Source organism: Lates calcarifer, linkage group LG15 (assembly GCF_001640805.2).
Source record: "Lates calcarifer isolate ASB-BC8 linkage group LG15, TLL_Latcal_v3, whole genome shotgun sequence".
NCBI classification, from domain to species: Eukaryota; Metazoa; Chordata; class Actinopteri; family Centropomidae; genus Lates; species Lates calcarifer.
The window spans coordinates 15,329,907-15,541,385 of record NC_066847.1 but is presented as its reverse complement, the minus strand read 5'-3'; the positions used below and the strand labels follow the sequence as shown (position 1 = coordinate 15,541,385).

The following is a 211,479-nucleotide window of genomic DNA, read 5'->3' as shown; positions in this document are numbered from 1 at the left end:
TTGGAAACATTCCCTCAAGATTCTGCTCCATGGTGACATGACTGCATCACATCATTTCTGCTGATTTGTCAGTTGCACATTCATGCTGTCAATCTCCTGTTCTACCACATCCCAAAGGTGTTCTACTGGATTCAGATATGGGGGACCCAGGAGGCCACTGAAGTATATTGAACTCACAATTATGTTTATGAAACCATCATGCTAGAAGTAGCTGTTGGAAAATAGGTCAATTGTGGCCATAAAGGGTTGCACACAGTCAGCAACAATACTCAGGCTGTGGCATTCAAACCATGACTGATTGGTATTAAGATGCCCAGTGCCAGAAAACATTTCCCACACCATTATACCACCAATACTAGTCTGGACAGCCGTCTCAAGGTAAGTTGGATCCATGGATCCATGCTGCTGATGCCAAAGTCCAATGCTATCATCAGAAATCAAGATTCTTGAGACCAGACTATGTTTACAAAGTCTCTGCAGTTTTGGTGAGCCTGTGTCCACTGCAGCCTCAGATTTCTGTTCTTGGCCTACAGGAGTGGAACTTGACATTGCCCTCTGCTGTTGTAGCCTGTCTGATACAGGCTTTGATATGTGCATTCTGAAATGCTTTTCTGCTCACCACAATTGTTAAGAGTGAGTTACCATAGCTGCTCTGTCAGCTCAAACCAGTCTGGCCAATCCCCCGTGGCTTCCCTCATCAACATGGTGCTTCCATCTAAGGAACTGAATTTTTTTTGTTATTACGGGTGATCTCTAGATATTGTTTTGTTTAAAACTCCCAGGAGATCAGCAGTTTCAGAAATACTTAAACCAGTCAATCTGGCATTATGCCACAGTCAAAGTCACATAGATCACATTTTTCCTCAGTCCTAATGTGTGTTGTGTACATTAACAGAATTTCCTGACCTGTATCTCCATGATTGTCCTCTTGAGTCTATGGAATAGACTGAAGTGTGCTAAATACATGATTTGTTCCATGTCCCATTCCCCTCCAGCTTCTCCAGTGGTTGTAAAGTCAGTGACTTGCTCAGTTAAAAGCAATCTGTAAACACACTTTTGGCATAATTATCTTATAAAGTTGATGTGGTGAATATGCTGGCAAGAAGGTGCCGTACAACACATCCAGTGGACATATAGGTATGTTAAGCATTTATTTGAAGTTGTGATTCTGCTCACCTGATGAATTTTAGTTCAATATTCATTCTAATTATGACTGCTTATGACTCTTTAGTTGCTAAATTCTCCATTATGTTCACCAGCTAGTCACTACAGCTGCCAGCTGTGGCTGTAAACAACTCTAATGAGAATAGTGACACTGAACCATAACAGTAAATTTAAGGGCTCTATGCTCAAAAACTCCAATATGGAGAGGATTTGCAGTCAAGTGATTATTCATTGTGGGTTAATCATTATGAGCACCATCTTTACCATTACTCATAGTCATTTGATCCATGGTTAATATTAAAGTATTTATTGGGGCAATTTTAAATGTGTGTGATTTTCATAACATACAAGTAAAAAATATATATTTTAGGTATTTTACATGAAGTTCAGGGACCACACTGTCCCAGCAGGGACTGGTGTTGCAGGCAGGTGGACACACAACACACAGCTGAGCTGATATGTCCTCTGGTTGGATTAGCCTATTGATAGCCTTGATTGATAGTGAGCTGAGGAGGTGATGATGTGTGCCAGTGTCCCAGGTGTGCTTAGAGTTGATTCACAGGTAAATACAAATAACTAATTCAAATGTGTGCACTGAGATAGACAGAAAATGGCTGCACTGTGTCAGGGTGGCTTAGCGGTGGGAGGCTCTTTCCCCAACCGGTGGACTTAATGTTAACCTTCTTTAGTCAACCTCAGGTGGACATTTACTGCAGAGCCAAAACTTATCATACTTTTAATTAAAGATAGATTTTTAGAATAAACTGCAACACTGACCTCACTGGAAAAATTATTCAGAGACTAGACATACTTCAGTGGTGAGCAATTTTTGAAACACTGAGTGTTTTTCTGTTACACATAGCCACATACAGAAAGGAGTAAAGCTTCAAGAGTGTAAGCAGACCACCCTCTGCTGGTGGAACTCATGTAATGCAGATGTTAGAGCGCATGGTATCTGTGAGCATGGGTGTGATGTGAGTGGCGGTAATGCGCCGGAAGACCTGTTTGCTTTCAGGTACCCTAACCGTAAACAGCTATCAGCCTTCGCTGTGGTAGATTAGTTTTAGTTGTACATGAGAATCAGGCCAGGGATATTTTACCATTGCGTATTTCACCATGTGAAATAGAAAAGTGCGTGTTTGTGACTCACTGACAGATGAATAATCCTAGGTCCAATGAAAAGATAGCGTTTGATTCATTGATACTCTGAGTTAATGTGTAAGTGAAGAAAAACGTCCTCCCAACAGGAGATGACATTACCCTGGGCTCGCTGGGACATGTATTTCTTTCTCATTTTAGAGCGTGTCGCAGCCGGACTCGCGCAAACTACATTTCCCGTGACTCCCTGCGCCGTTGAGGTTACATGCTGCTTTCCACGCAGCCCAGTCCTGCTGCTGCGATAAATGTGGTCCTTGAACGACTCATTGCCCGGACACCTTCGCATGGTCCTCGGGCATGAGTACGATTTTTCTTGAGCTCAAATTGTAACTTCTACCGTAAGTATGGTCTGCTTTCTGTACTCTCCTTTAGTATGTTTTACTTGCACAAAGACGATTTGTTTTCCTGCCTGTCTGTGGGTTAGCAGTGCAGCCAGCTAACAGCTAGCTAACGTCGGGCGTCAGAAGCCAAAGTTGGCAGCAGTTCAGAGTCTGGCCTTAGCAAATCCGTTTGCCAGTGTCTAAAGAAAGAACACTGTCTGCTTTATTGAGATGAAAGCTCACTTAGCCCCACGCCAGAACATGCCCTAGATAACTGGGAATTAAAAACCGCCTCCCTTATGTCCTTCAGACAAAACTGGCCAATGTCAACTAGCTCTAAATAGATACCTATATAAAATCTGCATGAATTAAGCTTCGGACTTCCGGTTGGAACTTCTAAAACAAACCAGAGCAAATTTCTACTGTCTACTTTTCCTACAGTCTATCCGGATACTTTTATTCTGAAGGGAAATGTTATTGCTTCTCGTGTTATTGTGGCGCCTTTACACAGCTCTAGTAGTATTTTGGCTAGTTGCTAGTAGGTTTGCCATACGTTTTGTACTGTAACAGTAAACTGTGTCCTGTTTTTATCAACAGAGGGTGTTCAGCAACTTTTAAAACGTCATTTGAGTAAAACTTACGAACATTATTGAGCTCAATGACACACACCCTTTTATGTTGCTGGAGGCGTGTGCACTCAGAGCTCCAGGCATGGTTACAACTTTGTATAACGCTTATGATCACTCAATGAAAAAGCGATAACATGACAGCTAATGCAAGAGGGAATTTAGGTCAAGGCTGTTTTGTTCACTGTTAGAGGTGGTTTGGTGGTTTTAGTACGATTTATTATAGTTAACACAGAGGATAACTTCATTTTATAATGGCAACACCTGTATGTAGCTCGTATTTATCTGAAGCTCATAAAATATTTTAAAAAATAAATATTTGAACTACTGTAACCAGGACAAAAGAATGAAGCAACTGATCAAATATATAAATGGGGATAAGAGATAAGAAATCACAGGAAGTACTGTTAAATATTGTGTTGGCAGTTTGTCAGGCACACCTCGCTAAAACCTTGGACTGTATATAAAGATAAAGGCTCAAACATTTGCACTTTTGCAGGGCAGACTAAATAACAGTAACATGCAATACAGTTCAACAGCAGGACAAACGTAATCCTCAAAAATGATCATACCACTGAATCAACACCTCTCTAAAGCAGTCTAGATATTGATCATTATACTTTTCATGAGGATTGGATTTACTGCAGGACTGTTGTATCAGTTTTAGCTAGATGTACCCAATAAACTGCTAACTGGGTGTATGTTGTGTATGTTGAAGATCCAACTTCCTTAGGTAGGCAGTCCAGATTTAGGAGTAACCAGAAGACCACTAACCAAAGATTCAGAACTGCATGCAGGCTTCTAAATAATCAGTAGTAATGCCATAATTTATAATATTAGAGAATTAGTTTAAACAACCTGTGTATGTCAACATTGAGGATAGACAATGCTTTGTTTGAACACTGATAATATTAAGTCCTGAATTTCATTAGCTTTACACTTAAAAAAAAAAAAAATCCTCTTTCTTTTTCCTGAGTCATGTGTATGATGTCTATTCATTGCATGAGCTGACTTTCCACCCGTTTGGTCCTATTCCTTAGACCTTTATCAGTCAGAAAGAATTAAAGAGTGAATAAAGAGTTGAAACATTAAGGCAGTTAATCAGGTTTTGAAGATTGACAAATGTAATAATTAAATACTTAAATACTTGGGTACTTGTTTAAGTCATGGTCTTGGTAAAGTGGGTTTCTGGCAGGTTTAAGTTGTCAAATATGAACATTTGAAGATTTTCTTAGTTGTTCCAAACCCTGCTTTCATCCTCCATGATAATAAACAAAATATTTGTTGTATTTGTTGGACAAATACCTGAAGATATTACTTTGATGGACGTTTAATATTTTGTTAAATTATCACAGTACATTATATTTTATATTGTGATTATTAGAAAACATTGATTGATTAATCAAGAATATAATTGGCAGATCAGTATTACTAAATAAGAATACAAGTTATTAAAAAAAGAATAAGTCACTGTCTGTATTTTGAGTTTATACAAAGTGTTTTTTTTTTTTTTTTGTCTGATCTCACAGTCTGTGGTTGAACGTCACAGCAGCAGAAAGGGGGAGGGGGAGAAGAGGAGGATGATAATGCAGCTCCTCTTGACTCATGGGACGCTGTGGCGGATGGCGGCAGTGCGTCCATTGCTGGCGGGCATCACTGTCCCCGAGCCAGCAGTAGCATTGTGTTGCTGTGCCCTCCGTCTGACACCACTGCCAGCGCCACCTACAGGCCGGCGCTGGCTTTCGACCTCAGCCTCCAGCAGGGCAGCACATCAGCCAAAACACCAGCCACCACAGGAGGAACCACAGTCCAGTTTCACACCTCAAACCCAGGAGATCCAGAAAAATGAAGCTGGTCCAACTCCTGCAGAGTTGGACCCTCTGCAGGATAAGTCCATCGGCCTGTTCCAGAGATTTAAGAGGACCTTCAAACAATATGGGAAGGTGATGATCCCTGTACATCTAGTGACGTCCTCTGTCTGGTTTGGGACCTTCTATTACGCTGCTATGAAGTGAGTCTACTTGTGTTCTTAGTTTATCGCTTTACATTTGACTTTCCCTCTTCACCAAACACTAATATCACTGGTGAGATTTAGAATACGTGATACAGTTTAATAACTCACAAGGAGCTGAAAATACTGTGCTACTAAAATATCACAAGCGTGTCATTTCCAATATGACTTACAGACATTCATGTAGTAACTTCAGATTTTGTTCAGTTTCTTTTATTGTAGTGTTCATTTATGGTATATAATAATGGACATTCTTTTGTAGCTACTCAACAGTGAGTTTGATATTTTTCTCATATCTGTACAATATTATGTACTGAATAGGGAATCCAGAGTCTCTCAGGACCTGTCAGTAACAGGTGCTACTGTAACCTGCAGCAGCTAAATCTGATTCATAACACCCACACCCAGATCACCACCCCGAGGGACCAGTAATCCCCACAGTAAACTGCCAAATGGCCAAAACTGCCAGGAACAGGCAACATCACATCAGTACCAAGGAGAGCATATGTCATAAATCTGAATTTATTGATAAACAGGATTTTCCTATAGCAACAACCATTAAACCAGCAACAACAAATAAGTTTGACTATTATTATTGTTATTGCTGACTTATCCCTCACACTAAAATGAACGTAAGCCACTGAATTCAGTATATTAAACTAGTCGCCCTGTCGCTCCCACAAACCCAGAGAAACTCAAGAGTCCTAGTTGTTATACATCTGCTCTGTGTAAAAATGATGTAGCCCACCATGCTTGTGGTATACCTCAATTCAGCAGGAAGATTTTTGTAGCCTTCCACAGATCTGTGCCTCAACACAATCCTGTCTCATCTCTGCAGACAGTTCCTTTGACCTCATGTCTTGGTTTTTGCTGATAGGCATTGTCAGCTGTGAGACATTAGACGGGTGTGTGCCTTTCCAAATCATGTCCACTAAATTGAATTTACGACAGGTGTACTCCCACTGAGGTGTAGAAACATCTCAAGGATGATGAAGAGGAATGGGAGGAAATTTTCCAAAATTGCATTTTTTGCTTTGTCATTATTGGGTGTTGAGAGTAGTTTTTATTTTAGCATAAGGCTGCAACATAACAAAATGTGAATAAAGTGAAGGGGTCTGAATACTTTCTGACTGCACTGTAAAAGGTGACAGAGACCTATGTCAGATGTATTCTGCAACTTAAATAACTGAAAAATTAAATCAAAATATAACATTTTTGAACAATCTTCTTCACTCAGTTGTTCAGACTGTATCTAACAGACAAGGCCACCAAAACAGCAAACCAAAGCTAAGGTCAAGAAGTACCAGACAGTCAGCATTGTAGGAGTAATATATCATTTAAATAAAAAAAAAAGTCAAATACGTGGTTAAAAAAGGAAAGTAAGGTGTGATCCAATGGGCTGCTTTATGAGTATGTGCCCTGGTTGCACACCCTTGACCCCCCATAAGATCCATTATTGCTTACAAATGTAGATTGACACTCAGATTAGTTTGAAATGATTTGTAGTTTTGAAGAGTGACAGACTGTATTTAATCTGTACAATGTTTAGATTAACTTCTACTAATCAAAAACCAGAAATTCTGGGGCACCGTGGTGGCCTAGGGTGGTTTAGGTGGCTCACCATGAACCACAGTGTCCCTGTTCTGAATTTGGGCGTGGACCTCTGCCTTCTGTGTGTGTGTGTGTGTGTGTGTGTGTGTGTGTGTGTGTGTGTGTGTGTAGGTGGGTGGGTGTGGGCAGCTACTTTAAATCTTCTCTTTGTGTTTTCCCCTTTAGAGGTGTGAATGTAGTGCCATTCCTGGAGATGGTTGGTCTACCAGAGTCATTAGTTGGCCTTTTGAGAGACTCTTCAAGTGGCTATGCTCTGACAGCATACGCCATGTACAAGGTAATTTAACCCAAGATCCACAGGGTTTTTATAGTTTTTTTTTTAACATTTTTTTATTTTATTTGTTCACTGATTATTATCTTTTTGTTATTTTTGAACTTACCCAACTTCGATTTGCTTGTTTCTCACTTTCTTAGACAGTGTACATTTGAAAAAGCAGATACAGTATATCTAATGAATGATTCATGAGAGATTGATTCAGGTATTTTGCTCTGCTGAGTGTCTCCTTCTGTTTTCTTACAGATTGCCACCCCTGCTAGATATACGGTAACTCTGGGTGGCACGTCACTATCTGTTCAGTACCTCCGCAAGCACGGCTACTTATCCACGCCACCTCCAGTTAAAGAATACATCCAGGACAAAATGGAAGAGACAAAGGAGAAATTTACAGAAAAGATGGAGGAGACAAAGGAAAAATTTTCAGAGAAAATGGAGGAAACCAAAGAGCGCATCTCTGAGAAAATGGAAGAGACTAAGGACAAGCTCTCTGAGAAACTGCAGGAAACCAAAGACAGAGTCTCTGAGGGAAAAGCATTTTTTAGAAAGAAAAATGATTAACGAATCATATTTACAGGTGGTGCCTCTGAATAAATAATTGTGTTTTGATCTTGACCAGTCATCAGTGAATCGAGAGCAAGTAACAGACAGCGCTTCTGAAAGTGTTTGGAAAGAAGAGAAATATTGCACTGTTGCTGTCCTGACATGTCACCTCATACATCCTACTTATCACCTGTTGTCCATTAAAGTGTCACAGTGTCCCTCATTGTCCAAGCCCTGCCACGATGCACTGCAAGTGTAGACTAGACAGCAGCTTAGCAGACTCCTGGTAATGCTTCATTCTGGCTCACTCATCTCTGACTGGATTTCCACAGGCTCAAGTGATCTGGATTTTAACTCTTGGTTGGCTTAAAGTTGGCTGTTTAAAGAGGAGGCAGGTTCTCATTTCTCTTCACATACGTATACATGGGGGGAAATAGAGGTAAAGGCTTCACTTGCCTGTGTAAAAATCTTTTCTAATGTAATGAGAGAGAAATTAAGTTTTTCTAATGAATTTTTATCTGATAGCCAAAACTAATATATTACATTATAGTGATGCCTGCACCACTTAATGTAGTAACTGACAGTTGTGTATGACATGATAAAGTCAGGTGATTGTTTGCACTTGGGGCAGAAATGGTCACAGTGCATGTCAGTGTATGTATGATGAGTTGTCATACATGTAAACATCCAGTGGGTACAGTATAGTACATACAGTCGTATGTATGAATGAAAACTGTGTAATACATGGACATAATAAAATGTTGATAGTCTACCACTTTGTTAGCTAAAATGTCACGGGTGCTTTGGTAAATGGACAAATGGTTTTGTCAGAAATTCAAACTTCAAACCACAAATGAAGAGAGTGAAATCCTTCAAGTTTGTGTGCTTCATTTATAGGCTGCATGACACTTTACAACTAGCAAAATTAAGACTGCTCGTGGTTGTGCTTAACATGAATCTGTGTCGCTTCTGAAAGTCATTCTTACACAACTCAGGTAGAGGTTAACAAGGTCTGCTATGATTAGACATTATTTAGCTAATTTTAGCAAATACTTTTAAATTCAAGCTAATTGATGCGTAACCAACATTAACTCTCAAAGCCATCACTGTGAATCACTGATGACTGTAAGTGACCCGACCTGACTGAAACCAGGTCTCCTGAAATTGTACTCAGCTGTAACAAATGTCTTATACAGTTGTGGAGGAAATATTCAGATCCTTTAAGTAAATGTGTCAACAAACATAGATGTCCTTCCATTCCTGCGTTAAATCATATTCTTCTAAAAGTACTTAATTATTATACTAAAAGTTGCAGGTAATATTTTTATATGAACATTGTGTTAAATGACAACATGTAACATGAACTGGGTCATGGAAAGTTATCATCTGACTCTGCAGTGCCCTTCAGTATCAGCATCAATGTCTGAACGTCTTTCAGCTTAGCGTTTTGGTTTTCTGGTCAACAACTTGACTGTTTTGATTCACTCTCACTGCCCTCGTCAGCCTCACCTACAGTAACGACCCCACAGAGAAGTATTACACAACTCTACAATTAGTAGCTCTGAGCTCTGCAAAGCTACTTGTATTGTTTGGTTAACTCTTAACCAATCTCATCAGTGTTGTTTCCAACATCAGTAGGGCATCTGTCTTCAGCGAAAAAGTTCTTTTTATTAAACCCAATATACAGTACCCACCCAGCACACACACACACACACACACACACAGCAGACAGACATAGCTAGCAACTAGCTGGTGAACACAGTGGAGAATTTAGCAGCCAAACAGGGAGGAGATATGAAAAAACTAAAGTTGCTCTGCTGTATGTGTAGATATGCAACGGTTTTCCTGCTAGCCATATTGAGTTATTTTTAGCTGTGTAATTTTAGCTACACGTGTTGTTGAGTTTTGCCCCCAGGTATAAGTACTCAGTCAGCCAAAATGGACCAGTGTGACACATTACTGGTGTTGATGATGTATTAATGAGGGCAGCATTCCACTGTTGGTGTAATTCATAACATTATATTTTTAGAAAAATATCAGCTCTTGGTGAATTTAATGGAGTACTTAGCAGCTAGTCACTAACTTCATCTGACGGCCATATTACAATGAATTTAACAGAGCATTAATGAAATATCTGCTGGCTGTGGCTGAAAATGAAGCTGATGATGTCAGTCAGAGGGACATAAAACCAAAACAATGAGCTGAAAGACGTTACAGAGCCAAAAGAAACTGCAGAGTTGGGTGATAATATTCTGCAGCTTCATCACTAGGGGAACCAGCTTTTATCTTACAATGATTTGATCCACTGTTGAATTTTAATGCAGCTTTAAGGACAGTACTAAATTAACTCAGTTTCAACGTCCTATGCTTCCATTCAAATGTATTACTTAGAGGTCAACTTTATGAAATACTTTACTTTCATTTGTAGTTTTAAAAAATAAACACACGAAAAACCCTCCACATGCTGTCACTAGACAGTAGATTGCTGCATGTACTGAAAAATCAGTTGGTCAGTTAGTTCCCTTAGCTGTCAGTGTTCAGAAATGCAAAGCAGATGTAAGCATCATGCTGCCACACCTTTACCAGCCTGCCTCCTTCATTATGAATCAATGACCTCTGCTGTCCAAACTAATGAATAACGATTTATGCAGTCCACGGCCCCACACGCAAACACCTGTCTGTTCTCTGGCTATGAGTGTGACACAGAGGGCAGAGTGGTACTGTACTGGAGTGGTACTCCCAAAATCATTTTAGTGAAAAGACAATCTGTGTTCCTCAGGTGTGAGTCAACGGCTGAACACGATTCAAATGTCAAGATGTCTTAGTGAAGCCTGAGGTGAAACACAGGTCAGGAGGAGGAAAAACTGTCCCGACTGTCCAAACTCAGTGGTTTTCTCTGCTTTACATCTTTTCTTGCAAAAGGTCAGTGGAATTGTCTCTGATTAAGCTGACAGACTGTGTGTGCTTTGGAAAGTTGAAGTTGAGTCTGAGTGTTTAGGAGTCAGTGGTTGCTGTGAATGGTTTTGGTCCACTGCTCATAGACTGTGCTTCACTTGCACCTCTTTCATTCTCTTGGCCAAGGTCCTTGCTGTCATGTGATATCATGACATGTCATTCACCACTCTGGCCCTCCTCCTCCTAGATGGGGAGGATGAACCACCAGAGATCTTGAGGCGTTTGGATGGTTTGTGGTGCTGACTCCTTGTGACCTGAAAACTAGATGTTACAGCAACCAAGGCAGTGTGACCCCCTTACCGCTTACTTCCTTTTAAAAGCTTTTTTAAAGCTGTATGCACCACTAACCACATTGAATTTAGCAATTAAGTATTGCACTTCCATTAGTTAGCAGCAGAGGTCAAGATATTCCAGTTTTTAGTCATTAGTGCAAGTCAAGACTCCAACACACTCTACTTCATATGATGGAACTCAATAGCATTTTCCATAGATTGCGGTTCATTTGGCTGTGTGTGCTTGCTGCTCGCTAGAACACCCACATCGTTCCTGTGGCTGTTGTCTCCAGTTTTTACAAATACAAATACTTTAATCCAAACCCAAATTGAGATTACAGTGATGGCATCATCAGGGTTATTTTCTCACATTTGACAAAGTTAATCCAGCCACATAAGACATTATACGTCTCAGCTGAGTGGTACTCCCCATGACAAACTGGTCCTGTGGCAGACTGGTATAGGTGTGCTTAAAATATCTTGGCATTAGCAGTTTTTCCCCTACCTGTTTCTAAACATGACAGAACATGTAGGCACTGCTTCCTGATGAAATATAGAAGGGAAAAACTAGAGAGCAGTTGTCTCCCCCTCTTCCTCTATTTCCTGTCTGGTTCTAAAAGCCAGGGAGAGGTTCAGACTCTCAAGCTGCATCTTGTCTCATTTCTGAACAACCTGCAACTGATGTATGCATGACTTCCTCTGCACGGCCTCACCAGTCTGCCAGCTCTCAAGATGGGTGTGAGTGTAGTCTGGAGGAAATGTGAACAGTTTTGGAACCGTTGTGCCTCTTGCAGGGTTCAGCAGCAGGAGGTTCATGGAAAGGACAGGAGGTGGGGGCACACCCTCCCCCTGCACTTGTAAGCGAGGCTAAGTGCTTTGAACATTAGCTTTGTTTCACTCCTGTGAATAGCATGACAAGTTACCAGATGGGATCTGTCTATAAATAAACAGGTCTTGCTGCTGAAATATAAAGAAACTTATGTTTTATGCATTTCATTACTTTAAGGGGCTGAATGAGTCAGTTGCTCCTGGTTGCCAAGGACTCATTAACAAAAAAAAAAAAAAAAAAAAAAAACACTGACGGATGAAGAAGGAGATTTTTAATGTAACCGGGATCTGACCTTTACTGCACTGCTCTAACAAAGGGAAAGATTCAGCAGATTTGGATGAAGCTCATCAGAGACTGTACTTCCTCCAACACATGAAAGAAGGGAAGTATTGAAGTAATTTTGCAGTCCTGTCTTTTTATGGTCAGCTTTTCCAGCACTGTTGGCTGAGGCAGAGACACAGCTGCCGGATGAACGCTGCAGCAGAAGTGACCAGTTCCTTTCTTTCTGGTCCTCTGAGAGAAATGTCAGGACCTGTTTTTTTTTTCCTTCACAGCTGCCAGTGAACTCTTCAAATGACACTCACACATAAAAATCAGTGTTCTTGAAAACATTTGTATAATGTCTCCAGTAGGTTAGCCTCTGATGATGTCACCAGGGATATAGAGTATAGAGTATATTTTGCAGGTAATACTTTTCAATCCAGTTTCATTTATATAGTGCCAAATTATAACATACATCATCTCAAGGCGCTTTACTCAAATAAAATTTTATTTGTAACAGAGTGTTTTCTACACTGTGGTATTGCTACATTCTGCTATCATACTACTACTGCTACTACTACTACAAAGAATCTTTGTTCAGTTAAAGTGAGGCCATTATAGTTTATTGTATTTATTTGGCGTAATGAACTAAAGTCTCCCTCAGTTTGTTAGAAGCTCTATTTTAAAACCAGAGTGGACACTAAAACAGCAAAAGAATTTGACTGATCTATAAATACTTATTGGTTTTTATTATTTGCCTCTTAATTGTAAACTCTTTTGTCCCTGTCAGGATCCTGTAGGAATGATTCCATTGTTTTTCCAGTGATTTGATTGGTCACTCTGATCCTCTGTGCAACATAACTTAACGTGGTGATGAACAACTGGGTTAACCCCAAATCCCTCTTCATAGCACAGGTCTTAGGTCTACCTTGCTACACAAGAAATGAACAAAAGTAGCACAGTCAGCAGTGAATTTGAATTGGACTTGTCACTTACATTACTTCAATTTATATGAGCTAATCTATTTAAATATTTAGCCACAGTGTGGCTTCATGTAGATGTAACCTTAACTATCGTAGTTACAAAGTCCATAAAGTGACTTAAAGTAAAGTGACTTAAATCAACAGCTAACGACTAGACAAAATATCAGGCTGGAAATGGGCAATCGAGAACTAACTCAGCCAGTGTGAAACTGCATGATCATAAGAGATGAATTTGTATTTGCATCACAGCCATAATCCTATTTTGCCTTTTTGTTTCTCTGTTACTCTTAAACTTATACAAAGACACATATATTTCTGTGCTTCTTCAAAGATGTGTCATGCACCTTTTGCCACATCCCTCATAAATTCACCATGAATGCCCTTCGCACAATAATTACAGTGGATGACACAAGAGATTCAAGGGAAATAATAAAAAGAACAGGTTCAAGAATTCCCATCAGCCTCAGCTGTACTTCCTTACTTCATAACATGCTAAACTTAGATAAACATGGTAAACATCATAGCATAGCATCATAGCATTTAGCTCAGAGATCCATTGTGCCTAAGAACAGCTTCATAGAGCTGCCTGTATGGCTGCAAACTACTAGTCTTGTTAGCTTGTCTTCTGTGGTTCTGTTCTCTGGCAGTGACCTGATGAACTGAGATCTATTGCAGCTTTTTAGGTTTTTTTTTTTTTTTTCAAAGCTTGTGATTAATTATTCTGTGTGTTCCAGTGAGAAGGATATGGGGGCCGTCAGTGTCTTTCAAAGGTAGTTTGTTTCGATTTTTTTTCTCTTCATTTGTTGCAGTTATACTCTGTTGTATATCATTGTGCACATGTAACTCTGTTGTGTTGTGTGTAATTTAACCCTCAGGAGTCTTAATAACAAATAGTAAACATAGCCAAGCTTTATACATGTTTTTTTTAAATGTAAAATACTTTTTTGTCATTGTCCTTTACACTGAGTACAGCTCAACTGTAAACCACATTAGATTTACTTACTGATAGATGCTATATAAATAAAATGTATTATCTATATAGGACTATGGGAAAAATACAGGGAGAGCAGCAGAGTAATCACTTTTAAAGTTTTATTCATTACGCTGCAGTTTGACTACAGCATAAGTACAAGCATAAAATCTTTGACTACAACAGCACTTAGAGCAACATTTTTTGATTTTTTTCTTCTTTTCTGTAAAAGTATTGCAATAACAGACCTTAGGCCTAAAACCTATTACATCACAATTGCTTAAATAAAAAGAGGCAAAAATACACAACATTTTTATCTCTGTGTTTACATTCACACACACACACACGCACACTACACATGTGTGCGTGTGTGTGCGTATTTCAGCACAGAGGAGGGGAGGGGAAAACAAGAAGAATTCATTTTGTAAATAAAGCAAACCGATGTTACAAAACCCATGATGGAAGCAGTCCTATGGTAACTGTCAAGACAGAGAGAATACCAAACTGTTGAGACGCTATCATTGTTATTATTATCATCATTATTATTAAAATCTGGAACAATAAAAACAGCTACTTGTTGTCAGCATTTGAGTACAGACTTCTTATAAGTGGAAAGAGGGAGCACACTGCGGGAGGAGAAATCAAATAAAAATCTGTCTGAGCCCAAGCTAGTTCTTCAAGCTAGTGCAGGAAACAAACAAAAAAAACATGTCTATTAAGAAGAGCAGCTGAGCTCTAACCAAAGTTACAATAAAGACTTTTTCCAAATTAAAACTACACAGTTGCCTCTTATTTGGTGCTTTGAAGAGAAAATGGCGCGTTGCTATGTACATTGTCTATAGATAAGAATGAACATGCTCTGCGGTTATTGTACAGTGGAGTTACTTTCAGTACATACTGTAAATAAATGACTGCAGATTAAACATGACTTTTATTTCAATATACTGTGCCAAACATAACATTGTAATGTAGAAAAAAAGAGAGAAAAGTTAAATTACAGTTTTAACGGCATTTTTCACACGTTTCACGCTGGTGCAACTTTCCAATCTTGACCATAAAAAGAGAATAACCATTTTTCTTTTCTGTTCAGCAATCATGTGATCAAAAGTTGATGATCCTCCTGTAACAGAGCTGAAATGCTAGAAGCAGATCCTAATACCCAGCCAGATCTATAGCAGTTCTGAGTGTGCTCAACAGTGTTATATTTTGGCAGATATACAAAACTAGAGCTGAAATGAACTAAAATATTGTTAGGATCGATGAATACAGACAGATGTTCCTCTGTTTTAGGAAGTGCTGATGGCTCTCATGTCGGTCATGTGACACACGTCTCCCAAACTAGAGAGCTTCTGCTTTTTGTTCAACAATCGACGAAACCAGTTAAAATTCAACAGCGAACCAGCTGAAGTCGTGGCATAAACACCAACTGATCTGTGTGTGATACATGTTTTCTTAAAAGATCTGCGTAATACAACTATACATTTGTTAGTTTATAGTGGTGAAAATAAAACCACCGGCCAGTACCCAAATGATGGCAAGCACTGTAAAGGCTTGTTCATAGAAGAGGAATTAAATAAAAAAAAAAAAAAAAAAAAAGTGAATAATATCTTTTCTCAACAACTTCCTTAATCCAGAGGTTATTTCATCCTTATCATAACAGACTATTATTTATAGCAAAATATTATACGTTTGTATTTGTGTTGCAACCATATTCTAAGCATAATTCGCAAACCATGTTTTCTCATAAAAAAAGACAAAGTACGTTTTTAACTGTAGGCATTTACAAATTTGATGCTGCCTTCTTAAAATTCTTATATTGTCTATACATTATATTACATTATTCACAACATTTTTTGTGGTGTCTACCCATTGGGTAGGATATGTGCATAATATATTCAAGTTATATACAGCACCTTACAAACAAACAAAGAAAGACAGACTACTGAAAAAAGCACCGTTGGAAGTGAGGCACAACGAAGGTGGGAGCTTTTTGAGTGCAAGTGGGTTCCTATGTCTGCTCCACACGTGGGCCAAATTACTGGTTGAAAAAGCTTCAGCTGCTTTGCTGGGAGCGACCGCTCCTGTCTGGCACAATGGAAGCAAGCAGGCTGGTGAGCATGCTTGTAAACACTGCCGGTGAACTGGTCGTAATTCAGAGCTAAAACTTTTCAAGGCTGAGCTGCAGGTTGGAGTTCTTTTGTTGACATGGAAACACACACTGCTGGTCCTCTGGCCACTATATTTATAGTTTCATGTAGACCTTCAATCAAAATTGTTTTTTTGTCCATTTTTCAAAAGGATCAGTCTATAATCAAGGAGTTCAAGACCTGAATGAGAAATATTGAACAACCACTCTAGGCTCCCCAAATCATGTTAGCACTATACTTGTAAAAGGACAGAAATGATAATTTTTGGCAATCCTAACAGCCCTCCCTCACAAATTTCTTTTCCATTCTGCCAGACAGGTGGTCAACCTGGAGATAAAGCACCTGTAAGGATTTCAAGCAGCAGTTTAACCAAGGTGTGGTCTGCTCAAACATGAACATTAGGCACCTTATTTACTCACATAATAGTAACATGCAAACCTCCTTGTAGAAAACATAAAATTCATCTGTATAGCCTCCATTTACAAGCCATGACTGCGCCGACAGAACAAGCTTAGAAAACAATAGAAAGAAGGGAGAAAAAGAGGAAAGAAACACAGGTTTTAAGCAGGTCCATACAGTCAAAGGCCAAAGTGTTGGGACATTCTCTTCACCCAGACAAAATGAAAAATGTTTCAGTATAGGTCCCGCAGGGAACAAGACCACATTTGTCTCAATGCCTGTGCTTTTGACTGCAGAGGGTCAGATTTCTCTCCTGCTAGATATCGATGAATTGAAGGGACAGGACGGACAGAAGGACAGAGGGACTGGGAAGGGGACATGAAAAGCAGCAGTAGCAACAATAGTAGCAGTAGCAGCAACAGCAATAGCAGCAGTGATGTAGTAACGCGCACACACACACACACACACACAACTGTAGAGCCAGATGGACACACTGACCAGAAAACGCACATGCATACATTCAAACACACTGATGGTAACAAAATCAGAAGGTTTCCATTAAAACTGACCAAAACCTTTTTTTCTCCCATCATCATGACATCTGCAGAGCGTAAAATCAGTGCTGTCAGTGCACAAGAGGGTTAATACTGACAAGAAGATTTCCAGGTGAGCAGTTTGATGTTTCAGTTCAGCTCCCTTATCCTGGAAGTTTCCACCACCTATCACAGTCTTTCCTCAACAGATGAAGTTCGCTCTGTTGTCCAGCAGTTTAGCTCAGTTCTTATGATGTGGCCCAGGCCATGTGACAACATACAATGTGGTTGTATGTGTGGGGTAAAGATTCTAACCCTTTAGAAAAAAGTGAACCATGAGTTGCTGCATGAATGAGTCCTAAAACCTGGATAGAAGTTAGCATTTTAGCACTTCCAGCTCGCTCATCCCAAAGTCAATGGGTTTTTTTGAATAGGTTTTTGGTTAGACAACAACACAAGCTCAAGTCATTTTCACATTATATTCTATGACATACATCCATAAATACCCCACTTGTGATATTTTAAGCTTTTACATGTCTTCCCTCCCTTTTTTACGTCTTAAAAAAGGAGGTTGTTGACGTTGTAACTCTGAACATGAAAACCGATCTATTTACTAGTCTGCCTTTACAGCTTTGTTGTGTTTATACTTGTGCTCTTGCAAACTATTACGAACTTTCTAAGAGGAAAGACTTTTGTAAAAGATGTAAACGTGCTAAATCAAATTACAAGTTGGAAGCTTAGTGGTGGTGATGTTGAAGTCATGTGACCATGGTGTTGTTCATTTATAGCCTAACATTAGCTTTTTACTGCAAGAGACTGTAAGTGGTGTTCATTATCTTACTGAACGAAACATTTAAGTATCATAAACTTTTGTTTGTCACAGAGCTAATTTTCTGCAATCATCCAAAACCCTGTGAAAAAATCCCATTGGCTCTTTGTTGAGGGAACAAGGGTGATGCTAACTTCCAGCTGGCCTACAAAATACATCATCACTGCAGCACTTTGTAATTATGAGGTCCTCTTAAAAGATTTACAGCTACAGTGGGCTGAGAGTAAAAAGGCCAGAAAATATTGAAAAGTGAACAAGTATATTGTGATATGAGATAAAAACACCACCTTTATCGAGAAGAGGAGCACACACTTTTTCTACACTCTTCTCTTGGAGAGGAGTAGAGGATAAAGGTGGTAAAAACTTAGAGGATTAAGACTAGGTACTTAATTTAGTGCTGGACATTTTATTTTCCAAGGTCTTCCTTGAGCTGTCTCACTATCATCCAAAATTAGTTTTTCATATTTTGAAGCTGTGAGAGGCCTCATTGCTTTTTAGTGTTGCACTGCAGGACAGTATTGTTAACCAACACCACACATTAAACAAAAAGTTTTCAGTGCGAACGCATCACATACTCACATACCTGTAGTACGAAACTGGGACTCAGTCTACAGTATGGTCAAGAAAGGTGGTTTTATCCTTGTACAGCTATAATGGAGCTTGTGGACTGGGAGGTGCACTTTCTTTGAGCTTATATAGTGAGGTCACTTCTACACCACAATAATAACCATCATGCATCTCTGGCTTTTTAAGAGACACTCCACTGAATTCCAATGAAAACTTAATTAATGATGTGTTAATATGGACAGTGCCAAAGAAGTAATACTGTATGTCCTTGAATTTCTAAAGTCAGACAAAGTTGACTAATAAACCACTCAGTTGTACACACATATACCCACACACACGTACACAATGCTCCTGCAGGAGCATTAAGTGCTTCTCTGTGTTGTTGAAATGTCTGACCAATAAACACACACACATACACACACACACACACAAAGGAAGGAGAAGACAGCACGAACACACTGCCAAATGACGTGTCCACTCCAGTCTCCACCTTAAAGGGCTCGGCGGACTCTGCATCATTTGCACACACTTTTTCTGCACACGGATGTAAGGAGGGACTATGAACAGTGCTTACCAGAGACAAGAAAGCTGGGATGGTTTTTGGGGTGGGGGTGGGGGGTGGGGGGGTGTTTGGGGGGGGGCTTAACCGCAAACAAGATAGAGAGACAAAGAAAGCACAAGAGCAGAGGAGAAGGCAACGATGAGCAGAGAAAAAGGCTAGATTTTCAAAAAGGTTTTTCTTTTACAAAAAGGACCCTCCCATAGCCCTTTGACTTTGACCACAGACAATTTTCATTTAAAACCTGATTACTGTGCTGACTGATGCAGACAGGAATCTTCACTTTGTGACGTCTTGGATTTTTTTTTGTGGCTTTAGAGACACGAAGACAGAGAGACAAGCTTTCTTTTTTGTTGTTGTTGTTTTGTGTTTTTGTTGTTATGGCGGCGGGGTTCGAGTTCAGTGTGGCTATTGGCAGAATGCACTGTGCATGTTGAGATGAGCAGTAAGAGGAGGTGGAGTGGGGGTGGGGGAAGTTATCAACACAGGAGACAGGAAAGAGGAAGTGTCAAGTGCTCAGAGGTCGGGACAGGGTTGAGAAAAGAAGAATCTGCTGTGACCAGGCTGCTAGATGGACATTTAGATATGTTTTTTTTTAATTTTGTTATTGAGTTATGCTATTTTTGGTTAACTTGTTATCCAACCAGCTGATCAGTTTTCCCAGAATTGTTGTATGGAGCATGCTGAGTCTTGCCAAGCAGCTCTCACCTTTCTGAGAGTTTACTCTGGTTTGGGAAACCCATCTCTAAATCTCGTAACAAACTACAAGAGGAAGTAAGAAATGTTTCGTCCACCCAGCGGCTGGTCACACGGCAGATTTCATCCCCACAAGGCTGAAATGTACTCAGACGTGAAGCAGTACAAGGTTATTCTCTTACTAAGTCTCACTGTGCCTGTGGTGTAAGCAGACAGAGATGTCATAGGCTGGGTACAAGTATTTCTTGTGGTTTTCAAAAAAGGAAGGACATAAGCTTATAATACTTGTTGTTTTTTTGTTTTGTCTTTTTTTTTTTTTTTGCTCCCAACTGTTTAAACAACTTTGGAGCCAAAGTTCAGTCAATCAGTCCATTCATGAAAAGGACAAACAAAAAATAAAACAAAGAAATGGAAAATAAAACAAACAAAAAACATTATCATTATTATCATCACATAGCCTTGTTTCCCTCTTCTCTTTTACAGCAAAAAGATAGTGCAACTTTTCTTTTTTGTGTTTTCAATGTCAGAATGAGTCATTTTCCCCCTTTGTTTTGCTTCTTCGTGAACCTTGGCACTAAGATTTGGGTTTGTGACTCTCTTATTTTGTTGTGTTCTCTGTAACTCCTTGATTCTCAGCTCAGTTCTTGCTTTGTGCACAGATCCCGGTCTGGAAAAAAAAAAAAAAGAAAGAAAAAGAAAAAGAAAAAAAAAAAACATTGTCCACAGTTTCCACAGATAGAGCCATCACCCAAGGGGAAAAAAGCAAATTGTTTCAATCTGTGTTAGCAGTAGCAGTAGTTTCTCATATGGAGCAGAGAGAAAAAGTCTCCACACAGTGCATACATCCTGCTGCAGCAGTGCTAGCCATTTGTGTTACTAAACGCTGGAAAGAAACTGAAATGAAATTAACTCTTGGTTCCTTTCTTCCCTTGTTTTGTTGTAGCTAAGATTGATATCTATTTGTGCATGAGAGTGTGGAAAAAGGACATCAGAGAGACAGAGAGAGAGTGAGCAAGACCACTGACAGGTGATCAGGGGTAAAGTGGAGAGACAGTTTTCAGTCTGGGGTGGATGGCCCCACCTGCCTTGCTGGCCTTTTCTTCACACCAGGTCCTCTGGCTGGCCTTCCTTGGCCTTCACAGGTACTATTGTGCTTTCTGATTGGCTCTGCTGCTGGATTGTCCTGCTCCCCGAACCCACCACCCTCTGGTTATTGCTGTGCTGGTGTAGAAAGAATGCAGAGCCAGGGTAGTGGCCCATCACCTCACTGTATGCCGGTGGGGGGCCCTCCATGCGCCCATGGTTGCTGGAGTTGGCTGCGCTGATGCCCGAGTTACTGCTTGGTGGCCTCGGACCTCCGCCCCCCATGACTCCCCCTCCTCCCCCAACTCCTCCCAGACTGACGCCTCCTCCCATGTCGATCAAGTCACTGTCATAGATGGTCCGGTTGGGAGGTGCCCTAACCGACTCGCGGTTGAGCTCCATTTGCTGCTCAGGGTCACGGAGTTGCAGGGTGCAAGGCCCCTGATATGGCGGGGGCTCCTCACCATCCGACAGCGATATGGTGGGCGGTAGGTCAATCTGGTGCTGCAGGTAGGGAAAGGTAGGCTGAAAGCGGCTGAAGCGGTCGCGCTGCATGAAGGAGGGAGCAGTGAAGCGATCCCTGGCCTGGGGAGCGTATAACACCTGAGAGAAAAACAAGAGAAGGATGGAGAAAGGGGGAGGAACAAGGGTTAAAAGAAGTAAGGTGGGGAAGAGAGGGACAGAGGGATGGAGTAAGGAAGGGTGTGGATGAATGAGAAAAGGATGACAAAATTAAGGAGGCAGAAAAGAAGAGGAAAGAGGAGAGTGAAGGAAGGAAGAGGAGGAGAGAATGAAGAAGGAAAGAGGAGAGGGAGGAAGTAAAAAAGGAGTAAAGACAAGATAAAGGGATAGAACATCAACAAGCAATATGGTTGAAAAGAAAATCACAGACATGTTAATATCAGAATTTTTCTGATATTAACATGTCACAATATGGCAAGTATGTTCAAAATTATACATCAAACAGTATAAATCTGATGCAATGCAAAGAATTACTGTACTACTATTCTATTGTAATGTATTACAATAGACAAAACCTTTGAGATGTGTAAAACAGCAGCTTGGTTTGTTAGTTTTTAAATACAATCCCCATTTAATATTTAATATCAACCAAAGAATATGTTACACCTGACATAATCATAACAATAGCAGTGACAAATCAGTATAATATTTCTACTCAGAGTATTGCCTTGTCTTTCAGCTGACTTGTGCTTACCCTATGCTGTATTTTATTTGTGTTGGTAATATATTTATATTGCAAGTCAATATATCAATCCCAACGTATTGGGCTGTAAGCCTTTACATGCAATCTGTAACCAGTGATGTTGACTTCTCAGATCATTTCATGTGAACAGTGTTTATTTGTTAATGTATTAGTCCTGAAGAGGTAAAGTGACGATGCTGCATCGATGCAGTGACACAACATTATTAATTATAGCCTCCCCATATTGCTTATTGATTTCCCAGCCTTGGCTCGACAATAAAGTTCTAAAGTTCAAAATTACTTCATGAGACATAGCCACGTTAGCCATTTTCACCCTGAGAAGCTAATGCCTGCCACTCTAAAGGAAATAGAAGACCCAGTCCAGCTAAGAACTGATGTGACCCTGCTGTGACATGTTAGTCATAACGTGTGATTCCTGGACTTTGGTCACAGTGGAGTCTTACATAACAATAACATTTCATTACATTAGTGACGACTGGCAGACGGTCTCACACAGGTGCTCATCTGGTGGAGCTACAGGCTCAATTATGTCATGCAGTTGCATGTTTATGCTGTTTTCTATGTTCAGGAAGTGTCCTTTCTTAGAGCAGGAGACAGCTCCTAGAAGCTGACACTAGACTGCATAAGTGCTAGTTTTGTTTTAGAGGCTGGAACAATTTCACACAAAAATATAGGAAGGCTAGACCTATACAATGTATTTATTTTGGTTTATAATGAGACATTTATGTTGAAACTGACTTCTAAATAATAAAAAGGGAGTTCATATTAATCTGACTGATTTTATTCATTGATGAGAAAGTAGCCTTATGCAGTAATATAGGAAAAACACATCATGATGCTTCGTGAACTGCATGATGTTCATGAATTGAATCATTGACAGGATAATTGTAATAGGATTGAATCATGAGATCAATAAAGATGCACAGCCCTACTGTACATATTTTCTGAGACGATTATCAAGCTGTGAGAATCTCATACCGTTGCAACCCTGGTGCCCATTAAACAATTATCACTCAGATGAATGGGGCAACATCTTGGAACAGGGCTTGATTATCTTAATACAACCATGGTCCTGAGCCCCAGACTGGGACCCATTAGTACAATTTGTATCTCAAAATCAGGCCTCGTGGCATTTCTTACAGTGGAGTACACTGAGTATACCTCATTTTTACGTTCAATGAAAGATGATGCTGTTGATGATGATACCACCAATGTGTCACCACAGTGGTACACACACACACACTCTTCACACAGGGACTACATGATCAGTTTCATAAATTTCTCTCATTTTTGTCCAGTTCAACACAATTTGTCCAATTCCTTATCAGAGGGAATCCATTTCAATTAGTGACCGTGGCTCCAACAGTCTACCCCCACTGACAAGGCAATTGGGATGGAGAGACCATTACACAGAATAAAAACCTGCGGGGATCAGGGCAACTGAAACTGAAAGAAAGACAGAGAAGGAGTGGAACTGAAAGGATTAAAATGACAGACAGAGGGAAAGACGGAGCACAGAAAGAGGAGAAGAAAGAGAGGAAGGAGGGTAGAGGAGAGCTAGAGAAATAAAGACAGAGAGAAACAGAACAGAGAGAAAAAAAAAAGAAAATGTATAGACCCAGACAAACAGACAGAGGGAGGGGGAGAGAAAGGTGTACAACTGATAGAGGGAACAGAGTGCAGCAGAGCAGGGCAGCTCTCAGACGGCTGTCTAGACAGTGTCAGGGGAGGTGTTGCTGATTAATGATGCACCAAAATCCGTCCACCCCCCCCCCCACCACACACACTCGCACGCACACACACACACACACAGAGCCCCCATCACTGCGTCTATCAGCCACCCACACTCACTGGCTGCATCTCCCTCTGTGTCTATCCATGGCCTTTTCCTTTTTTTCCAGGTCCCTCTGGGTGCTTTAACATTGACACCGTTTTTTTGTTGTTTTCATCTTCCTGCTCCTCTTCCTTTCTGACTCATTTTACCTGCCCTCTGTGCTTTTCTCTCTCTCTGCCCCTTACATCTCCTTTAGTTTTGTTTACACATAATGGTTTTAGCTGGCAGGATACTCCAAATGAAAGAAAATTTGGTGTGTTTGTTTTGGTGCAAACATGCCCTTATGCCTACACAAAGTGCTACAATTGGCTTTGATTCCCAAAGCGTGCCCAGCCTGGTCAGCCAAACCTCTCATAGAGCCCCAATATACTATTGTCTTCAACTTATAGTGTGATTTTAAAGTTGGCTTTTTAAAGTGTTCTTTGAGCTCTGTTTTCCGAGTGCATCTCTTCTCACCATGACTTGTAGGCTCTTCTATCTGGAATAGACGCCATTAAGCAAACATCACCAGTCAAAGTGAGTGTGCAGTTATGTATTCATGAGGTTTTGTGAACATGCTAAAATGTTGTAATTGCAAAGAACCTTCTTTAGACATTGTTCTACATACAGCTGTCATGCTGTTGTAAATACCTGATTCTATCCAAATAAATAGTTGAGAACAATTCTGGGTGCTCAGAGTCACCGTGGCTGTAAATATCAAGCACAGATTTAGCCCTGCTTGGACTGTCACTCTCACTGTGATTATGGTTTGGCAATGGGTTTAACAGGGGTCAGGGTAATGGTGGTCTTACCTCCGAGGCACCTTGTCGAGAGCCACTGTCTGAAGGCCACAGACACCCATCCTAAACATCGAGACAGAAAAAATATGTAAAGTAAGTGCATCTTTATTTTCTAATGTTGACAAAATGACCTTTTTGAACATTCAGAATGTTTAATACATGTTAGATTCAGTGCTACTGATAAAGCTTTAAATCAACAATCATCACAGATTTGTTGTTTGTTACATCTGGGGCGGTTTTTGATGTGAGACCATTGAGCTGGTCTCAAACTTTCTTCCTGAACAAAAAGGGAAGGAGCAAGAAAAACACCCAAAATATATCAACAACACAAAAGATGAAACAGCAATGCTCAGGGATGCCTGATGGCTTCAAACCCCAAATGCTGCCCAGCTTGGGTGTCCTTACACCCAAGCCTGGCAGACAGGTCCCATCTTAAAAATAGGAAAAATAAAAGCAACAGCAAAGAAACACAAACATCAAATAATTTCAGTGTCCCTTCATTTACATTTAACTTGAGGATCTTTTCTCAGATGACACAGTCAACAATATTCAAAGAAAAAGAAATCTGAAAAGGAAGACAAACATGAATAAATCCTGGTTATCTGTGTGTCTGTTAGGGGCAAAGGCTATCAGCTGCTCTAAAAATTTGCACTTGTTAGCTTGGAGCTTTCTGAAGTTGCCATGGGTATAGAACCCAGTGTTATTTCACCAACTGGATCAGTGTTTTGGGATGATTTAGGAAATATTATTAGCAGCCATATAACAGGATATTTTATATACATAAAGTAGAATTAGAAACATGTTTGCAGCACAGACTGGTGACACAGCAATGTCCAGTCATAATGATGATGAGTGTTATAATGATCATATTGGTGCAGGCTATCTAAAATACATTAATAAAAAAAGAATGTAAATGTCATAAAAAATTTTGGCAGTTTACGGGCCGCGTAGATGACTGATTACTTGACAACCATCACAGCAAGACTCCATCAGTAATTGCAGAATTGCCAGACAAAGCTTCTCCTCACTGACAGACACGTGAAAGCACACTTGGAGTTTGCAAAAAAGCACCTAAAGGCCTCTCAGACTGTGAGAAACAAGATTCTCTGGTCTAATGAAACCAAGATTGAACTGCCTCAAGTCTAAGCATCATGTCTGGGGGAAACCAGTCATGATGCTTAGAACTGGAAGTTTCTCCCATCTCCACACAGAACCTACTGTAGCACACACTGCTGAAAACCTTAGAACACACGGTGTATCACAGCTTGTTGCATATGGGTGCTGTAGCAGACTGGTCAGAGTGTCCATGCTGACCCCATTTAGCAACTACAATGGGCATGTGAGTGTCTTCAGAACTAGACCATGGAACAATGGAAGAAGGTGGCCTGGTCAGATGAATCCTGTTTTTCTTATACATCATGTGGATGGCCAGGTGCATGTCCGTCATTTACCTGGAGGAGAGATGGTACGGGATGCACTATGGGAAGTAGGCAAGCCAGCAGAGGCAGTGTGCTGGGAAACCTTGGGTCCTGGGATTCATGTGGATGTTACTTTGACATGTACCACCAACCCAAAAATTGTTGCAGACCAAGTACAGTCCTTAGTGGCACCAATATTCCATGATAGCAGTGGCCCCTTTTAGCAGGATAATGTGCCCTGCCACATGGCGAAACTGATTCAAGAATGGTTTGAGGAACATGACAAAGAGTTCGAGGTGTTGCCTTAGTCTTTAAGCTCCCTAGATCTCGCTCTGAACAAACATCTGTGGGATGTGCTGGAAAAGCAAGTCTGATCCATGGAGGCTCCACCTCGCAACGTACAGGATTTGAAGGATCAGCTGCTAACGCTGTGGAGCCTGGGTATCACAGAACACCTTTAGAGGTCTTGGGAAGTCTTTGTCTTGATGGTTCAGAGCTGTTTTGGTGGCACAAGAGGAACCTACAATATTAGGCAGGTGGTTTTAATGTTATGGCTGATCGGTGTGATCGGTGCTCTGGTAAGTACTCTACTAACTACACATGCCTGAATGACACTGCATTTCATTTTCATAATTACTAACAGTATACAGTCCATTTCTTAGCACATGCATTATTTTCATTATTCATAAATTTCATCAATTTAATAGCTTTAATCTGAAAGTCAGAAAGATTACAACAAGATGTGATACCAGCCATCAGAGCAGATGGAGTAACCTATGGTAATGTTTCACTCTAATCCGTTCCTTGCATAATTAATAATTCAATACTACAAATGTAATATTTCATATATATATTTCAATCATCAGTCATTGGTTTATAATACACAGAATTACTTGCTTTACCAGTCATTAAACACAGCTGCTAGTAATAGGACAACCAAGCTGATATATATATATATTTATTTATTTATTTTTTGTTCAGATGCTGGTCTAGCAGCTGAATACACAAATAGACCAATAATTTTGCATCCTGCATCATATTCTGTACCTGAACCTATTTCAGTGGGTGTAATCTTGCAAGTGTGCATGTATCCAAGTGAGTGTGTGTTTGTCCCAGAGTGTCACCGTGTCAGTATGGGGGCAGTGCCACTGCTGTCTAGACAGCACTGTAGTGAATTAAACATCAAGGTCTGACAGAGTCTGGCTCGGAAGAAACCAATTCAGCAAGTTCACCTAACAGACTGGAGCAAAGCTGTTACCCCAATGAAACCGGGACAGAGACTCCGTCTGGGATAAAAGGATTCATTTAGCTCAGCGTAGCTTCACTGGGAACAAACTGGTAAGCTATGTTGGTCCTGCTTCAGAAATAAAGACTGTACTGTCACAATGACTTCGTAGGGATAGTCAGTGAGAACAGATGAATTGACAGACATACAAGCAGTTTCTCACGCACTATTAGTTCAGATCAAAATATTATTGGCATAGATGCTGAGAGAGCAGCACTGCCAGAGTGCAACCCAGCACAAACAGTTTCTTTTTGTCTCATTCACTTTCACCCACCCACACACACACACACACACACATAAAGTCATACTAACCTGCTGCAGGGCATGGTCATGCCTGCGGGCCTGGCTCTGCCTTGTAATGAAAGACCAGGTGGAGAGCTTGTAGTGGTTGAGCAGGCAGATGATCACAACCACCATCACTGTCATCACCACGATAATGATGACGATCTGAACAAACTCCAGTTCAGCTGCACAAACAGACACAAAAGGAGAGAGGGGGGTTAGACTTGAACATTTACAAGAGGTGTGTGTCCAAAATAATTATAGGCTAGTTGTATAGTAGAAATATTTAGAATAAGAGGAAGTTTGAAGGAAGTGCTGCAACTAATGATTATGGATTAATCTGTGCGAGGTATGATCAAAGAGTTCAGAGACTGTTCCTGTTGAGAAAGAGTTTGATTAATGGCTACGGCTCAGACACCTAACTGCAGTTTTTGCAGTGGAAGAGCATGCAGTCTACCAAGGCCAAAGAGAGCACATCAGGTCAGGAGCACCATCAAGAGCATGCTCAATCTTTTCAGTCCCAGGGCTGGCCACCATGAAATCGTTCCACAAGGTAAGATTGTCCACGCTGAGTTCTACTGCACTGTCTGAGGCGTCAGAGGGCATTTGGTGCAAACGACCTGAACTGTGGTACAATAGCAACTGGGTGTTCCATTGTGACAATGCAATCGCACATGGTGTGATCTTAAATGTGACTTTTCCAGCTGCACCAACACAATTGCCACTATACAATCTACTCGCTGGATTTGGCTCCCTGTTACTTCTTCCTCCCCATTCAAATTACTTGCATTGTCCAGTCATTAGCATGGTGAAAAAATAAACATGCTACTAGCTGCAAGTTTACATAGTGTACTGTATGTTGATTTATGTGCTTGAGCTCGAGTGTGGATTAACGTACAGTTTATATGAACCACCTTTTACATCACACTCAGTTGACATCCCCAGACTGTGACATTGTACAGAGAATTCCAGCCTGTTTGAACATGTCTGTCATGGCAGCTACGGACGCTGAAGATACGGCCTATCTCTGCATGCACGGACAATCATTTGCTACTTTGTTTTTTTGTATTGTTTGTATATAGTTGTTCAAAAAAATCTAGTTGAACAAAACAAAATCAACTTCAAATCTGTTAACAAATCTTTACCTTCTCCAAGTATCTAATTTGAATATTTTTTAGAGCAGAAGTAAAAATACTTTTAGCATTTTGTGAGAGACAAGAGAAAAAAAAAATCAGCATAACTGTTTTTCCCTTCATTCTTGACTCCAGACCAGACCAATCTATAATAACAAAACCCATATATAATAATATTTATAATACAATAAATATTCATAACAAAGGACATTTTGACATGCTACAGTTGGGAAAGCACAGGTGTAATTCATAAAATGAGTGATGGCTGAATTCCATTTGGCTGCTTTGGTTTCAGGGATTAAATGTGGTATTCACACTGTCACTGTTTATCATCTTCGTTATTTTCATGGAATTAAATATTGTGCACTGTTACCTCCTCAGTCATGGCTCACTGGGACACTTGAATACAACAGAGTCAATGTCAAAGTCATCAGTAATACTTGCTGCTTTTCCTATCATGACAAGTCATAATGTCTCCTATGACAACGGCCTATTTACAAAAGAATTCCACAATTCTATGACAACTAAACAACTGTGCTCCATCTACTGATGAAACCATGCGATAAAATCAAAAGCTCCAGAGCAGCTCCTAAATGGGACTTCAAATGAGATTGTTCTCTCAAGTGGGAAATAATGTTTTAGGGGTTTAACAGAAAATGTTTAAAGGAGCCACTGAGTCCTTGATTGAGCACTACTGTGAATGTTCTAACACGTATTCACCAGCAGGGGGTAGCACACCTCAAACTTCCAAGTCAGTCTGTCTCACACGGAGTGTATGTATGGTTTATATATGTGTCACTGTGTGCCTGGGGATTCTACAGAGAGAAGCTTCAAATCACAGGAAAGAGGAGTGTTGAGACAGTGGTTTCTTTGTGGCAATGCTGAGTAACTGCAGTGTTTCTGTCCTCAACAAACAACAACAACAATACGTGTACATACTGTGTATGCGCACACCAGCATCAGCTGATCTGGGATAACCTCTCTCCCAGTCCTCTTGTCTCTTGTTCATCATTTCATCCTTTTGTCTTTCTTTTTCTTTCCTCTCACTCCATCTCTGTGAACTCTTCCTGTATCATCACTTGCCCGCCATTTTTCTGACCAATTTTTCCTCTAACCCGCTCCCTCCATCCTTCCTCTCCCCCAAATCTCTTCTTGCAGTCTTACAACATTCCATCTTTATCAGTCTTTCTTCTTGCATTCCTCCCTCACCCACCATATTCTTTCCCTGCTTTTCTTATTCATCAGTCTCCCACTGTCTTTATCCATCTATCCCTCCTTCCTCCCTCTGCTCCACTCCCTCCCTGCCCCCCTCCCTGCTGTCTGAGACTCTTTTGTCATGTGCTGTTAGTTTGCTCTGGACAGAAGTCCTGACCTTGTCTGGTCTTGGCACCCAGTCTGACCTCTGACTCACACTCTTACTCACGGCTGGACACTCACTCACTTGTGTGTGTAGTTTCTGTGTCTGTGTTTGTACAGTCTGTGTCCTTGTGTGTACCTACAGCTCGGCAAGAACAATACACAGCATACACTGAGCTATTTGAGCCACCATGCCTGCTGGTGGACACTTTCTCCACAAAACTCTCTCTCTCTTTTGGAGTGTATTACCCACAAGCCACCTGTACACTTCCTGACACAGAGATGGAATCAGTGAAAGACAAGAGAGCAGTATGTGAAAATCCAACAAGAAGAAGAGACGGTCAGACTTAGAAGTTTGATTAGCACTGCGAAAAAAATTCAACTAATTGTTTCAATCACAAAATCTTTCCTCTTAAGAGAAATATGACAACATGCAGGAAACACACAAAACGCTGAAGGAGAGACCATCCCAGTCCTGTTAAAGCCAACCTAACCCAGTCTTCCCAGCTTATGTGTCTGTATCAGAATGGGTTACTGTCAAGTTGGAGTTGAAATGTAAACTGACCCAAACCTACCTCTGTTCCAACCCAGCAGCCACAGAGGAGAGGTAGGATAAGAATGAGAAGATTGCCAACTTCTAACTCTACTTCTAACTCTGTTCCTACTGAAACACCAGCAAGTTGAGCAGGGACTGGAGCGCCTGCAATCTGCGCCCTGACAATGAACCCTCTTACAAAGTCATTTAGATCTTTTTCTCTAAGCATCTTGATACAAATTTTGAATCAGCTGGGCCTACACAGTATTCTTATGCATGTTAATTGCTTTGTTAAACCATGCAGCACATCTGTATTGAAGCATCTGCATTTGTTGTGCTTCTCCACTCATGAATTCAGGTTTTTCCTTTAATCTGTCACTCACATATACATATATGTAAGTTGGCATCTTGGTCATAGTTCAGTTATGAAATCCCACTGCATCATGAAGTGTCTCCTGCAGGCTGCTGACACCTTCAGGCAGACACCAGAGCTGAGAGTAGCAGAGCAGCCAATAGAAACAACTTGCCTTGCACTGTCTGGTGTCACTCTGCCCTTTGTTCCCATTACCGCCTCTACTTCCATGACAGTTAGTTTTGTGGTATGGTCATTTTAAGACAAGACCTGGTTGTAAAGTTTACAGCCTGCCACACTGTTTCCCCTGTATTGCTCTGTGTGCTGTGAGGCAGCAAAAAACAACAACAAAAAAAGGTAATGAATTCACTGACATTTTGTGAGTCGACTCAATGGATGCATTGACTCAACAACATAAATACACTACCAGTTGAAAGTTTCAATGTTTTGCATAGAGAAAAGGCATAAATCAAACAAATAATAGAGTTTCAAACAAACAAAAAAAAATTACAAAATCTTACATCCTAAATTTTCTCAAAATGTTTTGACTCATTCTGCATAACATTTTGAGGTGTCATTTACTTCCAATGCTGCATGAAAGTTGTAAATGAACGATTTCTCAATCCCTGAAAAAGACTTCATTTTCTGACATTTTTCAGTTTTAGCTGACCTAAACGATTTTTCCCACCTTGGACAGTTTACTGCCTGTGTGCTTACCACAGCAGCCACAGGGAGGGGACTGAGAGAGGCATTTAGAGAACAGCATTCTGGGAAACCAAGTCACCCGGGCCCTTTGGTAAGCCTGCTGGATAAATATCACATACTCTGCCCTTCTGCTTTTGTAGAAGTCACACAAACCAGATGCCTGACTCGAAGCTGTCTTCTGAAGCACAGGCAGGGATGTTTTAACAACAAAATAAAAGCACTGTGGCTGCAGTCAATGGCCTCTCCTCTGAACTTCAGGGAGGAAGGAAGCCAGAGGAGGAGTTGAGAAGGGAGGAAGGAAGTGTGGGGAGGAGGAGAGATTAAATAAGAGAGAAAAGAGGCAGAGAAGAGGGGAGGCCTGAAACATAGAATTCATCTAAGATCAGAGGTTCTAGAACACAGTGTACAGCACAGACTCTTGCACAGGCTAGAGAACAGTGTGTGCTGGCAGTCTGCATTACCAGCACCAGTCTGATGTTATTACAACCGTAATCCACTTGTCAAAACAATATCAGTCCTGCATCTGCAGCACTCTTATTCCCTCAGCAGGCTGAATAATTTGCATTGCAAGCCAGTCATTCCATCAGTTTTTCTGGTGTGGTGAGGAGAGAGGCCATCGAGTTTATTTAAAGTGACTGTTGAGAGGTTACACCACAACTCTTTCAAACATGTTACAATGAGGCAACAATCACCTATATTACCAAAAAATAGCTTACAGATTTAAAAAAAACAAAACATGAAAGTTGTTTAACCTAAAGAATATTTATCAATTATAATGCCAGGTTGTCTGAAAATTTTACTTTGAAGGAAATTTCTCATACATTTGGAGACAGCAGCCAGAGGACTTGTTGTGGGTGGTTTCCCTCAAAACGCTATATTTCAATGAACTGACCCCTCCTCTCCTCTAAATCCTAATTGACTATGTAAAGGCATTTTGATGACTACAGTAGTTAACCTGACCAAGTTACAAAGGTATTCTGTTTACTATAATATATGACAGCAAATCCTAGCCTTTTTATATTATTTTTGCTTGGTAAATGACTGAATCAATTTAGGGTTTTCCCAAAGCTTGTGGAAGATGTATGTGCATTTTTGTGGTGTGGAGTCTCAGGGTCCTCCCTCAAGAAAATGTAATGTTTTTCAATTAATATTGTGCAATATCCCATAATTTTGGACTATTTATGTATCTGTGTTCAAAAATTTGGAAAAACTAGAGCTAACAATAACCATTTAATCAGAGAAAAATCATTTAGTTTGGATGTTCTCAACAATGACTGTACATTAATTCAGCTTAGGTGGTGCCCTAAAATGGCTTAGGGGCTGCACCTGCACCTCAGCCTTATAATAGTGCCCCTGTAATTATCATAATAGTTAGCAATTAAAATATTTAGTTAATGTGTCTTTATTATTCTTATTCTTATTACACAAGAGACAGGAGAGATGATGTACAAAGGTCTGCAGCTGGACTTGAACCCTAGGATACCAGCTTTCAGTGCTTCACAGGTTTCTATACTCTGTGCTACAGATACATATTGGTCAGTACTGAGGGATAATGAGGTTTAATACCAATACCTGGTCCTATCAGACACAAGCAGCAATAACAGCTGCAGCATCAGTAGCTTGGTCAAATTCAAAAAGGCAAAACACAAAGAAAGTAAACAGCATAGAGAACAGTGCACAGACACGGGGACCCAATGATCACCCTTTGACCTTTGTGCGTGTGTGTGTGTGTGTGTGTGTGTGTGTGTGGGAGTGAGAGAGAGAGAGGGACCAAAGGGAGGTCAGATACTTCAGCTGACCTGCTGGTGAAAACAAGCTGTCAGACACACAGCAGACAAACAGACACATGACAGCAGTAGGGATGGGAATTGAGAAGCGGTTACAGTTAAAAACTGGTTCCAAAATGTCTGAACCACTGGAATCATATGTTAAACTTAAAACTTATCAATTCTTGTTAGTGATGCTGGCTCTGAAAAACAACAACATAAAAACTCATGTGTCTACACTGCTGGCAACTTGCAACAAGAAGGAGTCATAGCAGAGAGGAAAGGGTCTAAGGTGCCACACACCTGTATGTGCTGTGTGCACTGCAGTAACTGAGTGGAGACAAGAGAGATTTTATTTCATGAAGATGACAGTGCTAGTTGTAATGTCTGTAAAATGGTAGTGTGAAGTAAGGGTAGAAACACCAGCAATATGCTGAAGCATCTGTCCACGCAACATGGGTTTAAATTCCAGGAATGCCATGTATTTGCCACTGCTTCCCAACTAAGCAGCATGTCTGTTACTGAGGATAAATATCCTATGTTATATACAGGTAGAATTTTTTTTCTTTGACAAGGAAAATCTAAACAACAACAAATGCTGTACAAATACTTTCTCAGAGACTCAGAGATAATATGCTGTGTTGACTGAAAAAAACCCACACAAAAAATTGATCAGGAATCATGACAGGAATTGCTAATGAATCTGACTGATAAACAGAATTGATAATGGCACAGATATCAATGAAATTTTATCTATTCTCATCCCTTAATAGCAGTGGCTACTGGAACACAGTCAGGACTGAGGACACATTCAGACATGCAAAATGCATGCACTTTTAAATGAGGAATCATGGCTGACCTTAAAGTGTCAGTTCACCAAGAAATAGTCCCACTGAATACTGAGTAACCAGGACCAGGATTTTGTCAATCTAAATGTCTTGTTTTCCACAATAAAGCCAATACTGTCTGTGTGGATAGATACCACTTAAGGAAGGTGAGAAAATGTGTTTTGGTGTAATATGAGTACATACAATGGAATCAAAACTGAACCAAACATTCATTCTTTTTTTCGTCTTTTCTTTTGGTCTTTGCCTGGAGTCCTAGACATACACAGACACACACAATATATTGTATCCACTTAAAAAATAATAACAACAGAGAACACAGACTTGATCAGTTTGATTTGCTGAAAGAGTGATGGAGTAACTACAAGTGAACTCCACTCAGACATGAACAGGGTTGTCTGCCTCTACATAGTATTCTGGCTTAGTCTTGGTCATTGCATGGTTCTCTATAAAATGGACTCATACTATATATATATTTATATCACTAATTCATTCCTACTAGCAACAACAAACCATTAATGAAAAATGAAATGAAAACTCACTGTCTGTGACTAATGAGGACTTACAGGTTTACCCTGTCTAGCCCTGAAATGAAAATAAAATTAATGGCTATCTATAGAGACTGCACATACTCAGCTAGAGCTTCTAACATTGTCATTGCTCAATAAAGTTAACATTTGAGCTCAGATGACCTTAGATGCTTCAGAGAGCAGCAAAGCCTGGCTTGTTTAGTTTGCACTAAGGAACATCGTTTGTCCAAGTCCACTAGAACATATTCCATGATTGGGGTATGACAGTAGATGTGTGCTGACAGAAGAGCTTGAGTGTTGGGCTGGACAATGAATGAATATCTATTCCCATCATGATTCTGGCTTCCCATAATTAACCTGATCATTTGCAATATTGACATTTTAAATGTATGCTAGACTGCATATGAAATCAAGTGCTCCCTAAACAGCCAGCCACTACAACTGCACGTGCACCCTGCAGCAGCTGTACAGAGTAGAAGCAGAGAGCAGACAGGCAAAACAAAAATCAAATGTTTAAAGCAGAAGGTGAAGGGCAGAACTGATCATCAAACAATGTTTGGAAGTGTTCTGGGTTTAGGGCAAGTAATGCTAAGCAAGAGCAAATCATATGCAAGGAGTGCATGAGACTTGTGTCTGTGCTGCAAAGCAACACAACTAAGTTGTTCAACCACCTGAAAAAACACCACAAACTACAGTAGGATGAAAGGATTAAGGATGCATGTTAGCTTTGCTGCAGCTAATGTAACACATAACCTAAGTGCTCCGTCACTTACTCTATATTGTGATATTAGCCCTTACAAAATTTAGGAAGGCTTAAGACCTGAAACTGGTTCAAACTTTGCAAGCACATTGGGATTGATGCATAATTTAAGATGCTATACTACAAACCTACAGGCCTGTCTTCAGTCACTGTAGTTCTGTAAGAACAATCTAAACCACTAACACTTGCTGGTTTTTACTCCTTTATGTTGCCATGTCATTCCTTTGATGACATTTTATATTACGTTTGTTTTGCTTCTGCTATGAAAAAGCGGATACACTCAATTCAGCCATTTCCTCCTCAGCCAGTTGTCAGTTTCCATGGCGATGCCTTACTCTGTCTTTAATGTAACAGAGCAATAAAAATATTTTGTCCCTAAAATAAATGAATAACTACAAAAAGTAACTGTGATCTCAATACTGATCAAAATAATCTGAATTATTATTTTCGCCACAATCGTGCATTCCTACCTGAGAGTGCAAATTCTTCTCATCAGCAAAGGAAATGCCTTTTCTCTTACACTAAAGAGACCAAGCTTCAGCTGTTATGAATCCTATCTTGCAGCCAAGCAGCACACAGCTTCAGAGCTAAAGCAGCAATTTATGGGATCACTGCAATAGTCAACAGTCAACAGCAAAAATGCTGCCTGACCAGGCGCAGCTCTGGGAGATGACAGGACAGCAGAAAACAGTAGATGACAGCAGAATTTTTTACTGTACTTAGTAGGATTTACATGTTCCCCTAAAAACTAAGAGCTTGGCATAATGTGCAGACTGCTAGTGAGGTGTTTTTTATTTTACCTAGCCAAGTTGAGCTCAATAAACCCTCCAGCTGGCTTATTTCCTCTGCAGTCATTTCTACTTTCCTGCTGCACTCAAGAGCTACATCTCAGTCATGAAAAAAATCCCCAACCATTCTCATGGTCACATCTGGTAATTAAAACCGCACTTTACAGTGAAATGCAGCACTTCCTCTCTGACTGACAAAGGAAGTGTTCCAAGTCACTGTGTCACTGTTTCCAATTCCCAAGCACTCAGCCTGTGAGTTTTCATGTCTAGTTGTACATCCATAAGTTAAAAAACCTTAATTATAATATTTGTGCTGAGTAAAATGAGACAGACTAAAATAAACCACGCTTTCTTTGCTCCAACTTGTTCGTCCTTCTCATGCTGCCCAGAGAGCTTCAGCCCAGCTAGAGGCCTTCTGAGTTCACAGCCCGCTGCCCACCACACTGGGCCCACACACACACAGTCCTCCTTTGACACACATAGACACACACAGCCCTGTCTGCTGCCACTGTCGTTGCCATGGTAACTCTCGGGCACGGTGTCGTGATCAACAAGGCCCAGAGCTGCTGGGGCACCAAGGCCGCGACCTGACTGGCACGCACACGCACGCGCGCGCGCACACACACACACGATGGAACAGAGCAAGATAGGAGACAAGAAAGGGAGAGGAAGTGAACAGTTTTTGCGTGCACACACACACACACAGACACTTGGAAAGACTGGCACAGTTAGTGAGAAGGAGAGAAAGTTCAGTAATGAAGGGACAGAATGAGCTAGGAGAAATGTAGGGAGAGAGAGATGAGGTACACACACACACACAAACACACATGCACAGGCTCACACACTCCTCTACCTCCCTTGAGAGACGTGCATTGTTACGTCTAGACGTATCAGTCTGGTGGCAACAGTGTCAACCACAGTGTGAGCTGTGTGTGACACAACATGCAGTAGGTATCAGCTATGGGGACTCACCAAGAGAGCAAACAATTACAGCTCTGTCTCTTTTATTCCTTCTCCTTTCTCTTTCTCTCTCTCTGTCTATCTATCTATCTATCCCTTCTTTTATCACTCACACAGCACAGGCGAATCAGACACCACAATGGATCTGTCTATGCTTCACCACAGAGACGAATACCACTTTCAGACAGCAAACCTGCATAAGACATGGATCTGCTCAATCCATGTTCGACCAGTGTTGGTTCCATTCATGAGGCACATGTCACTCTGCTTCTCTTGGTTAGCAGAGACTCCAGCCTGCAGTGTAGATTCAAACACTTCACTGATAACCTTGAGAATTACACTGAATTACATCGGCTCAGTCAAATTTCAGTTTTTACAGATCTGTCTGTCCATCAGTGACTTGGATCTTATTCTTCATTGTTTTGATGAACATTTCTAATGGTTATAATAATACTGTAGGCTCCTCATCAAAGTAGTTGGTGAGATCTGGGACACTGCCATAACAAATTCCAACACAGCAAGAAACATGAAAACTCAGGCAACTAGACAGGTTGTAAACAGCCAGCTTTTTGAAACCACTTCCTGAGAAGTGGTCACAAGTGGACTCACCAATCTGAAAGTTCAATATGAAAGTGAGCTCACCTGAAATTTCCTGTTTACTGTTTTAATGCATAGGACAACTGTGAACAGCTATAGCAAGTACAATAGGTCAAAGCTGAACCACAAAGTCTGTGTGTTTAAGTTTTATCATCCACATTCATTTTCTCGTTCTCATGGGGGCAGCTGTGGCTCAGGTGGTAGAGTGGGTTGACAGTTTGAACCCTGGCTCCTCCTGTCTGCTTGCCAAAGTGTCCTTGGGCAAGACACTATACCCCAAGCTGGCTCGCTTGTAAGTTCCTTTCGATAAAAGCAACATGTAAATAAGTTGTAAATTTTAAACAGTTTGTTTAATATCTGGCTGACTGTCTGGCTGTCCTACTGATAGGACTGATGGCCAAAATCACCACAATTAGACCATGGGTGTGTGAGATATGGTGGATGATTAAACACAATATTGTGAAACAACTGAATGTTACATTTCTGCAGAGAAATGTTATGAAAAAATCCATGATATTCCCCTGGCCTTCCCAGAGTATTCGAAGCATCACTGAACATAGACCTAGTCAAACCTATACGAGTACAAACCTACTAGACTAACTGTGATGGAAATTCTGATTTGAGTGCAGCCCCACTAAGTTCCATCCTACCATCATACCGAACAAAGAAAATGCTGATACAAGGTAAAAAGGAAATATTTAGTGGTGCATGGACATAGTCTAGCGCCAGACTGTTCCACTTATTTACATTCACCCACCCACCTCATTTATATCAATAAGGTACTAAATATGAAGAACACCTGTCAAGATAACACAAATTCATGAGAGACAGAAAGGGGTCTGTATACTAGGTCATAGTTCTGCTTGTTGCTCACACGCTTTTGCTTTTCATTCTTATTGTGCATTTATCACAGGCAGTTGTCCCTTCAACTTAACATACATTTGTGTCACTGCTATTGTCTTTTTCGCATTTTCTCTGAACATAGCCCGATTTTGATTATTGCTGAGGTAGGCCTTAATGGTGAGACCCAATGCTGAGCCAGCAATAAATCCCCACTTCAGCCCCTCAAAAGGACTGACTTAGACATATCATCACCATCTCCATGAATATAACATGAGCAAAGATATGAAAAACGCAGGGCTACGTGATAACATACCATGAATATTACAATATAGTCTAATATTATCCATATTCCACCGCTGTAATATTCATGAACAGCAGTAAAGCAGAGAGGGATGCAGTGTTTAAGTATTCATCCAGTCAGAGAGATGGCTGATGCGCGGCTGGCTCGACATGTCACTTCACACGCACAAACACACACCGCATTGTCTCAGGTGTGTGTGTGTACATTATCAGAGCCAGACAGACAGGATAGTGTCTAGACAACCCCCTCACCCCCACCCTCTTCAGCACCCTGCCATAACGCCAGACTGACTGCTCTCCCTCTCTCTCTGAGTGACTTAACCAGACTGGAGGGTCAGACTAATGTCATGCTTTAAGTGTGTGTGTGTGTGTGTGTGTGTGTGTGTGTGTGTGTGTGTGTGTGTGTGTGTGTGTGTGTGTGGGAGGGGGGGGGTGTTTCTCAGGTCAGCTGGGGTCAATGTGCAAATGCATGTGTGGGGGCGTTGTGGTGCACTTTGAGCAACAAGCAAGGGTAGGCTGAACTCTGATCATATACAGCTTCAACAGGGTTAGAAATGTCTGTGTGTGTGTGTGTGTGTGTGTGTGTGTGTGTATATGTGTACCAACCAATAGACCTCATGATAGAGCCCAAAACCCAGTCCTTATGAGGTAAAGCATAATTTCTGAGGCACTGCATGAATTGGTTAGGATTTAGATTTGGGGACAGGGTTTGGGTTAGTGTAGAATTCAATGCAACATCCTAACAAGGATAGCTGTGCAAACTTATGTGTGTATATGTTTGTGATAGTTGGGTGGATTTCTCTTCCAGAGCAATGACTATAGTTAAGAGAAATACTGAATCCTCTATCACTAATGCAGAAAACGGTCCATTTCATTATTTCTGAGCATGCTGGTTGGTGAATGACTGAAAAATATAAAATGAAGGCCCTACAAGTGCATCATCATCATCATCATCATCATCATCATCATCTTCTTCTTCCTCATCAACAACAGTCACAGGAGACAGACACATGGCAGTGGGCTGTTGTGACAGTTCTAAGGAGAGGATATCAGCCAATAGGACACAGACAAGCACATACACAACCCAAGGCCAAACTGGCAAATTAAGACCAACATGCAGACAGATGGATGCAACGGATATTGACATTATGTACTATTCATGTACACAAAATCATCACATTTGCAAACCAATAAGGTCCTGCTGCCACAAATAGTCACTACAGCACCAATTGTGTGTTAATTCGCTGCTGAAAATAGTTCTGAACAAATGCACTGTTTCTTCCTGCTTGAGAAAAATTTGTTATGAACTACAGTGTCCAGCTGATTTTTAAAAAAATTAATTTAATTAATTTAATAAAAAAAGAATTTAAAAAATAATATTTATTTGTGAGGAACCAGTGGACTTGGAGCCACAGACAAGCATAGGAAAGCCTTAAAGTGTTAAGAGATGGACTAGCACATGTTGTTTTTGGCATTTTAACTGGATTTATTGAAGTATATAGAGTATCACCAATGTTATCCTTAATGTATGTAATATGTTTGTTTGTATTGAATAGGGATGGGTATTTCAAGCAAATATACTATATAATCACTGGGAACTATTCAACAGTCACTTAAACAATTGAACGCTCTAACATTTAATGAGTAATCGAAAATGTGAAAATCATGACCCATCACTAGCACTGAAGAACTTACACTGTGCTTTAGAAAAACACTGTGAATTCCAAAATTGGAAAAATGGTAAACAAATCCCAAAGGCACAATAAAAAGCCAACCAGCCAGCCATTAATGGAGACACACAGACATACAAACACCACCTCACCTCACTGACTCCTATCAGCCAAAGGCAACTCAGCCTGCCATAAACATAGATCTTTGTCAGCTTACGAGGCTGGATATGAAAATTACAAGAAATCTTGTAGTTGGCACCATTCCCATTAAAATTCAACAATTCTCATTACCAAATTTGATAACGTGGCACATATACACATCCCTCCATACAGCCAGTGTGCAAGCAGTGGTTTAAACTAGCTAACAGTAACAGACCAATAGTGTGAGCATATAAATGTCATTGTTATATTTTGACAGGCCAACAATAATTACGGTGACCTGCTAATGTTGAGTGCCCAAATTGCTTTATGAGATACTGCTTCATTAGCCTAAACAAGACAACATTAGCCTTTGTGAGTGTTGTGTGTGGAGCACTGCTACACTGACTGGATGTCAGCTGTCACAATTTGTGAACAATAATGGTAACATTTCAGATTTTGACACACAAGCCCAGCTCAATGTTCTCTAAAGAAAAAGTCCCCTGGACCATAAAAGTCAGCTCTGATTGATTTTCCTCTATTTTGATTTTTTTCTTAAACCAACCAACCAACAACCAAACAAACAACACATTTCTGATCTCCTCCTAAACCGTATGTCCACTCAATAGCAAATTTTCTGGAGATCATACTCAGGCATATAAACAATTTCATAAAGCTTGTTAATATTTTACGTAGTTTTCAAGATATTGACCAATAAACTTCACAAGGGAAGGGGGTTAGCAGGAAATTGGCCATAACTTATTAACAATTTATCATAAATTTTGGTAGATGTTTTCCGTCCTTGGCTGGGAACAGGCCTACCAAAGCATTTTGAGTCTGACCCACGAATACCAAAAGCGTGTATGCCTCAAAACCCAGTGGGCAGAATTTCACCACAATTCGTATGCATACTCTATCATACATTTGCTTATAACACAAGATTCCTTTGAGCAATCCTGATCTAACTCACTGAACACATCCTGTGCTATCCCTTGAACATACACAGAGCTTTGTTCAAATCCAATGAAGGGGGAACAAATGGCAGAATGTTGAGTGTGCAGTTATTGAAAATGCTGCAGGCTTGTTGGTGATAAAACAAGTGTGTGACTGGTCTCACTCCTTTTAATAGAATTAAACTAGCTGAAGCAGCTTTGTCTACCCTGAAACCTGCTTGTTGCTGCTTGCAACTTTAATTTTGGCCAATTGAGCTGCTTCCTTATCCACTTACATGTATTATGTCTGCCCTCCTTCTTCTTCTTCTCTTTGTATTTGACATCAGACTGCAGCACTTGTAAATTTACAATGATGCACTTGTTAATACTGGAATAATCACATTTCCAGCAACTACAACATTTACGGTACCTGAAGTAGTCAAGAAAAACAATTACTGTCATATTTTCTGAATTTTGGCATCAACTTGGCACTGAAGTATTGGTACAATCATCCTGAGCTCTGGCCAAGCAGAACAAGTGAGAAAAGAAAAAGAAAAAAAAGGAACAGATAGCTGCCAGAGTGACAAAGAGGGAGAGAGTCAGAGAGAAAGACAGAGGGATAAAGAAAATATAGCTCAGGTTGAAGAAACTCAGATTATGGACACAGAGATGTGGCATGAAAAAGATCAGAGCGGGAAAGGCCAGATGCAGGGAAAGAAGCAGAGGAAGAGACAGTGGTGCAGGGAGAAAGTGGGAGAGGCAGACAGATGTTAAAAGGCAGGCAAACAACATAGCATGGCATCTTGTGTCTCATTTCTGAGAGTGAACAAAACAGTGGAGCAGTGCAAACAAAACAGGAGAGATGAGAGAAGGGAAGAGGAGGAAGAAATGAGAGGGCTTTTTTTGGTCTGTCTGTCTGTCTGTGTCTGCGTGCTTCCTGGCACATGTTCATTTAATAAAACAGGCAATCCCTGCTTCCCTCTAACCACCACACACCTCACGCTCCCAGGAGAGGTGGGTTTACCATGCAACCCTAAAGTGGGTTTTCAACATCAGCAGGCGTAGCAGACACCTCCCAGACATAGGGTGCATGTTGCATATGTACTGGAACCTCTCTGTGCCTGTTGTGATGAGCCAAATAAAGACACTGGGGGATGGGGCTGGACACAACAAGATGAGGTAAACATGGGACACCAGACTGGAGCAGAGTTATCATCAGACATACTGGGCTCATACTGGATATGCTAAGGCCACCTCCACTATGACGGTGCGTTTATAGGCACTTTTTGATGGTTTGACTCTGGGAAACTTTTTGCTTTTACATATTAATACACTTCTATGTGACTGTCACTCCTTCTTTCACAGTCACTCTTTTGGTTTCAGACTTTTCCCCAGATTTCTAAATGTGGCTGCAGGAATTTTGCTCCCATTCATTAATTGGCATTTTTAAGGTCTAACAGTGAGGTGTTTAACGTCTGGTCAGTGGTTCAGTCCAAAGACAGAATGGGGTGGATGTCAGGCTTGTCAGTCAAGTTCTTCCTGGAAAAACATTCCTCTATGGAGCTAGTTTTGGGGAACAGTCTTGTTGAAACAGGTGAGGGACAAATATAAACAAAACATTACGGCTTCAACTAACATGCATTCTCATTATCAGTGAACCTGCCCGTTCTTTTCATGATTAATTAATTACATTTGATCTCTACAATAAATAATTCATTAATCAAGTAATTGCCTCTGCTTTAAAGTTAAGCTGCAGTGATAAGTCAGTCAAAAGAAAATTAATTAGCAACAATCTTGATAAATTGCAAATAATTTCAGTCATTTTTCAAGCAAAAAAGCCAGATATTCTCTAGCTTCTCAAATATATGCCATCTTTTCTATGTATAGACTAAATTATTAATTTAAGAAACTAATCAGCAGATTAATCGATAAGGAAAATAATAGTTAGTTGCAGCTCTAATTTAAAGCACACTACTGTAGAGCTTATCAGCTTTTCATATCATTCCCCTTGATGTCCACATAGAGTATGTAGACACTATGTTCAATCACTGATATTATTTGAGCTTTAACAGTTAAATGTTTCACAGTTTAATATTTCAGAGGATTTCCACTATAATTGCTTATCAATTAGTCAATCAATCAACAAAAAATATGACAAAAGATTTTGATAAACTATTATCAATTTACCAGGTATTCTGTAATCCCAGTTTCTTCAATATGAGGATCTGCTTCTTTTCTCTGTTTTATGAGACTATAAATTAAAAGCTTTAGGGTTTATAAAGTGTGATTCAGACACAGCAAACAATGTGAATGCATCACCTTAAGCTCTTGGAAACCATGCCAGGAATGTTTTTTACATCTTAAAGACTGAACCACTGACTCTGAGGTAAACTAAAAAACTTCACACTTCACAACAAAAGACAAATGGCCTCCTCCTCCAATGTGTAATTACACCCCGTCTGTTTGTAATAACTCAGTTTAATCTGCTCTGCTCTGTTTTTTCATCTCTGCCCACAAATCATGGTTTCCATTTTGGAAAAGATGGCTCCTCAACAGAAGCATATGCTTGCGTGGTGTTTTATTCTGCTATGACTCACTGTCATACTCACTGTCTCCACCACGATGGACTGTCTCTGTCTCTCTGTTTGAATCTGTCTTTCTCCTCTTTCTCCTTTTTAACTTTTTGTCACACCACTTTTACTGTCCTTCTGTCTGTATTTATCCATTCATCTGTTTGTCTCATTTTTAATCCATCCATCCTTTTTCTTTCATCATTTATTGCTCTCCTCCTCTGTCTCTTTCAGCCTACTCTCTTTATCCCACCTCTTCTCTTTCACTTCACTATATATACGTTTGTCATCATTTCTGCCTCTCTCTCTTTTTCCAGCTCCTTTCTGTGGCCTACCTTCCCTCCCACTTTTCCTCCTCTCCCACTCCCTCTGACTCTCAGATGAAGGGGTGTAAACGTGTCTTCCACATGCAGTCTTATTGTGCCAAGCCAATAGAGCAAAACAACCACGCTTAAGTTGCTCAATAGGCTTCACCGATGACTAGCGCCTCTTTCCCACCTTCTGTCCCCCCCACCCTCCTCCAGGTTGAGATGCTTAACAACCATGAAGCAATGCCTAGCAGGCAGGATTAGGCAGGAGTAAGAGACAGAAAAGAGAGAAAGGGAAGGAGAGGAAGAGAGACCAAAGGGAAAGATAAAGACAGTGAAAGGAAGACAGGGATAAAGAGAGGCAAGAGACTGAGAAGGAAGCAATGTCAGTGAGAGAGAAGGTAAAGAACAAAGTTGTGCATGTATACAAGGAGAAAAATGAAAGATAACTGTGAGGGATAAAAGAGAAAAAAAAAGTCCTATCAAAAAACTTTTCTTTCCTCGCCCAAACACTTGGCCGTGACCGCAGGCTGAACTTCGATGCAGTGCTGAGCAACAGCTGCCGACAAGAGAGGAAACTACTAAAAAAGAAAAGAAGCTTCGGTTGAAGAAGAAGAAGAAGAAGCAGGCAGGCGCAGGAGGGGGGGACGCAGGGAATAACTACTCTCTAAGTAATGGTGGTGGTGTTTTGGAGATGGCCAGCATGTTTTTAGGCTCACTGAGGGAGGGACAGAGGTATAAATAGACCTGGGACTGCAGGGGTGGAGAGGGGACTGAAGGGGTTCAAACAGAGGGGAGGATAGTTAAGTGAGGAGAGACACTTGTGTCTTTCCAAAAAGAAATAAAACTAAAGTCCTGGAGGCATAAAAGCATCCCAGATGCTGCAGTACTACAGTTCATCCAAACCACTGCAGCTGACAGCTTTCCTCAACTGATGTTGTACCAGTAATTAGCGATGGAAATTGATTTTATTTATACCATTGCCATTATCGATTCTGCTCATCAGCCCAATTCTTTATCGATTCCCTTCACAATTCCTCATCAGTTTTCTGTGTGGGAGGAAAAGTAGTCCTTCACAGGTTTTCAGCATCAACACAACTGTTTTATCATCTTTGAATCTCCAGGAGAATATTCTCACAGCATTCATTTTCATTTAGGTTTTCTTATTCAAAGACAAAATCTGCTGAGCCTGCCTGCATGGTGCTTATATTATTATGACCTGGGCTGCACAATTAATGGAATATTGATCCCGAACACAATTTTGGCTTTGCACAATTAAATGAACCTGATTGTCTATGATACTGATGTTTTAAACACATGCACTGCTCACAGAAAACTCTGCTGCATCTCTGTCGTCCTCTTTCTTCATGAAATGAATCCACACAGTGTTTCCCACAGGTTGAGGATTTACTTGTTGTGATGGGTGGCGCAATGTATGACCGTTGTGCATGCTGAAGCTCATGCAGTTTATAGGGGGAGAAAAGCCCAGGTTATTTTCTGTAGCTACAATTTACAGATGTCTCCTAAAAGCTTCACATTCAGACTATCAATGCTACAATTTACCAATGATCCCTGAACACCTCACATGCAGGCTCATCAGTAGCTAGGGAGCTGTGCATAGAGAAACCCCTAGTCCCCACTCAGTTACTGCAGCACTCAGAGAGATGTATGTAGTTTGAAAAGAGAGATTTACCGAAGTTCAAAGTGAGTGATTTTCTCTACCTTGGCGGGTCTTTACCTGAGCAAGCCACACAAATAGAGGCTACTTATGAGAAATCCTGTCCCGATTTAGACCACTTTTTCCTCTCTGCCATGACTCCTCCAAAACAAACATGTCGGCAATGATAAAAGGAACAGGTAAGATTGAAGGCATACAAATCTGATGAGTCGGACAATGTTGAACCATATGTTGGCTTTTGGCCGGTATCATGTGCTGTATTATAGTTGTCATGCCAAATAAATTAATTCAGTAATAGCTTTAAAATAATCTAATGTGTAATCTATTGTGTGACCTATTTAATATGTTGCCAGGGGAACGAAATATAAACTTTATATTATGCAAATACTTGGTTTCGGTTCCACTGTTACAACAATGAGATTACAATTACACTGACTGTTTGGTCATATTTAGTCATATGACCAAATAATCATATGACTATTTGTCATAATCATACTCATACTACATATGTGTGGCATGGAGCTGAGTGTTGGTTGACTCCACATATTAGCATTTAACACGACTGTATTATGTCATAGCAGACATCCCACAAGGAGTTCAGACATGCTGACTACCTCAATGAAATACATTTGTTGGATCATACAGTTTGTGTTTCACAGTTCCTAGTTGGCAAAATATCCAGATTTGGTATTCTCTGATGCTAACAATGCTCTTGTGGAAACCTTTATGTCCGAACTCTGTTTTATATGTAAAGAGCAACATGTAAAACTTTCTGAGAGCAGCTTCTGATATCAACTGACCACTGCTTGTGCCGTCAAAATGACAAATCTGTGGGTAATAAATGTCAATGCTACAACAACTTTCACTACTGTCAGTTACTGAGCTTTCTACTAATAGACCTATGACTACAAATGGAAAACATGTTTTTATACTTCAACAAAACCAACAGAGTGGTGACTCTGTCCTAGAGAAATAATCAGCGAATTGCATGTTAATTTCAGGAGAATGTCCCAGTGCGAGACACCACAGGACAAGCCCAGAGGTCCCCGGTCCATGCAACTTGACATCAGTGACATTAAACCCGTGTCTAAGCTGCTGGAAACTTGCAGGGCATGGTCAGAGCTGTTTCTGTGTTACAAGGGGGACCTAGACAATACTACACGAGGCAGGTTTTATTTTTGTGGCTGATCTGTGTATATTTTAAGCTTCTCAATTTCTATCAACAGTTCTAAAGCAAAACCTCCAGTTTTTGGATCAGGTAGTTCATTAAAAATAAAGTGTTATTTCATGCTGTTATTTCAGTGTGTCATATACACATTAATTTAAGTGAAGATTATTTCATTATTAACTAAATTGTATACTATATTGTCTCACTAATTAACTAACTGTTTGGCTTATAAAATGTCCAAATACAGTGAAAAATGCTGATCACAATTTTAGGTAGCCAGTTTGTTATCCTGTAAGACAGAAAAAAGGGAATAAATCATCATATTGGAGAGGCTGAAACTAGGAGTGAAAAATACCATAATATGATTAATCTTGTATCAGAGTGGTAGCCGTTTTATTTGCTGCCAATGGATCCATCAACTAATCTCTAATTGTATTGACTCCTTTGATTTTTAAATATTTATCAAAATGTAATCCCTAATGCTATACATCCCATCTCATGTTGTAGCTACAAGTTGTGAACATAAGCCTTCCACGTGCCACTTGAAACTGTTTCTGCCTCCTCAACCCAACAAAAGGTGATTACAGTTCATTGAATTTTAGTCATTTATAAGTGTAATTACTGGCAGGTTTTGAAGACCAAACTGAACAAGATTTGATGAGGCATTTAAAAAGTTTTGAAAAGCATATTTGACACTGGATTTGGTTTCAATTAAATGTTACTGAACTTCAACAAGACCTAAGGAAAACCAAAGTCATCGGCATGGCTCTAAAGGGATGCAAAAAAGTCTTGTATTTTTTAGTCCTTTGGGTGAGCTGACCCTTTAATGTGCTAGGATACTTTCTGTTTTTTTGTTTTGTTTTGTTTTGTTTTTAAATCAAGCTGTTCAAATAAAACTGTTGTTCTTGTGAATGTGATTTTCTTTAATGTGTGGCTATGCTGTTGAGAAAATGGGCTGATCCAGCTGAGGTCAGGTGGATAATATTAAATGAAGCGTTTCTCTTGTGTATTTTATGAAATCTTGTTGAAAATGTATTTTCTAGAGTCAATACTGAGAACAGAGGAACAACACAGACTTGACATCTCCTTCCCTCTCTTCCACTTCGTCTCTTTTTCTTCCCTCCTGTATCTTTCTTGCCTTCTCTCTTGCACTCCTTCTTCCCGCCCACACCACCCACTTCCTTCTTTCTCTCCTCTCTCTGTCTCTCTGTAGAAGTACCACTTGGGGAGTTCAGCTCAAGGCGAATATTGCAGAATGAAAAGAAGCTCCTGACTCAATGAGGTAAAACTCTTTTGGACGACACAAAGACAGAGTGTAACCAGCGATATCAACAACTTAGCAACACCCACGTACAGACACACACTTTTATATCTTTTTACTAATCTTTTCAGTACTGCTTGTGCTCATGGTGGTTTCTCTTTCTTGTCAGATGGCAAAAGTCAGGTCAAGATCATGGTGAGTTTCCACTTAGCCCAATTCATTGGACAGCTTTGAAGAAATGTTTTTAAATGTTTTAAGGTTGTTACAGTTTGGAGTTTACTCTGGGTAAAAAATGTAAGAATTAGACAATGTTGGACTGAGGCTGATTCACAGCCATTCAACGCTGCATGGAGCTGCAGTCTGTCTCTCTCTGCGTGCTCCTGCAGACAAAAAACAGCTGAGAGGGCATGTCTGTCTGTTTTCTGTTTAGGGCTTACACGCACTGACACACATGCACACACACGCACACGGTCTGTGCTCTGACTCCTAGACATTCAGCCACACTGGTAGATTCACTGCAGCAACAGTCACATATTAACTGAGGGAAAGCAATTTGGCTCTTGGAATGGGACTTCCGAACACCCCACCTACACTGATGATCAGTGTATATAGATGTGATCCATCATGAGAAGCAAGTTTCTTATGAGGACCCATAAACTCTTCCCATAAAGATTCCTGTCTCATGAAAATATAATTGCTGTAAATGAGCAGCCCATGGTGCTGCATAACTGTTCATGGAAAGAATAATTATTACAGTCACAAAAGGTCTAAAGTTTTTTTAAAGACATTATAGGGTGTAACATTTTGGGATTTGGACTATATAAACATCCGTCACATGATGGCATGGATGTAGACGATTCTTGGTGGGACCCTTTAAGATGAAGCCTCACCCGGTTCAGACCTTGGTGTGGGCGATCTCCTGGGTTAATCTGGCCAACAGATGGGGCAGACTGTGGGTAAGCAGGGGTAGGTAGGTAGGGGTCGTATATTGCCACAGTGCTAGGACAGCACTGGGCTGGGCCAAGCCGGTTTCTGTGACTATGACCTATATTAATAATTCACAATCAGGAACTCCATTCTGCAGGAGCCCTAATCATCATTAGCAACTCTAGCCAGGTGCCATGTTAGCTTCCAGCAGAAAGCCATGCATGAAGATCAGAGGCAGAGCTAGAAAGTATGGCATCTTCTTCTCTACTTTCTATAAGTCCAAATTAAAATGAAAAAGACCTCCTTAAAAAAAAACTCATATAATAAGGTTAGGGACCATTTTCAGCTGTGGATTGATCCACACTGGGACTGAGTCAAAATAAACTACAATGTGTGTTCACAGTAATCAAGGAACATGTTACCCAGTGCAACAGTGTTCACTTATGTGTTTTTCATGTTTTTTTGGACAATGGCGTTCTATAGCACAGAGAAATAAGACATGTCAGACAGTAAGAAAAATATAGAATGATGTCACACTTAAGGTGGATTTATACATCAGTGTAAGAGGTAAATGGGAGTCCTGCCACTGGTGGTGTTATCACCTGTGCAATGCTAGATGCATTTAAACTGAGCAGCCAGTACATTAAAAATCACCAGCATAATATTGTGTAGGTCTCCCTTTTGCTGTTAAAACTGGCATATTGGTGGTTGATCTTTTGGGCCTTGAGAGTTGCACGATGGAGCCTCCAACATCTGGTTTGTTGTGGTGCATTGGGATGTGGGCAGTCTGAAGCCAGGTCAATGCCTTGGGCTCTTTGTTATGTTCCTTGAGCCATTTCTGAGCAGTTTTTGTATAACAGGGCACACTGTCCTGCTGTCAGGGAGTGTGTTTGCCATGGGAGGGTATGCTTGGTCTTTAGCAGCATTGAGTTGGGTGGTATGTGTCAAAATAATATCCAGATAAATGCCAGGACCCAAGGATTTCCAGCAGAACAAAGCATTGTAAAGAGATGATTAATGTTATTCATTGTCAGTGGTCATAATGTTGTGGCCAACCGGTGTGTATTCCCCACACTGACTGTGCTTACATTCGTTAAATACATAGATTTATAGAACTGGAGATTCATCTGGATAGCTCATAACATTATTTCACAACAGCCATTTTTACAGATGAACCCTGAGTTCCTGACATTCTCTGGTGTTGCCCTTTCACACATGCAGCCATCCATGTGAGATGCATTCTCACCTACTGGAAATGTTCCATTTGGTTTAGGCATGCCTGAGATAATTACCTGCTGGCTCACTCCGTCACTCGCTCTGTCGGGTAATGTCTACAACTGCAGTACATGTGTGAAAAATAAAAAAAGGACTGCACTTATATAGTGCTTTTCTAGTCATATCGACCACTCCAAGCGCTGCACACTACAGGTCACATTCACCTATTCACACACACATTGATATAGCAGTTGCTCTACACATGCTACATCAAGGTCAATCCGGGGTTCAGTATCTTTCCCAAGGACACTTCAGCATACAGACTGGAGGAGCCAGGGATTGAACCACTGACCTTCCTGCTCTAACTCCTAAGCAACAGCCTCCCCGTGAGCTTATGTCATGTTACTAAGTAGGAGACTACCATGCAATTGCTGTGTTTGCATTCATTCATTCATGCTGAGTGGCAATCATGGTGAACACGGACCACATTTTGTTACTGAAAAGGTTAAGACTACTCAGACTCTTTCTTTAACTGCCTCCATGCTGTCATTACTCTCAGAAAATCCAACAAGAGAGCTGAAAGGTGGACTCCCCTTGACAAAAACAAAATCCAAAACACAACTTTGTATAGCAAGCCTCAGTTACATCTGGGACCTTCAATGAGTCTCCATGAAGACAGGGCAGTAAAAAAAGAAGCAAGTAAAAGGAGAGGAGACGGGGGGTTGGGAGTCAAAGAGGCAAGCCAGACCAGACAGCCTCGATCTTCCTCTTACCCCTTGTCTGAGGCTGTGTGTGTGTGTGTGTGTGCACGTCTCCCCAGCCAAACAATAGAGCAGGCTCTGTGCCTGATTGGGGTCAGCTGGTGGCTGCTGAGGGGAGAGGAGGAGGAGGAGAACGAGGGGGAGAAGTGGGGGTGGTAGGTATCAGACACTGCTGTCTGTCTTGTGTGTCTGGATGGGCAGAGAGATGGACCAGAAATCAGACCGGCCTCTGAATCACTAATGAAGAGCGAGGAGCAGTGAGGGTAGAGAGGAGGACAAGGAGAAGGATCTGGGCAATCAGAGGCTTTTTCTTATGACTCCCACACACATCCTGCATTGCTTGACTTCAGGCTGAGAGGTTAAACTGGGTTAAAATGTTAAAAATGATAATAAAACACCCTACAGATAACACTTGCTCACAACAGAATGTTCACTTACAGCATTCTACAGCTGTGTGTGGTATGGCAGTGCTGTCTTTCCTATGGGTGTATCAACTACCATCTTGGTTACATCCATTACCTGCACCCAACATGAACAGTGGAAATGCCAGATTTAATCCTATTGGTGTATGTGTATGGATATTTCTGGGTAATTCAATATCAAATTAACATAAGTTAGAAAACGCTCCCAACTAACAGTCATGGATTTGCTTCTTACTTCATGTAAAAAATGTCATGGTACCAAACAACTAGTGTGCAAAAGTTTTGGCTTGTATCTTTTTAGTGAGATACGGAGGCTTTAAAAAAGGTCTTGGTTCTGACAAACAAATGTTGCTAAAAAAAAAAAAAAAAACAATTCAACAATTCATGCTACGTGCTTGAAATTTCCAGGGATTATTCTACACTACTAGATGGGTTTAACTTCTAAAATTGTAAGCATACCGTTGCATATTTCCAACTGTAATAAGAAATTCTTTCATGTTTTGGAGTCTACTGTATCTTCACATGGTATCACATCAAATCTTTCAAGTTTTTATATCTAAAACTCATGTTATAGTAGCAAGCAGGAGCATGTCTCAAAGAAATCAAAAATTCTGATTTATGAGGCAATAAAAATTTTTAAAACGCACATAGATTTCCAGTGAATATAATTATTACAGAGGATACAAGCCAAAGATTTTGCACATTAGTTGCTGAGTAAAATTACATTATTTATAGAAGTATGAAGCAAATCCAAGATGGGGAAACCTCTGTTGATTTGACATAGAAATACATTTCTCCTTCCTATTTTCTATCTCTCTTCCTCCCTTCGTGCCTTCTCTGCCTCTGGTGCAATCCTTATAATATCATGTGATGGGGTCACATCCAGAGCAAGGGCCCATTAGGGTGCAGCCAGGAGCCAAGCTGGCATGGGTTGTGGATTTACCCCCTTCAACAGGGTAGTACAGTGGTGAGAAGGCGATGCGACAGTGACATGAAAGATGGTAGCATAGGCTATACAATGACATGCTTACATACAAAAAAAAAGTTTATAAATAATTTACACTCAGTTTAGATAACACGCAAATCCACAAAAATAGTTGTGGGGACTATGTATGTTAGTATGCATCAACATAAAACCCACATTAAATAGAGAAGAATTTAAAATTACTGGCTACTTTAGTCCAAATGATATCATACACCAACCAGCATAGGCAGTTAACAGGCAGTTAACATACATGATACAGAATTCTGCAGTGATAGCATTGTTTCTACTAACTACCATAAACAATATATGGCATTTAAAAATAAGATAACAATGGATTATTTCCTGCAGCTAAGATTGCAGTCAAACTGAGGTGTTTTTTTGTACTGAGTGGCATCATGGTGGTGCTAGGCAACACACAATCACTTGTCAGTCACTACACAGAACAGCCTTTATATTCAGGCAATTAAAAACAACAACAAGAACTACTTATGGTCACAGGAGAAAGTTGTTCACTCATTCACACATGATCAGTGTCTTCTTGCAGCAGGAAACCACAGGGTATATGAGAACATAATGCAGTTGGAGAAATTGGTTTAAAATGATCTGCTGCTTTTAAAGAAATCTGAAAGAAAAACCAAAGTTATATATATTGTCACATGTACATCTCTCAAACAAGGTAACCTAAAATCAGACTATGCATACTTCTGTTGGCCACCTGGAATTATCAGTTTCTCACTAATAAGACTGTGTCTAGTTATGATTTAGCAACATTACTTTAAAACCAAGATACACAAGTACAAACAAGGAAATCTGATGTATCTTCCCCTAACCAAATCACACGCTGCCATGGATGTTAAATGTACCATTTTGAGAGGTATGACCTGTCTGATGTTTGGAATGTATATGAATGTGGCCTGGAGACAAACTATATTTTGATTGTCTTGTCTTGTGCATTTCCTTCAAGTGCATTTATCTCAGGTGATAGGTTAAATAACAACTTCAATAATATACTGAAACAAAATCATTACTACTAATGCTACTCTTGTAACTACAAGTTGAATATTACATAGCCTCTTTTCTTCAGCTTGTGCGAGAGACAAAGTGAATGCCAAGGAAAAGTGCAAAAAAAATGCCCATTTTCTTGCCATATACAAGAAAATGGTTGATCGTGTGTATTTGTCTTGCATTACGGCTTGTAAATGCTACAGAGGGGTGAGGTCTCCCTACTGAGGTGATCTTGTAGAGCCCTCTAAACCACCCCATTACCAGGCCACCCTTTGGTAGACTTTACCATGTAAAATCATCAAAGTCAAAATCCAAGGAAAACCCTACAAACTACTGGAAGAGACATGTCATTATTCCACTGTCTGGGTGTTCCTGCACACACAAACAAACGGATTACCCAAAATCTGACAAACAGCAGGTGCTGCAGCATTTCTGCTTTTCTTCTCACTTTTTTTTTTTTTTTTGGCTGTCTTTTGGTTTGTTTCATTCGATAAAAAACAGCATTTGTAATTTCAAAGCAATGGTTTCTGCCTTGTTTCGGGGGGGGTGAGACATGCCATGAGATGGGGTTCAAAAGGGGTAATAAACATGCCAACCATTTAATTTGTCTGAATACTGGGATTAAAAAAAAAAACTGCTCCAAGGCAAAAACAGGCATAGTGGGCTTGTGTACTGTCTGCCAACGTGTGTCTGGAGCACAGCACCCTGATGTACTCTAATATGTCCTGTCCACGTCTACAGACCTGGAGTCATGAGACATGCAGCAGACAGCAGGACTGATTCATTCACCGGAGCTCTTTAGCATCTCAGACAGTTGAACTGTGCGTAAATAGATGCTGACCGAGACAACAGACTACCAACCACCCCCCAACTCCATCGTCACACACATTTGACGGATGGCCTGTCTTCAAACACACTAGGACTACAAATCTGCCTGGTCCCAAGGGTATTTTGGGAACTAATGGAGGACGTCTATGCCGTGAGTGTGTGTGTATGTGTGTGTGTGTGTGTGAGTGTGTCTGTGTGGGTGTGTGCATGGGGTTGGGGATGCAGAATCTAGACACAAAGAGAGTCCCAGCAGCCAGTGATGAGGTTGTGAATGCTGCTGGTTGGAGCAGTAAGCAATGAAGGTGCTGCTGGGACAAGTGGAAGGACGCACAGATCGACCTTTTCACTGCTATGGACTTAAAAAATTGCTGCCTCAACTTGACCTACTCGAATGAAGTGAGCAGAGCTGCTCCAGGCTGCATTTTCCAAAGTGTCTGTAGCTTCAGCGGTTGTCAGTTTGATTCCAAAAACACTGGGTTGTATGGTTACAATATAAGAACACTGGGGAGGTTAATGAACAATGCTCAAGATGATTTAAGGCAAAAAAAAATGTCGACAAGAGGCAAATTTAACAAGAAACTCCAAGAAGTATACAAGCACAACACGACATATGCTGTAATATATAGCTCAAACAATCATGGGAAATCACACATTAACCAAACAGCTACAGCAAATACCCTACTCAAATGTGTCCTGTGGAGTTTTCTTGTATACCAGTGGTTAAGTTAGTACAAACTTATTGTGTTTAGCCAAACTTTTTTCAAACCCATAGAACTTGATTTTGAAGCCTAATGGTGATCCCAAAATTTCCAAACATGTCAGGCTGAATTCTAGGACTACATGTTTTACAGTGTCATCTCCTGGGTTTGTGTTATATTGTCATTAAGGGAACCCTTGATTAAACCACCTTTGTTCATTTACACTGAACCACACAGAGGGGCTAACGTCTTCTATAATGATGCTATAGTAATTAGCAGAACCTATATTTTCTCCCAATTACTTACAATATGGATACTTTTGCAGTGTTCCCTATACCAGAATCACCTCCTAAGACAAGTCTTAGTCAAGTGAACTGCTACAAGAGCGTCAGTTCACACCTGGCATTAGAATGCATCTCTACATGCATCTTCAGTGACCACCTCTAATCAGATCTCAGTTCCCTGTTCTATATACAAATAAAGAAGCTGTTTTTGTTTGCAGAGACCAAATGCATTTTTGTTTTAACCAGCGGGAGGCAGCACCTCTCCTGACTAGTCTACCAGAAATTATAAGAAGAGAAAAATCAAAGCAGTACAGACTGGGTCTATTCGTCGGTGTGTTCCAGGCAATCCAAATCACCCAACATGTTTGTCACATTCTTAATACACCGATCAGCCATAACATTATGACCACTGGTGAATGAAGTGAATAACATCAATTATCTCGTCATAACACAATGTTCTGTTGAGGAAGCTTTGGTCCTGACATTCATTTGGACATTATTTTGTCACGTACCCCCCACCTAAATATTGTCACAAACCAAGCATACACGCCTCCAATGGCAACAACACTCCCCAATGTCAGGGGCCTCCCCCAGCAGGATAATCTTCCCACCACACCACAAAAACTGAAATGTCTCCAGGAACACAACAAAGAGCCAAAGCTGTTGACCTGGTCTCCAGACTCCCCAGATCCCAATCTGATGTACCTGTACCAGTGCCTGTGAAACCTGCCTAATATTGCATAGGTCCCCCTCATACTGGCAAAACAGCTCTGACCTGCTGGAACTTGGACATGGGATCTCTGGAGATTTCCTGTAATGTCTGGCACCAGGACATTGGCAGCAGATCCTTTGGATCCTGTGGGTTGCGGGATGGGGCCTCCATGGATCTGACTTGTTCTGGATCATCCCATAGATGTTGGGTCAGATTGGGATCTGGGGAGTCTGGACCTGGTCAACACCTTGGGCTCTTTGTCTTGTTCCTCGAGACATTTCTGAGCAGTTTTTGTGGTGTGGTGGGAGCATTGTCCTGACATTGGGGAGTGTTGTTGCCATTGGAGTGTGTGCTTGGTTTGTGACAATATTTGGGTGGGTGGTACGTCACAAAGTAATGTCCAAATGAATATCAGGACCAAAGCTTCCTCAGCAGAACATGATGTTATAATGAGGTGATCGATGTTATTCACTTCATTTACCAGTGGTCATAATGTTATGGCTGATTGGTGTATGTCGCTATGGGCTTTTAAAAATTTTAAAACATTGCGGACAAAACCAGTTTATGCAATTTGAGAACCAAATGAAAAAGTACGTCTGCTTACACAAACAATGTCAGTTGAGTAGGTGGTCCTTCAATATGGCCCAGAACACATTTGCATACACACTGCTACAAGAATGTGGCCATATGTAGCCCAGACCAGCTCCAAATGTGGCCTGCAATTGGATCTCAATGCATCATTAATGCATCCTCAATGGGTGCATTCACACCTGTACTTAGAGTTGTCCACTTGTCATCGTATCACCCAAGACACATGTTAATGCTAGGTATGAACAGGGCCTAACCAGGTGTAGTAATTCCCTGTGAAATTAATTACAGGAGCACTGATTGCAAAATCTCCATGTCTATGCTGTTGTTTGGTTGTCTTTGCCACACCCCTCCCCAAGCTCCCAGAACATCTATTCAGACTCTGAGTTAAAAGTCTTTTTTACAAGGCCCATTATTAGAATTCATTAATAATAAAACTAAATAAAAACCAAACTAATTCCAAATCAACAACACCTCCACAAACAAATCATACAAAAAAAAGAGGCAAAAAAAGAAAAAACAAACAAACAAACAACAAAGAGCTTAGTGAGAGATTGGATTGCCTGTCTGGCTGGAGACTGCAGGGTAAATATTGGCTGAGCCTAAGAGTGCTTGTGTGTATGAGTTTGTGTGTGTGTGCGTGCATATATCTAGGTGTAAATGTGTGTGTGCACATCTTTGTGTATGTGTCTGGAAGTCAACAAGTAGCCTTGTGCGTGTTTGGCCTGAGGTAGTTGACAGATGACCCCGCTGCCACCTACACACTAACACCACTCATACACAGGATTACAGATCAGGCTGTTTACATCCGTCTGGCTGGCTGGCCCCTGCTGCAGGCTAACTGTTACATACACATAGACACAGATAGCCACTCAAGTCTCTGGCATATGGACCCATTCCCAAGAGGCAAGAGCATATATGCTGCTTTTCAACTATGTGCATCCAAAGGAAAAGGAGGATAACAAACATGTTCTAGGAATGCTCCATACAAGGGTTTTCTGGTGCTTTCCCTGGGGAGAGACACATTTAAAAACTTTTTTCATAGGGAAGTTTTTTGATACTACTACTAATAAAATACTTGAATTTTGGTGACAATATCAACTACCTTGGTTTGAGCAATGTAAACATGTTGAGCTGCAACAATCAGCTGATTACAATCAATTAATCAATCCACAGAAAATTAACAAGCAACTACTTTGATAACATTTGACAATAACAGTAAAAACTGTCATTTTCTGACGTTAGCTTCTGCAATGTGAGGATCAGATGCTTTTCTATGTCATAGTAAACTGAATATCTCGCTCTAACACGTGTCCATTTCAGAACTTTACTGAATCAAAAAAGACAACAATTGGCACAACATTATCATTTAAAATTAGACACTATTTGAACAAGCATATAGTATTAAATTCAACCAGGCCATCAACTGCAGTTTCTGGCACTTGACAGCTCTCCATAGTTGGTGTTATGGACACATTATAGTACACCAGAAATAAGAAACTCAATAGCCAGCAGGTTTAGATAGATTTAGATCAGGCAAAAACACCACAAGTGAAGAAGGGACTTGCCTCACAATATAAAAAAAAATTTTTTTCTTCCATTGCTTGTGTTTGTTTAAAACCTGAATGAGTTATACTGCCATGCACTGAACTTGTTTTGGACAAAAAAAATGCATTTTTGAGCTACTACCCTACATTTAAAAAGTTCCTGAATAATTTACTGCAGTTTTCAATCCTTAATCATATTTTTTCCACATAATTTTCCTGATTGTCAGTTCACCTTTTTTTTTTTAACTACAAAATGGAAAATAATTGCAGTGGACTAAAAAGTTCCTGAGGGGACCATACCTTAACAGGGTTGAGTAGTTTTTGTGTTTGCTAACTGTAAAATAAAGCTAAAGAATACACACCCACAACACATCTGTATGAAGCTGTGGTGTCTGATGTCAGGACAATATAATCTCAGGATGTACAATATAAGATAAATGCACTGTACAATGAATCCAAACACAGCAACATCTAGAGACTAACACTTGTTAAAGGTGTTAAAGGCCTTTCACATCCTACATGTGAATCCCCGTGTGTGGACTGCGGTTTGGTTCCTGGCCGTGACACACTGTTTGCGCTGTGTTCTCTCTATGTTCGTAGTCCCTTTCAATTTTCCTCCTTGTCTGAATAATGAGAAAACACACCAGTGAGACTTCCCACTCTGCTTTAAAAAAAAAAAAAAGAAAGGAAAAAAGGCAGACTGTAGCTCTTTTCTTCAGCCAGAGAAATCATCAAAGCATGAGCTACATTATTCAGCCTTGCCGAGTCTGCATGACAACACAGCAGACAAACAAGAGGTCTTTTGAAACCATACGGTCAATACAATAGGACACAGTTATTTCAAACCACTTGTGAATGGAACTCCCACCAACTAATGAGATGTTCTGATGATGAAAAATGCATTGAAAATACAAGGCCAAAGTTCCAAACAGAGATTCTTGTATATTCTTAAAAACAAAACTGAGTTGATTTTGCAGTTTCATATTCTGCAAGTATCAATCAACACAATTATTTGACTTTTTGCAGCACTGCTTGTCAGCTCATTTTAGAAGTCTGAGGCAGGTCTGCTATCTTATCCAATTAGGCTCTTTCTGCTGTATCACTGGGTCTGTAGATGCACCAGTTCATGCCTGATTGTGTGTGTTTTTCCTGGCTAGGAATACGATGATGCCACAGAAAACAAATGGTGGAACACCAGTGCATCTGCCAGACAAACACACACAAATACACACACTTCTTGGTTACAATGTGGCGTCAGTGCAACCACACTCTGCTGCCAAATCTAAATCTAATATCCTGCGTTCACCTCACATTGCCCAAGCCTGGCCTAGGCCCCAATGGAAATTACACATCACTGTAACTCTGTCTGTATGTCTGTAGCGTGTCTGTGTGTCTGCATGTCTGTCAATATGTCTGTCTGTCTGGTTTTGAATGTGTCTGTCCACACCACTGTTCGTATCTCTGTCTGTACTTCTCTGGCTGTCTGGTTGTGAATGTACCCGTCTGTCTGAATGTCTGCTATGTGCCTGTTTCCTGTTTATTTGTCTTCATCGGTATGTCTGCAGATCTGCCAGACTGGATACATACACTGTCTGGCGGTCCTCTGCTTCACTACCTGCCTGCATGTGTTCGTCTGTTTGCTCTTCTGAATGCACTGCTTCAGTCATAAAGTGGAAACGTCTGCAGTGGATATAGCAGGCAGCAGTATTAGGGCAGAGCTGATAATGATAGTTTCTCTATGGGCTGCTCAGAAGGCAGACAGACATAACATACCATTCCAGCGTTTCCTGTCTAAGCTGACAAGCAAAGTATTTAACCCTCTGTGGTGATCCCTCAGAGCATGTGCACAGCCCAGTCAGGCCTATTGGGCTAAATCTCCAAATATTAATGTAAAACCAACCTCTAAAGCTGAAAACGTCTAGAAAAAGTAGGAAACTCAGAGTAAAAAGATATAATTTCTCAGTAGAAGAGTTGTTGTTAAAAAGAACTCCTGTAAATATGTAAAACACAGCAGAAGCTAAACAATTAGTCTGAACAATGCTAATGCTATATGACTGATTTTTCACTCTAGCTATTATCCATGTCATCTACAGTATCCATGTAATATTAATGACTACTGTACGCCACTGACACACTCAAATAAAGTCAACAAAATCCTACTAAGTACACTAAGGTCACCATAAAGTTTGTCTTAGAAAACGCAAACAAAATCTAAATCCCTACAGATGAATCATAGTAATGCTAAAAACAATATCCTTGCTGAAGGAAATGGCTGATAGCGAATTAATAGCAGAATTAGTTTACCGTCTTTTATGAATACCAAGTCTGATTTGTTGTCTCTCTGACGCTACACAGGAGAGTGCACATAAAACGGATTAGGCACTAAAGTCTCTCAGTAGGTTTGTAAGGTCAGGAGAAACGCAAGTAATGTTACTCACATATCTCCATTCCCTGTGGCTGGGAAGCGGTGCAGTTACAGGAGCAGGTGACATTGGAGTTGCCGGGGCCGCCTGGGGCCGTTAGGTTTTGCATGGGGCTGGGCAGACCGGGACACCGCTCCGGTGAGAGAGCTGCCGCCACCGTCTGGGCCCCCCAACGGGGAAAAACACAAAAAACTTCCAGGCAGTGGCAGCAGGGTCCGCCACCACGAGTAACTCCCGACAGTTTCGCACTATTTCCACGGTTTTTCTCACGCCATATTCCTCACGGGGTGGCAGGGCCAGTGCATTAGCAAGAAATCTGGGGACAAGCCATTGACCGTGTCTAACGCATTGTATTTGTTTTTCTGTTCCTTCCTCCGCCGCTGAGAGCAGCTGTCCTTCCTTTACTAGAGCAGAGCCGACACAGCGGGCTCAAGCTCCGCCCATACGGTGACAGACGGCAAGTCTAGCCAATAAGGGGGCTCCCATGGAGGGCCAGAAAGGGGGAAAAGAGATGCTGCCTTCAGGAGAAGACAGAAATGTCACAATTCTCACTTCAACCAGCCGAAAACATAACAAAACGCCTAAACACTAACCTGTAAAGTACAAACGGGGAAAGTCTGGCTTTACAATGACACGAGTCAGATGTGTTTAAGCGTTCTGAAAAGGAAATAATCCGACTAAGCTACATTTTGTGTCGGCAACATGAAAAATAGGTTGTATAGTGCAAACTTGAAATCCATGACTTCAAATATTTCAGCTTGTGATACATACTATTTTGGTGCATCAGATAGATAAGCATAGATCATATAAACAGACATGTTCGATCATTTGTTTTATGTTATGGGTGAATTTTGTTTGTTTTATTAATGTTTTTCTTGCTAGTGTCTAAAGTGACAAAACCAGGTAACATTTTAAAGGTCTCTGAATGAGTAGCTGCTATTTTTTATGCAAGACTCTTTTTCAATCAAGCTTGGTGTGGTGCTGCCTGGTGTCAGTAGTTAATATTCATGAAGCCTCTTGCATGTATTAGCTGCAGAATGCATTAATTGGCTATTGTGCTGGCTGCAGGAGTGATTCTAGGATTCTAGGTTCAGACCTTAGTCCCTAATGAGAATGTGACATTCAACCTACCTTATAAATCCCTCATTTTTCTATATAGGATATTTACTTTTAATAAATTACCATTAAGTGAAATTTACATCACAAAATATTTTATAAGAAAATGAAATATACTGTTTGCAAAAAAATATTCAACCCCTTTCACTTACACAGTGTCAGGCAACCTGATTAGATGGGTGGTCTATTGTAGTGTATGATAATAATGGTTTAGGATGAACAATCACACCTTAAATATAATGTATGATATACAATAATTGTAAGAGGAGGCTGAGGAGAATCCACACAGTATATCAGTACACTGCTTAGTTATATTTAATCACTGTGGAGCTCACTGCAATGAGTGTGGGCAAAACTTGACAAAAGCTGCCAAGGCATTTTAACTATGTGGTCCTGATCACCTGTCTACTTCATCACATGGTTCTTGTCACTGGCCCACTGATGCAGGGGCTGATCAGGATTTCTCCCAATAGTCCTGATAGCCAGTCCAAATATGCTAAGGTTACCTATTACTTCTTCTTATTTGGTTGTACTGGTGTGGAATTAAAGGTGCATGCAGCCACCTACTGTGCTGGCGTGTGTAAAATGATGACTGTATAAACTACTGGATTTTAAACCAGTTTAGATAAAGCCATTTGAAAATTTAACAATTTGTTCCCTGTCTCTTACAGATAAGTGAGAGGGCTATTACATTATCATATTTATCATTCACAAATAGGAAGCAGAGCTTTACGAAGTAGACTTGAAGGTAGCAACGGAGAGGGGACGGGAAACAGGGTTGCACATGGGTGGGTTGGATGGGGGGGCTGACCTCACTGAGGGGCCCTAGCTGACAATGAGGAAGAGCGTGTGGGGTGGGGGTGTCACTTCAAGTATGGTAATGCACCCAATATATGGCTCTTCATTTGACTAACCTTGAAGTAACACCCCACGCCAGTCCTATGACACGTGCAGGAAGGAGACCCCCACCCAATCATACACACAGACACACGCACACTCACCGTCTGCAGTCTATAAATACACTTGTCTGTTCAAATGATCAGATGCTCTGAATGCCACTCTAGATCAGCAGGTTGCCAAACTATAGTCTAGGGACATTCAGAGGTCATTGAAGAGTGTCCAGGTGGTCCTATTTTATCTGTGCATTAGACAGGGAGAAAATCATATTCATTGTGAACATATAAAATGAAATGGACCTCTGTGAAGGAGAATAAGTAAATGGGAAAAGCAAGACCTCCAACAGATGTTGTTCATTTTATGCCGCATCACTAGCCAAGTTCTATATCCAATCATGCAAAAATATTTTTCTTGACGGCTTCCAATAAATTCCACACTCCATAAATGAGCCGGCACTTATGGAAAAGGATAAAAAGAAAAATAGACGCGTGACCCTGACGCAGTGTGCAAAGCAACAAACTGAGGCACTGATGTCTTGTCGCCTAATGCAGCAATATCAAACCAGACACTGATGGGAGTTTGTTTCTGTCTTGATGTGAGGTCACTGTCATGTCCACACACACACACACACACACTTAAAAACACGTCTAGACACCCAGGCGCACTCCAGACAAGCTCTCGTACGTGGCCTCAGACACACATTGATTCTTACACTTGCGACAAACCTATCCACTCACAAATTCCCCATCACCACCACCACCACCAAACACACACACAGACACACACACACAGCCTGTCTGGACCATCAATTTAGTCCCCTGGGGAGCAAGCAGGGTGACACCACTAACAGGCCAGACCAGACTAGACAGCCAACAGACAGATAAATAGGCCTACTGGGCACGGCTGAATACCAAATGCACTCTACTCTACCAGCTCCCCTACCATCCCCCCTGTGCAGTCTGCTTACACGCACACAGACACTGCACCAGAATCCAATTTTGCAAATCTGCACCTGCAAAACTCAGTACCGGGACCAACTCCTTACCCGCAATTATTTCTAAAACAAATCCAGACCCAACTAGTTAATGTAAGTCCCACAACCTGACCTGAACCCCTTGTGTTCATTAACACACAGTCATTCCATTGAAACCTTAAGCAAAATGTATTTTACATGATGGCTGGTCTGAGGTTATCTGCCATAGGCATGGTGTTCCTGTTAAAGTGTAAGGCACTCGCTCAGTTAGCTCCTACTTGTCAGTGTAATGCAAACTGACACAGAGCTAACGGATTCTTCGGTAAACATCTGTCCACATATCCAAAGTGACTGGACGATTCCTCTCAATCATCTGGCTTCTCAGTTCTGGGATGATGATGAATTGAGGGGTGAGAGGCTGTGTCGTAGGCATTCACAGTAAGACAAAATATAGTGGTCAATTAGGCTTGATAAAAATTATGTTGGTTCAGATGCTTATAGATACAGAGTAGATTAAAAAAACAAACAGAAGTACTTTCTTATTGGCCACATATGCTTGAAATTCTGTTGAGATTTTTGTGGTGAGACCATGAATGCAACAGTGATGTGATCAGACTGAAACAGCACAGTACAGGCTTCAGTGGAATACAACTTCCCTCCTAAAAAAACAACAACAACAACAACAAAAAAGCAATGACATCCAGAGCAACTTCTCCATCTGAACCTATGTGGTGCTGAATAACAGACTACTTCATAGCGCCATCTTGTGGCTCAGTTAGGAAAATGTCTGTTTCATGCCCCATCCCAAACATGGACTGGAAAAAGCTGTTCTTCTCTGGTTTCTTCTCTGTCGCTTCATTACTTCTGAAACCAAAGTAATCTCCTGAGCACAGGTTTAAGCTTTGAATCATCTTCATCAGAAACCACAAGGGAACATGGAAGAGGATGCAGGGAAAATGAAAAAGATTCATCCTACAGATCATATTATAGAGGGTATTCAAATTTGCTGTGAATCACAGCGTGCAAAACGAAAGGACACACAAAAAAATCTTAAATATAGCAGTTTTCTGGTATAAAGAGGAACAACATTTACACTAAACTGCCTAAATGTGGACACCTCTACTCTCATACTTTTGTGCCTGGCCTTTCAGTTACAGCTCAGAAAAACCTTCATGCTACAGCATAGAATGAAATTTTAGACAAGAGTGTGTTTCCAGTTTTGCAGCCATATAATATCAACGGAGTGATCCTTTAACATGACAATACCCCTAGTGGAATGAAATACTGTATCCACATATATTCCATGTAAAGTACCAGGAAATGAGACGAACTGGTCAAACTGACAGATTACAGCACGTGAAATAACTTGCACTGTACCGTACATGTACACAGTGCACTTCCAGCCAGTGCATAAACTTCAGCAAAACGTTTTCTATCCTGCATCACTAATGCCTTTTTATCCAAACAATTTCTCCTGTGGGTACAGCCTCTATCATAAGACTTGCACATGAAGATGATCCATTTTGACTCTATCATAAGATTTTCAGTTAAACCAGTAACTTGAAATGCCCTGTGACCCCTGTTTGAAGTCAGTATTGCTGAATGCCATTCCAAATGTCAGAACAAAAGATGGATATGACTCAGTCTTAATACCAAGGCTGAATGAGATTCATAAATTAACCGCAATGCATCTCACCAGCTGACAAAGCTGGGGAGTGAGAGAGGGAGGAAGAGAGAGAGATAGAGAGAGAGCAAGTGAAAGAGTGCCTTTCATTCAGCATCGACTGTAGCTCGCCATCTTCAGAGAAGAGCTAAGTAACAGAAAGGCCAATCCAGACAGTGAGATTGTAGAATAGGGAGTTTCACTCAACAAAAATGCCTGGCCCATATTTGCTGCTTCCGGTCCTTGTTTGGCTGCAGTGCCATGTCATATCCTGTCCACACAGGTGCACCAGCTGTCTTGTTTCCCACAACTGTCATTCCACACACACACACACACACACACACACACACACACACACATTCATACTTCAGTTCCACTCCAGTCATATCAAAAACCAACCCTCCCCACTTCTCTTACTGCTGCAGACACCGATGCAAGACATCACAGTGCTTACTGGAATGTTGTGTAAGTGTTGGAGACAAATAAAAAGAAAAAGACAAAAGAGGATGATAGAAAGAGAGACAGACCATGTGTATCAGTTTGGAATTAAAGAAAGACTGAGAAAGAGATAGACAGAACCTGTGGTGGAAGATACCTGACTGAGTGAATAAATAAATGAAGAGAAGAAGAAAAGAAGACAAGATGAGAGAAAAAGAAAATAGGAGAGAAGAGAAAAGAAGAGAAGAGAAAAGAGAAGAGGAAAAGACATACAGTGAAAGTAAGAGCCAGTGGGTGAGGTTGAGAGGCACACAGAAACACAGACAGAGAGAAAGAGTAGATAATCAGCAGGTATTGAGCTCTTTTCACCCCTGCGGTAGGGCCCTGCTGAGCATTGTAATGGGCTGTCTGCCCAGCTGGGCCGATGAGCTCATGTCTGGCTTTAACGCCAATCTCCTGAACTGGCACACCGCTCGGCAGGGTGAGCGCAGACGCAGCACTGCAATGCTGCCACTCTACCAGAGGAAGGACAGAGCACAGCTGAAAGATGACAAGAACACTGCCACTCTACCAGAGGAAAGACAGCTGAGAGAGAGAAAAGAAAGATGAGGAAAAGATAAAGAAAAAAGAAGGAGAGAGTCGGGGAGAGCAAAGGTGTGTTTGTGCATGTGTCTCCATCAGCCACTTCCGTCACAACACTGATAAGAGCCACAACCCAGACGGCAATAATCACACAGCCAGTGGACAGACAGCAGCTATAAATGTGTGTGCACGTGTAAAATTGAGGGAAGGAGAGATAGAGTGTGTGTGTTGTTTTATGCCGTCATAAATAGCAGTGATTACAGAGTGTGGATGGTGCGGGTCACAGCCTCCTGCTGGTAAGAGTCCATACATACAGTACAAGCATGTGCACAGTATAGTACACAATTTTGAAATTAGGTATATATACAGTGCACACTGATCAGCCACAACATTATAACCACTGACAAATGAAGTGAATAATCATCTGGATGTTACTTGACACCAAAACATTGTTTAAGACCAAGCGAAAAGACAAGTTAATGTGACATTCTTCCATGTAAAATGTAAAGACAGTCAACTTGCTCAAAATGTAAATATTCAGTCACCTTCCCTCTGTTTCTCGCACAACTGACTTTCTTTTTGCTTTAAAATGGACAGACATTATTGTTGATATTACAGTACAGAGCCTTGACCTCAACCCTATCACTCAATATATTGTTCTCACTGCAGGCATTTCACAGCAACCACTGTACTGTGCATATATAGCTCTCTTATCCCCAGGTTTTCTGCTCAGACAGTGATCTTTATGCTTTGTGTAAACCATCCCCACTACACAACTGTGCTGAATTCAATCAAAAGAAACACATAAAACACAAAGGAAGAAAAAAGTAGAGTTAGATATAGTGACAGACTAAACAGCGATTTACATGAAGCATAGTCCAGTTTATTACATGGATTGCTATGAAATTTTGTATAGACATTTATAGTGCCAAGAAGCTGATCCCTGACTTTTCGTCTGTTTCCACAGTGAGGTTCACATTTGTGGTTTTAAGGGGAAATTGTCAACAGCAATCGGATGGTTGCCATCAAATTGTTGATGAATTATGAACTTTAGTGATTCCCTGACCTTCATGGTGTTAGATTTAAAAATAGGTCAAAGTGACATTCCTATCAGCTGCCAACCAGCAAATGTTAGCATGCTAGAACAATAAACTATTGTCAACATGCTGAATATTATACAGTACCTGCTTAAAATCAGCCTGTTATCAATGACATTGTGTGCATGTTAGCATGCATTTATCTTAAAGCACTGCTTTACCTAAGATCAGCTTCACAGAGCTGTGTGACTGTATGGAGTCTCCCTGTGTCTACATGGGTTCCCTTCAGGTACTCTAGCTTCCTCCTAGAGACATGCAGGTTAGGTTAACTGGTGACTCTAAATTGACTATAGATGTGAGTGTGAGTGGTTGTTTGTCTCAGTATCTCTGCAATACACTGGCATCCTGTTCATCCTGCCTCTTGCCCAGTGTCAGATGGAATTGGCTCCAGCCCCTCACAACCATTAAGCATAAGCAATGTAGATAATGGATGGAACACTGTTCTGATCAAAGTAGTTGCTGAGATCTGGGAACACTGCTAAAACAAAGGGCAAGAAACACGAGCAGTCACATGATCACAGATTATAAACAAGCCTACAGTGTAGTCAGATTACTTAAAAGACTTTACTCTGAGGTAAAACAAAGTAGCCGCATCTGAAATTAAGGTGAAATGATACCACTTTGTACCTGAAATTAATACATGAATTACAATTACTACACTGCTAAATTTTGTACAGACATTTATGATGCCCAGAGGCTGATCTCTTACTTGACTTGGTGTGATGGATATTTACGACAGCCAGTCAAGCTGATCATTTTGCCATTCTGTAAATTTCCCCATTGTGGGACTAATAAAGGATTATCTTATTTTATCACCTTAATCTGGCAAACTTTTCATAGATCAAAATTTAGATGAACATAACCACTCTTTTTTCCTGCCTGTTTTCAGTGTTAATGTTAATATAGGTATGAATGCAAAAACAATAAAAATCAGAGCCAATGTGTGAATTTGACTTATTCTTTAATTTTTTTTAATTGTTTGCAAGATAATGATTATCTGGTATTTAGCCATGGAACTTTTTGAAAACCCCAGTCAAAATTCAACACTGTGACCCAGATGACCTTCTACCAGTTCACCATCTTGAATCTTACTAATTGCTTTAAAAACAGAGATTGATCAAAAGGAAAGGAGCTGAAATGTACAGTGTTACCTGAACGTCATCCTCTTTTTTCTTACACAGCCATCAGTCACAGTAATATTTTGTTGTCTGTCTACATATTTATCATCAGTCACATGTTTATCAGTCACTGTCTGTGATCCTCTTCTCTTTAGCCGGCCCATCCCATCCCTCGTTTACCCATGACTTACATGCGCTCTGTGTATAGTTATGATGTCCATTTTCACAATTATTGTTAACCCCCTCTACTGTAATTTAAAACAGACAATCATTTCCATCTTTCCTGTGTAGAGTCTGCATGTTCTCCCTGTGCCTGCGTGGGTTCTCTCCAGGTATTCCGGCTTCCTCCCACAGTCCAAAGACATGCAGGTTAGGTTAATTGGTGACTCTAAAATTGTCTGTAGGTGTGAATGTGAGTGTGAATGGTTGTTTGTCTGTATGTTTTGGCCCTGCGACGTACCCCGCCTCTCACCCAATGACAGCTGGGATCGGCTCCAGCCCTGTGACTCTTAACGGATAAGCGGTATAGATAATGGATGGATTTTCATCTTTTCAAAACACACACTTGGTGGGTTATACACTGGAGTTTATTTGCTTCAGTGACACCTGAAAACAAAGTAATCAGCTGCCATTACATTTCATGCCATTCAATTTGTTGAAACACTGCATGATCCAAAATGATGTGGATGTTTTATGGAGACTAATTTAACTTTAATTGTAAGAACTAATTAGGATCAACATTGGTCCAATTTCTGCTTTGTTTTTCATTTTTTGTTAAGTGGGATAGATTGATAAATTCTTCCTCTACTGGTAGATGAATTTATCATTTTCGAGATAAATATCCAGTGTAATCCATGCCCAGGTAGTTTGTTTTTAATTTCCATGTCAAGAAACCTGATCACCAACTTGAGAGCCTGTCTCAGCAGAGGTGTTAGTTTCATATATAATCTCTTATACACATCTGACAATGTCACAACATACACTACTGACTGTGAGGGCAGCAGGTTCGGAACAGATGGATGTTCATATGAACAAGCTGCAGAGATCCAAGCACTCTTCCTCTCTGCTTGCCTGGCCATGCCACACAAAATGCTATAGCTCTCATATTGAGGAATATAATGAAAACATTACATTAGGTGAGAGGTGCTGTGCTTGGATCAAAGGCTGACAGATGGATGGTAGTGGGAACATGTTGCAGCACCCCAGACCCGCTACCACCCTGGCAGAACTTTACGACATGCGGGTTAGCATGACCAGTGAGCTAATGCTGCCTACACTAACACAGCTGCTTCTAGTTGACCCCTGCCTGCACTAGTTGGATGTTACACACGCACATATTACCACATACCTTTGTTAGCTCCCTGGTTAATGCCATACAGCTTGTAAACATGATGGCCTGTGAGAGACTGTACCAGGCCCTACAGTTTTTCTTGCTGCCATCCTATAGCTCTGTGGCAGGACCAGGGAGTTAACAGTTTGTATCAGACCTGCCACTGTCCTCCCTCACAGCTTGCAGTGGAGTGGAGCCCTCCCAGCTTCCCTTTACAGTAGTAGCAAGCAGCACTATAGGGAGTCAACAGATCACCCCACAACAGCTTGTAACCACAGCGTTCACTGCTGAGGTGCTAAAACCAAAGGCAAAGCTACATAACAACATTAACACTGCATCCAGTCAGCAATGGTTATGGTGGATAACATGTCTGACAGGGTGGAATTAGCAGCAGAAATTGTGTTTTTTTGATAGGTATCTCCATATGTGAGGAATACTGACAGATGCTTCCATTCTGGGCCATAACCTGAAAAATCTGTGACGTCTGATTCACAGCAGAAATATGTTCTAATGCAAATAGACCTTTTTGTCTAAACCCTTTACTTGTGATTGAGCATGAAAGAAAAATGAGCAACCTCTATGTATCTCCATCTTTGGTACTACACACCCATTGTTGTTGCATTCTTACACTACTTCCTCTGCTTTGTAGGTGTTCAGGAATACCACTGCGATGGAACAACCCAAGGAGCTACAATGGATGGACTTGTTAGTGTTTTTCCTTTGGTTTTCTGTAGAGATACATTTCAGTTCCTGTTCCAGCTAATGGCACATGTTTCTTTCAAGCAGAAATCATGTGTAACTGACGTGTTTCTGCAGACATAATACATAGAAAATGTATGTTAATATTTGGCAATGGTCTGGAAAATGTTTTGAGCACTGATTTACTCAAAGTTCTCTGACTGAGTGTGTGTATGTGTGTGTGTGTGTGTGTGTGTGTGTGTGTGTGTGTGTGCTTGTTGTCTGCCCAGTGACACACAGTGAGAGGCTGCCTCCTCAGAGAGTGATTGGTTTGCTGGCCAGACAGTCTGTCTGTGCAGGTGGGAGAGCTGCCCATGTCATCATTTCATTTTCTGTCTGCTTTCACTATCTTCCAATCTCTGTCATTCACTATTTTCTAAGCAGCTAATGAAGCTTTCCTCTTTGTCACCTCCATGTTTCACATTTCAGATTTTTTTCACTGAGATCCATGTGTCCTAAACTTTTTTTTCAGGTTTTACAAAGGCAGTTATGCATTAAAATGAAACTCTAAGCTAATAAATGTTCTTGAGGTACAATGGATCACAGGTACACATGTTAGTGCTGGACATACAGTGAATATTTTTGCATAGTGTACTATTAAAGATTGTGAATATCTGGTCATGTAGCTGGTGTAAAAGCATAAATCCTCTTTTAATTAAGCAATAACAAGGGGGAGTGTTAAAGTGACTGACTCTGGCACTGCTGTGATGACCTCTGGCACCCAGCCGCCCTGTGCTGAATGACAGTTCATTCTGACCTCATGTTAAGTATAGCATCTGTCAATTGTTGCAAAGAACCAAGTTAACTAAGAAATGGTAGGGGGCCATCTTGATTTATTTGGAGGAAATATGAAATATGTGGGAAGCGTGAATGAGAGGTGGCATTAATACATGCCAGTGTGACCAGATGCAAAATTCTTTGAGATGCCTGCCCCCAGTAATCAATCATAACAGAAGTGTTTTTGAATGTTCCAAGTATTTTTTTTTCTCAGATCCTCCTCCTCTCTCTCTGTCATCTTCTTCATCTCTCATTTATCTCCCTCTTTCTCTCTCCCACCAGGGAAGTTCACCCCAGTCCCAGAAAAGCCCCTTGTCCCTCCACCATTCAGGCTCACACACATAATAACAAATATGCTCATGCTGGTAAAGTAAAAAAGCATACAGGCTTACACACATACACACTCTCTCTCACACTCTGAGGCTCCAAACATGAGCACTGAGTGGCCACATTAATTACATGAGCAGTGGGGGTTTCCCTCCCTGCCATGGCTACTGTGGGCCCTGAGATATTTAATAAACCTGTCACCGCCAGGACTCCCTGCCTTAACCTAGAGCTAATGAGACACACAAGCACAACACTCACACACAGATGGAGTGGAAGTCAGGTCACAAGGGCTTTGCCACTTGCAGATAAACTGGAAGCTGGTGTGATGCCACAGTGTCAGAAAACCTCAGTCCCTAATCCTCAGTCATGCAGTTTCACCCATTCACACTGAAGGCTATTTAAGGCCTTTTATTACACGCTGGAAATAATTTTCAACCAACAACAAGACTGTATTCTTTATCCAGTACTCTGTTCTTAAAATGGTGATATAAGGGCAGTTTTTCCCAGTGATGCTTGTTTATGCATTTAAGTGATCTCGTAAAAGAAAGTCTGCCAGTATTCTTTTATTGCACTCACCTTGGGATAACTCCAGATAAAGGGTATGAACTAAAAGTCTGGCTTTCCTGTTCTATGCTAAATGCTAAACAAATGATTGTAATTCAAACAGCAGTAGAATGATTTTAGTGTCATGACCCGTCCTGAGTGATTCTTGTTTCTTGGGTTTTCTTTGGAAATTACTATTCCTATTGGTTACTATTGGTTTTTGTTACTTCCTGTTTTATTTTATAGTAAGTTCCCTTGTGTGTCTCCAGTGCTTTTACTTCCTATCTTTGTTCTTTTCCTGCTCGTTTTCAGTCTCACCTGTATTTCATTAGTAACTAGTCCCAGTGTCTATATAAGCCTCCTATAACTCCTTCTCTTCTCTCAGCAGTTTGGCCGACACCAGTTCCAGATCTACTGTTGGCAGTTTGGCTGACCCCTGCTCCTAATCTCCAGTCAGTAGTACGGCAGAGTCCGGCTCCAGTTCTCTTGTCAGCAGCTTGGCTGGTATTGGAGTGTGTTGCCTATTCCTCCTTCAACTTCCATTACAGCAGCTGTTTGCAGTTGCCAGGTACAACATTATTGCGCAATACTGCACATATTCCAAAGATTTTTGTCCCTATCAATAATTTACATCCAAAAAGATGTCAAAAGAAGGCCCTGGTTCTAAAATACCAGGTTTATCACATTATTCCTATGTTATCTGTTACAATCTTCCGTCCTTCCTCTGGCATCGCTGGGATCAAAGTTTGGGTTTGTTGTCATTTCATCCTCTGAAGCATTAACCTTCCCGTCCATTCCCCCTGTCCTGCATTATTCTTCTTACCCTTCACATTCCAGGTAACTATTTTAGGTGTTCCTCCTCTGTGCCCACAGGAGGAGAGACCTGTGGTGCTGCAATAGCAAAACAAACAAGAATGTGTTCAACAACTGTAAGCAAGAAGAAGACAAACTACAAAGGACAGCACAAAATCATTCAAGCCTGCAGGCAAACCACGCAACTGGTCCTGGTCTACTGCCCTTCTCAACTTTCTCTGCTTTCCACTTTAAGTTTCAAGAAAATTAAAATAATCCTTCTTGGGAACATATACAGTCAAAACATCGTGGAGGCAGTTTTTTGGCTCTGAAGCTATATTTAGTGAGATGTGTTTCAAAATTTGGTCGCAAAAAAGATATTAATTTTTCTTCATCTTCGTCACCGTGGTAACAATAACCTGTAGGAGCATACCAGCACCAGGTGTACTGGACCTTTGTTTTGGTAACAATAATAAAAATAAAAAAAACCCATGTGGTTAAGATTGTGGAATGATCATGGAACTACTTGGTTATTTTTAGGAAATGATCGTGCTTTGTGTGAAAACCCTGTATTTTGCTGACTCATCCATGCACCCAAACTCCTTCTAATGCAGAGTTTGTTGCTCTATATACTCCGTCACCTGACCTCCTTCTTTGTTTCTGTCATAATTACTATGGCCACTAGAGACTGCCTGACAATAAAACATGATTATGGGTCATAATAAGTTGCTTGACCAGGAGGACAGTCTCATCTATTCTGGTGCTACCATTGGATCTCAAGCCAAGAAAATACACAAGAAAATAATAAGAACTGAGGGATATTAAGACTGAAACTAACTAACTTTTACACTACGTTAGCTCTATATGTATTTCCAGAAAAGGCAGAAACAGTAACATGTTGCACATGTTTTCTGGCTGAGATAACCTACGGTTTGCCTTTTAATGGCAAAACAACAAAAGAAGGCTGGATTTCGAGTTGAAACTCAGAGGAATAAATTTATGAGAAATAAACCATGTCCATCTCAAGAATAAGGCCTCAGTGTGCTTCAAACTAATTCATTCTTCTAAGATACCAGTGCAGCACAGCAAATTGTAATACTCGCTGGGATTATTTGTCCTTGGGTCCCTGTTGGATTGAGTCTCTCTTGAAAATCCATTGGGTTTGAATAGATTTTCCACGTGATTTCCACATCCGGTATTTTAGACTCTTAAAGACCAAGACTGGGGGTGACTCGATAGCCGAATGGTTAGGATGTGTACCACATGGGCCTGGGCAGCTTGTCCCTGGCTTGACTCTCGATCTGGCCGGACCTTCACTGTGTGTCATTCCCCTACTCTCTCTCCCCACTTCCTGTCTTCTCTTTCACTGTCCTGTCAATAAAGGCATAAAAGCTTTTTAAAAAAAAGATAAAAAAGATCAAGACTAGAATGCTAAACAATGCTAAAAAATACACTTTTTCAGCCCTAAGCAGAAGCCTTGGAATCTGAAATGGGAGTCAGTGACACTTGATGGTTTGACTTTGGGTTTGTAAGGCGTTTCAGTCTTAAATGTCTGCGTGTTGGGTAAGAACTGACATCACAAACACTGTGGGTGACACAAACACTCTAAGCCCTTACACATTGTACAGCAAATGTGACAGATGCCCTATGTGTACAGAGAGCTACTGCAAACCATGACAGGCATCTGTGTGGCTTTTTCATCTGAGCCGGTGTGTGAGTAGTAGAACAGAGGAGTGAGTATGTGAGAGTATGTAATGTGTCTGTGGGTGAGCGTACCAGTGGCTACTGCATGTAAACGCGAAAGCAAGAGAGAGAGACAAAGAGTGCATGAGTGGGTGTGCGTATGTCTGTGTATGTCTGAGTGTGTGTAAAAGAGTATTTGTGTGTGTTCCTTTTGAAACAAAGGGCCATGTGTAATGTCCAGGTATGAGAAAGTGTGTGTGTGGTTGTGAGAGACAAAAATATACATAGTCTACTATGCTGTGTGTTTTGTTTGCGTAATTGAGTTTTTAAAAAAAGTGTGTGTGTGTGTGTGTGTGTGTGTGTGTGTGAATCTCTGTTCTACCTTAATCCTCAGATTGTCAGAGCTGAGAGTTCAGACATACGCTGGCCTTGTTGCTACTGTCAGCCTAATCTAATCCTATCATCACTCTAAAACCTTGTCTGAGTGAAAACACAAATACACACACACACATACTCCGATAATGGTTCCTGAGGCCCACCCAGAGGTGGCAGGCACCATACCACACAGTCAGCCTGTCTCCTGAAATTGTTTTCTCTTCAGTTAACCTAGCAGGGCCAGTTTGTCATGCTAATGTGGCCCTGCTTTGCCTCCCTTTGTTGCCTTGACAGATTAGTGAGTGTGTGTGATTGTGTAGGTGTGCTCTCTATGGAGCACAGTTTTCTCCATTTTCTCTTTTTTCCTCTTCCAGTAATCCATCGAGTACATGGGGACGTACTGTGTCCAGCTTTATCTTAATTTGTCTCTATTTATTACACTCTTTGTCGATGTCTCTCATCTCTGTCACTCTCTCATTCTGCCACTCTCACTGGCTTGGCATCCATCCATTTTTTTCAGTGTCGATGTAGTGAACCATTGAATCTTGATGGAAACACAAAGCTTGGTAAGATTTCACCGCTAATGCAACAGATGGTTTTAATAATTCTGTGCACTCTGTTCTTCATATGTGGACAGCAGAGTTAGCTTGATTTGAATATTGATACTTTGACACAAGCCTTATTTTTTCTCTTGATCAAAACTAACCTAAAGTTTATCTAAAACTGTTGCAAATGATTGTTGCAAATGATGATCATAGTTCATATTAGTGTAAGAAAAAGGAAAATTTCAGTATTTTCAACCTGGGTCTTTTTCATTTGATTGTGTCCCAACTTGCAGTTGCCACCTCTGCTGGACTGAGATTCGGGATTCTGTATAATGTGATAGTTGTGAGAGGGTTGTGATTAAGGGGGTAAGTCCTGTCAAAATGTTATGGTAAGAATTTGTGGCAACCTGAGAAGGACGAGTGTGTAGCCTCAACCTATTGTAGGTTTTATCTCATCTTCTGTGATCTGTATTGTTAAGTGCATTGTGTGTGCAAAACATAAGAAATTTATTTAATTGATATTCACCTAATGATATTATTTTCACTGTTTTGTTTTCACTTTAGCTTCTATGGCTTCTGCAGCTGCAGCACAGCCTCCCTGTGAGGAGCAAACACTGCTTTCCCTAACAGCAAAAAGAAAAATGAGTCAGGACAAGGTTAATGAATATGGTAGAGCAGTGACAAAATATGTGGTGACAGTCCTACACTCTGTCAGCACAGCAGAATGTCCATACTTTATGATTGATAGTTAATTACCATAGTTCCTATTAGTGTAAGTGTCATGCTTGTCTGGTAATTGGTCCCTAAATCACAATTAAAATGATCAGTCATGTTACTGTATTATGTATTATGTACTGTATGTATGAGTGTCAGTAAACTACCCTTTCAAAAAAGAAGTATACTTTAAATTTATTTTATCAAGTAAACTTAAGTAAAGTTCAAGTATATAGGTATACTTCTATATAAATGTAATGGTAGTATACTTTTAAAGTGTACTATTTCAATATTTCTTGGGCCTAAGTTGGTCCACTTTTTGTTTTTTTTTTACTATACTGTAAAGTATACTACAAGTGAACTTTTAAATACATATTTTGTTAACTATATACTTCATACTTTTGTATCATACTTTAAGTATACTTCCAAGTATACTGCGAGGCTTTTGCCATAATGATGATTATATAATAGACGATTTGAAGTCTATCCAAACTCAGTAGGGGAAAACAGGCAATAAAACTGTTCTTTGTGGATTAATAACACTGTGAACATAAATGGTTAGGTTCAGTTCCACCTAAGCTATTCCACAAAACTGACTTATTACTATAAACTAGAATATGTCAGTTTACAAGATAGTATGTAAAAGGTACACTGGAGTATTACCTCAAAGATGCCAGTAGAGGCCAAATAAGTATTCAATGGTCTACTTTATCAAAAGAAACAAAAGCACAACTACAAGTCAAGTATACTTAAACATTCTGTGTAATGCAAGAATACTTAATTATACTTTTATTAAGTATATTGCAAAGATTAAGTATCTATTAAGTATCTTTATACTAATAGCACACTTGAATAAACTTCTGTCTTGTAAGGATAGAAGGTAGTGTAAGGCCCCCTGGGACCATGGATTCATTCATTCATTCATTGTGTAATTTAAACTGAACTCAACCTCCTAGAATTCCTTAGGTCTCATACCTATACATGAACTCCACCCATGGAGCCAGTAACCATATGATTTCACCAGGTCAACTAAGCCCAGCTGCCACACTTGTTCTCTTTCTCTCTCTTTCTCAGGCAGCCATCATGGCCTGGCTCTCCCTCTCTGCAGGCCTGCTCACAGCACACTGCTGCACTGCACCCTTAACTTCAGTGATGTGAGAGCCCGCCTAACATTAATCAAGAGTGAACAAGTTTAATTTAGCGTCAGCGGCTGCAACACAAAGTCTGCCAGATGATTTTGCAAGCAACAGGAGCCACAAAGTACAGTTAGCGTCAAGTGGTTAACTCTGTAAGGAGAACAAAGGAGTGACCAGTGATCTCTTCAGAGACACAGAAGCTACACAGCCAGACCAGCATGTACCCCACCAGGAAGCTGCATAAGCCTGCAGCTCGCTGGACTTAAACAAAGCAACGCGCCAGAAAGGACCTCTCTGTTTTTCCATGGAAAGGTTAAAGTTAACTGCACCTTACATAGCATAGCATAGTGTGATGTCATTTACATATTTAATGTAAATGACATCCTTTTATTTAATGTCATTATTAATTATTATAGTCAAAACTGATAAGCTGTTTCATCTATAAAATGCCCTGCCTTAGCTAGATTCTTAAATATCAGGTTCTAATCTTTTTTTACACAAAACAATTTGTTTTGTTACTGTGCTGAGTGAAATAAAAGCAGAACAAACAGCTAACAAATATCTTCATCCCCATTATTGATTTGGATTTGATAAATGTATTTGGAACTGGATTCAGATTCAGTAAAATGCTACTGAACCCCAACCCTACATGTGTACTAAAGGCCACAATGGCAACCTCCAGATACCAAGAAGAAGAGACCCTTTGTTTCTGGTATTTTAGTTGAACAAACTGAAAAGGTCAAAAAAAGAAAACCATTTAACATGTGTATGACCATTAAACATGAATGGGACTGAGGATGTGGAGTACACCTCTCACATACAGTGCACAACACAAGCATCTAGTTTACTTTCCAGGGACATGTGCATTCTGCATACTTGAAGACAGACAGTTTGTATGGTCTCAAATTTTGGGCGGCATATATGTATGTCTGCACAAGGGTCCCCATGGACACGCATGTGACCACGTGGATGCCATGAATTGGCCTTAAGCATGACCCATAGTTACAATGGTTACAATCATTAGAGCAACATTTCAGCTGCATTTTTCAGTTGTCCGTCTAGCAGAGATATGCTCCTACTTTAACCAGTCCAGCTGTCTACATAGGGTGTTTAATGGCTTCCATTTCACTCAGGTGGGCCAAAATGTATTTTTTACTAATCCATGTGAACAGTTTACATATCTGTGGGCACAGATTGCTAAACCGTGGGCATGGATTGCAAAACCGTGGGTGTAATCCTTGCGCATGAGATCCAAGAGCATGTTTATACACCATGAGCATGGATTTGTTAACTGAGAGAACAGATTTACACATGGCTCTTTTTTTTCTCAGCTGACCCTGGGAGTGGGTGGGGTGGGGGATCCATACTAAATAATCAATCACAGAAAGACTCTTTCCTTTTTTCTGGTGAATGTCTTAAGTCTCAAATTAAGGACTACTATTGATCCACTTCAAACTAACTAATGGATATGAACCTAATTTACATTTTTGTGGGATTACCATGATATTTAGCTTGACATTTGATGAAAACATATCTTTAGTTTCCACTTTCTGTTAGTCCTCCCTGTTTGCATTTTTCTCTCCTCTAATCTCTCTGTTCCTTACCTTCACCCCTTTCTCCTTTCGTCGCTATTCTATCACTCTCTTGCACCGTTTTCTGTCTTTCCTGTTTGGCTTGCACACACAGCAGACTGCAGTGTGATGAGGGCTGGATCAAAGAGTTGATTGGCTTATATACTATATAAGTATATAAGATATGCTTATTAGTCCAGCCCAGTCCCCAATTAAAAGTTAAAACCATATATATGTGTATATATATAAAAATTCAACAAAAAACATTTTGGCAAGCAAGCCCAAATATTAAATTAATCATATGTTCTACACTGATTACTATATCCAAATGAGAGTAAAAACATTTGATTAATTTTTTTTTCAGGCCTCAAGGCCTTTCCAAAGTCCTGTGATCTGAATTAACATTCTAAAATAAATTATACCTCCCAAATCTGATCTCATTATTAATTCCATGTTTTATATAGATTCAGTCATATGACTGAACTATGATAAGCAAGGGAAATCATGAAGCATTATCAATACACAACTATTATACTATAGAAACTATAGAAACTAAACTTTCACTAAACTTTCATTTGGTTAAATTGTCAAATTTACTTCAATATTGAACTTCTGTCTTTGGTGAAAATGACTGAGTTTGGAGTCAGATTTGCCATATGTTCCTGTGCTAAAAGTAAGAGATAATGTAAGATGAAAAGACAGGCCTTACCTTCCTGAATATTAATGAGAATATTCAGGAAGAAAAAGTATTTGTTTCCATTACATTATTTGTGCTTTGCTGAATAACCTATTCAAATTTGGGTACATCCCTATTGGCTATGAACACTGGCTGATAATAGAATTGTAAACCAGCCAATGCTAGGCAATTAATAAATAACAAAGAAATGCCAAAAAACTTCCAACAAAGATAGATGTGATAACCATTTGCTTACTCCAGGATTCTTTGATCTCTCTGCTTTACACTGATCTTTTCAAAGAAATGATGTTTTCTCTCTACAAAAAAGCAGTTCATCAATATGATATTAGTTTAAAAAAAAATCAAATAATAATCTAGTACTTTACTCTAAGAAATGATACACAGAGACCCCCTGCATTTTTCTACCCAGTGAGCCTCTTGTTGGGTGGAAAAGCTGGATGAACACTTTTAACTTGTGTGTACTTCAAATGCTACAAGGAACTGAGGTAGCTTACAATCAATGTGTTAAACCTCTGGAAAGTGAGTGTACAACAACAATAGAGGGGCTGAGAAGTGTGTTGTTGATGACACTGAGTAACAGAGAACTGGTTTGTTGAAAAGGCTAGCTTGCTAACACAGTGGCTTCTGTTGGTTGTGGGTAATTTTGTTCACGGAGCATTGGTACGATGAGGGAAAGTAAAGCACAGTTCTACAAACTGGACTGTCAGCACACTAAATGCGGTTGCTTGCTTCATGTTTGATGGTCACAGTTCCCTCAAAGGTCAGCTGTGTCAAAATATTTTGCTTATGGTCAACAGCATGCATGTGTTCAAGTCCACCAAAGTTCAACTCAATGTGAAAGCACTGCACAGAGTGAATCTACTTTATCTGTCTGAACATTGACAACTGAGCCATTCAAGGGAGGACATGTGATCCATGCTGTAACAGGACAGTGATGGTCTTCTCTGATGTCTCTGGGTATCTGATGTGATGCCTGAACTGGCTAACTGGTCTTTTACCACCAGAATGTTGTTGGTGTGGGTAAAAGCTGTTGAGAGGCATCTGAAGCAAACAGCTCAGCCCTCTTAGCTGTTCGCCTCCACATGAGTTGACTCAGCCTTTTAATGCAGAGTACAGACTGATGTTGCCTGGGTAGTCTACAGACTGGATCCCCCACCAGCCTGAGTGACCCTATAATGTTACTAGCACTGAGTCACACAACTTTTTCTCCTCGTTTAACTCATTCCATTCCTGTTGAGCTGCCACCCGTTCCCTCTCTCTCATTTCCCCCACTCCTTTTTATGCATCTTTTTGTCTCCTGCTGCTTGTGGCATCCTCTCTTGCTCTTTTTCCCTCTTCCACTCCGCTCCTTTTCACCCATCCTCCCATCTCACTACTCGCACTTCTCTGCTGGCACTGTTAGCAATGATTACTCATCCTGGATAGAAGAACCTCAGCCTCAGTGCCCTTGCCCTACCCGCAGTATATGTGCATGTGTAAGGGTGAGTGGCCATGTGTGTTTATATGCATGTCACACAGATTGTTACAAGAACAGTGCGTTGCACCTTCACATCTTGTGTGAAATGGGTGATGAATAAATGACTGTATAATATAGTCTGAGCCCTGTCAATATGCATAGGCTGAATATATAAAAGCCTCAAAGCTCATCTGTCAGTGTGGAGCCATTAGCAGAGGAGCAGGAGAGGAGAGCACTGCTGGACATATTGGACTCTGCTCCTGATGCAGTTAGTCTCTTTGACCATCTGTGTATATGAGTGTGTGTGTGTCCTCAGTCGATGTGACAGTATTTGTTGCGGTGTTTCAGACACACATGTGTACGTGTTTGTATATACATGTGTAAAAAAGTGCTTGACTTTTCACAATCCTGCTTCTCTGCTTCCCCCGCACCCGAAAAAGATGAGACAAGGGGGGGTGCTTAGTTGGGGGAAAAAAAGCCGGGCTATGTGCTGGATCAGACAGGCTGAGTGGGAGGAACAATGACCTAGTTTCCAAAAAACACTCAGCAACTCCACTGGCACCACGAGTGCACTGGGGAACAGATCACGCAATGTACTGCCTCTATCAAATCTGGCTGAGTCGTGCGTGTGTGTGCGTCTCTTCCTGATTATCTCTTTATCTGCGTTTTTGTTTTCTTCATTCTGTCATCTTTCTGCTTCTGATTTAGCTTGTCTGTTCTATACTTTTCTCTCTTTCTTGTTCTCTCTTCCTTTCATTTGTCCCAGTGAACTGGATGGGACAAGTGTGTGTCTATGTGTGTATAGCCTCCCAGCAGCTGCACTGAGGCTACAGGATCCCTGACTGCTGTCTGAATCGGAACAGAACAAGTCACAGCATTCAGGCTTCCCATTCTCCTCCACCTCTCTGTCTTTCTAACACAACCACATATACGGAAACAAACACATGTACACATACTGTACAAGCTAACAGTGGCTAACTGACCCATTGGCCCTGCAGACAGGAAGTGTGTTTGGTAGTCATATCGTATGATAATAATCATATTCATTTTCAGATCAACTGACATTCATGAGCAACACATGTTTCTGCTGTGGCCACAGCTCTCGGAGCAGCATGTGTGCTGCCATATTAATTTGTGTCAATATCACTGTTGTAAACAAAGGGTAATTCATGGAGACTATTCAGTGTTGACATCCCCTGAATGTACTCATGTAAACTGTTACCCATGAGACTGCTTTCTATAATCCATATGGCAGTGTTGTGGGAAAAAAAGCTTACGTTAGATGCAAAGATTGACACCACGGTCATGTCTGTGCACTACATATGAAGCTACCATCAGCAGCTGGGGAAACAGCTGGCCTGGCTCTCTCCAAAAAATGGCTAAAGCCACCATCACTTTTAAATCTTTGTAGATTTGTTATATCTTGTTTGTTTAATCCATACAAAACCAAAGTGTAAAACATACACTATATAACAGTTTTAGGGGTTATTTGCCACACTTCCTCCAGACCAGAACCACTCACCATAAAACCAATGGAGAAGTTACCTCTCCCAGCCAAGAAATAGTTTGGTATAGTGTTGATGTCACCGGAAACTATGATGAAATATGTTCAATTACTTTTTTTTCATGAGTACAACAAGATGATGAGATGGTACTAACATCGTTAAACACGAACTATGACTCCATCAGTGTCTACAGCATCACCTGAGATTACTCAGCATGGTATAGAGTACAGGGCTTCCCTATATACTGACGACCTCTTGCTCTGTATAGAAGATCTATTATTGGCACACAATGCAATATCCCAGCTAAACAGATTCAGAAAAAGGTAGTTCTTTTCATTTATCTCACTCTAGTATCAAATAATTGGACATTAACATTGCTCAGAAATTATCCTCTCTCTATGAAACCAATTTTGTTCCATTAATAAAAAAATATGAAGTGTTGTTGATTTTCAGTGTTGGAATAACATGCCCTTATCATTGGTGGGAATGCACTGTGTAAAAATGGCTGTCATCCTTGCTACCAAAAAAAGATTTTCTTATATCAGGTTTTATTTGGAATGATAAAATTTCAGCAAACCATTTATCAGAAGCAAAAGGACTGAAGGAGATCTTGGATTCAGTTTTGACATCGCCTTAAATTATTTTTATGATCCACTCAGGCTCCCACTAAGAACAACTACTTATTTACACCTTCAACCCTGGACTCAACATTTAGCCAATGGTACAATATTGGACAAGTGCTTTAAAGAGCTCTATGAGGGCAGTATACTTAATAGTTTTTCCAATCTTTGTGCTTCAGTCTGTCCCGCAATGACTTTCTCAGGTACCTACAAATTGATCAGTTTGAAAAAAAAAAAAAAGTTACTTATTCTACTCTACATCAATGGGAAGAAGTGCTGAGGAGGGAGCTGAAAGGTGATTGGTAGAAAGATGTTTTGTCTTCCTCATATCGATGGCTTAAATCAAGTTATGGAGACCATTTATTGGAGATTTCAAGATTTCCAGACAAAAAAATCAAATCTCTGCCCTGTTCACCAAAGGTATAGTATGTCCTGCTGTGTATGAGCCACACTGTTTGTGGCCGTAGTTGCTGCAGTTAAGCACGACAGTTTTTACAGTCAGCCATAAAGTGAGCGTGGTAAAAAGTCAAGGAGCTGTTGGATGCAGCCTGCAAGTAGTTAAACATAATAATGGTAATTTGAAAGTTGCAGAGGAGCTGGCAGTCAGGGATGATCTGTCCTGCTGGAACAACATCTGTGTGGCCCAGGGACTCCACACAGTTGTCCTCAGTGCCCTGAGAGTGTGTGACCTGTCTATGGCACAAAAGGGCCACCTGGGCATTGTGAAGGTGAAGCAAAGGTACAGGGGCTTGGTGTGATGGCTGGGTATTGACAGAGACAATAGATATTACAGTAAAAGACTGCATGGCCTGCCTTGCCAGTGGAACGACCGACCCAAAACAGCCTCTGCAGTGGCCACCCACACCTTGGAAACATGTCTGTGGAGAGCTTATTTTGTGGAAGACCAGGGAATTAACCATATCCTTACAGCTTACTACCACCTAGAGGCCATCCGGTAGCTATAGGTACTACTGGTAGCTCCCCAGCTTCTCCTGAGTCGGCTACAGCCTCATGTAGTCGCTGCACCTCCTGCAGCTGTTGGTCACAGACTGTCAGCATTGAATGAAACAGCTGTTTGAAAAGAGACAGAGAGTGAAGCCACCTCCCTTTGCAGTGCTGGACTGTGTCCGGGTTCACCACCTAAGCCAGAACCACAAACTCCTCTCCTTATGGTCCATGCCTATGCAAATCACTGATCAGCTGATCACTGATCACTTTTCACAACTAGTGTTTAGAGCATAGTCTGTCACCCGGCAGTCCATCCAGAACAACTAGTTAGTACAGCTGTGTTGTCTCTGTGGTTTCCTATGGGGGGAGGTTGTGTATGAGCAACACTGCTTGTGGCTATAGTTGTGTGTGTGGTAAAAAAAAAAAAAAAAGAAAAAAAGTCTGGGAGCTTAAGACTTTAAGCTGTCACCTGCAAGTTATTAAATATAACATGTGCTTCTTGATTTAAGCATTCTGGTACCTCTGAAAGCTGTCACTTTATCCAATTGAATCCACTAAATAAGGTTTGATTTTTATATTTTTATATATCTATATTTTTATAATAATTATTATAATGATCTTGCATTGAGTTCTACTGCAGATTCAAATTTCTGTTAACAATAATTAGGGTTCAGTATTTGACTATTAGACTCTAAATGTAGATTAAACTCATCTTTTAACCCCAAGAAAGTTGTCTTAGTTCCTTCTTAGTTGTGACTGGAGTACTGAGGTGCTGAGTTTGGGATTGGACAGTTGTCTTTATGCAACATAACTGCCATAATTATTTCTTTGTTATGAAAAAATAACATTTATGCTGATACAGAGCACCATTTAATCATTATATAGCACCTTCTAACAGGAACTACCTCAGCTGCTCCACTCCCAAGGTAAGCAGCAGTGTTGCAGCATACACACAGGCTGGGAGGATTTTTACAATGGATCCCACTGCAGCCCTAAACATTACAGTTTTGTAAGTAGTGGAGTGAGCTAACCCTCTAACTCTCTAGTCGTTGACCTACAGCTACTGCAGCAGCTTCCACTATCTGTCCTTAAAATGTCACAGCAATCATCCCATAAGTGTGGACATGTGCTGCAGGTTGTATGTCCTACATACTATTTTTTCTCCACTAATTCATTTCTCTCACAACTAGGATTCAAAGTGAAAAAACAGATCATGTGACTCTGGGTAAAATACCAAAAGGTTACAAATAGTGAAATACTGCTTTAGATAATTTCCCCTTGTGTTTCCCTCACTGAGAAAAGGAAGGATAGAGTCAGTTTGGCCTTGTTGACCGGACTCTGTTTTTGCGGCCGTGTTGGTTCCCATAGTGACCAGTGCCACTACCGTGGTTACGGCCACTGGCACTTCCTCCTGGCTGGCACCCTGAAGACACTTCTTTGGTCTCATTCTCTTTCTCTCTGTCTGTTTTTCCTTCTTTCCGTTGCTCTTTTTTTGTCTTTCTATTTGCTCTCCTTCTCTCCTTCATCATTCTTCAAAATGTCAAAGCCTGCCTCTAATCTCCTTCTCCCTCTGTCAGTTTGTCTTTATCTTGACAGCCCCACTTCCTCTCTGCATTACTTATCGCAGCATCTCTCTTTTCCTCTCTGATTCAGAATCCCCCCATTACTTTCCCTGCCTCTATGCTTCCTACTCATTCTGCCCTCTTCCTGTCTCTAAGCCTCTCAACCCTTTTTCTCCCCTCTCCCTGCCCTTCTTCTGCTCTCTGCATTTCAAACTCTTCCTCCTCTTGTGTTCCACTTCAATTTAATTCACAATAAAACAGGCCTGCATTTTGATAGAGAGAGTGCAAGACTTTTTTTCTCTCCTTTTTCTGTATTATTTCAAATCATGAGCATAGGCCATTTTCTTCCATTTTGCTCTTAGAGTATCTCAGCAGCGGCACTTGAGGCAAATAAGCTGGTCAGGCTACAATTTTCCTGATATGCATTTGTTGGGCTGAATAATAGGCACTTACAGTCGAAGACAAGCAATCAGCTGGTTAACGCTCTGATTCTACCCTTAAAAAAAAAGAAAAAAAAAACTATGAACATACTGTCTACTATATGTTGTGCCATGCTTACTCTCTTAACCAACATACAGCACAAACCCTCCATGTATGACAGAGATGCATCTCTGATAATTCAATGTACTGTAATCACAGGAGATTTGTTTGCGGTATAACTCAATTGGAATATGAATGATAGTTGAGGGGTGACATTTATGCTCATTACAGCAGTGAGCATGTTCTGATAAATGCATTGTTCTGATAAATGCATTTTCCCTGTCTGAGCTCTTCTGCTCAAAGTCAAGCAAGGAAACAGCAGTAAGCATGATCTCACATGGATTCTCTTTTTCATGCATTACAGAAAAATACAGAGGAAAAAAATAAGGAAGGCAGGTAAGTAAAAATAAAAATGTTCTGTGTTTGATTCATTTGCTGATGGATGATTTATGACACCAAGAAAGACTGCGTTGTGGCAAACAAAGAAATAGTTTTGCTGCATTTAACACTCAGTTTCACTTTAGTTTCAGCCAGAGCTGAAATAAATAGTTGATTAATCAATCAGTTAATCAAAAGAAAAATAATTTTTAATTAAAAAGTTTTGGTTACTTATTAATCAGAAAGGTTGTGAAAAAACAAAAAACACTATGTTCTATGTAGGTATAGCAGTAACTGTAGCTCACTGTGTGTTGCAGCAGGACACTAGTTGATGATTTTATGGTGAAAAATTATTAATTTATCAGTAAGATGATACAGGATGGAGCAGGAGACTGACAGGCAGTTGGTGCAGTAATGCGGACATCGCAGTGGACCATGGGGTGGGAAGGGAGTTGAGTCGGAAGGCAAAGTTTTTCATTTACCAGTCAATCTATGTTCCAACCTTCACCCATGGTCATGAGCTTTGGGTAGTGACCAAAAGAACAAGATTGTGGATCCAAGTGGCCAAAATTCATTTCCTCCACAGGGTGTCTGGGCTCAGTCTTAGAGACAGGACATCCTGTGGGAACTCAGAGTAGTTTCAGATTTTACTTTTTGTGAACTACTGCAACACCAGTGGAAATTACACCCTTGGAGGGCAATTAGATGAAATGGAAATGCTTTCTTAATTTTGGAAAACAAAAAATGTGGGGAAAATTTGGTTCTTTTTTCCCTGTTCACCTCCACAGGGAGGTCAAAGTCCACTGTCAACTCAGAACACCTACTGTAGCTGTACAGGGATTGCTCAAGGGCACATCAGCATGGGATTGAACCTCTGATTAAAGGACCATGTTTCTGCCTGAGTTCCAGGTAAACCGAGTGAGTACATTTATAGAGATATTCCTGTGTGCCAAAAATAGTGTGTGTGTGTGTTTGTACTTGTATTACTCATGTCATAATACATGTAAAATCTATTTATCTATTTACCAAACTGTCTATGTGCATGTGTTTATATCACACTGTGTTTTGTCCTCCAACCACGAAGCTCAGCTCTGTCTCTCAGTCAGCAACTCTTTGCCTGCTCATCAGCACTCTTTTTGGTGTCTCCTATGCAGCTGCTGCCACACACACACAGGAGGGGGTATACACACACACACACACACACACACACACACACACTCACACACAGAAAAAGGAAGGTGCACACATAAGCAGTCACACAGACATTAAACACAAAGTCAAACAAGCAAGGACGTTCCCTTAGACAGACAGACACACACACACACATCCTTATGTCCTCCCGTTTCAGTCAGTCTCTGTGATGAACATCTGGACCGTAAAGAGGAGATGATGGCGTCCCACAGCCCATAATGATCAGTTTGTCACCCTGGAAACTGCACAGGGTTGCCGCCCACACTGCTGCCACCAAGGTGTGATACTCAGGGAGACAGAGGAATGCAGCATATCAATAAACAAACAACACACAATTTTCTACGTGAGGACTTTTACTTCGTTGGCATTGGTCTCAGGTTATTAATGTTAAGTAAATTAAGTAGAAAAGGAATAATATAACACTGTGTTCATTTTGTTTCAGTCAATTAGCAGCACTCCATCTGTATGGTGATCTTAATAACACATTAAATAAGGATTTTGTACAGAGATGTGTAAGAACAAAGAAATTAAGTTTATCTAGTTGTTTTTGATGATTACTTTGTGTATTTAATTTAGTTAATTTCTGTTGTAGCATCTCATACTAAGCAAAAAATGCTGTTGAAAAGCAAACATAGTGGAGTTGTCCACTGAGTTAAATCAGGCAAACTTAGAAAAACTCTGTGAATAAAGTCTCATATTACTGGGTTGATACTGTTGATATGTGAAAATATAAAGATGGTGTGAAACATATCTATTCTGTTTGTCATAGACAGACTCAGAGCCTGTACTTTGTACACACTATAGATAACTACATTAGCCTGCTTTGATCGCTGATAATTTGACGTAATTTTCAGTTCTTTAATACTGGCCTAAAGTTTATCTCATGTTGTTAGTAAGGCAAGAGGTTCTAAGGCCTAAACTTGCAAAAGGGTCATTAGTTGGATCATGACCAAGATTGTTCTAGTTGAATCCAATAAATCAAGTCATATTTGGACATACTTCGTGTTCACTTTATTATGTACACATGTACAATCTAATTGCAATCCAATACAACTGTTCTGCTATGAGGTCTACTTGTATATGCATATAATGTTCAGCTTTTGTTAGGAGTTTCATAGAGATGTTAATTATATTATGTGTTTTAGCATTGTGGTCATACAGATGACATACTAGAAAAAATAGAAATGTCTCTCAGTAATGAACATATCATTTCATTTACACATTTCTGACAATATCAACAATAATGCAAGTGTTGTGGCAGGGTTGATATATTGCATTGGATTGTGCAGTATCTATTTAAGTGGTCACTGAATGAAAACGACTCTCTTTCTTATGGGAACCAATAGAAAATGGGCAATAACATGAAATCAGTATTAATAGAGAAGAGACAATTTAATTTGGGATGCTCTAAGTTTATGATTGTTTTTAGACTAACAAGACCAGAAAAAATTGGCTCATCCATCCCTCTATCCATCCATCTGTCCATCCATCCATCCATCTGTCCATCCATCCATCCATCCGTCCATCCATCCATCCATCCATCCATGCACCCATGCATCCATCCATCCTTTTTCTGCTGCTGATCTGGGGCCGAATCACAGTAGCAGCAGATTAGTCCAGATGTCCCTCTCACCAGCAATGTTTCTGAGCTCCTGCTATTGATGGAGGTGCCAAGGAGGCATCCTGATGAGATCTGTAAATCACCTCAACTGACTCCATTCAATGCAAAGGAGCTACAACGTAGCTCCTAAGTTGTGGATCCATATGGTATCGGTACCAACATTAAAACCAGTGGTAAACAGGTCTTAAATTGCAGCCACAATGTTCTTTACCGGTCTTTAAAAGTCTTAAACTTAAATTTAAACTACAGGAACAAACAACAAATCAAACCTCAGACTATGTTTGATGAACCAAGTTGGCTGAATAACAATTAGCAGGATAATTATCACTGGTTAACATAAAGTTAAAAGCACATTAATATATACTGTTTCTGGAAAACATTACCTACAAAAGATGACAACTGTCAGCTTCAAAGATTGATATATCTTAGAGCATGAAAAAGCTGATAGACCTTAATAGACTGTAATTAACTATAACAATTTTCCTTCTGAAAAAATTCTACTTAATATTCTAAAATATGACATAATTCAAAAACATAAAACTAAGGTCAAATTGACTTTCAAATCTGCAAATTCCAGAGCCAAATCAAATTACTTCAAGGGTGATTAATGCTCCCTGAATTTCACACCAATTCAATCAGTCACTGCATGCTGAAAAGTGAGACATACAATACAGGTATCAAAGACACTAATACTTACGTTTCATAACATTTGTGAGGACATGCCAAGCCACCATTTAAACCCCCTGCAGACAGAGCTCAGTCATCATTACTACTGAACTGTCTGTGTGTGTCTGTCTCTGTTGCCTCGTCTGTGTGCTTAAAAAACTGGAACAGCAGTTACAGGATGCTGCAAATCCATCACATTTTCAGATACAGATACCACCTCAGGCACCCACACATCTCAGTCAATATCTGAGAGCATCACAGGCTGGACCTGCCCTCACATTGATTCTCAAGTTCACATTCATGTAAGACAGAGGGATTTTGTGTGTGTGTGTGTGTGTGTGTGTGTGTGTAAAAGAGAGAGAGAGATAGATAGGGAGCATGTGCTGAATTCCCTGCTGTCTTTGAAGACAGAAGATTTCTTGTAGACTGTCTGCTATAGACAGCAGTGTGCATGTGTGTATGCGTTCTATGATGGATGGGCGTAAGGGAGGATGATGAGAAGGCCCCCATGAATAAGCGTTAGCTAGATCTGTCCATCTACCTGTCTTTTTTTCTCACACACAAACACAGACACAATCCTACTCATTCCTAAGTGAGTGAGTGTGTGTGCAGATGATGTAGTTGAAAGATCAAAGTTCTTTTGGAAACTGGTCGATATTTGACACTCGCCACTAAGTGTGAGGCAGAACTCAAGACTTGAGACTCTGATAATTGTTCTGGCCTCTTTATTGATGTCTTGGCTGGTGAGGACAATAGGTGGATATTTGAGTGTATGTGTGTGCAACAAAATAAATAAAAAGGGAAAATAATATGAAATTCAACTCACTGACAGATGGCAACGTACCCAAATAATATTAACAAATACATCAGCAATTAGCAGTTATTGGCATTAGTATAACCAAAGGGGAGTAAATATAAAGTAAACATTTAAATAGGTATTTGAACTAAAGGGGAAAAAAAGTTCTAAAATGTTCTCTCAAAGTAAAAAACTCACCAAACAGCTGATAACAGGGTGAATTAACCTAAGAAACCAATAGTGACACCTTGTGGCTTCAACCACACATGGCAGCTCATTGCCAGTGACATGGCACTTATTAGATTTTTATTTAACACAACTAACCAAACAGTATTGGACTGAATGGGAGCTAGATACGTAATTGAACACTTTAACCATCCTAAAACAGTAAACAGTGACAAAACCCGAACATGTACTATGTATGTACTATGTAATGTATCATTTTACATGAACCAAGACAAGGTGGCACGGTAGTACAGTGGTTAGCACTGTCGCCTCGAGTTTGCATGTTCTCCCTGTGCTTGTGTGGGTTCTCTCTGACTTCCTCCCACAGTCCAAAGAGGATTAGGTTTGTTGTTGTTTGTCTATATGTGTTGGACCTGCGATGGACTGGCGATCCGTACAGGGTGTACCCCACCTCTCACCCAATGACAGCTGGGATAGATAGATAATGGATGGATGGATGAACCAAGACAACAAAGAGGGAAACTAACTTGTGGCATGATAATTACTGTATTTACACAATTCCATACCAAAACAGTATATATATTCTATATACATGGTACATAAATAAACCCTCAAAAGAAGAACACACAGGACTTACAGTAGGTCAAAAGGCACAACGTTACATGGGTTGTTCCATAACGCAGCCACACACCAACTGAGCCAGATTCCTTTAGCGGTTATAGTAATATAATAATAATAAGTAAAGTAAATGATGGGCAATGGAGGAAGATGTGTGACATAGTACATAGAGTAAAAATGTTCACATTAAGAGGAGGTTGGGGATAGGTCAACATAACACAGGACTTTAGGTGTTTAAATTGATGTTTAGTGTTGTTCTCCAACCCTAATCATATGTTTATCATTGTTACCATGACAGCAAATGTCCTCTAAACTTGAGGAGGTACTAAAATAACTAACCTAACACATCCAAACCACAGTCTTTTCCACAGGTTTCACTAAACCTAACCAAGTAGTTTTGTGCCTAAACCTAAGGGAATGGTTACCATTTCACATGGTAACAATGTTTTTATCATTGTTACCATGATGACAAGCTCAAATACCGCTGGTGCACTCCAATGAATCAAATTCAAAGGTAGGGACATATGACCTATATGATCATTTAGGCTGGTGGACTTGTTGAAATGTATTATTCATTTAGAGGTGGGAATTAGGTAATGCAATTATTATACAAGTAGAATAGGATTTCCTATAAATATTTATAAAAGTGCGATCAAAAAGTGCAGACACTACATCTATAACAAGCTGATTTAAATTTGGCCCTGTCCACTTTGAAAGTCAAAACCTTGTGCAGCAATACACTACTCCCAGTGCTCTGGCCGTGCTTAGAACAACTCCTGGGAGTTCCAGTCTGGAAGCATCAAGAGTACCATGTGCGACCAGCGCTTGATCTCCTCCACTGTGTCAAAATGTGGACCCTTATGCTTGAATTTCATATTGGGAGGGAGGAAGAACTTACAGCAAGTCAAATTCTGCAGGTGGGTGGGGAGTGACAATTGTGTTGATACAGCCAAAAAACTGTGAGCGGATGTGGAGTCAAGTGGTTACACATGGAATACCGATCCACAAAAGTTACCGCTCACACCTGCTGCATGCACATTATCGTGAGATGCTCTGTCCGTTCATAATAGGAAGAGCCTCTGAGCTTATATTTATATCAGCCTAACTGCAGGTTTCAATTTGCTTGCATGTGAAAAACAATGGCAGACCAAAATCAAATTTCAAATTCAGTCCATGATGACAATAACCAATTTATAACAGCATCATCTGAGGAGGGAGGGGTGGTGAGGAAGGGTAAAGGTTTGAAAAAAAAAATGAAAGAAAGAATGAAAGAAAAGAGAGATGTACCCAGGTGAATCATATTGGTTTTGTCTGGGCTGTGGACCATTTGCCAGTGTCTTATTGCAAAATTTAGCCTAAGAGTTGGCAATTTCTCCTTGAAACAAAGAGAACCAGTGTTAAGCTGAATACTAATGAGAGCCCTAGGCGTTCAAAATAACTTTGAAAAGGGCAGTGCAACTCTGTCCAACAAGAACAACTCAGAGAGAAAGGGAAAGAGAGTCACTCAGACTGTGAAAGAGGACTGGAGCGAGAGAGATAGATGTTTGTGTGTGTCTGTGTGTGTTGAAAAGAGAGACACACACAGAGGGAAGTGACAGTGTTATGGGTTTGTTTGGTGGAACTCTCTCTCCACAATGAAATCAGAGGAGAGTGTCTCATGTCCTGCTTGGACATCACGAGTGGTATTTGTCTGTAAGTGTGTGTGCATTTGTGTGAGAGGATCAGACACACCTTTGATGAGATTAAAGTGTCCATATAATTCTCATTTATAGGTTCATAATTTTATTTTGGGTTTATATGGTTTAATGTTTAAAAACACATTATTTTTCTCATAGTGTACACTGTTGCAGCTCCTCTTTTCACCCTGTCTGAAACGCTCTGTTTGCTCTGATTGTGCAACCAGTCCACTCTGCTGTGATTGGTCAACAACTTTAACTTGTGTCGCCCTGATAAATATTAAACATGTTCAATATTTACGATCAAAAATCCTGTTGTGTGGAGAGTACACCGAGGAGAGCCAAGCACGCACTCTGGATTGTCGCGTGGAACGGGACAATAGCCAATCAGGAAGCAAGTTCACTGAAGACGGAAGCACAACAAACAGAAGACATTGTCACACCACACACTATAAGAACAAAACTGTGACATCTGACATTATTTGTTGTCATGTGTGTGGTCTCTCACATTTTCTAAATCGTGTAAGATTTTAAAAATCCTTTTACCCTGCAGACACACTGTAGCGTCAGTAGCAATGGTGTCAGTTCTGCTGTAGCCATTCAAGCCACTTAGAGCCTGGAAGAACCACCTTTGCAACGAAGACTAGAGCAGAATGTTTGACAGTGGTGAGTTTTTATTTTGAACCTCTCATATTTCATATTTTACGTTATAACCTTAATTTCTCTATATCACATTAAAAACAAGCATTAGGCATATGTGTTATAGTGATGTTGTGTGGTTGAGCCCTGCCCAGCAGCAACACTTGATAATAAAATGCCTGCACTTAAAGCAATATCTACACTCTATGATTGGAACCTAACTACACCAGTTTATATCTCGCTATCCACGCAATGTTTCCTCTTTATCCCCTAAATTCTCCATGGACCCTTCTCTTTACTTTCTTATCCTTCTCTCCTCTCTTTCTGTTTATGCAGTTTTCTGTGTCTCAGCCACATCCAGAGAACCTAACAGCATCCAAAGTCCCAAATGACAAAAATGTACATTTATTGGTTTATTTTCTAAAAATTCAACACAGTTGCTGGTTAATAAAAAGGGTAATATTAGCCTCCTAGTCCAATCCTCAATTTCTTTTAGTTCTGTTCGGGTTTCCACCAGTTTCTGAGGGATGTATCTGACTGTTAAGATGCAAAATGTTTCTCTTGATTCACCAGATATTAGTCATTAATTTCTAAGTTGCTAATGTTCCATCTGCTGTTTGGTGCTGGGCAGGCAGCAAAAACAGCTGAATGCTGAACCAAAATGAACAAAGACTGAGCCAAATATAAAATGTAAAACCAAAGCAATGAGATGTAATATGCTAAAAGGCTCTGGGGAGCTAAGGGTGAAACATGGCTAGACTGAGCATGAAGGATAGTCTAGCTAGCTAACACTGGTAACTCAAACATTGTGCTCAAAGATGCTGAGCAAATGTTTTGTGAAAACAAGGCTATTAAATGGACATTCAGCTCTGCAATCAATATTGTTTATGTTTATGCTTTGTAAACCAGTTAAGATACATTGGGACTGTGATACAATTGACATATTTTTAGTTGCATTTTGTGCTAACTGCTGCAGTCCAACGTCAAGAGTGTTTTTTCTTATTTCATCTATTACAAACTACTCAGTGTCTCTGTAATTTACAGATTGAACAGACTGTAGAACTACACTGGTTAATAATCAGAACATTTCAATACTTAAAATCTTCCACAGTCTTTAGCACAGAAGAAATACCATGTCAAAAACTGAAGTACAAATGCTCAAATACATGTCTGCTGGAAAAGAGTTGGCTGGAAAAGTTAATGATTTATTTATAATGTCATACATCATTATGTTTTCAGCAGATTAGTCCTTCTGTTCTGCACATAATGTTGGACTCCAGCTCCACTACTGCTGAGTGTGTTTGAAAACTCAACTTTTTATCCTAGTTCAGTAGAAAGTGAGTCAAAAACACTATCCATCATTCTTCCTTTAACAAAATCATAGAACATTACAGAGCCCCAGAGTGGTCATGAAGAGAAAAATAATTTTTACAAGACACAATTCTTTCCCACATTTTTCTTCATTTGTTCCTACATTTTGATCAATTACTGTGCACAAGATAAGTGTAAAGCAACCCACCCGTGCATACCCAGTGCTCTTCAGCATAAAGTGAAGAAGACCCTGATATGGTTGTGACACTTACAGTTTCAAATGTTAAAAAGCTCCAACAATTTAAAACTAAAAAAAAAAACACTTAATCAATACAATTAAGTAGTTCACCTGTGCGTCTACCTCTGAACTGCCTGCTGCCAAAAATAAATCAATTTCTGAGAAAGACTGATCAGAGGTGAACTGACTTTTGACTGTGATCTGCAAACACAACAGGCCAGTGACTGGCCAATCAACCTGCCTGATATACTTTTTTACTGGCCCTGTCCCTGGGTGATTGGGCCTTTTATATAGGTTTAAGTTGAACTCTGTGTAAAGTGTATCATACAGTGATGTGTGGTTATGATACCAGTGTGGAGAGTTTGATGTTTTTTGATGATATTATCTGATTATCATATGTCAGATGTGCTAAATATGTGGCTCCGTGCAAAAATAGAGTGAAGTGTACTTCTCCAAGGAGTGGGTTACAATAAGATAATGGTTTTATCTGCAACGCAACAGCTTAGTAATGACTGCTGGTCAAGGTTGTATTTATGATCTGTGATCAAAATTCACACCGCTTCTGATGTCTGACAACAGAAAAAAGTAAATGTAGACTATATCGTGAAAACTAGTTTTGCTGTATATGTGTTAAAGTCAATGACAAATTATGTGCATAATTAAAAATTAACTCAAACTACATCAACTGCTTATAATTTATACATACATACACAGGGGAATTTCACACTTCAAAGACACAAGCTGTCCCAGCAAAAATATGACACAGGTAAAGATAGGGTGGGAAAGACAGCCAGGGTCACGCATGGCCCACGGACCAGGTGGACACACGCACGCACTTGTTAGAATGGCAGCGGATTGTCTTCAGCACCTGCAACAGAGCTGGAGTGTGATGCAGCTGGATGCCAAAGACAATGGTGAGCTGGAGAATACAGAGGATAGAGATGTGGGATTTTAGCTTTGACCCAGTCTCAGGCATATTCCCATATAACATGTAGGTGACCTGCCTTGCTAGTTTCATTCTGGTGTTATCATAACCAACTGAAATGATACAGCAGCCTGTAAGGACTATGCACATACACAACAGAGAAAGCACAAACATTTAAGGTAACACTCCAAATCCAGAAATGCTATAAAATAGCAAAAACATAAAGAGGAGTGAAGGCACAAACATTAGCTTTTGTATGTGTAGCATTTCTCAGTTTTGGAGCAGTTTGTACTTTCTGTTGGGCTTTATCCTTAAGGGTCACTGTAAATTGATAACCAAGACTACAAAAAAAAATAAATAAATAAGACCCAACTTGTAATAAACATGAGTTATCTTTCAGCTCTGCACTGCGCAAGAAAACTTTCATTTGAAGTCAGCAGAAGGTAAATGTGAAGCAGGAAATGATGCTCAGTCAACCCTGGATCAATAAAGTTTTTACAGTGTCAGAAAATAACTGTCTGCAGCAGTAATGCAGCTGGTTGTGATTGAGATGGAAAACTGTTCCTTTCTACATAGACGTGACACTTCACAGACACAGAAGCCAATCAAACATCAAACTGACATGTTTTGAGCTGATAAATTCTCGAGGAAAGAACACACACACAAAGTCAAAGCAGACCCCCTGGAGTCCAGTGACAGTAGCTTTTGGTTTGCATACCACATACACATTTTTAAGGTGGTGAGCAGAGACAGGGAGGAGGGCAGTGGGGGGGTGGGGGGGTGGCAGTGGCTGAGTGGAGTCCATGGAGACTCTCTGTCTCTGTCTCTCTGTGGCACTGTGACACAGAAGGATGCAGATGGAAACATGCCACAGACACGAAACCGCACACATACACACTACACACACGGCTGGCTGACTGCTGTTCTGTGAGGCCTCCCAGTCTGGGAACCCAGAGGTGTCAGACAGTTATAATTATCACTCTGCTTCCACACACACTCACACACACACACCAACACACAGTTCCAGGGTTGAATGGCATCCAGTTAAAATCTAGGCCTGTGAACCAGTTGAAGTAAAAGAGAAGAAAAGCACCCTGTAGGGCTTATATTCCCTCGTTGGTGTAAAAGGATGTCAGTTTCCAGCTTTCCTAATTTTCAATTTCTGTCATCACATTTTTGGGCCATAAATAATTCATACATAATGTTCTAGTACTGTATGAGTCGTTTAGTTTTTCTGTTTCTTTTTCACTCTATCCATAAAAATCTCTGTCAAGGCTGCAGAACCAGAAGAAAATTAAACATAGTCATTGTGAATAACCATCAAGTCTTTATTCTCCATTGCATCATGTAGTGGCGAACGAATGTCAGTCTCAGTATTTTACTTAAAATCAGTAAACTAAACAAGACCATTCATTTAACGAATTATTAAATTACGTGGTGAAAAGCCTCATCAGTTTTAAACTCCACAGTACATACTTAAAGAACAAATGATAATGGTAAGTGTGCATCTGAGCATCAAAGCATCAAAAAACTGCATTCTTCAGCTATATGTTGAATGAAGGAAGCTAAATTACTGCATTTCTTCATTGGTGGCCAGGGTCTGTATTTACCTTTATTTGAAGCAGGCTCGTGGCAGGCCTTTATTTCTAATTTCCTTCATTTTATAAGTGTAAAATATTTATAAATTATACTCTTATTGCAGGCTCCACAAGTTGTTTTCCCCCTGCCTGTATTTGATTACCTGAGTGAATACAGTATGCATACATTAGTGATATTTCTATAGTCACAGATGCTATAGCTCCTTCTCTAAACTGGTGGGTTTTGTCAGGTGAAAAGGCTTTAAAGTGAAAAAACAACAGCATGTTGGGAGGCAAAGTTTGAAAGTGTGCAATTAAAAAAAAAAGCTCCTGTACAATGATGCCTACAGTGACCCTACCAGCACCACAGCCACCAGCAGACCAACTGCACGAGATGGAAAAAGAGACAATTATGTCTCCAGCAGGATCCTCTCTGTGAGCATACAGCACTTTCCCTTCATGTAGCAGACAATACAAACAAATGTAATGTATGTAAATGCATGGATAAAGTAATCCGCTGTAAGGAGTCACTCTTCATTTGAACATAATTGTGTAATGACTAGATTAGCCTCCAGAGAGACTTGTTAGTCAAGGTGTTTAGTATCAAACTATGGATTGAGGTGTGCTAAGATAATTATCAACATAAATTACCTAACTGCATGCTAATGGCAGCTAAACACTACATCTGCAAGCATGCTGATTCACGCACATACACATACATACAGCTGCTAATCTGAAAGAACTCAACTGTATTCATTAAAACCATTTGAACTGTAGACTGCTTTCACTCCCTTAATTTACATTCTTGCTTTAGCTAAGCATGCCTTATCTGATTATTTTAAGGAAAAGCTGGGCTGAGGCTTCGAAATGCAGTTATATAGTATGAGTGGTACATCCCCATCAGTTGTCATCACTTGACCTAAGTGTGGGATTTCAGGCACGACCCCCCCCCCCCCGGGAAACAATGAAGCCCTGTTTTATGTCATATGAGTTGGAGTTAAATAACAACAACAACACTGTACTGAATCATACAGTACTGTGTACTTGTTCATATATATATATACATAATTCAATGATGGTGAGATCAGGGCTCTGTGGAGCCACTGAAGATGGCCCTTTAATATGTCTGGCTGTATACTTGAGGTTGTTGTCATGCTATAAAATTAATTTGTGACCGATCAGGTGCCTCACTGAAGGTATTGTACAATGAATAAGAATCAAAACATGCCTAAAACATTTGAACTGTGCTATAAATAGATACAGTATTTGTCTTTTCTTATTTCTGTTTGGATTACTATGCTCTAGTGCTAAAGTTCATCATCATCATCAACATGATTTGGATGCTGCAAACAGAAACTGTACCATTGCAACTGAGTGAGTCAGTTAACTGCAGGCTACACCTGTGCCCTGTTTGTAGCTTGCATTGTTTACATTGTGTTGAATACACACCATAAAATGTCATGCTGCATTAGCTACAGGCAGTTCCTCTTCACACTGTATCCACTGATGTGCAGACAATAATTACCTGATTAATTGGTGGTTACTGAAGAAAAAACCTGCATTTTGAGATTATGAGGCGAGATCTGGAATTATAATGAGCACTTTTATCATCAGTGGATAGGAGATGCCACCATCACCAGAAAAATAAGTTTGTGCCAATTAAACCATTAACCATGTAACTCAGACTGCTAATGCCTCATATTAGCTTCAGCTGAACTTTCCCATGCATTTTTACAGATTATGAGGACTGTAGATTTCTGTTCCCATTTTCACAGTGATCACACTACATAGGAATAAATGTCACCACCAGCACACATATGGCATGTGAGTACTATATTGAGATAGACTTGAAAAAAATCCAAAATTTTCTATCCTTTAATATAACTTTAAAGCATAACCTTAGCCCTTTTCCCTTACTTAATCCTCAACCCTGTACAGTGTATACTGTATATGATGCTGTATAGTAAATAATGTCAATAGCCAGTGTTGCTTGCATCTCCTATCCAGAAGTAGGAAAACAAAGATGCAATCTTTACCTACTCATTCAGTCTTCACCTATTCAATTGCGTCATATGCCAAATATTTGTCTTATTCTTATCTATATTACGTGTATTACACACTGAGCATTTTATTAGGAACACCATACTAATACTGGGTAGGCCCTCCCTTTGCTTTCCAAACAGCCTCAATTCTTTGTGGAGTGGATTCAACAAGATGTTGTAAACAATCCTCAAGTCTAGTCCACCATGACATGTTTGCATCACATCATTTCTGGAGACTAGTGGTGTTCTTTTGAATTCAGGACTGTTTATACAAAGCAGGTTGGGTCCGTGAATTCATGTGATAGATGCCCAATTCTGACCCTTCCATCTGTGTTCAAGTCCTCAAGTTCAAGTCAGCCTCAGATTGCTGTTTTTGACTGACAGGATTGGTGGTCTTCTGTGAGGCATTTGAGTGCTACTCACTGGTTGTTTTTGTTTTTCACACCATTTTGACTAAACTCTGAGGACTTTTTGCTGTTGTAACCATTATAGTAACCATATATATGCGTAGCACTGCTACAACATGATTGGCTGATTGGATAATTGCAATAACCCAATTTCTTCAGGGGAAACATTTTATGTAGTCTGATCTAATATAACTGCTGGTTGTAGGTAGAGTATATATTTACATATATATATTTATCCTGTCTCCTTACATGTAATCTTGAATGTAGAGTTAAATCTTAGCCATACACATACAGCTGTGTGTGTATGTGCATGTACACACCCGACTGCCCACCAGTCTCTTACAGTAGACAGATGTGTGTATGAATGGCACGTGTTTTAAATGAAAATGCTGGACCACCCAGGACTTTCAGTATTGCCCTGCCAACCTCCACAACTGATGTATGAAGACCATTCACATAAAGCCTTTAACACCTTTAGTTCCCTCTCCACCAACACACACTCACATACTCAATAGTCAATACAAGCTCTGCACAATCCCCTAAGACAAATGGACAAACTTCAAACACATGCATACGCAACCTCTGAAACACTGAGAGGGAGGGCAGCTGTGAGAGAAGAGAAAGACAGTTGGTGGCTTACCAAGAGGGAGAGGGAGAGAGACCCAACATCAGCTCTCTCTCTCTCTTCACACCCCCCTTCCCTCCCTCTCCTTTTTTCAAAACAAATGCACAATCCTCATCTAGAGAGAAATACTCAGGGTTAGGGTGATGGCTCCATTTACTCCTGTGGGGGTTCATTTGGGTCCTTTCAGGCTGTGTGTGTGTGTGTGTGTGTGTCTGTGTGTGTGTGTCATGGAGGGGGTGGTGGTTGCTGTCAAATAGCCCCCTGCTTTTAATGGCCCAGCTGCATCATTACCTAGCACACACAGTGGGCACAAATAGACTGAGGGAGAGGGAGGAGGATAGACAAGTCTATCGAACTAAGTATGAGGAGGGGAGAGGGGCGCACTCATCATTACCTTGCATATATTCTGCAGTAGGCAGAACTGAAAGAGAAGGAGGAATAGGAGTAGGAGGAGACAGACAAGCAGCGAACTACAAGGCACGTGTGTGGGACAGACACTGAGGTTGCATGGTGACTCACACACAACATAAATTCTCAAATAGTTAATGTGACGGGAAAAAAGATCATTTCTGCTTTTAACTGTTTTTAGAAGTGTATTTTATTGTTATGCAAGCAGCATCTTTCTAGGCACAGCAATGTCAGTCTGTTAGGAGGTCAACTGGTCCACCAATTTGGTCCAGAGTGAAATAGCTCATCACCTACTAGATAGACTGCTGAGAAATGTGGTACAGGCATTCATGTTCCACAGAGGGAAGCAATGAATCCTAACTTTTGAGATTCCCCTGACTTTTCCTCTATAGCGATAGCATGAGGTTGACATTTCCATTCCGTCAGGAGCAGCCATACGTGCTGATGTGCTGCAGTAAGAGCATTGTCTCATTTACAGTTGCCAGCTTTCTGTGTTAGTGGTAGCTTATTTTGGAGTTTATCTCAGCCCAGATAATTTGACTTTATCTGCCATTACAACAGCTAACCACCCATCTAAACTGTACATCTAAACTGACATAAGTTGTTAAAACACCCATAGCTCACGCCGTCTTTAGCCACTTTCCTTGACAACAGTTGTTCACTCGTTATTCAGTTCTGTAACTGTAGCCTTGCAGTTAGCAAAGGCTTCTCTCTCTCCATCTCCCTCTCCTGCTCTCTCCTGCTCTGTGTGTCATTTCATTAGTTATTCCTCTACTTCATTTAGCAGTAATGGTACATGTAATAAATGTAGGTCATTTGCTGTGCTGTAGGCGAAGCTTAACAAATTAGAGGAGCAGCTCTGCACCTTTGAATCCTATTCATTAACCGCTACAGTTAGCCAGCCCCCAGTAGTAGGTGAGGGGCGACCAAGTGCATCTCCAGTAAGCCTTCCTCCAGCAACCTGAGAGCAGCTAGGAAGCCAAGGTGGCTGGGTGACTGTTTGAAATGAGAAGCGTAGCCGTGAGCAGAATCCCACCAGCCAGCTCACATTTCAAACAGATTCCCCACTCAGTGGCATTTAGAGACACCAGCGGCCACAGTTAAATGTATGCCTGGGGCCGTAGCGGACAACTAAAATCTTACTTAAAACTGCTGGCTAAGGATAGACGCAAATACAATGAATTTATAATTCACGTTGATTTTATTTGTCATAGTGTACTGTACTCCTGTTCCATACTCTGATTTTTGCCTGAATTCTCAGACTTTTTTAAAAATAAAGTTTAGTCCTCAGATAAAGTAATTATAGCTGGTGATCTTAGTATTAATGTAGATAACCTTAACTCTGCATTTATCCCATTATTGGACTCAACTGGCTTCTCTCAAAGTGTAAAATAAACTCACTCACTGTTTTAATCATACCCTTAACTTTGCTCTGGCTCATGGCATTGATATTGAACATTTAATAGTTTTACCACAGAGTCTTCTTTTATCAGACCACTATTTAATTACTTTTGAAGTTTTACTGTTTTACTACTTTTACTGGAATACATGCTATTAGGCAAAAATGTGAAAAATGAAGTGATTCCATCAGCACTTAATTCAATACCATGTTTCAATAGATTCCTATGTTAACTTCAGTCCCTCCCAATCTGATGATCCTGCAGACAGCACTGCAGGCTCAATATGAATGACACTTTATGTTACTTCTCTGCTAAATAAAACACTTTAAAAAATCCATGGTTTAACTCCCAAACCCTTGTTAAAGTAAACAACATATAGGAAGGCCCTGTGTAATGCCAGAAATGCCTATTACTCATCATTAATAGAGGAAAATAAAAACCATCTAAAGCTTTTTCTCAGCACTGTCACAGCTCTATTGATCCATGTATTCCTATAGCTCTCAGTAGTAACAACTTTATGCTTCTTTAATAATAAAATTCTAACTATTAGAGAAAAAAATCACCACCTCCTGCCCTCAACCAGCACTGATTTATCTCACACAAGATACATAGAGACCCTAAGTTAGCAGATATGATATGGTCAGCCTGGCCTTGTAGCACAGTTCTTTAAAGTAGCTGTAACTAAACCTCTTCTTAAAAAGCCATCTCTGGATCCAGGTGTATTAGCCAACTACAGACCCATATCTAACCTTCCTTTTCCCTCTAAGATCCTTGAGAAAGCAGCCATCAATCAGTTGTGTGACTTTCTACAGAATAATTGTCAATTTGATCATCACATCATATTACAGATACTGGAACATTTAATTAGCATTACATAAACTGCGCCAGTTTAAATCCTATTTATCAGAGTTACTTCATTTTGTACATGTTAATGACAAATCATCTGTGTACACAAAAGTTAGAGAAAGTTCCATGCTTGGACAAATTATATTTACCTCATATATTCTTTCTTTAGGCAATATTATCAGGAAACACACCATGAACTTCGATTGTTATGCAGATGACACTCAACTATTCTTGTCAGTGACACTTGATGAAACCAATCAGTCAGCTAAATTTTAAGCATGTCATGAGGACATAAAGACATGGATTACCTGCAATTTTCTGATATTAAACTCAGACAAAACTGAAGTTACTATACTTGGCCCCAGACACCTCAGGAATACATTTTCTAATAATATAGTAACACTGTCCTCCAGCTCCACTGTAAAGAATCTGTCCTTTAACTCCAACATTTAGGAAACTTCAATGGCTGACTTTGTCAACCTGCGTAATATTACAAAAATCAGGAACACTTTATTGTCCTGAAGGAAATGCATCTCCTTTGTAATAAAATGACTGCACTTACCCTAGAAATAGAACAGTAAGGAAATCGCACCTCTTACGATGTTAGATTGCACCGTGGAATGGGGAAATAGCACATTCCTAATATTGAGGGGTAAAGACTTACATCAACAGTTTGAGAATACATAGTAATAAAGAACAATAATTGATTAATTAAGACAAACATAGAATTTCAGTGTTCTAGACCGCATGGCACCGCAAGCATCAAGGACTGAGATGGATGTTGGTTGTTGTCTGTTGCTTTTGCACCTGCTAGTTCTGTAACATCTACCTAATGGTAGAAGTTCATACTCATGGTGTAAAATATGTGGCTGCTATGAGCCTATGAGGCTCCTCTTCTGTTCTTCCACATTGGACCCATGCAGGATGCAGACACCCTCTGTACATCTATATATTTAAGACTTAAAACGTTTTGACAAAGCTTAAAGTTAGGGCTGGCTCAGGCTTGCTTAAGCCATCCCCTAGTTATGCTGCTATAGGCCTAGACTGCCAGGGGACTTCCAATGATGCACTTAGCTCCTCTCTCCCCCTCTCCTTCTCCATTTGTATGTTGTCATATCCCATACATGCATGTTACTAACTCGACATCTTCTCTATCTCGTAGTTTTATCTCCTCTCCTCTCGTCTCTCTCTTTTTCTGTTGCTGTCTGCAGATATTTCTGCCTCTGGAGCTGTAGAGTCTGGATCTGCAGCCCCCACAATCTTGCTCAACACATGCTGCTACTAGTCTATTATTATTATTATTATTATTATTATTATCTTACATCTCTATGTGGAATTTGCATTGCACTATGTTCCCTTTCATCTTTCATCTCTGTCTCTCTCTCTCTCTCTCAACCCAATCGGTTGAGGCAGACCCTGAGCCTGGATCTGCTTGAGGTTTCTGATTATTAGAAAGAAGTTTTCCCTTGCCACTTCTACCTGAGAATTTTTGGGTCTCTGTAAATAATATTATGAAGAGTATGATCTAGACATGTGCTGCTTGAAAAGTGCCCCAAGATAACTGATTTAGCACTATATAAAAAATTGACTTGACTAATTGTAATAACTTTTATGATCTCTAAACATTTAATCTAGCATTATAATCAGATCAAAATTTTAATTTGTGCAATACTTTGGTGACAATGACCAAATATCTGCAGAAAGAACTAATGTCATTCCCTTGGGTCTAAGCTATACATTGTGTTTAGTGCTAATTAGTAAATTATTATTTGTTAACATGCTAAACATAGGCAGTAAACACATCAAACATTAATACGCATAGCACCTGCTGAACATCAGCATGTTGGCTTGTTCATATGCTTAGGTTCACATTTAGCTCAAAGTATTGCTGTGTCATGTCATCTTGTCTCCTGTTCCTCTTCGTCAGCATTTGTGTGTATCTGACTGACTAACTGAATGTTTCCCAGGCAAGTTTTTCATGTTTTGCTAGTTTGTCCTCACCCCTGCTGCATAGTTGGGTTCACTGGCATTCGCGATGGGTAGATAGGGTCCAAAGTCTCTTAAAGTGTCTGAAACACTTGCTGGAAGTGTTGTTTATCACTGTTGTCTATCACTGTTACTTCATTGTAATTCCATCCCACTAAATGTTTTTTACCCAAGCTTTACCAGGGACCAGTTGTTATTTTTTTGGCCACATCCATGCTATTACTTGAGACTGTACAATTACTTTGAAACACCTTTTTACATTTACAATTCAAACAAACATACAAATGAGTCTAATACACAGTATCATTCAAATCTACACAAAATACAAAGAAATACAAACTAAAAAGTTGCCCTGCTTTTGTGAATAATATTACTGAAAGTCCAAAAAAAGAAAGAAAAAAAAAAGAAAATAATACACTGATGGTGAACTTGACAATAGTCATGCTCATGTATTAATTAAAATTCATCATTGTGTGGAGAATGGAATGTTATGACCAACAAGACAGTGGCTTGTTCATCACCTCCTCTCTGGCAGGAATGCCAATAGCACCCGACACCTACAAGCTCCACTGCCCCGCTGCTCTGCATCCTATTTTATGCTCACACATTACTTCCAAGAATCCCCACTCCTCTCTCAATTTCCATCTCTCTCTCTCTCTCTCTCTCTCTCTCTCTCCATCATCTCCATCCATCCATCTGTTGTCGAAGCCTCTCAGCAGGGCTCAGTCTGTTGTATGTGAGGCATACTTGAGCTGTGGCGTCAGTTTGGAAATGAAGCTCGTTTGCATTTAAACGCTCTGATCTCTGAGCACTTGGTAAACTTGATGAGAGGAGGATGAGGGGAGTGGAGTGGGGAGGTGGAGAGAATGAGAGGGAGTAGAGAGAGAGAGAGAGAGGGAGAGAGCAAGGGGAGTAATTGCAACACTAAGAGAGAGAGAGAGAGACGAATTAAAGAGAGGGGAGTGAAGGAGAGAGTGTGTGGAGAACACTGGCTAATATAAATTCATTATGTAAATCCGCAGCTCAAACAAATTGACAGGCGGGTATTACACCCAAGAGGAGCTGAATCAAGAGCATGAAAGCATTAGCTCCACTCACCCTTGACCTCCAACCTCGACCTGTTCACCGGAGTGTGCTTGTTATGCATACTAACGACTCAGTGGGGGCCGGCAGGACAGTAACATCGCAGCACATTTTGTTTTCTGACTGTTGTGGTATCTGGTGATGAACTCCTCCATCCTACATCTACACTGGAATGTAAACTATGCTGAGAGGAAAACACTGAAACAAAGCATATTCTCACTGAGGTAGACCTACAAATGAGATGTGTTTGTGCCACTGAGTAACAATTTCAGCCTCATCTGTGACTCAGATGTTTTCTTTCTAATTTTAAGGTTCACCTTTCTTGGTACCTATACAGCCGCATTTAAATAAAAGATGCAACATATTCATGATGCTTCACATGCTTCACATGCTTCACATGCTTCATGTGTAGGAGAATTTAAAAATTACCCACCACAACCACCCAGCACCAACCTATTGAAGATTTCTGGGGTGGCGTGACATGGAGAATCACACACAGTTTGCTGGCTATTATTCATGTTTGTCTTATCTTACTTATTGTCGTATGACATTATAATGGACAATACATTACTCAGAACCTGATAATGAATAAGTGAAGCACAAGAAAAAAGTATGTTTTGATGTAAATTGTAAAGCTTAGGCTTGTGGTGTTTGGTTACATTTATTTGATGATTTTTAACATGCAGGAGAGGTCAAGCTATAAGGATGTTTGGTCCCTAGAATGGTCAAGCTCCAAAAACACCAGTTCCTACAGTTCATATAATGAAAATCAGTAGCATCTTTGAAGGGTAAATGACTTCATTTTGAGTTTCTGTTAAAATTTCAAGACTCAAGCTCAGACAATCCTATTGACATCACCATGGTTTATTTGTCAAACTTCAGAAAGCTCCTTTCAGAGTAACAGAGAAAAGTACACAACTTTTTTCACTGTTTTGGTGGAGTGCCCCTTTAATGCTGTTCTAAATACCCACTCTCTGGTTTTCTACATTTGGCCCTTAGCTTACAGAATACATGGTCACCTATTGAGAAAAATTCTCTTATGAACTTATGAAAAGCTTATGAAATGCTCTCAAACAACAATGAGTGACATTCAAGCAATATAAGCCTATTTTTCTTGGTTGGCATTTTGGAACTGTGCATCATTTTGGAGGATTTTTTGGAGTGCACTCAATCCACTAGACACTCCACCACCCTCCAACATTGACCAGTCTCTCACAAAGTAAAATAAATCAAGCACATCTCCTATGTTAAACCCTCATGAATATCCAAAAAGGATTCAACAATCACTTAAGCCACCTCTGCCAGATCACCTCTTCTGACTCAGGCAGTTTGCCTTTGGAGTTGACCATATGGAAGGACAGGAGTTCAAGTTGTTGCTGTTAAGCAGTGGTGTGACAAGGGTGACAACAGTCATGGTCTTAAGCATCTATGGCTGCTGTCAGCTTTAACTGGCCAAGTCTCATAGCCAGGTGCAGCTTATCTCTGACCTGAGTACTGCCGTCACAAAGCATTAGACAGGCTTCAAAGACTGTGGTTGGGTTTAGGAAGAGAGGGTGGGAGACAAAGAGAGAGACTGAAAGAGAGGAGAAAGCAACTATGGGAAGTGAAAGTGAAAGGGAGGTCCTGATGAATGTGTTCATCAGTCCTTTACCCAATGTGTCTCATGTTGTGACAGCTCAGAGTCTTTCAACCAAATGGAAACCAGGCTGTTCAACAGACAGCCTAAAGACAACAACTGGACAACTTCACTCATCATCTCATTGATTCCTGCCTCCTCTCTCTCTCTCTCTCTCTCTCTCTCTCTCTCTGTCCTCCTCATGAAATTAGAACCTCACAAAATGAAGATAAAATGTTCAGTCCTACAGTGTATTCATACTTGTGGCATGTAGACCTACTTACTAAGGTACAGGTAAAGATTAGGCTGGTTCTGGGTGCTTCCCCCTTGTGCTTGCACTTAGTTTCTGGCGAGAGCACAGGGGAGAAGAGGAGATTTTCCCTTCTTCCCTTCCGAGCGTTAGGATGTTCCCCTTCCTTCTTAGTTGTAAATCTCGTGCCAGGGAGTACCCATATCTGCAGCAGATCTCCAAGGTGAACAGCCTCTGGCATGTTGGAACAAGGGGGGTAAGGGAAGTCGGCAAATCAGATCGGTAACTTCGGGATAAGGACTGGCTCTAAGGGCTGGGTCACACTGTTGAGCCTTCTTAGTGTCATGGTTCCAACTCAAACAAACACTAGTTATTGAGATGACGTGGACTTGCCCGCACTCTCACACACATCATATAGAGTACAATGAGGAGAGAACTCAAAGGCATTTGAAAGGTAAGTTACGGAGGGAGAATGATATCACTTGTCAGAAGCCTCAGTAGATTTATGACTGCACAGCCTGATGATAGTTAAAATAATCCTTTAACACGAATACAGCATTCTTATCCACCCAAATGTTGGTATATTTAACCAAATGCATTGATAACTGCAGATGTTTCACAATAAAAGTCTTAAATTTAGGCACTTTAAAAGAAAATAAACTTGACTTGGAGCCATTTAAAAAAAAAATCTGATTGATTTAGAAATTAGTTGTACAAGTTATATGTATGTAAGAGATTAAAGAGATCTGAATCTATGTTTGCTGAAATACTGATTTTGTTATCATTTTGTGTACTTCTATGGTAATGTATATATAATGTGTGAGAAAGTGATCCACAGCACTGACTTGCAATTCTCACATACCTGAGACAGAAATACTACAAAAGCTAATTTAACCTCTCTTTCTACCTTATCAATAACCTCCCAAATATACACCATTCAGTCATAATATTAGAACCGGTAACTGGTTTACAGCAGAAATGCTTTGTAGCTAGAAGTCTGGACAGCAAAACTTCCAGTAAAGTTAGATAAGTAATTGATGGGCTGGAATAAAATGAAAATGGCAGAGGTGGAACTAATGAGTTACATTTATCCTTGTTACTGTAACAAAGCAGTTTTCTGTGTACATCTACTTTTTTGAGTGTTCTTAAAAATCAGTAATTTCACTCAAGTGTTTTTTTTTTTTTTTTACGCAAGCATTTTTACTTATATTTAAAGTAAAATTGGTACACAGTAAAAACAAAAATCACAAGATGAAGTAATGATCAACCATGTGAGAAATCAGCAGCTGCAGCAGAGAAGAAGCTGCTGGTGAGCCTGCAGCATCATGGTCTGTGGCACCGCTGGAGACAGAGGTCAAGATCTACATGCATGTTCCTAATGTTTACATTCACTGATCAAGAGTCAGGGCGTGCCAGGTGTGCATTTGCACCTGGACAAAGTCTAACTATGCAATAACATTAATGATAGTGTCATTATACGTCTGTGGTTAAGATTAGCCTTACCTCTGCATAGATTCTTTTTAAAAAAAGGTTACATCTACCTTAATTAATCACTGATCACTAATGCCTCAAACACCTGTCTTTTTGCGTGACTGTTGAATGATGTTAGCAATGTTAACAATGCTAAAATACCTTTAGCTATGACTTCTACATTCACTTCTAGCATCAGTGAGGTGTGCACTGCCTTTCTGCTGTTTTTGATAATCCCTGTTGTGACTGCAGAGCTCATTAAGCTTGGAGTGAGACTAGAGAGGCTGAGTAGACTGGTTATAGTGTGTTTTGCATTGAGAATGAATAAGCAGAGAAGTTGGATTTAGAGCAAATTGTGGACGAGTGACTCAGAGTGACATTCAGACAGGTGTGTGCAATGAGTGACTGACTGTTGTAACTCACTGTACGAGATCAACACTGACAAAACGATATGTTGCTAAGCAATACAGTAGTAGTTGATGGTCAGCTGCTGCCACTGTGGTATTTATGTTGTTTAGACACCTCCACCTTTTTGGTGCTTTATTCTACTGTTAATTTGATGAGAGGTGGCATTTATGTATCTTAATATTGCTAAATAAAGTCTATGGACACCCACTGTGGTATTTCTATTATTTTGTCCACCCCATCTATATCGATAAAGGTAGGTTAGGCACCACACACTACATCATCCAGGATTATCATACGGTTAAATCAACACCTTGAATCACACTTTTGTATTAGATTGCATTAGTTTTAGCTAGATGTACCTAATAACCTGCCAGCCTAACTGGAATTTATTGGTTTACTTTTGGTGCATTATTGCCTGGGAATGCTGTATATGCATTGAAATATCAATGCCTACTCCTGCGTACCTGTATGCCTGGTAGCTTAAAGATGTTCTTTAATGTAATCATACATCATCATTATTATCATCATTTAACATGTTTTACCCCTCTCCTTCCCTTGAAGTATTTATTCAGAGTAACTGACTCACTTTGTACTTTTATCTGAGTACATTTTTACACAAGTAATTTTATTACTACTACTTAATTAAAATGTCTTTTAAGTAAAAGTACTTAGAATTTTCCACTATTGTTTCCATCCCAGGAAATGGAGACAACTGATATCACCGCCCTGTTGAAGGTGAAATAGGTGAAATATTCTGATGAACTCCCACAGAAGCTCAGACAACACATATAGTTGCTGTAAAAATACACACAGACAAACATTTCCCAGGCATGTCTGTGGTCTGGAGGTCACCACTGTCTAACCACAGTGATAATCTATTTATCATCCATCCCTCTGCCATCAATGCCCAAAGCCCAACTGCACATTCAATTAGCAGCATCCAGCAGCTACATTCATTTGCTGCCTAACTGACCTCTGAGTTGCAGTGGAGATAGTCCAGGCAATGACAACAGCTGCACAGAGTGAGACTCCACCATGCTGACACCCTAATTACACAGCAAGTCACTCAACATGGGCTTTGGGGTCCAGACTGGATGAAAAGAAAGATAAAAAGGCAAGAGAGGGAGGTGCAGTGGATGAGAGAATAAGAAACAGATGAGGGAAAAAGAAGGGAGGATGGAAAAAAGAGATTTAAAAAAGGGAAGAGAAAGCAAGAGAGAAGACAGCTGACCAGAGAATTGTTCAACCATGAGATTAGGCTAAGTGATGAAAGCAGGGAGGAAATGGAGACAGAGAAAGCTGCAGAGCCTCGGGTAAGGAAAAAGCATAGAGGACAGAGGAAAAATGCTTTTCAGATGTTTGTCATCACGTGCTAGGTGAGAGCAGAAATCAAGATAATATATTTAGTAATAGGTTTAATAAATAGTGTTAGCCTCAATCACAGCATATGGCTAAACCTTAAAGTGGGTGTCTGGACATAACAGCTATATAAAGGATAACTTTACTCCAGCTTTTGAAAATCAAAAAACAAAATGATCCAATCCAGTCACTGTATCACAATGCCAGACAATAAAACTTAACAAAAACTCCAATAACAATACATAAAAAGGAAAAAAAAGGTGTATAATCTGGTAGAAAATACTGTGCTCTTATGGATATTAATTGCTATTAGCAGCTCATTTGCCTGAAACATTCATTTGATGATTTGGTATGTCTGTATGTATATAACTTTACCAAACAGCCAGTGACCAGTGGCCACAGCCAGCACTTACAGGACTATGGCATTCAGGGTTTCCTTTCACTTCTCAAGTTTGTCTTTGGTCAGTTGCTGTAAAGCTACATTAATCAATATTCCTATATTAACAATGGGCCATATAACAGTGTGTAAGGGGTCACCCATGTGATGAACCCACAAAGATTTATTACCTTTAGGACCCATGACCTAAGAAAAGAAGCTAGTCATAATAGTAATAATAAATCAGAATAGAATGCCCTTTATTGTCATTATACTAAAAGTACAACGAGATTGGAGAGCTTCTCCTTTATATATATATATATATATATATATATATATATATATATATATATATATATATATATATAGAAAAGATATACAAAAACAGTGCAACTATATGCAATGAGGTATAGGTGTGAGTGTGAATGTATTGCACAGGTTTTTAAATATTAAATATTAAAGTGCACAGAGTGAGGAAAGTTTATATTGCGCAGTCTGTGTTATGTTGAAAAGGTATGTGTCAGAAGTGGGATCAGTTTTATACAGAACTTTTTAGTGTATTCAGTTTTTACTTTAGCTGTTTTGAAAATCCTTTTCAGTCTTTTTAAAACTGATGTGAAAATGTAAACAAAATCTGACAGTCACACATTTTAGTATCATTACTCCAGAAACAAGTGCATGCTGACAGACTGGATTCATATGCTGATGGATAGAAGGAAAAAAATCATAAGACTGAATCTTAACTAAAGCCCAGAGGGGGAAAAAGAAGCAGGGACAACATTCTCTCTTACCATAAAGTTAGGCACTTTACTGCCAACACAAAAGTGTCCTTCAATTTTTTCTTAGATTCTTTCTTTAAAATGGTGTCTCAAGATTTAGCATCAGAAAGAAGTGTTGAAGCCATCAGTGGTACACAACAACTCCATCTAAGGCACTTAGTATGGAATGGAGAAGGAGCCTTCACATAGTTATGAATTTCCAACACAACTAGAATCAATCAGTGAGTTTGAAGGCTTGCTAGATGCTACTGAAGTGCTATTCAGACTAGACTGGGATCAATAGCTAGGCTAGAGTTGAGCACTGATCTAAACCATCCTCAAGTCTCCCTCCCTGTCCCCACCTCACGCATCAGTGGAGTCTAATAAGGTAAGAAAGCCAAGACAGGCATGACTGAAGTGAAAAGGTAGCCTTCACCCCTTTATCTGTAATAGAACACAATCTTAAAAGTATACATTCTTCCTCAAAGGTTATTTGTAGGCCAAATGGTGCTTTAGACAGCTAATAGTCTTTCAAAGATCACTTTCACAGATCTTCCCTGATATTAGTGTAGCAATCCTGCTTCAAAAAGCTTGACAGTCAACATCCAACATACTTGTTGGCAAAAATGTCTACAAGTAATAGTGGATAGAAGCAGGTGGAAGATTCCTTCTGATGAACCATCTTCAAGTCTGCAGCTAAAGGATTTATTTGCTAAACATTTTCCACATGTTGATGCAGTGATTGTGATGAATTATTATTATACTGCATCTGAAAAAAACCTATGGTCTTAGCAAAGTTTGAAAAGAGCAAGAGTAAGTGTGGGTGTTTTCATCAACCTCTAATCTGGCTGGGGTGGAAAAGTTGGTGTATTAAGAAAAGCAAAATGCAACAGTTGCAATGGAATCAAGACTTAACATGACTTGAATCATGACATTGTGACCCAGATGCTGTAGCTCTGCTATAGCTTGTGCTCTACTGAAGAGACAGAAAATGGCAGCAGACAAACACATCTGATCTGTGTGTTTAGCAATGACGTCAATTTGCAAGTGGAAGTCCATGTAGTCTTCCAAAGAAATGAATAATGCATTCTGAGAATTTTACAGTGAATTATACACCCCAAACAAGGAATCTAATTCAACAGATATTAACTCCTTCCTCACTACAGTTAACATCTAATGAGCTCCAGAGAGCACGCAAAAAGATGTAAATTAATAAAGGTCCAGAACAATTTGAACATTTTCATTTCGCCACTGTTTTTCAGTACTTAACAGTACACATACACCAATCAGCCACAACATTAAAACCACTGACAGATGACGTGAATAACATTCATCATCTCGTTACAATACAATGCTCTGCTGGGAAACTTCATCTGGATATTACTTTGACATGTACCACCCATCTAAACGTTGTAGACCAAGCACACACACCCCCTCCCATTGCAAAAGCACACCCCAATGGCAGGGGCCTCCCCGAGCAGGACAATGCTTCCACCACACCACAAAAATTACTCTGAAATATCCAGAGGAACACGACAAAGAGCCCAGGGTGCTGACCTGGCCTCCAAACTTCTTTGATTCCAAACTGATCCAGCAAAAATCACTACAACTCCCAGATCATAATTGCTAGAAATATTGTTCCACTTTTAAAATGTCAGGCATGACAAGGACAACTTTTTTGATATCTCTTACAATTAATTAGTTATTAATGTTTAAATGTGGAGTGCAAAAAAATCACTATCTCAAAAAATGGCTACAGAATTGAAACTGCAATGTTTCACAAAGTCCAATATTGTCACAATAACACCACTATGTGGCCAGTTGATGTTTTGAGATTCGTCTGTGGATTGTGTGTGCAGTGACAAGATGAGTTTCTGTCACCTTAATTTGTTATCTTAACATATTTGTCACTTCACTGTCTTCATCCAGGATTCACAAAACTTGAGACATACTCTATCCAGAGCACATTTTCTACAGGAAAGATACAATCTAGTATTTACAATACTTTAAGTTTGTTTTTTTATTACCTTGCATTAATCACCATATAAGCTACTGGTCATACCAGACCAATTAAGGCTGTAGCAGCAAAACTCTTAAGTGTATTGAATTGAGCATGTTGCACAGTAAAACAAGCTTTAGTGGACAAATAATGTCTGGGATGATGCTAATTGTTTTCCCATTGGACTCAATATACAGTAATAATAACAACATTAATAATGACTGCATTTAAGAAAACCAGTTACAAGTTGCTTGTATTGTGCATACTGGTAGACTGGAGTGGTTCACTGGGACACTGGGAATGGAGCTACTGTTAATGTTACTGGTTACACTTGTGTCTTTATGCTATGATAAGTCAAAATGTCCACCACAGTTGAAAGAGGAAACACAGTGGAACCTGCAACAATACCACTGGCATCACATGTCATATCAGATGAGCATTACATGCTGTTCAATACAAATTTTAATTAAATGCATTTCTCAAAATAAAAAAGAATAATCATCTGAAGTCTCTTAAGGTTTGTTTTCAATTTCTCGCCCCTGTGCTATTCTCCAAGTGGTGGCTGTGCAGAACTTGAGAGGAGAGGAGAGGAGAGGAAGGGAGGGGAGAGGGGGTGCAGGGAGTGAGATGCAGGGCGTCAGGCTGCAGTGTGTCTAGACAGTATTCATGATCCATCTGTCTGCCACTGCCACAGCAACAGCCAACGGCTACAACAGGATGGCATTACCACAGAAACATTTTCTATGTCCCTCTATCTCCCCATTTATCTTTGCACTCCTCATCCCCCTTTCCTTCTTGCTTTTTTTCTTTCTTTCTTTCACCCATTCTCCACCTTCACCTAGCCCTCTGTCTCACTTCAAATCCCCCCATTCTCTCCTCTTCTTGAGACTGTCAGCACTCTTTGCAATCCCCTGTCTCTCTCTTTTTTGGCAATCTTTCTTTATTTTTCATTCTCCTCTCTCCCTTCACACCCAACCCTACCTCTCTCTCTGTCTCTCAGGCATTACCAGAAAATGTGCACCAGCTCAGAAAATTAGAATCATTGCACAGCTTTCCCATAACGCCAGCAGCAGACACTTCCATATTTACATTAACATTCACTCTAGACAGCTAAATATTTTAAGTACCCAGCTCAGGATTCCATCCACTGGAAAAAAAATAAAAAATAAATAAATAGATTTTTTCTTTAAAAAGTTGTTTCCAGTGCCTTGAGGTGGAAAAGAAGGGTAGACAGAAAGACAAAAATTTACAAAATAACAAGGTTGAATGGGTTTCAGAGGTGAAGCACATTTGTGGGAGATAGAGGAGTGAATGAGAGAGGGAGGGATGAGAAGAAGAGATGGAGGGGAAGGTAAGGAACCCGTCAGACACACACACACAAACATGGTGCGAAGAATGAAACTGCTGCTGTAAAAAGTTTTCCCTCTTCCCCTAAAAGTTGTTGAAAGAGAACGCTGCAGCACATCAAAGTGGCCTGGCAGACAGCCATCGGAGCCCATTGGTGTCCTTCACCCTCTCTCTCTATCTCTCTCTATCGTTGTCTTTCTCTCTCTCTGTTTCCATTGATCGTGATGAGTCAAGGGAACACTCTCATCTTGTCTCCCTGGACAGTGCCGTTCAGCGGGAGGTAGGAGGTGGTTGGTGGGGCACTTGTGTGTGTGTGTGTGTTGGTGGTGGTGGGGGGGGTGGGCTGATGGTAGCAGCAAAGTGATGCAAACAAAAATTGGAAGGCAGTGGAGAGGGAAATATCTGGTGTTATATTTATTGTACCGGTAATTGTAATTTTTTGAGAACAACTTTTTTTTTCCTGCATCTTAGACAAAGGATAAACACAAAGTGCACATATCAGTTTATAATCTACATGCCACAGCAATCTCTGTCTGTCTGGTCAGATTGGAAGACACTTCCTAAGGTAGTTGAGAATGGCCAAGCTATGGTCCCGTGGGACTTCCAGATCCAGCCTGTCAAACTGATGATGGCTAACCAACTGGACATCATGTTGGTCGACAAACAACAGAGGAAGGCAGTAGTGACAGATGTAGCAATCCCAAGTGACAGCAGCATCAAGAAGAGGGAAAACAAGCATGAAAAATACCAAAGGCTGAGAGAGGAGTTTGTAAATGCAACAGTGGTGCCAGTGGCAAACAGAGCACTGGGGGCTGGATGGATCCAGCAGTTTCCAGCTACAACATCAGAGGTCTCTGTCCAGAAGAGCGTAGTCATAGGAGCGGCTAAGTTTGTTTAATTCCTTATGAAGGCTTAAGATCAAAATGTAGCTTCTTTAGTAAATGTGTTTCTGACAGTGTGCATGAGTTCATCACTTTGCAGATCCACATGCCACAAAGTTCAAACATAGAAAATCTATCCAACAAAACTCATTATACTCCATGGAAAGTTTGTTTGCAGTACAATGCCCAAAAATAACCTTAGCATCCACATCATACCTTGTTCATTGGGGTTAGACAAAGAGACCTCTGGGATAGACAGAACAGAAAACACCAGAGAGGAAAGATGGAGAAAGGAGAGAGAGAAGAAAGAGGAATGGGGATGGAATCAGTGTTTTTTCCTGTGTGCGATGTACAGACTGGGGAGGCACAGAGGGATAGCATTATCCTGTAGCACTCACAGTTGAAGATGCCTGGTGGAGGGTGCTGGGTGACCACAGGGCAGTTCTCCTCATCGCTGTTATCCCCACAGTTATTCAGCTGGTTGCAGATCAGTGAGCCCAGACGCAAACAATTCCCATTGGTGCAGTGGAACTTGCACTCTGTTCAGCCAGGGAGGGGAGAGGAGACAAGTAGAAAGAGAAGTTATATTTCTTAGCACAACTATTTCAAACGTTTAGTTGTCTGAATAGAGCTGTGCTCACTATCTGAACATCAGATTTGAAACAAGTATTGTAGGTGATGTTCCATGTTGCATCCTTGGCGAACAAAATGTTTTGTTTATTCAAGGTCCTGAATTCATTATTACTGTTAGGGAATGAAAAAGGAATGATCAGTTCCTTTTTATGTTGCTGAAATACAGAGAAGGTGTAGAATTTTGTGTTAAAAAGTAGTGAAACCAATATTGTAAAAGAAAAATTAAAAAAATCAACATTTAGATTAAAAAAAAAAAACATGTTTACGAAAAAAACAAAAAGACAAATACGCCCACACATATACACCAGTGTCGCTGCAATAGTAGTGCATGCAGGCACACTCTAAAATGTGTAAAAGCACTGTTAACGGTACAAACAACAAAACGCTCAAATACAGTGCTGTTACGTGAAGTTCTGTTATCTGCCTCAGAATGTGCAAGGTCATGTGAAATTATTATTTTTTCTTTTTACCTGTGAGCTCAAGCACAAAGCAGAGTTAATGTGTTCACACAGAAACAAGGTCACACAAAAAGTGGTCTCCCAATCAAAACAACAAATAAATAAATAGCTTTTTCAAACGTACCTTTGATGTGCTGCAGCCCCAAACCATAATGTGTCAACGTTATTACGTTATTACCAAAATGCTTCTTTGCCCCTAAATATTAATATGCCTGATTAGCACTATCTGGTGAAAAAAAAAAACTTCACACCTGAATGTGAATATATATTCATATATATTCATATATGAGGTAATGGATACTCATGTTGAACTTTAATCATAATAAGTAAAAAGAACAACAAAGTGTTTGATGCACTGGAAAGCAAGGCCATGTTAGTATGTCCCACAGTGTGGGGGTGATTTAGAGCAGCAATTCTCTGAGAGCTACACTCATACTGAGCCCATGGCTACTCCGGAAAGTGACAGTCTCTGCAGAGATAAGAAAATAGATGAAACTTGAATGATTGTAAGTCAGATGTACATTATTTATCTATTTCCTAAAAGAGATAAGGATGAAGCTGAGTTTGTTTGGGTTTATGAACAGTATGTTCAGTATGCACTGTATGCTGGCTATTCTATTCAGCCACAATCACAAAAGTAATTTCTTTTTGGAGTCAAAAATAATTATCACAGTGATTTTAAAAATTATAAGGAAGGACAAGTGTTTTTGGAGAGACATCAGAAATGCTGCTTTACAGTTTTTGCACTGAAAGTTTTTCACTTTTGGATTCATGAAGGGCAGTTAAAAATGCAACAGAACCTCAGATATCATTTTATTCCATTCTTTGTCTAAACCTGGTGCCTACATCACCCACAATGCAGCACCAAACATCACTAGATGCTCTGAAGACACAAAAGGCATAGTCTCTTCTTGGAAGTAAATGTAAACAAAACAAACAAACAATGAATAATAGCTGCTGTTTTTTTTCAGACAGTAATGAAACCCAAAAAATGTGTCATGTAAAATTCTGACTTTTGGGCATTTTTTTCCCTCCTCCTTTCCTCTTTTAGGCAAAGTCACAAAATTTCACTGGTTAAGTGCACTCTAATTGATCACTACAACACAATTACTATAGTTATTAAAACTCACACAAACTTTAACAAATAGTAACTGAGTGGTGGAGGTAGGCTCATTACAGTGTTGTTGAAAATGCTGCATGTTATCTCCATGGATAAATTTTTATACCAGGAGACAAAAATAGTTTTTCTCAGATTGATGAGAAAGAAAGACATGTCAGGGCTTGTCTTGTTTTCTGAACCTTGTTTACTCTTTGTCTCACTGTGCCTCAGGTCCCCTCTCATCTGCCTGTCCTGTACCCTGCCTCACCCAGCTCACTGGTTCACCTGCAATACACCAGCTCTGGATCCTGTACCTAGCCCAGTCTCAGCTGTCATCCCTGGTCTGTTGCTAGTCTCGCTCTCCAGCCATCCTGCCTGCAGCCCTGAAGCAAACTCTCAAGAATTTATCTGTCTCTGTGTTCGAATTCTACTGCTTGGGCCGAAACTTTAATCAAACGTAACAAGAAAAGGAAAACATCCTCCTATAACAGAAGAAAAGAGCCATGTGACACGAAAAACCAGGACACAGGGGAGGAACTCAAAGCTGAAAGACTGGACTACCAATCTCAAGGGCCCCAGAACTCCAGGCTTAATGAGTGCTGGTCTGTGCTAAATTAAATAAAATTTAAGTTAACTATGCTTTAGCATCTGCTGAGAGCCTTACACAAATACTCCAGTGAAACAACAGTGGTCTAAATCAAAGCAGCAAGGAACAAGGTATCCTGACAATTAGTCTGTAGTACACAGAAAGAAGTATAATACTATTGTTTATTCAGTGTACATGTACATGTACAACAGGTAGTGGTTTTATTAGTTTGTTTAAATTTATAATGTCACTTCCTGAAATAGGGAAAAGTCCCAGCATGCACCTTGGCAGACTAATGCATAGAAGTCTGACTTTATGTATATGTTCCTGCATTCTCCATTGGTCCCATGATCTCCACAGTTCAAATATTGTCCATCTCAACAAGACTTTTACTTGGTTAATTAAAAGAAAATAAAATAAAATACAATTAGTTCTTGAGAGTAAATGCCAGTAGACCATAAGCAATGTTGTGTGCATGTAGCTAAGAAAGATCCAGGATAATATGGCAGGTACAGAAACAGACCTGAAACATCTGTGCAGCAGTAAATGAAAAGAAAATGCCATTTTGAAAGGTCTCTGCAGAGTCACTTCACATTTAGTCTCACAAATGAGTCCTGCTTCATATGTGGACAGTACGTGAGGCTGAGAACATTGGACTGATTTCCCACTAAAATATTGAGTCAAATTATGTCTTTGCCATAGTAACAAATCAGTTTGACTCCTGTGTGCCAAACTCATTGCTTAAATTGATTATACAGCTCTAATTGACCACTCAGCCATATTCTCTGCACTTCAGGTTGGAATTCTTTTTCTTTAGTTGTTTTTGTTCTTGGCAAGACAAAATAAATGAGAGATGGAAGTAAAAAGTAATTCTACACAGGGAAAGAGGAATAAAACATTACAATGAAATTCATTAGACTGGCTGGGATGAGGGAAGGAGCTATGTTTAAGAAACACACACAAACACCGTTGGCTCATACCTGTGTGAACAACACAGTAGACATGAGCCTGCAACACCTTGCAGGCCTGTTCCTGGTGTGAGTCCTTCTGATTTGCCCAGTGAGCAGTGAGCAACCAATGGACTCTGCACATTTTCTCCCTTTCCTCCCCTAACAAGCACAGCTTGTTCTGCTCTTGTCTAGACGGTGGTGGTGGGGAGCAGGCTGGAGAATGGGTGTAGGGAGACAGGAAAAGAGATCTGATTCAAAGAACAGACCAGTGTGACCATTCTTTGAAAAGAGTCCTCTCCCCTTCCTCTGAGTGGCAATTAGTGAAGCCTCAGTAACTTGCCCAGCCTCTCCTCTCTTTGCTCTGTCTTTCATTTTGTCTCATCTATTACTCTGATCGTCTGTCTGGCCACCTTTTTCAGTCTCATCTAATCTTCTGTCTATCCTTCCCTCTCTGGCTCTGTTATTCTCTGTTACTCTCAGAACTTGTCTACCCCATCTTGCCCTCCTCTTCTCTGTCCATCTTCTCTCTTGGTGTCTTTGATTTTACTCTCCCATTTTCTGGCCATTCCCATCCCTCTTCTCAGCTGCTCTTCTTTTTTCTCCCCTCTGGCAACACTCCCATTCTACTGTCACATGAATTTGAAGCAAAGCTTTAAAATGTCGGAAAATGAAAGACAACTGTAAACTTGAATTATGCAGATCCAACCTTTCTCACAAACACAGACATACAGGTTAATTGGTGTGATTTAAAAATAGCAGACAGAATGAGATAAATTATGTCCCCCAAGTTCTGCCAAGATTTGATCAGCAGATACTTAAATCTGAAGGCTGACAAAATGAGCGGGAAGCCACAAAAATGCTCATTAACAACCATAAAACAATAGGAAGACTACTGTGTATGACAGTTTAAATGAAATTATGTGAGAGGTCACATCGGACAGATATTTTACAGAGAGATGTCATTTACTACATCATTATTTACTATAGAAATGCATTTCTACTGTTGCTATTTCGTCATGACAATATAAAATCGTGACACTATAAAACCTCACAGGCAGTACTGGTATTATCTTTTGAAATCTGTCATTTCTATTTAGTTTTTAATTTTCATTTATTATAGTCACCTTTCAGAAAATAAACCATATCAAACACCTTCACAATCTGAAACAAAAGTGTAAACAATTTTAAACTACGTAATAGAAAATACATGCATGGATGAAAAGGTAGCAGTACATTGCTGCTTTGAATATTACCTTTAATCATTTACCATCTTCTCTCCACTACTCACTACTCAAGGATTCAGGGATTGAACCGCCAACCCTGAAATCAGTGGACAATCCACTGTACGACCTGAACCACAGGCAGATATACACACAGTTACCTGCTGCTGAGTCAGACTATATGATCCACAGATAACAGTTAGACCAAAAGTCTACAGATCTATTTTTTTAAACAAATAAAAAATGTTTGGCTAAACACTGTTCAAACCCACACAACTTTATTTTAAGCTGTAGTCCCAGCAAACTAAGTTCACTTCACTCTTGACACTTGACAAGTTTTAACTTTGCGTTCCTGGACACAGCTCAATAGTGCACACAGTTGTGCTGCAGAGGAGAAATCTCAAGAAACTGGAGTGTACTGGTCAAGTGTGGGAGCTAGAGTTTTGCTGAACCTCAAGGTAAGATATTCAAATTGAATATATATTTTACTTTGCCTTATATCTGTCTAAACAGACAGATCACATGGAAATGATTGGAATGGGTAAAGGCGATGAGAAGAACTTGTGGACACATGGGTAGGAGAAGGAAACCTTCCATCAAGGAAGAGCAAAATGTGGAAGCAAAAGCCGCCAGCAATCTTGCAGTGCACTGCAGCAGCAGGTCACACAAGAGGGACCAAAGGCCTGGTTGAAAACCACAGTGCCAATGAACCCAACGTTGCTGATGGAAGGCAGCAAGTTGATGAGAAAAGCCCTTCAGCAGAGAGTGACTTGTCTGGTGGATACCAAGGATACACTCCCACCTGCCATAACAGACCAGAGTCAACAAGCATAGAGAAGCAGGCACCAGCAAGGAGGAACAAGAACATGTAACATGGCAAAAAGTGGACTCAGACCTAAGCAAGATACTGCAGCTGTCACTGCAAGGGAGTGTGGAGGCCAGGCTAAACCTGTTGGGAGACATCATTTATCAGGAGAGCAAAGCCAGGTAAAGAGTGACTACTGCCAAGAAAACCACTGCACTGAGGCAAAAAGGGAGGCAAGAAAGAGAAATCAAACAGCTGGCGTGTTGGTGGTGACAATTTCAGAAGAAAACTGGGAGAAAGCAACTTCAAGGGAGACAGAAGGGCTCAAATAACTCAACTACAAACTAGGGCTCAAGCAGAAGCAAAACAGCTTGCAGAGGACCGTGTGCATTCAAAGGTGCAGGAAAAGGAAAGAGAAGGAATGGGAAGTTTCATCTGGAACCTCTTCCAGCATACTAGGCAGCTCCTAGCGGAAACAAAGACTGGGAGGTTTGATCACCAGGGAAGAGCTTGAGGATTATATCACGAGGCGGTAGAGTGACACAGGAATGAGCTGTCATGTTCGCCAGGACACATGCCTTGCCCACCTCCACCTGTATCCCAGTTCAACATCCACCTTCCTAAGCTCAGTGAGCATCAGCAGCTCCAGGACCAAATGGAATTCTCTATATGCTTTACAAGAACTGACCCACAGTTCTCAAACTTCTGTGGACCCTCATGCAAGCCCTGTGGAAAAAGCAGTGCATGTGTGAGTTACGTTGAGCTGTGGCAGTATTCATCCCCAAGGAGAAGGACTGAAGGAGAAGAGTGAACAGCTTCCTTACAGAGAATGGTTATGTGGACACAAGTTTCCTCAACAACACCTCTTCTGGCAGAACAACCCATTAAAAGCCTTGAGAGACAATATATGGCAGACCTCTAAGGGAAAAGCATGTTGAAACAGCTCTGAGATGGCCTGACCAAAGCCAGCCAGAAGAGGATAATGAAATATTCCAATCTTCATACAGAGTGCAAAAGTATGCATTACATTCTATGCCTTTAACCACATGCCACCTTGACAACTCTGGTGGCTAACATGACACATATTCCAGTGAGAAACAGCAGCTAGAAGCAGTGACAATGCTACATGATTCACAAGGTTAGCTCCACAGGCAGAGAGACATAACCTGTGTGCGTCCAAAAACATCATCTGTAAGGGTTAAACTTAAAAGCACAATGTTAGCATTAAAAAACTAACTCACATAGACATGCCTTTTTGGCTGCTACGCAAATTGACATTGCACCACAGTGAGCACACTGGTGTGGTTATTGTATTTGTGACATTAGCATATGGAAATCCTGCTTTCGGGAACATTATAAGCACAACAACTTGACACAATCTCAATCCAAAGCCATCATCCTGCTCCTCTACTCTGCTCCTACGATCAGCTGTCACCAATTCCCAAACTAAAAGTCTGTATGTTTCACCCCATTTTGAAGCTACATAAAAGAGTAGCAAGCCCTGCTTACAGTGTTTCAGGGAATGTCTCACTGATTTTATTTTAGAAGAAACTGATGTTGTTATTGTCAGCTGGTGTCATATTTCATGCTGTCTGAACATCAAAGCACTCGGTAATAACTGATTCACCAGTTGATGGCCAAACAACAAGAAGTTCCTGACACATGGGACTGACAGCATGGAACATATTGACACTTGTGTCATGTGCAACCAGTCCTGAGGCAGTGTGCAATAAGACTTGAGGTATCTGATGTCACTTTCCATTGGATAAAAGCACAACAAAGTGTTTAATTGCTTTTTCTGATAGCACATCACATCTTCTTAATAAACATATTTCTGCCTTGAGTAAGCATAGAAACTGAGATTTGACCACCATATTCCCTTTGTCTCGTACTCTTTCTTCATCATTTCTTCTGCTTCTCCACTCATCTCCCATTTGTCCATCATCTCCTGTGATGTTGGTCTGTTCAGTCAACTGTCTGCCTTGACAGGTCAGTCGGCTTCGTGGCAGAGGCCAGGCAGCGGGAAGGAGAGTAGAAAGAAAACAGGACAGACTGCAGTGGCAACAAAACAGAGTAAGAAGACAGAGAGGAAAGGGAAGTAACAGAGTGAAGAGTAGGAAGAGGAAGAGACAGAAAGGAGTTGATGAGAAGGAGGATAGTGATGATAAGAATGTGGGTGATCGGAGCACTGAGGATGAAGGTGATAGTGAGGATATAATAAAGAGTGGGAGGGGGAAGCCGGAGGAAGAGCGTGAGAGGAAGAGTGAAATTATTAACATTACCGCATTAAAACCAAACTGGTATGACCTTTCTCTTATGGTGGTGTAGTATGGTATTGACTTTGAACCAACTCATTCACTGCAGAACAGATGTTGCCCAAAAATCATACATAAAAAGCTTGATGTATGATTTTTCATATCACCCAGATTTCAGTCAAAATCTTAAGTTTGTGGTTAAAATTACATTTATACTCTAGTATCTTGAAAGTCAAAATGAGTAACTGGCATGTAAAGACATCCGTGAAACTACACGTGTAATGGCAAACTGTTAATCTGTTAATGTGCCTAACCTGTTAAAATCCTTCATCTGAGACAGTGCTTCTTTTGTCAAACACAGCACAAACATTCTGTCTCATTGTTGTGAACCCCACACAATGCCACTGACAGGGTTCCAAAACAAATCTACAGAAGCAGACACAGGTTTTAAATAGGTTTAAAAATTAGGTCTTCCAGCAGTGAACTGAGTCATGGAGCCTTGGGCCTCTGGGTCTTTTGCTCCCTTCTCCTTGCAAGTTGAGCACCTTACCAGGTACACCTGGCTGCTGTTGGTCCCCCTTGTTACACGACCTCCTGTTCCATTAGAATTTAAATAGTCTTCCCAATTTATACATTCTTTATTCTACCTTATGTCTTAGAGTTGATGGTAATGATTGAAACAGGGATACAGTGATCTGCAACTTGAAAAGAATGTGGGACAGGGCTGTAAAAGTTGGGGGGCAATGGCCGTGTGTGCATGAATTGCACTTCGGCGTGTGTGTGTCTGTGATATAACTGGTGAGTGTTGTAGTCGTCACTCACCAGTGACAGACTGAAGGCTGGAATCTTGTTTTTAGCAGTGTGCGTGTTTCTCAGTGTGTTTCTGGGTATGTGGTAGTGGTAAAGTGTCTTTGGGGTGTCTGTTTGAATGTGTGTGTTTCTATGAGTATGTGTGAGAATAAATGAGAGTCAGTGGGCTGCATTGGCTGCAGACACTGCTCTCAGACTAGCAGCATTATGAAACATTAAGAGGCTGTTTACAATGTAGCATGCTGTGGCACACTTCTAAAACAGCTCAGACTGTATGAAGGCAGTAAGTAGGGCCATTAAAGCACACATGGACCTTTTCACTATTCCATCAGCTCACCAGACAGAAAATCAACCCTGGGAGTCTTGCAGCCTATGTGGAGAGAACTGATTACACTGAGTCATTTTATCATTCAATGAAGTGCTGACATTAATGTTGGTACTAAGACTTCAAATGATATTTCAGAAGGAATTGAAGGTGAGCATTTTTTACGTTATCATCCTATCAGAAAATGTAATAAACAGTCTATTTCAATATCATGTGAGATATCAATCAAAGGATCATCAAAGGAGCATTAAAGGATCTTTAGCCACATTTGGTAGAGACATTCATGGCTACCAGCAGATCAGTAAGTACAACCCTTTGACTTTTCCTGTAGCGCTACCATCAGATCAAAGTTCCTCAGTCCTCTTCGAGTGAAATATCTCTACAATCAATCATCTACTATTACCAATCCTCACCTACTGTATTGTAGTAAATTCAGATTTGAGCCTATTAATTATAATCAGAGGGTGGCACAGTGATGCAGAGGTCAGTGCTGTCACCTCACAGCAAGAAGGTTCTGGGTTTGAACCCAGGTTTGCCTGGGACTTCTCTGTGTGGAGTACAGGTTAGGTTAATTGGCAACTCTAAATTGCCTGTAGGTGTGAATGTGAGTGTGAATGGTTGTTTGTCACTGTCTGCCAGCCCTGTGATAGACTACCCAGGGTGTACCCAGTGTCAGCTGGGATTGGCTCCAGCCCCCCTGTGACCCACAAAGGATAAGTGGTATAGCAAATGGATGGATGGAATCACAATCAATCACAAGTGGAGTTTAACATAAAGTATCTAGTATCTAGTAACTGGTGTCCATGCTATAGACACTACTCATAGAGTTCATGAATACACTTACAGAAAGTCATAGTGGATTCAGTAGCCTGCAGTATAGAGAGTGATTAAGGACACCGCTTTAAACTTGTTTTAAAAAAAGCTGTTACAAACTGCAGATTAGCTGGGCACTGGGATCTGCACTTTCCATGGTAACTGTGAATTGTCTGTGTCAGACTGTTTAATGTCCCTTTGGTCTTATCACACTTTATATTTCAGCCTTTTTCCCAGCTCTCTGCTCTCTCTGCCCTCTAGCCTGCATCCTTGATATGAAGCAGCAGCAGGTTTGCAGGGCAGTACGATAATAAATGTGTTGCAGATGCATCTGTGAGCCATGAAGAATTGGGGCATCTTTCCAACCTGCTGTCCCTCTGCTCCAATCCTCTTTTTCTTTTATCTTTTCTCCTCCCTTCTTGTGGTCATCTCTTCTTTGGTCTCCTTTTATGCCTGCCCCATTTTTGACTCCTTTTTCCCCTTCTCTCTCCTCTTGTCTTGCCATCTCTTCTTCAGTCATAGTAAAGGTGAGGGAGAGAGAGAGAGAAGGAGAAACGGTGACAGGAAGAGGGAGAGATGCAGAGAGGGACCTTCAGGCTGTGTCTCCTCTCTGCAGTCCAGACACAGACAATGCATCACTATTGCTCTGCTGTGTGTGTGTGTGTTTGGAGCAGGAAGTGAATATACTTGTGTATGCCTCAGGGAGATGTAGTCACGCTATATGGTAGCAAAGTTACTCTTTGTTTGAACCTTCTCCTTCTACTTTGTCCTGGGGCCTACTGCTGGCCTGGTAGCACACACTGGACACTTCATGTGAATTTCCCCGTATATGAGGAAGAAGGAAGAAGTTCATGTTGCCCTCATCTTTCTTGTCACTTTGATCCTAAGTAGAAAATCCCATAAAAACACACAATTATTCATGGCAGTTAGCAAAATAAACACATTGCACATAAAAGTATTTTGAACAATGCTTGATGCTGCCATACAATCATCAATACAATCATCCTCCCATCATCTGGGGAAATGCAGACCCACTGCATTCACTTTGTGTTTGGAATGGTGGAAATGTCTCCACAACTGCAGAAATGTGCCAGTACTAAGCAGGATTCTCCTCAGTACTGGATCTCAAGGATGGACTGATATTGACTTTCTTTCACCCAACTTCAAACTTGTAATCTATAAATTTTGCCATGTTTTATGGCGTTTTGACTGTTCATTTTGTAGGTTAGCCTGGAACTTGATGTTAGGATTTGGCACAGATAATGTGGCTAATCTTCCACAGAAATAACACACCAGAAAAGTTACTGGCATCCAGCATACTACTTTTGTTATACTTCTGTAATAAACTGACTATGATTAAGTAGGTCCTACAACCCCACTTCCAAGCAATAATCCAAACTATCACCTTAAGCTAATTTCAAACCAACTCAGTGTCAGCTTGCCACCCAAACATTACATTTGCAGGAAATTCCATCCGAGGTCTATTGATACATTTGTTCATTGCTATTGTAAAAGTGAGAGTACTCAAATAACAATAAAATTAGTTCTTGTGTTTTCCTTGGTTTGGGATCTGTGGTTGCTATGGTTACATGACAACCTGAAATGGCAAGCTGCAAGAGTCACAAGAGTGGCAGCCACTGCCACTGCTACCTTCCTCAGCAGTACTGTATGTTTGTCATTGTATTTATACAGGAAACAATGCAGTCAGCAGCTGTATGTGTTCACTGTGTAAATGCACCTTTGAGAACACAATACAACTTGGTAAAAGACAGTGAATGTTAAGAGAAGCTGTTTGTTAACCACAGAAACAAACTTTACAATGTAACTTTAAGTACACCTATTGAGATTTTGAGCTGAGACATTCAGCAAAATTTCAGACAATGCAAAATGTGTAAGTATTTATCTGAATCATTTGTTGTTATGAAGACAAATCTCAGATTAATGAGATTTTGTTCTACTATGCAATTGTACAGTACATTTACTTTAAACCTGCCCTGAGTTTGTATATTTAATGTACATTTTCTCCAAGCACTTTCAGGGAATTTAGAACATTTTTTTGTTTTGTAGTTCAGTTCTGTTAAAATGTAGCTGGAGAGGAAGAGAAGGATCATTTCAGCCCTGTGGAGGTGTGTGTGTCATTTTGCCACAAATTAAATGAAATTACTTGCCCGCCCACATTTGTTTGTTTTAAGATTTTCATTTTATAAATGACCTTTGTCAGAGAGTATTCAATGCACAACTTTTTACTACAGTAAATTTTACACATCAGCTGGCTTTAGATGGGTAAGGATAAGTTAAATATTTTATGTTCAGTTTATGGCCTCGTGTAGCTCTTTATGAAGCCTTGAGCTAATACATCATGGATAAAAATACAAAAAATACATACAAAATACAAATTTAGATACAAGGTGGATGATATCTTTATCATGATGAAATCACTTGACAGCAATAATGGTGCTGTTTGACCTTGGCCTCCGCATTTTTCCATGCGCTTTCCTCCACAACAGACTTAACAGTGCATTACTCAGACGAGAAGAAAATTTTGAAAATGTTGGTTCTATGTGCTTTGGAGCTTAAGGTGCTGAGAGAGCATCAGGTTAATATTCACTGCTTAGCGTCGACAGTGAGAAAGCTCATAAATATGCCCTCAGGTTGCTTGCTCACTGTCAGCTTTAACGCTCTGCCCACACATACGCCCACACACATGGATAAGGTACAGACACACACACGTGCATACAACACAGACAAATACATATGAAACTCACACTCACGCAAATGCACACACAGAGAAATACCCATGCACACATGGTTGCACACAGACACCCACAAGCTACCTAGCCAAGCTAGCAGAGAATCTCTGCAGGCAGGCAGCATTGACAGGCTGAGGCAAAATAATGTCTTAAACTCAGTAACCTCAGCCATCGTATCAACAACTGAATTAGAGCAGATCAGTCTGACTGTTCTGCTAAGGTAATCAAGGCTGGTTAAAGGAGGACGGCATGAAAAAGATGTGTCCTTGCCACTCAAAGAAGAAAATGTTTAGAAATATTTGTAAATCATTTTCATACACTGTGGTCCATCATCATCTATTTTGTATAATCATCTGTTGGATGCATTAAGAGACATGGTGCAGGAGAAAAATATCATGAAGAGACTACACAATACTGGAGGCTTCTGTAAAAAAAATCATATTCACAGAAATCTCATGAACTTGAGAAAAAGCAGTGGCTGAATACATTTTAAAAGCTTAGTTAATCTTAGGTTTTTGTCCATAGTTGAAGAAAACCTTTACTAAATTGAAGAGGTCAGATTCCAAGGTTTTAAATATATTTGTGACCAAGGCCTCTTTAGTCTGGGGTGTTTGGTGAAGTTGTGCTGCTGCTGCTGGTGTATGTTGATAGAAAAGCAGGCAAACAATCACCTCCAAAGGTCAGGTTTTCTACATAATGTCTGTTCGTGACATATCCATGACATTTAATTTAGTCTTTGCAGTGAATTTGTTATTATTCCTGTAAATGAACACGCTGTTAAAGCTCTAAATGTGTCCATCAGTGTTGAATTAATATTTCAATATGTCAGAGCATATTAGCAGGAAATATTAACTCATGTTATATGCTCTGATATTCAACTCCCAGGTAAAGCACTCAGCAGTAGTTATAGAGTTCTTTTTAATGATAATTTGACAGAGCCATTAGTGGTCTGCCATATTATATAGTTATTATTGCATTATAATATTTATAAATGTTAATGTAACACATATTTGTCATACTTGTAATGTCACCTAAAAATTTAAACAGGCTTACTACCTCTACCTCTGTAACTTTAAGACCATTATCAATAACTGCCTGCCTTTTACAGTGCCTGTATATACTATGCTTACCCTCAGTTTTCTGTTTTATTTGTTGAGGTTTTCTGTACTTTCTGTTTTGTTGTATTATACTACTAAACTGTTAACTGCAGTAAAACATATATGCTTAGCTAAATGTCAATGAAATAAAGGCAAATAAAAAATGCTATTATTGATATTAGAAAAGTTGCTGACGAAGTAAAGCAGCAACACACACGGCTGAAAAGCAAATGTGGCTGCAAGTTCTCCTGTGGAGGACTTACAGTAGTTCCAAACTTCAGGAGGGTGGTTTTTACAACATTAACTGTCAAAGAAAAAGAGCAGAAGCTACATATGCTGTCATCTAGTCAGTAATTTGATTACAGGATGAGATGTGTCAGGATCACATACATCATATATCTGCTTTGTCGTAACTAATCCAAGCAGCATATCCCCATGCACTTACATGCACTTAGGTAACCAGGTTACAGTCAGCTTTCTCCAGTGAGCTGATTTCCTAATCATCATGTGAAGAAGAAACCCTGTTACAGTGATTAGGATAGAGGATTAGAGAATCCAAATTTTCCAGTGTAGATTTATCATGGAGACAACAGATATCTCTGTGTCAGATGGGAGAAAGGAACAGTAATCTGCTGCATCCTACTATATAAGTAAATTTAATCCATTCAAAGTCCAGAACTAAAATGTTAGAACATGAAAAGTTTCTAAAGTAAAACATAAATATTACGTTATAATGTGAAACATAGTAATCAAGATATACATGAAACTCTTCACATTATATTGTGATAGTGATCCTTTCTTTCTGGTGTGACAGCAATACATTTCCACACATCAGCAACAATTTTGAAATTTAATTATACTGAATACTTCTTTTTGTTGAATTTTATATAGCACTGAATTTATTGCACTGTTATATCTGATTCTGAAAAGCCATCGCTCTGAATGAATGTGGTTTGAATTTCAATTTGTATAATAATAATACTACTACTAATAATAATAATTATAAGGTTATCTTGGGCCCTTCCTTGACCCAGGGTGCAGGACAATCGACCTGGTGTGAAACCCAGTGTTGGCAGTCCTGCTTTAAGATGTTTGTTGCTATGTGAGGAATGGAAATTGAAGCATTAATGTGAAGGCTACTAAACAATGACAGTGACAAATTCAGCTATTGACTACACTCACACACAGATACGCACACATACAGACAATCATGTACATGAACATACATAGATGCACACACACTCTGACCCACACATATAGTACAGTCACATTTAAAAGTCACAGGTACAATTAGACAGGAAGATCAAACACACAGATATAATCACAGATAACCAGAGACACACACTACCACCTAGATGATGTACTTATTTAGGCCACTGTAAACATAGGCTGGGTGGATGTCTGACTGGGTGAGAAGTAAGTAAAGGAGACAAAATCAGACCGCAAGCAGCCATGCACAGAGAGACAAGACACACTTATCAGACAAGAGTTCATAGCTACACACACACACAAACAGAGGACCAGACCACTATCCAGTATCATGGAGCAGTGTTGTAGGCAGTCCTGAATTTTTACACTACAGTGCTGTTATTTTGAAAGTCTGATTATAAATTAACAATTCTGATCTCTTTCAAGCTAATTTGGCAAATTTGTTAGCAAGCCATCATTTATTTACACATCCAGCAGTTATGTAGCAACATTAACCTCAGTTTGTAGTTGTGTTTATGTCCACTTGATGAATTCACTTTATTTTTGCTCTGAGTTTGGTTCCTACCAGTTCCTCTTTAGCTGTTAAATGCTCCATTGTCTTGACCAGTGACTGTAACTTAGACCAGGATGAAAAAAAAAAAAAAAAAAAAAAAACAGAGCACAACTTCCTATATTTAGTCATTTTGTTTGCAGCTGATGCTTTGGTGCCTGGGTTGCTTTGAATAAACTCAAATGAATCATGTCCTAAGTGCAAGTGTGTTGCCTGAAAAAAGAGAGTGGGAATAAAAATAAAATGTCTCATCACTTAATCAGTAATCTTAGTCACAGTAGTTAAGGGCTCAGTTTGAATGCACTGTCACTACTAACATATTCCAGTAAATATTCCCACATCACTTGAACGTGACATAAACCACAACCACATTTACACAGGAAAGTGGGAATTTTGGACAGTCTTGTTTGCCAAGAGAGAAAGAAATAATATTTTTCCTATTTTTTTCCCTATTAAATGGGACTGCAATGTCAGTCCTCAGATACCCTCTCCTCTGCTGCACTGAACATTTTTGTCTGTTGTTTTTACACAAAATACTTCAAAAATACCTTTGATACAGATTCTTCCACTCTATCTGTTATAAACAACTCTGCCCACCGGTACACTACAGCATACTCTCCTATTACACTGGCAGAAGAAACAGCCTGGACCCTTTATCCCATAGCTACAATACTAACCTTTTTATTAAAGACTTCAAGTATTTTGTGTTTAGCTGTTTCTCACTGTATTTTTGAGAATCGGGGGTTCAGACAAATACAGAGTATCAGTAGCACAGTAGATGCAACAGAATGTTTGCCTCTTCATTTTCCTCTTTACAGATTGCAGATAGTTTAGTAGATGCTGCAGTTTTAATTGATTGCCTTTAGCTTGTATGTGATTGTGTGTGTGGTAGGAGAGAGTTGTCTCTTGGTTGTCTTTGACTAGTATGTTTGTGTTGATGATACACATCCTCATCTGCACTCATCACCTGTAGGGTTCCACAAGCCTCAGCTGCTTGCTCACAGTCTAAATGCTTGGTTATATTCCCCATTTAAAACTTGTGTGCTGAGAATGTAAGGAGTCTAAAAAAACTAGAAACCATCTCTTAACAATTGACTATTCAAAAATTATACCGTTGTCCATACTGAAAATCATTCTAAATTATGTAGTAATTTGGTCATTTCATCATTTCTATCAGCAGTTTTGAACAGTGTATGTGAAAAAATGAAATCAATGACTGATATATGATGGAAAAAGTACTTGGGGCGGTACAGTGGTACAGTGGTTAACACTGTTCCCTTGCAGCAAGAGGGTTCAGCTTTCAAAGTTTGCACGTTCTCTACAAGCCTGCGTGGGTTTGCTCAGTGTGCTCCGGCTTCCTCTCACAGTCCAAAGACATGCAGGTTAAGCTGATGGGCAACTCTAAATTGCCTGTAGTTTTGAATGTGAGCATGAATGGTTGTTTGTCTCTATATGTTGGTCCAATGATTGACTTGTCCAGGGTGCACCTCTCGTGTCCTGTGTCAACTGGAATTCAACTGCATGTCCTCCCAAAATGGATGGTTGGTAGCTTGGGAACATGGTGATTATTTGCAGGGCTAGTTTCTAGACTACTGCAGCTGGTGAGCTAACCAGTGACATGATAGCTGCCCGTGAACCTGCAAACACCAGGCAGCCACACATATTACTGTAATATTTCATCACAGTCTGTTGGTATACTGTAATCTCCAAAGTCATTTCTGGGCTGTTTGTTTATAACCTGCTGACTATCTGATTGCTTGTGTTTTTCTTTTAACACTGCTGTTCCAAATCTCAGCAATTAACTTGGTGAGTACCATGTTATCATTTACAGCAACAATGATCAAATCACAGAAGATACAACCCAAGTTGTGAGAAAAAGTGGAATTATCATTTAAGAAAAGCCAGACTACATCTAATTTTGATTAAATGGTTGCAATTCAGTCAATCTAACACTTTTAAATGTCAATCAAAAAAATCAATATTACATCTCAGACTTGATTAGAACGAAGCACATATACTTTTACCAATGCATAGACAGGTAAAGAGCTGGCAGGCAGACATCCAGTGCGCCTGAGGCCTCAGCCCCACACAGCAGGTGGGCAGAGGAGCAGGAGGTACTCCTCTAATTAACCTGATCTGTCAGTCACTCATGGATGGGCAAGAGCTCCACATTAGTACAGCTCAATATGCCTTGACTGTGTTGGGAGACCACACTGCAAGAGATGGAGCAGAGGTGGGAAGAAAAGAGAATGACAGAAAGAGAGCAATAAATGGAGATGGACAGAAAAAGGTGACCACCAAGAGAGAGGAAGAGTCAGAAAATGTGTCAGACACAGAAGGGGAGAAGACAAAGGGATAAGAAAGAGGGAGGTGGACTGGTATTGGTGAGCATGCTCAGTGTTTGAATGCCATGAACGGCTTAATGCAGATATATGGCTGGGCAGCACAACCAGACGAGTGCAAAGAGAGATATTTGGAAAGATAGACAATACAATCAAATAGACAAACTCACTGCAAATACACACAAAACAACCAAATAGTTTTGGTTTGTTGTTTGGATTTGTAGTGTATGTGTTGTGCAGGTTTTGTCTATTTCCATGTGTTTTCTTAAGATGTAGTGTGTTGAGCTCTCTTGGTCACCAAAGGAAAAGAGAGGGAAGGAGGAAAGTATCAAAGCACATATGAGGAGGGAATTGAGGAAGGGACTATATTACAAAAGGAGGGATGAAGCTAACAAGGGAAAAAACAATACTGAAGGGAAGAAAACAGATGAGGGAAAGGAGTGTGATCAGAGTAAAAAGTTATTTTCCAGGGCTGGTACGGTGGCTTTAGTCTGTGCTTGTTTGAACGCTCTCTTCCTTCCACACTTCAACTGATAGCACAATACATACAGCAACAGCAACAAGCTCACCATAGAGATCAGTGTGGATTCAGTTTCACTGAACACAGATGCAGACAGACACACAAACCTGACTGGGCCAAACAGTGTGTGTGAACAGACGTATGTTTTTTTTACCTGACATGAACTCCAGCATTAAACAGAACCTTACGTTAACGCTGCAGCTATCAACCACCAGTGTCTGCCTACATCTGAATTCTAGCCAGTTTGTTTCTCACCGCTCAATGACTTCGTTCCCCTCCTCACCCCCTCCAGGCCTCAGCAGACACTGACCAGAACTAACCCACACACATACACAAGCTCATTCATACAGCTGATTAATTATGTAATACATATGCTTTGAGAACTGGCTGGGGTGATTTCTCCCCATCTGTAGTAAAGGATCACAGTAAAGATATCAGCAGGATGTATACACATATTTACAGATAAAATAGCATGCATGTGAAGATTCGAAGTCAGTGCATTTATCAAAATATTAAACACAGTACACACACTGCATGCCAGTCTGCCCCTTGGTCCTACGTTAAGTGTAATTAAATCATTATTAATTAAATCAACAACAGAAAGCAGTCAGGTACAAGTCAATCTGTCAGTGACTCAGTCAGTCTGTCAGTACAGTTCTCTATAAGCTCACAAAGTGAGATGTCTGTCTTGGAGATATCATCTTCCTCAGAGTAAAAGTTCTGTCAGTCACTCCAAGGAGGTGCTTTCCTATTTGTGCTCTGGATAACACTGCAAATGGAAACATCACAGCAGGACTCTCAGCAAACAAAGAGAGGATGGCAGAATGTGAAATTTGCCACAGCAGCTCGAGGAACATTTGGACTGGGGTGAAATGAGAGAATGCTGTTGAAAATGTCATCAGTCATCTTCACAGGTGTATCATCTGCATAACTTTGCCATAAGGAGCTGTTTGTTCATATGAGTGAAAACACACAGAGGATGACCTCATTCTGGATGATACTGCTGATGCTAGCAAAAATGTTTATACTGTTATTTTTTACTTCATTAATGATCTGAGCAAAAATAATAACTTTACTTTCTTTATATTAGTCAGTTGTGCTTTACAGATATCTTACAGACACCACCTTACAAATACTTAAAGAACGTGTAAATAATGTCTCCAGGTTTTGATATATTGTCTTCACACATTATTATAAAGCACACATTGTTATTATTTGGACCTATGCAAATCATGTATATAAACAACCTAAATTAGCTACTTCTGTAGAAGTTCAAAACCAGAAACAAACCATGTGTAGCTCCTGTAAAAGCTGAATGGATTGTATTAGTGTTAATATTGAATTTTATTATGATGTAACTGCCAGCGGTGGTGCATTTGTGTTTACATTCTTACCGCAGGTTGTTGACATGTTTGTTGTTCTTTTCACCAAGTGGGAGACGTCGTCAGTGTCAGAAACTCCTGATATCACAGATTCTGAGTTACAGTTTGGAAGCTGATGTAATTATGTTTTTAACAAACAAAGATATGACTGTGACATTAAACACAGTGGTACTTTGAGCTAAATGCTAATATTGGCATGCTAATATGCTCATAGTGACAGCGGTAACATGCTAATGTTGAGCAGGTGTACTATAGTGTTTACCATCTTAGTTGAGCACATTAGCATACTAACATTTGCTAATTAGCACTTAACACAAAGTAATATAGTGAAGTTGATGGGAATGCCATTAAGTTTGCAGTTATTTGGTCACACTGTGTGTGTGTGTGTGTGTACTCCTCGCTTATTTAGTCACTATAATCCATTGTCTCATGATTTGACTAAGGCAAGCATGTCACAAGTCTTAACCCGTTCACTGGTCCCCAGAGGAAGAGCTCAGCCTCCCCTGTGAGTCTGCATACAACTGCAATTACAACTATCATAATCAGAACAAGTGATTGTGCTTTAATGAAAAACTGTTAAGTCTAGTCTACAGAGGCTAATACTGAATCTGAAAATTATACAGGGTTGTTTAATTGCAGAGAAATTGATGCAGCAGGTGACAACACACCTGGTGATGTGCAAGACACAATGTGCAAACTATTCTCCTTTTATTTTTACGGGACTGGAATGTTCACATAAAAAAACTAAAATACTATTCTATCATTGTTATGTATTATTATGACCTATATTACCAGTGTGATTTAAACTGTGATAATTTTGTGGGTCTGCATTTGTCATCTACAGTCCAGACATAAGTAATATTTGGACTGTTATATTTCTTCTCCATACTGTTGCTTCACCAACATGTACAACTTGAAACAAAATAGAGGGGAAACCCACTACATGAACTCTCCACTTTAATTTGAGCAGGTTTACACCAATACAGAAATAAGTGTGTGTGAGATATGACCCGTTTAAAACATACTGCCAAAAGTGTAGGGTTTCAAAAGCAATGGGAGGATACTCATGAATTCAGACAAAATAATCCTATTCAATATTCTGTGGGAATGTATTTATTTGTGTGTGATCACTATGTCTATCAGACCTGTAGACATCACCTGATGATTTGTAACTATCTGGTGATGCTCTCCTAGGCCTTCAGTGCAGCCACCTTAAGCTCTTGTTTAATGAGGGGTCTGTCTACCTTAAAGCTTAGTTTGTACAGTACATATGCAAAGGATCAATGCAGAGCCTGTGCCATAACCTACGCAAGTAGCCTACGAGGCTGTAAGCAGATATACTTGTTGGCTGGTGTGTCTGTATCGCTCTGCAATTACACAACCAAAACTTAAGTTGGTGGTGGGTTTCCTATGATACTGTGTCGAGTTTCTTCATGTTGGGCCAATAAATGTTGAACAATAGTTACTTTGATGCAGAGAAGAGAGAAGACATCTGAGGAGATGGTTTGTATGACCATTGAACTGATGAAATTTGAACTGATTGAAATTGATTGATGGGACAGTGAGTTTTCTGAGCTTGTCTCGCCACTGAGAGACAAATGGACCAGGGACAGTTGTTGCAGTCTGCATTACTGTGACATGTAGTTAGATTTCTAGGGAGGTGCATGTCAGGCTACATGCTGATTCTTTGCAGAAGCATTGTCCTTTAGTCGCTATAGTGTGTGGCTATATATTCCTTCACCCTGAACAGCCTTTTGACTGCTTTGGTTCTATGATTAGGATTGCTGTGCTGCTGAATGATGAAATGTCATCCAATGAGTTTTGAGGCATTTGAGCACACTCAGTGCCCCTGTATGTGTCTGCATTCATCCTGTTTGCTTCCATCAGCAATTAAATTATCAATACCAGTGTGGAAGTTCTATTGGTAACTATACATGCCAAGCCATAATGGAATCACATGTGATAGACAGATAAGGTGGCATTTTTTCCCCTCACTTTCCTCTTTTCGTCATTTTGATAGCGGTTGATTTGGTTTAGCCCCCACAGAACTTTGTTCCAGAATTCTGGTTTCCTGGCTCCTCTGTTTTAACTTACCCGGGGTTTGCATCTCGTGTGAATCCTCTGAGGACTTGCTGTGCAGTCATAAAGGGGTTTTTCCTAACCATCCAAATGATCTTCTGATAATCCACAAGATTTCATTGGCCATTTTCTCAATTTCCTTGGCACAATTGGTTTTTTGCACATACCCAAATGTTGATTTTGGCAAACAAGCTACCTATGACATCTCTCTAATTGATTTTTGCTTTATTTGAGTGTCATTGTCATCTTCTTCACTTGCATGCATCTCTTTACTGTGCAGTATCATATCGACAGATCAGTTCTAAGCCACGTGTGAGCTTATGTGCATGAAATAGTAGCAAAGTGTGTTTTTCAATACTGATGTAAACCTTCTCAAATTAAAGATGAATCGAATATGCTTAAGCACAGAGCTTGAGTAAAACAAAGGGTCACTGTGCAAGTATTTATGATTTGGACTGTATATACGCCACATAGCCTTCATAAGTTCTGGGCCAGATCCAAGATGCTCAAGATGATGAGGATTCCTTTGTGGTGATCTGGCCCAAGATCAGGACACACAGATCTGGTCAAATCTGGCCCAGATCCAATATAGATCACCATAAAGGAATCCTCATCTGGTCTAGAGCTGGGCCAGTGCTGGCACAGGTTTTTTGAGTGAATCTGCATCGGTATTGCCTAGTTGCACCAAAGGACATTGGCCAAGTATGTCACACAGAAATACCAGTTTGGAGGTGAATCTGGCTCAGAGTCAACTGCTACCTGTTATACCATCAATTTACCCAGATAACCTGGATAAAGCCTCATCATTCTGTTGGTCTTCTTGAACAGCAAAGAGACAGAGTCAACTCTTTGTCTTTTCAAGTATCTAAATTATACAGAGTGTTGTTTCTATCATCTTTAGCCAGTCAGTTCAGTAAAGGCACTGTCCTACAGGGACCACATAGAAACATAGAAATCATTATTAATAACATCTGTGCTTTTCCTATTATGACATAGTAAGTAAAAATATATGCTGTGACAAAGGCAGATAAAGGTATGAGTTTTGTTTTTTAGCATGTGTACGAAATCAGTCCTTCATTCATTACTCATTTTAAGTCATCACTAACAGATGTGGAGTAACCCTAATGTAATTTTTGCCTCAGTAAAATGATTGTTAGCAGAAAGTAGTGTGCATTATTCTACTTCTAGAACTGTTCTATTGGTCTGTTATAGTAAATATGGAGTCATCTCAGACACAGCTGTAGTTTGGCCAATTCACACTATTAATATTAGCCACAGCGGAGTAAATTTGCTATTGGTGAAATCAGCACTAACTAAGTAAGATCAATTTTTTTCTGTTTGACATCAGTATACATTTTTTCTTTGATGCACAGACGCGCACACAATCACACACACACAAACACACACTGCTGTGCATTATCAGTTTTTACCTTTGAAGGCATTTGTGGCTGGTAAGTCAGTTTCCTGCATACTGCTCCTTCCCACTCTCTGTCAGCTGCTGCCGATGCTGCAATGGGCAATGGATGCCAATAGACCAACCCTAACCAGTCCGAGCCGTGGCCAGTGGGGGGAGGGAGGGTGGCCGAGAGGAAGGGGTGGCACCTGCCAGTCTCACTGCCATCTTTCTTCATCAACAGTCCATGTGTAGTGATAAAAGGCTTATTCCTGTCAAACTCTGGAACAGGCTTCTCCACTCCTCAGTGACAGCTCATGTGGTAACTTGCTATGAACACAGCTGTCTGGTTAGACTGACTGAGACTTCGGGTATGAAGTGATAGCCGAGAGGAAGGAGATGTAGGGTTTTGGGGGAGGTTTGAGCTGGTGACTGGGTCAGGGAAAGTCAGAGGAGGACAGATGCAAATTTAGGAGGTTGCAGCGTGGGTGCATTTAATCTTAAATCTATATTACCAGGAGTAGACGTACAGCCATGGCCGGACAGTTCTCTTAACTTCTCAACCTGTCTGGGTACAGGTGAGCATTTCAGCCTTTTTTTTTTTTTTTTTTTTTTTACCTATCTTTATGCTCTCTCTGTCTCATCCAGAGTCAGGTTTGTCTCTTAAACTCAGCTCTGATCAACATGCTGACTCCTCGGATTCTCCTTGCTCTTTTTCTGGCTTGTTCCCGTGTTTTCTTTCCTCCCGTCCTCTCTTTCTCCTCTTCTGTCTTTTGTCCTGCTGCTGCAGTCTCAAGCTCAGCACGAGGTACTAAGGCGCTCTCACACTGGCATGACAGCTAGAGAAAAGAGAAAAAACACAGACAGTGGCAGAAACTCAGTGAATAAAATAATGATACACCAAAACAACAGGTGAAATAAATACACCAAAGCAAAACAAAAACATGGACTGAGCTAAGTGCTGGCCTGCTATGACCAGTTGAGAAAAGTGCACAAAAACAACACTCATCCACATCTACCTATGTATACACCCACACTCACAGCCACAATGTGTGTCTCATTTTGGATAGTGGGTGGCTGGCTGGCTGGCATGGCCCCTGTTAGTTCCTCTCACCCACTAAGTTCTTACATGAAAGGGAAAAGTTTTTCTGAAAGCCAAGCACCGCCTGTGACCCTATTTCACAAAGCAGGGGAGAGATAGAGCCACATGTCAGTGTGCCACTTTGAAGTCTGCCTGATAAACAGGGCTAGAGGAGGCTATGGCTGAGGAAACAACAAAACTTTATTTACATTTAAAAAGTGCCAAGTGCTGCTTTTTTGTGTCTGGGAAAGGACTAAAATCTAAAAAAAAAAAAAAAAAAAAAAAAAACAGGAGGGGGAAGAGGAGAAGGAGGGTGAGTTTTGGTAAAACAGTAACAATAACTACTCTTTTTGTTGTTGCTGAGAACATCCAAGTTAAAATGAGGGTGTAGGAGAGACAGATCACATCAAAGGAGAAAAGCATCTGTTCAAAAAAAGAATAGAGGAGGGAGAGTCAATGCACAGCAAGAGTAAAAACTATGAAAAGCAGCAAAAAAGGAAGAAAAAGATGAAGATATGAAAGAAGAGAAGAAAGAAAATGAAAAGAAGAGGCAGAGAAGTAAAAGAAACAGAAATCAATCATAAAATACAGAGTCTCAAGTGTTCAACAACGTGGGATGAGAAGAGAATTGAAGGAAGGGAGGAATTTATTGGTGAACAAAGCAGTCAGATGGTAAACAAACACACAACCTGTCTGAGATTTCGAAAGGCTCGACAGATCTCAGTTAGCTAGTCTTGTCTCAGCTCCATTTACCTGCTCTTATCAAGTCTTATTATGGTATGGATACACACTACAGCTCATGCCCCGACAAATGGAAAAATAAAGAGAGCAAAAACTAGGCTGCTGTGACATAGAGGGATATTTACTTAATCATGTACCCTTCTTATGATTCATCATTTTGTCTGTTTGTGACTAAGCAAAATTAGAGTCTTTTAATGTTCATGGAGAGGAAAATGGATTGAAAGTATTCTTGGGAAGTTACTTGAGTTAACAGTTTGAGATCCTTAGCCACTTTGTATTTGCAGAGATTAAGAAATCAAAGTACTACTTTGGCTGAAAGGAATGCAAAGACCAGGAAGAAGGAAAGGAAAGGACACAAACAGAAAGTAAAGAAGAGGGTAGAAGGGAGCAGGAGAGACGATGAGGAGCAAGTGGATATGGAACCAAAAAATGGAGCTGGGTTCTCAGAAAAACAGCCTGGGGGCTTGACAGGGGTGGAGCAGAAGACCTTGGGCTGGTGGCCCAGGGACCAGAGAGTCCAGAGGCCAGGCAGACAGGTGAAGCCACTTGGGAGGATGGCCTGGAGGCTGTAGAGACAGGCAGAGTTGTTTGATTGAACAGCACAGTGGCCGAACAGACAGGCGGAGCTGCATGGGGGACAGTCCGGTGTCCAGACAGACCGGTGGGAATGGTTTTGTGGGAGTCGTCAAAGGCACAACAGCTGTGGTGGACATCAGTGTAGGCAGGGATGAAAGCAAGATCCATCAGCATGTCAAGCAAGACACCAATGGCAAAGGCAGGATTTCTTTGGAGGCAGAGCAGGAGACTGATGGCAAAGGCAGGTCCTATCTAGAGGCAAAGCAGGAGGGCGCAAGCGAAGGCAGTAAAGGAGGGTCCCCTCTGGAGGTCAGGAAAGGTAACTGGCACAAACAAAATTCAGCTGGACATTAGGCTGGGTGTTTGTGAAGACAGAAGACAGATGATCTGAGAGATCCGACAGACTGGAGATCAGGAGCTGGTGTAATCCAGGCCCCCAACTGGAGATTAGGTGCAGGGAAAACTCATGGCTAAGAACCAGGAAAAAACTAAAGTGGCCAGAAGAGCTGACTCAGGAACAGTTTCGGGAACAGGCTCAGGAACTGACAAGGTGTTGGTTGGGATAGGCAACTCAGGAACACACTCAGGAATAGGCTTGGCGTCAACTGACTCAGGTTCAGGAACAGATAAAACATCGGCTGGGACCCCAATTCTGAACAGACAGGACATCGGCCTGGGCAACCCACTCAGAAACAGACAAGATGTCAGCTGGGACCCCCGACTCAGGAACAGATGAGATGTTGTCTGGGACCCCCAGTGCAGAAACAGACTCAGGAACAGACAAGATGTTGGCTGGGACTCCCAACAGAATGGCTGGAGGCCTGACTGGGCACTGATCATGGCACCAGGCAGCAGAGACACGGGGTCACTGGGCAGCTGAGTCTCTGTGGTGCTAGTTTGGAGGCGGGACATCTCCAAGATCCCTGCTGACCCCTAGATATTTCGGGGAAATAGCCAGGCAAGTCGACTTCATAAAGAGCCAGGCAAGTCTTAGAGAGACTCTGGAAATTAACTTTTTAATCATGGCTTGGAGGACAATTTCCCTTTTGCCATCCTTAAAGCTGCCTCTTTGTACTCCCAACCAGTGTCTTTTCTTTTCCATGCTCAGGCACTCACAAATGTAAGGAAAATCATAAAGGTCATTATCAGAAGAAGTGTCTTCTGGGTCCATGGTTTGGATGCAGCTGTGAACTGAGTGTACTGTCACAGCTAGGAACACAGGAGAAAGGACTCAAATGCAGTCGAGGAGGAGTTACGTAGCTCAGGGATTCATTTACACGAAGAGAAATGATGGCTTATGGAGGGGTGAGGCAGGTGGATGTCAAAATCAGATAATAAAGTCCAAATAGGCAAACAAATCCTGAAAAGCTCAAGCAATAATCCAAAAGTCCAAATGACAGACAACAGGTCAAAACAGGGAAGGAAATGGGAAAAAGGACAACGGTTGGAATAATAGGAAGTGCAGGAGAGGAAAAAGAGTAGGACCCAAATAAAAAAAAATATTTTCTAGTTAGGTCTGTCTGACCTGGCAGTTGTTTGAAATAAGATTTATAGTTTCTTCAGTGAAGTCTGGAATGCTCAGAGAGAACACAAAAGACTCTAATGTTATTAATTGATAGTTTCTATAACAAAGACTTTACTTTTCCAACTTGTTTAAAGAGATTGTGGATGTACATGAAGTGGACCCATTTAACCAGTCAGGGCTATGTTTTATAATATTCAGATTGTTTTGATAAGGATGATAATGCACATTTTGGTAATGCAAAAGGGTTTAGAGGAATTTTAACTAATTAACTAACTCACAGAAAACATATTCTTCAGGTTACAGCAAGGAGGATAGCATTTAAAAATCACCAAGGGTGGAGGATGGTTGTATAGTGAGCCCCAAACTCACATTCAACATTCTGCACTTAGAAACCCCAACTTAACAGGATTTACTTTTCATTATTTCTTGCTAAAAGAGTATGGCATTATGGAGATGAAAATGGGTAGGGGTGGGGCAGTAAAATATTAGGTTTAGGGATTGGAGATATGGATAAAATCCTCTATCAAAGAATTTGTAATTTTATATTGGTATATCAAAGCAATACATTTCAGTAATAGAAGGTTTACTGGGGGATCAATTAGTAAATAGTTTATGGACACAATAACTAGCAGATGTGTCTGCTATTGATACAATTATATAAAAATCCAATGTTATAAAGCACTCATGCTTACTGGTTTGTAACATTGCCCACTCAAGTTAAATACAACCAGAGATACAGGGTGGAAAGAATTCAAGTATTCAAAAATGAAATCACTTATTTATTTACAAGTGTTTTGAACGTTCCCAGGAGCACTTCACTTCATTAATCAGGCCTTTACAGTAGAGTGGGTCAATAGAAGGAAAAGGCATATGATAACCCATTTGGAGTTTGTAAAACAGAGGTTAAAGGACTCAGTGTGCATCATCTGGTTAATACCATCCTTATGGTGAAGCATGGTGGTAGCATCATGCCATATGGGTGCTTCTCAGTGGCAGGGACAGGGAGACTGGTCAGAATTGAGGGAGGGATGAATGCAGCTAAATACAAAGAGACATTTTTCTGTTATTTAGCCTGCTCTCACTGATATAAATGGGGTGGACAATATAATAAAAACACCTGTCTGTATAATGCAATACATTTCTACAGCACCATACACCTAAAACAGAATTTATTGCAGAACAGTTGTATTAGACTAGCTAGGTGTGCCTAATAAACTGAGTGCATTTTGGCATTTTTACTGAGAAACCTTGGGCTGCCCATTAAGGACCCCTGCTGTCCCAAGAATTTCAATTTACAAATCACTGGCAACAGAATATGACTCATTCAGGGGAGAAGTTTAAGCCATAAACATATTAGGTATGTGCATGTGTCCCAGTCATTTTGACATGACAAAGTCTAAAGAACCACTTCACTTCAAATTTCTTAAGTCAATCCATGCTTGTTGCCACATTTATAGCTCTGGCACAGAATGATGGTATCCCCATTCTTAATCCTACCTAAACTGTTTTAATTGGCTTGGGTGTTTCTGACCTGATTGAAATGCTAAAAAAAATCAAGGAGATCACAAGGTGTTCCCAGGCTGGTTGAGACATATAATATAGCCAGCGTGATCTGGGTTTACCTCAGTGCCCAGAAAACCTCCAATGGAAGGCATCCAGGAGGCGTCCTGATTAGATACAAAAACCACCCCAGCTGGCTCCTCTTGACATGACCGAACAGCAATCCCACTAATATCCCTCTGGATAGCTGAGTTCCTAACCCCTTACCCTCTCTGAGCCCAGCCACCATATGGAAGAAGTTCATTTTGGCCACCTCTATTTGCGATATCATTCTTTCAGCCACTACCCAAAACACATGACCCTAGGTGAGGGTTGAAACATCAGCTCCTCTTCATTACAGCACAATGTCTGCACTACTGCTTATCCTCCAGCAATGCACCTGTCAGTCTCACACTCCATTTTACCTTCACTTGTGACCAAGCCCCTAAGCCCATCACAGCTGCATGTCAAGGGTTGCAGTCTGGTGAGGCTAATAGAACCATATCATCTGCAATCTGAGGGGCGCAAACCGGACTGTCTCCTTCCCCAGCTGCACCTTGATTCTGTCCCTGAACAGGCACAACCCTAACGGAGACCAACACCAACTGGAAACATGTTCTAGAAACATGACCTCTTGTGGAGAATATGGAGACAACTCTTGTTTTGGTTATATAGGGATTGGATGGATTGTATGGCCTAGGTAACCCGCTCCCCCACAGTGCCCCCACAAGACCTCCAGATGACATGGTCATAAGCCATAAACCCACAAACCACATGTAGGCTGGAATGGCAAACTCCCATGACCCCTCATACAAGGGTAAAGTGTGGGTCCAAAATTCAACAACCAGGAAGGAATCTGCATTTCTTTCCTGGATCTGAGTATCAATAATCACAATATTACTTTTATGTTAATTGTCAACAATATCTCTCTTTTCTTTGGTCATTTCTGGGACAAATAGCTTAACGGGGTTCTGTCTGGCGTGTAAGTTTTTGAGAGCTATAGACAGCAGTACATTTGTGTTATGATCTGTTAACTCCAATGATACAAACAAGACTGCAACGTGATCTTGAGATCCTAGATGAAGCACTGAAGCTTTACCAGTTCCAGTCTTGCCTGTATGGAGCTGCATGTAACCTCTGACCTCCATGGAGTGGGTAAAGGAAGGAAAGTTTCCATCACGGCATTATTAGAGTCTGAGTATGGTTCTGTGTGTAATATCTGTCTGTAACTGTAACATATGGGTGCAACTAGCAGCTCTAACAGCCAGCTCTGACTCCTCCACTCGGTCACACAGGGACATGTGCTTATCAGTGACACAGCAGTCAGACAGACAAACAACAGACTATTTAACCATGGGGTTGGTCGCATCTGTTACACTGAAAATTCAAGCATACTAAGAATGTGATTGCGTAACAGACCAAGTACTGGGGCCACTGAGGTGATTCAGAATTCTACTGCAACAGACGTGGAAAAAAAAATACTTTAAAATGTAGCTCTCACAGACTGTTACTTAGTCTTCCATTATCTAGATACTACTTAAATCTCATCCATGGCTTTGGTGCATTAATATCACAGCAATTTAATGTATCTCCACTTATTTGACTCTACAACCATATTAATAGTTTCATAATAATCAAGCATAAATTGATCCACTTCTGAAATGTATATGGCCCAGGATAGCACTATTAACTATTTGAATATCTTGTGCGAGTTTCCATTATTGCTCATTATTGCTCAGTCAATTAATGTATTTCTGAGTTACTTGATACTGTTACTTATAGTTTCTTTAAGTAATGATTGATTTACATATGTCAAGACATAGAATATGTATTTGAAGAGCAGCATTTGCTCATGAGAACCTTCTGATAATGTACAGTATGTGTGTGCTGGTGGCAGATTAGAGGCTGTTTAAGGAAAGTCACTCTGTCACATACACACGAAGATTATATGAGCACCAAAATGATTAATGGAAGATCCACTTCAGTCTGCCTCATTAGTCCCACCCATTCTGTACTCCATTTTGACGAGCTTGGCTTGTGGCCAGGCTGCAGTTAACAAAGGCTTTTTAAGGTCGAGCTCAGCAGCTACTGTCTCACACCTCAGTAAGGACTAAGCCTAGTGTTTATGTTACAAGGACAAAAACCAAGGACAGTATTTTTAAGTTACTTTATGTAGACAGATAAATCACTCAACAATTCCCAACTCAACATTTTTCTCTTTTTTTGGTTTGTTGAATTGAAATGTTTTGTTCAATATTCAGTATAGCAATATCAAGGTCTACAGTGTCAAATTATCATTTGAAATGGATATATAATAATCTTCCTGCAGATATTTTTGTAAAATTCCTGAAATTTTGTTGGAGCACTGTATTAGGATCACCTGCTTATTAATGCTTATTAATTATCCAATCAACCAATCCTCATTGTTGTAACGACAGTTAGCAGGAGTCCTTGGAGTGACCTGAGGCCAAGTGTAAATGACAGTTGTTTGGGTTTTTGAATTTACATGTGGCCAAGTGTGAATCAGAATCAGAGAAAAACTTTATTGATCCTATATAGAACCATGGGAAAACTGCTTTGTTACAAATGCTCAACAAACTCTCTAAACAGAACACACACACTGTCTCAGTACAGCTTTATAGTTTTTCTGAAGTTATGCAGCTAAAGTTAAGTACAGCAATTATTATGCTTAATCCATCATCAATGCACATGAAAGCAACACATGCTGTCCAAGAACGCCTCATCAAGAGCTCATCGGAGTGCCAAAACAATAGTGTCCAACTTCCAGTGGCTAAACAGCTGAGACATACTGGTAGAGCCATTGCTTGGCAACCACATGATGCCTCAGGGAGCATCCATCTGAAGTTTGTGAGGAGGTTGCTGACTCCAGACACTGCTTACACAAATCACCACTCTGGGTGCCAACCAGTAAAATCTCCAGCAATGACAAGACAGCTCAATAGGCTAAACATTTCAATACCTGCTCATGACTAGGTTGATGATATCATGTTACTCATTTTACCAGCTGTTAGTTAACCATGTTAGTTTGATCATCTTTACTTCTTTACTTTAATTCAATAGTTTATTCCATGTTAGTAGAAGGCTGTATAGTATAATCTTTGGACCCAGTCGTTGTTGGTCTGTTTCTTTTTAAATAAAGAACAAGGATCCCTTGAATCAGGAGGTACAGCTTCAGATATTAGAATGACTTGATTTATGATATTACTATAAAAGTTGGCTATCCTGTGTTGAGCCATACATTTGTTTAAGGATTGTTTAGTATTACCAGTTATATAACTCTGTGCATTCCTCACTGCATAGTACTGCACACACTATATTGCTTTTTGTGTAATTGGATGTACATTTTTTCAGATAGACCAGTTTCTGTTTTAGTGTGTTGCTGGGTTTGAAAAACAAAGGAATGTAGTGCATGTTGAAGATCAGCAGCTTCAACAGTCACATGCTATTTACACTCTGATGCCTCAGTAATATTAATCTAATGATGTCAGATAATAGTACTTTAACTTCAATACTTTACTCATAGTTTGTTGCTGATATTTAGGTACTTAAATCCAAATAGGATTTTTCATGCATGATTTTTACTTGTTATGGAGTATTTTTACATTGTATAGTGTATTGGTACTTTTATTTAAGTAACTGAAGATTTTTTCCACCACTGGCCACAGGCGCATTCAGGAGTCACCTTTTCTTTAAGAGCTGGAGGGTGTTTAACCAGACTTCTTGTTGGCTGTCTGTTTATTAAAAAGCTGTAGACTGTAATCTCACAATCTATACTGACAGACAAACTAACAGCAAGACTATAAAGAGACAAGAGCCATCTGGCAAAATAAGTCTACAATTCCATAAAGAGACAATTGATCAAAGGCCCTCCCTTGAGGGCTCTCCAAGGATTTGCTGAAAATGCCTCCTAATGCACTATTTACTAACTGAACTGATTGGTTAACTGCCCTGAACATCACCTCCAGATAAAAGATGGGAAAAGACTGGATGAAGCAGAAGAGAAACAAACCAGAGATTGTCTATAGGCATGAATACTGGGCTCATACAGATAATGTTACCTTACTGAGCTAACCAATATAAGTTAAGTTGACATTAAATGATGAGTTACCTTCATGTTTTGTTATACACGGCCACAAGCACAGGCCCGCTTCTGGTGATATTATTAACTTAGTCCACTGGTCAGCATGCCGTAGCAACATTTAGAAGTAATATTGAAATCTCTCTATTTGGTTAAAGGGCAGAGCAAGACTACAAAAGCTACTGTGTTACTATTATACCACATTTACCCTAAGTGAATTCTGTTGCTGCAAATTTGCACTGGCATGAAATCTTTGCCATTTTTGACAAATGTGTGACCTCTCAATTTAAGTAAACTAGACTCAAACAAAATAGCTTGCTTCAAGCCAAAGGGTTTGACCTGGAGGCTCACTCCAAATGACCATTAAGATTGTGGGAATCCCAGAGAGTGAGGAGGAAGGTAAACTCACTGAATTCATCTCTAGTTTAATACCCAAACTACTATGCATTTCCCACACCCAGTCAAAGTTGACTGTGCACACCATGTTCTCCAGTTGCTAGCACCAAGCCACATGCCATCCTGAAATACCATCCATGAAGTATAAGAGGACCAAGGTCCCGATTTTCCATGCACTCTGATGCTTCAGCAAGGTAATGAATCAAAACGCATTCCGCAAGGTAATGCAAACTCTACACGACAGAGGAATTAAATGCAACCTGCAGCACCCGGCCAAGCTCCACATTCATCATCAGGATAGAGAAGCACTAGCAGTCTTCCATGAATAGGAAGAGGTGGCATGGTTTCTGGCAAAGAACAACATACATGAAGGGGAGTGGACTCACATGCTGACATTTTTTATTCAGCTTTTAGTTGGGACTGTTACTTGTTGCTTGTTACATGAAGACTGACAATTTTTTGGTATCATGAACACTCAGTCTCAGGTAGACACTCTTCCCCCACCCTAATAACAATTTTGAATGGTATTACACAACTACTGTTTTGTTTTTTTTGTTTTTTTTCTGAAGGGGAGGGTTAGATACAGTAAAGCTATTTACCTGACTTGCAGCTCCTGCTCAAATGGAACAGGGAATTTTGTGTCTGGTTTAGGGAGGTACGATGGGGGGTGGGTTTGGGTGTGTATTATTCTCATCTGTGGCTCAGATATGTCTGTTTTGTTTTTCACTTCTCATACCTGTAGTGTGGCCGCTGCCATGGCCAAGAAGGAGAGTTTCCATCTTTTCCTTTTACAGTTTCATTCTGACAGTTTAAATAGATTAAGACAATATTTCTTGTGCTCTTTTTCCTCAATATTTACTTCCAAATGGCACCGAAACAACTCCAATATGTCACTTCAGATTCTACAGTTAAAGGCAAACAAGAAGTAACAAAGTTGCATAAGAAAACTAATATTAAGCCATGAGCTTTCATCTAGTTATGAATGTTTTACCTCTTGAACTTTCATTGACCTTTATGCATGTTTGGGAACACTGAAAAAAGTGCAGGAATACAGTAGAGGGCATACAAAACACTGCCTTTATTGTATTTTCTAACACTCCTACAGTCAACCACAAACCATTCAATCCCATTCTGTAAAATTAAATGGAAAACTAATTCCAGGCCAAATACAGTGGAATTACTGTCTAACACACAAGTGTCTGTGCTAGTGTCTTAAAAGGACCCTTGGGGAAGAACAGACACTTTACCTACCTCTACACACACATTGCTGACTTTTGAAAAAGTATGTAAGTACGGAAATATATGCAGGTATATTTTAATACAGAGATTCACATAAAAAGATCACACAAAGAAGAACAGCGTGTGCAGAAGCAGCAGGTAGAGGGAGCAGAGACATTACTTCCTGCAGTCATGCAGCAAAAATGTATCTTGTTCCCTCTGACTGGGGAAAATGTAAAATTTTAAAAAGTAAAAAGAAAATCAGATGGCGCAGTACAGGAAAATAGATTGTTCTGCCTGCTGAGAGAGAGCTCTGACTATCTGAGGAGAAAATGACATCCTCAGACCAAACTTACATCCATACAAAGGAAGATGCTAAGACATTCAGGCACATATATTAACATATATGCACACATTCGTGTTGCACTCAACCCATGTAGACAGTATGAATGCAAAATTGCACATACAAGTTACACTAATGATGTCACCCATGATAAAAGCCATCATTTTCAAATCTTTTGATGTGATGTAACCCTAATGATACAAATGACATTATGAAGGCATATTTAACACTGGAATTGTAGTGCAGAATTCCCCAGGATTTTTCTGTGAAATAGTTTCCATGAAATAGTTAACCACAAGCACTCATATATTTACAATGTAAAATGGGCAATTCCATTAAAATTTTTTATTGTTTTGTTTGTTTTGTTTTTGCTGTTAGATGAGAAGATCAGCATCACTCTCACTGACTGATATGAGGCTGCAGCCAGCAGTCAGTTAGTTTAATTTAGCATTAAGACTAAAAAACAGCATAGCTTGCCTGGCTTTCTACAAAGGTAAAGCTCAAAAAGGAAGGAAGTCACAACACCAAGCCAAGTATGCACTGATACACATACCTTAATTTGCAGAAAACTGGCTGCATTGCTTTTTTGCAAGTGTTCCCTGGGTTTTTTAGGTGGACCATACGGTAAGATTTCTGTTTTTAATCAAATGTTGACAGCAAACTTTCATGGTTGTGTTTGTCATGTCTTTGTGTAAAAAAAAATATATATATGCTGATCTGATTTTTTACACTCACAAATACCATTGCTGAAAAGGGATACAGAGGATTACTGTAGTGTTTCTTAATATGAGGGAAATCAGCACCAAATGTAAGTGTACCTCATTCTATGGGGGGCTTGTGGATCCCTTGACTTCATTTTGGGTCAAGGGACCTGCTTCATGCCACAGACTGCACTGGGTCACAGTGATATTTCAAACAGAATCTTAACAGAGATCAAGGTAAATAGGTCAGTCATAATGGTTCATTCCATTCTGCAGTAAAAGGACATTAGAGGTGACACTCTACATGAAACAACTTGTTATGAGTCCTTAATCTCTACGTTCAGTCTCTCAGCAGCCATAAAACTGCAGCCAAGCAAAGAGCTGACTAAGGAAAATTAGTGTGATAATAATGCAGTTAAAGTTCTTCAGCTTCAAGTCTTTTCAGAGCTTCACAGTCACAGCACACTGATCTAACTCTGAATTAATCAGCCAAAGGTCACTGTTACTACACATTAGGAAGAATTTTTTTCTGGATTTAATAAGTAGGGTTATTCTCTTTTGTTCTGGGGCCCAGGTTCATTAAATATATTACCGCTTTTGGCCATATGTTGGCATCAGCACCACACCAGAGAAGAAGAAGATCTCAAAGTTGTATGTGGCTAAGGTCATCCTTACTTGTGTCACATGTCTGTTTGTATTCTGCTACCCTGTCATTGCTTTGGTACTTGTAAGACATATGACACATGGATTAAAATACTGTTCTGGTTATTAAAATCTGACACACTTACTTCAAGTACCTTAAAACTCTGTCTGGTAAAGTATTACCCAGTCTACCTTCCTCTCTACCCAGCCTGTGTCATTTGGTTTATGAGTAGATAAAAGCACTTGCAGAAAGAAATCTGATCTGTGTCACAACAGCAATAAAGACTGCAAAGGCTGACACATGGATAGTGAAAGAACAGGGACATCAGTTATAGAAATTCAGCCTTTTTGTAAGGGAGCACATCAAAACAGGATGATAGAGTGATACTTCAGTGATAAAGTGTAGCACGTCCATTAAGTTGGGGGAGTTCAAACTAAAAAAGAAAAAAAAAGAACGAAAAAAAACATAATGGTGAACACTGACGCAGAAGAGTCTTAAATCCTGACTTTTAAAGGGAAACTCTGGTGATTTTACACCCACAGATCTTTTTTTTTTTTTTTTTGAGTTTTATTTTCAACTGATCTTTGTGAGTCTAACAATATTATTATTAGAAGAGCAATACTAAATCAGCATCAGAGAACTCTTAATCATTAGAGTAGTCAAGCTCCAAAAACACTGCATGCTACACTTCCCATAATGCATGATGTTTGTTAGACTCAGCCTGCCTTTCAAATACTCCTTCAAAATGATTGCAATTTATACCAAACTTAATTTATTTACATTTTACACCTCTCTCTAATATATTTTGCCTTTTTTGAAACAGTTTCCTAATATTTTTCCTGGTCACCCACAGCAGAGTCTGGGCTATGCCTAAGATACTGTGATTTGCAACGTTTTCAGTGTTTTATCAATACTATATACTATAATGAAATATTTTGTTTAAATCATCTGAAATGTCAGTAATTTTCTCATATTAGAGAAAACTTTTTGAAAATGCCATAGATGCAACAGTTATCAAGTCAAAATCCAAAGAGTGGATTTTATCTCAAATGACAAAACACTATAATCAATCGAAACAGACAAGGTCATTGTGCTGAATTTCTTGTACAAATGTTGACAACTTTCAGCTGCAAATTAGCACCTAGTATTTCATCCTCAGAGTATCAGTCACACTTCATGTTAAATAACAATACAGACTAATGACAAATGACAATGATTGTTGTTTGCTGTTGTCACACAACAGAGAGTTAGACAACCTGTCTGTCTACAGTTACAAGCACACAATTACACAAGTCTGAATTACTTGTCATGTATTAAAACTTTGTGTGTTTACTTTGTGTGTGTCTGTTTGTCAACTAGGCCAGTATATCTCTAGGTTTATTTCAGCATAGTAATCTAATTCAATCACCCTGGTTAATTGTACAGACTTGTCTCCAATGTTACAAGAATGCTACAAGAAATGTTTGTTTTGAAGTTACTGCTGCAGGACACAAAACATTGAATTGTTAGTGTATCATTATCTTAAACACATTGTGTTTGTCTGTACTGGTGACTGAGATGAAGATCATATTACATTTTAAGACCAATTAACACAGAAAACCATGTAACTCCAAAGGGTACACACTTTTTATACTTTTTATATGTGATTTTTGCTAAGGAATTAATAAATAGATTCCAAACTGTTTCCTTGCCTGAGGCTTCAATCATAATGTATCACATTACTATCACATCCCATATGTTGACTCATTCTGTTTCCTATCACCTTCTCAGGACCCTAGGAATGATACAGTATGTTTTCCTGGTAATAAATATATCACTGGGTCTCCAAGCAGCACGTGTTAATTCTTATACTTGGCGAAAACCTTTATTTACACACACAGACACGCACACACACATTTTGTTCCCAGTAGTCTGAATCATACAACTCATTGTACATACATAAACAGAGTTTCTTTACCTCAAGCAAACACATTCTTTAGCATCTCCCAGCCAGTATATGACCATAACAAAGGTTCAGAGATGTGGTATTAGAGATAATGTGTGCCTGCACTGAGAAATTCCCACAACGATCCCATAGCTGTAGGCTATGGCATCACTATGTAAAGCTATAGATATTTATATGTTTATGTGGTCTTTTTTTAGTCTTTTAGCTTTGTGAAATAACAACAGAGAGTGAGGAAAAAACGTGAGAGGAAGGAGTAGGTTTGTTTGAAAACAGAGGAACGTATGAAGAACAGAATGTAAAACGATGTCAAGCAGTATACATCTTTAAAAAATAGACCCAACCTTTCTGTGTAGAACTTGAAAATACTTTTGTGATTATATTCAATAATAATATTTATATCTAAAATAATAAGAAGGTTTTGTTTTGACCAAACTGGACTGTTGACATGTTGTACTGGCAGTGATGAAGTGAAGAAACATTGGGATACTGCCTTTGAAGGTGCACTATAGTATACAAGGTGGGATCAAGTAGGGCAGGTGGGAGGTGATGATTGTAAAAATGCTGACTCTTAATGTTGATCGTGTAATATCTGCTGCATGTGCATTATCCTGCCATGTTCCATTCATTCGCAACAGGAACAGTCTTAGAACTGTTTGATCGCGTCGTGAGATGCACAATACACTGTCTGCAAGTGCAAAGATGGGAGACTAAATGGAGTAACTGGCTGTATCTCCATCACTTTTTAAACGCTTCCCCTATTTGTGAAGAGGAAAAGGATGGTAGAGGAGTCAGGCATTGGTGGTGGAGCTGTTCGATTGCCAGAAAATATTTTTTTAAAAAAGAGTTGTACTAAATACAACAGATGAAAAATGGTGTAGAGAATGGATGAACAAGACATCTGTTTATGGCACGTTAATGTTGTGGACTTGGATTTTTCTAGCCGAAACCAATATTAATATTTGAATGTTTACAAAAAGCTTTGAGTGACACTGTGCCAAAATTTGATCCAGAGAAACAAGAGGCACCTGAGCTAAGTTTCAAGTGTCACAGTAAAATTCTGTTTTCACTTTGTAGATTGATGAGGGAAAATTTAGTATAAGGCTGTGAAAGGACAAACTGAAAAAAGTGAGAAGGTCTGAATACTTTATGAATGCACTGTATCCTGTATTATATATAAAACAACCTAATGTAATATCTATGTCAAAATAATTGGCATATAGCCAAGTTTCATCTTTAGGAAAGACATTATTTATGGCTTGACTAAATAACTGAAGAATATGCATTATTATTGTTTCAGGGTGAGACAGTAGACACATAGGAAAAGAACAACAGGACCAATGAAAAGGTGTCAAAATACTGAGAAGAATAGCAGCTACAGAAACAGGAAGCAGTGAAGCAAAAAAGCAATGCAGACATCACTATCCACTGAGTTTTCTGCAAATTAAGGGATGTGTATCAGTGTATACTGAGACCAGAGGGAGGTTGGAACTAATACATTGCATAAAAGGATTAACGGCACTGAAAGTATTGCCACAGTGGAAGTCACCTAATATCCAGAAAAACAGAACATTTTTCAACTTTTCAACAAAATTGGATAAGTATGACAAATAAACTTTTTAACGTCCCACATGATCCCAGCCACAGGGTATTTAACATCTGATCTTACATTTACATTCATAAAGAAAGCCACAAAAATATTAATGATGATCTTCTGTATTGTTAAAATATGAGACCCAGCTGTAGCTCACAGCATTTTTAGCTCAGCATCATTGCTATTGTGACTTAATGCAGCGTGTTATAAATTAACAACCATGAATCACACGTAGTTTTAAAACAGAATCCTTTTTGTCTGCCCAGACATATCCCAGTATCCAGCAGATGGGCCTAAATAGACACATTTGAAGGTATTTCAGTGCAGTGTGATCAGAAGAGGGCCTTCAACAAGACAAAGGTACAAATGCCACAAATGGCAAGTTATGATGGAGCATCAGTGTTGTCAGGGAAAAGCAGTGGGGTTCCAGCCAGGATCAAAGCAGTGGCTAAAAATACTTTTTATGTACAGTGCAACACACATTGTCTCAACCTTGTTGATGCAGATGTCCCTGGGGCTGTTTGTTTGTTTGTTCATTAGAAATGGCTGTCAGCTCCAGAAGACATGCATCCAGAGAGACTCGATACCAGGTGGCCCAGAAGCTACCAGGCAAGTAAAAACCTCATGGACAAGACTATAGGCTTTATCACGTGTACTTGAGATAGATGAGGAGAACAGTTGGAAAACATCTGTGAAAGCATGGGGCATACTTATACAAATTTACAGTCTCCTTCAATCTGAGCCACTGGGAGGAACCTGTTGTGTAGGAGTCTGGGTGGTTGATAAATGAAAATAAAAGTATTCTGGATGTCAGGCTGCTGTAGAGGAGAGGAGACCAATAAGAGGGCACAGGGAAAAGCCTCAGTGCATACTGCTACAAGACACACACACTCAAAGCCAGGACTGCAACCCCTTCCCTTACTGTATATACATATACACATACGATATGTACAAACAAATATGTACACACAACATATTCACACTGAGGCACACACATGGTTTGCAGGGGTAAGCTACTTATACAAACAAGCCAATCCAGCTCAGACAGGGTGAACTGCAGAGGCATAAAAGATGGGAGTGTGGAGACAGGATAGGATAAACGCTAACAACAGAAGAGAGTGGCTGCTGAAAATCTCATTAACTGTAAATTGAAAAACAGACTAAAAATGTCTTCCAGAGCAATAGCCGAGGTGCCTGCATCGTTTTTTCATCTTGCCTACAACTTTCACGAGTCGATACACCCCCACTTTAACTCTGGCTTGCTCTCCTTTTTTCTCTCTCTCAGACACAAACATATATAATCTCAGTGTGTGTTGTGTGTATATGTACTTGTAGTTTCCCTTGAGCTCTGTACCTTTGGAATGAGGATGTTTATTACACAGGCAGGTCATTTTGGCTGGTTTCCACTCAGGACTGGAGCATAAAAATCTGGGCCATGTGCATATAAAGCCTCATTAGGTCCCCCTTCATATATCTCTTCTCTTCTCACAGCTTACTGATATGTTTAGTTTAGGATCTGCATGGAGAAAGTATATAACATTATTGTATTATTCATTGTTATTTAGGTTTTCATTATACTCTGAGTATAAGACAAAGGTGGAGTGAAGACTCTTAATAGACTCTTAACATTATATATTAGCATCTTAGAACTACATAATACAACTTTGGGGTGCCCTGGTGACCTAAGGGTTTAAGGTGCCACCCATATACCAAATCTCTCATTCAAGTCCAGTCAGCGACCTTTACTGCATGTAATTTCTATATTATTCTCCCTGAATTTCCTGTTATCTCTTTATCAACTCTCTAGTAAAGACATAAAACAGACTAGTGTATGTTTGTACAAATGTTTAAACTGCAAGATATGATAACTTAAAATAACCTTTAGTAGCATGTTTATGAGGTCATTTGTGGATGGACAGACATCGACCCCATACACATGAAAGTCCCGCTAGTAAGTCACACAATCTGATGAGAGTGGCTCTGCTGCTGATGACAGGGCAGCTGTGCTCTGTGAGTTTATTTCCACCACACACAGACTGTAGCACTCAAGTAAAGGCAGGAGATAGCTGTGCTGTAGAGGTCCATCAGAAGCAGAGCTGTCAATCACACCTTTCTCTCTGTCTCTGAGGTGACCCCCCCCATCACCCCTCCCTCCTCTCTCATACATCAATTTTCCTTCTCCTGCCTTCTGTCTGTCCATCCTTCCCTCTCACACTCCTTTTCACACACAGACACACATGCTTGCACCTTATCATCTCTCTGAGGGCATTCTCCACCCTTTCTCCACCTTTCCTCCTTTTAATTCTGAGCCTCATCTGTCACACACTGACCAACAGTTTTACATCTTTTTTGTTGTATTTTTTTCCCTTCATTTATTTTTCTGTCTTCTTCTCTTCCTCTCCCTCTCTAGCTGACTTCAGGATTTGTATACTCTCTCTATGTCTCTCTCCCACCTTGCTGAGGTGGAATAGATGGTGGTGAATCATTGCAGCTCTTTGCCATGCTGCAGATGATTTATCTGCCCACAAGGAAGCAGGGAAGGAAATGATGGAGGTGTGAGTGTAGTCAGAGAGGCATTTAAGAAAAAGGAGTGAAAGATGAAGGGAAGAGGGGGAGGACTAAAGGTAGATTGTGGAAGAGGCAGCCAACCTGCTGGCTTCATACCCTTTCAAACAGAGGAAACTGACTCTGTCTACTGTCAAGAAAAATGCTCCCGAGGAATATTTAATTCATCAAAGAACCTCTGACGTTTTAATAAATTCAATATTTTCCAGAGGAATGTTATACACACAGATCAGACTTTAGTTTCCTCCATCCAGCACCTGTGGCAAGGTTTTGTCTTGTCTTGTCTTTTCTTCACTTTCACAGAGGATGGGTCATAAACACAACCAACTTTCAGCAAAGACACACATCAAACATCTGCTGTTTATTAAGTACTTAAACACTGTCTGGACGGACAAGTTACAGAGTAATGTTAGGAGGAGAGGAGAAGAGAGGAAGGGAAAGAAAAGGAAAAGAAAGGAGTGGAGTGGAAAGGAAATTAAGAAAGGAGAAAGGGGAAGGAAAGGGAAGATAAGGAATGGAAAGAAAATGGAAAGGCAATACAAGTAAAGGAAAGAAAATAGGGGGAAGAAAGGAGAATGGAGAGGAAGTAAAGGAAAGGATAAAAAGAGAGGAAAGAAGAGGAAAGTGAAGGGCAGAAAAAGGAAGAAAAAAGAGAAGGGGTTGATGTAGAGAAGGAAGAGGAGTTTGATGAAGGGACACAGGAGGATGCTGAGAGAAGCAGCCAGGAGGGATTTTATTGCAATCATTACACTTGATGGACTCACTGAAGCTGCACTCCATACAGACACTGTCTGGTTGAGCATTTGTCTGTGTTTTCTTTAGCGTGTTAACATTTATGAGGGAGAGGAGGAGATGCGGCGAGGGATGAGGAGGGTGGGCTGGATGGCTTTTCCATCAATGTATTTATGTCTGCTATTTCTTCACTTTCTACTTTCTCCCTTCATTTTTCTCCCAGACAAAAGTAAATCACTTCTGGTACAAATACAAACTGTGCTGCTATCATAGCTGTCTGTCAGTCACTCTGTCTGTCTGTGCCACTATCTATCCCTACCTGTTTATCAGTAAATGACTCTGTCTTTCTGTGCTTGTCTTCTTGTTCATGTTCCCAGGTTGTAATAACAATGAATCAGCAAAACAGCATGATATCTGCAGCATCCAGACACCTCTGCCCCGACACAGTGAGCACATACCTTCTACTAAAGAGTTGGGTCTGAAACAGTTACTTAATTTAATCGATTAGAAAATGAATCAATCAGCAGATTATTCTCAAGCTACTTTATGCTTTTAAGCCTTTTCAACTACAGCTGCAGCAATTAATTATAAGTTAACCATTAATCACTTTCTTTTTCAAGAAAAATTACCAAACACTCACTGGTTTCAGTTTCTCCAAAGTGATGATTTGCTGCTTCTATTTGTGATATATGTGAGGAAACTGAATACTAAGCAATCGGAACACATTACCTTTGGATGTGGGAAATAATAGCAAGCATTTTTCTTTCTTTCCTTCTTTTTTTGACAAATTGAATGTAACTAAATGATTACTCGATTACTCAAGGAAATTATCAGCAGATTTATTGATAATGAAAATAGTCATTAGTTGCAGCTCTATTTTCATCACTATTCACAGCATTGTAAATGTTGATTGTAAAACCGTTACTTAGGGCTCCAAACTTAAATCCTATGTAAGCCTGTTGTTGTAATTTGAATCAATTTTCAAGTATTCTGGCCTTCTAGGATCACTGCACACAGCTGATTTTCCCTAGATTTATGTCAAGGGGACAAGAGGTTGGCTAGTCACCATTTATCATATTATCATTTCCCCACACCTCCTTTCACCCTGCTCAACCCCTACAAAAAGAAAGAATAAATAAAAACAAGAATCAACAACATAAAAAGAACAGGAATAACCCTCTGCTTCAACTTGTTTAATGAGTGCATCGCTCTGATGATATCATGCACATGACAAGTGTTGCGAAAGTAATCATGTTAATATCAAATCACTCCAAATGACCAATAATGAGCAAGGTTGTAAACTGTTACTCAGCACAGTTGAGAAAACTTTGAAAATTAAAGGTCAATATGCTAAAAAAAAAAAAATAATAATAATAATAATTAAAGGTCAATATGCTGTTTTAGACAAGACCAGAACATGTGTGAGAGGTCTGGACGACCGCAATAAGGTTTGGGATCAGAATATGGGAATGTGCTGATGATATATTCAGCTTGGGCGCATTTCATGTGTGTGTGTGTGTGTGTTTTAGGCACATTCACTCCTGAGGACAAAGCAATTGGGGTTAGTCTCTTGCCCAAGGACACGTAGACATGCATACTAGAGAAGCCAGACATCTAACCACCTATACTGACTTTTTGTCTCTCCCCATCTTGAGAAAATCATTTGTCTGTTTAGCTGCTAAATGCTCCACTGTGTTCACCAGTTAGCTGCTAACTTTATCTGTCTGCTGTTTGCTGGGCAGGTAGTGTACTGTGGATGTATTCGAGCTTTTCACTGGAGACAGCTGCCTGCTTCTGCTGAAAACAACACTGATCATAGTGGTGAATCAAAACAGTGAGCTGGGTATCCATCCATCCATTATCTATACCGCTTGTCGGTTAAGGGTCACGGGGGACTGGAGCCTATCCCAGCTGACATTAGACAAGAGACAGGGTACACTCTGGACAGATCGCCAGTCTATCACAGGGCTGACATATACAGACAAACAACCATTTACACTCACGAGCAGTTTAGCATCACCAGTTAACCTGCATGTCTTCGGACTGTGGAAGGAAGCTGGAGAACCCAGAGAGAACCCACACAGGCTCAGGGAGAACATGCAGACTCCATACAGAAAACCCTGACTGAACTGGGGCTCGAACCCAGAACCTCCTTGCTGTGAGGTGACAGTGCTAACTACTGCATCACTGTGCAAAATTTGAGCAAAATTTCACATTTTATTATCAAGCCGTATCTAGTGGTCATGTGAGACAGCATCACTTTTATGATCTTTCCTTGAACCCAGACAAACCCTTACCACAGCACTGTCACAGGTTAAAAGCATCAGTTATTTATTTTTCACCAGTGATTTTCAGAAGTTTATCTATGGCATAGCTCCTTATCTATCCTCCATATCTCCATAGGTGCGCTAATTCAGGAAACACTCCTACAGGTTGTATCAGAGGGTACAGGCAAATAACTTACATGTAATATATAGACATATTTGTGAACTACTCAACTAATCAACAACAACTTGATGGATGTTTGGATGGACAGTTATAGACATCATGGGCTCTGGGAAATTGTGGTAGACATTTTTACTAGATTAAATGAAAAACTGGACTAATTTGCATTTAGGAAATGTGTGTGAGTGGTGGGAGCTGCTGCTACAGCTGGAAGAGTGGGTATTGGTGCAATTGAGCACTAGCACAGAAAAGCCCAAGTCACTTACAGGGTTGAGTTAAAGCTCAACAGAAAGGATGCTCTGTAGTGACATCCAAAAAAGAGATCTGTCAACTGATAACACCTTAAGTAGAATTTAGTGGCCAGTGTAGGTAGGTTTATGAAAGACACATTACATTTATATATAATATTTATCCTCTATTAACCACATTTGGCATCTGTACTGCCATGTATGGTTAGTCAGAAACATGGGGAAGTGTTGCATCTGTGGAAACTGAACAGAAGACATGGCATGCAACAATAAAACAGTTCTGGGCACAGAATTAGTTTGCAGTTGACTCTATAATAATATGTTACTGCATAGAATAAGAGAGTAGAACACCCCCTAGATATTCAGCCTCATACACAGTTTATATGATGCAACATTAATACATGTCAGGTCATTGTAATTCAAAAGAAATGTTATGTCGTGATGAAGCACTTGTGGCTTCTGTCCTGCTAGTATGACACAGGTTAGCTATTTACCCAGCTAACCAGCAATCCACCCATTCAGCATGCCTGTCACCTTCCCTACCAGCCAGCCAGTCAGTGTATCCCAGAGCAGCAGTTGCCCAGCGGTGCACGGGTGACGGTGCTCAGATTTAAAACCCAGCAGCGGCATTTTGTTTCTGCCCCACTGACTCTTCCTATAACCTAATCAAGCTTTATCAGCCCCACGCAGGCCGCAGCGAGCTGGATACAGCACTTAGTGGAATGAGGATGGTGGAGAGAGACAGACAAGTAATGAGAGGAGGAAAAAGAGGTGGCAAATAAAAGGGCAGAACCTGTTGAGGATGGAGAGGGAAAGAGGACGAAATAGGAACAGAAGGTAGAATAGAGCAGTGTCAGGATGTAATGGAGCAACTAGGGAGCTCTTTCACACTTGACTGTGGTCTTGCCCTGACAATGACCCTGCCATCAGTGTGTGTAGCTGTGTGTGTGTTGCTGCTTCCGACAAGTGTTCGATATTGAATCCTGCTACCTGACACACTGTCATCTGCCAGACCCACAACTGACTCCCAAATGCACACTTACACACACACACACACACACACACACACACACTTACACACACATCTTTAGATCAGAGATGGTTTTATCCGTACATGGGCCAGATTAGAAATGACTCTGCCTCCCACGGATGAGTGTACATTTGACTGGGTCCAGTTTATTCAGGAGAGTGGTGGTGTAAGAGTGTCTAAGTGAGCTGAAAGTCACCTTGACTGGCTATTTTAATTGCTATTGATCAGCAGAACTCCCTTGATTTTTATGGCAAATCAAAGATCCTAAAGCCAAACTCACAAAAATATAAGTGAGGGAGAAATACTCAGCCTTTGCTGTTCAATTCAATTAACCTGAGGGTTGAATTAAACATTCATGGACACGCCTGCAATCTGTATGATCAGTTGTTCCAGGAATACCTGAGGGGTCCTCCTCTGCATCACCTCTCTTTTTCTCTTCACCTCTGGCTGGTCTGTACTTCCCTGTCTCACCTCAACAAACTTAAGCTGAAAGGCAATGTAGTTTTTGGTTTGTCGATGTGTCCCACCCTCACAGTCATGTGGAGGTTCCCTGTCAGGAGACGATGGGTGGAGTCTGAGCCCATTTTGGTGACAGATACCCAACTAAAACTGTAACAAAATATATGCCACAACAAAACCTTTTCCATAATGAAAACAAGACACTAATGAAACTAAAATTATGTTATAAAGCAAAAGCTGTGACTGTGGAATGTGAAAGTTAAACTTAAAATGAAACCATACATTTAAACAATATCCCTTCTTGTCACTAAATGACTATGTCTCTCTTCCTGCACACCTGAGTCATCATCTCAGCAGTACAGCCCCAGCAGTTAAGTATGAACATAGCTATGCACTTCAGGCAAAAGGGCAGCGCCAATATGTGAGCTGATATTAGCTTATTTTCAATGTGAAATGAGCGGTCACTTGTCCTGCACTGGTTATTTCTTCATATCACATCAGAGAAGATAATAAGAAATGCACAAGCAGCAGTAATGAGCTGCATAACCTGGTAGTGGTTTCTGGAATTTGATTTTCCCACATGGGTCCATGTAGCACTGATGAAGTAGGATGAAAAAAAAAAAGGTTCATTGGTTGAACGATCAAACTTCTTGTTTACAGTTCCTGGTTCATTTGCAGAAACATAGAATGAACCAGACCAGCACTAAATGCACACATATTCTAATTATATCTGACAAATTAACACTACATTATAATGTGGGATTGGGACAACAGTATCATCTGTGACCTTATTCTTGTAAACCACCTCTGTTTCAATATCAAGCACCAGTGTTTATTGAAAAGTACATTTATATATCTTATACATTGTGCTGTGTTTAGAGTTTTCAAAATATAGATGAAGGAAAAGAGACATGAGAAGATGTCTCTTGCTTCATCCCTACATCCTAACACACAGTACCTCCTTCCTCACCTTACTCTCCTCATACTTTCCCCCTCTGCTGCCTTCATTTTCTCTCCACTATTACATCCTGGTCCTCCCCTGCCACAGTCCCCTCTCCTGCTCTCCTCCTCCTCCACACTCATCCTTCTTTTCTCTCCCGAAAAATAACCTCCACTGCTCTGATTCAAACAAGCCTCGTTGACCTTGCAACACCTCTCATTCCACTCAAAGCTTGTTGTCTCTTCTCTAGACCTCAGTTTTTATCTCTCTTTACGTTTCATCTCAGATCTGAAAAACTTCAAACGATTCTCTTTAAAAGGGCCTCTGTGTCTCATACAGTTTTTGAGAGCTCATGTATGTGTGACTCTCGAGTGTGTGTTTATAGCCTCCAAAACAGCAGAGCATGACAAAGCATTGAGGTCAGCTGACCTTTCCTATGCTGTGGTGTATATGAAGCCATGCAGTGGCTGAAAGCAGCATGACATCTAAAATACAAGCATGACACAGATGCTGGCTTCCCTCCTTAAATCCCAGTTCTCATGCCTGATGGACAAGTGAATAACAAGCTTTGGTCACACTGTCTGTTTTGCACTGAACTACGGTATTACAATGTTTAATATAGCCTTGGACTCGTGGCAACGGCTTTGATCCTCAGGAAGGTTTGTCAGGGAGAATTTTCATGCTAGCACGACCAATCGCTCTTGAAATCAACCAGAGTGTATCTTGTCCTTAATGTGTTCATTGTCTGTGAGCCCTTCCCAAAATATGAAGTATGACTAAGTCTGCACCATGAGGCTAATGGCAGGATTCCTTTTTAAGAGCTCTGTTTTACGTTCTATAACTCTTCAAGTGTAACACTCTTCCTCTTCAGCCCTTTCTGTCCTCTCCTCTCCATTGCATATTAAGGAGTTCTGAACAGGATGTTCCTCATATCAGCAGCCAAACCCTGGACTATCCTTGGTTTGCTGCAGTAAGAAGCAGCTCAACTCAACCCTGCACTGCCAAAGACGTCAACTGCATTGTGAATGACTGTATATATCACCCATTTAAAAATGCCATCTCCACAAAGGAGCTGATCTGTTCCCTCCCCGTACAAAAATGCATCATATTTATGAAAGATAAGCATACAGCATGAGAGGGAGAGAGGGTTCACTATCAGACGTTTGGTTTTCTTTTCTAGGGGTTGCATGCATCAACAGCAGGCAGGTTCAAATGTAGATCTGATAGGGCCAGGCAGGAAGCCAGAGCACAGAGATGCTTTTGCCAACCAATGTCATCATGAAATACACACACACACACATTTATATATACACACAGAGACAGGCCTACATACAGTAATCCTGCGTGTGTGGAGGAGCAGTGAAATGATTTGTGTTGCTCTGGGCTTTACAGCCTGGTATTATCAGAGTTGTCAGGCAGGCAGATCTGCAGTACAGGAGAACGTGGCTTGGGTAGAGAACAGACACACTGTCAGGATGACTGTGTGGAGAGGAGGCAGTATGTGTGTACTCTTAAGGTACAATAAAGAAAAGCAGTTTGGAGCCTTTACCTTCATCTGACATAATAAAGTCAGTTTTATGATGGGAGATGTAATCACACCTTTTACACTGGCCTCGCTCTACCCAGGGCTGACCAACACCTGTTTGAAATCCAAAAGCAGGTTTTGATTTTTAACTGGTGCAAATGTTTACCATATTGTTTACAGTGATGTGTAGTATTTACAAGCATTTAATTTTGGGGTAGTATAAAAATTTATACTGAGACAAATAGCAGTGCATGTGTGTATTAACAGCATAAGAGTCTACAGTCACGCAAGCAGTTAGCAATGACAATGTTATAGGTTGATGCTTGCCATGTTCACCATCTTAGTTTGCTTCCTAGCATTCTAACATTTACTACTTAGTACTAAACTCAAAATACAGCCAAGGCTAACAAGAATAAGATAAGATAATTTACAAGAATGTCATTTGTTTGTAGGTATATGGTCATAAACCAAAGTATTAGACAAATTTAAATTCTGACATTGTTGAGACATTTCAATTTGACCCCAAAAAAATGTCACAGGCAAAGTTATTGATATACATCATCTGGCAGCCATGAATGTTTATGACACAGATATTGAAATACTTAACTGGATAATTGCCATTCAACAGATGTTACAGGGATTCACCATGGACATCTGTAACAAATTCCATGGGCTAAAATAGTCAACTGAACAACTAACATATTTTTTTGTTGTTGCTTTTGCCAAAATTGAACTTTTGTGTATGTGCAGCTATCTCTCTTTCCTCACTCACTCACTTTCCTAACTATGCACACATGTACAGAGAAAATACATACATATAGAATTTTACCGTGATTTTTTCTCAGATTTTAAACATATGGTTTATGTTCAAGTAGAATAATTAATGTATATTTAAAATTGACGGTAGATTTTCAGAAAACATTACAAGGAAAATAAATGTAAGAAACTGTCAATTATCGAGTCAATTATCTGCTGTTAGCCATTTTCAAATCGCTGTGATTCTGTAGCTCTGTCATTTTTCACTTTGTTGATTTGGACAACACAACGAGTTTGATGACCGACCCACAGCAAAGCTCAAACCTACAGTCCAGGCCACACGTATTTGGAAAGTTACACATTCTCTGCTCTTCAGGCTCTGTGCTTCAGCACATTAAATTTGAAATATAATAATGGATATCAGATGTAAGTGATAACATGAGAAGTAAAGAGTTGACTAAGCAAGTGAAGATGATTATGATGATGATAATAAGGCTAGGGGTATACACAGGAGAACTAGAAAACAAGAAGCACGAGTCATGTGGATGACCAGAAAATAATTTGCATAGTGAAGACTACTCAGCATGTCAAGAATACTCTCCAGGATGTTGGCGGACATGTTTCATTGTCAACAATCAAGGTAAGACTTCATGACCATAACCTCAGATGATTCATCACAAGGTGCAAACCCCTGTTAACCCTCAAGTCGCAAAAATAAGTTCAGGAAAAAAGTTTTATAGACTGATGAAAGGAGAATAAAGAAGAAAGGAAAAAAGGAAAAAGATGACCCAAAACATACCAACTGGTCTGTCAAACATGCTGGTGGTTCTGTTCAGGCTTGGACATGTGTGGTTGCCAATGGAACTGGCATAGTGACATTTATTAATGATTTACAGCTGGAGTATCTTTAACTGACTGGGTCAATCATCTGATCTCAGTCCACTTTTCACTTGCTGAAGACAAAGAGACATCACAACAACCAAGAGCTGAAGGTGGCTACAGTGAAGGCCTGGGAGAGCATCACCAGGGAAGAAGTCTGTTCAGGTAGTCATTGACAGCAAAGTGGCATAACGCGTCAGTGCCAAACCCAATGCAAGGGTCGAAGCGGGCCCTGACAAACACAATGCATCATAACCCACTGTGGACACATTTGAACATCTTTAAACTTCAAGTCATCAATTAAACTTTATTTAAACTTAATTTAGAAATGTAATATAGATGTGTGAGTCAAAAAAATATATGACTGTACAAAGTGTTATGTTATTATATTGTTATTATATATATTTGGTGAATACATGACATCAAGGAAACCATGGAGCTGATGACTTGGCACCAAGAGAACTATTAATGCTTACTGCTTATCATGTAACTGTAATTTCCCCATGTATACTGTAAACCCAATGCCAGAAATGCTCTACCTCTTTTGATACGATAGTGGCAAGATAAACTGGACTGATAGAGAAGGGCCTGTCTGTCTGGACTGTTTCAGGCCCCAATGCAGCTGCATTACCTGCGTACAGTATATGGTAGTTGCATCCCTGCTTCAGAGGATTTTTCCACATAATATTAAATATGATTTTGTTGGCTTCATGTGTGTCTTTCCAATTATGTTTGAATCCCTAAAATGAGCTCCAAGCTGAGACTTGGCATTTTCACGTAATAGCCATTATTTTTACTTCAAATTAAATGAGCTAAAGCACAGAGCCTGAGGATTAGGTCAAAACCAAATAAAATATTATTTTTCATTCAGCGCTTGAACTTAAGGCAAGTTATTTCACTTTGACATCACCTGAGCGTCTACAGCTGAGTGTCTCTGTGCAGCTCAGGCTGAACTTACCAATAATAAAACATTACCTGATATTAACAAATCTGTTGGACAGGCAGAGGTTAATTTATCTTATAAACAGTGCTAATGTTTTAATGACCCATATGCAGCAATAACTGCTCTTGACTGCAAAGAGGGGGAGAGACTGCATTACATAGTAAACATTTCTCCCATCACTTTCAAAGAAGACACATTTTGGTTTTGATTAAACAACAGTCTTATTACTATGCTCAGCTGTTACTTACACTTCTGTCTGACCTTAATTCGATTTGGAAGGCATTTTCACTTACAGTGATAAAGCTGTTTAATAAAATGACTTGTCTGGTCAATTACAAATTAACTAACTACACCCAACCCCTCAAATTTCAATATAATAACCAGCTGATATTTGTTCTGTCCAGTGACAATGCTCTCAGTTCCATAAACTTTAAACTATAAATACTCACCACTTCAGATTCATCACAGTTTATCACCAACTTCACTACTACTGCTGCTGAGCTGCAGCTAGTCAACAATACCTAATATAGTTTGAAGTTGAGGGTTGGCAGATCAGTCGGGTATCCCACATATCCCAGTCTTTCACACTTTATATTCATATGTTCATAATAACCAACATTTTGCAGAAAACATACAAATCTGTCTCTGCATGGATCATACCCATAAAACTATGTGGAGTCAAAATGGCAGAGACATCTTGACACTGGCAGGGACATGTCTGGACTATCTACAGTCAAGCGTTGATTGAGCTGCTTTCTGGTACAGTTCCCTGGTGTATGTTATTCAAGACTCATTTCATCTCTCATCTCTATGTTACAGTATGTATCTCTGGAGTATTTTTATGCCTCTAAACCTCTATCTGGGAATTTGTTTTCAGATGGTACTGTACAATCTAAAATCTTAACTCGAATCCTAAAAATGTAGCCCTAATAGTATTGTTTGGTTTAAGTATGAAGAGCTGTGGGATGTCATATAGGCAGGGATTTCCTCCCTATAGAGCACCCATTGTCTAGTTAACATAAATGAATGCTTTCCACACACATACAGTCCCAGGTGAGCTAGGACCATAAGGCTCATTGGTGTGAGGGGACCCCATGGCATGTAGCCTGAAGGAGAGATCCTGCATGGAAGAATGAAAGACTGATTAGCTATGTTGGGTGGGGACTGAGGGGCTATTTTACTTCTACAATTCAGTTTCTGGCCTTGGTGTGTTTAACATCATGAAATTGCTCATGAAAGAGCTGATGAATGGCCTGTTCAATGAACTTTCCCAATGAACAAAAGTAAAACCACAAGAATGTGACAGAACAACAACAACAACAACAAACCCTATCCAAAACACAGTTCATGTATGTTATTCAAACAACCTTGATCTGTTCAGATCAAATCTGTTAACATGAACAAGGTGAAAGGAAGAAATCCATTCATCCATCCATTATCTATACTCTCTACTGTCATTGGGCGAGAAGCAGGGTACACCCTGTACGGATCACCAGTCCATCACAGGGCCAAGGAAGAAATCTTCAGAGTGAATGGGGCTGATTTGGTACATCAGTAATAAAAACAGATTCATGGGCAACTAATACTACCTTAACCATCCACAGTGGATTCATTGAAGGTTGAGTCAAATATTTCTTTAAAAGTAAAAAAACAAGCAAACAAACAAAACAAAAAAAACAGCAAAACTAGACTTAAGTACAAGGTGGGAACCATTATTAACATCTTAAAGAAACTCTTTGAAATGGAAATGTCCACAGACGTTACATGTGTTCAGACAATCTATAAGAATTGTTTGGAAGAATTGGTAAATTGGTTTCCCCTTCAGCTCTCCCAAAAGACGAAACTACTGTAACTGCAAGATTAGGAGAGTACATCTATTACAGGACCCGAGATACTGTACAAGTGAGTTAACACAGTTTTACACACTTGAAATCAGCCTATAATAGGCTTGTTTCTAATATTTTATGCTGGTTTTTCAACAATTTTCATGAGGCAAAGTATAGGTGAAAGATCTTCTATACTGAAAGCTTATACTCTCAAATTAATTGAAAGCTTCTAATACTCTCAAATACTAACAGCAGAGGGACCTTGTAAATGAAGGTTCAAGTCCTACTGTATGTCACTAAAACCACTGCTGTCATAATTTATCCCAGTCTACTCTAAGTGTGCAGTTCTCCTGCAAATTTTGATCTCTTACCTCTTTGAGGAAGAAAAACACTTGGTTTGTTGAAATCAACAAGGTATAGACCTTCTTGTACTCTCAACAGGTATTGCAGTTTGATATAATTTCAAGGTGACAGACTATTTTCTGCTATTCTGTATCATCACTATAACTGCTGTACAGCAGCTTCACTAGGCCAAAATGGGATTACATATATAACTGGAACCAAGGATATAAGGTGGTTCACTCACTAGATAGCCTGCTTGCAGTAGTGAGCTTTTTTTAGATGCTGTGTTGCAAGAAGCTGCCGCTCAATTTTGACAATGCACACATTCCATCAAAAACATCACTTATACACACTGTCATGACCAGCTCAAAAATCACGACAAATAACTGGAGGTGACACAAAGAGTTAAAGCAAAGAAACCATTAATTTATTTGAAACTAACACAAACAGCTAGTCATGTCAAAAAGGTTATGAGATGTGGCAGTTAGTAGTGTTGGTGTTTGTGTGTGTGTGCATTCATGATGATTCAAGTGTTGGATCGAAAAAAGAAAAAAAAAAACATAAACAAGAATGGTGAGCATGGAGCAGAGTGTCCCCTTTCTCTCTCCATCATGGCATAAGTGGAGTGTGCTCTTATAGTACCAGGAAAACGGAGCCCAGGTGTTCCCAATAAATGATGACCCGACCACACCTACTGGACATCTGCAACACAGAACACAAAGACAAAGACAAGTAGCCAGCCCAGCAGCTAAAGGAGACGGGGTCGTCACAACACACTCACAGTAAATGGCTTATCTGTTATACAGTTTTGGCAGAATAGGCTCTGCTCTTTAAGAGAGCTATCGCAGAGCACTAATCCCCCGACACATAAAAATACTAGAGGTAGACCAATGTATTGGTATTGATATATATGTTTGCAGATAGCTAGCAAAAAATTGCATGAAAGAAACGCAAAATTAGATTTAAAGTCATTTTAAAAAGTCGCCATTACCTAATTTGTCTACTAAAGAGCTCTGACACATTTATTCTGACACTGTAAAATGTCTTGCTCAGTATGTATCTTGGTTGCAATTCCAGTATCAGTCAGGATATAGAAGATACAGTCTAAGAGACACCTGTAAACCTACATATATGAACAGAAGTTTAAATCACACAGGAAGGAATTTGGGGAGCTAGAGGAAGTTGTAGCAGCACAGTGCTGCATGAGGGAATCAAGCAGAATAACAGTAAGAACTGGTAGCTCATAAAGCCTGCCAGGTGCCATAAATATGACTGGATGTTACCAGTAGCTGAGCAGATGAAGCATCAATGAGCCAATGATACTGAATGCAAGTAAATAAGCTGACTGACTGATGCTGATCACAGTCATCTAAGCAACATATACAAATGAAACCATGGCAGTGGTTTGAAAGCATACGAGTAGTTGTGACTCATACATTGTAGGTCAAGAAAGAGCAATAAATGGCTATAAACATTTTTCTACAACTCCACTAAGTGTAGTTTTGAATCACTCGCTGGATAGCTATCTGTATTCAGAAAGCTTATTTACACATGAGACTATGGTACAGCAATTCATAACAAATTTCCATTAATTTTTATTCTGAAAAAAAAAACTGCGACATTGTGTAGTCCTTATTAACTTTTTTAATTCCACATTTTAAATTTTAATTCTAATTGTTTACTAATTATCTGTTTGAAGATTGCTGGATGGAAACCCATGACATGTTTTCTGAATGCTAGTCTGAGTGGAGACAAACAGAGAGAGGAGCTGCCTGCAGCAATAACACCAACCATCTGTTGGATGCCAAAGAGGACTCTATCTCCACACCTTCCTCCTCCTCTCTGTCCCTCTCTCTCTTGACTCTGTCTATCTTTCACTCCCTATCTCTCTTCCTTTATGTCTAATATCTCTGTGTGACTCTTTCTCCCATTCTATCTTGGTTTCCTCCTTTTTTTAAATCAGTGCTTCTCTCTCAGAGGGGGACAGTCAGAGATCAGGGAGTGGCTGGATTTGGGAAAGAAAGGTGAGAGTATAAAACAGTGGGATGTGGTGTAGTTTGCTAGTTTACAGGGCTCATTCTATTCCTATGTTGAAATTAACTAAAAACCAAAAGGTCAAAAAAATCAGACCAGTCTGTTAACTTTGAACAAACCTACTTTAATAAATGACACTAAAAGCCATTGAGCTGTTAGGACTATGTGTGTGATCCTGTTGTGTTTTGCTTACCGAGCACACCTGACACTACGGGCACATCCACCACCACAAGAAACCCACAGTGCAATGTACTGTTTGTATGCAGTTATGCTTGCATGTTTGCATTCATGTGTATGTATGTGCATGTGTGTGTTTTTGTTTGCATGTGAGAAATATAACCACCACTGAGGGTTTGATTACAGTCTGATAAAGACCCCTGTCAACTTGTCAGCGCACAAGGAAAGGGAGGAACAAGGAAGTGAGACAGAGGTAGGGGTTTCGTAATAGGAGATTAAAACAACAACAAAGACTTTCACAATTGTCAAATTTAATCTACACTGTCCGAGTCTCCATCCTTTTCCAGTATCTCAGGACTTTCTGGCAGATCACAGCCTGCACAGGAATATATCCTCACCAAGCACTTTATTAGGATCACTCCTTTGAGATCACTCCTTCTGGTCCATGTTGAGATCATTGTATCCATAATTTCTGCAAATTTTTGAGCTGCACATTCATGCTGCAAATCTCCCATTCTACCACATTCCAAAGATGTTCATATTGGATTCAGATCTGGTGACTGGGGAGGCCATAACTGGGGCCATAAAGGGATGAATATGGTCAGCAATAACACTCAGATCAGCCATGGCATTCAAACAAAGATTAAATTGGTGCTAAGGGGTTCTAACTGTGCCAAGAAAATATTCCCCACACCATTATCTGTGTGCCTGAGCAAAAATCTAGATTCATCAGAATAGGCTATGTTTTTCCAGTCTTCAGCTGTCCAGTTTTGGTGCAGCCTCAGGTTTCTGTTCTTGTCTGACAGGAGAGGAACCCATCGTGATCTTCTGATGTTTAAGCCCATTTGCTTTAAGGTTCAGTGAGCTGAGCATTCATGCTTCTCTACTCATCACAATTGTTAAGAGGGGTTATCTGAGTTAAGGAATGGAACAATTTAACATCTGACTCAGGAGGTCATTTAAAAAGTGCACCACATAGAAGGCTTATACACAGACATACACACTTGCAAGCCAAATGGAAATCCAACAAATCTATAAAAAAAGAAATGATCAAAAGTAGGATGCCAACTATCTGTCTGTATGACAAAACCAAGTGTGTGGTTTTGGCGAGAGACCTAATCCACTAACCAGAGAACACGTGTAGGCAAGCAGACACACACATACACTCCAGTGCATCAAACAGGAAGCATATCCAATGTCCAAGATGTTGCGATGAGCAAAAGAAGAGTAGCAAAAGCAACAGCAAGGGCCTAGCACTGTCCTGTCAGCTGCTGATAAACCACACATACCTCATCCTTGCTCTGTGCAGACTTATTATAAGTCTATTCCCACCCTAACTCTACACCTGACAAGTAAGTACTATATGGCACTGTCATCTTGCCATAGACACACTTACAGTACAACACACACACACAGACCTGCCCACACAGACACACACCACCTCTACTGCAGTGAAGGTCAAGGTTCTCATCAGCGTCCTGTCTGAGTGTGTAGACCACAGTGAAAATTACATAGCACGAATATGAGTGCAGATGCTGTAACTTGTAACGTGCCAAATATTTGAGTGTTTTTATCATTTTACATGCTACCATGTCTTATTCAAAACAAAGAGTGATGGTAGCTGCAGGCTAACATGTTAAAGCACACACATTTTTATGCTGTGTTGGGTGAAAAAAACAACAACAACAAAAACCTAAAAAAAAAAAAAACACACCACAACAAAAAACAGGTTAAATTCAAAATGTCATGGTATTCCATCAAGCAAAACATGTCAATGGCACATTTCAGCAAAATAACAAATCCCAAATTAATGGCTGCTTGAAAATGTCACTGAAAGCTTTTAATCAACAACACAATGCTGGCTGAACTTGGCTAAATTGCATAAATTTAAGAACAGAATAAGTGTAAAAATGTCACACCTAGTTTTGAAAAACAATTCACTTTCAACTTTAGGTAACTTATTTTTCCTTGTTCTTATTGTCCCCCCTTTTCCCTGTTTCACTGTCTTCCAAACCTTTTCATTAATATATCAATAGTTTTATCAGAAAATTGTCACCTACTTTATTCAATATAACCCAGCTCTTTGCTACTAACATGTGACAGCAGTGGAGATTGTATAACAGGTAGATACAAGCATTGAAAAACACTTTTGCAAACTGTTGAGTTCCCAACTTCAGCACCAGTCTCTAAGGAATGTGTTTGCATTGTCTAACTAAGTAACTATGGCATTCAACTTTTGATTTCACTTCTTTACAAGTCCTACAGTGTATCTCCCACAGTTTCTCTGAGCAAGAGAACTTGAGGAAAAAAATGGTGTGATGAGTTAATGATTTGGTTTGACACATTACAGTGTGTCAAGATTTAATGTGTTGGAGGGGTTTGTGTGTCTCAGTGACCCTGGGAGCTGTGTTGTTAGGGGCAATAGCCCCTGATAGGGTCTCCCAAGGGAGGGACCAGACTAAGAGCAATTAATATACCCAATGAGATGGCAAAATCAGTGACTGAGCACTTCACCTGGTTTAGAGAAACCAGGGCCCCCTGGAACCACCAGCCCATGGGCCTGCCACCTGTGGGGCTGGGCATCAGGGTTGGGTGCCTTGCAGGCCAGGTGGCAGGCAAAGGTGGGGAGATCCAGGCACACTGATGCCTGGTGTCACAGACTGGTTCTGGGAGTGGAATGTCACCTCTCTGGCAAGGAAGGAACTTGAGCTGGTACAGTAGGTAGAGCAGTACCAACTAGATATAGTTCGGCTCACCTCTACGCATATGACAGGTTCTGAACCAAACTCCTGGAGAGGGGCTGGACTCTCTCCTATTCTGGAGTTGCCCAGGGTGAGAGGTGGGTGTGGGGAAACGCACAAGCCCCCAGCTGAGAACCGCTGCCTTGGAGTTCTGCTCAGTAAACGAGTGTGCCAAACAGCAGCTCAAAGTACCCAGCTTTTTAGGAGTCTCTGGGCAGTATCCTGCAAAGGGTTCAGTCTGGGGACTCTATGGTCCTTCTGGTGGACTTCAGTGCACGTGGTTAGGAGGAATAGCCTGCCTGATCTGAACCTGAGCAATACATTGTTATTGGACCTCTGTGCTAGTCATGGACTGGCCATAACAAATACCATGTTCAAGCATGAGGTGGGACACTTGAGTGAAGAGAGGGGACAGAGCTGTCAACTGATCACCACCTGTCCTTGGAGTCTTCAATTTCTCACTCATCCTGACGGAGGTTGGGGACATGCAGTGAGAGTGGACCATCCAATTCTTATCCAACCAAAGTGAGAACTTTCTGCATTCTCGGCACAAACTTAAACAAATTCTGAGGAAGAAGGCAAAGCTCTCAATTTACCAGTTCATGTACGTTCCAACCTTCACCTATGGTCATGAGCCTTAGGCAGTAACCAAAAGAAGCAGATCTTGGATAGAAGCGGTGGAAATGAGTTTCCTCTGTAGGGTATCTGGGCTCAACCCCAAAAACAGAGTGAGAAGTTCAGACACCTGGAGGTTTACAATAGTACAAGGAAGATTTCATAATTCTGGAAAGTTGTTCATTTTATCTTTCTTCATGATGTTGGCTAGGTAAGCAATAGAAATATGATGTGCACATAACACTATGCACACAGGAGGCATAGCATGAGCAGTATGCTTAGCAGAGCAGCAGTAGCTTCAGTCCTCTGTCTGTGTCTACAAAGGATGCATTTAGGGACAGTAGTGACTCTAAGTCGTCCGACACACAATCACTGATGTTACATGCATAAAGTGGAAGAAAACAGAGTTAAAGCTCAATGTCTCACATTTACTCCTGCTATACACATGTAAACATGAGATGTTGCCTCTGTAGACAGCTGGATTGATAAAAATAGAAGCATATCTGTTCTGTCAGACACAGCTGAAATGCCTCCTGTGTAGACACACACTGTTAGAAAGTAATCTACTGGGGATGTGAGCTTGCACTGTTTTTATTAGCAGTGACAGCATCTTGCTGGTTGACATTGCATTGCAATGCAGTAAAAGTTGAGCCAGGTACAACTTGTGCCCTGGCACCCCATCCACAGAGGTCCCACTTAATCGAATAAGGCATCAGATGAATGCATTTTTTCACAAAGTAATGGATGTGAAATTTTGGGCACCTCTGCTTCATCCTCTCTAATAGTCGACATATTCTACTACTTTGTCTTTGTGGTTTATTGTATTGGATATGACAATGCAGACAATGCACTGCTGCAATAATGCTATCTTTGCAATAAAGCCAAAAAAGATGTTGTTGTGTTATTGCACCAGAGTAAGACTTCTGTTAAGGAGCCCCCAGGAATTTTTCATTTAAAAAAATGACAATTTTTATAATCTTAATACTTTTTCACACCAAACCACCTGGCCACCAAGCAGAACTTTGCAGCAGTGCAGCTATATAACTGCCAACTAAGTGATTCAGGTTTTATCCTGTTTTGAATGCTTCAGTTCAAAAATATCACAGAGGTCCCCAACATTTCAGCTGGACTTTTATCAAAGTGAGCTGATGTCCTGTGTCACAGTTACACATTTGGTCGCACAGAATTGGCTTTGTGATGTTGTGGGAAGATACAGGTCTCCCTTTAGAGGACAGAAATATGTAATTACCAACAATAATCCATCCCTTAAAATGCTCTTCCTGTGAGCACCTGCAATGATGAATCACTTGCTGTATTATCACACAAGCAGAGCAGATGGAAAATATCCTGATATTATCCTGATATTAAGATCCCTTAAACCTGCAATAAGGGCAGCAGATACAGCTGTGAACACAATGACATCTTTAAAGGACCAAAAAAAAATGCAGACTCGTCCCATAAATTTACCCTACATTCCAGAGACATTGTTCTTCAGTTTTTACACTGGTTTTGAAATTAGGTAAAATTTGATGTCTGACTAATCCGCAACTTCAGTTAATATTATTCTTTAACTGTTTCCAAATGATTCAGTGCAACAACCACTTTTATAGATGCCAAGATAGGTATAGGGAAATCTGAGCCAATATCTACTATGAAGCAATACTATCATCTAGTTAATCTCTGCTAATTCAGCGCTCACCACACAGTTTTCATTAGACTGAATGTGACATAAAAAATTACCCATTCCCTAGCTATTTTTGTTGCCTATTAGACCCTGTAAACTGATTTCTATGTAAAGAACTCAGGTTGAGTTGTGTGCCTTGCCACAAGTCTCTATTCTGCACCACTACAGCACTGGCTTTGGAATGGAGTCCGCCACCATTACGAAACAACCAGCCCCTAGCACAAGAAATACTCCAATACAATCTCCACACAAGAACAAAAAATAGTTACGTTTAGAGTAGATTAAAATGTTAATTCATTAAAATTCCCAGGGTTGATCTGGTAAATCAGCAAGCTTACTGTTTGATAATTACTTTATCGGTTAACAAACCAACACCTTTGCTCAGTGACATCACTGCCATGATCAAACTGAGACTCGTGGAATCCTAGCAAGCACACCGTGAGGGGTAGGTAAGAATTTTATGGATGCTTGTGACCGCCTACTGACAGAGGGCGAGTATGGACAACAGGCCGCTGGCAGCAGTTCACTTAATGGCCACAGGTGTCAGTAAAAACAGGGGTTTTCAGATTTCTCCATATAGAACCTTTAAATAATCTTGGAGGCTGATTCATAATGCTACATCTAAAGGTCTAGTACATAAATAAAACAGTAGCCCTTCCATCTAGATTCACAGGACAATACTGCTCTGACATTTCACCAATGGATACACTATATAATGATGTGACAATAAAATTATTCAATTTGAACCCCACCTGGAGAGGGTCTGTTTGTAAAACCAGACTCAATCGAAGGCTTTCAGGCAGTAGCCACAGACAACACTCATCTCTGACTGTCTAGCAGCAGCGCCAGAACATCTCAAACAAAATCCCACTCTACAGTTTAATCCTTCCACAAGTGCACAAGGTATGCCCAGAACACAATATGAAGTCCTTCAACATGATCCTGCAATATCACTAGTTAAAAATTTGTATGAAATTTGCTCATACTTTTATTTTCCTAATGAAGCAGATCTGTCGCTATAAAAGACAATTCATTTGTGAAAATGTTTCAGTAAGTGTTGTGGGAAATGATATAGTTTGATCGTGTACAACTATAAAATCATTAAGTACCTCATACTAACTGACAGGCCTTAATTTATCTCTCGTGCTGTAATAAAAACAGCCTTGATGGTCATTTAGTTGCAAAAGATTATGAGAATCCTTCATATAGCAAGAGTCTTTACATTCACCAAGTCTGCCTCTCAGCTCCATACAGACTGAAAATCAATCCTCTCTCAAACTGGAAATAAGACTGAACTTAGACCTAAAGCTCTCAACAAAGCACACGCACACACACACAGTAAGTGGCAGACATACACTGTCACACACATATCACATACACAAGCAGCAAAAGTTTTCTCTTCGGTCTAGACATGTGGGCAGAATAATGACAGAGGAAGGCAGAGGGAAAGTGACAGAGTGAGAAAAAGAGGGACTGAGACAGAGTGAGAGATAATGAGAATAAAAAAAAGGGAGTAAGACTGTGGCAAACAAAGACGAAGGGAGGAATGAGCAGACAGAGGTGGGTGGGAATAGACAGATAGGGTAGAAAGTGAGCTCTCACAGCCAGTATGACCTACAGCTATTACTAAAGCAACATAATGTAACTTTTGCAAGGCATCAGTGGCCTCTGCAGAGTAATAATTAATTCTGCTGGGCTCCAAGTTCAAGCAGAAAACAGAAAACAAAGCCTATTAATCACTTGATCAGAGTTTTAACTGCGTAGCCCCACTCACCTAACTGAAACACTGCTGAATGGTGTATATTTCTCATGATCCCAGAGCTTCTGGAAACAGAAGTGCTGCTAAGGTTCCTCACTGGATGTCGGAGATGAACACTGGCTTTTGATAACTTCTGAGTCTTTTTAGGGACAACTCAACAACAATGTAGCATAGTGGGATGGTCTATAAATTTGTCGGCTCTGGGTTTAGAAACCTGTGTGCGTGGTTTACACAGCATGCTCTTACATTCATAGTCTGTGCCTTCAGATTTGTGAACTGTGCTCTCAGATGACTTGGTCAATGAAACCTGAGAAATGTCCAATGCACAACACAATATGCATAAAATCTAACCTGAAATCTTGAGCTCAAATGAATTGTTTGTATGTGAAAAGCACTGCAAACAGCATTCTAGACTTCAGGGGATCATATCCAATCTCCTACCTTCATATGGACCTGCCCTTCATATCAATGGAGTTCAAATGCCAAAATTCTCTGTTGCCTTAATAAATTTTGTTTTCCACTTCCATTTTATCTCTTTCTATTGAAATATAGTGCACTGGAGGGAGGGTGATTACTGTGGAAAGACTTGGGAAGAATAGGACATTCAACAACATTAACAGCTTTTAGAAAATATCTCTGCTGGCATAATTTTAGGTATATTTTTTCAGCCTAGTAATTTCTTTATATGCTGTCTTCTGTTTAATGTTTTCTATGTTGTAGAAAAACATGGCCTTACAGAGAACAATATTAATTTTAGCTTTGTCAAAGGCTGTCTGGAAACCTGAATTTGGGGCTACCACCAACCTGAAAATTCTAATCTGGAAAAAGGCACAGGCGCACTTATAATGGTGAGGACGAATGACTGAGTGGCAGCCACAACAGTTAATAACCATGAGCTGACAATCTGAGCCTGAGACTGTCAATCAAGCAGATCAAGACCAACTTTCTTTTTAACACAAAGACACTGTTAAAATGGTAAAATGAACTACTGCTGTGAGACAGCAGTTCAGCATAGTGTGTTTCTCTTTCCTGGTATAATTCAGGACTTTTTGATTCAAATTTAATACTATCTCATACTTTTTAGCAGCCAATATTGGAACTGTGGCTGATCTCTGTCCTGACTCCTGACAGACAGATGGACAGATGAGACTGACAGGCAAACAGACAATCACTAAACGCAGTCAGCCTGACAGTCAGACACAGCAAGAGATGTAGGAAGGCAGATGCTCCCTCAGTCAGAGAAACATTTTGACATTTAGTAGACTGTGATATTACAGCGTCACCTTTAGTAAAGAGCTATGTAACCATGGCATCAAAATGATTAAGTGGAGACATTTGTAGTTATCTGTACTGCACTACCCACACCCTTCTTTCTGATTAAAGATTATTATAGCCACTGTCTGGGACAGATCAGTGATTACCTATAGTAGTTAATAAACTCCCACACAAAGGAAAGTTGTGTATGAGATGGAAGTCCATTGATTTAACATGACAGACTGCATGGAGAAGACGGCCAAAGAGAAAGAGGATGACAAAAGTGCATTTGCTCAAAGATGAAAGCCAGCTTATACATACAATTTAACCCAGCTTATCTCCGCAGGCTTTGCATCTCCCAGCATCCCTGCTACACACACACACACATTACACTGCTATTTACATGAAACTCCACAACAGATTCTGATTGAAGTTAATGTTAGAGTCATTTCTACATCGGGGTCCCCTTGAACAAGGAAAGTAAAGCAGTAGTAGTGTGTCATGGTAGAGAGATAAGGGTGAGAGACAGAGTGAGGGAGAGAGAGAGAGGAAGAGAGAGAGAGCAGAGGAGCAGAGAGGGTGACATAGTGCTGCATTGCAGTAGTAGAACCAACAAATGTTAATACTTTGTGAAGCCGGGGCCCTGTTTGCTGTGACTATCCTGAGAATTATCTAAAGGTCCCTTCCCTCTGAAGATAATAATGTATGATCCAGTGGAGGAAGAAGGACACTTGGTCACATTATGGCCTCTTTATCAGTCTGTAAGTCTGCCATCATATCTCAGTGTCATTTATCCTTCCCTTCAGTATGGAGGATAATAATGCATGAGTGAAGGGGAACGAGGAGATGTGTGTTTACGTGCTTTATGGGCTATCTGTCTCTGAGTGCAGCATTGCTTTCAGCGGTGATGAAATGTGTTTTAATCTCATCGGGGCAATTTGAGTGTTAGAGGTGATAATGATAACATTATTTGTATCACACTAAGTGACAAAGTTTACAGAGTGCTGGAGGAGACCGAAAAGGACAAATACTCAAGGTCAGATGAGTAAAGAAGACAGAAGTGAGAAATAAAGACAAAGATTTATATTTCAACATCTGTAATATTTAAGGAGAAACATCAAGAAAAGGTAATGCTGAGACCTCTCCAGCTAAAACTCGGGAAACCATTTTTTCTTATCCCTATGTTGCACTGCTGAGATATTCAGCAGAGAGACGTTGTTTACTACTACATGGGCTGAAAAACAGCATTACTAACAGCTATTTAAAAAAAAAAAAAAGCCAAATCATAAGTGTTCTCTCTAACTTCATGCTGCATTGCTGAAAGACAGAGAAAGGGAGGGAGACAGACAGAGATGGAGAGGAGGTGCAGAGAAGGGCAAAGCTGTGTGGACACTGCTGCATCCATTCAGCCAGCCAACCAGTCAGCGAGTCAATCAGCCGGTCAGTACGGATAGATAGACAGGCAGTCAGTCAGTAGTCGGGCTATGGCTGTCAGTCAGTGCTGCTGCGGCAGAGTGGCGCAGTGCCACACACTCTCTCTCTCTCTCTCTGTCTGTCTGTGCTGTTCTCCCAGTGCTCTCTCTGTCTTTCTGCTCCTCAACATCCATCCCTCCTCTCGAGCCATCCTCTCTCTTGTATTCTCTTCATCCCCTGGTGCCCCCTAAAAACTCCCCACCACTTCTCTTTTCTGCACTCCATCTTTGACTACTCCATATTCATATCCTTTCATTTCTTATCCCACCTTCAACTTCTCTCATCTCAACATCCCCACTGCCTCTCTCTTCCATTTCCACATCTGTCTTAAACTCCTCCTTTTCCTCTTTTGATCTGCTTTCGTCTAAAACTTTCTTGTTTTGCTATTCTGTTCCTGTCATCTTTTCAGGTCCTGCCAAACACTCTTCTTCTCCAGTCTCATTTTCCCTCTTCTCCTCCTCCTTTCTTATGCTCATATATTTATGTCTGCCTCTTTTTTGTAGGAGGTGTCATTTCAGTCTTCTCATGTAGATTGAGTTGTTATTTCTGTTAATTAACTTATAACAACCAGTCGTCAATTTCAACCACGCTTTTTACCATTATAAAAATGTTGTGTTGCCATTTTTCTGGCTCTGGTAGAGAGGTACAGGGTGGGAGGGTCTATTTTTACTGCACCTGGTACAATTCATTTTTGCCATTGACAAACCGAGTGACTCTGCTGGACTATTTGAAATTAAACTCCATTATTTTAAAAAACAAACAAAAAAACAACAGTATTTTCTTTGCTTTTCAATTGTATAAAAAACTGAAGAGGAAACTTTCTCTTTGTCTTTAACAAGAAAGGAAAATTATTGTAAAATTATTTTTACACTTGAAAAGATGACCATTAACATAAATGAAAGCAAAATGGAAACACACTTAGTGGATACATCATGATGTACAGAAGCTTGTGACTTTTTGACAGTCAAGCTCCTGCTCCACTTAAGAAACTTGCAAAAACAGATACCTGGATCAATGAGACAGACTGTAATGGTCCTAAAATGAATACATAAAACAAACCTAAATGTCATATTGAGGCTTGACTGAGATCTGGCAGCATCCTCTTCTGCGATGGTTTAATGCATTCATTCAGATGAATGCTTTTGCCTGTTTTCTGGATATCCAGTTAAAATTTGTGCTGCATTCATTATTGATTTTGTTTTGATTTTTTTTTTTTTTTTCCTGTCCAACCAACAGTGTTAAACCTAAAGATGTCCAGGTTACAATGTTGTAAAACCAAAAGAACAAAGCACCAAGTCTTCACATTTGAGAAGCTGGACACCAATAAATGATAAACTGATTAAATTAGTTGAATATTAACTTTCTGTTTACCTCTTTTGATCTCATCTTCCTTCCACTCCTCCCTCTCATTACTCTTTACATTTACTCTGCTCAAAAATTCCTCATCAGCCCACTCATATCTCATTCCCTGTTATTCTGTCTTCTCTCATGCCTTGTCTTTCCAATCTCCCTTCTTCCTCTCAAGTCCCTTCTGCAACTCCTCTTTTTTTCTCTCCTCCTCCCATCTCCTCTTCAGAGAGCCACGCTCATCTCATCTGCTGAAACACTCTCCTCTCTCCTCTCCCAGGGTAGGGATCAACCACAGCCCATTTCACACATGACAGAGTGTGCTGTATGCCAGTGATGTATGCATGCTGCTAGAGGTGGTGCTACTGATGGGTAGCAGTGGAGATAGGGTAATGAGCAGGGAGCCCTGTGTGTGTATACAAAGTCTGTGTTTGTGTGCGTCTCAGCAACAAGCACCAGAGCTGACTGGAGTCTATCTGAATTTCAATTCGCTATGCCAAATAACCACATTGAGATTCTACTCATACATTCAGAAATATTCTCAACAGAAAAAGATTCAGGAATTTTACTATCCCTCCTTACTGAAATGAAAGACAGAGCAGGCAGCTATCGATATGCCCATTTACCATATGCTGACAAGAAAGAGGAAAGTGAGTAAGGAGTCCCCATGCTACAAGAGAGAAAAGCAAGTAGAGAAAGGAAAAGGGAAGAAGTGAGGGGGAGAAAACATATCATTTCATATAGAGAGCACACAGAAGGAAGGTTACACTGCTCAATCACACATGAATCAAATGGATCAGTTCTGCCACAGGGAGAAAAAACCCCCTTTGTGTTTGTGTATGGAAGGAAGTTCTGTAGTTGGAAAAGTGTATTATGTGTGTATGACTGTGGCAGTGTTGCATGTCTTCAAAATGTGTGTGTTTGAGAGTGTGCACAGTCAGATTGATTTTGTTCCTCTGTCAAGTGCAAAGAAAAAGACTTTGCGGTGCTGCCTAACAACACGGTGAAAGAGGCGAGCAGTGATTTGACAGTGCTGAGAACTCACTCAGGTCTTTTTACAGTGGAGTCCTTGGTCTGGAGCTCATCTGTACACTGCACCATGTAACCATCTACTGGCTGCTGTCCTGAACTACAATACTTTCCACATCTTAAGCAGGCTGAACAACAAGAACATTTCATTTCACTTCCAAGACCAGCAGCATTTGATACTACATTAGTTTGTAGTCCTACGGATTACATGAAAAAAAAAAAAAACCCTGTACATAACTTCATCCACTGTGGAATATTTCCCCGGGGTGTATCAGTCCAGGATGTGATCAGAGTTCAGGGTAATGTTAGCAGGTCTGTCCTGCTCTTTAGTGGATTTGGGGACATTCATAGTCCAGCAAAACTTGTTACCTGTGACAATATTTTGTCACATTGGCTATTCCTCATCCTAAATGCGTTTTCTCTGGTAAAGTTTTGCTAGTCCAAGTATGTAAGCTAATCAGGTAAACAGGGTTGTCTTAGAATGAAAGACATAATATGACATGTTAAAATGCAAGATATTGTATATTTTTCCTTATCATACCTAAAAGGCTAAGTTGCTCTACACTGCAATACAAGAACTGTGCTTTTTCTTTCCTATTTTCTTCTCTTCCCATGTCTTCTACATGAGCCATCAGCTGGTGGAGATGTTGACCACAGCACCACAGACACACACACACACACACACACACACACACAGACCAGCTGCTGTGAATCAGGTGAATTTAAGACAACTCAAGTTGATGACGACTACGCTTGTTACTTTACTTTAAGTGCAACAAAAAGTAAAGGCCAGTAAGTACTTTATCAAACCAGTAAGGCACACCAGTGCTACTAGTGGAAAAAGTTAGAGCTTTAATGTGCTAATAGCACCACAAACCATGCAACTAATTTCATAGCAATATTAGTGATACAATCATAGTTATACTGTTGGAAAAACATAACCATATAGTGAATTGTCAGTCACAGTATATACACACCTTCTACTGCATCCAACTGTAGAATATAGTACACTGTTAGTGTAGAACTCATATAAGATGTACAGTTCCAGCTGAAATGGAAACCATAGCTAGGTGATCATTCTTTTCAAATGGCTGAGCCAAAACCAACCATGTAGTTGGATGGTTTTCTCAGAAAGCAGTTGTTTTTACAGCACAGCTATTATAAACAGTCAACTGAGAAGACAGATTTAAATGTATGTGCAACACAGTCTATGTTCTGAAGGCACTGACAGTGTGATCACAGCATTAGGTTTACATTGGCCCATTACCAGGAGAGCCAGGGACTGTAAACAGTAACATGTTTAGAGCAGCACTGTATCATACCAAATGAACAGCCAGCAAGACTGGAAGACATGACTGAATTTAATAATTACGATCTTATTAAAAGTATTTTTCTTGATAGATAAGTGACATTGTATTTGTTTTCATATCCAACATTTACCTAATTCAGTCAGTCATTTGTGTTTCACCGTGTAACGAAACCTTACAGTTAAAAAGTTATTTTAACATTTCTAATTGCATAAGTCTTTAATGAATACTGGATCTGTGTATTATCAGCCCAATTTCTGCAGCCACAGCTGAGTTATAGAACTGATAATAGGTAAATTTTGTTCACTGAAATTTGCCTTTTCCATTCAGCGAAGATGGAGACCCAGTTAAATACGCCTTCATACAGAGGAGTTTTGGCATGTGAAAAGGAAATGTAGGAAAATCAGCCGCCAGGCAGACAAGAGGAGCCAAGGTAAGAGGACGGAAGGGGCTGAGTATCTTGAGCAGCACAGTTGCCCAGTGAGCTGCCATCTGTCCCAGGGCTGAGAAGGCCAGGGCAGGAGACGAGCTCCCCTGACAGTTACCACCATATGCTGCTAGAGCATGGACACACACAAACTAGCATGACTGAGAATGGCATTGGATGGTAAAGTCTGGTCTGCACCAAACTGAGCTGACCTTATCTGGTGTGGTCTGATTTGCAGGGTAGAAAATGCCAGTGAAAGAGCTACACTAAGCTACCTGATGTATGCCGGTACTCAAATACTTGGGCGTGACAATAGACCACAAATTATGTTGGAAACCTCACATAAACCATATCAAATCAAAACTGAATCTGTTGCAATAATGCATAAAGCTATGGACTCATAGATCACTATTTAGTCTATGTTGCACACTCAATGTTTCATGCATTACATACTGTGTAGAGGTATGGGGAAAAGCACCAATTCCACCATTATATTACAAAAGAGAGCTATAAATCATTGCTGGTCATTTCAGTGCTTTGTCTTAAACCATTTCTGGGTGTTCTCTGAAGTAAACTATATGTCACTGTCCTGCTGGAAGACCCATGATCTCTGATGGAGACTACGGATGGGTGATATGGACTAAAAATTTGATCATAACAAGTTCTGGTATTTATTGCAATAACGATGTAATTAGCGATTAAAAAAAAAAAAAAATTGTACCATTCAACAACATTTTGTCATACTGTTCCCCCTGGGATGACTGTTGAGCGAGTTGTCAACCTGTCTCCTCTGCGGCTCCCCCGCTCCAGACATGACACTGGAGGTAGGGAGAGAAATGCAAATGTAAATGATTTATTTTTCTTTTTTTACATTTTTTGCTTTACTAGAGAGGGCGGGGGTCACCTTGGCAGGCCAGCCTGCCTGTTCCAGATAATCAGGGTAGCTCCTCATTTAGCGATGACCTCCTCCTCAGCTTCAATTCCACCTTCCAGCCTGCTTGTTCTCGTTCTGAATGAGAGCTGTGGGCTGCGAGTGTGTCGCACACACAAGTATGTCATCAACTAGAGTTTACCATTATTATTGCAGATATAATCATTGCTACCATTCCCGGTGTATCACATGATACTATATCGCCCATCCCAAATGGAGACCCAGCTTTCCAACATGATGATGATGATGTGCTTTATCAAAACACTTTATTTTCTATCTCCCAGGGGGATTTTGGCTTCCTCAGCTAAGTTTTGGGAAACTCCTGTCTGGCTTTTTCATGTCTTTGTGTCAGCAGTGAGGTTCTTCTCCTACCATAGCATCCCATTTCAGTACAGTGGCAACAAATTGTCCAAGCTGACACTGCTGTAATGTATGTCTATTGCCAGCACCTGTTACTTGCCACAGGTGGGTTTAAATACAAATCCAGGAGCATCACATGATTGAAATCCAATAATTTCTTACAACTTTGAAAAGGTCGGATTTGACTTCTTTTTTTTTTTTGTGGTGTTGTTGTGTTGCAAACAAAAAAAATAAACATGTGGGAAAACAACATCCTGGGAAAACTGCAGGGGTGCCAATATTTTTGGCCATGACTGTACAAAATCATCTAACTGTTGTCTTCACTGAGGGAGAGCAGACATCCACTAAAAAATGATATGCTTGAAAGGAGGGTAAGGACAAATGTGATTGCTGTGTGACACTTAAAGGAGGTGAATTAGAAAATAGCTGTAACAGTTAATTGAAAGATCGTAAATACATCTTTACTGCTGCTCAGAGACTGTAATTTTGACATACTGATGTGCTTTTACTTTATCACTTTGATAACAGCATGTTAAATCTGTTGAGTGGAAATAATAACAATTCTTTTAAAAGTTTTAAGATGGAATGATTGATAGGCTACAGAAGAGGAAAGACAGTGTGACACATGAACATATGCACATGACAACAGGAGGATGTGACTGAGCAGGCAGGCAGATGAGGAACAGAGACACAGTTAGACACAGAGACAGGAGGGCAGACAGCAAACAGAGAGAGATGAGAGATACAAGGTAAACAGATACAGAGGTACAGATGGACACGCAGACAACTAGACTGGATGGAGAGTTTTACAGGCAGGTGGAGAGACAAACACAGAGAAGGAGGTGACTGCCAGTCACCACACTGCAGGTCTTATGATCTGCTCACGTCACACACAGTGTGAGACAGGAAGACTGCCACTTCCCTGCTCTGCAGCACTGTCACTACTGACGTAGACATCAACAACAAATCTCTCCCTCTCTTCCTCTCTCTAAATATGTCTGTCTTGGTTTACATGTATTTATAGTCAGTGTGCTGTTAGTTTCATTTTTATTTTACTATAGTGCACTTTAGTATATATTAAGCTTATTCTCTTTCCTATTTATATTTCTTGTTTATCAGCGTAACAGTGTTTTTTCCCTGTCCATGATGAACACTCACACTTTTTTAATTACATTTTAACACTATTTTTTAGAAAACCTCAATGACGAAAAATATTTTGAAATGTCTATGAATGAGTTTCTAACTTCTACATGAAGCTGTGCGTGACCTTCCATTTATCTTGGTCTTATTTTTTAAGTACAAACAATAATCAAAGTAACACTTAATACTGTGCAAACAGAGAGTGACCAAGTTTCCCTTCAAGCATGATACAAAGATAAGAGATTGTTACAACTGCAGAGCCCAGCCAAAGATATGGTCGTGTTCTTTTTCAAGAATAGGTGTCTTTGCATACTGCTTGTGTTAGCCGCGGTGTACAGTACTATTCTCTTGCAGTGCTTACATATTATTTGTGTCACTCTGTCGCCATTTGTTTTTTCTAATGCGAATCCTAATGGTGTGTCCCATTTGGAACCTACAAATTGACGGCTCGTTGGGAAAACATGGGTGCTTGCACGAAAGCCTTATAGTTGCTCTATTAGAGTACAAGTTCAAAACAAACCTGAAGAACACCTCAGTTGTTAACATTAGATTTTAATGTAAGCACTTCAGAACGTTCTTAAAAAGCCACTCAAATAGAACTGTTCGTAAAGAACAGCCATGACTGTGAACCCATTCAAATGTATCCTGGACTAGCCATTGCCATTGCTAGCCGCTGTTAGCAATACCTGATGATAACAACGCTTTAGATGGTATTTTGCACACACAAACTGCATAGCAACATGTTTACAGATAAAACCTGAATAGTACTATGTATATGACTGACTTCATGTGAGACAAGTAAGACAGAACTTCTATAAACAGTGAAACTAACAGTGTTCACTACTATTGATGTGAGTAAAAAATGTTGCCACACAAACTATTTAAAAGTGGCAGGGGACATCCTCAATGCTAATGTCAGCTGGCAGCTGGATACCGTCTCGCAAGCAGCTTTTAAATTTTGTGAGAAATATCGTCACGTTTTAATATCCGCCTTGTTGCACCATGATGTTTCTACAATAGCCCAGAACAAACAAACCAAACCTAACAGTGGCTCTATATGGGGCCCTTTGCGTTCACCTTCGCTATTACCTATAGTTTTACAGACAAACTAAATAAAACATCTGCTCCCTTAAGGTTACTGTTATAAGGTGGCAGGTTGTCCCAAGATGGTGGCCACTGACATCAGGAAAAAAAAAACTGCTGCTCAACATCAGTCCATCTATAGTTTTACACACACTGTTAACCTTTGTTTGAGCTTTTCTTGAGTTAAGGTAAGGAGTTGTAAACTTGTCTCCTCTGCTCCACTACTCTGTGAGTGTGTGAGGAGGGGCTACACATCCACACATGAAACAAGAGGAGAGGAGACAAATGCGACCACAAAAGACCACGAAATGCGATCGACTCTCACACTGAGCTGAAATGAAAGAAGTGCACATAAACTAGGTAAATAACAAAAACTAAATATTTAGTTTTCTTTTTCTCTTTTCTCATTCGGATTGTTAAAACTTTCTTTGGTTGGGATGGCTGGCCACCCTCCAAAGACAATGATAGGGGAAATGCTGATATAGCTATACAAACGAACCTCTTCACTTGACAGACTAGGCGATGCTGCAGTTGACACCGCTTTGTCACATGACAGCTACCGTACGGGAGGGGTGAGGGGGACAGGTATTCAGTTGGTTGCAATCTGCGTTCTCACTGCTAGGTGCCACTAAATCCTAGACTCTATCTGCTAGGGTAAATTTACTTAACACACCTGCACACTGTTCACAAGCACCATGTCATGTCTGACATTTCTGGTTGCCACAGTGGACCAAGACTTTGCAGTCTCTTCGGGTCTGTCCCGAAACGTCTGAAAAGCCAGTCACTGCCTTTTCTTCTTCTTTTGTTACAATTTGATATGTCATGATTTACATCAACCCAGCTAGGGCGACAGAGAGACAGACTGAAAATAGACAAGATGGAGAAAAAAAACTGAGAGACAGAGAGAGAAGAGTCAGATGGTGTGTGTGTATGTGTGTGTGTGACTCTGACCTAAGTTACATTTGGGGACAAAAAGACCAGTTAATTGGGGACAGTGTGCAACTGGCGACAACAGCTGTTTCCCTAGTTGAAAAAACACAGATTTTTGGGTCAGTGGTTAAAGTTAGGATTAGGTAAAGGTTAGAGTAAGGGTTAGGGTTAGGCAAATAGTGGTTGTAGTTAGGGTTGGGGTAAGGAAATGAATGTGAGCCTATGTAAATTCCACAATTAGCTAAATGTGTATGTGTGCATGTGTGTTTATGTATGTGAGAGATATTTCCAAAACGTGTTGCATGTGTAGACAGAGGTGTACACACACACACAATTCCACTTGACAGACCAGCTTTTATAGTCCATGGGATTTATACTGCACACAGTGTTGAACAGCACACGTCCCCCTGGTGGGACTAAGCTCATTTTGGCCTCACTGACAGGTTTATGGCATTACCATCACCTAGTGTCTGAATGTGAGTGTGTGTTGCAAGTTTGTGTGTGTGTGTGTGTGTGTGTGTGTGTGTGTTCGACCTGACATCCCAGAAAATACTGTCATGGTTGGCCAGATGCCAACTTCAAAACAGCTGGCAAAAGAAGGCTGCGGTGCTCTGCACAAACCAATGGCATCTCTCACACACACACTCTATCTCTCTGTCTCTCTCTCTCACACACATACACAATGAAGAGGTGGTAAGATTCTTGCTAAAGAACAGATGTTTCCCCAGCACTGTGATAAGCTTGTACTATTATTTTCATATTAAGCAGTAGGCTACCTTATCACTAACTAATATAGTCAATGCAAAAATGTGGGAAACAAACCTAAAACCTGACACCTTCAAATGTGTGTTACCCAGCAAAAGACTTATATGGATGGAAAAGTGTCTTATAATGAAGAGGACAAGCTCAGTGTTTGTACAGCCGGTAGAGGTCAGACAGCAGTGAACATGCTAGCGAATTAGCTTGTCAGTGGTAGTGCCAGCTCAACTAACCTCACACCTCTAAAGCTCACTAATAAACATGTATCTCATTTGTCTAATTCTTCTAACTTGTCTAACAAATAGAAAAGTGAAAACAGAGTGATCTGATGGAACTACTTCTTAGCGAACAGCCAGGCACAGTGACTGTGGATGACTTGCAGTCTTGTCACAATGAAATTGCTAGGTGTGACACCACTGTTCCTGTAAGGAGCTGAGTGAACACCATTTTCCAAAAGGCTAAACTTTGTGGCTTGTTTAACTGACAGAACAGTTAAGACAGTGAGTGAGGGATGGTGATTGCTTTCAATCTTTAGGTTTAGGTAGTCTAACCCAATGACTGAGGATGGATAATGGGTCACCTTTTCTTCCCACAGTACAAAAATGAAGCCAATATCCCAAATACAAGTGCTGCCGTTTTGTGCTGGGGATGACATTTGGAACCTGAATCTGCAGTAGTGATCAGCGGGTAGATCCGCAGCATTGAAGTCAGTAATACACCCACCCGACCATGGGTCACAAGTCAATCACAGCGCTCAATCATGACATTAAACCTGCTTTTTATAGTATCAAATAACTAAGACCAGACTAGGGCTGCATTCAGCAATTTTTCAGTCCAATCAGGTTTGGCTGTTCAATACTACGATTTGATGATTCATTCATGTTTTTAATGCAGACATGAAGTTGGTGTATACCATAACATGGAGTGTCTCTCCTGCCAGGCTACTGACAGCGTTGTTTATGTTTATGACCTATAATACAGCCAGCCACCAGGGGGTGATCAAGATATTTTGGCTTCTTTGGCCACCTTTTTCACAGCAGTCATGCCACTCCATCTTTACATACTGTCATTGGACTAGCCGTGTCCTGACTCTAACTCTGCAGGCTGTTTGATGCACAAATATGAGACTATGTTTAAACCTGCATAAATTAATTTTCTCTTGGCCTCTTGGGAGCAGAAACATTTAAATATTATCACCATATAAATCTGCCATGACTGACATGTCAACGCCACAAAAGGTTGCCCGGAAATGTAATCTCCTCCAATCTACTGTCAGAATGACCTCAGAGTGCTGCTCACTGCACCACCCACCTGTCACCACCAAATTCAGGATGTAAACACACCCAGAATCTTTGATAGGGCAAGAAAGGAAAAGGAGACATGAAAAGAAGGCAAGAGAGAAAGAGAGAGAGACACAGGACGAGAGACTAGAAGAAAGGGAGTGAGTTAGTGCCGTCTCTTGGTATTCTGTCCCTTAGTATTCAGATTCTCAGCAATTAAAGCTGTGGATTCAAAGCCAGGGAAACTTCCCTGAAGGTCTTGGCAGTGACTCTATACACCATTAGCAAACATAAACACACACACACACACACACACACACACACACACATTGATATAATGCATTCCCTGGCCCCAAACACTGTCCTCAACAATCACAACAAAACGCCTAATCCCAACCTTTACCCTAACCTACACTGCATTCAAATAATATTTCAACCTGATGATAGAATCATTTAAATTCCCTCATCAATTTACACTAGATCCTCATGATGACTAATCAGAAACTGAATTTAAGACATTTTTGCAAATCCAGTACAAATTGAAAACTACACTACACTAAGATTTAGACTGACACCTAATATTTAGCACAGATGCCTCCCATTTCTCTTCATCATCTTTGAGCTGTTTACACCTTGACTAGAGTCCACCTGTGGTAAATTCAACAGATTGGGCATAACTTGAAAAGGCACACACCTGTCTACATAAGGTTTCACAGCTGACAATGCATATCAGAGAAAACACCAAGCCACGAGGTTGGAGGAACTACCTGCAGGGTTCATAGAGTGGCACAGATGTGTTCCACTGTTGAAGGCTGCAAAAAAACATTCTGCTGCATCAAAGGTTCCCAAGAGTACAGAGGCCTAAGTGAGGAATAAGTTTGGAACAACAGGCAAACTGAACAATTTGGGGAGAACAGCCTTGGTAACAGGTGACCAAGAACCTGATGGACACTTTGGCTGAGCCCCAGAGATTCTGTGTGGAGAAGGGAGAAACTCCACCAATCTGGGCTTCATGGTAGAGTGACCTGGCAGAAACCTCTCCTCAGTGAAAGACACATAAACATCATACTGTGGGGATGTTTTTCAGTGGCAGAGACAAAGAGAATTTAGTCATTTTATTCATGACATATTAATTAATTTAATTCAGCTATTCTCTGGAAATATTAACCTATGATTTAAAATAAGGTGATGGAAACTTTTCGGTTTTAGGCTAGTTAATATTTGCAAAAATTTAACATTTTAAAGTCTATGTTGGCTGAACGTGTAAAATCTTTTGAGACTAGCGACTGATTTTTTTATGACTCCATTTCATAGTTTATGCATTAATTTGGTTTTACAAAATAAGTACCATGTTTTGATTCTGTGAAACAGTTATTATAAATATATATTCATTTATTAACAAATCAGGCGTTCCATTTAGGTCTCTAATTTAAGTTCCAAGTGTTTATATAGGAGCTGTCTGTACAAACAGAAAAACTGGTAATTATCAAAGTTCACAGAAATTTACACATTGAGCAATGATAAATTTCACCTGCTCCACATCCATCTGTTTGCACACGTACAGGCTCATTCACACAATGCTAAAGAGGAAACTTTGGGCAATAGATCATCTTTCTGTTGTAAATGTCTGTTCTGTAGACCTGCTTTGACGTTCCATAATTACCAAGAATAACATATAGAAACAACAGCTAACACAGTTGATCTCTCCTGACTTAATGAGTTTAAAAGCTCAGCATACCCACATAGGGGTTTCCAATTATGGCTGATTAGACATCTGGTCAGCTTGAAGGTGGGTGGAGCTGTGATAGGAATTACTAAAACGGACTCACATGTTAAGTTTAAAGGTCTGTCAAACTTTAGTTTTATTTATTTTGGGCAAGACAACTCAAGCTAAAGGGGACAAACATGGGGATTAGTTGAAATGTACAAAGACTGGACAAATCAAACCTAAACATTGTTTGCACTGGTATTTAACAGGTAGAACGGAGCATAAATCTAAACACACCGTATCATTTTAACTGTCATGTTCAACTGTCAGCACAATTCATATTCAAAATGGCCTTATCAGTCGTTTTGAGGCCATTTATCTATGAAACACTCTTCTAAAATGTCTAAGAGGCTTTACGTGACAAGTTAAGGTATGTAAGTATTGTAGGTAAGGACATAAAATCAAACTTTAAAGGCAATTTTGAACAGGTAAGTTCTAGGAGACTATTTGTGGTGATTGGTATAGAGGGAGATGCACCTGTGGAGAAGTCACCCCAGGTCCAATGATTGATCCTGGATGGTGGCCAAGAGGTTGGCATCAGAGGAATGGAGGCAATGGGGAGTGTAGGCGGCAGAGGGGACCATGGTCAAGGTGAAGGCATTGACATGCATGGCTAAGTACGTGAGGAGAAGTAGAAAGAAAAATGTGTGTACTATGAAAGTAAAACATTTCTAAGACTTGAGACAGTTCAAAGGCTGTATTAAACACTACTACTTATGTAGTGAACCTGAATTCAACCGTGTATGATTTACCCATAATAACTGATCCAAAGGTCTGTACAAAGCACAGTCAGCAGCGCACAGTGAAAACACAAGGCATGCCAACCGATTTGGGGATATTTTGTGGCCAGAGTTGTGCACTGAACCTGCAGCACAGTTAAAAACAGAGTTGGATTATAAGTAATACTTTATGAGGTGTGATAATGGCAATCATTTGTGACAAACCAAATCATCACTTCCCTATAAAAAAAAAATAGTAAGTTCTCAGAAAAAAGTTCTAACAAAGTTCTGCCATAACAGATTTTCCCAAGAGGTTATCGTGGAGATATAAAATGCATCACCTTAAATAAGCAAACAGATAATGGCATATGGCATGAGATAAAGACAGATGTGGTCAACTATAGGGACAACATGGGAGCAGTTGGTCCCTGACCACTAGAGAAGATGTGGCCAGGTATCTAAAGTTGCAGTGGAAACACTGTATTTCAGGAATTATGTAAAAGTCTGTCAATCTGGTCAATATTTATCTATAAAAAGTGTTACTAAGCCACAAAACACTGAGCACCATGTATGGCTGGCATAACCAGAAAAACCCTGACACCAAACCAGCTCCATTTATAACTGACACAACTCCCACTGTCGCCCTCCTCCTTCCTCACATCTATGGTAAGAAGTTGAAACACCAGCTGCAAGTCAGGAAGAAACTGTGTACATATGTGCATATGAATTGGCCATCAACCAAACAAAAGCCACCATACCATTTATTTTACTAATTTAGTTTTTCAGCTATCCTCTTTCCATCTTGGTGCAAGACTAATCAACAGTTGGTTGTCCTATATGGTTTTTGTTACATATATATATAACAGTTTGCATGTTTATTGTTGCTGATACTACTTTTAAAGGGACACTATGCTGATTTTACACATTAAGTTGACTTTACTCACCCTGACGACTACTTGTGATTACAGCTGTATAAGGATGTCTCTGCGTGTGCCCTGAACGTAGCTTTCCAACGTCTCAACCCTAGATTTCAGACAGTTAATAAACATCATCATTTTGCATCATCACTAACAGATGTACAGCCACTCAACACATGTTCCTGTACTCAACCCTGCACAAAACCAAAAATTGTTGTTTTTACACATTCTGTACAGATTTGAAAAGTGAGATTTATGTGTTAATACCATGTTTAAATCCTTCAGAGGGGCAAGTAGGTTGATTCTGTTACCAGCTGCTGGCTCCAGCCAAATGTGATAGTTCTCATACAACTGTCAGCAAGAAAATGAACAAGTATTTCCCGAAATGTTGAAGTGTTCCTCTAAACTCCCAATAGACTGACTGAACTGAAGGTGTGAGGTTTACACAAAGCAATAGGAAACAGGTAGGATCTGCTGAAATACTCTATTCAGTTGCATTATAAAAATTGTAGAATCTGGCATTGTTGAAGTTTGGCCCACAAATTTGTTGCTTCAGTTTTGACCATTCTTATTAATGTCTCTTGTGAGGCCCCATGAAAGTACTAATTGCTGAAGTACTCCTTTAATTCTGAAAAACACAACTACTCTGCAGTACTGATAATAATATCACATTTAACTATTCAGTCAGATGTTTTTATAGGTCTGAGGAGCGAAGCAAGGTAACTTTTCCAACTGAATTTTATAGAATTCATTAATGAAAAAAACTCTTTATGTAGCCCTTGTACCCACTGAAAAACCATGTGCAGTTCCGTCCCCATCTAAAGCAGACTGTCTTACACTTGTCTGGTCCATGAGCCAAATTTAATCATCTTAGTCTCCCCCCGGGACCCAGGCTCATTAAAATGTGCTGGTAAACTTGTCATGTCACCAGAATCAGGTCGTCTCTCAGCTCACAACTTAAGAACCCTCTGTGTCAGACTGAAGCCAGACAGGCCCCGTGTCTGCTGCTAGATTCCACACGAGTTCAGCTGGAGTTCACTCCACCTTCTGATTTTTGTAAGTTGTAGCCTATGGCCCATTACAGTCTGCATCAATAATGCAGAGACCACAGCCTGTTAACATGTCAGCCTTTAGCAAGAGGTCTGCTCGACAACACAGCTCTCAAACAAAGGCAGGCTGAAGATGTCTCAGGCTAGCACCATGAGAACGAGAGCACTAATGCATGAGCTATTTTAAGTATACAAACACACACACACACACACTACTCACACAGACGGAAGTACGTCTAAGAGATGAGGATCTGCAGCTGTGTACTACCCGGTTGTACACACTAAGACAAGAAGGCACAGATGAATGGATGTGCAGTATGTGCACACATATAAACACACAATCAGGTGTGTACAGTTTGTCAGGCTCATGTTAACAGTCTCTGCATCCAGCCCACTGAATTACCTACTAGCCACCTCACACACACATACTGTATTTCATCAAGAAAATAGGAAACATCTCTGTTGAAAATATCTCTAAATATTCAGGAAATTAGGATGATGTAGGCTCCTTTCCTCCACTGATACAGATGTTATTCTTAAAACTATAGTTTTGTAGTTTTCAATGAAATTCATGCTCTGATATGCTATGTATAAAAGAGCATGTAAATCTTTAATGTGAGTAATATGGAAAAACCTCAGAAGTGGAGGTTTTAAGGGTAACAACATCATTGTGAAATGTGTGTGTCATTCTCCAGTCTTTTCTCCTATGCAGAGAATTTACTAAATTATTAAATTGCTACTTAGTCTTTGTGGTTAAATGAAGCCATGCAAACAAGGACCAAGTGTACTAAAAGCACTCTTGTAGTAAGTCAACACACTGTATGACAAAAATGTTTAAATGTCTTCAGTGAAACCCGCTTAAAGTGAAAAACATCAAATTGCTGTCTCCAGCACTTTTTGGTCGTTTCTAGGGCTTCTTAATTATGTAATCAGCAACTTCATGCTGCAGTGTCTGAACTGCCTCTGATCAGTGCGGGAACGGTAGAGCCATACTGGGGACTTTCTCTTCTCTAAACCTTGTGGGCTGTGAAATCTGGCAAGTGGGTTCCCAAAGAAACAAAAGGCAAGATAAATGAGGACAGGGGAATGACTCCTGGTGGAAAAAGATGTGTGTTTACTCATGATAACCATCATACACATGGCAATGTCCTATTCCGTGGACGTCCTCATCATCACCAAATATTACCAAATATTCCATCTCCTTTTTACCTGGAACTGTATCATCTGTCTTGAGTCAGTGTAATCTGAAAAGCCAGAACAACATGAGATGTATCATTTACCCAGCTTTTGTCTGAATCTAATTATTGGTATATGAGATGCTGCTCTTGACACATGTCAGAACCAATGATGTAGCACCCCCCATAGACCAGTTGATGTATTACTGAAAATGATAAATATATATTTCATCAAAATATGACCCTCAATAACAGAGATGTCATGTGTGACAAAGGAGAAAAGTCACTTTAGTAGGAAAAAAAGTACAGAGCTATGGCCAGCAATTCTGAGCTACTGAGGTCGCGAGAAATTTTTGATTAGCCATAACAAATGTCTGGAAAAGCCTCTCTATTGTCTGTAATATCATAGCCCCCAAATCCCTGAAAACATACTACGAACAGGACCTTAAAGTCCTCAATTGTAGCTTGAGGTGGCCAAGTTATAGTGGAAACAGCTTTACTATAGTATTACTAACACTGCATAATGCTGTAGCCAAGACTGGCGAAATACCTGTAGAAACAGGAATGGCAAAACCACCAGCAGCTATGATGTCCTTCATGTTTAAAAAAAAATATCATTAAAACATTCTTTGTAGCTTTTTTCCCAAACCAACAGGCTTTTCTTTTCTTCTTTTGTTATTTTCCAGGTTTACCTTGGTTCATTCAATAAAAAAAATACAGCTACAGTCCAGTGCAGCCATACAGTCAAGATTATCATTATTACTCCTACAAATAATCTGAATCCTGGAAAGGACATCACACTCGTTGAGAAGGTTTCTGGCTGCTCTTCCTTGCATGTCTGTCTTGCATGCAAGGAGCTAGGACACACGAAGAGATGTGAGAGAGGGAACCCTGTTGAGCCGAGAGGGACAGAGAAAGAAGACCTGAGAAAATGGTAGAATGAACTAGCTAACATCAACTTAGATTTGTATTTGTATTTTCTACTGGGACAAATCTCATAGTTTTTATCAGCTGTTTGTCTCTACCTGCTCTCTGTGTGTCTGTCAGTCTTCTGTCATTCACCCTCAGTGTATCAGCATTTGAAAAATCACCACAGGCAGCAGTTTGACCGATGTAACGTTACTGCAAACAAGGCAAGCGAGCGTAGTGCTACTGTTTGTTGAGAATTGTTCTATGGTTCATTAGGTGTTCATAACGTGTTCATGTGTGTATTTCTTAGAATAAATACACTTTGAATTCGTATATTTTCATTCTCATCCTTGGATTAGTACATAGAGCAGTAAATATTTCAATGATATCTTAAATGGTAATGCTCAATCACGTTTTGTATACAGTGAATCCTGGATTGAAGTTTGACTTTTCAAAAATCTGTCAGAAAAATCACAATTAGATGTTTTCCCCTAATCATTCAGCCCTAGTATTCAGCATTATTTATACAGCATGCCTAGTGTTTCTAAGTTAAAGGAAAATGTAAGCAGTATAACAGATGAGAGTTTTACCCTGTAATATTTCTATAAAGTCCTTATCTCCCAGTCATTATAAATATGCTTAAATCTAATTAACAATTTGGCCATGGAATTTCCAATAGAGATAAAAAGGATGGCAGCATCAGACAGGCTGCAGTCCTGAAATCTCCCTTAAATGGCTGTTGTGTTATGTGAATGACTGAGATTAACTTTCAAACTGAATATTCACCTCAATGCTGTGATTTCTGCAGGGTAGAAAATGTACCATGTTTTGGCAAATAAGTTCTTTGATCAACTTATGTTGTGCCAACTTGGACTGAAAATAGAAAACCAGCTTTTATGTGAGAGTTTCATTCAGCACTTTGATGAGCACAACATTTTAGAATATATTCAGTCAGAGCTCAGCAAGATGATGATGGTGCTGGCCGAGGAGAAACGTTAAAAGTATTGAATTTAGAAAAGAGATGTTAAAAATGTTTTCCTGTCTTTCGCTAAATGTGAAAAATTTGCTTGTAGTCTTCAACAAATGAGACACATCTCTTCCAAAAGCACATCCTCTCGAAACACCTCTACTACTCTAACATGCCTAACTAGCACTTACTATGCACTTCTAATGCACTCTTCATTTGATGTCATTGCCTTTCTTGTCTTCTTTAACAGAATTTGTTCTCAGTTGTGCTTTTCAAAGAATCCCCTGCATCACAACTGTTTTTTATGGGTTGTCAAATTACTTTTAGTAATTTTGGTATCACATTTTTCTAAAACTATCTTAAGTTGTTGTGGAGCAGATTAGACAATTAGTGTAAATATAATGATTTTTTTCTTGTTTAGTTGTAGCAGCCTTTAAAAAAAAAAAAAAAAAAAAAAAAGATTTAGGATGTAGAAAACAGTTCCAAACAGGAAATCTGAACAAGATGTAGTGTTTCTATTGTACAAACCAGACTGTCACTGTAGCTCCTCAGTCTATTATGCTTCCACATATCACACTTTTTACATTATTTTTACTCTATAAAATCACATACACAGCAGTTTCTGCAAGCACACAATAACAGGCAGTGTATTTGTACACACAAAGACACACACACTCCCATGAGCACAATCCAGACAAAGACACACATACTCTGGTGTAGACTGGCACTCGTCTTTGCCCGTCTCGCGCCTTCGCTCCACCAACACAATACTGTCAAATTTTGGCACGTCACATGGGCTCAGACACAGACAAGGCTGTATTATCAACTACTGACTAGAGCTTACATCCTGTGTGTGTGTGTGTATGTGTGTGTGTGGGTGTGGGTGTGTGTGCGTCTGTGTGTGTGTCTGAGCTGGAGTTAAATGCTCAGACTTTGTCTGTGTGAGAGAGAGAGGGAGTGTAAGAGTTCAGGTTGAGGCTGAGCTGTCAGCGGCAGACAAGCCCCATCAAGTCTTCTCTCTAACACACACTCAGCCTCTCGCCTCAGGAGGTGAGAAGCCGCTAATTGGCAAAGGGTGAAACACACACACACACACACACACGTTCGCAGTAAACACACATTGACTGACGGTCAGTTACAGTCACATACACACGGACTAGTATGAACAAAAGGACAGATAGAAATACAAACAGACAGATGGACACAGACGTCTGGCTCTGAGAATCAGTTGTACAGTGAGCTGTGGGAAGCAGACACACAGCTCAACCTGGTAGACTAGAACACATTACTGTAGCCAATAATGCACCCAGTCTGCTTACTGGCTCTCTCCTCTACTTTCCCACTTAGTTATTATTTCATGACTTGATGTTTTTTATTCACTTATATATTAATAGACTCTGTCTTTGCAGTTTAGCCTGTGCACTTTGCTGACCTTAAAAAGAGAAAGCTCACCCTCTGTGTGTTCTTTGGATTAAATAGAGGCTGAATTAAATAAGAGACTGCAGTGCCTTTGGGGTCTAATGCAATGTATATATTTACCATGTACATTTGTCATAGTTTGGATTTCAATCATATTCAACTTAGCAAGCGTCAAATTTTGACCCAAAGTTTTCTGTAAGCTTACAGAAAACAAAAACCTTTTGAACTACCAACACTGAGGGAATCTTAACCTACAAATAGCAATGACTTGTATGAGTTGTCTAACGATGAAAACAACAATTTCCGCGATCCCACACTAATTCATGATGTCATGCACACTGCTAGTTTCTTGGCATATTACCACCATCAACTGTCAATCTGTGGAATAGCATGAAACTGGCTACAGGAATGTGTAGTGCAAAATAGAGACCTGCTCCATAACACCACTCAGAGGTTAAAAGTTTAAAAGGGTACCTTCACGTTTAACAGGAGAAGCTATGGTCGCAACAGCCAATTTCATAGAACTCTTATGTGTTCCTGTATGATGGTTTTAAAATAGATGCAAGTGATAGCATGAGACATGAGTTGTGTTTGTTGAGTGACTGACATGCCTAATAATAATGACATCAATAGGTTAATTCTCTTTTCTAATAAATAAACAGTTTTGAGTTTATTGCAAAGCGTTATCAAGCTGAGGTATCTTTATATCTGATGTCTTACATGCTGTACAAAAATAAATTGTAGCTACAGTAGTTGGCAATATTTGTCTCCATGTTTAATATGTGCATACATCTTCATCATTATACACAGGTGTCCTTTTACTGAACCCAAATTAACAAGCTTTACAAGCACAGCTCACCTTGTCAGTAGGGCAGCAGACAAAAAAACAAAACAAAAAAAAAAAAAACACAACAGCACCTTCACCTGCTGCCCACCCAACTCTACTGCCAAAACCAAAACCAAGGACTCTGATATAGGTATCCATCCTCCACAAAGGATCGAGGAGGAGGAGTGTGTGAATCACAGGAAAGGAGGAAAAGATGCAATAAATAAAAAACAAATCATTTGGGGGGGGGTCATAAACAAATGAACGGAGACAGACCAATGTGAAAAGTAATGGCAACTAATGTTTAAAAACAATGCCTCAGACCTTGGAAGACTCTCCCTCATCTTTAGGTCCCTGATCGAAACCTTGAAAGGAATCAAGCCAAGGAACAACACACCCTTAACAAGTACTTGAATTCACTCTACCAAACGGTCACAGAAAAATCTCCTGACCACTGCTCTGCTAATGTAAAGGGGCACATCAGTCAGTCTGTCTGAAGTCTGTCCGAAACTTTGAGCCATGGGTCTGCAAAGTGGCTGCATCAATAACTTGTAGTGGTCACTATTGTAATTTATGTTGAGAAAATCTCTGATTTGAAAAATGAATGAAAGAGAAAGGAGAATCGATGAAGATAATGAGCTAACAGATTTTTTGCAGTAATAGTGTATCTGTATGAATGACGTGTGCTTAACCCTCATCATCTTCTTAATTAAAAAAAATGGAGATTCATCCTTCATGCTTTCTTAAAACGTGGAGACATAGAAAATGTGTAATTCCCAAAATAAATATTACTTTTTAATTGAGCATGGTGGGAGGGCGCTTGCAGATGAATGGTGATAACGTTTCACTGCCCCACTGTGGTCCTCATCTTACCCTACAGTGTTCAACACATGTCTATATCACCTCATCCCAGATGATGCTACTGCGTGACACCGGTTCATCACATGCACCGCGCGTCTCATTTGCATAAAAAGTTGGGTAGCCAAAGGCGTTAGATCAGGGTATGAGATTTCTCATCTAGGTTTCCAGCTAGCTTGTTCATCAAATCATACAGGACAAGACAGCTAAAGGCACGCCGGCCCGGTAGATAAACATCAATTTAGCTATGCTCAGGGTGGTCATTTTTTCAGCAAACACGGAGGTCGCGGTCAGCGGGAGAGGTAGCGTTTCCCCTTCGGAGCACAGACTAGCGGACTGGTGCTGTGGCCCCGGCGGATGTTTGATGGAGATAGGGCTAGCCTGCTTGCAGCTAAGTTAGCCGTGTTAGCTTAGCCGCTGTCTGGCGCAGCTTGGAAAGCAGCTCCAACTCCAAACAGCAACTTCCACCGTCTGGCCCAAAGTCAGACCCCACACCGGACAGCCTGACAAGCGTTTAGCCACACCAGCTAGCATAACCAGAACATTCCTCCAGCCGCCTACGACTAAAGACTTCTGCATTAAAAAAAAAAAAATACACCAACGTACAAAAATAATTAAGAAAATGTCGCAAGGGTCCTACCTGTAAATGCAGTCGCTAACGTGCTAAATCGCCGTGTCTGCTTGTTCAAAGTCTGTGATGTGTTGCTGGACGTCAAGTCCAACTGCACTACAGCGGTTTCCAGCCTAGGAAGCAAAATAAAGCCCAGCTGCCCTACTGTACAGTACACTCTGCTGACAGCCGCGCTGTAGGTGAAGCTTTGGCGACACATGCAGGTCCCTTTTTATATAGCAGCCAAAGTACCGACTGAGCTGAAAGTATAATACCTCTCCGTTACCATAGGTCACACAGGTTAGGAACAGATACTTTTAGCAATTCCCAGTGATGGTAGCAGTCAATTGCTTTGATAAAGGACATTTGAATAAGGTGTTTCTCTTCTCACTTTTCAAAGGTATTTCAGCAGGACAGAAGTTATTATTTAATACATTAACGAAACCAGAGTTACAAGGTCCTTCATATGTGCACAGAAAATACAGTACCATAAAATACAACAAGAATTTCTGGGAGTGTACCAACACAGAGAACAAGAATTTATCATATCAAAAATAGGTGAATAGAAAAGTCCATACTAGTGGGCTTTTTAAACAAAAAAGTGGCACTGACTCAGCTGAGGTGATACCGAGAGTTTGTTCCACAGTGATGCAAACAGTAAAGGCTGTGACAACAACCCGACACTGTCACAACCATGAACAAAGCGCTTCATATGAGATGAAATGGCAACAGCAAAAGTTAAACAATTAAACTGACTACATAAAACTGTCAGACTGTCAACCAAAGCAGAAACAAAAAAATATGTATTGCTTTTCACTTTATTGTAAACAGTTGTTTATTGTAAAGAATGTTGGGATATAGGGATGATGTCTCAGTTTTTTCAGTGATGTGGTTGGTCAGTAGTCAGGCTGTTGGGCCTTGGGTATCAGCAATATGGGGGAAAAAATAATTGTGGGAGAGTAAAATCAATCAGCACACCATGGGCCGCTTGATGTTGGAATAGTCCATCTGAAGGCAAGGCAGGTGCAGGAGCGTTGTCACCTCTACTCCAAAAATGACCACAGTGATGTTATAGACATGATGAAGAGTGCATGTGCCAAAAACTATACAAAATCTAAAATCTGTTCCATCACCATCAGCAAAAGGTGCCTGCATGGCATTGACAGCAAATCAGACCTACACAACCCTGAATGGAAGAGCACCTGACTTGGGCTGCAGACATACACTCCATCTGAGATTTGATACAGGGGCATGTTCACACTACAGGAAATATGCTTAGACAAATGTACAGTGAAATCTTGTGCCCTACAGAAAAAAAAAAGAATAAGTAACAGGAAACAAGAAAAGACTGAGATCCCTTCCCTTAGAACTAGTAACACTCCCTGCTAGTGAGTCCAAATGGGTCAATGCCAAGCTCTACATTGTGGATGTACCAGGGCCACCTGCAGTTCGACAAGTCAACTGCTAAACCTCGTAACTATAAATATTGATACAGTACTCAAGGAGGGAAATGACAACCGGGAGAAAGCACAGGCAAAAAAGACAAACCTACCAAAAAGCAAATGAACTACTGCAATTTAAAGAAAGCATGCCCAGACCAATTTACTTACACTGGTAACTTCAGCAGCACTGTCAAGCTTACTCTGAAACATTTGCTATTTGAACTAAGTGTCTCTCAGGATCTTTTTCAGGGCAGGATCAGATCATTTAAGATCTCCAAGGCGTAGTAAGCATAGCCAATGATGTAACAGTCGATGGAGAAAATGAAGAGCACAACAGAAATCTGATGTTCAACAGCAACAAATGTACAATAAGACAGAATAGCATTTTATTCCTCTGCTGTCTATACACAGACAGTATCAGACCAGACCCAAAACATAGGTTGATGAGAATGTTGACCTACTTATCACCTACCAAAGTAAAAAATTAGGTGCCATGAGGATGGGATATTTACCACCAAAAATGCCTTGAAGACTTCAAGTCAACTATCACCAAGGATGTCTGCTGAAAATACTTTGACCCAAACACACCCATAACCTTTGAAGTTAGCACACTACAGAGGCCTACAGAGGCCTGACAGACTGCCAGTCCAGGTACAGCAACATCAAACATGATAGGCTTGCCATTGTTAATGGGACGCAGAGATACCACACCTACCTGTATGGGAAGTAACTCACTGTTGAAGTCATTCACCATATGTGCAAAATCACTGCACGCTGCACCACCACAACTCCAACACATGCTAATAAAGACAGATGGGAATAACTGCTGTTGTGCATATTGCCCTGATCTATTATCTGACTGTGTCATTTTGCATATCATCCTAATCTTTTGGTACTACGAAAATATCCAGCTGTGGATGAAGTACCCATGCCTGTGTCTAGCTGTGCAGTTATTGCAGGGTTGTCTAAAGACCGTCAGTCCCCCCCCTCCATCCCCACCAAAAAAAAAAAAAAAAGTATGTAGTGGATGGTAGAGGTATGTGGACCAAATGATGGTGTTTTTTATGCTCCACATTTTCCATTTTCATTTTCAGTTATTTTATTTTGTAATTTTCTTTTTTTCTCAGTCAAGCAGCAGAATTGAGCCTCACTCCCTTTGTAATACAGGCCTCAGGCCTCTGTCTGCACTTAACAACAAAACATAACCACGGGTTATGATGAGCTGTTTGTATAAACGACCTGTGGGGTCATTTTTAATGGGACGACGGTGTCTGGAGAAAATGTGAAACTGTTGGAAGAAACACAGCCTTACTGATATAAATGACTTCTACACATCAGCAGACCACACAGACACAGACACACAAATATGGCCTGACAAAGCTGGACCTTAAAAGCTGTAGTTCAACAGATCCTTTGAACCTTGTGTGCCTTGACTTGCCCCACCTCTGTTTTGATGTTGATGATGATGAAAACTTCTGTGGCAACCTACACTTTGCTGACAATGTGTCTATAAGTATGGCTTCTTCACTGTCACAGCCCTGTGACCTCAAGTTTCCTAGTGTGTCCAGTGTGTTTCCTCCTGTCTGTTTCCCTTGTGTCTCCTCCCCTGTCCTTGTCTGTGTGTGTATTGGCAGAGGTGGAGCCTTACCTGTGGCAGCTGTAGCACACCTGCTCCTCATGACTCATCACTGGCAGTATAAGAACCTGGGCTATTAATCCACCCCATGTCAGATAGTTCTGCTACACTTTGTGGTAATGCTATGGCCTCACTTTGGTGTTTGTCTCTAGTGATAACTCACCTTGTGTACTTACCTGGGTAAGTTGCCTGTGTTCCTCGCAGAAAATCCACCTGTGCCTCAAGCCGCCTCTCTATCCCTCTCTGGAAACTCATCATCCTGCCTGGACCACGGACTCAGAACCCTTCTCCCTGAACTCCACCCTCCTGTGCCTGTGCCCTCCTCGTCATCCCCTCTTCATCTTGACTTGAACATTAAAGATTCGTTAAGCTGCTACTGTTAGTGTTGCTCTCTGTTCTGCTCTGGGGTCCTGTCTGTAAAATGTGACATTTGCCTTCTTATTTTGCAGTTAGTCTAAACACGACTTGGGAGATTTTTGCCATACTGTAACAACATCATGCTTCTTCTGCTCCTGCTACTTACAGTATAGACAGCATTCATTATTTGCACGACTGCTAGAAACTGCTTGTCAGGGAGACATTAAAATACAATCGCTGTAAGTGTTGCAGTCATTTTTCTGGAGAAGATATGAAGTCTGATATGGGGAGTGTTGTTGGCTTTAGTTTTCACAAAATTGTAATTATAATTGAATCAAATTAATATAATTCTAACTGAGTAAAGAGCATTTAACCAGCATTCAAAAACCTTAAGTGAGAAAACTCATCTGGCTTTGTTCACTGAAAACAGCTGCCTGCACACAGTTTTTTTTTTCTTGCCATGAGTGTGTAAGGTGAGTAGAGGAGGGCAGGGTTTCTGCAGCACCATCATGGCACCGAGCCTTGGCTGGGTGGTGGTAAATCACAGTGAATGTGGGGGATTGTGTCATGACATATTTTACAAAGGCAGTTGCTCAACCTTGATGAAATTATTTTTTCCAAGGTAGGATGATTTTGTGATGTAAAAATACTTTCTCCTGATTTGTCTGTATGCTTTATGCATATCTTACACACACAAACACACACACTAACACTAGCCCTTAGCTCCGTCTGTGTCTGTCTGGGGCCTCCAAATCTCTAACATTCTCCTGTGCTTTGACACCAGAGAAGTCATGCTGATCCTGTTTATGTGAATGAGATTAGAGATATACTGGGTCACTGCATCAGAGAGGGCTTATTGCACTGGTTTTATCAAATTAAAAAATATACACTATATGCATCAAAATACATAAACCATTTCACCCACACTCATCAGATAGAACAAAAACAATCTTCTCTTGCTGTCCTCTCTCCCTCTCTCCCAGAAACTCCAGATTATGTATCATGACTCACCCTGATAATCAAGCTGTGTAATTATCAGCTTCCAGTCGTATTGTCTAATCTGACGTTTCACATCACAGCACACGTACAGATGCACATTTGCACTTGTGCACACTAAAACATTTTAACACCCTCCACACACTCTCTCTCATTGACACAAGAACTCACACACACTTATTTATCACACGTGTCTCTCACTGAGGACCTATCATTGACTTTTGGTGCATTTTCTAAACACCTACCTGAATACAATGGTGTAGTGGCTATTGGGACAGTTTGGACGGTTCCCAGTGGGACACTTCACAAAATGGGCCAGTGGCTCAATGTGGAAAAAAAAAAAAGAAACATCAGAGAAAGACAAAGAGAGAGAAATCTTTAAACACTGAGGAAGCCAGCACTGGACTCACTTTACATGAATAATAAAGTTTTAAAAAAGAAGAAGAAAAGAAACAGGTGTAGTGGGATAAACTTACATTTTTACCCTGCTTGGGCCTCTGTAACCTTGGTTCAGTATCTCTTATACTCACGAGTTTTTGGTTGTAAAATTTTTCTTTCAAAAGAGACCAGGGCCATAATCAAGAGTTGAACGATAAGCTTTTTATTTTGGGAAAATAATTTTCAGGATTGTGCATACAAATGAGGAGGTCTGTTAAGGGGTTAAGCGTTAATGTGTTTAGTAAAATGCTCTACATAGACTCAAAAAAATCAATCAAACAAATCAAACAGAACCAGTCTCTCTTCACTGTGTGTTAATATCTCAATCCAGCTTTTATTTTATTTTATTTTATTTTTTGCCTCTTATTGGATTAAAATGTTTATCCTTAGTTAATCCAGTCATATTCATTTCAATTCAGTTAACTGTTTAGTACAACAAAGTTCAGCTTTGTTCTATAATCTAGAACAGGTTTTGTCTTTTTTTTAACTAATGTCAGTCTTACTGAATGAACTAAGGTGATTTTTTTAATTTGTTTTACAAATATATATCTTATTGTTTCAGTTGGAAAATGGATTGACGAGGTAACCAATTAAAAATTATTACTTGATGTAAGTTTTTGCTTGTGTTGACACAGTGAGCCTCGTAGCTCCTGTGAACCAGTCTTAAACCAGTCCAGACCATTTTTAAATTAGCAAGAGTGTAACACAACATGGAGGTGAAAACTGTCCTC

At 40.2% G+C, this 211,479-nt stretch overlaps 2 protein-coding genes across 3 annotated transcripts; one reads left to right on the top strand and one right to left on the bottom strand.

Moving 5' to 3' along the window:
* The first annotated feature begins 2,468 nt into the window (after positions 1–2,468).
* Positions 2,469–8,583, top strand: fam210ab (family with sequence similarity 210 member Ab). The gene is made up of 4 exons (XM_018665648.2): positions 2,469–2,660; positions 4,798–5,279; positions 7,056–7,167; positions 7,411–8,583. Exons 2-4 carry the CDS (start codon positions 4,849–4,851, stop codon positions 7,723–7,725), a joined length of 858 nt encoding a protein of 285 aa, XP_018521164.1. The 5' UTR covers positions 2,469–2,660; positions 4,798–4,848; the 3' UTR covers positions 7,726–8,583.
* A 5,502-nt stretch (positions 8,584–14,085) lies between these two features.
* LOC108876264 (low-density lipoprotein receptor class A domain-containing protein 4) lies at positions 14,086–206,090 on the bottom strand. 2 transcript variants are annotated; one of them, XM_018665646.2, is made up of 6 exons: positions 205,910–206,090; positions 141,282–142,083; positions 118,367–118,507; positions 27,644–27,798; positions 24,641–24,691; positions 14,086–21,393 (listed from the first exon to the last, which is right to left on the bottom strand). In XM_018665646.2, exons 2-6 carry the CDS (start codon positions 141,319–141,321, stop codon positions 20,809–20,811), a joined length of 972 nt encoding a protein of 323 aa, XP_018521162.1. In that variant the 5' UTR covers positions 141,322–142,083; positions 205,910–206,090; the 3' UTR covers positions 14,086–20,808. The 2 variants fall into 2 exon arrangements, with proteins under 2 accessions (XP_018521162.1, XP_018521163.1); XM_018665647.2 differs by lacking the exons at positions 118,367–118,507; positions 141,282–142,083; positions 205,910–206,090 and adding an exon at positions 61,219–61,635.
* Positions 206,091–211,479: the final 5,389 nt, after the last annotated feature.

Excerpts from the sequence above, each read along its gene's own strand:
- fam210ab (XM_018665648.2), top strand. The coding sequence starts at position 4,849 with ATGATAATGCAGCTCCTCTTGACTCATGGGACGCTGTGGCGGATGGCG. Across the intron at positions 5,280-7,055 it reads TTCTATTACGCTGCTATGAA|AGGTGTGAATGTAGTGCCAT; the intron begins GTGAGTCTACTT and ends TTTCCCCTTTAG. Across the intron at positions 7,168-7,410 it reads CAGCATACGCCATGTACAAG|ATTGCCACCCCTGCTAGATA; the intron begins GTAATTTAACCC and ends GTTTTCTTACAG.
- LOC108876264 (XM_018665646.2), bottom strand. The coding sequence starts at position 141,321 with ATGCAGGAAACTGACTTACCAGCCACAAATGCCTTCAAAG. Across the intron at positions 24,692-27,643 it reads ATGACCATGCCCTGCAGCAG|GATGGGTGTCTGTGGCCTTC; the intron begins GTTAGTATGACT and ends CTCGATGTTTAG. Across the intron at positions 21,394-24,640 it reads CTCGACAAGGTGCCTCGGAG|GTGTTATACGCTCCCCAGGC; the intron begins GTAAGACCACCA and ends TTTTTCTCTCAG.